This window comes from Camponotus vicinus, unplaced genomic scaffold, assembly GCF_025532165.1.
Source record: "Camponotus vicinus isolate PSW18456_S1 unplaced genomic scaffold, iyCamVici1.0 SCAF_5, whole genome shotgun sequence".
NCBI classification, from domain to species: domain Eukaryota; kingdom Metazoa; phylum Arthropoda; class Insecta; order Hymenoptera; family Formicidae; genus Camponotus; species Camponotus vicinus.
This window is the reverse complement of record NW_028141977.1, coordinates 3,976,282-4,238,116: the sequence shown is the minus strand read 5'-3', so window position 1 is coordinate 4,238,116 and position 261,835 is coordinate 3,976,282. Positions and strand designations below refer to the sequence as shown.

The 261,835-nt window shown below is 34.4% G+C and overlaps 8 protein-coding genes, 1 long non-coding RNA gene and 1 pseudogene across 25 annotated transcripts in view; 6 read left to right on the top strand and 4 right to left on the bottom strand.

The window, feature by feature from the left end:
• The first annotated feature begins 40,152 nt into the window (after positions 1-40,152).
• LOC145971769 (uncharacterized) lies at positions 40,153-47,361 on the top strand. 5 transcript variants are annotated; one of them, XM_083099783.1, is made up of 13 exons: positions 40,153-40,292; positions 40,656-40,737; positions 44,409-44,527; positions 44,624-44,797; positions 44,876-45,045; positions 45,140-45,230; positions 45,305-45,490; positions 45,572-45,745; positions 45,822-45,960; positions 46,036-46,109; positions 46,192-46,296; positions 46,394-46,734; positions 47,018-47,359. In XM_083099783.1, exons 1-13 carry the CDS (start codon positions 40,272-40,274, stop codon positions 47,046-47,048), a joined length of 1,707 nt encoding a protein of 568 aa, XP_082955909.1. In that variant the 5' UTR covers positions 40,153-40,271; the 3' UTR covers positions 47,049-47,359. The 5 variants fall into 5 exon arrangements, 4 of the variants coding, with proteins under 4 accessions (XP_082955909.1, XP_082955912.1, XP_082955910.1 ...); XM_083099786.1 differs by lacking the exon at positions 44,624-44,797 and having other exon boundaries at positions 47,018-47,361; XM_083099784.1 differs by lacking the exons at positions 40,153-40,292; positions 40,656-40,737 and adding an exon at positions 44,083-44,325 and having other exon boundaries at positions 47,018-47,358.
• Positions 47,362-60,204: 12,843 nt separating this feature from the next.
• LOC145971829 (protein I'm not dead yet-like) lies at positions 60,205-100,218 on the bottom strand. Of its 3 annotated transcripts, none has more exons than XM_083099889.1 (9): positions 100,008-100,218; positions 99,641-99,794; positions 99,116-99,496; positions 97,752-97,813; positions 96,772-97,084; positions 76,917-77,059; positions 75,946-76,040; positions 75,277-75,560; positions 60,205-60,714 (listed from the first exon to the last, which is right to left on the bottom strand). In XM_083099889.1, the coding sequence occupies exons 1-9, from the start codon at positions 100,049-100,051 to the stop codon at positions 60,427-60,429; spliced, it is 1,764 nt and encodes a 587-aa protein (XP_082956015.1). In that variant the 5' UTR covers positions 100,052-100,218; the 3' UTR covers positions 60,205-60,426. The 3 variants fall into 3 exon arrangements, with proteins under 3 accessions (XP_082956015.1, XP_082956016.1, XP_082956018.1); XM_083099890.1 differs by having other exon boundaries at positions 75,361-75,560; XM_083099892.1 differs by lacking the exon at positions 99,641-99,794 and having other exon boundaries at positions 100,008-100,214.
• Positions 100,219-102,481: 2,263 nt separating this feature from the next.
• LOC145971586 (protein I'm not dead yet-like) lies at positions 102,482-114,787 on the bottom strand. 2 transcript variants are annotated; one of them, XM_083099435.1, is made up of 9 exons: positions 114,606-114,787; positions 113,878-114,010; positions 111,002-111,382; positions 110,606-110,664; positions 108,250-108,562; positions 106,862-106,983; positions 104,059-104,153; positions 103,588-103,871; positions 102,482-102,846 (listed from the first exon to the last, which is right to left on the bottom strand). In XM_083099435.1, exons 1-9 carry the CDS (start codon positions 114,671-114,673, stop codon positions 102,571-102,573), a joined length of 1,731 nt encoding a protein of 576 aa, XP_082955561.1. In that variant the 5' UTR covers positions 114,674-114,787; the 3' UTR covers positions 102,482-102,570. The 2 variants fall into 2 exon arrangements, with proteins under 2 accessions (XP_082955561.1, XP_082955560.1); XM_083099434.1 differs by having other exon boundaries at positions 106,862-107,004; positions 114,606-114,784.
• A 4,305-nt stretch (positions 114,788-119,092) lies between these two features.
• LOC145971584 (uncharacterized protein CG3556) lies at positions 119,093-184,894 on the top strand. 7 transcript variants are annotated; one of them, XM_083099429.1, is made up of 9 exons: positions 127,304-127,808; positions 127,952-128,253; positions 128,345-128,569; positions 139,432-139,542; positions 144,926-145,166; positions 173,485-173,732; positions 181,676-182,062; positions 183,082-183,486; positions 183,576-184,894. In XM_083099429.1, exons 4-9 carry the CDS (start codon positions 139,473-139,475, stop codon positions 183,635-183,637), a joined length of 1,413 nt encoding a protein of 470 aa, XP_082955555.1. In that variant the 5' UTR covers positions 127,304-127,808; positions 127,952-128,253; positions 128,345-128,569; positions 139,432-139,472; the 3' UTR covers positions 183,638-184,894. The 7 variants fall into 7 exon arrangements, with proteins under 7 accessions (XP_082955556.1, XP_082955553.1, XP_082955559.1 ...); XM_083099431.1 differs by having other exon boundaries at positions 144,923-145,166; positions 183,091-183,486; XM_083099426.1 differs by having other exon boundaries at positions 144,923-145,166.
• Positions 161,369-166,203, top strand: LOC145971992 (uncharacterized). 2 transcript variants are annotated; one of them, XM_083100145.1, is made up of 3 exons: positions 161,369-161,695; positions 162,099-162,993; positions 164,809-166,203. In XM_083100145.1, exons 1-2 carry the CDS (start codon positions 161,521-161,523, stop codon positions 162,986-162,988), a joined length of 1,065 nt encoding a protein of 354 aa, XP_082956271.1. In that variant the 5' UTR covers positions 161,369-161,520; the 3' UTR covers positions 162,989-162,993; positions 164,809-166,203. The 2 variants fall into 2 exon arrangements, with proteins under 2 accessions (XP_082956271.1, XP_082956269.1); XM_083100143.1 differs by having other exon boundaries at positions 162,099-166,203.
• Positions 184,895-187,077: 2,183 nt separating the features above from the next.
• On the bottom strand, positions 187,078-187,796 carry LOC145972013 (uncharacterized; annotated as a pseudogene).
• Positions 187,797-238,414: 50,618 nt separating this feature from the next.
• The window catches only part of LOC145972003 (gustatory receptor for sugar taste 43a-like), a 56,868-nt gene continuing 33,447 nt past the window's right edge, over positions 238,415-261,835 (top strand). Inside the window, exons 1-7 of the mRNA XM_083100171.1 lie at positions 238,415-238,591; positions 238,722-238,815; positions 238,888-239,075; positions 239,283-239,418; positions 240,203-240,347; positions 240,911-241,105; positions 241,219-241,375. The gene's annotated coding sequence lies outside the window, so the exon portion shown is untranslated. The remainder of the gene's footprint in view (positions 238,592-238,721; positions 238,816-238,887; positions 239,076-239,282; positions 239,419-240,202; positions 240,348-240,910; positions 241,106-241,218; positions 241,376-261,835) is intronic.
• On the bottom strand, positions 245,699-251,856 carry LOC145972006 (uncharacterized). Of its 2 annotated transcripts, none has more exons than XM_083100174.1 (6): positions 251,666-251,856; positions 251,435-251,535; positions 249,396-249,740; positions 246,194-246,343; positions 246,031-246,109; positions 245,699-245,958 (listed from the first exon to the last, which is right to left on the bottom strand). In XM_083100174.1, exons 3-6 carry the CDS (start codon positions 249,465-249,467, stop codon positions 245,891-245,893), a joined length of 369 nt encoding a protein of 122 aa, XP_082956300.1. In that variant the 5' UTR covers positions 249,468-249,740; positions 251,435-251,535; positions 251,666-251,856; the 3' UTR covers positions 245,699-245,890. The 2 variants fall into 2 exon arrangements, with proteins under 2 accessions (XP_082956300.1, XP_082956299.1); XM_083100173.1 differs by having other exon boundaries at positions 251,481-251,535.
• LOC145972586 (uncharacterized) lies at positions 259,148-260,047 on the top strand. Of its 2 annotated transcripts, none has more exons than XR_014439223.1 (2): positions 259,148-259,433; positions 259,859-260,047. It is a non-coding gene; the product is annotated as an uncharacterized LOC145972586 (long non-coding RNA). The 2 variants fall into 2 exon arrangements; XR_014439222.1 differs by having other exon boundaries at positions 259,819-260,047.
• The window catches only part of Pa1 (PTIP binding protein Pa1), a 1,923-nt gene continuing 1,298 nt past the window's right edge, over positions 261,211-261,835 (top strand). Inside the window, exon 1 of the mRNA XM_083100286.1 lies at positions 261,211-261,615. Coding sequence (XP_082956412.1) covers positions 261,547-261,615 — 69 coding nt within the window. The 5' untranslated portion in view covers positions 261,211-261,546. The remainder of the gene's footprint in view (positions 261,616-261,835) is intronic.

The window sequence follows — 261,835 nt, the reverse complement described above, 5'->3', positions numbered from 1 at the left end:
AAGAATACATAATAAAAAATAGGGGGTTCCATTTAAAAAATTAAACCTTCATGTGACATTTTTGCTTATTACTTAATAATTATTGCGAATTTTGCAAAATGGTAGAGAACTTTTCTTCTTAGTTTGACCCAATCTATCATCACTTTTCGTTTGGTCCCTCACGAATCGGACACCCTGTATATATATATATATATATATATATATATATATATATATACAGGGTGAGTTTTAATGGTTGTGTCGATCTTTTTATCATGCGGGAGATTACCGATCGCAATTTTAATAAATTGATCGATACATAGATGTCAGTTAATTGGATCGACCGTATCGAAGGCCGAAATATAATGTGTACAATTAAAGCAAGTTAAAAGCTGAAATTATGTAGTATGGATTTATTATTATTGTTAAAGCTTTATTATTATTGTTACGCACTTATTATTATTATTATTATTATTATTATTATTATTATTATTATTATTATTATTATTATTATTATTAAATATATATTATTATATTTATTATTATTATTATTATTATTATTATTATTATTAAAGCTACGTATATATATTTAATATATTAAAGCAGTAAGAATACATATTTAAAAATTCAGTTCAAATTTAACACTTTAACGTTTTATGTAAAACTTTATCTCAAATTCCGCATTTATTTTTATGATAAAAATTTTTATTATTGTTATACGCTAAAGGTATGTAGTATTTCTACCTTCTTGAAATGAAATCACGCAATTGTTCCACAAGAAATACATTCTTATGAAACAATTGCGTAATTTATTTTAAGAAGGAAGAAAATTTTTTGCTGCATATTTTTAGCATATAAAACAATAAAAATTTATCATAAAAATAAATGCGGAATTTGAAATGAAGTTTTACATAAAACGTTAAAGTGTTAAATTTGAATTGAATTTTTAAATATGTATTTCTTCCGCTTTAATATATCGAATATGTATAATAATAAATCCCTAATTTGATCACAGTAAAATAATAATAATAATAATAAATATAATAATATATATATTTAATAATAATAATAATAATAATAATAATAATAATAATAATAATAATAATAATAATAAATCCACACTATATAATTTCAGCTTTTAACTTGCTTTAATTGTACACATTATATTTCGGCCTCCGATACGGTCGATTCAATTAACTGACATCTATGTATCAATCAATTTATTAAAATTGCGATCAGTAATCTCCCGTATGATAAAAAGATTGACACAACCATTAAAACTCACCCTGTATACAGGGTGGTCCACGTAAAGTGTTACAAATTTATATCTCGGAAACGAAGCAATATAGAGAAAAATGTTTCAGACAAAAGTTGTATGGTTTCGAGGGAAACATAAGACGGTGCCATTAGTTTGACCTTGAAGAGTCACCTGAAGGTCACGTGAAGGTCACCTCCAACTTTTTAAACGGGACACCCCATATGCTTTTGCATATTCTTGTAGCTCATCTCGAGAGCTTTCCAAAAAACTATAATTAAGTTAGTTTTCATTAAGTACTTTCCGAGTTATGAGACTTGAAATCATTTCTTAATTTTACATAAACTGTAAAATATCTTGTAAAATATTCATTTTTCGATTATCTTACATTAATACTTTTATGTATAAAATAATGAGAGGAATCAATTGGTGTCAAGAAAAAACATAGCTGTTTTTAAGAAAAAATATGGAATTGATAATTGCAAATTATATATTTTTTCCATATTGATTCCTCTCATTAATTTGTACATAAAAGTATTAAGGTAAGAGATAATCGAAAAAAGAATATTTTACAAGATATTTTACGGTCTATGTAAAATTAAGAAATGATTTCAAGCCTCATAACTCAGAAAGTACTTAATGAAAACTAACTTAATTATAGTGTTTTGGAAAGCTCTCGAAATGAGTTACAAGAATATGTAATAAAAAATAGGGAGTTCCGTTTAAAAAATCCAAACGTAACGCTAGGAGACTTTTGTGCGGAATTAACAGTCGACGGGAGTAGATGTTATAAGCGGGTTCTAACTCAGGTCCTCTCAGGGGAGGTGAGGTGCGTGGGGAACCGCGGTGCGCGGGGGAGTGACGTCACGCGCGGGGAAGGAGGAATTGCGGCGCGCGGTGAGTGACGTCACGCGCGGGGAAGAGGAAACCGCGGCGCGACCGATGGACGAGGGGGTCCGCGAGGAGAAGGGGGATCCGCGGAAAGAGAACGGTGCTAAGGTGTGAGAAGGATAGCGCTACGTGTGGGAAAAGGATAGCGCTAAGTGTGAAGAGGACAGTGCGACAAGGATGGCGTCAACGTGGGACAAGGACGACGCATTGTAAGATGACACATAGGTGAGAGAAGGACGACGCAAAGGTAAGTGAGTGAGTGAGTGATAGCGATGAGCATATGATAGAGAGAGAACGAGAACAACACGTACGAGAGAGAATGATAATATCGCGAGAACAACGCGTGCGAGAGAGAACGAGAATAACGCGTGCGAGAGAGAATGATAATACGACGAGACAACGCGTGCGAGAGAGAACGATAATATCGCAAGAACAACGCGCGAGAGAGAAAGAGATAGCGCGAGACTTACAACTAACTAGCGCGAGAGAGATAGCGCAAGGGATGGGAGCGCAAGGGAAAGGTGTAAATAAATACATTTTTTCAATTATAAATATAAAATATACATTTATTAAAGTGTAAATACATTTTTGTGTCATAGCGCGTGCGAGAGAGATTACTATACTTATTCTATCTAAGCGCGAGAGAAAGAGATAGCGCGAAAGAACAATGACGCGTGCCGAAGATAGTGAGACTTATGATTAACGCGCGAAAGAGAAAGTGCAACGAAGATATCGCGAGACTTACAACTAGCGCGAGAGAGAGATGCCAAAGGATGGGAGCGCAAGGAAAGGCGTATAAATAATTGCAATTTTTTTTTTAAATTAAAATATATAAAATTTATTAAAATGTGTCTGTGTAATACATTTGTGTGTGTGTGTGTGTGTGTGTGTATGTGTGTGTGTATGTGTGTGTTTAATAAAATAATAATAAAATATAAAATTTAATTTAAAAATATATAAAATATATAAAAAATAAAATTTAATAATAATATATAAGGGGGGATGCACCAGGCTAAGGGGGAGGCCGCTCCTGGAAGGCTAAGGGGGCGATGCGCCGGACTGAGGGGGCCGCTCCTGGAACAGAAAAAGGCATACATTTGAATAGTTTTTAATAATTTATTTTAGGACTTTTGATGTATTATAAATTGAAAGTTACTTACAATGTTATCCATGATCCATTTATTTTAATTTGTGCAAATGGGACACATGTTGTATGGTATTATTTGATGCAAAGATTTTTTACATTCTTTGCAAGACATATTAGATAAATGTTCATAATATGTGATTCTATGTTCCCGAACAGAACCAGCTTCTAAGAATAGATGCGATAATCTAAGGAAGCACTCGGTACAATATTTGGACTCATTTTCCACGTAATAGTAGCATATGCAACATATCTTCGTATGTTCCAATGTTATTATTTCAGTCAAGTTTAAATTTCGATGTTTAGTTTGTATTAGTTCATCACTACTATCACTCTCATAATCACTATCTTCCAAGGGTTCTAACTCTATATCAGACCCATCCTCGTCTAATTCGTCCAGATTATCAATTTCCATTATATTGTCATCTTCAATGATAATAATCTCTTCAATGTCCTCATCGATGATAATAACATCATCATCCGTATCGTCATCGATTATAATAACGTCTTCTTCAGCCATTATACGTGTCCAACGAAACACAAGACCAACGAAACACAGAAGAACAACGAAAGAAATAATATTCTAATGTCGCAGACTCTTCTTCATTATATATCTTTTAATATCTTTTGTCTCATTCTAACTAGAGCATCACGTCTCATCTACCTCAGCATTTTTCTACATCTTTGGTGAAGCGTGTTGAGAAAATTATCAACTATTCTTATTCGTATGGAAGGAAAGAATTAAAATCACAGATGAAATAAAAATAATTATTTATTACACGCATCGTAAAGAATATCATTTACAGCACATGTTAGTAATTCGCAATCAATTAATGATTCGCTGTTAAAGACATCACTCTCGCGTATCGTTTTTACAGCATCGCATACAGTAGTAATATTGTTACGTTGTAATACAGTTTCAAATTGTTTAAATTTTTCATTTACGAGATAGGTAATCTCGCATAACCAATTGTGCATATGATCGATACAATTTTCAAAATTAAATAAATGTAATAATGTTTGTAGTTTCATATGCAAAGAATTTTCGCATAATGCGAGTTTTACAATTTTTGATTGATGCAAAATATGCATTTCGATCGTTAGATCTCCAATCCTTAATGGGGGAGCAGTCGATTGTAGAAAACAATCAATGTCTGCTTACTTCTGCATCAACAAATTCCACGTTGAAATAGGCAACACTATTTGATTGCCTCGATTATCGCCGAGAATCAGCTCCACGTACGATACAGCTCCAACGCTTATTCCAATATTTAAATATTTACGTCGGGGTTAGAGCGTATCTTCTTCCAAGTATGCGAATCGCACGATGAAGCTGAATGCTATATAAATATATAAATATATAAATAATTAGACCAATATTTTAAAACATTTTAATAAATAACAAAATTTTTAAAACAATCGAAACTTACGTGTCGCATTTTTGCTTCTTACATGGAGTTTCGCCGTTTCGAATCAGAACGTAAAAATTCATGTTGATTTCTTCAGCAGTGAACCTTTCACACGCGCGATTGATGCAATACTGATCGTATTAGAATTAATATCAATTCAAATAGTATCTCAAATTGCGATGTAGAGGGGATTATTGCTGACGCAACATTTTAATTTCCTCTAAAATTTTGTCGCGCCGATGTACGGCTGCGGTGACATCATCATCCCCAGAACAAAGATTTAGCTGAATATAACAAAAAATCTCCAAGCGCCGATAGGCGGCTGCTCCTGATGCAATCAAATGTACGTGACAAAACGCGAAATTATCAAGGTTAAATTGCACACGCTATTTTGGGGAATTTTTTTAAGATGAAATCATTCTAGAATAATAGACAAAGCCGCCCTTTGTTTTGTTTCTATGTTAAAGAGAACAATAGATTTAACAAAAAATTTAATTTCATGTTGTCTAAACAATGCAGTGACAATCATGCCAAGCCGATTCATTATTGTTGCCGCCGTTTTCCATCTGTTTCCGACAAAGATTTTTCACCTCAACGACAGTATAATTGGACCTTCAACAACGTTCCTTTCAATAATGTACCATTGAATAATACCATTGAAGTTATGATTGACCCAAACACATTTTCAGATTCACATTCGAATTTAGACATTTTGAGGGATAAATGGTTTATTAACCTGTCTAAAGTTAGTATCCCTCCAGAGATCCGATGTTTTTTGCAATTGGGTGAGAATTTCAGCCTCCCTCATATCAACATTCCTTTTTTAACCATGGAATTTATCAAGCAGATTGAGTGCAATCTTCTGAAATTTCCCCCAGAACTGAGAGCTCCCATTAGAGAACACTCAAAGTCCATCATCAAGAATATTTCTTCATATTCATACCCAAGAAATTCACAGAACGGGTGGCTTACACGTGCTTATTTGACCACGAAGAATTTCCTCCTTAAGAATAAGGATCTCATCCTCACACGAGCGGATAAAGGTAATGTTACCGTTGCTCTTAATAAATCTGATTATTTGGATAAGGTTGAGAGTTTGCTCCGAGACGAGAATACTTATGTAATTATTAATAGAGACCCTACCAAAAAATTGATTTCTGAGTTGAGAGTACTGTTGTCTAGGTGGAAGAATCAGGGCTATATTTCTAATGCTGTTTACAGATCTCTTGTTTCTTCTGTAAATAGCCCTCTTTATTCTCTCGCATTGTTTTTACATAGGAACATGATGAAGGGTTTTCCCATTGCACCTAGCCACATCAACAACAGTTTCGATTTGGTAGATAAACTGTCGAATTTCGTAATTGACAATGACACAAAATTGATCTCACTAGATGTTGTTTCCTTGTTCACGAACATTCCGATTGATTTGGCTCTCTCTAGTGTCTCGAGCAGATGGTGTTTCATTCGTGACGTTTGTGGTTTGCCTGAGTGTGAGTTTTTGAACGCGGTTAGATTGGTTTTAAACTCTACTTTTTTTGTCTTTAATAACATTATACAGGGTGACCCATTTTAACTTAGGCAGCCAAATAACTCGAAAAATAAGTAAGATAGAGAAAAATGTTTTAGACAAAAGTTGTATGGTTTCGAGGGGGCCATAAGATGTTATCATTGGTTTGACCTTGAAGAGTCATTTGAAGGTCACGTGAAGGTCACTTCAATTTTTTTAAATGGAATACCCTATATATTTTTGTACATTCTTGTAGCTTATTTCGAGAGCTTTCCAAAACACTATAATTAAGTACCTTTCCGTTAAGTACTTTTTGAGTTATGATGCTTGAAATAATTTCTTAATTTTACATAAACCGTAAAATATCTTGTAAAATATTCATTTTTCGATTATCTTACCTTAATACTTTTATGTACAAAATAATGAGAGGAATCAATTGGTGTAAAGAAAACACATAGTTGTTTTTAAGAAAAAATATGGAATTGTTAATTGCAAATTACATATTTTTTCTTCGAAACAACTATGTGTTTTCTTTACACCAATTGATTCCTCTCATTATTTTGTACATAAAACTATTAAGGTAAGGTAATCGAAAAATGAATATTTTACAAGATATTTTACGGTTTATGTAAAATTAAGAAATTATTTCAAGCCTCATAACTCAAAAAGTACTTAACGAAAATGTACTTAATTATAGTGTTTTGGAAAGCTCTCGAGATGAGCTACAAGAATGTGCAAAAATATATAGGATGTTCCATTTAAAAAAATTGAAGTGACCTTCACGTGACCTTCAAATGACTCTTCAAGGTCAAACCAATGATACCATCTTATGGCCCCCTCGAAACCATACAACTTTTGTCTAAAACATTTTTCTCTATCTTGCTTATTTTTCGAGTTATTTGGCTGCCTAAGTTAAAATGGGTCACCCTGTATATAGACAGACCTTCGGTACCCCTATGGGGTCTCCTTTATCGCCTATTATTGCTGACATAGTACTACAAGACCTGGAAAAGAAGGCCTTGAATACTTTAAGATTCACTCCCCAATTATATTTTAGATATGTTGACGATATTTTAATGACGGTCCCCTTTGATTCCATCGACTTGACTCTCTCAACCTTTAACTCTTTCCATGACAGACTTCAATTTACATTGGAATTAGAAGTTGACCGAAAAATTAATTTTTTGGATGTTACTTTGTTGGTGGAAGACGGTGTTTTAGTTTTTGATTGGTTTCATAAATCAACATTCTCGGGCAGATATCTAAATTTTTATTCTCAGCATCCTGATTGCCAGAAGAGAGGAACGATTATTGTCCTTGTTGATAGAGTTTTCCTTTTGTCACATCCAAAGTTTCACAATAAGAATCTTGAATTTATCATACATATTCTTTTAGACAATTGCTACCCGTTGAATTTTATTTTTGACGTTTTGAATTGGCGACTTAAATTCTTGTTTAATAAACGTGCTCGTGTCATGGATGAGACTATGGAAAGTTCTTCTTTTTTCACGGTTCCTTTTCTACCTAATATTACAGAGGGGTTCAGAAGCATCTTTAAGGACTTAAATGTCAAACTATCTTATTTCAGTCTAAATAAACTTAATAAATTCATTAAAGTACATAAAGACCGGGTTCCTATTAACTGTAAAACCAATGTAGTCTACAAGATTGATTGCTCTGATTGCGATGCGTCTTATGTGGGTCAAACTTCCAGAATGTTGAAGACTAGAATTTCCGAACATAGATCCCAGATTAATAGAAATTATGTTAATCGCTCAGTAATTACTAATCAGAGACTGCAATATAATCATGATTTTCTTTGGGATGATGCTGAGATTTTGGATGAAACGTCACTGTATAATAAAAGGCTGATATCTGAAATGCTGCATATTAAAAGACAGAAAAATGGTTTAAACTTGCAAACGGACACAGAAAATTTGCCGTCTGTTTATCATAGTTTTATAAACAGTCTGCCTAAGTATTGATATGTCATACTTAGGTATATGTCATACTTAGGTATATATAGGGTATATGTTTATTTCTCATTAGCGTTTTCGACAGTAATCGATCATCATACATATCACGTTGCCTCTCCAACGATCATATTCTGGCAGAACAATTTATTGTAAGTTTTCCTTTTTTTTTTTGTATTTCATATTTTATTAGCGGACTAATTCGGATGGTGCCATTTTTAGGAGGCACTTGTCAATGTTTTCAAATCTTGATTCTGCACTCTTCATTTCCGCCAAACAATAATGTTATTCTTTTAATCTGGAGAGCCAACGGTTGGATAAACGCCTATTAATTTTGCGTTCATGCGTTATTGACACCTCGTCTAAATTAGATTATTGATCTTAATTCATTCTTTTTTCTGTTTTTATCTTTGTAACTTCCTATATTGCTTAATTTTTTTGCGCTGAAGAAGGCTCAAAACAAGAGCCAGAAACGTCCGTTATAATTCGATTTCTATTTTTGTATTTTTTTTTGCTTTATTAAATTACTGTATTTTTAACTATATTTGTTTTATATTCTTTCCTACATTTTGATTGCAATATTACTTGTTTATATGCTCTCTATTGCCTTTTATATTGATATTAATTCATTCTAGAATGTTAGATGATATGCACGAGGCAGTATATAAATCATGATAAAGAGGCACACCCCGCCAGTATTTTCGCTAAAGTACATCCGGAACTATCATTGGGAAGTGCATTTCGCAAGTCTGATACAATATGGAGGAACAAAGTTTGCAAGAGCAATCCACTTTGGTGAATTCATTGGAAGACTACATTGTGTGGGAGCAATGATGCGACGAATATATCGAATCGCTGGAAGAGCAAAGTCGAATCAAACGACCGCGATTATCGATCGGAAATCGACAATCGCTGATTGCTCGGATCGCGCGCCTCGAGGGTTTGAAAAATTCTTTACGCGGACGTTTCGTACACGCGGGTGCCGGATGTAGTGCGCATCAAAATGGATTTGTATGGCGTGAGATTGATACGGCGTTCGAGAGTCGCGTATTGACTGGCGCGGTGATAAACTATAATCACATCGAACCTCGCCAATTTCTCGAGGACGCCAAAGACATTGTGTTAGAACATGTGAAGAGCGTTATGAAGAAACATTATAATGTGAAAGTGAACACTATATTCAACGGTGAATTTGTGTCGGGTGATAAACGCGCCAACAAAAGTATCAATACGAGAAACTATGAACTCTTTCGCACATCCGACGCGAGTGGTACGAACGGCGCGTTATCGAACCCACCCTAGCGTCGCTGGAAGAGTTTCAGGAACGCGACAGCGGGTGGGCACTGTCGCGAATATTAAACTTGACTGTAAATATAAATAAGTATAATCCTCTGCGCGCGGGATATCACATTAAATTGCCGCGGGAGATTATGACGAAAAAAGCGGTGATTAACAAAAGACAATGCGTGTTTCGCGTGGGCAGTGGTCGCCGCTCTATACCCCGCCGAAAGGAACACGGAACGGGAATCCTCGTATCCGCATTACGCGACAGTGCTGAATCTCCGGGACATTGAGTTTCCAGTGACTGTGAATCAGATTAAGAAATTTGAACTTGTTAACGTTTCCATCATGTGTACAGCATCGAAAACGAGGGCATTGTTCCGATACGTCTTACGGAGCAAAAGCGGGATAAGCATGTGAATCTGCTATACGTTGAAGACGGCAACAACGTCGGACATTTCGCGTGGATCAAGAACTTATCCCGGCTCGTGAGCTCGCAACTGAGCAAACACAAGAATCAAAAATATATCTACGACCGATACATATAATTTATATAATTCAAATAATTATAAGTTACATAACAAATTGTTCAAATCTTAATTAAAAAAATGTTTTTCTTTTACAGATGCCTGCATTATTTTAGTTCGGACGACAAGTTGCAGTCGCATACGGTCGACTGCGGAAAGATGAACGACTGCGCTATCCGGTTACCGAGCGATAAGGACAAGTGGCTCGAGTTCAACAACTTTAATCGGAAGGAGCGGCTTCCATTCATCGTATACGCCGACTTGGAATGTGTTCTGGCCAAAATGGAGGAAGAACAACAAAATTTGTGTCAGCATCACCAAGTATTTAGTATCGCATATTATGTACATTGTTCGTTCGACGAATCATTATCCGCGTACCATTCGCGTCGTAGTGCCAATTGCGTTTCTTGGTTCGTTGAAGACCCTAAAAATTTAGCATTGCGTGTAAAAAATATTTTAACTACTAATGTCCCTATGGTAGATTTAACACCCGAGGAGTGGGAAAAATTTCATCACGCTACTCAATGTCATATATGTGAAAAACCATTCGCGGAAGACGATACACGCGTACGCGATTATTGCCATCTGACCGGACGGTACAGAGGTCCCGCCCATTCAAATTGTAATCTAAATTATAAAGAATCTTTTTGCATTCCCATAGTTTTTCATAATTTATCTGTTACGATTCACATTTCATTATCAAGGAAATAGCCACAGCGTTCGAAGGGAGAATCGAGTTACTTCCAATAACGAAAGAGAAATATATTTCGTTTACTAAAAATGTCGATCTTAAAGAAGAAAAATAAAAAAATCAAGTAAAATTACGTTTTATCGATTCATACCAATTTCTTACATCGAGTCTCGATAAATTGGCATCATTTTTAAATAAAGATAAACTCAAAATTTTTAAATCGGAATTTCAAAATTTATCCACCAAACATTTCAATTTATTAACACGGAAAGGCGTCTTTCCGTACCAATATATCGATTCCGTTGACAGGTTGCAAGATACGTGTTTACCATCGCGCGAATGATTTTACAGTTCCTTGACCGGTGAAACTATATCCGAGAACGATTACGCGCACGCCGAGAATATCTGGAAGCGATTTTCCATTCGGACGCTAGGCGAATATAGCGATTTGTACCTCAAAATCGATGTCTTGTTATTAGCCGATATTTTTGAAAACTTTCGCGATAAATGTATCGAAAGTTACGGACTCGACCCCGCGTATTACTATACTCTCCCCGGATACACGTGGGACACCATGTTGAAGCATACGAAAATTACGTTCGAGCTGCTTACAGATATCGACGGTTATGTTTATCGAACGTGGTATACGCGGCGGTCTAAGTCAATGTTCCAACAGATACGCTCGTGCTAATAATAAGTACATGGAGTCGTACGATTCATCGAAACCATCGTCATACTTGATGTATTTCGATGTAAATAATTTGTACGGATGGGCAATGTGTCAGCCGTTGCCCTATGCCGATTTTCGATGGGTTGACGACGTGTCCAATTTTGACGTATCATCGATCGCGCTAGATTCGCCTACAGGCTATATCCTCGAAGTCGATCTCGAGTACCCGCAACATCTTCACGATGCGCACACTGACTTACCGTTTTGCCCGACAAACCACCTGGCAAGCGAGAGCTCAAGCTGCTCGCAACGTTATACGATAAGAAGCGTTACGTGATACACTACCGCAACCTGCAGCAGTGTACGCGTCACGGTCTTCGCGTTACAAAAATACACCAAATATTACAGTTTTCATAATCTCCCTGGCTTCGTAATTACATAGAACTCAATACACATTTCAGAACACTAGCTAAAAACGATTTCGAAAAAAATTTATACAAATTGATGAACAATGCGGTATTTGGCAAAACGATGGAAATCGTGCGCAATCGTGTAGATGTAAAATTACTAACACACTGGGACGGGCGGTACGGTGCAGAGGCAATGATTGCAAAACCAAATTTCCACAGCAGAAACGTCTTTTCGGAAAATTTAATAGCTGTGGAATTGCGTAAACTCGAGGTGAAATTCTACAAACCAATTTACGTGGGTATGTGTATACTCGACATATCCAAGACATGTTTGTACGAGTTTCATCACGAGTATATGGTGCCAATGTATCGCAACAAATGTCGGGTAATGTACACTGATACAGACAGTCTCATATATCACATTGAGTGCAAAAACGTATATGAGAATATGAAGCGCGATGTCAGCAGATTTGACACGAGCAATTATACGGTAGACAATGCGTACGGTATACCGCTTGTAAATAAAAAGGTACCGGGTCTAATGAAGGATGAAAACAACGGTGCCATAATGACCGAATTTGTCGGGCTCAGAGCAAAAATGTACGCGTTACGAGTCGATGGTAAGAAAGACACGAAGAAATTTAAAGGCGTCAAGAGCAACGTTGTCGCGAGAACGATAACGTTTGACGATTACACGCGGTGCTTGAACGAAGAGGTTGAAATGACGCGTCAGCAGTCGTGTACACGATCTAAACTACACCAAGTATACACAATCCGCGAGACAAAAATTGCTCTGAGTCCGTACGACGATAAGCGATATATCGTACCCGAAACCACCGATACGCTACCGTGGAAACATTATAGGATTCCTTTGTAAATAAATGTATATTTTGTTTATTATTGTATATATTTTGTGCATAACCATGTATATTTTATATATTTCATATTTTATACATTTTATATTTTATACGTTATATATTATATATTTTAATAAATGTTTACAATTTTATATATTTTATACACATATTTTATATATTTTATATATTTTAATAAATGTTTATAATACATTATTTTTATGTATCCAAGAATTGTGTGATTTATCCATTCCCAACCATTTTACGTATACGTCATCACCCTGTTCCCGCAAAATTTTTTCCACGAGATATACGTCGGGATTAGCGACGCGTTGTAGTTCGTATTCGTAGAATCCTCCAGCGACGGAATTTCCACGCGAATCTTCGAGTATGAATGTCGCGGGATTAGTTTTCTGCACCTCGACAATCTTAAAAACTTCGGTCGTCCAATTAGGTGTAAAACCTTTTTCAAAGATGGTCTTGTATTTACTCATGCGTACCGAATCGCCTACTTTAAATTTTGCCGGAGCCGCAATTTTTACGTTGCTATACACTGTATTTAAAAGTTTTTCGGCGATCCCCGGAGTGACATCGACAGGTCTCATACCGATGGTGCGATGTTTTCGCGTATTGTACTCTGCAACGAGTCGAGATAGCTCGTCGATCCATTTGTAATTTCCATTGAACGTAAACATTTTCCACATATTGTTTTTTAAAGTACGATTGAATCGTTCCACGACCGAGGCTTTCATAACGGAATATGTCGAGTAATGATTATTGTTGTGTTTCTTCATGAGTTTCTGCACACTCGCGTTGTAAAATTCTTTTCTTCTGTCGGTTTGAAAATTTTTCTGACACCTTTTATCGTCTCCAATAATCTTTGCGATCGTTTCGGACATTTCGTTTCCGCTTTTACTCTTGAGCGGTACGGCCCACGCATACTTGCTCAACACATCGATAACTGTGAGTATGTATTTATGACCCTTGTTGAGTCAAGAGTACGAACGCATGTCGACCACGTCCGCCTGCCACAGATCGTCGTATCCGCGTACAATGACGCGTCTTCGTGGAAAATTTCTTCTCGCCGGAGCATGTAATTCCTCGACTAGTTGTCGCTTTTCGGAGGTGTTTTTCTTCTCTCGCACGTTTGATCGAGGCATAATTAATATTGCGATATTAGTATGTCTCGTTTACTGTGTCGAGTCAGATGTTGCATATCTCAGCACATTCTTTATCTCGTCCATCGTTATTCGTAGCGCCTGCACGTTTGTTTCGAGCGCGATAATTTTTTGCTCAATTTCTCCCTGTCGATCTCTCAAAAGTTTATCCACGTATCGTTTGTTGACGGCGTCAGTATCAGCTTCCGGTTGCGCTACGCGTTGAATCTTGCGTGATCTTGCGTCAAAGCCGGTAGTAGTCTGGCAGAGAGCGTTATCGCGAACGTAATTTCTCAATAATCCATTCCATTGATAGTACAAATTATTCGACGTTCCGAGCGATAATCCAAATTTATTAATCGACATTTCGGTACCGAGAACATTGACCGAATGACACGTATCGTCGACGCATAGTTTAATTTATAATAATGCCGGCCTCGCGAAGTTCTTCGATAATTGACAAGATTTCATTGTCGTGAGCATTGTTGCCGGCTCGACGCGAGGCGTCCAGCAATCGCAAACGATCTACCAATTCATTGGGATCGTTCCAATGCACGTAATCGATCATGTTGTCGCTTAGCGTCATGGTGCGCGGTGCGTCTATACCTCTTCCCACCTTTCTATCGAGGAATAATGGCGCAATTATATATTTATACTTGTATCCTTTATTACTTTTAATAGGATTATTAACTTTGTTGTCACGTTTATGCGCATTTGTTGTTTTTAATATATTTTGATATTTATACAAATCGTCTTGAGTATATTTTTTATGATTGGGAAATTTTCTAAAAATCAAATCGTAGATACCTTCGATTCCCATATATTTTATTCCATCGATAATTATGTTATCCTCCTTAGCCACATCGAAACGTTTATCACCGAGCATCATTCCTTCGCTGGTAAATTTAATACCGTAGACATAATCCATACTCTTATTTTTATCAACACTCATAATAGCTCCTATATATTTTTGCGCTAGTGGACCAAAATGATCTCGGAACGTTTTCTGATCTTCGGACGTTTCTAATTCGTATCGGACCGATGTTACAAACGAATCGGGCGTGGTCTCGTAAATTTCTTCGACGGACGGTGATGGTATTGTTTGACACGGTTGTACTTTTATCGGAGTAGAAACAGCTATATTAGAAAATTGTTTCCTTCGCTTTGATCGATTCGGTGTCGAATATATCGGCGAATCGTTTATCGGCATATTTATCCGTGCTCGCTTTATTCCTTGCTTTGACTCTTTTATTTTTTCCTCGTGCTTCTCTCCAAACGTCAAACTCAATGGCTCGATTTTCGACGCATCAGATTCCATAGTATTTTCGACAAGCTGTTTTGAAGGTTCGGTAATTGGCTTAAATTGTCTTTCCAATGCAACGTCTTCCTCCATTTTACCAGTTTCCAAAACGCGATATTTTTTGTGAATTGATTCCGCTCGTTTTTGCAATCTCTCTCGCAATCTTTTCACGATCGCCGTTCATGATGCTCGATCGATGTGTCGATGACGACTGATCGCTTTACGGTATCGCGAAATCATTAAATCCTCTTCTATATCGTTCATTGATCAACGTACTGTCTTTATCAATGACTACGAAGCCATATTTGCGTTGCCAACATTTCTGACACAATGCGCGAAATCGTCGTAAGACATGTCGGTATTTACATGATCGTTGTACACATGTTTCAAGTTTGTGCCATCTTGTTTAAATAAAATCAAAAGATTCGCATTGTCGCGTATAAGATGCTTAGGTATCTTGGCGTACGTTTGACAAAGATAGAAACAGTCGACGCTCGAGTGTCGACCCATTGCAAAGTACTCTTTTATCGTATCTTGCTTGTCGCATGCCACGTCATCAAAGATAAAGATGGAATTCGGAAGCGCCTCGCTCGGTGGAATGACATCGCTGTTATTAGAGAATGTGAAATAGCCAATTTCGTCTATAGGTGCTAGTAAATTTTCCAAGTATATTTCGGTTGTTGAAGCGATTTCGAGTATACGTACACGTTCTCGAAACGTACACCGTACGGACTTTCTATCAAACTAATCAACACGTTTGTCTTACCGCAGTTTGAAGGGCCGCAAACGATACCGCGTATAGTAGTCGGTAGCATGTTTGCATGCTTGCGTACTTTTTTCTCTGATATTAGTCTATCGTCGAAATTTGATACTTTGATTATGCGCGCTTGTCGCACGAACCGCACGTTTTCTCTTTCGAATCAATTTTGCGAATGATCACGAGGGGGAGACTTATTTATAGAGGTGTTTCGACTCGAAACTGCTCAGTATCAAAAATGTTTCTCCTTCTGTCGGATAAAAAAGACATTCTCTGGCTTACCGCCGAACAACTGCAGTATATCCCAAAGATTGTTTTACTGCAAAATTTTGGTAATTACGTAGAACGATTGTGGGACAAGCTTCCAGAATATATAAAGGCTGATTCGGAAGTTCAACATATCGTTCGTGCATGCGACATTACAATCAGCCGTGGCAGCGAACACACATCGACGGTCCGCCACCGTTAATAAAAGATTGCGACGAATGTCGGCGAGAATTGTAAGAGGTAGCGGTCTCTTAAATCGTGCAATAAATGCGCTTCCCATCGAATTACATGTTCCTGGTTATCAGTTTTGCGGTCCGGGAATTCGATTAGAGAACTGATTGGCTAGAGGCGATCGAGGCATCAATCCATTGGACGCCGCCTGTCACGAGCACGACATTGCTTACTTGCGAAGCAACAATCTCACCGAGAGACACGTCGCGGATCGCATACTAGCTGCAAGAGCGCGAGAACGCATTACCGCGAGGGATTCGACTCTTGGCGAAAGAGCAGCCGCTACGACTGTTTGGGCGGCAATGAAGGCAAAGACAAAACTCGACATGGGGATGAAGAAGCCGTCGACGATAAAGAGGAGGAAAAAACGAATACTTCCAGTAGCGAAACGCGGTATTTTACCACTTTTACCGTTGTCGGTTCTTTGGCCGGCGGTGCGGCGGGAATCGCAAAGGCGGTAAACGATAGCAAGGCGGCGCAACGTCAGCTAGAAGAGATGCAGCGTCACAATCGCGCTATGGAAGGTCGCGGACTTTATCTCGCTCCGTACAAACGTGGACAGGGATTCTCAACAAAATCTAAAAGAAAAAAAACGTCGAGAAAACATTAAAAATGCCTGCGGGTGCGACAACTAACGTACAATTGGAACAATTGGCGAAACGTATGCACATACCTTTCTTTAGAGGTGTTTTCATGCGCAATAATTTACCGATAAGCGGTGTACGACGAAATGAGAGCGGTATCGTCAATTTGGATGACGTTGATGGTCCCGGTACTCATTGGGTAGCGTACGCAAAGAGGGGAGATCGTGTCGTATATTTCGACAGTTTTGGAAATCTTCGACCACCCAAGGAATTTGTGCGATATTTCGGACGAGTGAAAATTGAATACAATTACACATCTTATCAAAGTTACAATCAGAGTATCTGTGGACAGTTGTGTTTAAAATTTCTTCAAACAGTCGACGATCAATTTAAAGCCTAACAATCCATCGTCACGACTCAGTATTCGTTCGACATGTTACTGACACTTACGTTGACTGGCAGAAGCAGCATTCTCGCTGTAAGCTATTTTTCCGCTATAGATTTGATCGATGCCGATTACGAGCTCGGATTAACGGATTTTGAAACTTCATACGATCCCGAACGTAAATTTTTCGAATAATAAATTTTACTTTGGCAACGACGACAAAGAAATTACGATTCCCGAAGGATCGTACGAATTGCACGCTATAAATGACTATCTCAAACGCTCAATTTTGCAAGACGAACACCTTTCCAGAGATGTTGAAAACGATTATGATGAGGAATATCCAATAGCGCTCCGCGCCAATCATAGCACGCTAAAGAGCGAAATCAAATGCGCCCACAGAATAAACTTTACCAAACCCGACAATGTAGGATCCTTGCTTGGATTCTCGTCGAATCGTATATTGCAACCTCGCAAGTGGTACGAATCGGACGAATCGGTTAATATTATAAACGTAAATATTATTCGTATAGAATGTAACGTGACTACTGGTGCGTACAGCAATGGCATGTGCGTACACACGATACATGAATTTTCACCGAGCGTACCGCCAGGATATAAGATATCGGAAACGCCGGCACAGATCATTTATCTGCCAATCATCATACGGAGCATTACGGATTTAATGATACGTATTGTGGATCAAAGAAGTCGATTGCTCGATTTTCGAGGAGAGGAAATTACCGTAAGATTACATATACGACGGCGATAAACATAGTATGCTCATGCTAAACGAAACGGAGCACGCGAGAGACAATACTTTTACGAGGGACAATACTATTGCGGTATCAGGTGATAATAATAAGATAGCCGTTAAGAAGAAGCTGAGCGCGTTGAATCGTGAATTTTTAAAATTGGGATTCATCGTACGAAAAGAATGATTGATATTTTGAATATCGGAGGTGAGCCAGTCTTTGACGATCGCATCGTCAAGATTGAGACTCATACGTACAATCTGTACGCCAATACGATGCTTGGATACAGCGACGAGATACGAATACCTATACAACATCAGGATTTGTACACGTTACCATGCGAAAGCTTTCTTTACATCGAGGGAAAGTTGAATGTGCGTAAAGCGAATGACGAAATGAAGGTTGTATTGGGAAACAATTGTGTTGCATTCATGTTTGATGAGCTTCGATACGAACTCGACGGAGTAGAGATTGATCGTAACAGATATGTTGGAATAACTTCAACGCTCAAAAATTATGTCTCTCTGACGCACCAGAAAAGTATAAACTTGAAGAACGCTGCGTGGGATTTGACGTACAACGGTGACAAAAATTATTTCAACTATTGCATACCGCTCAACATGTTGCTGGGATTTTGCGAAAATTATAAACGCGTTGTGATTAACGCTCGTCACGAGTTAATTCTGATACGTTCGTGCAACGATAATAATTGTCTATTCGGACATCCATCGTCGGAAGCTGAGATTTAATTACTCAAGATACAGTGGCGTATGCCTCATGTAATATTGAACGAGATTAATAAATTGTCGATGTTACGAATGTTGGAAAGCGGACGATACTTGAACATGAGTTTCCGATCTTGGGATCTATACGAATTTCCTCTGCTACATAGTACGACTAAGCATTCGTGGACCATGAAAGCCACCTCCCAACTAGAGAAACCACGATCTTTGCACTGCAAACTGGTAAAAGGAATTCAGTGTCATAAGATGTTACATTATTCGATGACTGCAAATTGACCAACGTTAAACTCTATTTAAACTCGGAATTTTATCCCTACGATGATTTAAATTTAGATTTTGAAAAAATAGATTCGCCGTCCTATTCGACATGTACTCTCGTTTTCGAATCTTATTACGGATGCGATAACAGCACCACGCTATTAACCATTTCAAAGTTTCTACATTGCGGTCCTCTCGCGGTCATTGATTGCTCGCGACAAAACGAGTCTGTCAAAACTGCTACCGTGGACGTGATAATAGAGTTTGAATGCAAGGAAAATATACCAGCGAATACTACCGTCTATTGTCTCATCTTGCACGATCGGATTGTCGAATATAATTCATTGACCAATGTAGTCCGCAAAATTACATAAATCAGCAAATATCCCCTCCAATGCGTATGAAGAAAAATATAAAAAATTGAGATGTTTGATGATCGACATTAGTCTGCGATCGGATCTTGTCATCATGGCTGCGCCAACGTTTGTGGATCTACAAGGATTTATTGTCGGGAGAAATTTTGTCGTGAAGGAAGCTGCGAATCTGAGAAAAGGATCCGTACTTTCTCATTACATTTTTACATGTCCCGTACCATGGCACACGCTCACAAAATCTGAGAGATGCCAGGTTTTATGGCTGATTAAAAATCACCATGGATTATCGTGGGATAATTGACATGTTTCATATTGGAAATCGAAACGTTTAATTACGACGGCAGTGATGAGTGCAACGGAGGAGGATGATGCGTCACCTCTCGTATACGTTAAAGGGCACGAAAACAACAATGGCTGGCCGATATATTGGGCGATGATGCGAGAAACGATGTTATTATCGAAACTTTGGATGCAGACTATGAGGATGTAGTTTCTTTAAATAAGTTAGATGTTAAGAATACTGTGCGTTGTGAAAATCATGTAAAAAATTGCGCTTTACAAAATGTATTTAAGATTTATAATTGGTGGTAAAACATCATGATAATGATTCATCGAATCCATATTTATAATAAATTGATGATGCAATATATTTTTATCGTCTTTCTTTCCTTTTCCTTATCTATATACGTGCGCAGTATCGTGTTTCCGTACGTGACACAGCTGCCATTAGATATTGTATTTCGATTCATGGTAATACATTTAAATATTTGTTTGATAATTGAATATAGTTTTGCGTTTGATAGTCGTTGATTTCCGTTCAATAGCCGTTCAACGATCGTTCATTTCCGTTCGATAACCGTTCAATTACCGTTCGATAGCCGTTCAACAGTCGTTCAATAGCTGTTCGTTTCCGTTCGACGGGCGTTCAATACCCGTTTAATGTCGTTCAACGGTCGTTCATTTCCGTTTGATGGGCGTTCGTTTCCGTTCGACAGTCGTTCATTTCCGTTCGATGACCGTTCAATTACCGTTCGATAGCCGTTCATTTCCGTTCGATGGGCGTTCAATATCCGTTCAATTGCCGTTCGACAATCGTTTAATGTCGTTCAACGGTCGTTCACTTTCGTTCGACGGGCGTTCATACCCGTTTAATGTCGTTCAACGATCGTTCATTTCCGTTCGACGGGCGTTCAATTGCCATTCGATAGCCGTTCAACAGTCGTTCGATAGCCGTTCGACGGTCGTTCATTTCCGTTCGATGGGCGTTCAACAGTCGTTCGATAGCCGTTCAACAGTCGTTCGTTTCCGTTCGACGGTCATTCATTTCTGTTCGATGGACGTTCAACAGTCGTTCGATAGCCGTTTGACGGTCGTTCATTTCCGTTCGATGAGCGTTCGATGACCGTTCAATAACAGTTCGATCGGAGTTGACACATATTATAACGTTATATTATATCATGCTAAGTTGCATGGGAACATGCATACTTTTGTTATACGACGCGTTTTTGATAAAGCGATAATGATACGTCTCTATTCTAAAGTTTCGTACCGAGACGATTGTCTCCTCACAAAGTCGCGATATGATATTAATATTATATTATATCATGCTGAGTTGCATGGGACCGCGCATACTTTTGTCTTACGACGTGTTTTTGATATGGTGATAATGCCACATCTCTACTATAACATTTCGTGCCGAGACCTCGTTGCCTCGTCACAGAGTTGCAGACAGTGCGCGAGTCAAGAAGTGCTAAATTAAAAAAAAAATGGATCGCGTAAATATCTATCCCGAGTGGAAAAAAAAATGTTTGACATGTTATGCATCATGTTCCTGAAGCTGACCTTCCTGTGAAATATAAGTATCGTTTTTGCGAATATTTTGTGAAAAATTGTGAAAAATTGTGTATTTTTTTAAAAATAGATTATTTTATAGTTCCAGGACGAAATGGAAATTCCTGGGTTCGTCAACATAGAGCGTCGACAAAGGGTGCGGACGGTGCGCCGGGTTAGCAGAGAACATTTCTCATATATGTGGGGCGACACCCCAGAGAGTCGCCAGGTCGAAGACATTTTCGACCTGCGGCAGCTCTTCGGGGAAGAGCCCTACATTGAAATGATAGAAGAACAATGGGTTCAAGAAGATTGGATCATAGAAGAACAGGAGGAGCAGGAACAGGAGGAGGAAAGTGAAGAGGAGGAGCAGGAGCAGGAGCAGAAGGATGAGGAAGAGGAAAGAGAAGAGGAGGAGAATGAAGAAAGACACGAGGATGAAAGAGAAGAGGAATGGATTGATAGATGTGTTTTTTCTTTTATAAATCTTATTGTAACTAGGTTTCCATTAACGCAGTATCTTTTCTCTTTTCTGTTTCAGGAGCGGTCTCCCCCCTAGCCCGACGCAACCCCCTCCCCCTATATATATTATTACTATTATTCTTATTTTTAAATTAAGTACACATACACACACACAACAAATGTATAACACACATTTTAATAAATTTTATATATTTTAATTGTAAAAAGAAACATATTTAATTATACGCCTTTCCTTGCGCTCCCATCCTTTGGCATCTCTCTCTCGCACTAGTTGTAAGTCTCGCGATATCTTCGTTGCGCTCTCTCTTTCGCGTACTCTTCTGCGTTTAACTGTAAGACTCACTATCTATCTTCGGCACGCGTCATTGTTCTTTCGCGCTATCTCTTTCTCTCGCGCTTAGATAGAATAAGTATAGTAATCTCTCTCGCACGCGCTATGACACAAAAATGTATACAGTTAAATAAATTTTATATTTTATATTTATAATTGTAAAAATGTATTTATTTACACACCTTTCCCTTGCGCTCCCATCCCTTGCGCTATCTTTCTTGCGCTAGTTAGTCTCGCGCTATCTCTTTCTCTCTAGCGCGCGTTGTTCTTGCGATATTATCGTTCTCTCTCGTACGCGTTGTCTCGTGATATTATCATTTTCTCTCGCATGCGTTGTTCTCGCGATATTATCCCGCTTTCTCTCTCGTACGTGTTGTTCTCGTTCTCTCTGCTCATCGCTATCACTCACTCACTTACCTTTGCGTCGTCCTTCTCCCACCTATGCATCATCTTACAATGCGTCGTCCTTGTCCCACGTTGACGCCATCCTTGTCGCACGTTGATGCTATCCTTGTCGCACTGTCCTCTTTACACTTAGCTATCCTTTTCCCACACGTAGCGCTATCCTTCTCACACCTTAGCACCGTTCTCTTTCCGCGGATCCCCCTTCTCCTCGCGGACCCCCTCGTCCATCGGTCGCGCCGCGGTTCCCCCTTCGCCGCGCGTGACGTCACTCACCGCGCGCCACAATTCCTCCTTCCCCGCGCGTGACGTCACTCCCCACGCGCACCGCGGTTCCCCTCGCACCTCACCTCCCTCTGAGAGGACCTGAGTTAGAACCCGCTTATAACATCTACTGACGGGCGTTCTTATCCTATTCTTATTCGAGTTGTGTCTAACGATAAGATAACTTATAAACTTATTGGCATCGATTTTATAAATACGGTTGAATTACGCGTAAAAAACGGGAATGTATCGATTATTCTTCTAGAAGAGATAATAAAAAATAAACAGGAAGACTTGCCTGAAATATTTCAAATAAATTTAGAATGCGAGAAAACCGACGAAGTGGACGCACATTACGGATGACAAATACCGCTTAGTCCTTGAGAATGCTGTGCGTAACTATCACCCTCTTAAAGTTAAAGAAACGAATGTTAAGATGTCTATAGTTTTAAAAGATGAAGAGCCAGTGTATCAAAGAGCTCGACGATTATCGCCGTTAGAGAAGGAAAAAGTAAACGAACATATCAGCGCGTGGATTCGAGACGGCATCGCACAACCTTCTCTTTCTGATTATGCGAGTCCCGTAGTTTTGGTAAAAAAGAAAGACGGAAGTACTAGATTATGTGTCGATTATCGACAACTTAATAAAAAAATTGTACGCGATAGATATTTACTTTCACTTATAGAAGACCAGTTAGATCTTTTACAAAATGCGAGATATTTTAGTACGTTAGATTTGAAAAATGGTTTTTTTCATGTTCCAGTAGATAAGGAGAGTCAAAAATATACAGCTTTTATAGTCCCTGATGGACATTATGAATTTTTAAAAGTGCCCTTTGGTCTCTGCAACTCACCATCAATTTTCCAACGATTTATAAATGCGACTTTTAAAGATGACATACGCGATGAAACAGTGCGGATTTATTTAGATGATTTGATAATCCCTTCCGCAGACAGGGATACAGGAATAAAAAATTTGGAAATAGTGTTAAAAATTGCGAGCGAGACAGGACTAATAAATTGGAAGAAGTGTTGCTTTTTACAAAGCAGAGTAGAATTTATAAAAAAGATTTATGTGTACGTGTAGCTCGGTGGGTATTACTTTTAGAAGAATATAATTATACCATTGAGTATAGGCCTGAAAAAAACATGATACACGTGGATGCATTGAGTCGCAATCCTTTATCAGTCTGTATGATTGTAGACGAGCGTGATAGCGTAACAGTAAAATTTAGACGAGCACAACAAGATGATGACGATGTAAAGAAAATGTTCGATGCGGTAAAAAAGGGAAATAATGATGATTACGTGATAAAAAATGACTTGCTTTTTAAAAAACATAATGGAGACATTTTGTTAGTAGTACCAAAAACAATGCGCACGCAGGTAATTAAACAAACACACGATAGAGGACATTTCTCAGTTGCGAAAACAGAAGCGTTATTATTAAGAGACTATTGGATGCCGAATATTAAAAGCGAAAATTGTAAAAGTAGTGAAAAATTGTGTGGCTTGCATTTTAGCTAAGAAAAAACAAGGTAAACAAGAAGGATATTTGAATGCGATTGAAAAGGGCGAATTACCGTTAGATACGTATTATATTGATCATATGAGACCGTTACCTTCTATGAGAAAAAATTAAAAAAATAAATTATTATTAAATAAATATATCTTTGCTGTAGTAGATGCGTTCACTAAATTTGTATAGTTATATGCCACTAAGACTACAAATGCGACCGAAGTTGTCAATAAGCTCAGAAAGTAGTCAGTTATTTTTGGAAATCTACGACGAATAATCTCCGATCGCGGTGCGGCTTTTACATCTAAAGAATTGATCGATTATTGTACGGCAGAAAATATAATTCACGTATTAACGACAACCGGAGTTCCCCGTGCAAATGGACAAATAGAGCGCGTGAATCGAGTTTTGATATCGTTATTAACTAAGCTTTCAGATTCTAAGCGTGAGGAATGGTTTAAAGAATGACCGCAAAAACAGGCCTAAAATCGCCCGTTTCGTGGACATCGTAGTTTAAGTCGTTTTTGGCGGTAAATAATTGTACATCATGGAACATCAATCCTCTGAAAATTTCAGATTGAGCATACCTTTTATTACTGAGATATGAGGAGTTGAATTGGTCACTATACATCAACGAAGGGTATGCCATTTTATCCGTTCAACACAAAATACCTCAGGTTATTTCTCATATTAAAAAGTGGTTCAGATAAGATTTGTTTATTCTTCTGTTAGAAGACTAATTTATCGTGACCTCAAATTGACGTTTAAGTCAAGTTCAGTGTTGAACGTGTAAAATGGCGTACCCTTCATTCGTGAATAATACCAACTTCAACCCTTCATATCTCAGCAATAAAAGGTATGCTCAATTCGAAATTTTTAGGGGATGAATGTTTGATGATACCATATACAATCATTTACCACCAAAATCGTATCAAAACTCGAGGTCCACGAAACGGGCGATTTTTGCGGTCATTCTTTCTTTTTTGATTCGGTTCAATTATATTTAAATTCCACATTACATAGAAGTATAAATACGACACCATCTCATTTGTTATTTGGAACTCATGTGCGTATGCGAGAAGACCCTCAAATCCGAGAATGGTAATTATGCATAAAAAGGGCCCACCTTCGCACAAATGTGTTATTGACGTATGTTGTGAAGATGTTATCCCTGATTAACATTCTGAAGGTTTTAGCCGGCGGTCGTTCTTCATTCAAAAGATATTAACAAATAAATGTGAGAAATATTGACATAAAGATTCTACTTTATTTGTTCACCGATTTGCTTTATTTTTAAATATGTTATGGGGGAGATCTTTCCGAGTAATTTCGTATATATATAAGGGTCGGACTCAAATAGTTTTGGAGATATAGGCTAAAAAAGGATAAAAATAATAAATACAAAAATAAGGTAAACCTTCGGAAAACCCACCTATATGAAATAATGGGTAAGAATATTCAATTCCTATGTATTTTTACCTCCTGAACACGAATATGAAACTTGAAAATGGCGGTCGAACTCGCGTTGAAGAAAAACGCAAAAAAAGGTAAATTAATGGTAAATAAAAAAAATGTAAACAATTTAAATTTATATAGAATTTAATAGAATTTACATACAATTAAAAAATATCACAAATGTATGTGTACACACACACACACACACACACACGGAGGGTGCAAGGGGGCCTTCGGCCCCCCCTTTTATGCATAAATACTTTAATAACTTTTGGACAAATACTTTAATAACTTATGCATAAATACTTTAATAACTTTTGAATAAAGAACGACCGCCGGCTAAAACCTTCAGAATATTAATTAGAGATATGACCTTGACAACATATGTCAATGACACATTTGTGCGAGGGTGGGCCCTTTTTATGCATAATTACCCCGAGAATTGTTAGAAAAGGAATGGGTCGACGATTTTCAAAACAGCCGTAATGACTTACGTAGACAAGCGGAGGAATGTATTGTGAAAATCCAGTGTGAAAACCGACTTTTGATAAAAAGCGAAAAGCGGCTACGAAATACAAAGAAAATGATTTGGTAGCGATAAAGCGTACACAGCTAGGTCCTGGTTTAAAACTTGCAAATAAATATCTTGGTCCATATAGTATATCGAAAGTGTTACGCAATGATCGATATGTTGTGCACAAAGTGGGTGAGCATGAGAGACCATTAAGAACATCTACATCCGCAGATTATATGAAGCCGTGAATAGACTATGCGAGCGACGATTCGGAGTCTGAAAACGAAAACGAAGACGTTCCGGGACGAACGTCCATGCAGGATGACCGAATGTAGGATTGAGAGAGAGTGTGTGGGAAGAGAGAGAGAGAGAGAGAGAGAGAGAGAGAGAGAGAAAGAGAGAGAGAGTGTATGGGAACGATTTTCGTTTTGCGAGTAGCACGTGTGAGATGACATGACCAGTGTGTCATAAAAGAAGGGATGCAGTGTGCCTTTTGAGATTCGGAAGAAGAATGCATGGACAGTTTGTAGTCAGAACGCGTGAGAGTATGAAGAGCTAAGTGTGACTTTACTATATGTTGTGACGTGACGCCTGGCGGTACGTCACAAGGATCGCGAGATCCAACCGGGAGGAATTTTTGGGCCCTCGTTCTCCCCTGATTTAGGGAGAGAGAGCGGATTTTGGGGGCGGGAGTAGACCCGCCTCCCTTGCGTAAAAATTTATTTTTTTATTATGGCGATAGTAATATTAAGATTAGACGCTACTGTAATAGGGGACGCTAGCGGAATCTCACCCGGTGACTCGACACGGCGCAGAGGACCGGACCAAGAGATACGGGACGAGCGGAGGCGCCGACCGGAAGGAGAACGCCGAGCTAAGTACCTCTCTTTCTACTTTCCTAAAATTGTAACGTCAATTTAAGACTTCGCTGCCGCCCCTGTAAACCTCCCTATACTCAGCAGGTATGAGGAACAATCGGGGAAGGTCGACCGAAAAATGAGATCGAACTCCGGAACCCCGAAAACGGAGTCGTTGCGGCCGAATTAAGCGCTACCGAAGAACCATAATAGTTACGGCGAGCGGCTACCGTAAAAACCCCTCACACCGGGCTTCAACAGGAGGACCAAGAAAAATAATCAGAGAAGAGACAGGGAGCGACAGGCGCGAATACGGCCCTGAAGGCCGCAGGATTAATTGAGACGCGTGACGATCCTGAGGGTAGCGGAAGCGCCACAAGTGGCCTAATTGCACATTAACTTGCCGGCGTGAATCCGACGGGCCTTCCGCTCGTCACTGTTCGGCGGACTGGCGAGGAGCACGACGGCCCAAATCCATCGATTTTCTCGAGCGGATGCCGAGAGCGCCGAGGACCTCACGGAGCCATCGGTGAGACGAGCGTCGACCCCATCAGGCCGTTTATCGTTTAGAGTACCAGATAGAATGAGCTCGAACAATGTCGGTGCCGTATAGCTGCCGTCATTAAATTTATTGTGAAATTCTTTTCCCGCGTTCTCGATATTTGCGTCTTAGAGTATGACGGCCGGCCGAAAGACTTTGTTCGAGCTCTCGTAAGATTAAGTGCCCTCTCTCCCGAGTATGCGCCGACAGTCAAATTAATTGTCTTTCTTGTTGCGTTTATTGTGATTTTGTGAAAATCTTTGCCTGTTAACTTTCGATACGACGAGCTCACACACACATACGGCGATCTCGATATTCGATAGCTGGCAATTGCGTTGCAGCGTCGACTCGCATTCCGTGTATTATATCATAGAGAGTAATTGTTCGCGTTTGATCTAGTGTGTCTTTTATGAATTAATCGAGTCGTATCTAAATTCTTTTCGTTAACGTGTAACATATCGGTAATTGATAATCCAATTCATTGTGTAAAGAATTCACTCATTTTGCGTCCGGCTATTTATTCTAATTTTATAATTCGCTCTCTTTCTTTCACGCCGGGTAAATAACATTAACCGGGCGAGTAGTGCGGTAATCATTATTAAAAATTTGTCTAAATTCCTAGCTGTCGAGGCTCCGACAAGCCTCGCATAGCGCGGAATTCCAAAAACTTTCTCAACGCTTTTTGTCAATGCTGGACATGTGATACCGCGGTGCTTGTACTCGTACACCGGCCCGTTGCTGCCGATGATAAAATAACTAAAATCGATTGTATAATTTTTCTTCTCCAACCGCCCGCGTCGATTTGATATCCAATATTAATGTTCATAATTATCTACGCCAAATATATTTTAACTTTTATTATCTTAATAGCTTGTGTTATTTTCAGCGACCTTGTATTCTCCATCCTTCCTAATTAAATTGGAAATTAAACGGACCGCCCCTCTACCATTCTCGATACGGGGCTAGCCGAGTGTCCGTCGCGATAGCTTTGAAATTCTTTCGCTTTCTTTTAAGTATCGTATATCGTCCAAAGACTTTATTAGAGCGGTGCGTATCCCCGCACCTGGCGCCCATGCAGATTTAGAGTTGAAGTTTTGAAGAGAAATCGCGCCGAAGGTGTGCCGTGGGCCAAAATCACCGGCCACAATTATCAGCCCAGTATCAAAAAAAATAAACGGTCACAATGTATATTCTTCTATTAAATATAACCGTTGACTTACACCCTCAATTTATCTTGTTACTTTATCCCACACACACACACACACACACATATATATATATATGTATATATATGTCTAAGGGATGTTGCAGGGACCCTTTAGATAATATATATATATTGTATATTTCCGGGACCTTTGGCTATTGCCATGTCGGACCTGGATCTTTTTTCAATCTAATGTACACTTCCAGGCTGGGATGGGACTTTTTGAAAATAACTCGTTATCGTTACTCGTTATCGAGTCAAAAAAGTAATTCGTTATCGTTATTAGTTACTTATTTTTAAAAGTAACTAGTTACCGTGACCGTTACTTCAAAAGTAACGATTCATTACTTTTCCCGTTACTTTTGCTAAAAGAAAATAAAACAAGATAATGCTACAACAAAGTAAAGCTATATAAAAAATTTACTTTGGTAATATTTTTTATTAAAATATTAATAAAAGTAATAAATTTTTTATTTTAAATTTACAAAACTATAAAAAATTTAAAGAGATATAGATTTTAACATGTAACTTCACATGTAAATAAGAAAATTTTAATTTCCATTAAATTTATACATACAGCTAATTTTATATTCTTTTTGTACTCTCACTTTTGTTTAAAAATTTTTAGATAATAATTTTAAATTTATAATTATTCTAAAAAGGAAGGAAACTATAAGGATTAACTATAATCATTTGGATTAAATATAGGATTATTTAAATCACAAAATATATATATATATATATATATATATATATATATGTATACGTATGTATATATCGTTTTTAAATATTATATAGTTTGATTTTTTGTACGTAAAAATATATAATATAAAGAGCTGTAAAAGACAAACACTCAACGCTGTGGCTCATATCGAGATATCGAGAAGTAAGCAGCGTCGCCCGTCGCCTTCATTGCCCGCTCGATAGAAAGGAGACAGAAGATAGTATTTTCTCGTCTTTTACTCTCTTACTCTTTTACTTAATATATAATTAATCTGGATTAATATATAATTATAATTATACATTAAACTTTCTTTCTATACGTATATATTTATACACACAAACGATATACAAATGTATACTACACATACGTTTACAGCAATTTTTAAATTATAAAATAATGAGTGGTGATTTTCCATCCCACCCATAGGGTATTACCAGTGGCGCGTTAGGTTTTTATATGTGGACCTTCGCCTGGAGCCCTATTATACCACGTTATATTGTATTGTTTCGTCATTGACAAGTGTGTCTGTTATACAGACAAAACTTTTACACACCTATGATATACCTACCTTTGATACACTTTTTACAAGTATGTTGTCTGTTATACAAACAAGATGTTTTTCACATACTTACGTTTTACAAGTATGTTGTCTGTGATACAGACAAGATGTTTTTCACATACTTACGTTTTACAAATATGTTGTCTGTTATACAGACAAAATGTTTTTCACATACTTACGTTTTACAAATATGTTGTCTGTTATACAGACAAAATGTTTTTCACATACTTACGTTTTACAAATATGTTGTCTGTTATACAGAGACAAGATGTTTTTCACATACTTACGTTTTACAGATATGTTGTCTGTTATACAGACAAGATGTTTTTCACATACTTATGTTTTACAAATATGTTGTCTGTTACACAGACAGAATTTATTATTTATGACATGAAGGACCAGCTATATCAGTAGTATCTGCAGCATGTAATCTTAAAATACTTTTATCTTTCTTAGCAGCGGGAGCATATAATTTGTCCGCTGACATAAGTGACAAATGTTTTTCGTCAATTTTCATTTTCATTAGCTGTCTCTCCTCTCGTTTTTAATGCAGATTTAAATACACAAATTGCATTAACAGTAGCCGACAAAAAATTGTTACGTTTTTTCGTTTTTAAATTATTTAAAAGAGAAAACATCCTCTCCGGATCGGCATTTGAATTTGGAAGCGATCTAATAGTATTTATAACATTTGTTAAATTGGGATATTTAACAAGATTATTGTATTGACTTTGTAAAATTTCTTTCCACATGCTGTCGAAATTTAATTTAGAAAAACTTTGTTTTTCTTCCATTATAAAATCTAATGGTAGGGCAATCCATTCTTTTTTTAAACCATCTTCGTCAAAACCGCCGATAGTTTTAGCTATAAAAGAAATATCATTGAATGATGTTTCTCTATTATTATCAAATAAACTTATGTATGGCCGAAAAATTTGTAATTTTGATAAAAATATGTTATTTATAGGTAATCTTTTACGAATTTCTTCCGCAGCAGTCACATAAAATGTTAAACAATTCTCTCGAACAATTCTAACTATGTTTATGTGACCTTTCATTTAAATATTCTTCACATTCTGATCCCAAAATAATTTCATTTATAGCTTTTTGATTTTCTTTCAGTGAGAATATAATATTTGTAGAAAATGGTTTTAAATATTCTTCTTTTAAAAAATTTCTACAGATTTGGAAAAGAAAATTTACAGATTTTGGATGTAATAAATGAATCCTCGTTTCTAATGCTTGAAAGAATGCATTAAATGCATTAAAGAAATTTAAAACATATTTTAAAAACAGAAAATAAGCTTTCATCTCTATGTTGCCCATCATAGACAGTAGATATTCTCCAGAATTTGTTTTTTCGCTCACAACCATTTCAGTAAGAAAGTATTTAATTGTATCCCAAGATTCAAGAAGCCTTTCGATACATAAATAACGCGAAAGCTAGCGTGTATCACATAATTTCAATATTTTGCGATTTGTTTCTTGGAAACATTCACAAAATTCAAGAAAAATAGCCGAACGTTTTGGACTGCTATTGAGATAAGTAGCAATTTTTTTTAGAAATTCCTCGCAATATGCAGGTATTTTAGAACAAGCAGCATGCGCTGCTAATGCGGAGGAATGGCATGAAAATGTTAATAAATGTGGACATGTTTCTTCCAATTTTTTTTTAAACGATAAATGTTTTCCTGTCATAACAGATGCATTATCGCATGATAAGGCTACAATATTTAAAAAAGGTATCTGTAATTTCCACATTTCACATTTAAATGCCTGAAACAACTTTTCTGCGCTTGAATCTTTAGCATCAATGTCGACTAATTTAACTAATTGTGTGCGAATATCTAATGTCTCTGGATCAACGTAACGAACAAGAAATGTCATCCATTTATTATTTGTTATATCAGATGTTTCATCAATAAAAATTGTAAATTTTGTATGTTGAAGCTTATTGACGACACGATCTGTTTCAACATAAAACATTTGTAATAATGTTTTTACATTTCGTCCTGCCCATGCTCAAGTTTTGTAATACATTAGGATCTTTTCCTATGTTTTGAAAGAAGCTAAGGATTTCTTTTGCAGTTTGATGCGAAATATTTTTATCAGCGATTAATGCCGCATACCGAATTTCTGCTGATTTTTTTTGCTCATCAAACGACAAAACTGAATCATTTATTATATTTATATTTTCCTTCGTATTCTTTTTTTCTGTTTCATGTTTTTTAGATATTTCTATATGTGCTTTGGATTCTGCGTGACGATAAATTTGCGATAAACCACCAACCATAGATTTATCACAAAATGAACAAAAAAATGAATTTTCATCGCGTGACACTTTGCGTAACCATGGCTTAAATAATTCGACATCTAACCATTGTTCTTTAAATTTCTTCTTTAAATTTATGTTAATTGTTGCGGATATTTTTTTATTTGAATTTTTATTATCAATATTTAATAAAGACGGAGTATTTTCTTTAATATTATTTTTATGACACGCAGAATCCGCATGTCTTAAAACATGTGTGTTGCATGAAATATTTTTATTGCATATAATGCAATGATATAAGCTCTCATCAAAAGATACTGTGCGTATCCAATGTTTAATTCGATCGTCATTGAGCCAAGCGTTTGAAAAGCTTCGCTTAAGTTTTTTTCTTGACAAATCACACATTTTTATGAAACAAAAAATAGACAGAAATAAAGAATCAAGGAAGAGTGGATCAAAAAAGGTAAAGACGAAAAAAGATAAAGATATATATAGATATTTTAAATAATCAGAACTCACAATCGGGATTGTGACAGTTTCTTGAACATCAAGATTTTACAAATCACGTATAAAAAAATACGTTTACTTGAGTGTACAAGGCGACAAGATTATCTGATGAAAACGCCCCGAAACAAATGAACGGCATAAAACAAATGAAACAGCATGAAACAAATAAATGCAGTGTCAGTTCACGTTCACGGTGACAGGTCGAAGCAGATCGAAGAGCAACATGTCTCGTAAATAATCTTTATTAATAATTTTATAGAAGATATAAACGCCGAGATGGATGCGCTGGTGCTGCAAGAAAGACCAAATATGCAGCAGCTGATGCAACAATTGTTGCATCAAAATCAATTGTTGCATCAACAGCTACAAACATATATGGAGGAGGAGGAGGAGCAGCAGCAGCAGCAGCAGCAGCAGCAAGAACACTCACAGGAACAGCCACAGCAGGAGCAAAATAGTATATTATTTTTTATATTAAATTTTATGTTATCAAATTATATATATGTATTATTATAATTTATTTATTATTTATGTTTTATTTTTTAGAAAACAAACAAAAAAAAAGAGGAGGCGGACGGTCCCGTGCCCGCTGGTACCAAAAAAATAGGGGCGGATGGGGCGTCCGAGGCAGAGGGGGCGGCCGAGGCCGAGGCGAAGGCGGCCGAGGTCGAGGCGGACGAGATCGAGGCAGAGACAGTGATGCCAGAATGCCCACGCGAGCACCACGCAACCGAAGTGGAGGGGATAACACGCGCAAGCGCAAACCGCGTACCGTGAGAGCCGGCGCCTCGGCTAGCTTCGGATAATAGAGAAGGACAGAGATATCGTTTTCTGTCTCCTTCTCACTTCCCGCAGCCGGCGACGAGGCAACGGACAATGCTGATTGCTTTTCGTTGCTTCTGGCCTCTCGCTACTTAATACGCGTAACTGCGTTAAATGTTTTTTACAGCCTTTTTATATTAATTCTTATGTATCATATTGTATACTATGTATGCATTATGTATTATATATTAATAATATATTAATAATTTTGAGATACGTATATTTAAATTATTAAATAATGAAATGTGATATATAATTATAAATTATAAAATTATTACAACTTATAATTATGTATCATTTAATAATTTTAATATACGTATCTTAAAATCATTAACATATAATATATAATGCATACATAATATACAATATAATACATAATAATGAATGTGCCGAACGATTGCGTCGTGCGCGTTGCGATATATCGAAGTCGTTCTGCAGACGTAACAATATATTTCCAACAATAACAGCAAACTGACCACTTATATGTGCATCGTGATATTAATATTTATTATATATTTGCATCGTGACAATAATATGAAAATAATATAAATGAATGGTGATTTTCCTCACCACCCATGGTATCACCAAAGGCGTGTTAGGTTTTTTATTTTAGAGTGTGGACCTTCGGCTGGAGCCCTATTGTACCACACTTTAAATAATATTATATTCTACTAATCTATCTACATAATTATCTATACTACATACATTTATGCAGAAGTTCTGTCTTTTAAAAAGAGATTTTTTATATATTTATATTTTGTGAGTCTGGTGTCCATTTGCGACAAGATATTTTTTAATATTGTGCAAGTTTGGTGTCCATTTGCGATAAGATATTTTTTAATATTTTGCAAGTTTGGTGTCCATTTGCGACAAGATATTTTTTAATATTTTGCAAGTTTGGTGTCCATTAGCGACAAGATATTTTTTAATATTTTGCAAGTTTGGTGTCCATTAGCGACAAGATATTTTTTAATATTGTGCAAGTTTGGTGTCCATTTGCGACAAGATATTTTTTAATATTTTGCAAGTTTAGTGTCCATTTGCGACAAGATATTTTTTAATATTTTGCAAGTTTGGTGTCCATTTGCGATAAGATATTTTTTAATATTTTGCAAGTTTGGTGTCCATTTGCGACAAGATATTTTTTAATATTGTGCAAGTTTGGTGTCCATTAGCGACAAGATATTTTTTAATATTGTGCAAGTTTGGTGTCCATTTGCGACAAGATATTTTTTAATATTGTGCAAGTTTGGTGTCCATTTGCGACAAGATATTTTTTAATATTTTGCAAGTTTGGTGTCCATTTGCGACAAGATATTTTTTACAAATTAATATTTTACAAGTCTGGTGTGAATTAATGACTAGATATTTTTTACATATTTATAAAGTATTTGTTTTCTTTTATTATTATTGCGTTGTAAACGGTTAACTGACATCGTCATCTGCTCCATATAATGTTAAACTACTTTTTTCTTTTTTAGGGTTAGCTACATATAATTTGTCAGATAACATTCGAGACAAATGATGTTTGGTTATTGTCATGCTTATAGCTGTTTCGGCTCTAGTTTTCAGTGCTGATTTTATAACGCAAGTAGCATTAACAGTGGTCGAAGAAAGTTTGTTGCGTTTTTTTGATTTTAAATCAGTTAAAATTGAAAACGTTCTCTCCGGATCTGCATTTGAATTAGGAAGTGATCGAACAGCACTCAGAACATTTCTCAAAGTAGGATATTTATAAGTATTATTTGACAACTGGTACTGTAAGATTCCTTTACACATATCATCAAATTTTAATTTTGATAGATCTTCTTTTTCCTTTAGAGTTTAGTCTGTTGATAATGCAAGCCACTCTTTTCTTAAGGATTCTTCATCGAAACCACCAAGTTTTTTAGCAATAAAAGAAACATGCTGAAACGATGTTTCTCTATTACTATCGAATAAAGATATAGATGGTCTAAAAACTTGTAATTTTGTCAAAAAATTATGTGTAATAGGCAATCTTTTACGTATTTCCTGTGCAGCAGTTACATAAAATTGTAAACAGTTTTGTCGAATGGTTATAACTGCTTCTATATGATCTTCTATCACTAAATTATTAAGATATACTTCACATTGTGAGCCAACAAAAATTTCATTTATATTTTTCTGAATTTGTTTCTGTGAAAAATCCATATTTGTAGTTATATTTTGTAGGTATTCTTTTTTAACAAAGTTTTGGCAGATTTGAGAGAGAAAATTAACTGATTTAAATTGCAATAAATGAATTCTTGTTTCTGTTGATTGGAAAAATGCACTGAATGCATTAAAAAAATGTAAAATATATTTAAGAAAAAGAAAATAAGCTTTCATTTCTACATTATCCATCATAGACAAAAGATATTCTCCAGATTTTTTTTATCGCTCACAACCATTTCTTGTAGAAAATGTTTAATCGTATTCCATGATTCAAGAAGTCTTTCAACACATATGTGATGAGATAGCCAGCGCGTATCACTTAATTTTAAAATTTTGCGATTACTTTCTTGAAAGCAATCGCAAAATTCTTTAAAAATTGAAGACCGTTTTGGACTGCTATTAATGTAATTAGCTATTTTCTTTAAGAATTCATCACAAAATGACGGTATTTTCGCACATGCAGCGTGCGCAGCTCACGCTGTTGAATGGCACGGGCACGGAAATGTTAATACATGTTGGCACATCTCTTCTAATTTGGTTTTAAACGATTAATGTTTCCCTATCATTACAGATGCATTGTCGCATGACAGGGCAACAATATTTAAAAAGGGAATCTGTAATTTCCACATTTCAGATTTAAATGCATGGAATAACTTTTCAGCACTACAATCTTTCGCATCAATATTAATTAATTTGACTAATTGTGAGCGAATATCTAATGTCTCGGGATCAATGTATCGAACGAAAAATGTCATCCATTTTTCGTTGCAAATATCTGATGTTTCATCAATAAAAACGGAGAATTTTGTGTTTTGAAGCTTATTAGCGACATTTTCACTTTCAACAGGATACAAGACATTGGAAATTATATTTCTACATTTAGTTCGACCCATGCTCATTTTTTTTAACACATTAGGATTTTGCCCTACGTGTTGAAAAAAGCTTAAAATTTCTTGTGCAGTTTGATGAGGTATATTTTTTTCTGCAATTAAAGCGGCATGTATTTCCGCTGCTTTTTTACGTTCATCAAACGGCAAAAGCGGGTCGTCTATCATGTCTATATCTATGTTCTTTGTTTCTGTTTTATTTTTTTCAGACATGTTTATATGTGATTTGGATTCTGCGTGACGATAAATGTGTGATAAATCACCAACCATAGATTTATCACAAAAAGTGCAAAAAAATGAACTTTCATTATGTGGCACTTCACGTAACCACGGTTTAAATAATTCGATTTCCATCCATTGTGGTTGAAATGTAGATTTTTGGTATATATTTTTATGTAAATTTTTATTATTATCATTTAAAGATAAAATATTTTCCTGAATATTTTTTTTGTGAGACGCAGAATCCGCATGCCTCAAAACACGTGTGTTACAAGAAATATTTTTATTGCATATGGTGCAATGATACAAACTATCATTAGAAGATACTTTACGTATCCAAGATTTAATTACATCATTAGTAAGCCAAGCTTCCTAGAAACTTCGTTTAGGTTTTTTTCTTAATTCATCAGACATTTTTATTAACAAAATAGGCAGAAACAAAGAATTCAAGAAGGATGAATAAAAGAAAATGAAGAAGATAAAAATATGTAAGAATTGAAAAACAATTGGGACTTACAATCAAGATTATTTCAGCTTCTCTTTCTCTCTCTCCTCTCTCTCTCTTTCTCTCTCTCTTTCTCACTTTCTTTCTTGAACACTAAGCACAAGGCACGTGAAATATATTACTAGCACAAGGTATATATTATAATACTAGCAAGCACAAAGCAATAAGATTATTTCACAGATGCGCCGTGCAATAAGTAAAGAAGTGAAATAGCATATAACAAATGAGCATGAAACAAATGAACAAATACCGACAGTGCTTCATTTCGCTGTGATATGTTGCAAGAACTAGACGCAATCAGCATGTCTCGTAAGTAATAAATCAAATTATTATTATCTTATTCATTACAAAAGTATTGAGAACTTTTAATTTTAACATATATGTATTTCTTATTTTTACAGAAGAAGTCGAAATGAGCCAAGAAGCACAATGCGAGAAAAATGATGCTGCAAATAATATGCAGCAAATATTGCAACATGTGCTGGAGGAGCAGAAAATGCAACACCAGCAGTTGCAATATTTGCTGCAGCAGCATCAGCAGCAGCATCAACAGGAGCAGCAACAGTCGCAGCCGCAGCCGCAACCGCAGCCGCAGCCGCAGTCAGAATCGCAGCCGCCGTCGACGTCGACATCGACACCGACGCCAACAAATAGTATGTATTATATATTATTTATTTTAAGAGAGTCATTTGTTTTGCATGATATTATGATGAACATTATTATTTATTTGTGTTAATGTTTATTTTTCAGACATACGAAGAAGAGGACCAGGCGGCTGGTCGCGTGCCCGATGGTACGCCCGGCGCCAAATGGGCCGAGGCCGCATAGAAGGCGACCAGAGGCGCGGAGGCTTTCGAGGCCGTATGAGGGACCGCGGTGGCCCCGTAATAAAAAAATATTATTATTTTAATTAATAATAATAAAATAATAATAAATAATAATAAATAATAATAAAATATGTCATTATATTATAAAAATAAAAAAACAGTCTTTAAATAATGTGTAAACTAATTATTTATATTTACATTTCCCTCCTTCATCTTTTTTCTCTATTTCAGATACAATATAATATTATTTAAAGTGTGGTACAATAGGGCTCCAGGTGAAGGTCCACACTCTAAAATGAAAAACCTAACGCGCCTTTGGTGATACCTCATGGGTGGTGAGGAAAATCACCATTCATTTATATTATTTTCATATTATTGTCACGATGCAAATAAATAATAAATATTAATATCACGATGCACATATAAGTGGTCAGTTTGTTGTCGTTATTGTTGGAAATATATTGTTACGTCTGCAGAACGACTTCGATATATCGCAACGCGCACGACGCAATCGTTCGGCACATTCATTATTATGTATTATATTGTATATTATACAGGGCGATCCTGAAAAACGATCCGTCTATAAAATGACATATTCCTGACACCATTCTAAGACAATTTTTCCTTTACCAAAATTTGATTTGAAGCGTAGTTTTTGAATTATGAGCAAAAATAGTTAGTAAATCACGCGTCGGGTACAGAAGGCAGGCAGGAGCGGCGCGGCGTGCTGCGAGCGCGGGCGCAGCTGACCGCCCGACGGGTGATTATCACCGCATGAGTCGCTAACTATTTTATCTTATAACATAAAATTATGCTTTAAATAAAATTTTGGTAAAGAAGAAAATGTCTTAGAATTACGTCAGAAATACGTGTTCCTTAAAATAACGTTATTTTAATAATGAAAAGTTGTTCCGGATCGCCGGCCGTCCGACGTTGCAATCAGCTGATTGCTACACGCGATGTGTGTATGGCGGAGTGTGTGCGTAAGAGAGAGAGAGAGAGAGAGAGAGAGAGAGAGAGAGAGAGAGAGAAAGAGAGAGAGAGGGAGGGTAGGAGGGACAGACATTCATACGCACGCACTTTTTTTCTCGCTCTCTTTCTCTCTTTTACGCAACACTCATACACTCTCTCATTCAGTCTCTCACTCACACTCTCTCGGTCACTCACTCACTCACTCACCTGCTTACTCACTTGCTCACTCACCTTGTAGCAGCGTAGCGAATCTTCATGCTATGTATTGTTGTATCTGCTGCACGGTTATGATTGCTAGAGATGCGCGACACATCGAAATTTTTTCGATTATTAGTCTCACACTCGATTGACACAATACAGATTACGCGATAACGAGTTTACTGTTTATTCACTCACTATTGATTTATCGATACCAAAAATTACTTTCAAAGAAACGCGAATGCAAACAGCACATGACTCGACGCGAAGCGACGGACCGCGGAGACTGCGCGACCACAAGAGTTATGTTGCCAGAAACGCGACACGCGACATCTAACAAACGACTTGCGCGTGGCGCGTGATTGACGCGAGATAAGACGAACGATCGGCTAAAACCTTCGCATTGCGAATGCGGTAGAAAACATGAAACGTACTCTCTAAATTTCTTAGAGTGAAAATGCACTCGAAAAATTGAGTGACAGGTCGAGTCACTCTAGTTAGAGTGATTTTTCACTCATAGGAGTGAATTCTTCTCACTTTTTGTTGTAGAGTGAAAAATTCACTCTGTAAAGTAGAGAAAATATGTATACTCTATTTTGTAGAGTGAATATTTTCACTCTATGTAGTATAGAGTGAAAATTTTTATTCGTCAAGAGTGAGTGACGCGCATGTGAACCGCGCATGGCGCGCATGAGTCCGCCATGCGCGCCATTAGCAATACTGTCGTATTGTCTCGCGACGTTACCACGTGTGCTATTACGTTCCTTAGATTACAATTTCTTAGATTACAATTTTCACAGAAATGCCAACGTATCTTCCTGAGGTAAGTGTCTATAAGAATTTATGTAGTTAATTTATCGATATGTATAAATTATATAAGTTCAACGTATAGCATGTCATAAAGAATGATTAGTTTATAGGTTAGTTATAGGTTAATTAGATTGTATTTCTTACTAAACTAAGTTATGTACAAGAAAATGATATATAAATCGAGATCTCACAGCATGTGCTTCGCCGTACATGTAGTTTTGTTACATTCGGCTTGTATATCGATAAACAAATAGCTATAATGAAAAATAATCTAATGACTTGTAGCTTGCTAAATCGACAAATACATACCACGCGCTGTGAGATCTCGATTATAATCGTTTATTAAAATAATAATAAATAAATTATCCTTTGTTAGGAGACTCTAAACAGTACGGAACAATTGAAACACTTTCTCATACAGAATGGAATTTCGGAAGACGCCGTCAACATCTTAAAAGGTAAGATTTGATTCAATTTGTAAAAAAAGACAACATTTACACACATACCATTAATTCTTAAAGCATTAAAAAGTACATTAAAAAAATAAAAGTTTTCTGTATACTAAAAATATATTTTGGAAATTAAATTATATAAGGAAAAAATTTATTCTTCGAGCAATATTTACAGAGTCCAGTCTTATAATATATAATATTGTGTAAATTATTTTAGCTTTTAATGTCATTTTATTATCATAGTAATTTAAAATAGTTCCACTTGAAAAACACACGGATTTTAATATGATGTAACTATAAATATATATTATAATATTTAATGACAATTTCATCGGTTCAATATTAAATTTAATAAATAAATAAATATTTTTGGAAATTATAATAAATATATATTGCTCACATCCACACAAAGAGATTAGAATATGATTCGTCAGAATAATTTATAATTAATATATTTATTATACACACAATTACATACTAACGTTATACTAACGTTATATAGTTCTGACGAATTATATTCTAATCTCTTTGTGTAGATGTGAGCTATATATATTTATTAAATTAAATATTGAAACACAGCTACAGCTACAATTTTTCAGTTTGATTTGTATTTTCTCATGTACTATTTTTATATGTATTACAGATACCCGAGAATAGATTAAAGTTAAAAAGTGATTAGTTTTTGTGTACATTTACATATCTTTATTTCTGTTTGTTTTACTTTTAAATTTAATAAAAAATTTAATTTCAATTTAATAAAAAATTTTACAAGATAACTTTAAATATTATAAAAAATGACTTTATTTAAATGTTTCAAATGTAAAATGTTATTACCTACAGTTAGACAATATTCTTTGCATTTCCGTCGTCATCATGCTATAATGGTTAGCAGATCTTATTCATCAGGGTTTTATTGCAAACAAGATACTTGTGATAAACATTTTTTAAGATTCGATTCTTTAATTCGCCATATTAAAAAATGGCATGTCTCTGATGAGATATGCGATTCAGATATCCATTCAATGAATTCTGATAATTATAATATTTCCGAAAAAATCGAAATACATTCAAAAGAAGAAATACATGAATTTTGTGAAAATAAAGACAATATTAATTTTCAAGACAGTATTAATTTTCAAGAGTCAAAAGAATTTGATATTTCTAAGAGTGCACAAAAATTTATAGCAAACTTGAGAATGTTATCCAATTTCACTGGTACGGCTATAACTGCTATAACTAATGCAACACAGTGTTTAGTTTCAGATGTTACAGATTTTATTCGCGAGGAAATGCATAATTTTTGTAAAAAACAGAATATAAACATAGAGTCTCCTGATGTTCAGGAATTATTAAATAAATTAAATTTTGATAATTTATTTGAAAAAATGGATACCTTACAAGCTCAAATAAAAGCAGTCAAGAATATTTATCATTATATAGATTCAGTCGAAATACCTCTTGGATTCAGACTGCAGCAATATTTTGATAGAAAAGAACAAATGTGGAGACAAAAAAAAATTTATGAAACTTTTCAGTATGTCCCAATTATAGAAACATTGAAATTAATAATGTCTCACTCGTCAATGCGGAATTATGTTTGTGTTGAACAAAACAGTTCAGATAATTTACTTGTAACTTTTAGAGATGGAATAAGTTATAAACAACATCCATTTTTTCAACGTTATCCAGATGCATTAAGGATTCAACTATATTATGATGATGTAGTTGTTAATAATCCATTGGGCTCTAAAGTTCATCCTCACAAAATTGGAGCTTTTTATTTTGTAATTCAAAATTTGCCTCAATATATTAACTCTTCTTTAGGAGGAATTCATATTCTTAGTTTGTGTCATACTGCTGACATACAAAAATATGGCATGAAAGCTATATTTAAACCATTTTTGCTGGATCTAAGTAAACTTGAAAGTGACAATGGTGTAAATGTTATATATAATGGGACACATTTTATATTAAGAGCAAGTATTGCTGCAGTTTGTGCTGATGGATTGGCCGCTCATCAGTTATTGGGATTTTTAAGTCCATCTGCTAAATATTTTTGTAGACTCTGCATGATCAATAGAGATGATTTCAAGAATAATAGAAATTTAAAAGTTGTTTCTTTACGTACAAAACAACTACATAACAAACAATTAAAAGAAATAAATACTCAACGAACATTAAAAGAAATTGAACATTCTAAAACAAAGTCTGGTATTTTAGAAGATAGTGCATTACATTCTTCTCGCTTTTTTCATTGTACAAATAATTTAGTCTTTGATCCTATGCACGATATTTTAGAAGGTATCGCACCAATGGAATTAAAATTGGTTTTACATCATTATAATACCTGTGGCGATTATAATTTTAACATAGATTTGTTTAACAACAGAATAAATTTATTTCAATATGGTTTACCAGAAAATAAAAATAAACCTTCCGCAAATTTTTCTTCGGCTTCTATTAGATATCAAAGAGATTACAAACTTTCACAAACTGCTGTACAAACATGGTGTTTATTAAAAGTTTTTCCTTTTTTGGTTTCAGACTTAATACCTGAAAATGATAAATATCTATCGTTAATTTTAATATTGAATAGAATAAACGAAATAGTATTCGCTCCAAAATTAAGACACTCTATTTTACCATATTTATCAGAATTAATCGAAGAACACAATTGTTTATTCCGAGAATTATTTCCAGCTATAAGTCCAATTAATAAGCATCATCATTTAACTCACTACCCTCAGTGTATATCTTTTTCTGGTCCTTTACGTTGGTTAAATTGTTTACGATTTGAAGCGAAACATAATGTTTTAAAAAAATATGGATCTATTGTATGTAATTTTAAAAATATTACAAAAACCTTAAGTAATTATTGTCAGTTATCTCAGTGCGCAGTTTGGGGTACTAATGAAGAACCAAGAATCAAATTAAAATATGTTAACGGATCAAAAGTTTATGTTGAAAATACTTATTGCTGGCAGCAATTATATCACATGAAATATCAGAGTAAAGACAAAATTATTAAAGTTGATAAAGCAGAGGTTTACAGTATAGAATATCGAAAAGGTTTGTTTGTTGCTCTTGACAGTGGAGTACAAAAAAATAGTGAAATTACATTTGGTTGTATTCAAGAATTAATAATACTAAAAGACAATGAACTGTGGTTATGGTGTGAAGAATGGCAGTATCTTGGTTATAATGAATCATTAAATGCTTATCTTGTGCATCCTAAGTTAGATTCATTTAGATTTATAAACACTGATGAGTTATGTGATCTAAAACCATTTGCATTATGGACTGATTTTAAGACTAATTTATCTTACATTGTTCTTCATCATATATTATTATAAAAATACTTTATAACTATATCTTGTATATAATCATTGTATATAATCACAAATTTTTTATTTTTTATTCATATATTTATGTATATTAAAATTTTAATTCATCCATCTAAATATCTTGTACATATATACATTTGCTTTTTATTTAATCTACACACTGTAAAAGCTTAATATAAAATTATATTATAAATGATATGGGAGATATCAAAATACAAAGATATGGACATCATAAAGACATCAGAATATAGTTAGTACATGTCCGTTGTATTTATTATTACAAAATTTCTAACTTTTTAAATACATTTCTTTAAGTTAAATTCTATATTTTAGATGAAGGAGTTGACGGTTACGCCTTCATGGAATTAACTGAAATTGACTTGAAAGAACTTAAAATTAAGATTGGCCCAAGGAAAAGAATATTAAATTTAATTAATGCTTGCCATAATGTGGTAAGAGCAAAGATTATTCTTATATACCTTACACACACACACACACACACACACACACATTTAGTACAAGTTATTAATCATACATATGAATGAAAGTCTTCACAGGAAATTTTACTTGATGAAGTAAATTTAGTGCAATTAAATACGCAGAACCAAATATTTAACAATGAAAACGTACAAAATAAAGAAAATATTTTATCTACAACAGAAAATTCGTCTAGTCCAAAATGCCAAAAAGCATTAGTTCCTTTTGAAAATAAAAGCAAGGAGGTAAAAAATTGATATTAAAAATATAAACATTTAATATTTTTATTTAATATTTCTATGACATATAATTGTTGTTTATAGATACATCGAGATTTTGATATTAGATCCTGGATTAAAGAAAACGAAAAAGAATCTAAAAGAAATCCATCACTTATCAATATTTTAGATTCAGGTATTATTCACCCTACTAATAGACAAGAACTTATAAGAATTTGTTGTGCGGGTTTAATACAACTTAACAATAACAATTTGTAAGTAATAATATTTTGTTATTGATTTATAGTATAAACAATATTTACGTAATATTATATATAGATATGATTATATTTATTTTTCTTGTTAAAGATATCCATCACACGAATTAAAAATCGAATTAGCGAGGCAAATTATTACACAGTTTCCGAAACTTCGATCAACTCTTTCTGAAAACGGCTACGTAAGAAGACTTTTTATATATTTTAAAATTGAAATATACATAAACCTATTTTTTCTATTTTATGTTGGTTTTAGGAACATTTTTATGATAATAAAACAAATCAGGGTTTTATAGAGTATCGTTTAAAAACCATGAGAAAACATTTAAGTCCATCTAAAAAAAGAAAAGCTATTTCTAAAGAATTAAAAATAAAAAAATCAAGAATATTAAAAGATATAAAACAAGAAAAATATTTGGAAGAAGATATATTTACATTAAAGGTAAATATTATTTGATAATATAATTATATACAATTAGGATAATGAAATAGTGTGTTAGATCAATAATTATCACTATCATAGGTTGCTGAGCTTGCTTTAAAAATGCCGAATGAAACAAATAAAGATGATATATTTCGACTGAGCGATGAAACGAGATGTAATCGCCAAAAACAAATAAAAGAATCTGATCAAGAACTAACATTGAGTGACATTTTAAAAATGTACCCACGTTTTAAGGATTATAAAGGCGAATTGGTTGGAAACAGTTTTATTTATCTTTTTTAAGTCTTTAATATATAAATGTTGTCCTTATTATTAATGTTTTTTATAGATTCACAGAGAATTTCTAGCTGAATTTCCAGATAATGATAAGTTTTTGGCACAATTTACTACTTTCTACGTGCCGAGAATTTTACAATATTGTTCCCTGAACGCACCATATTTACTACTACATGTTAATGATATTGAAGGTAATAAAATAAATCAGATAATCTACAAGATTTCTCTGAGTATATATCTTAATAATCATTACTTTATTTTTACAGATAATATGAAAGCTTTAATTTTATTACCGCATTTATTGCCGTCTCCTAATTATACCAAAAGTAAAAAGAAAAATGTAAATAATATATAAATATGTATAATTATTTATTCTAATAAAAAATATATTTTAATATAAAGTTTTTATACATATATTTTAGGACACAGAGATAACATCAATGAAGAAGAAAAGACACTCAGTGGAATATTCAACTTTATGCTCAAGATTAACAATCCCACATAAAAGTTTACTCATATTTAAAAATGTATGTATCTCTCTTCTAATTAAAAGCATCATTTTACTCAGCATTTTTATTCAATAAACATGGATAAATATTAATTAATTAATATTTATACTTTTAGGCACAAGATGATTTATTTTTAAATGAATGCTCGCAAAATAATAAAAATAAAAATGTGCAACCTTATTTAATATGTAGTAAGACTAGTGAGGAAAGAAAAGGAATATATTATATTAAGGCAGATGATCATTTAATCGAAATTGGAAGCAATGGCTTGCAAGCTTTTGATATTTTATTGAAACTGCATTATTGTTTTGATGTACATTTTTCTGCAGATTTGATTAATTTTTATAATTTTATCACTGGTTGCATACTACAGTTAATACAACCCAAAGCATGTTGTGTAGCATTTGATGTTACTCTCAAAAATTTATCTACAAACAAAAGCATTCATTTACATGAGTAAGTATATACATATAATATATATAGAGAGATAAATATATTAGAGATTTTCGGTTATTTTAATTTACTTAATACTAACAAAAAATGTATATGCGTTCAATTAAAGTATGTGCTATTGTTATCCATTAATTTGTGCCACTTCAGCTTTTTTCTCTTTAGCGTTTGTAAAATTATTCACTTTAATTTTAAAATAAATTTATAAGAAATGTGATAAATTTTTGCAAGCCTCTATATACGAGTTAAATATTTTATTTGAGAAATAATAAATTAATTATTTTTTCAGATCATCCGATTATGATGATGAAGAAATTTAAAATATACTTAAATTTTTAACTCCCATGTGATTAAATTTCATATAATTTTTATTTTCATGTAAGAAATTTAAAATATACTTAAATTTAACTCCCATGTGATTAGATTTCATATAATTTTTATTTTTATGTAAGAAATCTATATTTTGTGATTCAGATTTATTTTATATAATTTTTATTTTCATATAAGAAATCTATATTTTGTGATTCAGATTTATATTTAATATATATTTAATAACTAAAATATATTTAGTATAATAACTATAATAGAATATTTCGATACTATGATAATATACTAACAATACTCATAATTTTATATGTTAATATATATAATCTTATACATAATTGATAATATAAATATTTGTTCTCTTATAACTTGTGTTATTTTTAACCTATTTCTTATGGTATACTTGCCTTTTAACATAAAAATATTATTTTAGTTCCAGCTTCTGATTTCTTGTCGCAGTTATTTTGATTATCAATGTTAGAAGCAAGAAAATAGATACTTCAAATTACGAAATATATTGAAAGATAATGTTCATAAAATGATGCTTGCGATCAGAGAGATTGGTATAGTATATTTCGAAAACTTTTGCTTTAATAATGAATAGCCATAAAATTAATATGACATCTAGTTTATTTTTTTAAATGTCATTTTGTCATGTTAAATTTACAATTTTATTTATTTTTTATAGCAAAAAAGTTTTCGTAAGATTGTAAACATGTTTCTTTTTGCGTGTAACGTTAAATACATTTATATGACTGTGACAAGAAAAAAGGAGACTTAATCGGCTTTTACACAGATAGCATGCTACGTGCGATGTGCAGCTTCTATTAGTTCAAATAAAAAGCAATGATTGCTTCTCATTTCAACTAATCGAAGCTTTACGTCATATACGTAACATGTTATCTTATTATTAGAAAACGGAAAGAAGAATGAAAGATGGCTAGAATCTCACTTCCTAAGAGTGAATCTGTTCACTCGTAATTGAGTGAAAAATAACTTGACGAAAGTGATGATTCCACTCTCGATCGAGTGAATTATTCACTTCGAACCGAGTGACACATTCACTTTAGGTTCAGAGTTAAACAGTTCACTTTTGTGAAAAGTGAATGTTCACTAATTACGAGTGGCAGTATTTTCACTATCACTTGGAGTGAATATTCACTCGTTTGGAGTTAGATTTCACTCTAAGAAATTTAGAGAGTATAATGACATACTTAAAAAATTAATTATTTATTATAAATAATAACTATTTTTAATTATAATAAATAATTATTATTTTAAAAAGCATGTGTTGTACGTTATTACGTTTTCGAAATTATTGCATTCACGATGCGAAGATTTAAGTCAATCGCAAGAATAATGTAATTTTAATTACAATAATGTAATTTTAATTACATTATTCTTGCGATTGACTTAAATCTTCGCATCGTGAATGCAATAATTTCGAAAACGTAATAACGTACAACACATGCTTTTTAAAATAATAATTATTTATTATAATTAAAAATAGTTATTATTTATAATAAATAATTAATTTTTTAAGTATGTCATTATACGTTTCATGTTTTCTACCGCATTCGCAATGCGAAGGTTTTAGCCGATCGTTCGTCTTATCTCGCGTCAATCACGCGCCACGCGCAAGTCGTTTGTTAGATGTCGCGTGTCGTGTTTCTGGCAACATAACTCTTGTGGTCGCGCAGTCTCCGCGGTCCGTCGCTTCGCGTCGAGTCATGTGCTGTTTGCATTCGCGTTTCTTTGAAAGTAATTTTTGGTATCGATAAATCAATAGTGAGTGAATAAACAGTAAACTCGTTTTCGTGTAATCTGTATTGTGTCAATCGAGTGTGAGACTAATAATCGAAAAAATTTCGATGTGTCGCGCATCTCTAGCAATCATAACCGTGCAGCAGATAACAACAATACATAGCATGAAGATTCGCTACGCTGCTACAAGGTGAGTGAGCAAGTGGGTAAGCAGGTGAGTGAGTGAGTTAGTGACCGAGAGAGTGTGAGTGAGAGACTGAATGAGAGAGTGTATGAGTGTTGCGTAAAAGAGAGAAAGAGAGCGAGAAAAAAAGTGCGTGCGTGTGTATGAATGTCTGTCCCTCCTACCCTCCCTCTCTCTCTCTCTCTTTCTCTCTCTCTCTCTCTCTCTCTCTCTCTCTCTTACGCACACACTCCGCCATACACACATCGCGTGTAGCAATCAGCTGATTGCAACGTCGGACGGCCGGCGATCCGGAACAACTTTTCATTATTAAAATAACGTTATTTTAAGGAACACGTATTTCTGACGTAATTCTAAGACATTTTCTTCTTTACCAAAATTTTATTTAAAGCATAATTTTATGTTATAAGATAAAATAGTTAGCGACTCATGCGGTGATAATCACCCGTCGGGCGGTCAGCTGCGCCCGCGCTCGCGGCACGCCGCGCCGCTCCTGCCTGCCTTCTGTACCCGACGCGTGATTTACTAACTATTTTTGCTCATAATTCAAAAACTACGCTTCAAATCAAATTTTGGTAAAGGAAAAATTGTCTTAGAATGGTGTCAGGAATACGTCATTTTATAGACGGATCGTTTTTCAGGATCGCCCTGTATATGCATTATATATTATATGTTAATGATTTTAAGATACGTATATTAAAATTATTAAATGATACATAATTATAAGTTGTAATAATTTTATAATTTATAATTATATATCTCATTTCATTATTTAATAATTTAAATACGTATCTCAAAATTATTAATATATTATTAATATATAATACATAATGCATACATAGTATACAATATGATACATAAGAATTAATATAAAAAGGCTGTAAAAAACATTTAACGCAGTTACGCGTATTAAGTAGCGAGAGGCCAGAAGCAACGAAAAGCGATCAGCATTGTCCGTTGCCTCGTCGCCGGCTGCGGGAAGTGAGAAGGAGACAGAAAACGATATCTCTGTCCTTCTCTATTATCCGAAGCTAGCCGAGGCGCCGGCTCTCATGGTATGCGGTTTGCGCTTGCGCGTGTTATCCCCTCCACTTCGGTTGCGTGGTGCTCGCGTGGGCATTCTGGCATCACTGGGCAGAGACGGCCGAGGGAACACAGTAATAAAAAATTATTACTATTATTAAATATTACTATTATTATAATTATTAATTATTACTATTATTACTATATCAATTATTCCTATTATTATAATTATTCTTTCAAATATTTTAAAAAATAAATAATACAAAAAATAATAATAATTTAAGAAATATTTATTTATCCCATTTTCTTCCTTTATCCTTTTTTCTTCCTATCTAATACAATATAACGTGGTATAATAGGGCTCCAGGCGAAGGTCCACATATAAAAACCTAACGCGCCACTGGTGACACCCCATGGGTGGTGTGGAAAATCACCACTCATTATTTTATAATTTAAAAATTGCCGTAAACGTATGTGTAGTATACATTTGTATATCGTTTGTGTGTATAAATATATACGTATAGAAAGAAAGTTTAATGTATAATTATAATTATATATTAATTCAGATTAATTATATATTAAGTAAAAGAGTAAGAGAGTAAAAGACGAGAAAATACTATCTTCTGTCTCCTTTCTATCGAGCAGGCAATGAAGGCGACGGGCGACGCTGCTTATTTCTCGATATCTCGATATGAGCCACAGCGTTGAGTTTGTCTCTTACAGCTCTTTATATTATATATTTTTACGTACAAAAAATCAAACTATATAAGATTTAAAAACGACATATACATACGTATACATACATACATATATATATATATATATATATATATATATATATATATATATATATATATATATATATATAAACGAATTGTGAACGCGTTATTGAGCACGTTTGTCGAAAAAGGTTTTACTTTTATCAGAAATTTCACGTTAAAATTTGTATTGTGTACAATAAAATATAATTATGTAAAGTGATAAATAATTGATTTAAAAATTTATTATTTTTTAAATAATTTTTCGTTTTTAAATTGAATAAATAATATTATTTTATATTTTATTTGATAAAAACAAATTAAAAAATAAATTGAATTAGAAATAAATAATTATTCTTTTTATTAAAAATGAATTATTACAATACAAATTTTAGCATGAAATTTATCATAAAAGCAAAACCATTTTCGACAAACGTGCTCAACATGTATTCTCACAATTCGTTTATATATATACATATATATATATATATATATATATATATATATATATATATATTGTGTGTGTGTGTGTGTGTGTGTGTGTGTGTTCGTTTATAAATATTACATGGTTTGATTTTTTATATGAAAAAATATATAATATAAAAAGCTGTAAGAGACAAACGCTATGGGTCATATCGAGATATCGAGAAATAAGCAGCGTCGCCCGTCGCCGTCGCCTTCGTTGTCAGCTTGGTAGGAAGGAGACAGAAAACTGTATTCTGTCTTCTTCTACTACCCGAAGCTAGCCGAAGCGCCGAGCTCACATGTCTGTTACCTCCTCCACTACGGGTTGCATGTTGTGCAATCCGTCCCGGATCTGGCAGCTCTGTCCGCGAGTGCCGATTGCGTTAGACGCGCTCCGATATCTTGAAATCGACGTCGCGGACGTAATAATATATATATCTCGAAGTCGACGTCGCGGATGTAACAATATATATATATATATATATATATATATATATATATAGACTTCCGTTTCCGGTAGTGTAGCAGGTGCCACGTGTAGCGAGAGAGAGTCGATATAGACGGTGAAAGTGTGGGTTAGAGAGTGGTTAGAGGAAGGATAGGGTTGGGAGGAGGAAGTGGAGGTGAAGGAGGTCTGGAGAAGATAAAGCGCGAGGGGAGGGGAAGGGAATATAGGAAAGAAAGGGATAAGAAGGTGCTGCGTAGAGTTGGTGGATCATGGAATAGGGTAGTGTAGAGGGTCGAGCGTGGTAGCGGAATAGTAGCGAGCGGCATAGACTAGCGGTAGTATAGAGGGGAGAGCGTAGGTCGGAGCAGTAACGGGAGGCAGGGAATAGGCAGTGGGAATAGAGAGGCAACTATAGAAGTGGGAATGGAGGATGATAGGAAGGAGAATGAGAATAAAAGGAAACCGGGACGGTTAGATAAGATAGAGGGAGGAGGGGAGAGAGAGAGGAGCGCAAGTGTGAGCAGCGTGAAGAGCTTGGATGAATATGTTAAGAGGAAAAGGGAGGAGGGAGAGGCTGGGAGAAGGAAAGAAGAGGATATTTTTAAGAGGAATAGAATGACGGAAAGACCGCCGGTAAGAGAGGAGGGGGTAAAGGATATGTTTAGGGAATTGATGGAAGAGATGCGGGGGATGAGGAAGGAGATGAAAGAGCAGAAGGAGGGGATAAGAGAAGAGATAAAAAAGATGAAGGAGGAGATGCAGGAAAGGGAGGAGTGCTGGAGGAGGGAAAGAGAGGAGTTAAGAAAAGAGATAGAGGAGATTAAGAGGAAAATGGAAGGAGTAAGGATACAAGGGGAAAGAAGGTGGGAAGAAGAGGAAGAGGGGAAAAGGGGAAGGGTAACAAAGAAAGGAGGGGGAGAGCTAGAGGCAAAGATTAAGGGTTTGGAAAGGTGGAGAGAATTAGAGGAAAGGGAGAGAAGGAGGAGGAATGTGGTAGTAAAAGGAGTAGAGGTGAGGGGGGAGGGAATAGAAGGGGCAATAAGGAAGATATGGGAAGAATTGGGAGTAAGTGCAAGGATTGAGGAGATTAAGGAGATAGGAAGGGATAATGGGAAGGAGAGAAAGATGGTGGTAATCAAGATGGAGAACAGGAAGGGAAAGATGGAGGTAATGAAGAAGAAGGTCGCATTGAGAGGAGGAGTGGTGAGAGTGGAGGATGACTGGACAAGGGAGGAGAGAGCGATGCAATGGAAGCTAGAGGAGATGGCGAAGAGGGAGAGGAGGGACAACAGAAGGGCATGGGTAAGGTATGGAAGGATATGGATGGAGGGAAGATGGTGGAGATGGGAAAAGGGAAAGGAGAGGGTGATAGATGGGAGAGGAGAAGAAAGGGGATGGAGAGGAGGAGATAGTAGAGAGGAGAAGGAAAGAGAGTAGAGGAAGAGAAAGAAGAGGAGGGAAGTAGGAGGAAAGGGTGGGGAGGAGGAGGGGAGGAGGAAAAGGAGAGGAAGGATGAGTTCAGGAAGGAGGGAGAGGGAAGGGAGAAAGGAGAGGCTTAGAATTGGTTTTTGGAATGTGGCGGGAGTGAGGGGGAAAGATGAGGAGTTCTGGGAGAGAATTAAGGAGTGGGATGTGATAGGTTTGGTGGAAACATGGGTGGAAAAGGAGGAATGGAAAAGCTGGAAAGAGAGGATACCAGGGGAGTTCGAGTGAACGATACAAGGGCCGAGTAAGGAGGGTAGGAGGGGAAGAGCAAAAGGTGGTATCTGGATGGGGATCAGAAAAGGATTGAAAGGGGGGAATGGAGGAGGAAGGGTTAATGATAAAAGAGATAAAATGGGGAGGGGAAAAGTGGAAAGTGGGGACGGTGTACGTAAGGGAGAGGTTGGGGAGGGTTCTGGGGAGGTTAAAAGAGGAAGCAGAGGAGAGGAAAGGGGAAAAAAGGTAGATAATAGGGGGAAACTTCAATGCGAGGACGGGAGAGGGAGGCATTGGAGGACGGAGAGGAAAGAAAAGGAAGGGTATCAAAGGATAAGGGGGTAAATAGGCAAGGGATGGAGTTGGTGAAATGGGTGGAAAGAGAGGGATGGGGTATAATGAATGTGGCGAAAGAGGGGGGTATGGAGGGGGAGATGACTTTTACGGGAGAGAGGGGAGAGACGGTAATTGATTACGTGATGGGGGATAGAGGAGCGTGGGAAGCGGTAGAAAGATTAGAAGTGGGGGATGAGATAGATTCGGATCATCAATCGGTGACGGTATGGGGAAAAGGGGGTAGAGGGGAAAAAAGGATGAGGAGAGGATGGAAAGAGTGGATTGGTCGGAGGGGGCAAGGGAGGAATTTAGGAAGAGAACGGAGGAGATTGAGTTGGGAAAGGGGGGAGTAAATGAAGAGTTGGAAAGGTTGATAGAGAGAATTAAGGGAGCGGTTAAAGTAAAGAAGTGGAGGAGGAAGGGGGGAAGAAGAGGTTAGTGGATGGGGAGTGTAGAAGGAAAGAGAGGGAGGTGGAGAGGGCATTGAAAGAATGGAGGAGAGAAAATAGGGGTAGAAAGGATTACAGGAGAGAGAGAAGGGAATATAGGGAGATATGAGAGAGGAAAAGGAGGGAAGAGAACGAGGAATGGTTGAAAGTGGCAAGAGAGGCGAGAACACAGAAGCAAGTGTGGATGGTGATCAATAGGGAGAGAAGAAGGAAGGTGGAGGTGAATAAGGAGATTAGGATGGAGGAGTGGGATAGATACTTTAGAGGGTTGTTGGGTGGTTCAGAGAGAGAAGGGAGAAGGGGTGGAGGGGGGTTAGGAGAGAGGGAAGGGGAGGAGGAAATGGAGTTTGAGGAAGTGGAGAGGGCAATCGGGAAATTGAAAAAAGGAAAGGCGGCAGGGGAGGATGGGATACAGAATGAAGCGTGGTTATGGGGAGAGCAGGGAGTGAGAAAGGCGATAGGGGAGATCTGTAGGAGGGTGTGGGGAGGGGGAGGGTTCCCGGAGAGATGGAAGGAAGGCATAATAGTGCCAATTGCGAAAAAGAGGGGGGCGAAAAGGGTGGAGGAACATAGAGGGATGACGTTGATGCCGACAGCGTACAAAATATACGCGATGGTATTGGCGGAAAGGTTGAGAAGGGAGATGGAAGAGAAGGGAATGTTACCGGAGGGGCAGGCGGGGTTCAGGAAGGGAAGGGGGGTGATTGACAATATTTATACCCTGAATTATGTGGTGAAGAGGGAGTTAGCAAGGGGGAAGAGGATAGTGGCAACGTTTGTGGATTTGAGAGCGGCATTTGACTCAGTGGACAGGGGGGTTTTGGGAAGGAGTTTAGAGGAGAGGGGGGTGAGTGCAAGATTAAGGAGGAGGATTATGGAAATTTATGAGAAGACGAGGAGCGTGGTGAGGATAGGGGGAAGAATGGGGAAGAGGTTCTGGACGGAGAAGGGGGTTAGGCAAGGATGTCCGCTGAGTCCACTGCTGTTCAACTTGTTGGTAGCGGATATGGAGGAGGGATTGGGGAAGGATGAGGTGAAGGGGGTGAGACGTGGGGGTAAAAAACTGAAAGTGTTGGGTTACGCGGATGACTTGGTGGTATTAACAGAGGAGGAGGAGGGTATGAGATGGATAATGAAAAGGTTGGAGACTTATTTAGATAGGAAGGGATTGGTGCTGAATACGGAGAAGACGAAGGTGATCAGGTTCGGGGGGGGAGAGGAAGGAGGAAGAAGGTAAAGTGGTGGTGGAAGGGAAAAGAGATAGAGGAAGTGAAGGAGGTGGGCTACTTGGGTTACAGATTTAGAAAAGGTGGGGGGCAGGAAGCACATGTAGAGAAGAGAGTGAAAAAGGCGATGGGGGTGATGGGGTAGGTGTGGGGGATAGGGAAGAGGAGGTTTGGAGGTGATTGGGAGAGAAGAATGAAGATTTTTGAATGGTTAGTAGGGAGAGTGTAGTGGCGTTCGGGGCGGAGATATGGGGATGGAGGGAATGGGATAAAATTGAAAGAGTACAGGAAAGATATATGAGATGGATTTTAGGGTTGGATGGGAGAACGCCGGGGTATATGATAAGGGAGGAAGGGAAAAGGGAAAAGATGAGGACAAGGCTAGGAAGGCGGGCGATGGGATATGAGGAAAGGCTAGAGAAGGAAGGAGGGGGAGAATGAGCGAGAAAATATTGGGAGGAGGTAAAGAGAAAAGGAGAGGAGGGGGTTCAAAATGGGAGAGGGAGAGGAGAGATTTTTATAGGGAGAGGGGGGTGTCAACGGAATGGGTGAGGAGGAGGAGGGAAGAAGGAAGGGAAATGAGAGAGGAAATAGAGGGGAGGGATATTGAGGTGCAGCGACAGGAGAGATTTGAGAGGGTACAGAAGTCAAAATGGAATAGGTGGTATAAAGAGGTGAGAGTTTTGGGAATTCCGAAGTATTTGTAGGAAAAGAGGAAGGAGGAAAGAATGATAAGGGTGGCGAGGTTCAGATTGGGAAATGAGATGAGGCAAGGGAGATATTGGGAGGGGGAGGAAAAAAGGAGGTGTAGGTTATGTGGCTTGGCGGAGGAAACGTGGGAGCATGTGGTGGAGATATGTATGAGGGAAGGAGAGGAGGGGGGCAGGGATAAAATATTGGAGATTTTGGAAAAGGACGGAAGGGGGGAAGGGTGGATAAAGAAATTACAGAGGAGGGGAGGGAAAGGGAGGGGTGGGGGGAGGGAAAAGAGACAGGGGACGAACAGACGATGGACGAGTGTGAGAGGGAGAGAGAGAGGGAATGAGAGAGAGAGAGAGAGGGTAAGGGAGAGTTGGTTGACGGAAAGTAGGGTGATAGGTAGTGTGAGATGTGCGGAGGCGGAGTGCAGCGGTAGAGTGTGGCGGTGGCGGCGGCGGTAGCGTGCGGAGGTAGCGTGCGGCGATAGCGTGCGGCGGTAGAGTGCGGCGAGATGTTGTGTGGAAGGAAGGAAATGATTGTGAGAGGAGCGGTGGTCCTCTTGTACCCCGCATAGGGCAAGAATAAATGAATATATACAGGGTGAGCCATTTTAATTAACGCACGCAATTATTTCGGAAACAAAGCATTTTAGAGAAAAATGTTTCAGACAAAAGTTTTATGGTTTCGAGGGGGCCATAAGATGGTATCATTGGTTTGACCTTGAAGAGTTATTTGAAGGTCACCTTCAATTTCTTAAATGGAACCTACTATTTGTCATTGTATATTCTTGTAGCTTATTTCGAGAGCTTTCCAAAACACTATAATTAAGTACCTTTTCGTTAAGTACTTTTTGAGTTATGAGGCTTGAAATAATTTCTTAATTTTACATAAACCGTAAAATATCTTGTAAAATATTCATTTTTCGATTATCTTACCTTAATACTTTTACGTACAAAATAATGAGAGGAATCAACTGGTGTAAAGAAAACACATAGTTGTTTTGAAGAAAAAATATATAATTTGCAATTAACAATTCCATATTTTTTCTTAAAAACAACTATGTGTTTTCTTTACACCAATTGATTCCTCTCATTATTTTGTACATAAAAGTATTAAGATAAGATAATCGAAAAATGAATATTTTACAAGATATTTTACGGTTTATGTAAAATTAAGAAATTATTTCAAGCCTCATAACTCAAAAAGTACTTAACGAAAAGGTACTTAATTATAGTGTTTTGGAAAGCTCTCGAGATAAGCTACAAGAATATGCAATGACAAATAGTAGGTTCCATTTAAGAAATTGAAGGTGACCTTCATGTGACCTTCAAATAACTCTTCAAGGTCAAACCAATGATACCATCTTATGGCCCCCTCGAAACCATAAAACTTTTGTCTGAAACATTTTTCTCTAAAATGCTTTGTTTCCGAAATAATTGCGTGCGTTAATTAAAATGGCTCACCCTGTATATATATATATATATATATATATATATATATATATATATATATATGTACACTCAAAATCAATATATATATATATATATATTTTGCTTTTTGTTTCTTCAATATATATACTAAAAAAAAATAGAGAACACTTTTTGAACTCTAAAAATTGGGCTATTTTCAAACCGCTGAAACTCGTTGAAAAATCATCGCAGACAAAAAATTAAAAAAGCATTTTAAAGCTTGAAGTTTCAACTTTAACGCGCATTTGGTTAAAAAAAATTTTTTTATCTTCCTTATTCTGCGCTTTAAAAAAGAACACACTATTTAGTTCTTTAAAGTTATGTATTTTTAACACGCTCAATCTTGATAAAAGAAGCTTTTTCGAGAAATTCAACTCAAATTCCATAACCTACAACATATTGCCTACAAAACGCTTTTTTAAAAATTTTCCTACGATTTTTTTTGACCGAGTTATACGATTTTGAAAATAAATCAGTACTTTTTAGATATGATGTCGATACTCGGCAAAAAATCATCGTAGACAAAAAATAAAAAAAACATTTTGAAGCTTGAAATTTCAACTTTAACGCGCTATCGTTAGTTTTTCCAAATTTTTTATCTTCCTTGTTCTGTGCTTTAAAAAAGAAGTGTTTTAGAAGTGTTTTATTCCTTAAAATTACGTATTTTTGACACTCAGTAGTTCACTAAAAAAATTTTTCTCGAAAAAATCACCTCAAATTACATAAACTATAATATTTTGCCTGCAAAACACTTTTTTTTAAATTTTCCTACGATTTTTTTTGACCGAGCTACATGACTTTAAAGCCAACCTTCTTTTTATGTGAAATGACATATACCGCCGGCGTTATCCAATGTGCACCACGTAGAGATTGCCGGTCGGATTTTGCACATCGTGTGTGTGTGTGTGTGTGTGTGCGCGCGCGCACGTGCGTGCGTGCGTACGTGCGAGTGCGTGGGTGCGCGCGCGTGTGTGCGTGCACGCGTGAGTGTGTATGCATTTAGTAAGGTGTATTACCTCCTTTCTGGTTAATTACGGCTTGTAAACGCTCTCGCATGTTTATACATCTTTGAATTAATTCTTGCGGAATTTCGTGCCAAATTTGCCTGAGCATTTCTCCTAAATCAATGATGGGATTTACTTGCAACTTTCGGCCAGGTTTCTTAGCTTACGCCTACTGTTCCCCTTTTATCGCTCGCGCCTTAGTGACCGCGCCACCGGACGCTCGTAACTAAGGAGTGCTCAGGAACGTGCGCGTCACAAATGTAATGTGACAATTTATCTAAGTTCTCTTTATTGTTTATTAATAATAAAAATAATTATTCTATTATTAATTACGTATATGTTCTGTAACAATTTAAAATATTTGTGTTTTGAAACGTAATTACAATAAAGAGAACTTAGATAGATTGCCACATTACATTTATGACGCGCACGTTCCTGAGCGCTCCTTAGTTACGAGTGGCGCGAGCGGTAAGAGGGGAACAGTAGGCGTAAGCTGAGAAATCTGGCCGAAAGTTGCAAGTAAATCCCAGCACTGTTCTAAATGATCAAAGTTATGCTGTTGTTCTTCGCGACGCCTTAATCGTCGTCCCATTTCATCCCAAATGTGCTCAATCGGATTTAAATCCGGACTATTAGGGGGATGATTAAGCAACGTGATATTGTGTCGCTCAAAAAAATGCCGAGTTACGTTCGTCGTATGAGGACGAGCGTTGTCTTGCATAAACAAAAGTTCGGTGTAATCGACGTATAGGTAAAACGTGAGGTCGAAGAACATTATTAATATAACGAGTACACGTCATTGCAGGAGGTGGTAGCATCACTAAATCAGTTCTTCCTCTCGTTGAAATGGCACCTCATATCATCACGGAACCGCCGTTATAAGCTCGCACTGGCGTAACGCAACGCCGATCAAAACGTTCATTTCGTCGACGCCAAGTACGTACACGAGCATCATTGCCGTACAGACAAAAACGCGACTCGTCGGAAAAGTACACATTTCTCCATTGTTTCACGCTCCAATTAATGTGTTCGAGCGCAAGTTGCAGACGAGCCTAATGATGTACGGGTGTCAGTCTTGGCACTTGTGCACAAGAATGCGAACGAAGACCGGCTTCTCTCAAACGATTACGAATCGTTTGTTCACTTATGTGCAAATGATGAGTGTTATTGTAAACTTCTCTTGCAGTAATTGTCCGTATTTGAGAAACATAACGAACAATTTCTCGATTTTGTCGGGCCGTGGTTATTCGACGACGACCACTGCCTTGATGTCTCGTATAATGTCCGGTCTCTTGGTATCGTGACCAAGCTCTGCTCACTACGGACACGGATACATTAACACATTGCGCTACATAATACATGCGAAAGCCTTCTTCAAGAAGTGCGATTATCCGTGCAACTTCCATTACCGCCAAATGTCTGCGCAACATTTTGAAAATTTTATCGCTTATTACACTGCGAGAATCGTCTATGAATGTTTGTAGTACGCGTAGTAGGCGTAATATTTATGTACATTAACAAAAAAGTGTTTAGTTGTTAAACATTTATTTTATTATATTGAGATTTATTTTGAAAAGATAATTAATATGCTAGCATATATCAATTATTGTAACATTGTTATCATTTATATTTATATTTTTTATCTGAGTTAAGTGCAATATATATGATAAAAATTATATAGCGTACTTATACTGTAATGCATAAGAGAGAAGCTACATAAAATATAATATAGGCTACTTAAGTATTAATTTTTTATATTAAGTTATACAGTAAATTTTGTTGAAACAAATCAAATGGCAAAAATTGAAGTACGTTTCGCAACTTTTACAGTTTGTACATCTATCCGATTGATTAACAGGTTGCATTCATATAATTTCCTGTTTCAGCATGTCTGGCCCAATTAGGAAAATCCTGAATTCCATAAACGAAAACGCCCCACGTTGGGAACAAGATAACTTCTACTATCAAACTGTAGATTGCAGGCGCGCAGCCTCCAGCGATTAACCAATTAGTTGGGATATGTCCGGCGATGGTTATGATCGCATTCGGTGGTGTTCCAACCGGCAGACGGAATGAGAATGAGCACATCAATGTAGCTGGTATCATCAAATACATGGGATGGATCTCCATCGCTACGCACTAGTAGACAGAAGGAAATATCCAATAAACAAAATGCGTACAATATGCCAGTAAATTGGCAAGAGGTATTCAGAAATTGCTGGCAAATTGGCATCATCTGTGTATGTAATAAGCTTATGATCTGCTGGCAGAGCCTGCTTACTTGACAGCAGTTTCTGTTACAGTTTCTGTTACAGTTCTGTTAAGTCTGACATGATCGAAATTAATATCTTATTAAAGGGATTCCTCAATCTATATGGTTTACCGACAAAACACTGTAATTTTTGGGAAGGTGCCATTTTTTATTTCCTGCATAGAATTAAAAATCTTTTTCTTGAAGTATAGATGCAAACGGACACGGTGAAGCCGATTATATACTGAGAAAGAAAAAAAGTATAAAATTATATATCTATTTATCGACTTCTTAGATCAACATGGCGTCTAAAGTTATCACCTTATAAAGACATTAGCCTTGTATAAATGTTTTATAGCTTTTTTGCATAAAACAATAGCACGCCCAATAGCGGACTGCACAATAAAAACTTGTGGAACTGTGAAAATTGAGTTTAATAGTCTAATTAATAAATGGCACCTGCCCAAAAATTTCGGTCCGTATGTACCTGAAACATCGATAAAGTAGAATGGAAAAAGCAGTGCATCTTCTTTATAAATGACGTGATAGAGAGAGATACAGGATGAGGATTTAGAGGGCGCTGTATCGTGTAAAAGTTCGCCGTTCAATGGGAGATTCTCTTAATGACTCTGTTTTAGATCTGTAGCTTTGTTGTTGATAAAAAGTAGTAAATACTTGGCAAAGAGTTCGAATAAACTTAACTAATTAATTATGATGTTTACGGAATGGTCGGGTTTAATCGTTTTGGATAGTTTATTAGACGTCATCAAGCAATCATATCCATTCTTCTGAAGAACGTAACCATACATTCTTCAGAAGAATGGCTGTAATTGATGACGTTTAGTAAACTATCCCGGAACGATTAAACCCGACTATTTGAAAACACCATTAGTTTCGTTTTATGATTTGAGATGCTTTTGTTAAACTTTTTCTGAGATATATTTTTTTACGGATTAAAAAAACATGTGCGTGAAAAAAATATAAATATTAATGTAATAAAATATATATTATCGAAATGACGAAGAAATTAAATAGTGTGTTGTAAAGAGAAAAAAATTAAATATACAATAAAAATAGAAGAAAAAAAAAGAAAAAAGATAGATAAAAAAAATCAAAAGTTTTATATTGATTTTCAGATATTACAAATTTGAATTTTATAAAAAGAGATCATCTATTTTTTGTTTATACTATACAAAGAACAAAAATATGATAATAATGTTTAATATTGAAGCAAAAAATTTAATAAAATTAAATAATTATATTTTCTTGAGAGAATATATATAAAATAAAATAAATATGATTATTTTATATATTGGTACGTCCGCAATATGACTTCAATATATCGCAACGTGCGCGACGCAACCGTTTGGCGCATACAGACATTCACGCTCTCGCAAATAATAACACATTTTAAAACAACAGGAAGGTATTTAATAATTCACAATAACGAATAACAGAACTCGAAATATTCACAAAATAAACCACGTATTGAAACATATCCGTACAGCTGATAATTATTATCGAACTCTTTACTGTAGTTACATATTTAACAACAACTCTTGACAATGTCATGACAAGATGTTTCAGATGTTCAGATGTTCTTCGTTCAAGCAAAGCCGAACATCAGGCTCTACACGAACATCGGGAATGAACAATATAAATAATGTGTTTTATTATATATATATATATATATATATATATATATATATACAGGGTGAGCCATTTTAAGTTACCCACCCAATAACTTTTTTATTTTTGAATGTACAACTAAATGTTTCAAATAAAAGTTGCTTGACTTCGAGGGGGACAGAAGATAGTGGCAAAAATTTGACCTTGGATAGTCATTTGAAGGTCACATAAAGGTCACCTTCAATTTCTTAAATCGAACCTACTATTTTTCATTGCATATTCTTGTAGCTAATCTCGAGAGATTTTCAAAACACTATAATTAAGCACCATTTCGTTAAGTACTTTTTGAGTTATGAGGCTTGAAATAATTTCTTAATTTTACATAAACCGTAAAATATCTTGTAAAATATTTATTTTTCGATTATCTTACCTTAATACTTTTACGTACAAAATAATGAGAGGAATCAATTGGTGTAAAGAAAACACATAATTGTTTCGAAAGAAAAAATGTAATTTGCAATTAACAATTACATTTTTTTTTCGAAACAATTATGTGTTTTCTTTACACCAATTGATTCCTCTCATTGTTTTGTACGTAAAAGTATTAAGGTAAGATAATCAAAAAATGAATATTTTACAAGATATTTTACGGTTTATGTAAAATTAAGAAATTATTTCAAGCCTCATAACTCAAAAAGTACTTAACAAAAAGGTACTTAATTATAGTGTTTTGGAAAGCTCTCGAGATAAGCTACAAGAATATGCAATGAAAAATAGGTTCCATTTAAGAAATTGAAGGTGACCTTTATGTGACCTTCAAATGATTATCCAAGGTCAAATTTTTGCCACCATCTTCTGTCCCCCTCGAAGTCAAGCAACTTTTATTTGAAACATTTTGTTGTACATTCAAAAATAAAAAGTTATTGGGGTGGGTAACTTAAAATGGCTCACCCTGTATATATATATATACATACATATATATATGTATATATATATATATATATATATACATATATGCTCAATATGAGAATAATGTTAGCAGATTGGTAGCAGATTGGCAGCAGATTCGATCAGAATCCTATACTAGAACCATAGCCATCTGTGTCTGCATTAAGCTTGTGTTCTGGCGACAGAGTCTGTAAAACATAATCTGACAACAGATTGTCGACAAAAACCGAGCAGAATCTGATGGCAAATTAACAGCAGAAACAGAACAAGATTTACGCTTACTTATATTAATGTTATATAAATGCAATAAAATTGATTATTATAGGTGCTAAATAAGAGTATCGATGAATTATCGGTTAATTACAATTTTCATTTAATATGACATATAATGTAATATATGTTATATTGTAGTTATATCTCACATAGCGAAGGACTAGTTCAATTAAATTAATGATGAAGTAAATGGTAAAATTGGTAATTAAATTTAACTTATAAAACTTGAGATATAATTCATTTAAAATTAAATTTTTGCTTTATGCTTTAAATAGGCAATAAATAAATGAATAATTTTCTATTTATTATATTGATTCTAATAAGTTCAATATTCTGATTCTGAGTATAACATTCCCATACTTGTATCAGATGTCAGAAATTAAAGTGATAGTTATTACATTTTTTATCTTTTATTAATAATCGTGACTTTATATATATGTATTTCTGACAGAAATTAGATTGCGAGAAAGTACATTACATAATGGTAAGCGAAGAAACTATCGAATCATGCAAACTCTGTTTGCTTCTGCCATCAATCTGCTATATCAGAGATTGTATGTACAAATCCTGCTCAGTTTCTACCGTTAATTTGACATCAAATTGAAGCGCGCAGATCCTGCTCAATTTCTGGCCCATTTGAACGATGATATGTACAACGCGAAGACGAAGATATTACGCTCTTCACACCAGTGCCAAATCTGCCTCGAGATTTCCGAAAGATGAGGATACTGGATAGATCCGAACTTGTTAATGTAAGCTATCGCGGTTGTATTGTCAATACGAAGGAGGATATCACAATCATGAAGATCGGCTGCGAAACAACGAAGGGCGTTAAAGGCAGCCCTAAGTTCTAGTGAATTAATATGAAGGGACCTATCTTCCCCCGACTACCAGCCGTGTGTGCGCGACTCGCCGCAAGCCGCTCCCCAACCGTTCAAAGAAGCATCGGAAAAAATTTCTCGAACAAATCTGGCCGAACGGATTCGATTAAACTGGTCGGGGTTCGATAGAACGTTAATCCACCAAGTAAAATCTGATTGAAGATGCGAGGGGATTTCCATGAATGCTGAAAAGTCTTCGTTGCACCTAATCAGCGCTAGAAATTTCTCGCGTTCAAATTTCTTAGTATAAAGGAGACCATATTGTACGACTGGGCAAACTGAGATTAGTGATCCTATCATGCTCGCGAAATCTCTTATAGAACATCTGGACTTTTGGGCCATGTCAGATATTAAACTTAACAATTTTTCCCGACGATGAAGAGGAATTGAAATAGATTGTTTGTTAGAGTCAAAGACAAAACCTAAATATTTGTAAATATTTGATGGTTGTAAATGAGATTTCGAATAGTTTATCCTGAAGCCCAAGGAAAGAAGTAGATTAAGAGAGGCATTCACATTAGCTTGACATTCCTCAGGGGATGAGCCGAGGAAAAGAAAATCATCCAAATAAATGACTGATGAAAGCCTCTTTGACGAAGATAAGAGATGACGGGACGCATGATTTTCGTAAAGATATATGGAGCTGTCGACAAACCAAAAGATAACGCGGTGTATTCATAGGTTGTACTGCGCCATTGAAAACGGAGATATTTTCTATGCTGCTCTTCTATGGGAACCAGCAAATAGGCGTCTTCCAGATCTAAAGTGGCCATCTGGGATCCCGGTAACATAAGGCGAATAACCGTACGCCAATCCTCCAATTTAAAATGCGGAGGGCTAAGATAAGTATTTATTTCACGTAGGTTTAAAATAAAGCGTTTACCACCTGATGGCTTATCGATTAGGAAAAAAGAAGATAAAAATTGATCTGCACGGGGATCGACCGGTTCTATAGCTCCTTTGCGCAAAAGGCGTTCTATCTCCGACTGACAAAATTCCTCAGTAGATCTTGAAAATTCCATCTCTCTAAGAGAAGCTCTTGGCGGAGATGAGGATGTAAAAGGGAGACGATAACCTTGTATAGCCTCTAAAACTGATCGGTCGGCGGTAATATCAGCTCACTGTGCCAATAAATTACGGAGGCGACCCGCCGTACTTACGTCACTTAACGATGATGTCGTGATCGGGATCGAGAGCGATGGTGACGGCTCCTGGGATGAAAGGCTCCTGTTTGGCGAGCCGTCGATAGACGAGCAGGAGCCCTCCGGTTTCCCGAAGAGTGCGTTTTAGGGACTGACGCTCGAGAACGGCCTTGAGGGACTTGCTAACGTATGGGTTGAAGGGTCTTTTTCCCCACTAGAGATGCTGCCTTGGATATATCGCGTCCGGTCTTCTCACATGCCTGCGCTGCCTTGAGAGTCTCCGCAAAGTTTTGACCAAATAAAAAATCATCAATGGTTGCTGCTTCCGCGGCATTTTTGCCAATAATATTAAAGGAGGGCTTGGTGAAGGCCCTTCTAGTTGAGGAGAGACGAAAATGATGGTCAGTGAGTAAATGCATGCCCTCTGAGAGAAAAGACAGGGCGGAACGTGCATCATCGTTGAGCTCATGTAAGACTTCTGGTTTTAATAAAACTGATATGCCTGAGCCGAAAGCATTGAGGCATGCTCCCACCTGAGCCTGTGACCGAGCCTGGTACTCGTCACGCTTAATAACTGATGGGGCAAGGGCGGGAACTAACTCCTTGTTAAGTTTAGGTGGGGCCAGAGACGCCAGGTCCGCTTTTACCTCATATTTGGAAAGCAAGCCGGAACGTATGTCCTCACTCAAACCAGCACGAGCCTCAGACTGGATCGAGTTTAACATGACAGAATTCCAGACGGATGAAATAGGAAGAGATTGGTTTCCCTCGAACAATTCTCTGATTATGGCATGTGAATCTGGGAGAACTTCGGGATCCTGAGGATTCGGGACATCATTGGCGAGTGGATCGGCAAAGGAAACGGTAGCCTGGTTCGGCGGACGATTGACGTCATCATTAGTAGGATTTAGTGCTACTGAAAAGAAAAAACCAAAGCAGAATAGAACAGTCGATTATGTCCACTCTTTGCCACGAACAGATAGGTGGGTCGACAAGTGGACATACCTGGTACAACGCTCCGGTCAGCTTGTGTGACCGTCTGTTTTTCTGCTATTGGCTCTACGGCCGGTATCATGGACGGCGCCATATCATCATCGTCGGACGAAACGGTCCTCGAAAGCGACCAAATTTTTGAGGGGCGCCTCTGGAGGTTACGAGCGATAAGGCTACGTACTTGCTCGAGAATCCGAGAGCAGCTGTCTGTAGAGTAAGTGTCGCGAACTGAAAATGCATCCTTCGACGACTTCTGTCCGAAGAACGGCCATTACGTGATGTCTGCCTGCGTTGCGAACGCTCACGAGATTTTCGCTCACGAGAATGAGATCGCGCGCGGTGTCTACGATGACCTTTTTCTTCTCCAGAATGACGCGAGGATCTTCGCTTACTGCTCTTAAACTTCGGCATCTTTTCCCATAAGGATCTTGTGAATAAAATTGAATAAAAGCCGGAATGAGGCAAAAAACGTGTTGTTCAGGATGGCAAACAGAACACAATGACGATCGGGAGCGCACGCAGCGCTCGGGCGCACAAGGAACTTGAGTGCGCCTTCTTTTCTTTTTAAATGAGGCTTTAAATTATGTTGTCGGGAGGTGTGCAGGAGCACGACTATCTCACCTCCGCCAAGAGCTTCTCTTAGAGAGATGGAATTTTCAAGATCTACTGAGGAATTTTGTCAGTCGGAGATAGAATGCCTTTTGCGCAAAGGAGCTATAGAACCGGTCGATCCCCGTGCAGATCAATTTCTATCTTCTTTTTTCCTAATTGACAAGCCATCAGGTGGTAAACGCTTTATTTTAAACCTACGTGAGTTAAATACTTATCTTAGCCCTCCGCATTTTAAATTGGAGGATTGGCGTACGGTTATTCGCCTTATGTTACCGGGATCCCAGCTGGCCACTTTAGATCTGGAAGATGCCTATTTGCTGGTTCCCATAGAAGAGCAGCATAGAAAATATCTCCGTTTTCAATGGCGCAGTACAACCTATGAATACACCGCGTTACCTTTTGGTTTGTCGATAGCTCCATATATCTTTACGAAAATCATGCGTCCCGTCATCTCTTATCTTCGTCAAAGAGGCTTTCAATCAGTCATTTATTTGGATGATTTTCTTTTCCTCGGCTCATCCCCTGAAGAATGTCAAGCTAATGTGAATGCCTCTCTTAATCTACTTCTTTCCTTGGGCTTCAGGATAAACTATTCGAAATCTCATTTACAACCATCAAATATTTGCAAATATTTAGGTTTTGTCTTTGACTCTAACAAACAATCTATTTCAATTCCTCTTCATCGTCGGGAAAAATTGTTAAGTTTAATATCTGACATGGCCCAAAAGTCCAGATGTTCTATAAGAGATTTCGCGAGCATGATAGGATCACTAATCTCAGTTTGCCCAGCCGTACAATATGGTCTCCTTTATACTAAGAAATTTGAACGCGAGAAATTTCTAGCGCTGATTAGGTGCAACGAAGACTTTTCAGCATTCATGGAAATCCCCTCGCATCTTCAATCAGATTTTACTTGGTGGATTAATGTTCTATCGAACCCCGACCAGTCTAATCGAATCCGTTCGGCCAGATTTGTTCGAGAAATTTTTTCCGATGCTTCTTTGAACGGTTGGGGAGCGGCTTGCGGCGAGTCGCGCACACACGGCTGGTGGTCGGGGGAAGATAGGTCCCTTCATATTAATTCACTAGAACTTAGGGCTGCCTTTAACGCCCTTCGTTATTTCGCAGCCGATCTTCATGATTGTGATATCCTCCTTCGTATTGACAATACAACCGCGATAGCTTACATTAACAAGTTCGGATCTATCCAGTATCCTGATCTTTCGGAAATCTCGAGGCAGATTTGGCACTGGTGTAAAGAGCGTAATATCTTCGTCTTCGCGTCGTATATATCATCGTTAGATAACTATATTGCCGATGCCGAATCTCGCATCGCAGACCCCGATACCGAATGGTCCCTCTCACACAGAGCTTTCCAGCGAGTGGTTAGAGTCTTCGGTCCATTTGATATAGATCTTTTCGCGTCTTTACTCAACGCCAAGTGCAGTGCATACGTTTCATGGTTCCCAGGTCCGGGCTCGATCACAGTGGACGCATTTACTTTCTCATGGAGGAAATTGAATTTCTATGCTTTTCCGCCCTTTATCCTGCTACCTCGCGTATTAAGAAAAATAGCAGACGAGGAAGCAACGGGAACTCTAGTAGTTCCTTGGTGGCCCTCTCAGGCCTGGTTCCCCTTGTTCCAACGTCTGCTAATTTCGCCTCCGATAATATTTTCGCCTAGTCAATCCTTGCTCTCTTCGCCTTTCAGGAACCATCATCCAGCGTGGAGATCCCTTTCCCTGGCAGTCGGGAGAGTATCAGCGAAGCTTTTAAAAGCCGCCTAATACCACCTTCAGCCATCTCTACAATGCTGGCTTCCTTATCCGAATCGACCATTAAGCAGTATGCGCGTCCTCTCCGCCTTTGGTGGAATTTTTGTCAGCGCCGCCGTTTACCCCTTTTTTCTCCGTCGATTTCTCAAACACTGGATTTTCTAGCACAGGAACTAAAATCTATCTCATCGTATTCATCCCTGAATACGATGAGATCGGCAATATCATTAATCTCCGTAAACGAAATTGGACAACATCCGGCTGTCAGACGCTTCTGCAGGGGCGTTGCAGCACTCAAACCACCACAACCGAGATATGATTGGGTCTGGGATCCGGCACCCGTAAAGTTAGCTCTCATTTACCCGTACGACTTGTACTCCCTAAATGACATCGCCAAAAAATTGATTCTCCTTCTCGCTCTTGCCACGGGTCAACGTGCTCAGACGCTCGCGTCTCTGAGAATATCGCAAATAGTCATAGATGAGAAGTTAATTATGCGAGTGCCTGATCGTATTAAAACATTCGCTCCGGGTCGTACCCAGCCTTCCTTCTGTTTTTCACGGTTTAAAGATCACGAGGATCTTTGTATTGTTCGTTTAACAGAATACTATACTGATAAGACGAAAGATATGCGGCCTTCGGGATGCGATTCCCTCTTCATTTCTTGTAATAAACCTTACAAAGCAGTTACAGTCCAGACTGTGAGCCGATGGATTCGACAGAGGTTAGAGCAATGCGGTATAGATACTACTATCTTTACAGCTCATAGTACCCGGCACGCGTCAACCTCTTGTGCCGCGAAGAAGGGCGTTCGATCTAATTAAGCGCGCGGCAGGTTGGACCGGTGAATCTCGCGTCTTTACAAACTTCTATAACAGGCCTATTATTAATCCAGAGGATTTTAGTAATGCGATTCTGTTACCATAATTTTCATAATGTATGTTATTTTCTTTTCACAATATATTGTTCTCTGTAGCAAATTGTGACTATGAACAGCTACATAGTTTTCCATCCGGACGAGACATTCGGGTATAATTGTTAGATTGAACGAACTTACCTGTGAAGTTCGATCCTAATTATGCCCTTTGTCTCGTCCGGATGGACGAGATCGATCGATCTTCTCTCCAGAGAAAGATAGGGATGTATGTGGGAGGAGGTCGGACATGTCTTTACGCCCATTTGATCAACGAGCGACAGAATCCATCCGTGGCAACGGCATTGACGCATATCCTGTGGAGAGAGCATTCACACATTTTTCAGTCTAACGAATAATTGCTAGAAAACAATATTCGCAGACTAGAAAAATATGTGAGGCGCAAGTGGCTGGATCGAGAATCGAACCCGAGTCTTTCGCTTTCCGGGCAACTGCTCTAGACCACTGAGCTATCCAGACCTCACACCTAATGCTGCTTTTTAACACAGTGATATGCGACTCCAGAGCGATGTTGGTATCTCACTCGATGGATGCAATGCCGATTGCCACGGAGAATCCCTGAAAGGTCGCTCGCTGACCAAATAAGTGCCGGTGGAGGTATTCGCGTGCATGCTGTCTTCCGACTGGCCTTCCGTATGAAACGGCACCGACAAGCACAACGCCGTAGAGTGACCACATTCCCCAAGATCCCTCTAGTATATACTAAAATCCCCACTGTACCAAATAGCAGTGGCGGATGGACCCTAAGATAGGGCCGGGGCAGGCCTCCAGAGAAAGATAGGGATGTATGTGGGAGGAGGTCGGACGTGTCTTTACGCCCATTTGATCAACGAGCGACCTTTTGGTCAATATGCTATTATAATTCTCTTAATCCGTTATGTCAATCCTCGGTTTCTGCTAGTGTCCTGTTATCAAATTATGTCAGCAGATTTTGTAACATTTCTGCTAACATTCTGTTATCATTATCTAATATAACAGATTTTGCGTACAATCTTCAGTCTTTCTGCTGACAATAATTTATTGCAGGCACTTGGCAAAATCTGTTAGAACAGATTTGGCTGATATACAGGGTGTCTGATAACTTTTTGTAGTCCCGAAGTGTGAAGGTAGATTGGTTCAAATTGAGAAAGAAGGTGCTATACTGTTTTGCGATATTCGCAATAATTAACGAAAAATTAATTAAAGAAGAGGGCTGCAAGGGATCATGAAACGCAATATAAAAGCAGAGCCTTTCTAATTCTACAGCCAACCTCTCTTACTCGCTAGTGCACCCTGTTTCCACAAATGAGGCTGACGACCGAATGCACAGCGGAATAACTGCGCCAATCATTTGCCTGTAGAAGGAAATGTCTGCAGCACAAAGAGCTGCAAGTTTGGACACAGCTGAGACGTAACCAGGACGAAATCAAAGGCAGCAGCCCTGCCCATCAAACTAAGGAGCAAGGCCTCTGTTATCTGAATTTAAATGATTACTATTTCAACAAGAGAGAGAAACTGGATTGCCTTTATTATGACGACATCTGGCTCATGTATAAGGACTTGATTTGCTCAGTGGAACGTTCGCACGTTATATCAATCAGAGAAATTGGCACAACTTACATCGGAATACAAAAGATTACATATTGACATATGCGGCATTAGCGAAATGCGCTGGAATACCTGCGAAGAAACGAGTAATGCTCTGGTGAGCTGGTGGTGTTTTCTGGCATGCCAAATGCGAATGACCACATATGAACGGAGTGGGAATATATTTTAGCAGGAGAGTTAAGAATGCTTTATTAAATTGGAAAGCTGTATCAGACAGAATTATAACTGCTCGGCTGAATTCTAGGTGGCGTAAAATAACAATCATTCAGTGCTACACTCCTACAGAGGATAGTAAACTAGAGATCAAAGAGCAATTCTACAGCATGCTTGACAAAACATTAAGTCAAGTTAATCGTAACGATCTTGTTATACTAATGGAAGATTTTAATGCAAGAATAGGTGCCGATAACACTGGAGCACAGAATGAGCTGTCATGGCGTGGGAGAAAGGAATGAAAACGGTGAATTACTTATCGAGACGTATACGAACGACGAGTTGAAAATAGGTGGTTCTTTGTTTATCCATAAAGAAAAGCATAAAGTAACGTGAACAGCACCTAATCCATCACTGCATACTCAACAATATCAGCTGGATCACTTTTGTGTAAGCAAGAAATGGAGTCACACATTGCTTGATGTCCGAAATAAAAGAAGCGCTGAAATCAACAGTGATCACTACATGTTACTTGCTGAATTGAAATTAAGGACAGCTCCTAGAAGAATCAACCAGCAGTCGTCATGAAAACAATACCAACTAAACAAATTGCAAGAAGAAGACACAAAGAACAGATATGTGCAGACAATTGGCAGAAAGTATGCTGAAAAGGAGACAAAGCCCTCAGATTCAGTCAACGAAGTGTGGAATAGCATAAAGAACGCAATTAATGAGTCAGCGACGCAAGTGCTTGGATATCGCAACAATCGGAGCAAAGAATGATTGCCATCTTTTGGCAATTTATAGAGGAAAGAAGAAACATCAAGGATCGCTTACTACGCTTACAACACAAGACAAACATCTGAATTGAGAAACAATTATAACGACATCAATAAACAAATTAAAAGGCAAGCCAGAAGAGATAAAAGAACATATTTCGAAAATCTGGCAGGTGAAGCTGAAGTAGCTGCAGCGAAAGGTGATATCAAAAATGTATACAGCATTGTAAGAAAATTAACGAATGATAAGCCTAATAGAAATCCACCTATTAAAGATAACGCTGGTAATCTGATAACCATAGACGAAGAGCAGCTAAAGATCTGGCGCGAACATTTGGAAAAAACCTTTAATGTTGATACTCAGGATAATCGGGATTTCCCCTCAAGAAAAGACAAAGCCGGCTAAATAGAAATATATGCACAGATCCACCAGGAAGGGAAAAAATTGCGAATGCTTTAAAAATTCTGAAAAATAGCAGAGCAGCTAGCATAGATAACATTCCTGGCGAATGTCTGGAGGCGAATATAAGTAGTACGGCTGACATGCTGTATCCGCTTTTCAGGGAAATCTGAGCATCAGAACAACTCCCGGCTGAATGAAAAGATGCACTTATTGTCAAAATACCGAAGAAAGATAATCTCACGAATTGCAATAATTGGAGGGGAATTGCTTTGCTATCTAATGTAAGTAAGGTTTTTAATAGGATCACTCTAAATAGAATAGTCGACCTACTAAATAGGCTGCTAAGGAAACAACAAACAGGCTTTCGCTCAAATTGGTCGTGCATAGACAACGGTCGTGGTAGACAATATTAACACCATGTGAATAATTATAGAACAATACATTGAGTATTGCTCGACTTTGTTCATTGCCTTTCAATCAATTATGAAAAGGCTTTCGATTCGGTTAAGAGGGATTGTATTTGGAGGGCCCCAGAGAACGATGTGGAGTGCCGCAGAAAATAATAAATCTAATAAAAGAAGACTACAGTGGTGCAACTTGCAGAGTGCTGCACAAGGGCAAACTCAGCGACACTTTTGAGACAACTTGTAAGGGAGTAAAACAAGAATGTATACTGTCACCATTGCTCTTCATCGTCATCGTTAGATTGGGTACTAGAAATCTTTGATATCCAGATGAAAGAAATTACTTGGAAGAATGAACCGGAGCCTTGAGGATATGGAATATGCGGATGACATTGTTTTGATGCACATACATCGACACATGCAATCAAAGCTGAATCATCTCTGCTCGGAATTGATGAAGGCTAGCCTGAGGATTAACATCAATAAAACTGAAACGATGAGAGTAAACAGCACTAATTCAACCCCATTTAATCCATTCGCAACGCATTGAGGATGTCAACCAATTTAAATACTTAGGCAGCGTTATATCAACTGACGGAGGAGCGTTAAAAGACATTAATGTCAGACTTCAAAAAACTAAGTTAGCTTTTGCCAAACTAAAAAACATCTGGAGAGCAAGTAATATCATGCTGAATACCAAAATAAGAATTTTTAATTCTTGCGTTAAATCCGTATTATTATATGGATCAGAAACATGGTTTGTCAGCAATGAAATTGAGAGAAAAGTGCAAGCATTTGTTAACCGATGCCTTCGTAACATATTGAAGATATGGTAGGCAAGAGTCATAACCAACGAAGACCTTTGGAAGACAATCAACCAAAAAAGTATTAACAATGAAATCAAGAAGCGCAAATGTGGTTGGTTAAGACACATATTGAGGAAGGAATTTGATGAAATATCTCACGCTGCATTGGAATGGAACCCACAGGATACTAGACGAGGAAAATCACCTATCCTGGAGAAGATCTGTATATGACGAAACTGGCAAATCGTTTAATGAACTAAGATTAATAGCGAGGAAGAGGCAGACGTGGAAATCTTTTGCTGAAACCTTATGCTCCTGATGGAGTCTGGATAATAATAATAATAATTAAAGAAAATTGGTCAATCTGCATGAATAGAAGCGCGCGGCGACGAGAGTCGCCCCACTGTAGTCTTATACTAGGCGCGCGACGAAGCGGTGAGTGGGGAAGGAGTCGTGAATCCAGGCTTCACTCACCACTCCTCCCCCACTCCGCCGCCGCTTCGCCGCGCGCTTCTATTCATGCAGATTGGCCGATCTCCTTTAATTAATTTTTCATTAATTATTGCGAATATCGCAAAACAGTATAGCACCTTACTTCTCAATTTGAGCCAATCTACTTTCACACTTCGGGACCACGAAAAGTTATCAGCCACCCTATATATATATATATATATACAGGATGTAACAGAAAAAAACATGTAAAACACATCATTTGATACAATACAATAATCCAAATCAAAAAGTCCTGAGATATTTTTTATCCAAACTTTCTTTCTGTTTTTATATGGTATTAAAGTTAATGAGAAACAGGAAAAGTAAATAGTCGGAGGATAACGAGATCCGAATGATCCGATTAGGCTATAGAAGCGCTATAGAATAGCTATAGAAAAGCGCTGATTAATTAACTTTAACACCATATAAAAAGAAAGAAAGAAAGAACAGAAAGAAAAGAAAGCGTAGATCAAAAAGTGGCTTAAAATTTTTCTATTTATATTGTTATAGTTAATAGTATTCTGTTTTTTCATCTTGTTCAATTACATCTTGTACACGCACACTCTTGTGCATGCACACTCGCACGCACGCACGCATGCATGTACAAATACACAAGCATATAAATATGAAAAAATGTACCATTCGAGCTATCACTGGTAGAGTGATATTCGCGATACCCACGTTCGAGGTGAATTCCGTTATGGTACCTTCAAAGAAGCATACCAAGGCAAGTATTACGATGGGTGGTAAGTAGCGAAGCGGTAGCAGAGCTTCGCCAACTCGTTTCGCCATGCAGGACGCGGCACTTCCACGCGAGATTGCGAAACCACCGCCCAATAAAAACATTAGACTCCACGGCATCTTGGTCTCGATTACTTTCCACGTCATTAAACCTTCCGACGATCTTTTTGGCCTTTTAGCGGCTGCGATATGCATATAATCATAGATATAAAGTGTAAATAAAGCCTCATCGCCCTAAGACATTTTATGTAAATATAGTTCTTTTTAAACGGATACAGGAAGTTTTTTTAGCAAAAAATATAGACAATGTCACATTGGCTATCAAAAACATTTGCATTTTCGAAAATTCTTTATATTCAATAGCTATTGTATGACATTGTGTCTATTAGTGTGTTTTCTTAGAAAACTGCCAAAATTAATAGTTTTAGCGTATTATTTTTTTTCCAATGTTACATTAAAGCTTGTAACTTAAAATATTTTACAAAAAGAAATCATAATTCTCTGTTCAAAATTATTACTATATCAAAGATTATATTAGATATTAATAATGAGATTTTTTCTTCTTACGATCTTGACTATAACTGTAAATGAAGCTGGGGTCTTTCGGAATGAAGAACATCAGGATAGAAACGAATATCACCGGCACTGAATCTTTGAGGTCTCTGCGCATTTATATTATTTATATTTATATTATTTATATTTTTTATGATATTGTGTATGTACACGCACCGGCAGGAATGGTGTCTCGGTACGTTTGTGTGACGCTCACAGACGTCATACTCGCACAAGCGAAACGCGCATGTACGTGGGCCGGGCAGCGAAGGAGAAAGTGGGGGTAAAGTAGTGGGGGGCGTTCCGATGTTGCGTCCTTCGCGCACAGCACAAGAGCGAGAGAGAAAGCATTACAAGACGTGATATCGAGTTAGAGGTGTCCAATAGCCGTCTCTCTCATTCGACGTTCGAATGAGAAAGTGCGAGTGAAACAGCTACCGCGCGGGACACCGCGCTGTTTTTATACGTGTCTCGTGCGCTCAAGTATCGATATGCATACTTTTTTTTCTTTCTTTAAGAAATGCGACTTAACTACGTGCACTGAGGGTCGACATTCATTCTATTAAATTAAATAATAATTAAATTATATAAAAAGATAAAATTTAATGAAGAATAAATTCTCACGTACAGTACCGGTCAAAAATATATCACCTTTTTTTTATATAACTTAATTCAAAGTGTATACATTTAATAATTAATTTTTCTTAAGTTGCTGTGTTCATTATTTAATAAAAGTCTATTCTTAAGTAATCTATACCTACTATTAAAATATGTGACTAAACAGAAATATATACACTTTAAATTAAGTTCACTTTGAGTTGTTATTCTCAAAAAACATAAAGATGATATATTTTTGGCCGGTACTGTATGTGCGCGCTTCGCGTGTGTGCGTATGACGTCGACTGTCCACACATATATACCGGGACACCATTCCTGCCGGTACGTGTACATGCCATTATTGTCTCACAAAAAATCAGAATACTAACATATCAGTGACTAGTTCGGACCATCCGATGACGAAGCCGGGTTTGCGGAATATCCAAAGAAATACGCATGTGAAGAACAATGTGGCCACTCCATACTCGTGAAAAGTTATGGGTCCCAAATTTTTATATCTTTCTTGTATAACCTGGGAGTGTATTATCACTTGTCAAAACAAGTTCTCAACTAATGAATTTAAAATTACATTTCACAATTTCGGCATTTTATTCTGTAACTGTAACGGTAATGTAGTTACACTTTTTTTTAGTAAGGATAACAAATTTATGTTATTTTTATCATTACTTTTCATATTTTGAAAATATTTATGATGTATTTTTGTATATTTAATTTTCAATCATCGACCGATATTCATACAATAAATTCGGATGATACAAAGGAAAATATTAAGAAAAGGGCTGATTTTTAGCTCTCAAAAATGTAAGCAAAAGGAATAGTGTTTTTTCGTTTTATTTTTTGTAGATTTGATCTTCTGAATACGATAAAACTACATATTAAAAAATTCGTGGGGTTTAAGAAAACATCTTAAAAATTGAACAACAACATGGTGTATATATAAGCCTACACGGAACAAAAACCTCTAATGGATGTCCAGTAGACGTCCATCATGGAAATTCGAAACCTCTATTAGACGTCCATGCATTCTCCTATAGACGTCTATTAGAGATTCACAGTTCCGCATTTCTTATTTCCATTCGACATCCATTAGACGTATTCATAGATGCCACTTGGACGTCATATAGACATTAACTAGAGGTTATAAAAATTCATTTCTGAACGTCATATGGATATCATATAGACATTAATTAGAGCCCCAAGTAGCACATATTCGTTTCAAAAATGTTTCACAAATGTCTCACATATTTCTTTGAAACGTTTCATAACCGACTCTTAAAAACGTTTCTGATTAGTTAAAATGTCCACTTGAAAAACGTTAAGAGATACGTTTCTTTTGTGATAAAAAAAGCGTTTAAAAACCGTTTAAAATACGCTTAAAATATGTTTTCTTCTTTTATTCGTTAAACGTTTGCTTTCTCATGAAATTAATAAAATAACGCATTCATACACACTCTTTAATAATATTTCACTAAAAGTATTAGTAATATTGACTGTTTTAATCAATAATATTAGATTATAATTTATTTATTTCGTATAAAATTAAAAATTTTATTTATATTTACGTTCGTATATTGAACATGCATCTTAAATAGATAATGAACGGATCATTTTCGTTTATTGGCCGGACATTTACTTGTCCGACTTATAAAATCGTTTTAATATCTGAAGTTTCTCTATTGGAACTTTATCAGAAATTAGATCGAAGTAATACTTTTAATTTTATCTGTCACCCTTTGCAAGCTTTATATAATTCTCATGACTAAATCTCAAGTACGAGAAAAAGAGCGCACTATAGCGGTAAACGAACGAACTAGCGATTACTGATTTTGCAGTGAAATTTTACTTCCACTGATTATAATTAGTGAGATATAAGATAAAGTAACAAAAAATAAGCGTTTCTTCTTGAAATCAATGAAACACTGTTTCTTAATGATTTTATTCATATATTTTCTTAATTACACACACACACACACACACACACACACACACACACACACACATACATATATGTATATATATTTATACAGAGTGTCCCAGACCACCCGTACACCCCTTTTAAAATGAAAATAAATGGCTTTTATCAAAAATCGCGAACAATTTTTAAATAAATCGGGTACGCTCTATCAAATAGTGATATTTTCAACTTTTGATTCCGACCGGAAATACGCCATCCGGATCGGAAGTTGAATTTTTCTAGGGGAACATGGTATTTTTTATTACAGATTCGAATTGTGAAAAAATAAGAACGTGAAAAAATAAGAAACTTTTGTATCAAACGTTTTTTTCTAAAAGTGCCTCTGTCAATCTTCATTCAGTTCATTATTTCATCATAGTTACTTTCAAGGTCAATTTTAAGATTGACAAAGGCACTTTCAGAAAAAACAAAATTTGATACAAAAGTTTCTTATTTTTTTACGTACAATTCGAATTAATAAAAGCCATTTATTTTCATTTTAAAAGGGTGGTCTGGGACATATATACATATACAGGGCGTCCCTGAGCATGACCTCACGCACTTGTGAGGAGGTAGAGCGCAGTAAATTAAATAAAGAAATCCTATTCCATGTAACGATTTTTGTAATAATAATAGAAATATTAATTATTGAAATCGAACGAATGAGAGAAGCGCTCGACCGCTCGAGCTATAGCACGGCTCACCATATCAGACATTGCCTGTCGGCGCGCGGCGAAACGTGAAGATGGCGATGGCGGTAACCACGGGTAGCGGCGCGCTGTCCCTCCCCTCGCCGTGCGCCGGCAGGCAATGTCTGACACGGTGGGCCGTGCTATAGCTTGAGCGGTCGAGCGCTTCTCTCATTTGTCCGATTTCAATAATTAATATTTCTATTATTATTACAAAAATCGTTACATGGAATAGGATTTCTTTATTTAATTTACTGCGCTCTACCTCCTCACAAGTGCGTGAGATCATGCTCAGGGACACCCTGTATATCCCAGGTAGCATTATGACATCTAAAGACGTCTTAATGACATATTATGACGTCATTCTTAAGATGTCATTTTGCTATCCAGGATATATACAAGGTGTACAAAAAGTATGGAACCCCTTGAATAACTTGGAGAAATTTCATTTTAGAAAAAAATATTAAATACAAAAGTTGTAGGGCTCTAAAATATCTATTTATTAGTCTTATCAGCATGACCACAGGTGGTGTTGCCAATGTTACATGAAGGTCACCTTGAATTTTTTAAATGGAAACCCTTATTTCTTATTACATATTCTTGTAGTTTATCTCGAAAGATTTCCAAAATACTATATTTAGATTATTTTTCATATAAATACTTTTCAAGTTATAAGACTCGAAGTAATTTCTTCATTTTACATAAATTACAAAGTATCTCGTAAAATATTCATTTTTCGATTACCTTACCTCAATATTTTTATGCTTAAAATAATAGGAATAAAAGGAATCAATTGCTATAAGAAAAACGCACAGTTGTTTTTAAGAAAAAATATGTAACTGTCAATTGCAAATTCTAATAAATAAATGTATATATATACAGGGTGATTCTGAACAGACGTTTGTCTTTAAAAAGATAAATTGTCGAGTATATTCTAAGACGATTTTCCCTTTACCAAAATCGTCTACGAGGCTTAGTTTTTAAATTATTAAATAAAATAGTTCGCGAATTACGGAACGAGTACAAGAGGTAGACAGGGACGGCGCAACTCACCGTCCGATACAGGCGATCATGTGGGGCGCGCGACGCGATCAGCTGATTGCTGCACACGATGAGTGTAACAATCAGTGTGTATGTGTGTGTGTGTGTGTGTGTGTGTGTGTGGGGTGTATTTATGCACGCGTATCCACACATGCACCGTACTCTCTCTCATTCTCCCTCTTTCTCTCTCACTCTCTCACTCACTCACTCACTCACTTATTCTTACCTTAATAATGAGATTCTTCATACTGCTGATAAATAGCAGTGCCCAGTGTGTTGCACGATAATAATCGTCGTCGACGAGACGTCGTTTCTTCAACACTCAGTCTGACACAAATAAGCGAAGTTTTTTCTTTCATCACTTTCGACACTTTTACAAATTTACTCGCGCACTTAATCACTCACGATTGATAAAAGGAGAAATTTACCAACGGTTACGGTACGAATTTAATAAATGATTAACGCATTTAATTATTAATTACACACTCGATTAAAGAAACGCGTTAACAGAACGCGATACTCGATGCAAAGCGCGCGACGCGACGACCGACGACAAGCAGGTCAGGTTAGTACTAGCGCCTCTAGCGCTGCCAAACATAAACGTGTAGCATTACGCGCTAGTACTAACCTGACCTGCTTGTCGTCGGTCGTCGCGTCGCGCGCTTTGCATCGAGTATCGCGTTCTGTTAACGCGTTTCTTTAATCGAGTGTGTAATTAATAATTAAATGCGTTAACCGTTTATTAAATTCGTACCGTAACCGTGGGTAAATTCCTCCTTTTATCAATCGTGAGTGATTAAGTGCGCGAGTAAATTTGTAAAAGTGTCGAAAGTGATGAAAGAAAAAACTTCGCTTATTTGTGTCAGACTGCGTGTTGAAGAAACGACGTCTCGTCGACGACGATTATTATCGTGCAACACACTGGGCACTGCTATTTATCAGCAGTATGAAGAATTTCATTATTAAGGTAAGAATAAGTGAGTGAGTGAGTGAGTGAGAGAGTGAGAGAAAGAGGGAGAAAGAGAGAGAGAGAAAGAGAGAGAGTACGGTGCATGTGTGGATACGCGTGCATAAATACACCCCACACACACACACACACACACACACACACACACACTGATTGTTACACTCATCGTGTGCAGCAATCAGCTGATCGCGTCGCGCGCCCCACATGATCGCCTGTATCGGACGGTGAGTTGCGCCGTCCCTGTCTACCTCTTGTACTCGTTCCGTAATTCGCGAACTATTTTATTTAATAATTTAAAAACTAAGCCTCGTAGACAATTTTGGTAAAGGGAAAATCATCTTAGAATAGACTCGACAATTTATCTTTTTAAAGACAAACGTCTGTTCAGAATCACCCTGTATATATATACATATACAAGGTGTCCCATTTTATTTTTGTCAGTCAAATATCTCGATATTACTTAGAGTTAGAAAAAAATGTTTCAAACAAAAGTTGTATGGCTTAAAGGAGGCCATAAGATGGTGTCACTGGTTTGACCTTGAAAAGTCGTTTGAAGGTTACGTGAAGGTCACCTTCAATTTCTTAAATGAAACCCCCTATTTTTTATTACTTATTCTTGTAGCATATCTCGAGATCTTTCCAAAACACTATAATAAAGTATTTCTTCATTGAGTACTTTTCGAGTTATGAGGCTTCAAATAATATCTTAATTTTACATAAACCATAAAATATCTAGTAAAATATTCATTTTTTGATTATCTTACCTTAATACTTTTATGTACAAAATAATGAGAGGAATCAATTGGTGTAAAGAAAAGACATAGTTGTTTTTAAGAAAAAATATGTAATTGTTTATTAGAGAGAGAGAGAGAGAGAGAGAGAGAGAGAGAGAGAGAGAGAGAGAGAGAGAGAGAGAGAGAGAGACAGAGAGAGAGAGAGTATGAGAACGATTTTCGTTTGATGAGCATGTCAGATGACAAGTGTAGCATAAATAAAGACGGAATGCAGTGTGCCTTTAGAATGTAGGAGTTGTTAGAAGAAGGATGTATGAGCAGTGTGCGGAGCGCATGCCGAGAGCATGAAGAACTGAGTTAACATTCTTTTACTGTATATTCTTTTATCAAATATAACCGTTGATTAACACCTAAAATTTATCTCGTACTTTATCCCATATATTATTTGAGGACTTGTCCAGGAAGCCAATTTGAGATAAAGCCAATGTATCGCGGTAAGGCGAAATCGAGAGAAGTGACGAGAAACGTGGTCGTGAGAGAGAATCCACCGTGAAAATCAGTGACATAAGAGACGTCAGTGAATTAACGTGTGAATTAACTATTCGTGAGAGATTCGTGAAGGACAACATTAGTGCTAGAACCGCGAGCGATTTAACATTAGGAGAGCTAAAAGAAGAATTGAGAAAGCTAGGACTATCAACCTCTGGAAATAAAAGCGAGTTGATAATCCATTTAAACAGAGCAGATCCTTCTGGTATCTGGACCGAGAAGCTGCCAGAAGAACAAGAGGCTGGAAGTGCAGAAGATACTAATATGACGACAAATGAAGGAAATATCTCTCGGATACAAGCACAATTGGGAGTATTCCCATAATAAACGTATGCTCGAGGAGGAATTAAATACATAGAGACGAGAGCTTGAATCGTTAAGAGCTCGTGCATCAGGAACGTGCATTGAAGAAGCGTCCGGTCAAACACAATCGAAAATCAACATAAACGCCATAGCCGAATTGCTTGCTACTTTCGACGGTACGATGGGCAATTTTGAAACATGGGAAAAGCAACTGCGACTATTGAGACGGACATACCGATTAAACGATGAGCATGTAAAATTATTAATTGATATGCGACTGAAGGGAAAAGCGTTGAAGTGGCTACATTCGAAGCCCGAGTTTCTCGAAATATCAGTGGAGGCGTTACTCTGTGAGCTCAAGAACATGTTTGAGGGCCCAGCAGGATGAGACTACGCAAGGATTTTGAAGAGCGCGAATGAAAGAAAGGCGAAACATTTAGCGATTACGTGCATTCGAAAATCATACTCGTATAAGAAAATACGCTATTTACACCGGTACTTTTAAGTTTAGCGCTATAGCGTTCTAATACAGTTAGGCGAATGTATCGTCTCTTGTAGATAGCGTGAATTGTTGAGAAGAAGAGAACAGAAAAAAAGAGATAAGAGATTAAAATATTTTGGAGTGTAACCAACTCTTTCGGATTATTAAGGAATAACCTTTCTTATAGTATTTCAGAAGTGGGATTCGAGAGTAACTGCGTGTTATTATAATTACTGTACTGATATTAGATTGTAATGTTAAAAAAATACGTATTGTGAGACTGGCTGAGCGTAAACGTGAGAAAGGCTGGGAACCATTATTATTTGCTTGGATAGTGACTGTAATTGTTTTGGAAAAACTTCCGGAAATATTGTTTGAAAATGTCTGATCCGAACAAATTCAAGGTTGCTCAACTGAAAGAGCAGTTGCAGAAGATGCAGTTACCGACGACGGGAAGTAAAGCGGAATTGATCGCACGATTGCAAGATGCTGACTCTGAAGGACATTGGATGCGAGAGTTACAAACTGTTGAAGTTGATGCAATTAAGGAAGGTATGTCGTCAATGCAGGTTAGAAATGTACAGGATAATGACAATAGAATACCAGAAGATGCCATAAGAGAAATTGAATTGTTGTGAAGAGGATGTCGGCTTATGGAGAGAGAGTTAAGGTTAGTTGAAAGAAAAAATGAAATATTGCGTAATAGCACGGGTGCCAATAGAGCTACGGAGGTACAGGCGAAAGTTAACGTTAAGACGGTGAATTACTAAACGATTTCGACGGTTTGAAGGCTTATTCAAAAATTGGGAGAAGCAATTAAAGTTGTTAATACTTACGTATAAGTTGGATGTAAGTAATGCTCAACTTTTGCTGGGGGTATGAGACGTAAAGGAAGAGCTTTGGACTGGTTTCACTCTCACCCTGGATACATTGAATTAAATGTTGAAGAAATATTAACTGAAATAAGGAAATTATGATCATCGACAAAGCAGATTGAAGTTACGAAGACAATTTGAGGAAAGAAAGTGGAAGGCTGAGGAACATTTCAGTACATGTTATCATGAAAAGATGATTTTGGCTAATCACGTTCCAGTGGAAGAAGATGAGTTGATGGAATATCTTATTGACGGAATACCGAACATGCAATTAAGGAATCAAGCGAGCTGCAGCAGTTTAATACGAAAGCTGAATTGTTAGCTGCGTTTGAAGATGTTACTTTGAAGGATCGTTCAGAGCACGAGTCCAAAGCATGGAATAAGAAGCAAAAGGAAGGACGAGTTCAGAAGAAGAAGGAGGTGTTACTCAGGAAAGAAGCACTGACGGATTCAAATACAATTCAGGCGAAGATTAGATGTTATAATTGTAGTAAATATGGACATTTGTCTAAAGATTGTAAGCTATCAAAAAGGAAAAAGAGTACTTGTTTTAAATGTGGAGAGAAGGGGCATAGAATTCATGAATGCAAGGTTGAGGTAGAATCGAATCAGAATACGGATATACATGCTATACAAGCTGTTAATGATTTTGAAAAGGTGGTTACTGTAAGTATTAATGAATCACATATGAACTTTGAAGTAAAGATTAATGCTTTGATTGATGCAGGAAGTCCAATCAGTTTAGTCAAGAAGAATTTGATTCCTAGTTGTTTTGTGGATCAATCTGATGAGTCACGTAAAGGACCCCGCACAAAACATGGGGAAATTCGGTCCCGGCCAAATTTGATAAAACTGTACTATTTTGTACTTTGAGTCATGCTGATCAAAAGTTGTCAACCGGGCGCAACCCGATCCAATGAGCCGTTTTAGAGCTACAGTGGCTCAAACAGTGGCGCTGACAACTTTTGATCAGCATGACTCAAAGTACAAAATGGCACAGTTTTATCAAATTTGGCCGGGACCGAATTTCCCCATGTTTTGTGCGGGGTCCTTTTACGGAATAAATGGAAGTAAATTAAATATTATAGGGAGTAACCCCTCTTATACTCGGAAATCATATTCCGATTGACGAACACGAGATTGCCGAATACATTATCGACGGCATACTCAATCGCATGTTAAGAGATCAAGCGCACGTTAGCCGTCTTAAAGCTAAAACAGTATTGCTAGAAGCATTTGAGCGGGTCACACTGAAAGATAAAAAATATCATACGACGAAATTCAGGAAAAAGGCGCGGGCAGACAAGGGCAATAGAAAGAGTGAGCAGAAAACATCGAAAAGCGGGTAAAAGAATTGCTTCAACTGCAGCTTAGTTAATCATTTTAGCAAGAACTATCCGATGAAAGAAAGTGGTCCTAAGTGTTTCAAGTGTGGTGGGGTCATATTGTGGGGAAATGTAAAAAAGAAGCAGAGGTAAAAAATGCTTATGTTGCGACGAAGATAATTCAAACAAAATGTCGTAAAGAGGTTGCGATTAACAATTGTAAAATTAGCACTTTAATTGATACAGGAAGTGATTTATGTCTCATGCGCGCGGATCAATACATTGAGTTAGGATTGCCTCGATTAAAGAATAAAGAAACGCGATTTCGTGGCGTGGGATCGAACGTAACGCTAGGAGACTTTTGTGCGGAATTAACAGTCGACGGACGTTCTTATCCTATTCTCATTCGAATTGTGTCTAACGATAAAATAACTTATAAATTTCTTATTGGCATCGATTTTATAAATACGGTGAATTACACATAAAAAACGGGAATGTATCGATTATTCCTCTAGAAGAGATAATAAAAAATAAACAGGAAGACGCCTGAAATATTTCAAATAAATTTAGAATGCGAGAAAACCGATGAAGTGGACATAACGCACATTACGGATGACAAACACCGTTTAGTCCTTGAGAGTGCTGTGCGTAAGTACCATCCTCTTAAAGTTAAAGCAACGAATCTTAAGATGTCTATAGTTTTAAAAGATAAAAAGCCAGTGTATCAAAGAGCTCGACGATTATCGCCATTAGAGAAGGAAAAAGTAAACGAACATATCAGCGCGTAGATTCAAGACGGTATTGTACAACCTTCTCTCTTTGATTATGCGAGTCCCACAGTTTTGGTAAAAAAGATGGACAAAAGTACTAGATTGTGTGGCGATTATCGACAACTTAATAAAAAAATTGTACGCTATAGATATCCACTCCTACTCATAGAAGACCAATTAAATCTTTTGCCAAACGCGAAATACTTTAGTACGTTAGATTTGAAAAACATTTTTTTTCATATTTCAGTAGATAAGGAGAGTCAAAAATATACAGCTTTTATAGTTCCTGATGGACATTATGAATTTCTAAAAGTACCCTTTGGTCTTTGCATCTCATCAATTTTTCAACGATTTATAAATGCAACTTTTAAAGATGACATACACGATAAAATAGTACTAATTTATTTAAATAATTTGATAATCTCTTCCGTAGACAGAGATACAGGAATCAAAAATTTGGAAATTGTGTTAAAAATCCCGAGCGAGGCAGAACTAATAATAAATTGGAAGAAGTGTTGCTTTTTACAGAGCAGAGTAGAATTTCTTGGTCATGTGGTGGAAAATGGTCGAGTACACATAAAATCGAAGCAGTACATAAATTCCCAGAGTCAACTAATGTAAAGCGAATGCAGAGTTTCCTCGGTCTGAGCGGTTACTTTAGAAAATTTATACCGAAGTATTCAACCATAGCGTGTCCCTTCACTTATTTGCTGAAATCAAATGCGAAATTTCAATTTGGAGAAGAGAAGAAATAGGCGTTTAATTGTTTGAAAGAAATTTTATGCGATAGGCTCGTGTTGCGTCTATATAAATTTGGTGCCGAAACAAAATTTCATACCAATGCGTCGATTAATAGATACGGTGCGATTCTATTACAAAAAGGTAATGAAGATAATAAGTTTCATCCTATTTATTATTCAAGTGGCAAAATATGTAGAACGACGTTATATAAGTTATGAGTTAAAAGTACATTCTATTGTTAAAGCATTAATAAAGTTTCGTGTTTATTTGCTAGGAATAGCGTTTAAAATAATAACAGATTGTCGCATTTACATTAACTATGTATAAAAAAGATTTATGAGTACGTGTAGTCGGTGGGCTTTTGGAAGAATATAATTATACCATTGAGCATAGGCCTGGAAATACATGGTACACATGGATGCATTGAGTCACAATCCTTTTTCAGTCTGTATGATTGTAGACGAACGTGATAGCGCAATTGTAAAATTTAGACGAGCACAACAAGATGATGATGTAAAGAAAATATTCGCGGTAAAAAGGGGAAATAATGAAGATTATGTGATAAAAAATGACTCGCTTTTTAAAAAACATAATGGAGATATTTTGTCAGTAGTACCAAAAGCAATGCGCAAGTCGTTAAACAAGCACATGATAGAGGACATTTCTCAGTTGAGAAAACAGAAACGTTATTATTAAGAGATTATTGAATATAAAAGCGAAAATTGTAAAAATAGTGTGGCACAAAAAATTGTGTGGCTTGCATTTTAGCTGAGAAAAAGTAAGGTAAACAAGAAGGATATTTGAATGCGATTGAAAAGGGTAAATTACCGTTAGATACGTATTATATTGATCATATGGGACCGTTACCTTCTACGAGAAAAAATTATAAATATATTTTTGCTATAGTAAATGCGTTCACTTTTGTATGGTTATACGCCACTAAAACTACAAATGCGACCGAAGTTATCAGTAAGCTCAGAAAGCAATCAGTTATTTTTGGAAATTCACGACGAATAATCTCCGATCGCGATGCGGCTTTTACACCTAAAGAATTTATCGATTATTGTGCGGCAGAAAATATAATTCATGCATTAACTACAACCGGAATCCCCCGTGCGAATGGACAAACAGAGCGTATGAATCGAGTTTTGATACCGTTACTAACTAAGCTTTCAGATCCTAAGCGTGAGGAATGGTTTAAATTTCTTTTTTTTTTTTTTTTTTTGATTCGGTTCATTTATATTTAAATTCTACATTACATAGAAGTATCAATACATCATCTCATTTATTATGGGGAACTCATGTGCGTATGCGAGACGACCCTCAAATCCGAGAATTGTTAGAAAAAGAATGGGTCGACGATTTTCAAAACAGCCGTAATGACTTACGTAGACAAGCGAAAGAATGTATTGCGAAAATCCAGTGTGAAAACCCAGCGACTTTTGATAAAAAGTAGCTACGAAATACAAAAAAAATGATTTAGTAGCGATAAAGCGCACACAGCTAGGCCTGGTTTAAAACTAGCAAATAAGTATCTTGGTCCATACAGTATATCGAAAATGTTACGCAATGATCGATATCGATGTTGTGCACAAGATGGAGGAGCATGAAGGACTATTAAAAACATCTACATCCGCAGGCTACATGAAACCATGGATAGATTATACGAGCGATGACTCGGAGTCTGAAAACGAGAACGAAGACGTTCGGGGACGAACGTCCATGCAAAATGGCCGAATGTAGGATTGAGAGAGGGGAAGAGAGGAGAGGGGGAGGGGGAGAGAGAGAGAGGGAACGATTTTCGTTTGGTGAGTGGCGGTTTGGTGTTCTCCGAATTTAAAATCTATTATTCTTCAAATTATTGTTCCCAAGAAGTGCATCAGTCAAATATTAGAAGTAGCCCACAATTCTGTAACAGGCGGACATTTTGAGATAAATAAGATATTGGATAACATTCGAAAACGTTTTTATTGGGCTACGTGTAAACATGATGTCGAGAACTAATGCCGTTTTTGTAGAATTTGTGTAGCAAAGAAAAGTCCCCTTCGGAAAAAGGAAAGTCTCCAATGCAAGTTTATATTGTAGGAGTTCCATTTGAGAGAGTCCAAATGGATATACTCGATCCTCTCCCTATTACTTCAAGTAGAAATCGATATTTATTAGTTGCAATCAATTGTTTTACGAAATAGGCTGAAGCTCTTCCATTAAAGAATATTAGAGCCAATACGATAGCGAAGGCTTTTGTGAGTCAAATAGTTTTTCGTCATGGAGTTCCCTTAGAAGCGCACACAGATCAGGGTAAAAATTTTGAATCGAGGATTTTTCAAGAAATGATACGCCTGTTAGGAATTAGAAAAACCAGGACTGCTTTGTATCTTCAGTTGGATGGGCAAGTTGAACGTCACCATCAAATAATTCTAAATTAGTTGACTAAATTTGTTAGAAAGCAGAAAATCAGAACGATTGGGATAATTCCTATGTATTTATTGGGTTATCGATCTTCAAAACATAAAGCCACGGGTGTTTCCTCTGCAGAATTATATTTTGCTCGCGATTTAAAATTATCATTAGATTTGTTGCGAGGGACTCCGCCAGAGGAAAGAAAAGAGAACTCAATTGATATTCGGAAATTAAAAAAAAATTGCAAAATGTTCATGAGTATGTTAGACAACGTGTAAACTTATAATCATTAAGATCTAAGACGCGTTAGAATTGTAGAGTTAGACAAAATCACTTCGAAAGGATCAAAATATTTAGTTTTTCAATCCTTGGAGAATAAAAGGAAGAAATCCTAAATTACAAAGTAATCTTTCCTACAACATAATATTAAAGAATTAACATTAAGAAACTTAGTGATGTAGTTTTCGTCATTCGTAAGTCGAATAAACATAAAAATAAAATAGTTCATACTAATAGGTTAGTTCCATTTCATCAAAAACAGGAATTGACTTAAGAGAATTTCGGAGCTTGGCTTTTGTAAATAATTGTAATTAAACCCAATATCTAAACAAATAATGTTGTTTTTTCTTTTTTCGTTTCAAATAGAAAAAAAGGAAAGAAGTTTTGTCAAGAGATGAGAATGACAATCACAAGAAGGAAGAGGGAATATTTGATTGAAGTTCCTTACTCACGGTTTTTGACCAGTGATTTTCCCGTGGGTCTTTAGGCAAATGCCGAGACAGGGGTTTGAAGCGTTTTCTTAGGAGAACGGAGGATCCACGGGAAATTTCCCCCTCCCCTTGCCTGAAGATCGCACATCGATATACCGAAATGTTTCCGAAATCAATGTAGTTGATTGAATCTGTAAGAATCTGTATGTCGTCAAGTAACCTGCAGCAGCAGCTCAGGGTAGGATAAGAGGATACATAAAAAACTCTGCATTCGACGAGATTCAATAAAAAAAAAGAAAAAATTCTTGGAATCCAATGAAGTCAATTGAGCCCAAGAGAACATATTGAGTAACTCTATACTTGATAGAATTAACATTGAAAGAATTTTGAAAAATTCCTGCTTTTAATGGTCGGGACGACAATTCATTAAGGAAGGGGGCAAGTGTTACGTCCTTGATGTTCGTGATCATTGCTTAAATGAAGAACATCTGGTTGTCAAGATCTGGTTGTTAAAAAAGAAAATAGTACGAGAGATGAGTCGAAAAATAGCTGTCAAGCAATATGTACATCGTACATTTATAAAATAAAATAATGGGAATGTTAATCTAATTAAAAAGAGATTTTAATCTTTCTTTTATTTCATTTTTGTTAAACATTTCTTAAGTATAGTTTAATAAGACTTTTATTTAAAGAAAAGACATATGTAAAAGATATATGTTTGCCAAGATGAAGGTAGACTTTTATATTTAAAAATATATTTAATATATTAAAATATAATTATTTACTCTTTTGTCTATTAATTATTATTAAATATTATTTTAAATAAAAATTAATTAATTTATATTTAAAATACACAGTGTGACAATTTTCCACCCAGACTTTAAATCTCCTGCCTAAACGCGTGGCGCTATTTGTCGGAACTATATATCGTTAGAAAGGTGGGAATGTCTTCTACGTCAAGCGAAGTTTGAACGCTGTGCCATGTAAGATGGCTGAGTTATGACATTTCACGTGACAGCCCAAAAAAAATTGTGTCGGAAAATTATAATGGAATAACGTGTTATCCATTCAAAAGAAATGATTAGCTTCGCTGCAAACAACCCCAACTTCACAAAATCTATAATAACTGGAGACGAGACATGGTGCTTTCAATATGATCCCGAAACAAAGCACCAAAGTACCTGGAAGTCACCCGGAGAACCGAAAGTCCAAAAAACACGTCAAACACCATCAAAAATCAAAGTAATGCTGATCGCTTTCTACGATAGCAAGGGTCTGGTGCATTACGAGCTTCTTCCAAGTGACCAAACAGTAACGGGAACATTCTACCTTGAAGTTCTACGGCGTTTGGTTGCAAGAATTCGACGTGTTCGGCCAGAATACAAAGATCCGGAAAGTTCGTGCTTGTTGCACGACAACGCACTATCTCACAATGCCATCATTGTACGCCAATTTCTAGCGAAAAATCAGATCTGCGTGCTTGACCAACCGTCGTATTCGCCGGATTTGGCACCGTGTGACTTTTTTCTGTTCCCGAAACTGAAATTAGTACTTAAGGGTTGTTTTTTCAAGGATGTAGATACCATCAAAGCTGCGGCGACGCGACAACTACGCGACGACTAAAGGCAGTACCGGTCAAGGACATGTACCACTCATTTGAATCGCTATTGAGTCGCTGTGAAAAGTGTATAGATGCGAAAGGGGAATACTTTGAATAACAAATAAAGAGTTTTAAAAATTATTGAATTGTTTGGATTTTATGAGGAAAGTCTGGGCGGAAAATTGTTATACTGTGTATATTATACAGGGTGTCAGTGAAATTTTCGCCCTCACGAAGTAAGGAGGTAGATGGGCTCAAATTAAGAAGGAAGGACTTGTACTGTTTTGTGATATTCGCAATAATTAACGAAAAATTAAATAAAGAATATCGGCCAATCTGCGTGAGTAGAAGCGCGCGGCGACGAGAGTCGTCCCACTGTAATCTTATACTAGACGCGCGGCGAAGCGGTGGGCGGATCGCACTCCGAGACATGATGGTGGCGTGCGATATATCGCAATACCGCGCCGAAAAATGACCCGTTCTTTTAGTGGCGAGAAAATGATGCGCTATCATTTCCACACCACCTTGCGGTAAATAGCATGGTACGCTTTTTTATAGTGGTTTCCCCCATAGGCATATTCAATTCTCAATTTAATGCGAAAATTGTTCAAAATGCCGTTAATTACCGTACGCTGAATGTATCGTAAATGTAAAAAATTGATGATGACAGTACCTTCACAAAAATTGATCCGTGGTTGAAAATCCCTCGATAAAATGTGTTGCACACGATGGTAATGATACGGGCGTAATCCGTTACACGTAAAGCGTGATGTACCGCGTATCGCGAAAAATCAAATTTATGTGCCATACGACGCACGCTAGTTCCAGGATTTTCATAAAATGCTTCAAGAATCCTTTCTTCATCTCGTACACGAAGACGCCCTGCTGGACCGGTTATCCCGATATTATGCACGATACCCAGTTTCACATAATTATTGCACAACACGTAAAACTGTACGTCCACTTGGTTTTCGTGCACGCCCGGAAAATCATTCCACGTAAATTACGGCCGCGCGATAAATATTTTCTCCCGTTAGCCCGTATGCCACAATCATATCCGTATATTCCTGCAGAGTACACTTCATTTTCACTGTTAATTTACTACGCAAACACAAGATTTTTACTAAAACCGTCTGAGCTCTCGCAGGCTGTTGCCAGAATGCATACGCCAGCAGCACGCAACTACAACTGAGCGGACATGTGAGTGTAAGCGTATGTGTAAGTTCGGCGCCTGCGCATTATGATGTAGCTGCGTGTTGCTGGCGTATGCACTCTGGCAACAGCCTGTGAGAGCTCAGACGGTTTTAGTAAAAATCTTGTGTTCGCGTAGTAAATTAATAGTGAAAATGAAGTGTACTCTGCAGGAATATACGGATATGATTGTGGCATAGGGGCTAGCGGGAGAAAATACTTATCGCGCGGCCGAAATTTACGTGGAATGATTTTCCGCGCGTACACGAAAGCCAAGTGAACGTACAGTTTTACGAGTTGTGCAATAATTATGTGAAATTGGGTATCATGCATAATATCGGGATAACCGGTCCAGCAGTGCGTCTTCGTGTACGAGATGAAGAAAGGATTCTTGAAGCATTTTATGAAAATCCTGGAACTAGCGTGCATCATGTGGCACATGAATTTGGTTTTTCGCGATACGCGGTACATCACGCTTTACGTGTAATGGATTACGTTCGTATCATTACCAACGTGTGTAACACATTTTATCGAGGGATTTTCAACCACGGATCAATTTTTGTGAAGGTACTGTCATCATCAATTTTTTACATTTATGATACATTCAGCGTACAGTAACGGCATTTTGAATAATTTTCACAAATATTTAAATTGAGAGTGGAATAGGCCTATGGGGGAAACCACTATAAAAAAAGCGCACCATGCAATCTACCGCAAGGTGGTGTGGAAATGATAGCGCATCATTTTCTCGCCACTAAAAGGACGGGTCATTTTTCGGCGCGGTATTGCGATATGTCGCACGCCACCATCATGTCTCGGAGAACGATCCGCCCATCGCTTCGCCGCGCGCCTAGTATAAGATTACAGTGGGACGACTCTCGTCGCCGCGCGCTTCTACTCACGCAGATTGGCCGATATTCTTTATTTAATTTTTCGTTAATTATTGCGAATATCACAAAACAGTACAAGTCCTTCCTTCTTAATTTGAGCCAATCTACCTCCTTACTTCGTATGGACCAAAATTTTCCTGACACCCTGTATAATATGATATAATAAGGCCTCAGAGTCTGCTTTAAAAAACTTAACGCGCCGTTGGCTAATACCCCATGGTGAGGAAAATCGCCATTTGTATTATTTATTTATTATTATTTATTATTTTATAACTTTTAATGAAATAGACACAAATGTACATGTAATCAATGTACGTTTGCATGTCGTTATTGTATTGTAAATATAAACATGTGTGGAAAAAAGATTAAATTAAATATATATTACTGTTATATACATATTTTTAATATTTTAAAGCCAAAAAAGAAGAGAGAAAGAGAGAGAAAGCATTTAATTGCGCTACGTACGTATCGAGATATCGAGAAGCGAATAGCGTCGTTTGTCGACTTCGTTGCCGGTTCGGTAGGAAGGAGACAGAAAAATATATCTGTTCTCTTCTATTAGCCGAGAAGTACCGAAATTCACGCTCGCGTTTCTCGCTACGTTATGCGCACGTATTACCCCTTCCATTACACTTTAGCATGTTGCGCGACCCGAATCTGGCATCACTGATCATAACAGATGTTTCACGAGTTAAAATAATTGAATACGTTTACAACTTCTTGTTTTACTTCGTGATTATCGACATTGGAACTGTGTACTTTATACACAGATATCTATACTATAACTAGATCGCTAACTCCCATTGATTTTGTACATAAAATGTGTCCCCGAAAACCATGTAATATGGCGATCGCGCAATATTGATGGAAAACTAATATGGTGGACACTTGTAGCCAGCTAATATTTAAGTTTTCACCTTAAAACTTGTACTTTTTACATTATAAACTTTTAATTTTGTAATAAAATAAATATAAATATATATATAAATGTTATATACGTATATTTTTAATCTTTATATATTTTTAATCTTCTATATATATTTTTAATCTTGATTTTAATTATATCATATACCTTTTAAATATATTTTGATATATTTTATCTTTAAAGGCTGTGATAAATTTTAATTAAAAACGAAGAACATTCTATATTATTTAAAAATAACTTATATTCAACTGTAAGTTTATACACAAATTACATACTTATGTACATTGTACATAACATCAACCAATCACAAACGTGACTGCTGTCCACCAACGTTACGCATGCGTGAGAATTTAGTACATAAATTTCGTGGACATGTATTTGACGCAAGTTAGCGGTCTAGTATATAGTACAGATGTCTGTGACTTTATATGTATAAATATTTTTTGCGTATAAATAAATACTGTGAAATTTCCCTACATCTTGGCAATTGTTTTTAAGCATATCATACAAAAAAATTCTAACTTTGATAATACGATACTGTAACTAGTGTCAAATTTTTAACTTTATAAATAAAAAAATTGAGAATCACTAATAATCGCACATTAAAAAGTGTGAATTATTATTATAAAATTATTATAAAAAAGTACTCTATCACTTTCCTCAAAATTTCTTTGTAAAATATTAATTGATTAAGAAGTTATAGCAATTTTTTGAACGTAACGCAATTGAGTGAAAATGTGTCGCGAATTCCTCTGGTATGCGTGTTAGATTCGACTCTAAGCGCCCCGACGCCAATATGTTAATAATAATCATTGAACTTGTCAATTGGAGATTTTAGAACTCGCATAGCTATGTTACAACTCGAGAGAAAAGCAAGCAAAAGGTAATATGTTTGTCCTCTTCTATTGGTCGACGTTGCTCTAGCGCACAGTACGTGCTTGATGCGTCATGCTACCGCACGCTACCGGGTTCAGAATCTGACATCATTGTGCTACAAATAACTCTTCATGTAAGAAGTATCATATGCCATTATCGTCCTTTGAAAAGCGTCTTCTTTATCATTTCGTCGTGCGCCTAACATCATATTATAGTGAGACGTCTCTTTGCGCGCTTCTACTCGCGCAAATTGGCCGACATTTTTTAATTAATTTGTTATTAATTATTGCAAAGATTGCAAAACAGTAGAGGAATTCTCTATTCGGATTAACCCGTTTTATCTATACACAAGAGATTCGGCAATTATCGGACATTCTGTACAATCAAATAAAAATATATTTTTATAAATAAAATATGTCTACATATTTTTTTGTATAATCTCTGTTCGTGCACAAGAAAATTTATAAAAAGAGTAATTCTTTTGTTTTTTAGAAAAAGTAAAATTTGAAAAAGTGAGAAAAAGATTGTTTATATATAATTATATATAAATTACATAACTTTTTTCCCGGGAAAAGATTACAATTGGAGAAATAATCTGAAAAAATTTTTTAATGCAAAATCGACGTAATTTTGAAATATAGATTTGTTTGCGCCGCATGTTCCATTGTGTGCCAGAGAGCACTTAGATCACAGGTATATGACGGTTAGAGCAGATGAGTTTATATGCTCTAACGCTTAGTGACACGAACAGATTAGAGCACTTTTCCTTTTTTTGTTTTCAATCGCACATTAGTATTATTATTATATTAAGTTAAGCGACAGCACATTTTGGGCATTATTTGCACAGCTGAATTCTCTGGAATCATAGATCATATTATTAAGAAACTAGCGCTTGTGGGATGTGCCATTACAATATTTTGATCAAATTTAATCGTTTCTCTTGCAAACTTGCTTAATACATTATGTACTACAATACAAAAATCAACAACATTGATATAGTACAATATTTATGCAATTTTAAACTACCAGCTTAATTGATTAAAATAATTTTAAATTAAGGCTAATAATAAATAATTAAATAAATTGATTACTGGATATGTCGTGCGTGAAATTACTATGTTTGTATATGTATTAATTCAAACAAAATATAAACATAAGTTTGAGCATACGACGTGAATAAACTTTATTATATGTGATTTTACTTGATTAGTAACGACTTCTCCCTCATGTCCAATCGTAGCCATTTCAGCGTCTTTACTGTGAGGCCTCAGATATCCCAGAAAAGCGATTCGCACGTATATCCAAGTGAGGAAGGAATTGACGACCATCTGGGGAAAGGACGCGATCATCCAATCAGTGAAACTGATTCCCTCGGCTTCGGGAAATGTGATCTCGTAGATTCCTTTGAAAGTCAGATTTGTGCCAGTCCCCACCAATGTTCCTGTTCCACCGAACGTCGAGCAATAAGCCGCAGCTAACAAGTACGCCTTTGTTATTTTCGTTGGTCTTATCTCGCTATGAAAGAGGATCATTATATAATATCGGATAAAAATATAGCTAAGAGAACATAATTTAAAAATTTGTTACCTCCCAATAAAGATTATAATATAGAAGCAACAAAATAGAATGTTACAAATAATATATACAAGGTGTCTGATAACCTTTTGCAATCCCGAAGTGTGAAGGTAGATCGGCTCAAATTAAGAAGGAAGATCCTCTACTGTTTTGCGATATTCGCAATAATTAACGTCGCTCTCCAAAATATGATGGCGGCGCGCGGTGTTTCAGCGTTACGTTTAGTGAATAAGCTCCGCCCACCGCTTCATCGCGCGCCTAGTATCAAGTTACAGTGGGACGGCCTCTCGCTGCGCGCTTATACTTATACGGATTGGCTGATCTTCTTTAATTAATTTTTCGTTAATTATTGCGAATATCTTCTTTAATTAATTTTTCATTAATTATTGCGAATATCTTCCTTAATTAATTTTTCGTTAATTATTGCGAATATCGCAAAACAGTAGATGACCTTCCTTCTTAATTTGAGCCAATTTCAATTTTTTGTCTATGTCTAATTTTGTTTATGTCCAATTTTAATAATTTGTATTTAGTTTTAATAATTTATTATTTCGTAATTTATATTATTATTTATATCGATTAAGTTTATCACACACACTTCACTTACGGCGGAATGTCCGGTTTTTCAGGATCTATTATTTTCGATCTGAACACTCTACCCACTCCAGCCTATAAAAAGAAACACAATTAAACGTGATAAAAATACAGAATAAAAGTTTTATATACAGGGTGACCCATTTTAACTTAGGCAGCCAAATAACTCGAAAAATAAGCAAGATAGAGAAAAATGTTTTAGACAAAAGTTGTATGGTTTCGAGGGGGCCATAAGATGGTATCATTGGTTTGACCTTGAAGAGTCATTTGAAGGTCACGTGAAGGTCACTTCAATTTTTTTAAATGGAATACCCTATATATTTTTGTACATTCTTGTAGCTTATTTCGAGAGCTTTCCAAAACACTATAATTAAGTACCTTTCCGTTAAGTACTTTTTGAGTTATGATGCTTGAAATAATTTCTTAATTTTACATAAACCGTAAAATATCTTGTAAAATATTCATTTTTCGATTATCTTACCTTAATACTTTTATGTACAAAATAATGAGAGGAATCAATTGGTGTAAAGAAAACACATAGTTGTTTTTAAGAAAAAATATGGAATTGTTAATTGCAAATTACATATTTTTTCTTCGAAACAACTATGTGTTTTCTTTACACCAATTGATTCCTCTCATTATTTTGTACATAAAACTATTAAGGTAAGGTAATCGAAAAATGAATATTTTACAAGATATTTTACGGTTTATGTAAAATTAAGAAATTATTTCAAGCCTCATAACTCAAAAAGTACTTAACGAAAATGTACTTAATTATAGTGTTTTGGAAAGCTCTCGAGATGAGCTACAAGAATGTACAAAAATATATAGGATGTTCCATTTAAAAAAATTGAAGTGACCTTCACGTGACCTTCAAATGACTCTTCAAGGTCAAACCAATGATACCATCTTATGGCCCCCTCGAAACCATACAACTTTTGCCTAAAACATTTTTCTCTATCTTGCTTATTTTTCGAGTTATTTGGCTGCCTAAGTTAAAATGGGTCACCCTGTATATTACGCACAATATTTATATATAATATTTGAATGGAAATATTATTGTTTCTATAATATAATAGAAATTTTCTAAATTCTAATAATATTATATGTTATATGTCAAAATAAAATATAAATATATAATATCAAGATTAATTGAGAGAGGGAGAATGAAAAATATTATATATTATTATGTATTATATAATGCATAAACACATAATTAATGATAAAATAAAAAATATATTTTGTTATCATTAAGTTTTATTATTAATTATTCTTATTATTAATTTTTATCATTTATTATGTTATTATATTATTATTATCATTAATCATTTTTATCATTAGTTATATATGAATATGTATCATATTAAATATTAACACCTGTTCTAATTCGCGTAGGACGGCGAATATGATAGGCACCATCATAGCGGTGGCCGCAGTATTTGACACCCACATGGATATAAAAGTTGTAACAACGCAGAGACCGCCGAGCAGTTTCGCGTGGCTGCAGCCAACCATCTTCATAACCCCGAGGGCAATTCTGAGATGCAGATTACTATGTTCGATGGCGATGGCGAGGATCAAACCGCCGATGAATACCATTATAGTATCGTTCATGTAACAAGCGCACGTATCCGCTGTACTGAGTATACCTAATGCCGGAAACATCACTAGCGGAATTAGCGATGTTATTGCCATAGGGAAGCAATCAGTCACCCAGTAGCCGCCCATCAGCAACACCACATATGCACACCTGACTTCCTGCGAAAATCACGTAGCCATTATGATTTAATTTTATGCCTATATCTGAAATTTAAATTCAAAAAAAGAAACCAAATTTATAAAATTCAGTTATTTTTTATTAATTTTGAAAAAAATTAAAAAAATTAATAAGAAATAGAGTACCGAACAGTCATAAATTAAAAGGAAAGGTAAAAGAAAGAGCGCCCAGAAGAGTGCGAAAACTATCTTCCAATAGATCTTAAGAAAACGTCCCGTATCTCTCAAGTAGCTTAGTAATTTTCTCAGATAGTCGAAAAGTTCTTCTCTTCTTTCGATCCTAATCAGAAAATTTATTTTGTATTTCTTTATTACATAGATTTATAGTAATAAATTTAATTTTCACTAAGTTTGAATCTCTTGAAGCTCCTCAACACACACACACACATAAAACTGCTCGCACAAGTTTAATCATTTTACAATCTTCTGGTGATATAAATGTTACTTAATGAAACTATTCTGAGGAATTCAATTAAATTTATCGCACATTAACCTTTCCATTGGCTCTTCGTCTTCATTATCCCTCTTTTCGGCCATATTATTTAAGAATTAGATGCGTTTTCTACAAATCTAATATCTTGTCAAATAATCAATATTAATCTGAATATTGATTACAATTCGAAGATGTATCGATTTTGAAATTTCATTCGAGTCTTCGTTAATTTGTTTCTAATCGATAATTAATATCACAGCAAATTTCAAATCATCAACACATGTGTATATGTTAATAATAATGATTTATTCAATTAATAATTAGCGTTTCATATATCATACAACATTATTTGTCGTATAAACTTCAGCGTAGGACTCGAAAATCTAACAAAATAATAACAATCTATAATCTATTATATATATGTATATATACAGGGTGTCTGATAACTTTTCGTAAACCCGAAGTGTGAAGGTAGATTGGCTCAAATTAAAAAGGGAAGTCCTCTACTGTTTTGCGATTTTCGCAATAATTATTGAGAAATTAATTAAAGAAGATCGGCCAATCTACGTAAGTAGATGCGCGCGGCGACGAGAGTCGTCCAACTATAACTTTATACTAGGCGCTCGGCGAAGCAGTGAGTAGAGAGGGAGTGGAAAGTTTTTCCTCCATTTACTACTTCTTCACTGATGTGCGTGCGTGCGTATGTGTGATAAAGATCTTCTGTTAAAGAAATTTAAAGATATTGGATATCTTACACTAGAGAGATCTTACACTCGAAATATTTATGTTACTGTGAAATGTTTAATATCTCTATTCAAAACAAAGAAGGCTATTTACTTCTGCATTTAATAAATAAATTTAAGATTTTTAACTTTTTTCTTCTCAGCATTTCTGTTTTTTAAAAGCCAATTCAATTTGAGATTAAAAATTGTAAAAATTTTTAGTATATCTGAAATTTTACATATCTAAATTCATAGACGTATAATATAGACGTATAATATAGATTTCTCATTTGGCTAGAAAGTTGTACAAATTTTAGAAGGAGGCAACATGCTTTCATGGCGTTAGTTTCTCTGTCTATTAATAACAAAAGTGAGACAAAAGTTTAATATGGCCACTGCGTTTGACATATGTCTTGATCGACTTTTTTTCGCCACCACGCATCGTAAACAAGAAAGAAACTACCATGTAACATAAGCTCTCTCTTTCTAAAATTTCATGCTACCGAAACAAAGAAGAGAATAGAAATGCGTGATTTATATATTATACGTCTATGTCTAAATTTAATCATTTTTTCTCTGAAGAAAAGAATCGAATGACAAAATTATTTCAAAAATTGTGAAAAATAATTTTTTTTTGCAATTATTTAATGATATCATTAACATAATTATCATAATACTTTCTTATAATATCATAGTACATAATTATCATAATACTTTCTCAATAATATTATTAAAATATAAATTCTTTTTATATATTATAAAAGTAATATATTTGTGGTATTAACTCCTTATGGAGCTAATTAATTATCGATAATTAATTAGCTTTATTAATTGGATTAATTAATTAGTAATTTAGTTGATTGACGGTGTGACTTTCATTTTATTTGTGAATAATTAATCCTATTCTGGTAAATATAAAATGGTAGATAAGTATATTCTTTATACTTAATTATTGTTATATATAATTATTGTTATATACAGGGTGGACCATTTTAACCTTTAATGGAGAATAACTCGAAAACCAAGCCCGGGAGAGAAAAATGTTTCAGACAAAAGTTGTTTGGTTTCGTGGGGGCCATAAGATGGTATCATTGGTTTGACCTTGAAGAGTTATTTGAAGGTCACATGAAGGTCACCTTCAATTTCTTAAATGGAACCTACTATTTGTCATTGCATATTCTTATAGCTTATCTCGAGAGCTTTCCAAAACACTATAATTAAGTACCTTTTCGTTAAGTACTTTTTGAGTTATGAGGCTTGAAATAATTTCTTAATTTTACATAAACCGTAAAATATCTTGTAAAATATTCATTTTTCGATTATCTTACCTTAATACTTTTACGTACAAAATAATGAGAGGAATCAACTGGTGTAAAGAAAACACATAGTTGTTTTGAAGAAAAAATATGGAATTGTTAATTGCAAATTACATATTTTTTCTTCAAAACAACTATGTGTTTTCTTTACACCAGTTGATTCCTCTCATTATTTTGTACGTAAAAGTATGAAGGTAAGATAATCGAAAAATGAATATTTTACAAGGTATTTTACGGTTTATGTAAAATTAAGAAATTATTTCAAGCCTCATAACTCAAAAAGTACTTAACGAAAAGGTACTTAATTATAGTGTTTTGGAAAGCTCTCGAGATAAGCTACAAGAATATGCAATGACAAATAGTAGGTTCCGTTTAAGAAATTGAAGGTGACCTTCATGTGACCTTCAAATAATTCTTCAAGGTCAAACCAATGATACCATCTTATGGCCCCCTCGAAACCAAACAACTTTTGTCTGAAACATTTTTCTCTCCCGGGCTTGGTTTTCGAGTTATTCTCCATTAAACGTTAAAATGGTCCACCCTGTATAATAAGCGAGGATTATTAGCTAAACGAACGGCAAAAGTTTATGGCTTTCGGCCGATATTATGCTGTTCTGCCCAATCCGGAAATTCCCCGATGCCGTAGATGAATGCTCCCCAAGTGGGGAACAGGATAATTTGCACTATCAGACTGTACATTGCGGGGAAGCATCCGGCCGCTATTAGCATTCGAGTTTGCAGGTGGCCTGCGACGGTTATGATTGCATTCGGTGGTGTGGCGACCGGCATTCTGAACGCATGCGAACACATCAGAGTCACCGGCATCATCAGATATAATGGATGTATCCTTATTGCCACGCACTTCGAATGTAAATATAAAATATTATTTGTACAAAAAATTATTCGCGTTAACAAATATTATAAAAATCAAAACGTAAAGCATTCTTTTGTTTTATATTACGATTTTTATTTATTTCTTTCTCTATTATATATTCCTATCTATTATATATTCCTATCTATTATATATTCCTTATCTATTATATATTCCTTATGCACAAATTGGACTTATTGCGTTAAAATATAAGCTAATGACTATTTTTCAATATAATCTTTGAGAAGATTGATGTACTTATTCAACTTTGATATGAGTTTGAAAATTTTCTCTCGATAAAACTTCGACTCTCTCGAGAAAAGTCCAGGCCTCTTCCTTATAAATTTTCCTCATGATAATGCTAGACCTTACTCTACACATCAAATTCAGAAACTTTTATAACCATTAGATTAGAATATTATGGAATACCCTCTCTACAACTTGAATTTATCTTCTTTCGATTTCCACTTATTTGGAATAATTATTGGCTGAAGAATCTTGGAAGAGGACGACAAGAATGAATTAAATATTAAGTTGAATTTTTAAAAAATTTTTCAAAAAATCTTCAAATTCATGTGAAAGTGGGATAAATACATCAATGTTCTTCAAAACTATATTGAGAAGTAATCATTAACTTTTACTTAAATACTAATATACTATTGTAAATAAAAATCGTAATAAAACAAGGAATTTACTTTTTGATCTATCTTAGTATTTGTGTGGACTCTCACCATGTGAGCGACGACGGGCAGAAGTATATTGGCTGTACCAACATTCGAAGTAAACTCTGTCATGGTGCCGACAAAAAAAAGAACTACAGCCAGCATCAGCGCGGGAGGTAATTCCTTCAGAGGTACCAGAGCCAGTCCTACCTTCATGGCAAGTCCGGAGACGCTGCTACCTTTTGAAACAGCAAAGCCGCTGCCTAACAGGAACACTAATCTCCATGGCATTTTTCTATGGATGACTTGCCATGTAATTAGACCTTCGGACGATCTTGTCGGCTGTCTGAAAGCTACGCAGTCATACGAGATTTCGTGATCACTGACGTGAAACACGCCCGAAGCTAAGCGGAAAGACGAGTCGAGTAACAAGCCACTTTTCGCTTACCTTTTACAAGAAAGGATCTTAATAAGTAGCTTGCTACTCAAGTCGTAAGTCCATACTGGCTTTCGATAATCATGGCTTATAGAAACCCTTACGGTCCTTGCTCCAAAAACGCACGAAGGTAGGGTCCTTCGGGATGAAGAACATTAGCAGGCACACGAAGATCGCGGGCATCGAGTCTGCCAAATGCCTATTGATAAATTCTTGTGTAATTATAATATGATTATCTAGATAGCACAAAACATCCTCAGAATCATACTGAATATATTCAGAATGATTCAGAATGATATTTAAGATATTTATATTATTACAAATCTATTTTATGAAAATTAATGTAATTACTTTCTATTATGGAAGATATTTAATATAATTTAGAAAGATATACAGGCTAGGCCATTTTAATCTACGCACAATATCTCAAAATCCATAAGTTTAAGACAAAAATGTTTCAGACAAAAGTTGTATGGTTTCGAGGGGGACATAAGATGGTGTCATTAGTTTGACCTTGAAGAGTCACCTGAAGGTCACGTGAAGGTCACCTTCAACTTTTTAAATGGGACACCCTATATGCTTTTGAATATTCTTATAGCTCATCTCGGGAGCTTTCCAAAACACTATAATTAAGTTATTTTTCATTAAGTACTTTCCGAGTTATGAGGCTTGAAATCATTTCTTAATTTTACATAAACCGTAAAATATCTTGTAAAACATTCATTTTTCGATTATCGTACCTTGATATTTTTATGTACAAAATAATAAGAGGAATCAATTGGTGTAAAGAAAACACATAGTTGTTTCGAAGAAAAAAATATGTATTTTGCAATTAACAATTACATATTTTTTCTTAAAAATAACTATGTGTTTTCTTTACACCAATTGATTCCTCTCATTATTTTGTACATAAAAGTATTAAGGTAAGATAATCGAAAAATGAATATTTTACAATTTGAAATGAATATTTTACGGTTTATGTAAAATTAAGAAATGATTTCAAGCCTCATAACTCGGAAAGTACTTAATGAAAAATAACTTAATTATAGTGTTTTGGAAAGCTTTCGAGATGACCTACAAGAATATGCAAAAGCATATAGGGTGTCCCATTTAAAAAATTCTAGGTGATCTTGCTCTAACATTGGCGACGCCACCCAAGGTTAAACTCATAGCACCAGTAAATAGGTCTTTTGGAATCCTACAACTTTTATCTAAAACATTTTTTTCTGAAATGCTTAGTTTTCCAGATATTTCATCCTGTATATACAGGGTGTTCAAAAAGTCCCGGACCGGTTGAATATTTCATAAACTATGCACTTTAGAAAGAAATGTTTCAGACAAAAGTTGTATGGCTTGAAGGGGGCCATAAGATGGCGTCATTGGTTTGACCTTGAAAAGTCGTTTGAAGGTCACGTGAAGGTCACCTTCAATTTCTTAAATGGAATCCCCTATTTCTTGTTACTTATTCTTGTAGCTTATCTCGAGAGCTTTCCAAAACACTATAATAAAGTATTTCTTCATTGAGTACTTTTCGAGTTATGAGGCTTGAAATAATTTTTTAATTTTACATAAACCATAAAATATCTAGTAAAATATTCATTTTTCGATTATCTTACCTTAATACTTTTATGTACAAAATAATGAGAGGAATTAATTGGTGTAAAGAAAATACATAGTTATTTTTAAGAAAAAATATGTAATTTGCAATTAACAATTACATATTTTTTCTTAAAAATAACTATGTATTTTCTTTACACCAATTAATTCCTCTCATTATTTTGTACATAAAAGTATTAAGGTAAGATAATCGAAAAATGAATATTTTACTAGATATTTTATGGTTTATGTAAAATTAAGAAATTATTTCAAGCCTCATAACTCGAAAAGTACTCAATGAAGACATACTTTATTATAATGTTTTGGAAAGCTCTCGAGATAAGCTACAAGAATAAGTAACAAAAAATAGGGGATTCCATTTAAGAAATTGAAGGTGACCTTCACATGACCTTTAAACGACTTTGCAAGGTCAAACCAATGACGCCATCTTATGGCCCCCTTCAAGCCATACAACTTTTGTCTGAAACATTTCTTTCTAAAGTGCATAGTTTATGAAATATTCAACCGGTCCGGGACTTTTTGAACACCCTGTATATTTAAAATAGGATCGAATCGTCTTAATCTTGATATATGTTATCAAGGTTATCCTAAGTAGCTCCTAAAAAATTTTACTTGCGTTGCTCGTTGTTTATTAAAAAGTTATAAATAAAAATTATTTCACAAATTTTACAAAACTTTCAGATGCATGATACGACCAATGAAAGCAAGACACATCATATGTGGGTCTTGCCTTTATTAACTGGGTCATTATTTACACATAAATATTTATACACACACACATACAGACAGACACAACAGAAGTGTAAATCGTGTAACTGTGTAACCTCCATGGTACATTTTAGGTAATGTTAATGCTGACGATATTGTAATTTTTCAAACTTATAACTCAAAAAGTACTTAAGAGAAAAATATTTTATAGTATTTTGAAAAGCTTTCGAGATGAGCTAAGAATAATGAAATCTAATAAAAAATGTGGATTCCCGTGTTCGTTGTGATCTTTGTGACCTTGACAACACTATTCAAGATATAAGATTTATATTAGTATTATTATGTAATTCGTTACTTAAAACTTTACAATTTTTGTAAAGAACATTTTTTTTTCGAAAATGCGTTTTTTCGTAATATTAAGGAGCTCTGAAATTTTTCCTACACTCTGTATATATAATTTAAAAATGTTTTATTGTTTTATTTTAAATATTTTGTTTTTTGCAATGATGAATCATAGATAAAAAAATTCATCTTTTTTATGGACAATCTTTGTTTCATAACAATAAGAAAATTGCAATTTACACATCCGTTAGAACTTCTGACCATCCACGAACAAATCCAGGAGCTCTAAAGACCCACAAAAATATACATCCCATGAAGAGTGTTGCGACAGAGATCTCGTGAAACGTCATGGGTCCTAAATTCTTAAGATTTTGATTTATTACCTACAACGATGATTATTTAATATATTTTTTATCAATTTATAAATAATATAAATAAACTTTTAAACAAGAATGAACCTATCTAAAATTAATTACATGTTTTATCTCTTTAATTATGTAAAAATATTAAATTTTTAATCTTAAACTTGACTAAACTTTACTGTTAATTGTAAATTTCCTTTTAATGTCTATAACTTATTTTGGGTGTAGTTCCGAAAACCGGTCACCTCCGATTTTGATGAAACTTTGTGAAAAGCTTCCTTTCAACTTAAAATAGAAGCCTGTAAAAGGAATTTTGGTGACTCCTATAAGAAAGTCGTTTTTTAACAGAAGATTCACAAATTATATGCAACATGCGACTATACGAATTCCTAAGCAATGTTGATTTGACTTCTAAGAAGATCAAGGTTATTTTAACTTTCTATGCAAAGCGTACGATTCCACATGGTTTGCAACTTTCCATGCGAAGCGAGGTTCACCCCACACCATCGCTGAGTCAGCGCAAAACGAGGTCTATTATTGTATGGTTCCACATGGGTTTGCAACTTTCCATGCGCAACCACCCTGCTGATAGGGAAGGTGGACTTCGCTTTACAACTTACAGCATATGGGAGCTTTCCAGCAAGCGACACAAGTCGACACAAACATCATTCTATCTTCGTTATTCATTGGAGTTAAAAAAAGACAGAATGATGTTTGTGTCGACTTGTGTCGCTTGCTGGAAAGCTCCCTATATCCATTATGATTGAACTCTTCGCAATACGGCCCCTACCGGCGGGATGGTTGCGGGAGGGGAACCGAAGGCCGCCCCTTGCATCCCCCGCGCGCGCGTGTGCGTGTGTGTATGTGTGTGTGTGTGTGTGTGTACACATACATTTGTAAAATTAATAAAACTTATAAGGTATATTTGACATATGTCTCTTCTGTTTTATATATTTACTTTATTATATTTTTTATCATTTTGTGTTAAAAACGACTTTCTTTTAGGAGTCGCCAAAATTCCTTTTACAGGCTTCTATTTTAAGCTGAAAGGAAGGTTTTCACAAAGTTTCATCGAAATCGGAGGTGACCGTTTTTCGGAACTTTATCCCTTATTTTATTCATGTAATCCATATTATTCAATCTTGTTATTCAAATACATAAATTTAAAGAGAGAAGTTCTTGATTAATTGTTAATACTTATAATTATTTCGCTACTTATTCTATTAATCGAATAAAAAGATTAAAAAAAGACTTTTTTTGTCATACTTGATTTGCGATCGCTTCGCCTTCCGCGCCGATTCTCGCCATTTCGGCGTCCTTGCTGCGCGGCCTCAGATACCCCAGAAAAGCAATTCGTAAATACAGCCACAGTAGAAATGAGTTCGCGGCCATCTGTGGGATCGAGGCAGCCATCCAGGTACCAAAGGTAATGGGGTCAGCATCAGGAAAGTTGTATTCGTAGATACCCTTAAAAGCAAGATTTGTCGGAGTACCGACGAGTGCCCCGGTACCTCCAAAAGACGAAGCGTATGCTGCCGCGAACAAATAAGCTTTCGTCACTTTCGTCGGCTTTATATCTCTGAGAAAATAAATCCTTCTATCAAAGTATCAAAAAGTTACTAAGAATTTAATTTAATATCATAAATTAAATTATTATAAATATATAAATATATACACACATATATGTACTATAAAGAGTTAAATATATGGATATTTACATAAAATGTTACAAGATATCTCTTTAAAACTTGATGTACAACAAAAATGTTTCAGACAAAATTTATAAGAATTTGAAGAGGAAAATAATTGATTATTTTGAATTTTAATTAAGGTCATTTTTCAAGATCATGTAAAAGTCAATCTAATTTAAATTACTCTAATTTTCTTATACAAGGTGGCTGAAAACTTTTCGCACATCTGAAGTGTGAAGATAGATTGGCTCAAATTAAGAAGGAAGGTCCTTTACTGTTTTACGATATTTGCAATAATTAACGAAAAATTAATTAAAGAAGATCGGACAAGACCGCCTTCACCGCCACGCACTTCTAGCCATGCGCATTGGCCGATCTTTTTTAATTAATTTTTCGTTAATTATTGCAAATATCGCAAAACAGTAGAAGATCTTCCTTCTTAATTTGAACTAATCTACCTTCACACTTCGAATGTGCGGAAAGTTTTCAGCCACCCTGTATAAATTGATACTTTTCAGTATTTGATGTAAAAAGTTATAACAATATAGGATATACAAAAATTCAATAGTTTACAACATATTTTGTACAGAATGTCTCATAAAGATTGTATCAGGACTCGTGAGCGGATAGAACGCCGTAAATTGAACAGAAAAGTCCTTTATCACTTTGTAATTTTTGCAATCATTATTAAAATATTAATCAAAAAGAACTGGCTAATAAACGCGCATTTTGCGCGGTTAGACCATGGAATATATGCTCTAGATGTATCAGCAGCGTAACATGCCAATTAAAAGTTTTGCCGTGCGTATCTCAACTTTCATCTTTTTGTCGTCGTGCGTTACTCTTGCACGCCTAGAACATACATTTTATGGTCTAATCACGCAAAACGCACAAGCTCATTTACAAATCCATTTTAATTAGTATTTCAATAATTATTAGAAAATATATTAAATACAGGGTGTCTGAAAACTTTTCGCAGTCCCGAAGTGTGAAGGTAGATTGGTTCAAATAAAGAAGGAAAGTCCTTTACTGTTTTGCGATATTCGCAATATTAACGAAAAATTAATTAAAGAAGATCGGCCAATGCGCGTGATTAGAAGCGCGCGGCGACGAAGGCGGTCTCATTGTAACATAATGGCGGCGCGCGGTGAAGCGGTGATTGGGGAGGGGAGGAGCGATGAGTGTGTAGGCGCGCGGCGAAGGCTCATCCCCTTTCCAATCACCACTTCGCCGCGCGCCGCCATTATGTTACAATGAGACCACCTTCGCCGCCGCGCACTTCTAGCTACACGCATTCGCCAATCTTCTTTAATTAATTTTTCGTTAATTATTGCAAATATCGCAAAACAGTAGAAGACCTTCCTTCTTAACTTGAGCCAATCTACCTTCACACTTCGGGACTGCGAAAAGTTTTCAGACACCCTGTATAGTAAATATATTAGAAAATTGCAAAATGGTAAAGAAATTTTCTGTTTAGTTTATTGCGCTCTAATCACATGAGCGTCGATACAATCTTTATGAGATATCCTGTATATACTTTAATTTAACACATAATTTTAAACTAAAATATCTCCTAAACTGTTTAATTTTTGACAATTCTATTTTTATAACCTTTTATAACCTTTTACAACTATTACAAGAAATATTACAAGGAATTGATTTATATAAAAAAATTGAAATTGTTACATTTTAAAATATTAGGTTGATTTTCATATGATCTTTAATAAAGTTTTTAATTACAGTTCAAGATTATTAATTTTTTCTCTCTCAAAATCTTGTAAATTTTGTTTAAAATATTTTTTTGTACGATGTTAAGTTTCGGAGAAAACGTCTTGTAGTACTTTATGCAAAACATATTATACATATATGATGTTAGTTATAAATTATTTCTTATATAAAAATGTATAAAATTTGTAATATTTAATACTCACGGTTCAGATTCCGGATCTTGTGGATCCTCCTTTATATCAAACACTTTTCCGAGCCCTTGCTGTGTATATGCAATATCATTTCAAAAATAAAATAAAAATGTATAATTCAATTAATTTAATTAAATATAATTAATTATATTATAGATTATTAAATCTAATTAAATAATTTAATTAGCCGCGATATAACTGTAATTGATATTTTAAATGGAATACAAAGTATACTTATATAAATGAGAAACGAGAAAAAAATGTAATTTGTAGAATTATAAAGGGAAAGATGTAAAAATCGAAGATATATAAGAACTAAAAAATTTGAACTTTGAAATGTCTTTTCCATTTGATGGCAATAGCATGAAACGCGGCAATTTATTATAATGTTTTTCCAATTCGACCGACCCTCTCCAATTCGCACAGAACAGCAAAGACGATAGGCACCATCATGGCGGTAGCTGCCGCGTTCGCGATCCACATAGATACGAAAGTGGTTACGGTGCAAAGACCGCCAAGCAATTTCGCGTGGCTGCAACCGAGCGTCTTCATCACAATTAGAGCGATTCGCAGATGCAGATTACAGTGTTCGGTGGCAATGGCGAGTATAAGGCCGCCAATGAAAACCATAATAGTGTCGTTCATATAACAGGTGCATGTTTCTTGGGTGCTGAGAATGCCGAACAAGGGAAACAGCACCACCGGGACTAACGATGTGATTCCTATCGGCAGACACTCCGTCACCCAGTAGCCGGCTACTAGTAATACGATGTAAGCGCATTTGACTTCCTGCGTTTGCCAGATAATATGAAATGAAAGATATAAATGATATAAAAGAAAAATATAATATTTTTTGTTATTTGTATATCACGTATTCTAGAATAATAATACCTTTAATCGAATATATTTCAGGTCAATACAAAATAAAATTATTATTTTAATGTCAAAATGAATCATTAAATATAATTGTTTTATACTTATACTGCAAAAGATTCAATTAGAATAATGTATCATATATATAATAATAATAATAATAATATTAAAATAAAAAATTGTATATACAGGGAGTTCCAGGTATCTCGGAACAAAGTAAAACCAGTAAGCAGATCTCGTTAAACTGAACTAAAAAGTCTTTAATTATTTTGCAAAAACCACGTAAAATATCGAGATATTAATTAAAAAAGATTGATCAATGCATGTGACTAGAAGCGCGGCGGCGGCAAAGGCGATCTCACTGTAACATAATGGCGGCGTACGGCGAAGCGGCGAGTGGGAAGGGAGCGGTGGACGAACTCTACGAAACATGATGGCGCGCGCTTCTAGCCACGCACATTGGCCGATCTTTTTTAATTAATATCTCGAAATTTTACGTGGTTTCTTGCAAAATGGTATAGGATTTTTTAATTCACTTTAACGAGATCTACTTATGGATTTACTTTGTTCTGAGATACCGGGAACTCTCTGTATATACATATATGTATATATACAGGGTGGCCCATGTAAAGTGTTACAAATTTATATCTCGAAAACGAAGCAATTTAGAGAAAAATGTTTCAGACAAAAGTTGTATGGTTTTAAGGGGGACATAAGACGGTGTCATTAGTTTGACCTTGAAGAGTCACCTGAAGGTCACGTAAAGGTCACCTCCAACTTTTTAAATGGGACACCCTATATGCTTTTGCATATTCTTATAGCTCATCTCGAGAGCTTTCCAAAACACTATAATCAAGTTAGTTTTCATTAAGTACTTTCCGAGTTATGAGGCTTGAAATCATTTCTTAATTTTACATAAACCGTAAAATATCTTGTAAAATATTCATTTTTCGATTATCTTACCTTAATATTTTTATGTACAAAATAATGAGAGGAATCAATTGGTGTAAAGAAAACACATAATTGTTTCGAAAAAAAAATGTAATTGTTAATTGCAAATTACATATTTTTTTTAGAAACTATTATGTGTTTTCTTTACACCAATTGATTCCTCACATTGTTCTGTGCATAAAAGTATTAAGGTCAGATAATCGAAAAATGAATATTTTACTAGATATTTTATGGTTTATGTAAAATTAAGAAATTATTTCAAGCCTCATAACTCGAAAAGTACTTAATGAAAGAATACTTAATTATAGTGTTTTGGAAAGCTCTCCAGATAAGCTATAAAAATATGCAAAAATATATAGGGTGTTCCATTCAAAAAATTCAAGATGACCTTCACGTGACCTTCAGGTGACTCTTCAAGGTCAAACTAATGACACCGTCTTATGTCCCCCTTGAAACCATACAACTTTTGTCTGAAACATTTTTCTCTAAATTGCTTCGTTTCCGAGATATAAATTTGTAACACTTTATGTGGGCCACCCTGTATACACACACACACACACACACACACACACAAGATGTTTGATAAAGATTGAACGAATGTTCGTGAGTAGTAGAGCGTAGTAAACTGAACAGAAAAGTCCTGTATTATTTTGCAATTTTCGCAATAAATATTGAAATATTAATGAAAAAAGATTGGCTAGTAAGCGCGCGTTTCGCATGGCTAGATCATAAGATGTACGCTTAAAGGCACAATGCTAGGTAATAGGTAATAGGCAATAGGGAATAAAAACTATTCATCAATAACGCGGAATAGAAAATATCCCCCAATAGGAGTAGAGAATAGATATTATTTTCTATTCCTATTGCTTGTTGCTTAGCATTGTGCAAAGGCCTTTAGACGTGCCAGCGGCGAGTGTTGTCCAGTAAGCGAAAAAACGAGAATTGGAGTACGTACGAAACTTTTCGTTGCTGACATTCGCCGCTAGCAGACCTAGAACATACATTCCATGGTTTAGCCGCACGAAATGCGTATTCGTTCGTCAATCCTTTTTAAATAATATTTCAATAATTATTGCAAAAATTGCAGAATGTAAAGGACTTTTTTGTTCAATTTACTGCACTTTACCTATTCACGAGCATTATTACAATCTTTATGAGACAAAAAATCTGTATATAACATATAATACACTACAATATTATATACATACAATATAATAACAATTTTATTATTATATTATATATATATATATATATATATATATATATATATATTGATATATTGATATGTAATATAATAATAAAATAATAATACATAATGTCTAACTGTAAAACTGTTCCAAGAAAAAAAATGCAATGTTTAATCAAAATTACATTCAAAGACATTTTTTTATAAATGTTCAAGATGTAGATTTTTAAGTAAATCTTGATTTATAAAGTATAAAAAGTAAAAAGATATTCACCGAATAATCATATATTATGATGAAAGGTAACCAAAACAGGGCCCAACAGACAGCGAAAATGACTCGCCAGTATAACTTAAGGAAGAGACTGGTTCGTTTCGTATAGGTTAATTGCAGTAAAGCAGCTTCGAGTCTACAGAAAAGTTTTATTTCTCAAAGAGTTACTCTCTTCTGTAAATTTGAAACTATATAAATTCTGGAATATTTATATAAATTATTATGTATAAATTTTATTATGTATAAATTTTTATGTATAAATTATTTTTCATTGTAATGTGCACAAGATTACTCCGCTAACAATTAAGTTACGTTATGTTATCTTATAACTTTAAAAAATTCTTTTTCATCTAAATTTAATTTTCTTCCCGATTATTGATTTTCTCTTTATTATAAAAATAATGATTATATTAAACATAAAATAATATATATGCAAGTCGGTTTTTACTCCTCACTTTAAAGTAGAAATCGAGATATGAATTAAAACAAAGAAAAAAGGTTCGTATTTGTATAGAATATCTCTCTTTTCTCCTCTTTTATTGTACATTCAGTTATCGTTTTGTAAAAACGATAATTACGTTATTATTTAAGAGTATCTCGAAGAGAATCTCTTGTGTGAAAAAAAGGAAATAAAGGGTTAGGTTAAATCGACAACTATTTTCATGGGATTTTGCAATAAGTTTCATCAGAAATTTCATGCGCGAAAATGATACGAAAAACGTAATCTGTACCGCGTCTCTGATTCGATTTCAGCGTCATTTTTGGCTTTGGGTGTCCCGTTTACATCTTTCTCAGCCATAAGTCAATGTTGTTCTGTTGTAAAAATTTCACTGTAGATTTAGGTTAATGCATCTCGCACGTCACAGAAGAGAATCGGTCTGTTGATCTTTATGTTAATTTCATTCCGTGTATATATATTTTATTACATGATCATGTATTATTAATATTATATATTGATTTAATTATAATTCGATATTTAGATAGTTATTTAACTCTTTGCACAAAATCATAAATGGTCCGGCAATATAAAGTATGAAGGTTTGACAAACTTTTTTTTAATATTATTTTTTTACCGCTAGATATATTTAGGTAGTTATTATTAAATAATTATTTTTATTTGTGAAATATAAAATATTTTAACGAATCTTGAAGTATTATTTGAATATTAATATTATGAATAATTAAATATCCCTCAAAATTTTCAATTGATGCTAAAAAATGATTCTAAAGAATAAAAACATTGTACATAGAATAATATTCGGTTTTTTTCGATATATTTAAGCACTGGCTGCGTTCAGCAGGAGAAGCTGCTTTGCAACTGTTGTAAAATTCGTGAATCTGATTGGTGAATATGCTCTTAGAATCAGCCAAAATTAAAAGCCTGCACCAATCAGGCTCACGAATTTTACAACAATTGCAAAGCAGTTTTTTCTGCTGAACGCAGCCACTATATGAGATATAAAAAAATGTTTTATACAAAAGTTTTATAATAAAATCTATTTAATTACATCAAGATAATTTAAAAAATAATATTTGTTGAAAAAAGCTGTCAAAGTTTTTATTATCTTTTTTAAATTTTATTTCCGTTAAATAAAGATATTTCTATGATAAAACTTTTGTATAAAACATTTTGTGCAATCTCAAATAATTTTCGAGATATATGGAGAAAAGCTAATTCTATTTATAATGGATGATTGTACTTCTTAGAATCATTTTTTTAGCATCAATTAAAACTTCCTAAATTTATTCATTTATCTGCTCCCATCTGTTTTATATAAATATAAAGTTTCATTAAAATCAAAATTTCCGAGTTACTTATATTTAATATATGTTACTTATATTTTAGAGTATTTTAGAGTTAGAGATTTATATTTAATATATGTATATAAATTTTTCTTTATATTTTTAAATTTTTGTGTCTATTAAAAATTAAGCTTGTTAAAAAATTTAACTGTTTGCATACAAAATCAACATTACCTGTCAACGTAATATTTGACAAATTTTATCTTTTGATAATTTGTTAGATTATCTGTTAGATATACTTAAATTAATATTAAATAATCATTTTACATTTGCAATATATATATATACATATATATATATAGGGTGACCCATTTTAACTTAGGCAGCCAAATAACTCGAAAAATAAGCAAGATAGAGAAAAATGTTTTAGACAAAAGTTGTATGGTTTCGAGGGGGCCATAAGATGGTATCATTGGTTTGACCTTGAAGAGTCATTTGAAGGTCACGTGAAGGTCACTTCAATTTTTTTAAATGGAATACCCTATATATTTTTGTACATTCTTGTAGCTTATTTCGAGAGCTTTCCAAAACACTATAATTAAGTACCTTTCCGTTAAGTACTTTTTGAGTTATGATGCTTGAAATAATTTCTTAATTTTACATAAACCGTAAAATATCTTGTAAAATATTCATTTTTCGATTATCTTACCTTAATACTTTTGTGCACAGAACAATGTGAGGAATCAATTAGTGTAAATAAAAAACATAGTTGTTTTTGAGAAAAAATATGTAATTGTTAATTGCAAATTACATATTTTTTTTAGAAACTATTATGTGTTTTCTTTACACCAATTGATTCCTCACATTGTTCTGTGCATAAAAGTATTAAGATCAGATAATCGAAAAATGAATATTTTACTAGATATTTTATGGTTTATGTAAAATTAAGAAATTATTTCAAGCCTCATAACTCGAAAAGTACTTAATGAAAAAATACTTAATTATAGTGTTTTGGAAAGCTCTCCAGATAAGCTACAAAAATATGCAAAAATATATAGGGTGTTCCATTCAAAAAATTCAAGGTGACCTTCATGTGACCTTCAAATGACTCTTCAAGGTCAAATCAATGACATTATCTTATGTCTCCCTTCGAATCAAACAACTTTTGTTTGAAACATTTTTTTCTTAAATGCTTTCTTAAAGAGATAATCTAGTAGAACTTTTAAAATGGGACATCCTGTATATATACAGGGTGTTCCCGGGTTAAATGGCCAAACTTAAAATATAAATTTGGGACCTCAAAACAAGCAAAAATTTCCTATGGAAGTTTACTCGCAAACGCTTCGTTCAAGAGATATCGACTTGTTAAGTTATAGAACCATAAGAATGAATAATATCGAAATAATCTAGGTTTATCTTTTTTATTGCTTTTTTTATTGCTTTACAGTAACCAAAATTTATAATTATTAAATATTTTGTTCAAAATGATAGCTTCCAGCTTGGAGACAAGTATTGCACCTATCGATCACAGAACGAGTGGATGACTGACATTGTACATCTGTAATTTCTTTGCACGCTTGTACTATCCTCCGTAAAAACAGAAGCCTATGAATGACCTTCAATCTTCAAAACAAATACAAAACAGAAATATTTCGGTATTATTCATTCCTATGGTTCTGTAACTTAACAAGTCGATATCTCTTGAACGAAGCGTTTGCGAGTAAACTTCCAGAGGAAATTTTTGCTTGTTTTGAGGTCCCAAATTTATATTTTAAGTTTGGCCATTTAACCCGGGAACACCCTGTATATATATACATAATCAGAAAATATTTTGATAAATATTGAGGTATTTGAAAAAAACGGGTGCACAGATTTAATATCGTTGTTAAATATGCAATTTATCATCGATAATGCGTTTCGTTGCATGTAGATACAATTTTAATTTTCATAATTCAGCGCTGTATATTGTAAAATGAATGTTACATCGTTCGTTTGTATTTATCCTATACAGCGCTGTGCAGTCGATTTAATTTTTAAATAGAGACCACAAAATAATAACGAAAAATATAACAGTGGTAGCGATAATAAATATTTTAATAAAATATTTTGGCAATATTCATTAAAGACTTGGTAAAAACCAAAAATTTTACGTATAATTATTATCATAAATAATTTTTATAATCTTATAAAAATAAATTTGCTAATAGTATAGAAAAAGAGAATCAATAGATTTTTCTTTAAAAATGCACAAATAAAAAGACTAATGTTATTTTTTAGACGGGTCCTCAACTTTGTTCAACGTAAATCAAAAGATCGCTCTATATAAACTAAATTATTTTTTCTAGATAGGCAATTGATCAGCAAACCAGTTTAAAGCATGATTCTTCAAAGGAGTCAATTCTTTCCTAATTCTTTCTACGGAATTCTTCCTAGTTACAATCCTGATAAAATGATGAAGAGGAATGTTAATTCATTGGAATTGCCCTGCTGAAAGCAAATAGATAAAGAAAGAAGTAAACAGGAAAATATAAATCATATGAATGAAAAAATAGCACTTCCAACGGATGTGAGCGGAGAAAATTCGCAGAAATAGAGAGACAACCAAAGAACCTGAGGAACAAGTTTTAAACAAGAGAGAAAAAGGGAGTGGTTTAGAAAAACAGATGGAATCGCAAATGGCTCGAAGGAATTTATGTCTGCTGTAAAGGATGCGTGCAAGTTTGCTAAGAGCTGACTAATTAGGAATGTTGGAAAAGAACAATGGGAGCAAGGATAGCGTTTAAATATTCGCACGCGCGAATTTTTATAGTTTATTATAGCAGATTATATATTAATGTATAAACATGTTACTGTACGTATATATAGACATACACTAATACGTATTTTATAATATAGTTTATTATATACACACACACACACAATATATATATATATATATATATATATATATATATATATATATACAATATATATAATATAAAAATATAATATAAATATATAATAAATGTGTGTGTGTATATATGTATATAAATCAAACTTTTGAGAATGCTTGTGTATGTTGCAATCAACATCGCAAAAGAATATTTCCAAACGAATATTTTAGTACATAAATATTATTTTTTCCAGAGTATGAAGTTTTCGTTTATTTTATATTTTATTATATTATAATTTTGTGATATTTTTTTACTTTTAGGATTTTGTATACATATTTTCATGTGTGTGTGTGTGTGTGTGTGTTAATTTAATATAGTGAGTTTTGTACCATATTATTCTTACGCGCGGATGTATATAAATGGATCATTGAAATATCTTTGTTTGTTCGAAAGTTGGACTGAGATGCGACTAGATGCTGTTTTTCTGTTGTTGAGTGAAATAGTGAGGGCGGTTCTCCAATCTCTCTCTTTCTTTCTCTCACGAGCGTCGCGGCGCGGCTGTTTCTGGGTTTGGTCTGCATTGCGCATTCACGAGACAGGCGCATCGTAGCGGTGGTCGCCCGTCGTCGTCGTTGTCGTCGTCGTCGTCGTCGTCGTCGTGGTCGCCATCGAATCAGTTTCGACGGTGGCCTTGATAAGGAGTTCAGCGCTATCGGGACGGTAAAGAAAGGAGAATACAAAATAATACGAGGAATTCATCTACGAGACGATACGAAGAGAGAGAAGACGACGTTTGTCTTGTTGAAAACGTGGTAAGCGACTCTTTCAAACAATCTTCAGAATCGAAATTAAAGACTCGGGTTTGGCATAAAAGGGACGTATTCGAGAGCCTCCAAGAAAATTCTTCGCTCGACTTAATCGGTCTTTATGTATTTGACTCAATTGTCGGGCTTTGCCTTTGAGGCAATCAAATTAGATGAATTATCGTGAATGATAATAATTAGGGATATAGGATTGCTGTTACGTTTGAAAAAAATTATATTTCGGACAATGAGGTGTGTGTGTGTGTGTGTGTGTGTGTGTGTAAAAACTTTCTATCATAAACTTTTATATAAACGATATGATAAAAATATGTTCCTAATATTAAGGAGAAATTGGACGACAAAAGTTAATAAATCTGATACATATGTAAATACATATTAATTTGACATATTGCACTTTTAGCGTTATAAAATATAATCCCTAGAAACTTACCTTTTTAAAAAAAGGTAAAAAAAAGGGCGCCAAGTTCATGCATTAATTGTATCCAACTGTTATATTGTCTACAAAAATAATGATATCAAAAAATTGCGCCAAGAATAAAAATTTGTACAAGATAAATAAAAGTACAAGGAAGAAAACTTGTACAAGTTAAATAGAAATATTTTAATTGAAAACATTGTTATACAAAATAGTTGTTTTAATTTTCAAAAATAATAATGTTAAAAAATTAAAAATTTATTTAAAAATTAAAAACTAAGAATTAACATAAAGCAAAAAAGTAAAAAAAATTGTAATTAAGAAAATTTGGCGCTGCCAATAAAATTTGCACATATTCCAATTAAATATATATTTAAAAAATTGGAACATATTCCAATTATTAGTCTAACATTTGAATTTAATGACCTAATTTCTTTAATTAATTTATATTGATTTATGTTTGGAAATTTAGACTTTTAAGCTGAACAATATATTAATAAAATTGGCAGCGCCAAGTTTTTTTAATTACAATTGTGTGTAAATTAGTTTGATATAGTTTGATATAATATTTGCGCGCGCGCCCACACACACACACACACACACACACACGTGTATGTATGTGTGTATGTTTGTATGTATGTATATACTCTATCACGATTTTAATTTTACGACGAAAAAATCAAAAAATAAAATAAAAATTTATATAATAAAAAATTTGTACAATAAAATAAAAATGAAAAAAATTTTAATTCTACAAATCTTTACTTTTTTTTAACTCTTACACACAATTTAATAAAGTTATTAATTTTCTATTTCAAAAGCCTAAAAATGCTTCGTAAAATATCGAATTCATGACTCTCGAAATTAGGTTTATAACTTTTAATGTAGATCATCCAGTTTCTTAAAGTTCTGAGAAAAATTTTGGAAACTATTTTTTAATTATATTGTGTTATATTCAATATATTATGTTAAGAATAAATGAAAATATTTATAACATATTTGGTCATACATATATTTAGTGAAATTTGTCAAAATTATGGGAATTTGAATATTTTAAAATTATATTGTGTAAGCATTCAAATATTAAATAATGTGAGAAAAAGAGAGAAATTATAACAATAATATCAATGAAAACTTCAAGTAACTCTATTTGATAAGTAAGATATATATATACACACACACACACACACACACACACACACACACACACACACACACACACATATATATATATATACATATACATATATATAAATATTCATATAAAACCCAAAGTATATGCATATATAAATTCCTTATATAAAAAAAAGAAATGTACTTTTTTGTCATATAAAATAACGTTACATATAAAATTTGGAAAGTAAAATGAAATTATCACACCTTAGAAAGAGGCATCAAGTGCAACTTGAAAAATTGCTATTCTTCGTTCAAAGTTTATTTTTTCAAGAAAAGTTCCGCGACTTTTCGAAACTAGTTTACTTTATATATGTATTGTATCATAATCATATATTATTTATAAATCTCTAAATAGCGGGACCGCGAATCAATCCAGAATTGTGACTAAACAAATTTATATTTTCTTGGAATAATTATATAAAATTGCATAATACATACGTATAATATATATTGTGATTTTGTAGAAATATACAAAACCGATCGAAAAAGGTTGTAAATGCTTTGATTTTATTCCAGATACAAAAAACATATAGGACTGCTTAGTTACAATATTCCGAGTAAATTACATGAGCCCGAGAGTAAATATTGTCATAATATCAAATGTGATGATTAATAATAATAATACTGTTTTGATTAATACTCGTATTATACATATATTTCGAGCTAACAAAATTTTAGTTTAAAAAGATTTTCTTACAAGAAAATTTTGTGAACATGGAAATTTTGATTTTAAAGAAATTTGTATATATGCAAGGAAAGTAAATAGAATGAATTTAGAAATTTTTATTTGATACTAAAATGATTTTAAAGAGTAAAAAAAATTATTCTTTATACGTATAGTAACTTTCGATTTTTCTTGATATATCTCAAAATTTGAGATATCAAAAAATATTTTATCAAAAGCTTCATAAAGACACTTTTATTTAATTAGGTCAATATAATTATGAAAAAATATTTGTTAAAAAAAATTGTTTCAAAATTTTCATTTCTTTTTAAATTTTATTTTCGCCATTAAATAGAAGTGTTTCTATGATAAAATTTTTGAAAAAAGATTTTTTGAAATCAAGTAATTTTCGAGATAAAAAGCCGATTTTATATATAAGGAATGATTGTACCTCTTAGAATCACTTTTTGAAAATGATTTTAGCACTAATTGAAAATTTCGGGATTTCCTTATTAGAACATCTTATTTTAATATATGCATATATAATAATTTCTTTTTATATTTTCCAATTTTTTTGCTGAAATTTAATTCTCCAATTTTTTGTATTGAAAATTAAGCTTGCCTTTTGAGGCATCCTTCATACAAAAATTAATCGTTAAATTATTTATTATAATCACATAATTTTTCCATAATTATTATTTATCTAAGAAAAAGCTTGCCAAAAAATATCAATGATAATTTTTGTAATTTTTTATTATGACGTGGTAATAACAAGAATTTGAAGTTTCTACCCTCTTTTAGCTTTTGGAAATTCTCTCGTCCCAGACATATCAAGCTTTTTTTGTACAGATATATATCATACATCGCATATATTACGTCGGCGTGCACTTTATTGAACTTAACCACTTGAAAAATCACTCGGTCAATAACTTATTTAGTATTGTCAACTTTGAACATCTGCTGTCATTATTTGTTGTCTATATGTACCTCATTGAATTCTGCTGATACTGAAAATATAGATTTTTTTAGATTTCAATTATAATTAAAATGCTTTCGACTAACGGAACGGATAATATATCTGCATTACACACATGAAAGTTGAATGTAATAAATAATAATCTTGATGTTATTATGATAATCTTTAAAAACTTACCTTTTTAAAAAGAAGGTAAAAAATTATGCCAACTAAGGATAAGAACTTGTACAAATTTAAATAAAAATATTTTAATTAAAAACACTGTTATACAAAATATGTAGGTTTTTAATTTCCAAAAACAATAATATTAAAAAGTCAAATATTTATTTAAAAATTGAAAATTGAACAATAATATATAAAATAAAAAAAATAAAAAAAAATAAAAAAATTTTAAAACGATGCTGCTAAGAATAATATGCTAATAAATAAATTCTTCTTATACTTCTTATACCTTTAAGCTGAACAATATGAATAATATGCTAATAAAATTGCAGCGCCAAGTTTTTTTAAATTAAAATTTTCTTGTTCCAATTAATTTTCAATTTTTAAATAAATTTTTAATTTTTTAATACTATTATTTTTAGATATTATTAAAAAACAATTATTTTTTATAACAATATTTTCAATTAAAATATTTTTATTTAAACTTGTATAAGTTTTTATCTTTAATTGGCATAATTTTTATATCGCTATTTTTGTAGGTAATACAACAGTTACACAATTGGTACTTACACCTTTTTTTTTAAATATAAGTTTTTAGGGATTATATCACTTCTTTTTTAGTGTAATTTGCTTAGAGATGTTATATTAAAAACAAATTTAAAAAAATAATATGCAATTTATAAATTACATCAAGTTTAAATTATTAGATTTAAAGATATGTTTAACATAAATGTATTTTACAGATAGCTGTACAATTTAATATTATTTTAATGATGCATATAGAGTTGAAAATTCTTAAGCTAATATATTTCAAAAAATTTGCTTATAAAGAAATTATATACTTTTCTCCTGTATAGTATTTTTGGATAGTAATATCAGATTAACATATATTACACACTTTTTATTAAACATATTTAACATATATTACTTTTTATAAATATTATTCATAATAAATATTATTTCTAATAAATAAATCATCTGTGTGTATGCTCTTATGTATGCAAGATAATAAGATAATTCATATAATACATGTTACAACTTTATGAAATAACTTAATCTATTGAGAAACAACATGAACTGTATATACATTTATAGAATATATTATTTGTGTTTAATTTTAATAAACATATACAATAGGATACAAAATTATTTGATTTTATTAAAATATTGCAGAAAGTTTATGCTTATATAAAAATTTTTTTCGAATAACATTTCTGTATACTTTGATCAAAGAATATATATATATATACATATATATATATATTCATATTTTTTGTATATTACATTTAAATATTTATTTGTTATAAATAAATCATTCATGTGTATGTTTTTACATATGTAAGATTACTGATAGATGTTCTTATATACAGGGTGATTCTAAACAAACATTTTTCTTTAAAATATCGAATTCTTGAGTGAATTCTAAAACGATTTTTCCTTTTGCAAAATTTTGTCCGAAGCTTAGTTTTTAAACTATAAGAGAAAATAGTTAACTAATTACGGAACGAGTACGAGAGGTAGGCAGGGACGGCGCGAATCACCGTCTGATATAGGCGATTACGTGGGGCGCTCGCTGCGATCAGCTGATTGCTATACGCGATGAGTGTAGCAATCAGTATGTGTGTGTGTGAGAGAGAGAGAGAGAAAGAGAGAATAGGTATACACACATGCACGTTAATTCTCTCTCTCTCTCTCTCTCTCTCTCTCTCTCTCTCTCTCATTCTGACTCACTCACTTATTATTTATTCTTATCTTGTAGAGAATCTTCATACTGCTGATAAATAATTGTTACGCGTTAACATTATACCACGCGCGTTTCTTTCTTTAAGTCGTTTTCGTAATTAATTTATATCGAGTGTGTGATTAGTAATTGAGTGCGTTAATCGTTTATAAATTCGTTAGTAAATTTTATCGATCGTGAGTGATTAAGTGCGTGAATAAATTCGTAAGTAACAATAAAAGAAAAGAAAAAACTTTTCTTTCGTCTAACACGGTGTGTTAGAGTGTATGTGTATGAATTAGGGAAACGTCTCATTGTTATCAAGGTGTAATTATTTATCAGCAGTATGAAGAATCTCTACAAGAATAAATAATAAGTGAGTGAGTGAGAATGAGGGAGAGAGAGAGAGAGAGAGAGAGAGAGAAAGAATTAACGTGCATGTGTATATACGCTTGTACATTCTCTCACACACACACACACACACACACACACACACACACACAGATACACTCATCTCGTATGGCAATCAGCTGATCGCGGCGAGCGCCTCACGTAATCGCCTATATCGGACGATGAATCGCGCCGTCCCTGTCTATCTCTCGTACTCGTTCCGTAATTAGTTAACTATTTTCTTTTATAGTTTAAAAACTAAGCTCCGGACAAAATTTTGCAAAAAGAAAAATCGTCTTAGAATTCACTCAAGAATTCGATATTTTAAAGACAAATGTTTGATTAGAATCACCCTGTATATGCAAGATAACTTGTGTAATATACACAGTTTTATGAAATAACTTAAAGCGAAACAACAAGAAAGGTATATAAGATATTTATGGAATATATTGTTTATTAAGAGTTTGTTTAGTTCACACTTCTTTATCTTATTTATAATCCTCATTTCTAAAGAATTAAATCTATTCCGTATTCTATTCTAAACAAATTCTATTCTATTTCGTATTATTCCATTCTAAACAAATCCTGCATATATCGCTTCTACTCCTTCTAAACAAGTCATATATTCTATAAATATATCCTACATACAATTCCTAGTATTTCTAATGATCTAAGTTATTTCATAAAAAAAAACTGCATAATATTTTTACATAATTTATCTTGTACATGTAACAGTATATACGAGTTAGATATGCACAAGAATAAAAAGAGCATACACACTGATAATGTTATAATAAATAAACACACACAAACACACTATTTGAATATGATATATAAAAATAATATAAAGTGATTACACGATTAAACTCCATAAAAATGCTATTTAGAACAAAAGTATATAGTCATATTTCTTAAGCAAGAATTTCTTATAATATCTAAAATTAGATTAATAATTTTGAATATGTGTATATATTTAAAAGACTATTTGTGTATATTAAAAAAAAACTATTTGTGTATATTTAAAGAAACTAAACAAGAAAATATCCTACATATAGTACTTGTTGTTTTTGAATGGATCAATTATTTCGTAAAATTGTATATAGGGTAGGGCAAAAGTTCCGGAACGGCTAAATATCTCAGAAAATATTAATTTTCTGAAAAAAAGGATTAGACAGAAAAAATGGCTGGAAAAAAATCTATTAGCTGATGGTATTTATTTGACCTTGGGATGACCTTGAAAAGCGCGGTCAAGGTCACCATAAAAATCTTAAATGGCAACCCCTATTTTTTATTACATATTCTTGTAGCTGAGGTCGGGAGCTTTCCAAAACACTATAATTAAGTTAGTTTTCATTAAGTACTTTTCGAGTTATGAGGCTTGAAATCATTTCTTAATTTTACATAAACCATAAAATATCTTGTAAAATATTCATTTTTCGATTATCTTACCTTGATACTTTTATGTAGAAAATAATAAGAGGAATCAATTGATGTAAAGAAAACACATAGTTATTTTTAAGGAAAAATATGTAATTTGCAATTAATAATGATTAATCATGTATGTTTTCTCTTTCTATGTGTTATATATATGTACAGGGTGTTTTCGCAACGTACACATCATTAAGTCGGGTTGCCTATCTGTCCACCGTCAAAGACATGCTTTATTGGGCTCGCAAAATAAGATTAAAATGCAAATTCGAAGGGGAATAAGGAAAGGGAAATCGGTTTTTATCACTCTGTAGTGAACAGTTGTGAAATTTAACAATATAAATAAAATATTTATTTAATAATATAGATAAAATAACATAAATAATTTAATAAAAAGATTTGAACAAATATAATAAAAAATACACACACACTTATAATGAATAATATTTTTTATTTTTAAATATAATAAATTATAAAAATTCGATATAATCACTATTTTTTCCTAAACAAGGAGCAATTCTGTGCATGAAAATGTCTCTCATTCGTTTTATCATGAGAGGAGTGATTTCTGCACACGCGTTACGAAATCTATTTTTAAGAATTTCCAACTTCATTTTCCTGCAAAATTTGATACACTTTATTTTTTAAGAAGCTCATAATAAAAAATACTTATTATATCTATGCATCCATCACTTCCAAAAATTACTTCGTAGAATATTTCTCCGAAGAATATTTTTCAAAAATATATCGTCCGGCATCATTGAAATTCATTTACATAAATTGAGTAAGTTAATATAAAGTTGATGACATAATTAATAAGTTGGTAAATAATAACAATGTTTGGTATGTTGCAATAAAATAATAAAAATAAATTTTTTTAAGTAAACTTATATGTTCAATAAGCTATTCAAAAAAATTTAAACGTCGTGGCATATCACCAAATGTGTGCTTTTATTGTATGCTATTTAAATATGGATGCCAACCCAAGGAATGTTTAATAATTTTTTGAATGGTAACATGGGTCATGTTCAAATCAACAAACAAAAGATGATCAAGAAACTATAAAAACAGAAATGCATCTGGATACTCAAACAATTTTGTTGACGTGAAAATCATAAGTAAGAGATTACAATGGAAGGAAATCATTATTCATATAAAGAATTAACGGACTGATCCTTATTTATGGCGAGTATCGAAAAAATCAAAGCCAAGCGACTGCACTTTACGCTCAAAGATTTCCGGACAGACGACATGTGGATCATAGTCTTTCATCGCTTGTGTGAAAGATTAAAAAGAAATGGACAATTTTACAAATCCACCAGGCCGATTCATGTTTCACAAAAAAGACAAGAAATAATTGATGCTGTTCAAGAGGCTGTTATGGCAAATCCTTATATAAGCACAAGAGCAGTTGCCGCAGATTTGAACATGAATCATGTTACCCTTCATAAAATTATTAAATATTCCCTGGGTTGGCATCCATTTAAACGGCATATAACACACAAGCTCATACCTGGTGATATACTACGACGAATAAATTTTTGTGAATGGATTATTGAACACGTAAGTATATTTATATTAGTATAGTTATATGTAAAAATTTATTTTCTATTTTTTGTTGCAACATATCAGACGTTGTTGTTATTTACCAACTTATCAATTGATATCAGTCAATTTTACTAATACTCTATACTCGATTTATGCAGATGAATTTCAATGATGTCGGAAACGATATATTTTTGAAAAACATTCTCTGGAGTGACGAGGCAATTTTTAAAAGCGACGGATACATAAACAGACAATAAACATCATTATACACAGCATAATTCACATTGTATGAAGAAAAGAAACATTCAAGGCAGATGGACTATAAAAGTGTGGCTAGGAATAGTAGGGGATTACATTATCGGTCCCGAATTTATTCAAGACAATGTTAATGCAGATTATTATGCAAATTTTTTACCCATCGGCTTGATGAACACCTTGAAGATGTGCCACTAGCTAACAGGTTAGAAATAATATTCCAATAAGATGGACATCCCGCTCATACTTCTATTTTGACAAGAATTATCTTAAATCAAAAATTTCCCGGGAGATAGGACTTCATGGTTCTCAGGAATGGCCACTACGCTCTCCGAATCTCACACCTATGGACTTTTTCATGTAGAGCTTCTTAAAAAATAAAGTGTATCAAACTCTGCCGGAAAATGCAGAAATTTTTAAAAACAGAATTCGTAACGCGTGTGCAGAGATCACTCCTCTCATGATAAGACGAGTGAGAGAAAATTTCATGCGCAGAATTGCTCTATGTTTAGAAGAAAATGGTGGTTATATTGAACAATTATTATAATTTATTATATTATATTTATATAAAGATCAAAAATATTTTTCATTATTATAATTTTATTATTATTTTTCATTTTTTATTATAATTTTTTTGTTTAAATTTGTTTGTTAAATTTTGTTTACGTTATTAATATATGTTAATATATATTATTAAATATTATAATTAAATACAGTGTATTAACCTAAATTAATAATATGTTATAACTTATATTAAATAATAAATAAACTATGTAGAGAACATTCTCTATACAGGGTGTCCCATTTTAATGTCCCACCCCAAATAACTTTCTTATTTTTAATTTTAGAAAAAGATGTTTCAGACAGAAGTTGTATGGTTTCAAGGGGGACATAAAGTGGTGTCATTAGTTTGACCTTGAATAGTTGCTTCAAGGTCACGTAAAGGTCACCTTCAATTTTTTAAATGAAACCTCTTACTTTCTATTGCATATTTTTGTAGCTTATCTCGAGAGCTTTCCAAAACACTATAATTAAGTACCTTTTCGTTAAGAACTTTTTGAGTTATGAGGCTTGAAATAATTTCTTAATTTTACACAAACCGTAAAATATCTTGTAAAATATTCATTTTTCGATTATCTTACCTTAATACTTTTATGTACAAAATAATGAGAGGAATCAATTGGTGTAAAGAAAACACATAGTTGTTTTTAAGAAAAAATATGTAATTTGCAATTAACAATTCCATATTTTTTCTTAAAAACAACTATGTGTTTTCTTTACACCAATTGATTCCTCTCATTATTTTGTACATAAAAGTATTAAGGTAAGATAATCGAAAAATGAATATTTTACAAGATATTTTACGGTTTATGTAAAATTAAAAAATTATTTCAAGCCTCATAACTCAAAAAGTACTTAACGAAAAGGTACTTAATTATAGTGTTTTAGAAAACTCTTGAGATAAGCTACAAGAATATGCAATAGAAAGTAAGGGGTTTCATTTAAAAAATTGAAGGTGACTTTTACGTGACCTTGAAGCAACTATTCAAGGTCAAACTAATGACACCACCTTATGTCCCCCTTGAAACCATACAACTTTTGTCTGAAACATCTTTTTCTAAAATTAAAAATAAGAAAGTTATTTGGGGTGGGACATTAAAATGGGACACCCTGTATATTATATTTTCTATATATTATTATAATCTCTATTATTAAGTGTATTTTATCTATATCAGAGCTGTCCACGTTTTGCACTTTTCGGCCGATTTCCGTGAGTCAACGCCTATCGCCCCCCCCCCCCCCCCCCCTTACGTCTCGAGACCTTAACAACGAGCCATCTAACAACCGTAACCAAGACGCACGACATTTTACTACAGGAGCGACGCATCTATAACGCGATGCCGTTCCCTACGCCCCGTCTGCCAAAGGTCAATATTTTAAATATGCGAGTTCTTTAAAATTTAGATATCTCTTTAGATAATTAATTAAATAATAATTATTTAATTCAAAATGTATAACAAAGTTTCAATTCCCGATTATTAATTACATTTACGATGTGATAATCGTAAAATATGTATTATTAAATTATACATATGTATATTTTATTATATTATATTAATAAAATGAGGCGATAGGCGTTGACTCACGGAAATCGGCCGAAAAGTACAAAACGTGGACAGCTCTGATCTATATTATTAAATTTCTATATATTATTATAATCTATATTATTAAATATATTTTATCTATATTATTAAATTTCACAACTATTCACTACAGAGTGATAAAAGCCAATTTCCCTTTCCTTATTACCCTTCGAACTTGCATTCTGATTGGATTGTAGTAGCATGTGAGGGTTGGAATTCACACACGAGTTTTGCTTGTATGACACTTTATTATGAATCTTTGGTACGTGAGGTCTCGGCCTCATTAATATAGATAATATGAGTTGCCGCGTGGAGAGATTCGGTCTCCACTGATCTGTTTTTGATTTCAAAAGAAACGAAAAAACGGAAAGCTCGGTCTCCTATGTCGCAATGTAAAAATTTTGTATATGCGGACGTTAAGACGGACGACAACGGACTCGCCCGCACTTGAGTCGGTCCTCTCGAAAAGGTCCCCGAAGGGCGGAGGACGCGCGTGCGAGGTTTTCTCACCTTGGTCCCTACATGCTTGTGAACCGTCGAGTTTACGGGCTCGCAGGCCCGTCGCTCAACGCTCGTCGCGAGTAGATAAGATGTTTCAAAAATGCTATCGAGCATCAATGTTTACAGTGAGCCCACTATGGTTTCGTATTGCACGCAACACTGATCTTATTTTGCGAGCCCAATAAAGCATACCCCTGATGGTGGGCAAATAGGCAATTCGACTTAATGATGTGTATGTTGCGGAAACATCCTGTACACGATGATGACAATGATAAAGTTGTTTCTTAAATGAAAATTACCACATTATGATATCTCCGTTTATAAAACATGCAGAACAAAAATAAAGATACATTTTTTATAGAATTCAAACTTGATCTATCGATAAATCTAATAAGAATTCGATCCGTTCAGCCGTTATCGAGGTTCGATAATCTAAGATACTCTCAATTATTCGATTCGCGTATAAATATATAAGATGCCTCGCTACTGCGCCTAAAATTGGTGCGATGTATTTATATAATATATGTTGTTTCACAATGTTTACATTCACATGTAAAGATAAATATGACAAATTACATTAAGAGGCACTATTTATAAATCAACATGTATTAAATATATGTATTAAATATATGTTGATAGGTCTCAATTGTATCTAACATTATTTCAATAATAAGTATTAAAAAAGTATCATATAAAAAATTATATTTGAATTACATTTAATGTTGAAAGTAATCACACAACCGCGACCTCATCTTTATCGTATAACCATTATTTCGAATTATAGTTCGCCGCAAGTTATCGAAATACAGCTTTTTTTACAATTGTGTCGAGTTTATTTCATACAACTTTAACTGTTTTCTTTTTTTTCGAAAACAATTTCGCAATTATTTCCGACAATGACATTGTTCCTGCCGTTGACAATTTTTTCCCGTTCGCCGTCATTCAAGTTTATTAAATACGAAACGAGCTTTTGTGTTGTTAAAGTGTAGTATACGCGATGCAATCTCTTATCGTGATTAAAAAAAAAACAATTTTTCTTGATCAGTGAAAAAACGCAGTTTTACCAACCAGTCAGATTATACATATAATCATAATGTAATCATGATCGTGATGATGCTCGCGATGAAGGCTATTTTATAGTTCCAAAGTCCACGAGCAGCGGCGACTGTAAGCCATTTAGTCGTGGTTCTAAGCGAGTTCCAAGACTCTCAGGGGAACAATGGTGTATAACGCCATATATATCATATATATTGTTATGTGTATACGTTAGAAGAATACACGGTAGGGAATCGAGTCGGATAATCTTTCCTCTCTTCCCTACCTTTCTAGGGTAGGTAACCGAATCGTTACACCGCGATATTGCATTACCGCTGTCACTGTTATTGTTTCTCATTGATGTTCCTCCTCGGTATAATATCATTACATATATGCAGTTGTGTTGCACAATGAAGATGTGTGCTTAGTCCAGTCAGATCAAGGTTTTATTGCTCTTCTAATATTTTCTTCTATTTTAACTCGGTAACACATAGATTTAATTTCTTCGAATATGTATTATTGATGGAATAACTATATAAATCATAACAGCTCACATTTTTTACTTTGAAAAATTAAAGGACAATATAAAATTTTCAATTCATAGTGTTTTTTATGTTAAAGAAAGTTACATTAAAATTTAGAGTGCCATGCTAGAAGAAATTGCTTTTTTTATTTTTACTTCTTTTCTATTCATTTGTTTATTTTATATTTAAATTGCATTTCTTTTTTTATTTTTATTTATTTAAAAAAAATTAATCTATTTATATTTTTATTTACCTTATATTTACTTATATATATTTATATTTAACGTGATTTTACGTGATTATACGATTCTTTCATCTAAATATCTCATATGACTTTTCCATGAAATAGCTGTACTACTTATGTCAAACATTCACTTCTACTGTAATATTTAATTTCTTGCATATGAAAAAAATTAATATCTAATTGTATACATAATAATAATAATGAAGTACAATAATAACATAATAATAGTAAAATTAAGTATAATATACATTATAATACTAGAACAAATGTAACTTTTATTGGAATGGCCGAATTGATGAGAATTGTTATCGCGCCATTGATCTGATTATTACAATTATTTATTAATTCTGAATGTTATCGCGTTATATATTCAAATTATGTACATAATACTTATTTTCCAAAAATTTGTTATTTTCTGTTGTTTTCTGTTGTTTTTCAAAAAAGTGTATTTCAAAATGATATGACTGTATTTTGGGAACAATCAATTTTCTTCGAGCAAATTTTTTTTATGTAATTATAGATGACTATATCGAGAAATATTGACCGAGAAACAACATAAAAATACACTGAAATTTCATAAGAGTAAATCGCGAAAGAATATATTGCATTCTTTCCACGCGATAAGCTACTCTCGAGTAACAAAAAGGGATAACAGTCTAGCCACCCAGCAAGTTGCGCAGAGTTGCGGATGCAATATTCTCTTGTGGTAGCGTAAAAAAACATGTTCACACAAATTTCACAAGTAACTGTCGTGTGAAACGATACTTTCTATAGTCTTGAATGTAACGGAAGATAGTTTCGTTAGAATATACCAGAATCCGGTACAATCTACTTTTACGAGGTTTCAGTATGTTATTAGATAGAAATCGATCAATAATCTGAAAATAATGTGGTATAATCGAAATAATTCTGAAAGATTGATATGTGATTTTATTTTAACTGACCTGTATATAGACCGTTCGCGATTCGGAGTAAAACCGACAATATAACAAGATATAGAATGTTCCAAAATTAATTATTGGATATCGTTTTCAGTTCAGATTCTCAAGAGAATCTTTCTCTTTCTCAGACCAACTTTTGAAGTTAAACTTTCCTCAGCGAAAATGTTGAGGAAGATTATTATTTTATTGTAATTTTTATTTATCGTACATATGTGAATGGAAAAGGAAAAATAGAAGTACCAAAGCAAAAAAGAACAAACAGTAAGGAGAGAGAGAGGAAAGGGGAGGAAGGGAGAGGAGGAGAAGAGAGAGAGAGAGAGAGAGAGAGAGAGAGAGAGAGAGAGAGCGCATCACCCAGGTATATATTACATAGATTTCTCTGTGTATAGTACACATACACACACACACACACACACACACACACACACAAAACATACAAAACACACACGCGTGTGCGCGTGTGCGTGAGAGTGGTAGGCACCGTGATATCGATCGCACGCAGTATCGCGCTACAAGACCATGTTCGAACGTCTGGCGTCTCTCGTGTATTCCACTTGCTCAGATATAGCACATATAACCGTTGAGATAGACACATAATTTATATCATGAATAGAGGTATATACCATGTACACCATCCACACACACACACACACACACACACACATATATATATACATTCACCATGTTTCATACTATATATGCACGCCATGCTGATCTCTTTGTTAAAACGTTTCATAAAGCGAGTCTGAGTAGATTCGCCGATAATTAATGACTAAGCGATGACGCTCATTCGATATCATCGATCGTCATATAGGCGGATTCGTAAATGTGCAAATCCATAAGAATTCCCAAAAAGTAAACACTGATGAATCAGACGCGCGGCTTTTGTACACCGTGGCTCTACATCGAAAATGATAAATGTATAAAGGAAAAGATTTGATATATTTGATATTTATGTTTAATTTATATATTTGATATTTATGTTTAATTTATATTTATATATTTTTTTAAATATTTTATATTATAGTTTGTAACAGAGAGAAAGAGAAAGAGAGAGAATTTGATTTTTAACTACAGAGTAAATTAATTAAAGGAAATAAATATCCTTATGTTAAATATGTTTCGTTAATGATGTATTATTATAATTATTGTATACAATTATTATTACTACAGTTACATTAGTTACAAATTGATCAGAGCAATCATTGAGTTTAAATTTAATGATAATATTTGAAAATAATAATATTTATTGAATGATAATATTTATGTGTCTATTACATAAGACCAAATATGTAACATCATTTTTTTACCTCGTAAAGATTGCTATCAAAAGATAATTAATATGTCTAATTATTCTTATATAAATTTCTATTATATCGCCAAGAGAAGTGTTAGAATTTTTATATATTCCACAGCATTCTACATTTTTACATTATTCTATTGTATTAGAACATACTAGTTGCAAATCAGCTAATGATTCTCAAAATACGAGACAGATATAATTCTACATGTTGACAGACGATGTCGATTTCGCGCAAATGTCGGGCTGATATCGATTAACGACTTGATTTAGCGTTGATCGCGATTAGTGGGCACGAATAGTTGAATAACCATCGTACTCAGGAATGCATATTTATCAATATTTGTGACTTGAATCGGAAATTCGGGCACAAAGCTCGAATTCACTTTCGACTTCATTTTCTTTTTTTCTTCTTTATCCTTTATGTTTGTCTGTAAGCCAAAAAGTTTAACGAAACACGAATGTTTAAATATTCATAGTATATTCTACTAATGAAGAAAAACATCGAGAACTTTTCACTAAAAGATTTACTCGCGGGAATACATACGAAAACAAATGTCGACTTGTTGACAGCGACTTTTCATTGCTTCGTAAAAGAAGGATGAGCTATTATAGAAACTATGATGAACTATTATAGAAATATTAAACAAATTGTAAATATGCAAATTATATTTGATTGATGAATATTGTTGAATTGTTTTGTCGATGAATAATTACATTTATAAATAACGTTAAGTCTTATGTGCATTGAGAGAAATAAATGATTGTAGTTATCATAATATAATTCATTATAGTATCGCTATATCGTATATAGCATAGTAGTAACATTGTAATTATATAGCATTAGCCCAATTAATTAATAACAAACATTAAAATAATTAAATAAATAATAAAATTATTACATTTAAATAAATTTAAATTTATTTAATTCATAAAAAAATTAATTCATAGAATATCATTTTTTTGAGAGAGAGAATTTCTATTTTGTGTCTTGAATAAAATACCTATTTGAGACACAAACGTAATTTACCCGATATTACTGAATAATTAGTTTATTAACATCATGAATCTTCCTTGAGAATATGTATCAATAAAGTAAATTTTCATAAGGATCGACATCACATTTTTGTTTTTAGTAGCCTCGCTTTACAAATCTTATTCTGTAGCATAACATTTGAACATGAGATAAATACGCTGCATAATAATATACAAAGGAAATATAATCTGATAGTAGTAATGAATTTGCAATTTTATATTCTTATTTTTTCAACTTCTCTTTCAAGAAAATAGTGAATTATTATTTACAAATATAGTTATAAAATATGTTATTGCTATATAGTTCTATATGCATTAGTATGAATAATTAATTTTATTATTATTCTCTTTTTAATTTCAACGATATACGTAGTAGAAAATTTAGAGTTAAAAATATAATCATTGAATTATTAATATGTTTGTGAAAATGTTTATTTCTTCAATTATCTTTTTTTACTTGTTTTTTAATTATTAATATCAATAAATAAAGCGAATATTTAGTTATTACTACCAATAAGTAAAGTGAATGTTAACACCATAATTAGATTTGTTATAATTGTGATTGTTATAATTGTGATTTGTTATAATTGTGATTTGTTATAATTGTGATATATTTTTAAAGAAATAATTATTTTATTTACTATCTGTTAAAATTGATATTTTATTATAAATCGATATTTAAAATTATTATAATTTATAGTAGAATTTTTTAAAAAAATAATATATAATAAAATTATAATATACAGAGTGTCTGATAACTTTTTGCAGTCCCGAAATGTGAAGATAGATTGGCTCAAATTAAAAAGGAAAGTCCTCTACTGCTTTGCGATATTTGCAATAATTAAAAACCGGACTCACCACTCCTTCTCCATTCATTGCTTCGCTCCCAGTATAAAATTACAATGGGACGACTCTCGTCGCCGCGCGCTTCTACTCACGCAGATTAGCCGATCTTCTTAATTTTTCGTTAATTATTGCAAATATCGCAAAACAATAGAGGACCTTTCTTCTTAATTTGAGTCAATCTATCTTCACACTTCGGGACTACAAAAAGTTATCAGACACCCTGTATAGAATATTTATATAGTTGGTAGAGAACTATAAAGTTACTATTTCCAACATTATATAGTAATAAAAACTATAATAATTAACATTATATAGTAGTAATAATTATGAAAGCTGTAATAACTATAAAAAGAGAAATCTCAATTATAATTATTTTACTATGTAATTACGCAGGCCTGCGAGGTTCAATTACAAAAAGCAGTGTAGGTGAATCTGATAGATTTTGTGACGCTGAAAACGAATCTGACCGTAGAATTTCTCCAGTACGTCAGGAATTTGTAGTTGAATGGCCAAAAATTGCTATTTTGGCCAATTTCATGAATTTATTGTTGGAGAAATCAAATTTTTTGAAATATTTCTGCCAATGGCATTGTATAGTACTCACTTTCACCTTTCAAATCCACTTTTGATTACCGCCGCACGATTTTTTTTCGTAGAGATATATAAGTTATAAGTTATAAGTTATAAGAGTTATAAGAGTTATAAGAAAATTTACGTTAAAGAAAATTTACATAGACATCAATATGGTAGATCCATCATCTTGAAATTTGTGAAGATATATATCAGATTCGGTTGCCCAAAAAAGTATTGTAAAGAAATATCTAAAACAGTTGTTACACATTTTGATAAATTTTTCTAAATATTATGCCTTTTTATTGTGATTCCATCCGCCATATTGGATGCGCCATTTTTAATTTCAAAAGGTGACAGAAGGTATTTAAAAATGTATGTTTTTACCCTAATTTTGATTCGTAGTGAGATAGAGAGATGGCACGGTTGATTTAGAATGGCTTATTGGATCCCTGTGCATGACCGGTCTTATAATTTGTATATCTGAACGAAAAAAATCATGCGGCGGTAATCGAAAATGGATTTGAAAGATGAAAGTGAGTACTCTATACGATGCCATTGACAGAAATATTTCAAAAAATTTGGTTTCCCCACAATAAATTCATGAAATTGGCCAAAATAGCGATTGTTGGGCCATTCAACTACAAATTACTCAAAAACCTGACATGCATGAGGAAGTTCTGCGGCCAAATTTGTTTTCAGCGTCACAAAATCTATTAGATTCACCTACTCTGCTTTATGTAACTGACAAAAGCTAAAATTTCGCAGGCCTGTGTTATCAGAGTCCGGATCTCGGTGCCGTTTTTCCCAAGTGCATGCTAGCGGCCGAGTGCCGCGAAAAGCAGTACCATCTATGCCGGTCTAGTGATGGTAGCAAAGAGGGCACCGTCGCGTAGAAAAAAAAATATAATAATTTATTATATTATTTTATATTTTATATATTATATGTATTATTTTATTATATTATTTTATATATTATGTATAATATTAAATAAACATATATTCTATATTAATATATATATATCTATTTTTTTTTTCCACGCGACGGTGCCCTCTTTGCTACCATCACTAGATCGGCATAGACGGTACTGCTTTTCGTGGCGCTCGACCGCTAGCATGCACTTGGAGTGGGGAAAACGGCACTGACAAAGGGACATCGCGACATGATATCAATCGATTTTAACGAAACTCGTTGTAGCGATAGATCTTTATGTCAAATAATATTGGGTAAAGGGATAAATTGCGCTTCTTAAGTATTTGCGAGAAAATCAAAATTAAAGATTTTCGAGCGCCTTATGTGCAAATGGAATAGAGCGTTTTATCGAAGAGCGCGTGGCGCAGCGGTAGCGTGTCAGACTCGTAGCATCAAACGTTGCTGGTTCGATTCCTGATAAGATTTTTTCAAAATACAATTTTTTTTGCATCAGAATGCAATTATTACACAAAATAAATTATATATTACATGAATTAATACATAAATGAAATTTTAGTTTTGAATAAAATTGTATCATATAAAAATGTTTTACATTTATTTTTGTTGTATGGTAATCTCCTATCCGCAGTTATAAACACAGTCAGTATTTATACTTACTTATTTCTACTTATATTTATTTATTTGTACACAAACGGATTTCTTAAGAAGAAGACGCAAACGGGAAAATGCATTGTTGTAGAATAAAATAAACAAAATAGACAAAACTAAAATTTCATTTATGTATTAATTCATGTAATATATAATTTATTTTGTGTAATAATTGCATTCTGATGCAAAAAAAATTGTATTTTGAAAAAATCTTATCAGGAATCGAACCAGCAACGTTTGATGCTACGAGTCTGACACGCTACCGCTGCGCCACGCGCTCTTCGATAAAACGCTCTATTCCATTTGCACATAAGGCGCTCGAAAATCTTTAATTTTGATTTTCTCGCAAATACTTAAGAAGCGCAATTTATCCCTTTACCCAATATTATTTGACATAAAGATCTATCGCTACAACGAGTTTCGTTAAAATCGATTGGTATCATGTCGCGATGTTCCCTTGTGAGATCCGGACTCTGGCAAAATTATATAGTTACAAATATCATACATTTTTCTTTCAATGTACAAATATGGAGAAATATTATAGAAATATTTCTGAAGAGAATCATATGAAAAAATAGATAGAAAAAATTAATAGAATTTCTCTGTAATTTCTTATATTCTATAATTCTTCACAATTTCGATTTCGTTATTTAACTTCCAGGAACAATAGTATAAGCGGAATTTGAGACTCTTCCGAGGAGAATGTGGGGAAGAGCAAATATGATCGTGATTCTTTTTCTAGGATGGCTATATATTTTTGCTCGCGCAGAAGGTATGTTTATTTTCGTACAAGATTAGCACATATAATAATTTACTGAAAGGATAAGAGGAAATTCTTTTTTATTAAACATATATTCGAGTAAAAAAAATCAAAGAAAATAAATAAAATATTTTATATTAAACTTCCTAGTAAATATTGTTATATTAATATTATATAAAAGCAATGAAATGTGGAATGTTACATAATATAAATATTACCGGTAAATTATTATTAATGTTACGTTAATGTTAAGTTAATTGTAATGTCCTATTAATAAATGTAACATGTTATATTGTTGTTACATCATAATTATATTCCATAGAAAATTGATTCATTTAAAGTATTGGTCATATAAAGTTGATAATTAAATAAATAAAATAAATTATGTACTTAACCTATACAGCACAAAATCTTGCAGCAACATTTCTGCAATATTACAACATTGCTCATTGCAGTGTAATGTCGTAAAAATATTGCAAAGATATTATTTTATAATATTTTATAACTTTGGCAATGTTGCAGCAACATTTTAAAATAACGAAAACATATAATAGTGTATGACATGTGTTTCTTCACTTGCCGCTACGCAGTGACATCAAACTTAACTAACTCGTATTCAAATTTTTATCTGAAATGAATATAAAGTCTACAAAGAATTATTGTAGTAAAGTATATTTCTTGTCTTGTATCAGTTTAATTTTTGATAAACTTCTTGATTTGTTTAATATTCTGAATTCTAATGAGGGATCCAAAACAAACAAATAATTTATTTAATAATCTAGATTTCACGTTGGAATTCAGAATATTAAACAGATTTTTCTCAATTGGATGGCTAAATGGGAACTAGTCTATTTATTGCATGTATTAAATATTTTGATGTGGAGTATATATAAGATATTGTATTATATATATACATTATCGAGGTAAGTAATAAGAATAAGAAACATCTAATAAAAAATACTAACTAAAATACTAACTAGAACGTTTTTTAAAGGTGGTATTTCTTATCTTTCTTAACCTTTCTTTTTATATTTTCATTATTATAATCTTACATCGTAATATTTCTAAGGGCTGACATTTCAACGTTGCTGCAAACTTGTAGTAATGTTGCGGAAACATTTCGCAACTTCTGCAATATTACAATGTTTTAATGTTAGATCTATGTAACGTCTTTGCAATCTTTCGGTGCTATATGGAAATTTATAAAATTCAAAATTTAATTTATATAAAAATTTTGATTTTTGTTACAAATAGGCAGTAAATGGATTAATCCAGAAAAGATAGAGATGTATGTGGGAGGAGGTCTATACGCCCATTTAATCAACGAGCGACAGAATCCATCCGTGGCAACGGCATCGACGCATATCTTGTGGAGAGAGCATTCACACACTTTTCAGCCCAACGAATAATTGTTAGAAAACAATATTCGCGAACTAAAAAAATATGTGAGGCGCAAGTGGCTGGATCGGGAATCGAACCCGAGTCTTTCGTTTTCCGGGCAACTGCTCTAGACTGAGCTATTCAGACCTCACACCTAATGCTGCTTTTTAATACAGTGATATGCGACTCCAGAGCGATGTTGATATCTCACTCGATGGATGCAATGCCGATTGCCACGGAGGATCCTTGAAAGGTCGCTCGCTGATCAAATATTTTCTATATTTACTTGCTCAGTTTCTAATATTCTAATTTTAATGTTTTAAATCTCCTCCTCTTCTTATTGGGATTATAGAAATTAAGTTGATAAAAAAAAAGATATACTTTGGATTTTATATTAATGTTCTTTTTTTGTAGATTTTATATTCATTTCATGGTGAAAAATTAAATATGAGTTAGTTAAATCTGTCTTTCCCGCGTCGCACAGTGGTAAATTTGACCTAAAAAACTGGCCAAAATTATTTCTGTACTTTTTTGCTTTCAAATGGTTGTGATTCATTAATTTATGAAGTAATATAGGAATTAAAGTAGTTTTTGGAGACAAAAGGCATATTTCTAGAGATAATACCTGAATAATAATAAAATATTTATATAAATTTTGAAATAAAGATGCGTAATTCTCCTAATGATATTTTTCGAGTGTAAAAACTGGTAATTTTATTTTTAATTAAAGGATAGGCTATTTTCTTAAATAATAGAATTTTTGTGAGTATATAATCTTTTATTTACATATAAATTTTCATGTAAATTTAATTAGAATTGGAAGTTTTTAGGATTCTTCATCATAATTTTCTTCCGCTTCACTTACAAATGACTCTTCTTCAGTTTCACTTTCTCCTTCTATATTTGAAGTTTCAAAAGGCAGCAAAAGTCCTAAAGTCTCTTTTAAAAAAGGCTTTGTGGTTTTTCTTGGGATAGGTCTTATGCCAGTCAAAAGAGGATCTGATGTTAAAAGAAGCCTGTTCAAGACATCAATATTGCATGACTCTCTGGAAAATTTTCTAGAGTTGGATAAACGATAAGATCGGAAGTGCTTGTTCCGTGCTTCAGCCGCTTCTTCGGAAAGTTGGCCAATAGGTAACAAGCAGTTTTCTATTACAGTTGCCCCATGAATTAGAATCTTGTGCATTGTTGGAGTCATTGGATGCTATGGATATTGTTCTACATATAGTTTTGCTGTGTCCATGGCATAAGTAGCAAACTTCTCGGTGTCAATTTTGTGTCCAGATGCCATTGTTTCTAATATAACTTTCAAACGGTAAATGAGCTGAACGTTTAGACCGGTAATTTTAGCGGCAAGCTCAGGGTCTGCAAAAAATCTTCTACTAGTGTTCCCATCATTTGTATTACCAAAACCAGCCTTTGGAATGTCTACAATTAGGCCTAATATATTCTTGAAATCTTCTTGAATAATGGCTTTTCTTCTTTTCACAGCATTTTTATCCTCTTCATTTCTGAGTTGCCATTTCTTAACTTCCAATTTGTAAGACAAGTGTAACAGGCTTTCGAAAAACTTTATACGAGCATGTAATATTGAGAGACCAAACTGGAATGTGCTTGGATCAGCTTCTTTTTCTCTGGTCAAATTGTTAAAGTCTTTTGATGTGGCTCCACAAATGTAGCATTTCATTGTGGATGTTGTATTTGTTGCGGCATTGCACACTTTGGTGTTTATCATTGTCAACGCCATACTATGCTTCATGATTTTAATTTTATCTCCCTCAATCCTGGTTTCCTTTAGATTGCTTATTTTGGATTTTATGTAACTTATCTCTTCTCTTGTTATGTCAGTACTTTCTTTAACAAATCTTATGCGAATGGGTCTACAATAGCGAGGAGAAGAGGGTGTCGGATTCTGCCATATAATTTTCTTGTTGCCAGTGCCACAAACTAATTGCAAGGGTACCAAAGAGCTTTGAAAAATATTGCTATCAGATATGCATATTGCTATCGTCCTGATTTTCAAATCTTTGTTTGAACTGTTTCTGATGTGATCCATCACACCCCCATTTACAAATAATTTCCATTGTATTACATTCATTCTGGCTTAAGGATCCAATTACTTCTTCCAAATATTGCAGCAACCGAGCAACAGTGTGATCTAACAGATCTTGCAGATTAATTTCAGCGCAAGTCGTTGTCACGCGATAGGATTTTTGTAAAGGGTAGGCTTGCTTTTTAGCTTTTAGTAGTATCGGATAGCAAGGAAAAAGTTTTTTATCACTGTTGCTTCTGATTGTTTCGTATTGTTTTCTGGATAAATCTGCTTCGACAAACATAGAAAGGGCTTGAAGAGGAGACAATTGCTTTCTTGTTTCTTTTAAACTTTCTACAAACGCTCTTCTATATCTTGTTGCTCTTTTCGGAGATGCAACGAAATCTTTTACAATTTTTGAAACATCCGCTTTGCCAGAGGCTCTGAGCTTCATCTGTGTGGCAAATATAAGTTCTTCGGTTTCAGCTGATTTCCGCAGTTGTTCCGTCTTCCTTCTTTTGCTCACTGGAGTCTTCAAAAGACTTAGTTGGCCGACCAGCTCCAGGTTTAAGATTAGCTGTGCCTTTGGGTATCTGAATAGTTTCTTCTAACCATTTACCATATGTTTTTCTAAATCTCTCATCCTTTCTTTGAGCAGCTGACCATTTCACTTTAAATTGCATTTTAAATTGCGAAAATCTTTGTTTGAAATTTCTCGCTTCATCTTCAGTATAGCTCTCTTGTCTCAACAACATATTTTCCACATATTCAAGTTTTTGGTTTATATCTAGGCCTTGTTGTTGCATCATGTCGTACAGTTGTCTCCGTACCATTACTTTGACTCCCGACGACCCTAGTCAATTGAAAGTTAAAAGAATAAAAAAATTCTTAAGTTGCAAAAAATTTACGTTAACAGTACCAGATAGCAAAATGATGCAAACTTGGCGCAAAATTTTCAATTTGCCGTAAATTTGCTCAAAATATTTAGGCAAAACGAAGCAAGACAAATGTTTGCTAGAAAATTGTTATTAAAATTGAAGGAAACTTTGCCGCAAAGATTTACCGGAACGTGATTTTAGCACTCTTGATTATCTAAGTAGTCGTGGAAAAAACGATAAATAAAAATCGAAGGCGCAAAAAGGCGCAAATGATTCTTTTTTTGCTATGAAATAGAAACTCTACTCTTCAAGATGACGTAAAAAAATAGCTTGGAAGCTTTTGGAAGGATAACTTAACCTTTTTGACATTTTGCAAAAAAGTACACAAATTATTACATATTTTCGAAGACGAGTAACTACTTATAGATTAGTCTTATTAATGTCAGAAATGCATAAAAATGAAGTACATACCTTGTTTTGAAGATTCCATAATTGAACACTTCACAAAAAATTTTCTACAACTGCAAACAGCGCTAACGAACAACACTAATAAATAGTTTGCACTAACAAAAGCTGAAAGTGATGCGACGATCGTCAACTTTCGGATGTTGATATCGTCGAACAGTTGCAGTTATAAAAATTATAACTGTATGTCATTTTAACTTTATGATTCAACTATTCTTAGAGACAAAAATTTTTCGAATTAATCCATTTTGGAAAAATCGATTTTTGGCCAGTTTTTTAGATCAAAACCACTGTGCGTCGTGGCAAAAAGGCACACGTATAATATTATATTATTGCAATAATAATCTGTTGCATTACTCTTGTACTATTGCAAAATAATACATATGTTATAAGATTTACAGCTACATTTTGCTACAGTTTTATATATCGTAGATAGATTTTATATTATAGGTAATTGCATTATATTATTTATTATACTACATAAAAACAAGCAGTATTAACTGGGTTTAATATAAAATATCAGAATAGCGCGAAGGGGTCAAAATCGGCTTCTTTCTCGCATTAAATATTATCATATTGAAATGTAAAATATAATCCCTCGCGAATAATGGAAGAATGTTTTCGTTGATCGCCTTAGCAGGCAATGCCGAGATGACATTTGCCGACGTTGAAGCGGAAACTATTCTCGAGCGAGCGGCCACGTGGTTATGGAGTCAACGGGACAAGGATGCTGGTTGGGGTAACGACACGCATCGAGTGCTCCTGGTCCTTCGTTTAGCGAATCTCTCTCGCGATGATAACGTCACGCCATCGGCGCCACCGCTAGAACTGCAACTCACCGCCAAGCAGATGGAATTGGAAATCGTGCTTCTACTCTGGAGGTAGATTTGCGAGAATCTCGCAGCGAAACACACATAGTCAAGGTTTTCTATAAAAAATGTTTGTCTTTTTATTTTCTTCTTTCTTGAGAAGAAGAATCTCGCATTTTATAATCTTAATATCTCTTAAGTTATAATATTATTATACTTTACTTTATTATATTTTTCGTTCTCTATCTGGAAATAAATACATATTAACACTGTCGACTGTTTGGCATATACAGGGTGTCTCATTTTAAAAAACGCACCTCGATAATTCTTCAACGAAGCATTTTCAGCAAAAATGTTTCAGACAAAAGTTGTATGGTTTCAAAGACGACATAATGTCATTAATTTGACCTTGGATAGTCATTTGAAGGTCACATAAAGGTCACCTTCAATTTCTTAAATGGAACCTACTATTTTTCATTGCATATTCTTGTAGCTTATCTCGAGGGCTTTCCAAAACACTATAATTAAGTACCTTTTCGTTAAGTACTTTTTGAGTTATGAGGCTTGAAATAATTTCTTAATTTTACATAAACCGTAAAATAACTTGTAAAATATTCATTTTTCGATTATCTTACCTTAATACTTTTATGTACAAAATAATGAGAGGAATCAATTGGTGTAAAGAAAACACATAATTGTTTCGAAAAAAAAATGTAATTGTTAATTGCAAATTACATTTTTTTTTCGAAACAATTATGTGTTTTCTTTACACCAATTTATTCCTCTCATTATTTTGTACATAAAAATATTAAGGTAAGATAATCGAAAAATGAATACTTTACAAGGTATTTCGAAAAAAATGAATATTTTACAAGGTATTTCGAAAAAAAAAATGTAATTGTTAATTGCAAATTACATTTTTTTTTTCGAAACAATTATGTGTTTTCTTTACACCAATTGATTCCTCTCATTATTTAGTACATAAAAGTATTAAGGTAAGATAATCGAAAAATGAATATTTTACAAGGTATTTTACGGTTTATGTAAAATTAAGAAATTATTTCAAGCCTCATAACTCAAAAAGTACTTAACGAAAAGGTACTTAATTATAGTGTTTTGGAAAGCTCTCGAGATAAGCTACAAGAATATGCAATGAAAAATAGTAGGTTCCATTTAAGAAATTGAAGGTGACCTTTATGTGACCTTCAAATTACTATCCAAGGTCAAATTTTTGCCACCATCTGTCCCCCTCAAAGTCAAGCAACTTTTATTTGAAACATTTTGTTGTATATTCAAAAAAATACAGTTATTGGGGTGGGTAACTTAAAATGGCTCACCCTATATATATATATATATATATATATATATATATATATATATATATATATAGTCCATCATGATACTAACATACAAAAATGTTTATATCTCAGAAACGGTTGAACTTTCGACCTAATGATTACTTAGGTATTTTTACTCAACATGGTGTGTCCTATCTACTATATAAATATTGATTTTTTTTTAACACCTTGTACATATTTATATATACAGGGTGTATCAGACCCGTGCCAGCCAAATATCTCGAAAACCAAGAACGACAGACAAAAATATTTCAGACAAAAGTTGTAGGGTTTCAAGTAACGTATTATATAATAATATTATATAGTAATATTGGTACGACCTTGAATAGTGTTGTCAAGGTCACGTAAAGGTCATCTTAAATTTCTTAAATGGAACCCCCTATTTTTCATTACATATTCTTGTAGCTTATCTCGAGGGCTTTTCAAAACACTATAATAAAGTATTTTTTCATTGAGTACTTTTCGAGTTATGAGGCTTGAAATAATTTCTTAATTTTACATAAACCGTAAAATACCTTGTAAAATATTCATTTTTCGATTATCTTACCTTAATACTTTTATGTACAAAATAATGAGAGGAATCAATTGGTGTAAAGAAAACACAAAATTGTTTCGAAAAAAAAAATGTAATTGTTAATTGCAAATTACATTTTTTTTTCGAAACAATTTTGTGTTTTCTTTACACCAATTGATTCCTCTCATTATTTTGTACATAAAAGTATTAAGATAAGATAATCGAAAAATGAATATTTTACAAGATATTTTACGGTTTATGTAAAATTAAGAAATGATTTCAAGCCTCATAACTCGAAAAGTACTCAATGAAAAAATACTTTATTATAGTGTTTTGAAAAGCCCTCGAGATAAGCTACAAGAATATGTAATGAAAAATAGGGGGTTCCGTTTAAGAAATTTAAGATGACCTTCACGTGACCTTGACAACACTATTCAAGGTCGTACCAATATTACTATATAATACGTTACTTGAAATCCTACAACTTTTGTCTGAAATATTTTTGTCTGTCGTTCTTGGTTTTCGAGATATTTGGCTGGCACGGGTGGTCTGATACACCCTGTATATATATATATATATATATATATATATATATATATATACATATGTACAAGGTGTTAAAAAAAAATCATTCAATATTTATATGGTAGATAGGACACACCATGTTGAGTAAGAATACCTAAGTAATCATCAGGTCGAAAGTTCAACCGTTTCTGAGATATAAACATTTTTGTATGTTAGTATCATGATGGACTTACTGGCTTCTACGTGTCGCATGCGATGTTTACCTTAGTGCTTATAAACCGCGTTCTGTGTGTGTGTGAATGTCCTCATTCAATTTCCATACATACTTTATAGCAGAAGATTTCACCGCCAATCAGTCAGTTGTCATCAATCGATGATTGCGGATATTATTTGATGATTACATAGTTACAAAGTATCGTGCTGAAAATGTCAGCGTATTACTCTAATGAAGAAATGGCAGATATGCATTTTATGTATGGTCGTGCTAATGGAAGTGTGCTTCAGCTGCACGACGTCTTTACATGGAAAAATCATACACTGTTTCAAAATCTTCATCAACGTCTTTGTGAATCAAGTTCATTTATAACTCATCATCGAAATTCTGGCAGGTATCTGCCAGCAGATCTGTATTGACGCCCGATACGAAGAATCGCATTGTAAGGATAATAGAAGAAAATCCCGGCGTAAGAAGAATATTCGATGCCGTAGGAATCGGTACTACTCTTGTCTGGAGGATGCTTCAGGAGCAGTTACTCTATCCTTATCATATCCAACGAGTGCAAGCACTTACTCTACCGGACAAGCAAGAATAGAATTTTCAAAGTGGCTACTCGTAAAATGTGCTTCGAATCCGAATTTCATATCTTGCATTTTATTTACTGAAGCTGCACTTACGCGAAATGGAATTATAAATTTCCACAATGATCATGTATGGACAGTAGAAAATCCTCACGCATTTATTCAAACAAACCATCAACACCGATTTTTGTTAAATGTTTGGATGGGCATTATGAGAGATCACCTCATTGGCCCTGTAATACTCCCAAATCGGTTGTCAGGCGCTGCTTATCTCAATTTCTTGGTGAAAATATTACCTCAATTCTTAGAGCATATGCCTTTGGTTGAAAGATTATCAATGTGGTACATCAGGCCTGCCCTCCCACGAAGCACGAAAGGAGGAGAACATGCCCCCTCTTCTCGCGGCTGCCTCTTCCCGTCTTTCTTTTCAGGCTCTTCGATCCACCTATCCCCTCTATAAGGCTGTCACTCTTGCGTGCTCTTCCTTATTTCACATATTCGTCAACACTCTACACTCATTGTCAGCATGTACAGTACGTGCACGCGTCTCGCGCCAGTGGAAGGGGAAGCGGGGAAACACGAACTATAATTCGTGGGCCAGGCCTGTGGTACATGGATGATGGGGCTCCAACTCATTTTGTGCGTAATGTGAGAGAGCACTTAAACACCGTGTTCGGTCAAAGATGGATTGGACGTGGTGGACCAGTTGCATGGCCCTCTCGATCCCCTGATTCCCCCTGAATCCCTTTAACTATTTTTATGGGGATATTTGAAAAGCATAGTGTATTCTTCGCCGATAAATGACTTAAAAAAATTACGTGACCAAATCTAGCATGCTTGTCAAATAATTCGACAAAGACCTGGAATTTTCGAGAGAGTTCACGACTCTGTAAGAAGAAGATGCCAAGCGTGTATGAAAATGGAAGGAGGACATGTGGAACACCTTCTGTAAATATCCAGATAAAAATTTAGACAGTTTATCTTCTTCTCACGTCGCATGCGACACGTAGAAGCCAGTAAGTCCATCATGATGTTAACATACAAAAATGTTTATATCTCAAAAACGGTTGTGCTTTCGATCTATATTTACTTAGGTTTTTTTACTCAGTATGATGTGTTCTATCTACCATATAAATATTGAGTGATTTTTTTAACACCCTATACAGGGTGTCCTATTTTAATCGATCACCCCGAATAACATTTTTAATTTTGATTGTAGAAAAAAATGTTTCAGACAAAAGTTATATGGCTTGAAGGGGGCCATCAGATAGTGGCAATGATTTGACCTTGGAGAGTCATTTGAAGGTCACGTAAAGGTCACCGTCAATTTCATAAATGGAACTTTCTATTTTTTATTGCATATTCTTGTAACTTATCTCGAGGGCTTTCCAAAACACTATAATAAAATATTTTTCCTGCAAGTACTTTTTGAGTTATAAGGCTTGAAATCATTTCTTAATTTTACATAAACCGTAAAATATCTTGTAAAATATTCATTTTTCGATTATCTTACCTCAATACTTTTATGTACAAAATAATGAAAGGAATCAATTGGTGTAAAGAAAACACATAGTTATTTTTAAGAAAAAATGTGTAATTGTTAATTGCAAATTACAAATTTTTTCTTCGAAACAATTATGTGTTTTCTTTACCAATTGATTTCTCTCATTATTTTGTACATAAAAGTATTAAGGTAAGATAATCGAAAAATGAATATTTTACAAAATATTTTACGGTTTATGTAAAATTAAGAAATGATTTCAAGCCTTATAACTCAAAAAGTACTTAAGGGAAAAATATTTTATTGTAGTGTTTTGGAAAGCCCTCGAAATAAGCTACAAGAATATGCAATAAAAAATAGAGTTCCATTTAAGAAATTGACGGTGACCTTCACGTAACCTTCAAATGACTCTCCAAGGTCAAATCATTGCCACCATCTGATGGCCCCCTTCAATCCATATAACTTTTGTCTAAAACGTTTTTTCTACAATCAAAATTGAAGAAGTTATTCGGGGTGATCGATTAAAATGGGACACCCTGTATATGTATATGGGGCGTTTTCCAATACGTAATAGCAGCGCGCGACCTGTGTGAAGTTAGCCCCGCACTTTTTAAATTTCGTATTTTTATTGATTGTGTTGTATTGTGCTACGTTTGTGCTAATGTGTGCCCCAAACTGCACCTCAATAATTTGAATCATATTCGAGAAAATTTAAAAAATAAAATTTTTATTAGCCCCGCACTTTGTCCCAATCGAGTTCAATTTTTTTAATAAATTCGCATAAGTTTGTGCCGTATTATGCCGTTAAACAAACTTTATTATTTTATTCAAAATCTAATGTTCTGATGACATTTTGTCATTAGGAAAAGTTGTTGCACTCGTCTAGCACAACTTGGCACAAGAGAAGAAAAATAAATAATATTAAATTTTTTTTACCTCCACCTTTTTTTAATAAATATTTAATTATAGTTTATAATTACCTATATTTTTTATCAGTTTATCCTTTCTAATTATGAAGACAACACAACCTATAGAAATTCAATTAATGCTATACAAAATGATTTATATATTATCATTATTTTTAATTTTACGAATTTTTTCAGCTAAATGGAATAAAATAACAAAGTTTGTTTAATACGGCATAATACAGCACAAATTTATGCCAATTTATTAAAAAAAATGAACTTAATTGGGACAAAGTGCGGGGCTAATAAAAATTTTATTTTTTTAATTTTCTCGAATATGGTTCAAGTTATTGAGCTGCGGTTTGCGGCACAAATCAGCACAAGCGTAACACAATGCAGCACAATTAATGAAAATAGAAAATTCAAAAAATGCGGGTCTAAATTCACACTGTTAGCGCGCGACGCTTCAGCGTGAACCGTTTGGTGAGCACCCCGCTCATCGTTTTCTCACGCGTTACGGTGGAACGCCAATAATAATAGAAATATATATATATATATATATATATATATATTAATAATAAAAATATATATATATATTAGGTGTATAACTAAGTTCCCGCCGTTTTTTTACTTGAAAAATGCATTTATTTCAATAAGAAAATGATTTAATATATTAATCAAAATATAATCCTTTGTTTTCTATGACTTTTTTGAATCCATCTTTTTTGCAAAAGTTGGATTCCGCGATGATAGAACGACTTGTTTTTTTAAGCAATCCATTGATCGATGCATTTTTGGACTTCTCCGTAATTGAAGAAGTGTGTATCGGCGAGCACGTGTTGCATTGATAGGAAAAGGTGATAATCCGATGGGGCCAAGTCTGGAGAATAGGCGAGTGCGAGAAAACTTCGCATTCGAGCTCCAATAGTGTTTCTTTTACAATTCTTGCAACATGAAGTCGCGCGTTGTCATGCAAAAGAATCACTTTACATCGGTTACTGGTCTTTTTCGCATCAATTAATCATTCAATCAGTATAATTGTTGTTGGTAGCGGTCAGCTGTGACTGTTTCAGAAATCAATCGAGCTTCAGCTGCAGTTTTATTTAAATCAAAGCAGTGAGGAAGTATATGTCGAAAAAACAACTTATCACGTTTCATTTTAAATCGATTAAAAAAATATCTCTTTCACAAGAAATGAATCTTTGCGCACTCAATTTTATTGACAAATGCCTAACTTCACTACATTTGCAGCTGGAGCCATTTAATTATGAGCGGCGGGAACTTAGTTATACACCTAATATATATATATATATATATATATATATTAAAATCAGACGAATATGTGATAGAAGTGCTCGGCTGCTCGAGTTATAACGGTCCAGCGTGTCAGGCATTGCCTGCTGCAGCGCACCGAAGCTCACGTGTTGCGGCGAGACATGAAAACATTCACACAGAAAAAATTATTTGATAGATATCTAATAAATATCTAAATGTCTATATTTAAATGGTGTCCATGTCTTCTATGAATAACTAGTAGATACCCATATAGCACACAAAGATTGCATACACATTGCAGCAATCTTTCACCGTAATGTTGCAACGTTGCAAATTCACTGCAAAATGTTGCTGCACCATTGCTGTGGAATTGCAGCAACGTTAAAATGTCTGCTTTTAGGAATATTGCAATGTAAGATTGTAATAATGTTACGGTGTAACGTGTTTGTAATTAAAACGCGTTTTGCTACAAATGCAGACCGTTTTAAATTTAATAAATAAACTTTGAAAATATAAAAAAAATGTTTAAGAAAGATAGAAAAAAACATTTACCTTTAAAAAAATTTCACGCCTTTAAAAAATCATCTATTAGTGTTTTTTATTAAATGTTTCTTATTAAATATTTATTTCAATAATATACATACAATTATTTTACATACCCTCGACACCAGAATATTTTAATACATGCAATAAATGAACTATTTCCCACTTATCCATTCAATTGAGGAAAATCTGTTTAATATTCTGAATCCCAACGAGGGATCCAGATTATTAAACAAATCATTTAAACAAATGATTTGTTTAATAATCTAGATCCCTTATTAGGATTCAGAATATTAAATAAATCAAGTCAGTTTATCAGAAATTAAACTGACACAAAACAAGAAATATAATTACTACATTAGTTCTTTGTAGACCTTATATCCACTTTAGATGAAAATTCGAATACGAGTTAGGTAAGTTTGGTGTCGCCACGTAGTAGCAAGTAAAGAAACATGTTATACATTTTGCTATGTTAAAATGTTGCTGCAACATTGCCAAAGTAATATTACAAAATAATGTCTCTGCAATATTTCTGCAGTATTACATTGCAATGTGTAATGTTGTAACATTGCAGCAATGTTGCAAGCTTCTGTGCTGTATGGGTTGCGACGTTAATTATTTTATTTTTTACAATCCTCCTCGGGTGTTAGAGAGGAGGATGCGAGGGGAGCGAAAATGTCGTCAAAAACACAAGTTCGAAAGGAGATACTTGCGCTCGGAGGAACAGGGATGGAGGGTGTTCTCGCGCGAGCCGCGGCGAAGCGAAGACCGTCTCAAGATCACGAAATTGGGCGCCAGATACGGTCTTTCACGTATCAGTTCGCTAAACGCCAACATAACGCAAAAAATGCTTGCCTGATTCGCCACGGGCCGACTAGCTCGCCTAACGTAGAGGGGCAGGGTCTATGGAAAAGTTAATTGTTTTATACGAGGCTTTGGAAATTCAGAAATTCGACAAACACGACAGAATCCACATTTACGAAAGGCCAACACTCAAATAAATTACGCCGGCTTAATATAGAAAAATATAACACATTTATTAAGAAAAAAAATAAAAGAAATAACAAATTAAAGAGAGAAATAATAATGACATAAATTAGAAAAATCAACGAGATATAACAAATAATTAATCATTCGACAGCGGTGATGATAATCGAAATTCACCAAACGTGAATCAGACGGATCGAATATTCACGTGAAATCGAGAATATAAGAAAGCGCCAAGATTCCTTGTATTTCTTCTAGCCCGTTTTTATGGCCAGACTCTGCGAGGCCGAATGGCGCATCGAAAACGTAACGATAATTCGACAATCAAATCGTCGACTTATGGTACAGGCCTTTTCCCTTTACTCTTTTACTCGCTATTCTAATCGACAGCAATAGGTTTGACAGGATGCTTAATAACACAGTTCCACAAAAAAAAATGAAAAAAATACCTCCGGGGTCTGAGTAGGTGTACTATATGTTTTTGGGGTCGCTGAATCCGAATCCGATGTCCATTTAACTCCATGTCATCAGGATTTTTCATAACCTCAAAAAAACTGCTCAATAACGGCATATCTCAATAACTCCTGCTCTATAACCCCATGAACACTTAAAACCATGAAAAATAAAACCCCAAACACCTCAATCCTTTAACATCTTCCCCCCACAACCCCACAACTTCATAACCTCATAACCCCATAACCCCATAGCCCAGAAAATTAGTGAAAACGACACTTGTGAGCGTCTCAGCCCTGACGCTCGGTGTCTGCAGGCCAAACGTGGTACTTGAGACTTGAAACTACATTTTTATCGATTCTACAACACCTCAACCCCATAACCCCATAATCTCACAACCAAAAGAATTAGTGAAAACGACACTTGTGAGCATCTCAGCCATGAAACTCGGTGTCTACGAGCCAGAAGTTATACTTGAGACTTGACACCACATTCTCATCGACTCCACAACACCTCAACCCCATGACCTCATGACCCCAAAACCCCATAACCCAAAAAATTGGTGATAACGACACTTGTGAGCATTACAGCCCTGACGCTCGGTGTCTGAGGGCCAGATGTGGTAATTTAGACTTCGAATGCGAATTCAAATCTTATATTCGTGGTGCCTACATTTTGCCGAACTCAGGAACAACGACGAGGACGTAGAAGGCTTTTGTTCCCTTCGGGGTGCTTCATTAGAGTGTGTCCCCTTGCCTCACACTTTTTGGGGTGCTTTATTACAGTGTGTCCCCTTGCCTCACACTTTGGAGATATTTCATTAGGAGTAATACCCTTCTTGCCTGGACTACGAAGCAGTACTATTTTTAAATGGACCCCAAATTGTGATCTTTTTACACCAAACCGACATTCTCACTGCGTTTGTTGGTTCCCGGTTTATGTGATGTATGAAAGAAATGGTTGCAAATTTAAAGTTAACTTGAGCTGTATTCTCCTTAGATTTCGCAGTTATGGGGTTGTGGAATTATAGGATTAAGGAGTTGTGGGGTCGATGAGAATGTGAATCTCAAGTACTACATCTGGCCCGCAGACACCGAACGTCAAGGCTAAGATGCTCACAAGTGTCGTTATCACTAATTCTCTGGGTTATCGGGCTATGGGGTTATGGGGTTATGAGGTTATGAAGTTGTGGGGTTGTGGGGGGAAGATGTTAAACGATTGAGGTGTTTGGGGTTTTATTTTTCATGGTTTTAAGTGTTCATGGGGTTATAGAGCAGGAGTTATTGAGATATGCCGTTATTGAGCAGTTTTTTTGAGGTTATGAAAAATCCTGATGACATGGAGTTAAATGGACATCGGATTCGGATTCAGCGACCCCAAAAACATATAGTACACCTACTCAGACCCCGGAGGTATTTTTTTCATTTTTTTTTGTGGAACTGTGTAATTGAGCGAGAAATGTAAATTAATTGCGAAGACGGGAAATCTCGCTTGCGACGAGTACGGTCGATGCGATTGATAATCGACAGCCGTCGGACGCCGCTGACGCCGCTCTTACTTTCTTTTCGGCGTAACGCTCTTTACTTACGCGAATCTTTCGAATTTAGGCAATCTCTAATTTGTTGTAATTTATTACGCACCGCGGCACACACACACACGACAGATGTCACGAAATAAGCTCACAACGTTGTTAAGTGCAACAAAGACGGAACGATATCGCAAAGTCACGACACGCAACGGTCACACACACACGCTAATTAACACACGAAAATCGCACGAAGATCGATTGCGGGGATGTCTTACGCTGCTTCGACAGCACGTATAGCGAACGCATTCCCCGCGATTTACAGCGCACGTGGTCGATATACGAGAGACGGTCGCTACGCGTTTCGCGACACCTCGAATCCCGGAGAGAGACGAACGGTTCCTTATCAATTACGGTCGACGTTACGATCGTCCTCGACTCTTCGGTCGCTTGTCTCCCGTCGCCCGAAATGCACGAAAATCGAAAGCTCAGGACAAAGCCCGAGTGACAACGAAACATGAAAATGGCGACGGCGATAGAACGGCCGGGTAGAGACGGGATCGCGTACGTGGCTCACAATTTAGAGATGGACAACCTCACCGATACTCGCTCCTTCCTCGAAGGGGATGATCCTCGGTTCCGTTCTCTCGATGTGATCTCAGCGACAAATTCACAAAACGATAACGATCAAACAAAGAGCTACCACACGCTACGAGCGCCCGCACCAGTGTCTCCCTAGATCTCGCGATCGATAACGGCGTCAATCCTGCGCGCAGGGATGCGCGGATCCGCGGCCAATAGCGCCGCGACACGTGAGATATTACTGCGCCCCGCGACAACGCCGTATCGGGGACCGTAACGGCCCCGATAATTCAAATCTTTTAATTTTGGCGACCCTTCTATCGGCGGTCCTCTTTAGCAGATCGTTCGCCCTCCATCCTCGAAGGGTAGCGCCGACCGGACCCCGTAATTCCGGGCCTAAACAGCTGTTCTTAGAGATGGATGTTCGTCCGTCTTTTGCCGGGGTGAACGCCACCCGGAATCCTGTGCTGTTTCGACTTGGAAATTCTTGAGCGCTATCCCCGCACTCGAATCGATGATTAGCATGAAAGCGCCGTGTCAATTGTTGTGATAGATTCCTCTTCACATATGTCCTCTTCCCGATATTCTCCGGCGGGTTGCTCCATGTACAAAAAATATAAAAAAAAATAATTATACGCAATTATAAATAAACGCAAAATACAACAATAGCTCGTCTCTCCGGAGATCTCGATACGGCTCTCGTAAGCTTTGTCTGGCGCGGCCGCTCGGCTCGCGCCCCGTCAAGATTTTCGGGGCGGATGGACGCGTGTCGAGACGGCAACGTCACAGGGTATTTAATAGATGTACAAAATATCTGTATCTCTCGGATAATCTATATCTTCCAAATAACTGGCAGAGATATTTACTAGATGTGTATATATCACCCACATATACATATTCACCAAAGACATTCACTAGATACATGTTATCCATGCCCATACAACACAAATTGTTGTAGGTAAGTAGTGTAAATTGTGTTGCTCCCAAAAAGGTTTCAAATCATTTCAATATTTCATATTTCATGTGAAACTTTTCTCAAAGAATTCTACAATATGTCATATGAAATGTTAGAATAGAAACGTTTTTGAAATGTTCCACATGAAATGATCCCACAATTTTTTAAAACTTTCAGTTGAGTTATCTCCGCATCGTTTTATCTAGACATCCACACACACAAACATACATGCATACGCAAGCACGCACTCTCCCCCGGCACACACATGCACAAACATACACACGGGATTAGATCAAAAGCATAACACACGCATACATTTGTACACACACGCACTCATACAAAATTTAAATCTGATCATCTATCTCTACGTGGAGCATCTTGAGTCGAGTTACACTTTAATTTCCTTTTCGAAAAGATTTTCCACGATAATTTATTTCTCAATTGCAGGTTTTACAATGTTTATTTTGTAACATTTTCTTCAAAACGGTATAACTTCATCAAAGAAGGTCGTAGAAAATTGATTAAAATATGGATTTACTAGGAAATAAATGAAAAACTTACACACTTGAAAACTCACACATTTTTGTACCAGAGAACCGATTCTCCTAAGCAATGCAATAATTTTAAAAAAATTGGTTTTCCATTTCTCAAAGTCTATCTTCAGCGTCCGTCATTTAATAAAACATTTCTTGTAAACTCAAATTTGGGTTTTTTAGTTTTTAAAATGAATGTTCAAACTTTAATTTGAGCTTTGTTTCATCTCAATACGATGATTTTTTACTGATTTATCGCTATTAAAGGTGTTAAAAAATTGTGTTAATATTTAGTAGCCCGTTTTTTTGGCGTGTGAGTGTATATCCACTCAGTAGCTAAAAGATATTCAATAATGGATATTCATATACATCCACAAGAACTTTGCGTCTTGTCACTAAGCGGCGAAAACGGGAGCGCCTAACCCGAGAGTGGGATCCAATTAAGGCTGCGCACGATACAGGACCCGTGAATCACAGCATCGGTCAAAGAGCGTACTACTTTGAAGACTATTGTAACGGAGCACCTTTCCCGACGCCACGGATTGGCTCGTTGATGTCAGGGTTCGGGAGAAGAAGAGGCTCAGGCTTGCAAAACTACACGGTGACAAAACAGATCCCTTATTTCTGTGTCTTATAAACTGTATTTACTTAACCCTAAATTACAAAGCTTTTCTCTAAACGGATACGTACATTCATGCGTAAACACGTCTGCCGAAGCTACACACACGATGGTCGCATTCAATAAAGCACGGAACTTAGGCTAGTGTATAGACGCGGACACAAATTATCAACACGGTAGTCTCGGATGACCAGGCGGATCTTAAGCTTAACCTGAAAGACAGGCGACGATGATCGCGTGTGATAGGATACAAGCGCGGACTAAACTATTTACACGGTGGTTGCGGACAATCAAACTAGATCAATGGGACCGGGAGCCGACTGCGGTCGGCTGAGAACGGGAGCACCCGTCCCCTGGGTGGTGCACACGGAAGCACCCGTAGTACACCGGAATACTGGCCGTCGGATGCGTCTGACCGAACACGGGAGCACCCGTGTCCTGGACCAAAGAGTGAGGAGGTTGTCGAGAGGTGTGTGAATTACAACGATACGTGGGAAGGGCTGTTCGACCCGAGAACACGGAAACGAATCGGCTTGACTCGACTGCTCGATCGGGTATCGCTAGAACGACTGGTATATGAGAGCCGTGAAAACGGCTGTTTCGATCAAGAGCCGTGAGAACGGTTATTCGTGAAGGCGGCTACTATGCGTCTGTTCCGATCAGGAGCCGTGAAAACGGCTGTTTGTGAAGGCGACTGTTACGATCAGGAGCCGTGAAAACGGTTGTTGAGTCGTCATCGAAGACTCGGTGTTAGGAATGAGACAGACGGACCCGGACGCCGACTGCGGTCAGCCGAGGACGGGAGCGTACCCTGGACCGGAAGGCTGGTAGTGCACATGGGAGCGCCCGTAGTACACCAGGATACTGGCCGTCGGATACGTCCGATCGCGCACGGTAGCACCCGTGCTCTGGACCAGGGAGCGAGAACTAGGAGTCGATAGCTTCGAATTCTCAGAGTGTACCCTGAGACTTCGAGCGTCCCGAGAGTCGGGACCAGGGATGCCAGTTTTGGCCCGCTGCACGATACGCATACAAGGAAAGAGCCGTGTACGTATAGCGCTCGGCGCTCGGCAAGCTTCGGGCAATAGAAGAGTGAAAACATACTGTCTACTGTCTCCTTCCCTCTCGAGCTATAGCTAACGCCTCGAGAATCGTTTATTAATGGCTCGATCCATTTATCAGATCTCGCGTCTCGCGTAAAAGCACATAAAATTTACACATAAATAATTAAATAAATATTTTAATCTTGTAAAAATAATAATCAAATAAATCATCTAATCCTGTAAAAAATTAAATAAATTAATTAAATAAATCTTTTAATTATAATTTATTCTGTATATAAAAGATGTAAACTAATTTGAAAAATAAAGGATAGAAAGAAAGAGAATGTAAACGATAAAAATCCACTTTTGGCCAACATGTACGTTTTTCCCTCAAAAAAATCATACATGTTAATAATATCCTCTAACGAATAATATTTTAATATAACATGTATAATTTATCAATTCGTAAATAAACAAAGTACATGTTGTTGCTCAACGGAAACCGCGAGAAGGTGGTAGTTTCTTCCGTCAAGAGGAAATGTAAAAAATGTTTTCTTAGAAAATCTAAGAAAAGATTTTTGTACATTTCCAAAGAATACAGAAGATAGAACAGAGGATAGTTATAGAAAGGATAGTTATAGAAAAGATAGACATATAAAATAAATATAAAAAGATATAAAATTTAAAGGAATATAAAGAATAAAACATAGAAAAAGCACAAAACCAGAAAAAAGCGCAAATGTTTCACTTAATATAATATCCAAAAAATAATGTGCATATATATATATTTTATATATATATATATATTTTTTTTCTCGGTAAAAATATTTCCGAAAATATACAGTTGAACTTTTGAGTATAGAGATTAACTTCATATATCACGGATTACATAATAAAAATGTGTAATCACATGATAGAAACAATATATCTTGTCTTTTTCACACATATTTTTATATAATAGGCATTTAAAACAATAAGAAAATGCTTTCCGATTTTATCGAGAAACATCTTTCGAATCTAAAAGAGATGTCTTATTTAAAATAACAATTTCAAAAATACAGCTTTATAACAACAATTATATTGATACATATTTATAAATTTGACTATATTTTTTATTTGTCCATATTTCTTTGTTTATATTTTTTATTTCTATAATAAAACAATTTTAAAGTTAACTCTTTTGTTAATTTACTTTTTTTGTTTTTTCTTATTATTTTTATTTTTTATTCTATTTTTTTTAATAGAATGAGTACCGCCAATCTAATATGCACCAGACAAAAGTCGATCGGATTTTGCAAGTCGTGTATATATACAGGGTGTATCCTAAAAAGTGGGAAGTATTGCAATGGTGGATTCAGGACAAAAATAAGAGAAAAAGTTCATATAAACATATGTCCGATATGATCTTGTTTTCAAATTATAGCTTCTTTTATTTTTCAACAGAATTGATAGTTAAGGTAACAGGAAGTGCTCAAAATGACTACCTCTAACTTGAATACAGGCTTGAAGACGTCTCATCATAGATTGTCTGACTTTTTCAAAAATTCCGGGTATTGAATTTCCCGGCAACCATCTTCAACACGTTGACGAAGTATCGCGACGTTGTCAATGGATGTTTTGTATATATGTTTATATGAACTTTTTCTCTTATTTTTGTGTCCTGAATCCACCATTGCAATACTTCCCACTTTTTAGGATACACCTTTATGTCATTTTAATCATCAATTAATCACATTTCTCGAACTCATCATTTTATTGTCATATTCACGTATTTATTTTATTTTTCATTAATTATCTATTATTATATTTAAATTATTATTTTTAAAAAATTAATTATTGATTCAATTTTGGAAATAAACATTCTAATTTCATCTTTTATTAATAAGATTAAAATAAAAAATCTTTGTGGTTGTATGAAATTAATGATTTTATCTCAATTAGCATACCCTTATTATTTTGACGTCGAAAATTAGTCATTTACATATTTCTTCGCTTGTCGCTACGTGGCGACACTAAACTTAACTAACTCGTATTCAGTTTTTTATCATGAAATGTGTATAAAAGACTGATTATATTTACCGTCTCGTTCTCGATGATAGAGAAATAATAATGTAGTACTGCTCCGCAGTGCTCAACTTCACAACATATTCAGAGTGTAATTTATTTAAATTTGGGCGTCGTTCCGCCCGTCCAGTCTAGGTGTCACTAGGCACCGTCTCGCCCTCTATATCCTCATATTGTTTTGTTGTGCGACGATTTCACGACGTATTATAGAGTGTTACAGTAAATAGTCAACGAAAACAGGCAATTATGTCAAATACAAGGAAGAGAAAACGCTCAAGATCTCATTCTCGAGATAAATATAAAAGAGAGCGAAGAACGGAAAGACAATTACAAGAAATGCAAGACCAGATCTCTAACCTAACCAATACGGTTAGACAGTTGGCGGAATCACAGTCTAAGAATGGAAAAGAAAATCCAGAGGGTATGTAAAATTGAAACAAACTCTTCTGTTCCACACGAACGTTGAGTTATCAAAAAACCATGCGGTTTTTTTTTTTGTAAAAGTGAAACAAACTCTTCTGTTCCATACGAACGTTGAGTTATCAAAGAACCACACGTTTTTTGATACTGAGCATTTGGTAAATAAGTTCAATAAGAACAAGAATTTACAAAAAACACACATTAAAGTGTTACTCAGTTTGGTATTTTATTTCACTTACTCCCTCATAAGATGGCAAAAATCCACACGATTTAGTCAGCAAGTAAAAAAAAAAAAAAAGCACAAATAGTACATAGTAGGGTGCAAAATATGCACAAATAGTGCATAGTACAATACAGATGCTACTCCTTATCATTCTCCCATTAAAAGATGTTCGTTTTTTCAGATATGACAATAGAGACAAATACTAAAAAAGTTATTGTGCCTCCTAAAGATACATCTGTTCCCCTCGAAATAGTTGAGCCTGCAGTCGAAGTAGTCGAGGCTGCAGTTGACGCAGATCAAAAGGACATCAACAGAAATGAGATCCAAAAATTTCTGGGAATAGATCCTAGCGAATCTAAACAATTAAAGATAAATTTTAATGAGGAATTAAAAATCACATGGACAAGATGGATGAGAGATGGTCTTCCAGTGGAAAAGAAAAATCGTATTTTAGAAACGTACTCACGCAAAGAAGATTTTTATACAGAGGCTCCGAAGATAAATACAGATATTATACCAATTCTAACAGATATTGCCAAGAAAAGAGATCAACATTTTGCGGACACTCAAAATTGTGTCGGAACGGCAATATCAGCGTTGGGAGCGGCAATATCAATGATGTTGGATGAACCAGAAGATGATATAGATCAGGAAAAATTCTCCGATCACTTATGCCATGTAGGCCAACTCTTGGCAGAGATTTTCCACCAACACTCACTCGCGAGAAAATCCTTCATCACTTCCCTGTTAAATAAGTCACTCAAGCCAACACTGGATACAACAATCTCGGACGAGTGGTTGTATTCAGAAAAATTCAGGGATGTGGTTAAAGAAGCAAAAATTATTGAAAAAGCAGTAGTTGGCCTTAAACAATCGGAAAAAACTCATAAGACTCAATCAATCCCTCGTAACCAGGGAAACTGGAAATACCCACCTGCGAATTGGAAGCAGGTGGGAAATTACTACAGACGACCAATGTTCAAATTCAGACCGAGAAACCAGGGAACCAAACGGGAGTCTCAACGGAAACCGGCAGCGAAAACGACGAGCCGCTCATCGTCGAAGAAGTGATTAAAGTAAAAACTATAGCTGGTCATCTCCAATATTTTAGTAACGCGTGGAAAGAAATTACGGATGATAAATTTATTTTAAAGTGTATTAGAGGATACTCAATCAAGTTTAAGAATAATCCGACACAAGAGATAACTCCGAATGAACAGAAATGGTCAGCAAAACAGAGCGTAGAAATTAAAGTTGCACTGGCCCAACTAATAACAAAAAAGGTTATAGAAGTATGTGTAGAATCAGACGATCAATTCGTATCCCCTTTTTTCCTCGTTCCAAAACCAAATGGCGCTAATAGATTTATTATTAACTTAAAAGAACTGAATAAATTTATAGAGCCAATACATTTTAAGATGGAAGATATTCGTGTGGCTAGAGACTTAATTAGAAAGAATGATTTTATGTGCACTGTAGACTTGAAAGATGCGTATTATTTAATTCCGGTAAAAGAAAATAATAGAAAATTTCTGAGATTTCGTTTCGAAAAGAAATTGTACCAATTTAATTGCTTACCGTTTGGCTTATGTATAAGTCCATATATTTTCACAAAAATTATGAAACCTGTGATTAATTACCTGAGACGCGCAGGTATTTTATGTATTATTTACCTTGATGATTTTTTATTTATAGCGAATTCAATAGAGAAGTGTAGAAATAACGTTAAAAAAGCAGTGAAGCTGTTAGAACGACTAGGATTTATCATAAACTATAAAAAGAGTTCCTTAGTACCTAGTCAAAAAAGTAAATATCTAGGATTCATAATAAACTCAGTAGACTTTTGTCTAGAATTAGATAACAATAAAAAACAAAAAATTTTATCTCTGATAGAAAAATTCCAAGAAAATAAATGGTACAAAATTCGTGAAGTGGCACAATTGTTGGGCACATTAAATGCAGCCTGTCCGGCAATAGCGTATAGTGTTATGTATTGTAAAAGAATGGAAAGAGAAAAATTTCTAGCCTTGAAATTTAATGATAACAATTTTGAAAGAAAAATGCAAATAAAAAGTTCAATGGTTGAAGATCTCCAGTGGTGGAAAAGAAATATCCTAACGGGTTCTAACCCCATTAGAACCCAAAATTATTCGTTAGAAATTTTCTCAGACGCATCTCGGACTGGTTGGGGTTGTTATTGCAACAACATAAGCTCGCATGGTACATGGAACGAGGAAGAAAGAAAACATCATATCAATTTTTTGGAGCTATTGGCAGCATTTTTTGCACTAAAGTGTTTTGCTTCAGAAATTTCGAACAGAGAAATTTTGTTACGATTGGATAACACCACAGCGATCTGTTATATAAATAGAGCGGGCGGTATTCAGTTTCCACATCTAAGTAAGCTGGCGAGAAAAATCTGGCAATGGTGCGAGAACAAAAAATTGTGGGTTAAGGCCTCCTATATCGCATCCAAAGAAAACGTTGAAGCAGATGCAGCCTCTAGAGTCACAAATCTAGATACGGAATGGGAATTATTGGATAGATATTTCAAAAAAAAAAATTGTTAAAAACTTTGGAAGGCCTTCAGTCGACCTTTTCGCTTCCAGAATAAATAAAAAGTGTAAAAACTTTTACGCCAGATTCCCGGATCCAGATGCATCAGCAATAGATGCATTTACAGTTTGCTGGAAGAAAATAAATTTCTACGCGTTTCCCCCGTTTGTACTCATTTCACGTACTTTAAGGAAAATTATTCTCGATCAAGCAGAAGGGGTGGTTGTAGTACCATTGTGGCCAACACAACCGTGGTATCCTCTATACAAGTCCCTTCTTATTTCAAAATTGCTAGTATTTAAACCGAATAAACATCTTCTAATATCACCTTACAGGGACAAGACGCACCCCAGAGCTTCCCACCTTTCCCTGGTGGCAGGGAGATTATCATATCAGCGTTATTAAGAAATGGCGTAAAAGAAGACTCTATAAATACCATGATTGCCTCAATCACTAACTCTACGTTGAAACAATACCAAAGTGCCTTAAAGATGTGGTGGGAGTTTGCCCATGTCAGAAAACTAGATATTTATAATGCCCCAACTCCGGATATATTAAGTTTTTTATCAAAAAGATTCAACGATGGGGCAAGTTATAGTGTAATAAATACAAGTAGATCGGCAATCTCACTTATCTCGTTAAGAGACATTTCTCAAGATGGTCTCATAACTCGTTTTTTGAAAGGAGTCTTTAAACAAAAGCCGACTAAACCAAGATACGCCAGCACTTGGGATACAGCCCCAGTATTAAACTACATTGAAAAATTTCCTCCAATGTCTAAATTAAAGATTAAAGATGCAGTTGAAAAACTAACAACCTTATTAGCATTATCAACGGCACACAGGCTTCAGACTCTAGCGTTAATCAATATTGAAAATATTTCAAAATCCTCTTCGGGAATTACAATAAAAATACCGGACCAAATTAAAACTTCAAGACCAGGGTCTTTTCAACCGGATTTATATCTACCTTTCTTTACGACAAAGCCTAGTTTATGCGTTGCATCTTGCGTGCTGGAGTATGTGGAAATCACAAAACACTTAAGAGATAGAAGTAACAAAAGGTTATTGATTTCGACAATTAAACCACATGGCCCAGCTAGTCCACAAACTATAGGACATTGGATAAAATCTTTGTTATCCAAAGCAGGTATTGATACGGAACAATTCTCAGCGTATAGCACCAGACATGCAGCGGTCTCGGCGGCATTTAATAAAGGAGTAGATATCGCAACTATTAGGCGAACAGCGGGCTGGTCAGCACATTTATGTCTCAGACATTTATGAGATTTTACAATAGACCGATTCAATCATCCAATGATAGCTTTGCGCGCTCTGTATTATTATAAAAAAAAAAAAAAGGATCAGTAATAAAGATTGAGTTATTGAAGACGCTAAAAATCTACATTATTATTTCTCTATCATCGAGAACGAGACGGTAAATATAATGGAATGATCGAACGAGCCCGCCGAAGGCGGGTGAAGTTCGATCGAGATTATATTTACCGTCTCGTTCGAAGATGATCCAAGTCCCCCCCTCATGAACCCAGGTTATTAATACCCAGGATCATCATCAAAAAATATAACTCAAACTTTACTATAATGTATACAAAAAACAATATGAGGATATAGAGGGCGAGACGGTGCCTAGTGACACCTAGACTGGACGGGCGGAACGACGCCCAAATTTAAATAAATTACACTCTGAATATGTTGTGAAGTTGAGCACTGCGGAGCAGTACTACATTATTATTTCTCTATCATCTTCGAACGAGACGGTAAATATAATCTCGATCGAACTTCACCCGCCTTCGGCGGGCTCGTTCGATCATTCCATTCTAACGTAAAATCCAAATCATATTTTTTTTTAGTCAGTTTAATTTCTAAAAAACTGACTTAATTTAAAATAATTTTTTTAATCCAGTAAAGATAGGGATGTATGTGGGAGGAGGTGTCTATATGCTCATTCGGTCAACGCGGTAGATCTTGACATCCGTGGCAACGGCATCGACACATATTCTATAATGAGAGCATTCACACATTTTTCAGCCCAACAACAAATTGCTAAAAAACAATATTCGTGGACTAGCAAAATATGTGAAGTGCAAGTGGCTGGATCGAAAATCGAATTCGAGTCTTTCGCTTTTCGGACAACTGCTCTAAATCCCTGAGCTATTCAGATCTTACATCCAACGCTGTTATTTAATACAGTGATATGCGACTCCAGATTTGAAATCTTACTCGATGAATGCAATGCCTATTGCCCTGAAAGATCGTTCGCTGACCAAATAATCCTTGTTGGGATTCAGAATATTAAACAGAATATTTGAAATTTAACGCAAAATTAAATGCATAAATGGGAAATAGTCCATTTATTTAATATTAAAATATTTCTATTGTATGTAATAAAATATTCCGAGTATATGTAAGGTAGTTGTATATAGATTATCGAGATAAACACTTTAATAAGAAATATTTAATAAAAACACTAATAGGCGCATATTAAACGTTTCATAATCGGTTAATAGATCTTTAAATGTCTTATAGAGATTGTTGGATATATATTACATTTGTATTTTATTATAAGTAAAATAGTGCGTATGCTGCCATCTATAGTGATGCATGAGAAAGAGAGAGTACACGGCACAACGCAATAAAGAAAATCAGTTAGTCGTAATCCACAAGCGTAACCCGAATGTATGTTATAATAAATAATATCCAGTTAATACAAATTGTGTGGTCCATTTATTCAATATAGAAGCTTATTCAATATGGTAGCAGAGCGTGGTTGAAAAGAAGAAAAATAAAGAAGAAAATTTTTTTTTGATGAACTGACGTAATAAAAAAAAATGTATGTAAAAGTGGATGATATGGTTATGGCAATATTCGATGGAAGTGATTATTCTAATTGGAAGAAGAGAATTTTGAAGTTTTTGAAATTTAAAAAATGCAAAGAAGTTGCAACAAGAGAAAAGGTTAGTGGTGATGGAGAACCTGACTGGAATACTGCAAATATCAAAGCAGTGAATTATATATATAGCTCGATTTCAAATAAACAACTTGAATATGTTGGTGATATAGATTTGGCGTATGGAATTATGAAAAAATTTGATCAGATGTATTTGAAAGAATCGACGGCTTTACAAATTGTGTGTAGAAATAACCTGGAAAACATAAAGTTGAAAAATTTTTCTGAAGTGACGACATTTTTCGACGAATTTGAAAAAGCAGTTAATGAACTTAAAGCGGCAGGAGCTAAGATTACAGAGCAAGAAAAGTTAAGATACATGTTAAAAGCATTACCACACTCGTACAGTTACATCGGAGATTTGATGGACGTATTAAAGAAAGAAGAGAGAAATGTGGACTATTTGAAAAGCAAAATAAAATTAAAATCGCTGGAAGAGAAAAATCCAAATGAAAAGACAAACGAAGAAAATAATATTAAGTTAAATGCATTCACGACAGATACAAGGAAATGCCATAGGTGCGGCAAGCCCGGCTATCTACAAAAAGATTGTTATCAGCAGAATTTTACGGATCAGCGAGGACGCGGCGGGTATAATCGAGGTCGGTCCCGTGGTCGAAGTTTTTATCAACGAGGCAACTACCGAAGAAAATACAGAGGCGCTGGGAATACATCATCGAGTCATCATGGGCATCAAAGTGAGCAGGCCAACAGCGAAAACACGTTTATTACGGAGATAAATGCGTCTGAAGTAGGCAACATTTTTAGGCTAAATAAAAATCAAGTAAGCTGGATATTAGATAGTGGTTGTACGGACCATATAGTAAATGATGATAGATTATTTAGTGAATATATTGTTTTAAAAGAACCGACAGATGTTAGGTTAGGAGATGGTAGAATATTAAAAGCGACTAAGATTGGTAAAATAATTACAGATTTTGAACTTTTTAAAAATAGATTAAAAATAACTTTGTTTGATGTTTTCTATGTTAAAGATATGAAGCAAAATTTAATTAGCTACTCTACCCTGGCAAAAATGAGACGTTTGTTTGGCGTTTACATGAACGTTTGTGGAAGTTCGTCGAGAGTTTAAAAACGATTAGTAAAGAGTTTGTAGAACAAAAATTGCAACACTGCAGCGTTTAAAAGACGTTTGTACGTTATAGCGTAATCGTAAACGTTTGAAAAGTCTGAATAAACTCTGTACACGAAGATGTATCAACGTTTACTGAACGTACTCTGAAAAATGTTACCTCAGCATTGCAAAACTTTCATGTAACATTATATAAAGAGTTTGTAGAACAAAAATTGCAACACTGCAGCGTTTGATAAGCATTCAAAACCCAACAGCGTTATGTAAGTGCTCTTACAAAGTTTGAAAAGCATATAAACTCTCAGAAAACCCTCACTCAACGGTTGTTAACGCTTTATAAAGTTTCTTATTTTCGCCAGGGTAGAGTCACAAAGAAAAATAAAATAGTCTCATATGATAATGTTTCAAAAATTTATAATCAAAATAAGGAATTAATAGCGATTGCTCAAAAGAGAGATAATTTATATTATATGAAAAGTTACATAAAAAATTATAATCAAAACAGCGAAGTAAATTCTAGTGTTGTTAAAAATGATGATAATGAAAAAATGTCTTTGAAAGAAAAGTGGCACCGTACACTAGGTCATGTTAATTTTAATTATTTGAATATTTTATGCAAAAATGAATTATTACAGGGTTTGCCAAAAGAAGTAGAAACAGAATATATGAAATGCGCAATATGTATAGAAAGTAAGATGCATAATTTATCTTTTGAAAATAATAGGAAACATGCTAAGGAAATTCTAGAAATAGTTCATACTGATTTGAACGGTCCGCATCCGACAGAAGGTTATAGAGGGGAAAATATTTCTTAACATTTATAGATGATTTTAGTAAACTGGCCAAAATATATACAATAAAGTCAAAGTCTGATGTTTATGATTGTTTTGTAGAATATGTTAATTTGGTAGAAAATGTAACAAGAAGGAAAATTAAAAATTTAAGATGTGATAATGGCAAAGAGTATTTAAATTCAAGTATTTATAAATTTATTAGAGAGAAAGGTATACATATGATTCCATGTCCACCTTATGTGCATAAGTTAAATGGAGTAGCTGAGAGATACAATGGAACTGTTATGGATATGTCTAGGTGTTTATTAAAAGAGGCAAAGGTTAGCAGGATGTATTGGCCAGAGATAGTACAAACAGCAGCTTATTTGAAAAATAGAACCTTAGCTTGCACTGTTGAAACAAAGACACCGTATGAAATATTTTTTAATGAAAGGCCCAGTGTAAAATATTTGAAATTGTATGGAAGTAGAGTTTATGTTAGAGTACCAGAACAATTGAGAAAATCAAAGTGGGATAATAAAGCAAGTTTAGGAGTATTGTTGGGATATACAGAAGTAGGATATAGAGTGTTGGTAAATAATAGAGTAATTAATGCTAGGCATGTTGATGTGATTGAAGAAAATATTAAGCTTATAGGTTTTAATGAGTGAAAACAATGAAAGTACAAAAGATAAATCTAGTGAAGGAAGTGAGAACGAATCCTATCATAATAGTGAGTCAATAAAAGAAAATGTATCTGAGCAAGTTATAACTAATAAAGTAAGAGACAAAGATTGTAATCAAATAAATCCAAGACGTTCAAGTAGAGAAAAGAAACCAAACAGTCGTTATGTAAATGATGATTTTGTTTCTCAATATGTCTATGTAAATTATTGTAATGCGATGGTACCTAGTTCATTTGAGAAAGCGATAAAAAGCAGTGAAAGCAAAAATTGGCAAAAAGCTATGGATAATGAGATGGAAAGTTTGAACAAAAATAAAACCTGGAAATTTGTAGAAAAACCTAAAGATAAGAAAATTATTGATGTAAAATGGATATATAACAAGGAAAATGAGAATGTTTATAAAGCTAGACTAGTAGTTAGAGGGTTTCAACAAGAGGAATATGTAAACAATGTTTATTCGCCAGTAGTTAAAATGCAAACACTTAAAACATTATTAGCTTTCTGTTGTCAAAATGATTTTATAATAGAACAAATGGATGTAGAAACGGCTTTTTTAAATGGAAAAATAATGTCTGAAGTTTATGTTAATCAGCCTAAAGGTTATGAAGATGGTACAGGTAAAGTTTTTAAATTATTTAAAGCGTTGTATGGTTTAAGAGAAAGTCCTAGAATGTGGTATGAATGTTTTAAAAAATTTATGGAAGATTTAAATTTTAAAAGAAGTAACTATGATTATTGTTTATATGTAAAATCTAAAAATAACGAATACATTTATATTTTACTGTTTGTTGATGATATGCTAATTTGTAGTAAAAGTCAGGAAAGAATTCATGAAATTAAAGAAAGGCTATCAAAAAGATTTAAAATGAAAGATATGGGTAAAGTAAGTGTTAATGAATACACCTTTTATTAACCCAGCAATTTATAAATCACAGTATTTATTTATAACTGTTGAATACAAGACTTTATTAACGTAAAATAAGCTAGCATGAGCGATCAGACAAAGACAAAAAAGAACACTAGACTAGAGCGCGCACAGACAGACAGTTCACGCAACATAAAAAAACGATACATATATAATCCTAGTAACCAGTATTACAAACAAAACAAAATAAATTTACTTTTCAATAGTAAGAAATTATATAGGAATTGATATTGACTATGATGTAAAGAAAAATGTGATGAAGCTAAGCCAAACTAAATATATTGAATCGTTAGCAGAAAAATATAATTTAGAAAATGCAAAGTTATATAATACACCAATGGAAATAAATTTAAAGTTAGAACCTGCAGAAGCAGTGAATATGAATATTCAATATAGAAAAGTGGTAGGTGAACTTTTATATATTAGCACAGGTACCAGACCAGATGTTGCATTTAGTGTAAACTATTTAAGTAGATTTCAAAATTGTTATGATGATACTCATTTTAAATATGCACTTAGAATTCTAAAGTATTTATATTTGACCAAAGATTTAAAAATGACTTATAATAAAAATGAAAAGTGTGACATAATTGATTGTTTTGTCGATGCAGATTGGGCAGGTGATACTGTCGATAGAAAGTCTACGTCAGGATATGTTATAAGATTGTTCGGAAATGTAATTTATTAGAAATCGCACAAACAGAGTTCAGTTGTTAAATCGTCAACATTTGCTGAGTATGTTGCTTTATCTGAAGCTGTAACTGATGTAAATTTTATATGTGAAACGTTGAAAGAAGCGTTTAATGTAAATGCGAGTAAACCTGTAAAAATATATGAAGATAACTCAGGAGCGTTAATTATTGCAAAGTGCGGAAATTTTTCTAAAAATTCGAAACATATTAAAGTACAGTATCACTATGTTAATGAAAACTACGCAAAAGGTCTGATTGATATAATTAAAATAGAGTCTGAAAATAATATTGCTGATATTTTTACGAAGTCGTTGTGTAAAGCCAAGTTTGTAAAGTTCAGAGAAATGTTAAAATTAAAAGTCTGAATCTAAAAGGGAATTAGAATGGTAATAAAATAAAAGGTAAGGAAGCGTGTTGAATATATATTACATTTGTATTTTATTTTAAGTAAAATAGTGCATATGCTGCCATCTATAGTGATGCATGAGAAAGAGAGAGTACACGGCACAACGCAACAAAGAAAATCAGTTAGTCGTAATCCACAAGCGTAACCCGAATGTATGTTATAATAAATAATATCCAGTTAATACAAATTGTGTGGTCCATTTATTCAATATAGAAACTTATTCAACAGAGATCTAATTTGAAAGATATAAAATATCTAATTGACTAAATTTTATAAGTCTATTTTTATAAGTTTCCAAGATATTCAAATATCAGAAACAAAAATATTATACATATAAATAAGCAATATTTTTGAATGAAATTATTCTGCAATATGCAATATGTCTGCAATCTTTCCATGCAGTATAGAAAATAACGTTTTTATAGTGACGTCAATTATCTGTGACATTAATCTTTTTAATCACTTTTCGGTCACAAATACGTCATCTAACACATCATTTTTGGTTAGAAAATGATCAAAATATCATGTCAAAATGACGAAAATGTGCTAACTGGGATATGTGGATAACATGTATATGTCTAGTGGATATCTTTGGTAGCTACTTGATGGATATGAATATGTGATGAATATGTGAATATGATATATACACATCTAATATCCCTGCTTATTCGGAAGATATAGATATTTTGTACATCTATTAGATATCTACTAGTTATCCATAGAAGACATGGACATCATATAGAAATTTAGATATTTATTAGATATCTAATAGATAATTTTTTTTGTGTGGGTTGACAACGCTCGTAGTAGTAAGACTAAGAGGAACAAAAAAAGTCCTTAATCATAAAATTAAAATTAAATTAAAGTAATAATAATCGAGATATTGAGTATTAAATTCGGATAAATGAGAGCGCGCTAAAACGCTACGAGTAAAGCACCCCGCTCGAGCTAAAGTCGGCCACGTGTATCAATTGAATGATGTCAAAATAAGTGATGTAACTTAAGTAAGAGTAAACGGGGTGAGATGGAAAATAGTAGAAAGAAAAAAAGGATAAGATGTACATTCTTGAGTTTTTGTTCAAATTTCTACAAATCTGCTACTTTGAATGCGATTTTCACTATTTTCGTGTCAGATCAGCTTGAAATTTATGATTAATAATGATTTAGTATATCAAGAAATATAAGAAAACATGCATAAGAAAGATTCCATCGCCACAGTCAAAATCAAATTATTTTATCTATCATCCTTAGGGACAACTTTACAATTTCGTAGCAAAAATTCCACAATGTGGTAGCAATAATGAATAGAATAAATTTGAATATTTTTTAATAAGTGGTTTGTATGCTTTAATCCTTTCGTTTTAGATTTGCTCTATTATTGATTATCTTTTAAATTAAAAATGTACTGGATATACAAAATTTTTTACATAAAATGCTTTACATAAAATGTTTTTTTATTGTATTCATAGACATCGAGAAGTCGGGTTTTCTCCAGTTAGACTGGCACACTATACTTTGGCCATGAACGCGATGTGCATGGATCCGCGGCAGTTCTACGGCCACGATTTGATCGGCACGTTGCAGCATCATGAACCGCCAACAGATTACGAGTTCACATTGACTGCTCTTGCGGCATGTAGCGCACAAGCACACGTTCGTAAACGGCAGATGCGTCGTCTCCTGGACATTGCAAGTACTCCACAAAATTATAATATTGGTGGGTTGCCCCAAGATCATTATATTATCAAAATAGACAGATGAGTCGCATAAACAAGTAACAATGGATTTTAAGAAAAAAAACAGCTTTAATTCTAGTAACATTAAAAGTTTGAAGATAATTTTTTGTTGGATGTCTTATATGTATTTTAATTTTAATTTTTTGAAAATGGCTAATTTTTTTGAAAAATCAAACTTACGAAATTTACAAAAAATAATTATATAATGAAAAACTATTATTTTGATTAAAGTATGATACTTTTTGAAGCAATCAGTTCCAGAGAGACAATCACTCCACATATACACTCACCTTGAATTTATGATTGATCTTTTGTTTTCTTTATTAATTGACTACAAATGACATATCTTCTTTATCAAGAGATACGATAATGTCTCGCATCAAGTTACGTGCAGCAACAGCAAAGCATTTCGGGATACGAATATCTATATACAAGTCGGACAATTGAGAGTATTTCAAATTATCTGATTTGAATAACGATTGAACCGAATTCTTGATAAGCTTAATCGATAACTTGAATTATTTAAGGCATGTATCTTTATTTTCATTTTACATGTTCTATAAACAGAGATATTATTTGTTGTCCTATACATATACAAGTAATACTATGTACATACAGGGTTTCATTTTAAGTAATGCAACTGAATATCTTAAAGTAAAAAAGATTGGAAAAAATGTTTGAAGACAAAATGTTTGTCTGACAAAAGTTGTTTGACTCGAAGGGGTACATAAGATGATGCCATTGGTTTGACCTTGAATAATTGTTTAAAGGTCACATGAAGGTCACCTTTAATTTTTTAAACAGAACTCCCTATTTTATTGCTTATTCTTATAGCTTATCTCGAGATCTTTCCAAAACACTATAATTAAGTTATTTTTCATTAAATACTTTTCGAATTATAAGACTCGAAGTAATTTCTTAATTTTACACTACTATAAAATATCTCGTAAAATATTTATTTTTCGATGATCTTAGCTCAATACTTTTATGCACAAAATAATGAGAATAATCAATTGGTGTAAAGAAAACACAGTTGTTTCTAAGGAAAAATATGTAATTTGCAATTAAAATATACAGGGTGCTTCATTTTAATCCGACCAGTCGAATATCTCGAAAACCAAGCCCGGGAGAGAAAAATATTTCAGACAAAAGTTGTTTGGTTTCGAGGGGGCCATAAGATGGTATCATTGGTTTGACCTTGAAGAGTCATTTGAAGGTCACTTCAATTTTTTTAAATGGAACACCCTATATATTTTTGCACACTCTTGTAGCTTATCTCGAGAGCTTTCCAAAACACTATCATTAAGTACCTTTTCGTTAAGTACTTTTTGAGTTATGAGGGTTGAAATAATTTCTTAATTTTACATAAACCGTAAAATATCTTGTAAAATATTCACTTTTCGATTATCTTACCTTAATACTTTTATGTACAAAATAATGAGAGGAATCAATTGGTGTAAAGAAAACACATAGTTGTTTTTAAGAAAAAATATGGAATTGTTAATTGCAAATTACATATTTTTTCTTCAAAACAACTATGTGTTTTCTTTACACCAATTGATTCCTCTCATTATTTTGTACGTAAAAGTATTAAGGTAAGATAATCGAAAAATGAATATTTTACTAGATATTTTACGGTTTATGTAGAATTAAGAAATTATTTCAAGCCTCATAACTCAAAAAGTACTTAACGAAAAGGTACTTAATTATAGTGTTTTGGAAAGCTCTCGATGTCAGCTACAAGAATGTGCAAAAATATATAGGGTATTCCATTTAAGAAATTTAAGGTGACCTTTATGTGACCTTCAAATGATTGTTCAAGGTCAAATCATTGTCACCATCGAAACAAAACAACTTTTGTCTGAAATATTTTTCTCTCCCGGGCTTGGTTTTCGAGATATTCGACTGGTCGGATTAAAATGAAACACCCTGTATATACACGATATGCAAAATCTGACTGGCAACCTCCATGGTGCACATTGGATAACGCTAATGTCGGCGGTATACATCATTTCACATAAAAAAATATTGTTTCGAAGTCATGTAGCTCGATCAAAAAAAATAGGAAAATTAGGAAAATTTTAAAAAAAGCGTTCTGTGGGCAAAATGTTGTAGTTTATGGAATTTGTGTTGAATTTTTCAAGAGAAATTTTTTTATCAAACTGCGGAGTGTCAAAAATACGTAATTTTAAGAAACAAAACAATCTTCTTTTTTAAAGCACAGAACAAGGAAGATAAAAAAATCTTTAAAAAATCACCTGCGCGTTAAAGTTGAAACTTCAAGCTTCAAAATGCTTCTTTAATTTTTTGTCTACCATGATTTTTCGATGAGTGTCAGCGGTTTGAAAACAGCCCAATTTTTAGGGTACAAAAAGTGTTCCTTATTTTTTTTTAGTAGTGTATATACAGGGTGTCCCAGACCACCCGTACACCCCTTTTAAAATGAAAATAAATGGCTTTTATAAAAAATCGCGAACAATTTTTAAGTAAATTGGGTACGCTCTATCAAATAATGATATTTTCAACTTTTGATTCCGACCGGAAATACGCCATCCGGATCGGATTTTGAATTTTTTTAGGGGAACGTAGTACTTTTTATTACAGATTCGAATTGTACGTGAAAAAATAAGAAAGAAACTTTGTATCAAACGTTTTTTTCTGAAAGTGCCTCTGTCAATCTTAAAATTGACCTTGAAAGTAACTGTGATGAAATAATGAACTTCAAATGTTCCTGTGGCGCAAGTAATAACAAGGATGTGTGTGCTTGAATGTACGGTACCTTATGAATGTTCGCACACACGTTTCTGAGTGAGTGAGGTGTAAGTTCAAACAAAATATTCGAAATGAGCACCGTTCGCTGCGATGCAAGCATCTATTCTATTTTGAAAAGAATTAGTTGCTCGAAGAACCACATCATCGCCTAAGATTGAACATACTCCTCACTCACTCAGAAACGTGTGTGCGAACGTTCATAAGGTACCGTATATTCAAGCACACACACATCCTTGTCATTAGTTGCGCCACAGGAACATTTGAAGTTCATTATTTCATTACAGTTACTTTCAAGGTCAATTTTAAGATTGACAGAGGCACTTTTAGAAAAAACGTTTGATACCAAAGTTTCTTATTTTTTTACGTACAATTCGAATCTGTAATAAAAAATACCATGTTCCCCTAATAAAATTCAACTTCTGATCCGGATGGTGTATTTCCGGTCGGAATCAAAAGTTGAAAATACCATTTGATAGAACGTACCCGATACAATACAAACACACACACACACACACACGCACGCACGCACGCACGCACGCACGCAGGGTGTCCTGTGTCCTGTGTGTGTGTGTGTGTGTGTGTGTGTGCAATACATACAGGGTGTTCCATTTTAACTTTGCCATCGAAATATCTCGTAAAGTCTAAAAGATATGAAAAAACATTTTTTATTTCGATGGTAAAGTTAAAATGGAACATCCTGTATATACAGGGTGGCCCATTTTAATCCATCCAGTCGAATATCTCGAAAACCAAACCCGGGAGAGAAAAATGTTTCAGACAAAAGTTATTTGGTTTCGAGGGGGCCATAAGATGGTACCATTGGTTTGACCTTGATGAGTCATTTGAAGGTCAGGTGAAGGTCACTTCAATTTTTTTAAATGGAACCCTATATATTTTTACACATTCTTGTAGCTTATCTCGAGAACTTTCCAAAACACTATAATTAAGTACCTTTCCGTTAAGTACTTTTTGAGTTATGAGGCTTGAAATAATTTCTTAATTTTACATAAACCGTAAAATATCTTGTAAAATATTCATTTTTCGATTATTTTACCTTAATACTTTTATGTACAAAATAATGAGAGGAATCAATTGGTGTAAAGAAACCACATAGTTGTTTTTAAGAAAAAATATGGAATTGTTAATTGCATATTACATATTTTTTCTTCGAAACAACTATGTGTTTTCTTTACACCAATTGATTCCTCTCATTATTTTGTACGTAAAAGTGTTAAGGTAAGATAATCGAAAAATGAATATTTTACAAGATATTTTACGGTTTATATAAAATTAAGAAATTATTTCAAGCCTCATAACTCAAAAAGTACTTAACGAAAAGGTACTTAATTATAGTGTTTTGGAAAGCTCTCGAGATAAGCTACAAGAATTTACAAAAATATATAGGGTGTTCCATTTAAAAAAATTGAATTGACCTTCACGTGACCTTCAAATGACTCTTCAAGGTCGAACCAATAATACCGTCTTATGGCCCCCTCGAAACCAAACAACTTTTGTCTGAAACATTTTTCTCTCCCGGGCTTGGTTTTCGAGATATTCGACTGGATGGATTAAAATGGGCCACCCTGTATATATATATACGCACACACACATGCAAAAAATATAATAATATCGCACTACAAACACATACATATATGTACACCATTGATATACAGGGTGTCCCGAAACTAACGCTTGATATTTTAAAGGCAGATTCTCTGGCCAATTCAAAAACGATATTTCCTCAGCGAAAATGTCGCGGCACTAATAGTTTTCGAGTTATAAACGATTGAAAATAAAGGGTTTTTCGCAAACTAAGGCTTATGGGAATAAGATATTAATAAAGTCACATTCTTTAGTTAATTTTAGGTAGAGTATACTTTAATAGAATTTTAATTTAAGGCTTAGTTAGAAAGATACATGATGACAAAAATTGGGAATATGCAAAAAATAATGATCTCCCTCGACATTTTCGCTGAGGAAAAATCATTTTTAAATTGGCCAGAGAATCTGCCTTTAAAATATCAAGCGTTAGTTTCGGCACACCCTGTATAATAAAGTAACATGCTTTGTACACGCACCGGCAGGAATGGTGTCCCGGTACGCTAGTGTTGACGCTCACAGACGTCATACGCACACACGCGAAGTGCGCACGTAGCCAAGAATTTATTCTTCATTAAATTTTATTTTTTTATATAATTTAATTATTATTTAATTTAATAGAATTAATGCCGACCTTTAGTGCACGCGATTAAGCCGCATTTCTTAAAGGAAGAAAAGAAAAGTGTGCATATCGATACTAGAGCGCATGAGACACGTATAGAAACAGCGCGGCGTCCCGCGCGGTATATAGCTGTTTCGTTCGCACTCTCTCGTTCGAGCGTCGAGCGAGAGAGACGGCTATCGGACCTCTAACTCGGTATCACGTCTTGTAGTGCTTTCTCTCTCGCTCTTGTGCCGTGCGCGAAGGACGCAACATCGGAATGCCCCCCACTACTCTATCTCCACTTTCTCTCTCGCTGCCCGGATCGCGTACATGCGCGCTTCGCTTGTGTGAGTGTGACGTCAGTTCAACACAAGCATACCGAAAGACCATTTCTGCCGGTGCGTGTATATAACAGTTACATTGTTATGAGTGAAAAATTATAAAATTACTGTTGCTTTGTGTTTACTGAGTTTTTTATACTTGGCGCTTCTTTTTTATTCGGCTTTTTTATAGCTTATTTCAGGTCTTTAAATGTTTTTTTACTAGGCTTAGATCAAATAAAAGACGGGAAATGCTTCAATGTTTCTTCGGATGTACTTGTTCTTTTTCCAATTGATTTCACATATTGATTAATAATTTCTCTGATCAATTAAATTGTGAAATCATCAAATTAACTTCATTTTCAGAAAATTTTAAATTTTAGGAGGAAAATAAGTGAAAAACATGACAAAAATGCGATACTTATTAAAACGTATATATGTACGTTTCAAAGAGTTCTCAAAAGGACTGTTCTCAAAGAATTAATGGTAAATATTTATTTTAGATTACACAGCACGAAAAATTTTTATTTTGACATATATTGGAAAGGATACATTCCTAAGTAATACACCTTTTGAATTTTTCGGCGGTCTCTCTTCGTTCCTGAGATATGCGATTTTGAATTTCATACCTACTTGTATCATCTTTTCATTATATTCTTTTTATATGTTTATATTTCTTTAACATTATGGCAGAATTAATCCCCTGCACGATCTATAAGATAAATATAAATTAATAAAGTATAAAAATATTGCACTTTTTATTTTACCTAACTTTTAATAAGTGTTTGTATATAACTTCTTTCGTTTTGCAAAATACATGCATGGACACCGTGGGTTCCGCGTACGAGGCTCCACTTCCGGAAGATATAATCTAACCCGTTCTAGCGAAGCCAGATATTTCTCACTTCAGACGCGGATTAGGTTAGGTTATATCTTCCGGAAGTGGAATTCCCTCATAAGTCCATGCATGTACTTTGCAAGACGAAGTAAAATTACAACAAACATATATTCCATTAAATATATTTCTTCTTAAACGTACATGGTGTCGTAAAATTATGTTCTATTCATGAAACTTTTTTCGTTAATAACTATTTAATAAATAACAAGCTGCTATAACCTTTTGAGTTATTCAGAAAGATGACTTTGGTAAACCCTAAATGTAAACAAAATAATATGAACATATTTAGGATATAATGAAAAGATAATACAAGTAAGTATGAAATTTCAAAATTGCATATCTGAGGAACGAAGAGAGATCGCCGCAAAATTCAAGCGCTGTATTATTTAGGAATGAACTTTTTACAATATATGTCAAAATAAAAATTTTTCGAGCTGTGTAACCTAAAGTAAACATTTACTGAATTAATATTTTGTAAGCTAAATGAAATAATCATTATGAAGAGAATGTTCTAATTGTGCACATGTTCAGACCTATACAGCACACAAAGATTGCATACACATTGCAACAATCTTTCACCGCAATATTGCAACATAGCAAATTCACTGCAAAATGTTGCTGCACCATTGCTGTGGGATTGCAGCAACGTTAAAATGTCCGCTTTTAGGAATATTGCAATGTAAAATTGTAATAAAAAATAAAAATTACGGTGCATTGTATTTGTAATATTAAAACGCGTTTTACTACAAATGCAGACCGTTTTAAATTTAATAAATAAACTTTGAAAATATTTAAAAAAATGTTCAAGAAAGATAGAAAAAACATTTCCCTTTAAAAAAATTTCACGCCTTTAAAAAAATATCTATTAGTGTTTTTTATTAATAAATTTATTAATAATTAATTTTTCATCTATAAATATTTCTTATTAAATATTTATCTCAATAATATACATACAATTATTTTACATACCCTCGACACCAGAATATTGTAATATGTGCAATAAATGAACTATTTCTCATTTATCCATTCAGTGAAGAAAAATCTGTTTAATATTCTGAATCCCAACGAAGGATCCAGATTATTAAATAAATTATTTGTTTAATAATTTAGATCCCTTATTAGAATTCAGAATATTAAATAAATCAAGTCAATTTATCAGAAATTAAACTGACTCAAAAAATACAATTACTACATTAGTCCTTTGTAGACCTTATATCCACTTTAGACGAAAATTCGACTACGAGTTAGTTAAGTTTGGTGTCGCCACGTAGCGGCAAGTAAAGAAACGCATGTTATACATTTTCGTTATGTTAAAATGTTGCTGCAATATTGCCAAAGTAATATTACAAAATAATATCTCTGCAATATTTCTGCAGCATTACACTGCAATGTGCAATGTTGTAACATTGCAGCAACGTTGATGCAAACTTCTGTGCTGTATGGGCAGCAGGATTGACCAATCAAAAATCCTTATTTTCAACTGACCAATAAGCATTGTGTCTGATTGAGATTCATCCTATATTAATATATATACAAATAGATATCTTTGGAATTTAAAAGTATGTAATCTAGATATATTATAATTAGGAATCAGTTTTTTAACAGAAATTTGTGAAAATATATTTTAAAAATCTTAATACTCTATATTTGAATTTTATTATTACATCGTGTCACTCGCAATTCTTGCCGCATTTGATTTTTAATAGAATAAAAAATATGAATTTATCGTAGACACAATCGCGATGTTGATCCTGGTGTTGCGATGCATTAGTCAGGATCATCGACATCGTAACATCCATCATATTATTCGCAAGCCATCGACAGTGCTGGTGCAGCAACAAAGACACGATGGCAGTTTTGGCGATTTGCACACAACTGCGTTGGTAATGCAAGCACTTGAGGAAGTGGAAAATGAGCCGGCTGACAATTGGAACAGATCCGCAGCACTAGCTTGGCTGATCAGTCAACAACGACCAGATGGTTCATTTCATGGTGACGTCCGTGCCACCGCCGAGGCAATATTGAGTGTTACCCCACGAGGATTGGCCAACATCCGAACCCTCGACTGCGGACAGAGTCTGTCGGACAATTCGTCACCTCGTCTGACCAAGAGCAACAGTAAATCTTTGATTATAATAAAATTTTTAGATAGATTTAAATTACTAGAGTGGATCAAAAAATATGGTTCTTTATTTTATGACTTTTATTTTTATAAATAAATTGAAATTATTATGTTAAAACATAAGCTATTAACTACATTTTAATTTAACTTATTAATTACATTTCTTTGAGAAGATTGATATACTTGTTTTATTTTGAGTTTGAAGAGCCCTTCTTGGTAAAAATCCTTTTGATATTTAAACAGTAGTTTTGAACATTTCTATACTACATTATTTGGAAATTGTCTTCCTTTGATATGTTTCTTCAGAGGTCCAAACAAGTGAAAATCACAAGAAATTAAATCTGGGCTATAGGAAAGATGCTCCATAATGTTCCAATCAAATGATCATGAAAGTTCCTGAATTTGATGTGTGAGTCAGAGTGAGATTTGACATTACCGTGAAAAAAAATTTATAAGAAAGAGGCCTGAACTTCTCTAAAGAGAAATTTTCAAATTGCTTTCTTGATGATTTAATGATACAGAATATTGTTCAAGAACAGTTAAGCATTAAGAACTAGATTTTTACCAAGAGGAAACTTCAAACTCGTGTCAAAATGAGACAAGTGCATCAATCTTCTTGAGGATTATATTGAAAAGTAGTCTTATTAGCTTATATTTTAACATAAGGTTCCATTTGTATATAAGTAAAAAATAAAAATTGTAGTAAAACAAGGAATTTTATTTTTTGATCGATCCTAGTATAACAGTGAACAGCATTTCAATCTTATATCTTGTTAAGGATAGTTTTGCATAGAAATCATCCCTATAATTTTGTTAAAACTTCTTAAATCGAAATTTGTATAGTTTGACCAAATTTTAATAAATTTTTAATTATTACTTGAAAAATTATTATTTACAAAAAATCATGTACGAAATTCAGATGAAAAAATATAACATGTCAGTGATAATTCGCTTATAAATAAGAAATCTGCCGTAGAATCAATAAAATTAAATAACAATCTCTTGAACTTGTGAGTTGAAATAGATATCGGGACGTCCGACAATCACAGCGAGACTACTTTGCCATCAGAAGCGTTGGGAAATAACGTAAGCAACGCGGACACCACAGTCGCGTATACTTCGACGCCGGTGTTGGTGAACGTATCGTACACTCTATGGGTTGGCAGTAACGTGAATGAGACATACAACTTAACGGTGACTGCACCCAAAAACGAAACCTTCTATGACGTGATGCTACTGGCGGCGGAGATGTCACCTCATTTCGAGTTTCTTGCGTCTGATTGGCCTAACGGTCATTACGTTCACACGATAGCTGGCTACAAGGAAGAGCCAATGTCCTATCACTATTGGCTGCTTTATAGACTGCCTTCGCCGCCAGAGCCTTCCTCGCCGCCTGGAAATCAGCTGGTTGCGCCTGGAGGTACAGACAATTCTTTGTCAATTCCGTGACAATTGTCTTGTGCGTTCATAGCTTTTATTAAAAACTTTAAAACTTCTTCGTGCTTACAGGTGTCGATAATTTGCAGATCAGCGAAGGAGAGCATTATCTTTTCTGGTACAAGAAGCTATGAAACGCGCGATAAGAATAAACAGAGCAAAATAACAAAAAGAGAAGAGATGATAATGCACAAATGGAAGGAGGAATCTTGTAAGGGACTTTATAAGAGGAAAGCGAAATTATATATACAAATAAGAGAGAAAAAAACGGAGAGAGAGAGAGAGAGAGAGAATAGGAAAAAAGCGCGATCTCGAAGCTCTAGAGCGAGATCCAGTATTCACTGCCATCATTAATTGTCGACACGTAAAAAAAATAAAAAAATAAGCGCGATGCAATTAATGCGAGAGAGAAGAGGGTTAGACAAAAAAGATGAAAAAAGAACTCTCACCCAAAAGAATTTACACTCATACACACACACACACACACACACACACACACACACACACACACAGTTGGCAGTGATTTTTGAAACTCCGTTCTAGTGGCTGATACTTGAAAGATCTAAGAGAAGAAGATCCAAGAAATGAAATATGAATCTCGATCAATATACGCCAGGTTTAATATCAACGTATACATACAAGGTGAGTCACTTAAAATCACCCTAATAACTCCTACAATTTTAATGATAGGAAAAAATGTTTGAAGTAAAAATTGTTTGTTATCGAGGAGACGTCATGTTATGGAGAACATTTTTTCCCAGGTGGAGGCAGAGGTGATACTACAAGAATATGTAATAAGAAATAAGGATTTCTATTTAAAATTTTTAAGTTAACCTTCAAATCTTCTACGCGCCTTTATCTGGGAAAAAATGTTCCCAATAACGTCCCTCTCGATAACAAACAATTTTTACTTGAAACATTTTTTCTATCACTAAAATTGTAGGAGTTATTCGGGTGGCCGATCTTAAGTGACTCACCCTGTATATAGCATAGACAACTCCACCTTTTAATATGTTGAACGCTTATGGGGCGAAGTGACTGAATAACACAAATGTGTATCTAGAATCTGGATCTAGGATATCCTCAGCACTTTTGCGTATATATGTTATCAGTATGTAAAAGCGACTTTATTAATTTGCAATCAGCTGTATTTTTTTTACACAGTTGCATGGGCGGCCAATAAAATCCGTTACAAATATTGCCACTGTGTTGTGCAACATACAGTCCTAAATTTAGAGCTCATAGAGTCAAGTCGAGATCCGCGCGGTATTCAACGTGTTTATTAAAATTACAATAATCTACGTGAAACGTTTTCTATGACACCGCAATGTGCACAAACATACTTATACTTATCGTAATTAATTCATACTCAATAAAACCGAATAGCAGTACTCGTATTAGCGAATCCACCCCGATAGTCCCGATCCAACTGTAATTGTGATTTAATAAATACATTCGCGATTAACGAGAATAAGTGATGAATAAATAAGTACATAACCAGTAGATATATATATATATATATATATATATATATATATATATATATATATGAGAGCGCATAGTATATATATATATATATATATATATATATATATATATATATATATATATATATATATACTATGCGCTCTCATATATATATATATATATATATATATATATATATATATATATATATATATATATATATGAGAGCGCATAGTATATATATATATATACATATATTGGTTAGATAATATTTTCTGTCATTATTGTAAGTTTTATCGAAATCGGTGAAGAAGAGCGCATAGTATATATATATACAGGGTGACCCATTTTAACTTAGGCAGCCAAATAACTCGAAAAATAAGCAAGATAGAGAAAAATGTTTTAGACAAAAGTTGTATGGTTTCGAGGGGGCCATAAGATGGTATCATTGGTTTGACCTTGAAGAGTCATTTGAAGGTCACGTGAAGGTCACTTCAATTTTTTTAAATGGAATACCCTATATATTTTTTGTACATTCTTGTAGCTTATTTCGAGAGCTTTCCAAAACACTATAATTAAGTACCTTTCCGTTAAGTACTTTTTGAGTTATGATGCTTGAAATAATTTCTTAATTTTACATAAACCGTAAAATATCTTGTAAAATATTCATTTTTCGATTATCTTACCTTAATACTTTTATGTACAAAATAATGAGAGGAATCAATTGGTGTAAAGAAAACACATAGTTGTTTTTAAGAAAAAATATGGAATTGTTAATTGCAAATTACATATTTTTTCTTCGAAACAACTATGTGTTTTCTTTACACCAATTGATTCCTCTCATTATTTTGTACATAAAACTATTAAGGTAAGGTAATCGAAAAATGAATATTTTACAAGATATTTTACGGTTTATGTAAAATTAAGAAATTATTTCAAGCCTCATAACTCAAAAAGTACTTAACGAAAATGTACTTAATTATAGTGTTTTGGAAAGCTCTCGAGATGAGCTACAAGAATGTACAAAAATATATAGGATGTTCCATTTAAAAAAATTGAAGTGACCTTCACGTGACCTTCAAATGACTCTTCAAGGTCAAACCAATGATACCATCTTATGGCCCCCTCGAAACCATACAACTTTTGTCTAAAACATTTTTCTCTATCTTGCTTATTTTTCGAGTTATTTGGCTGCCTAAGTTAAAATGGGTCACCCTGTATATATATATATATGTGTGTGTGTGTGTGTGTGTGTGTGTGTGTGTGTGTGTGTGTGTGTGTGTGTGTGTGTGTGTGTGTGTGTGTGTGTGTGTGTGTGTGTGTGTGTGTGTGTGTGTGTGTGTGTGTGTGTGTGTGTGTGTGTGTGTGTGTGTGTGTGTGTGTGTGTGTGTGTGTGTGTGTGTGTGTGTGTGTGTGTGTGTGTGTGTGTGTGTGTGTGTAGTATATATATAGTATATATACATATATACATACATATGTATGTATGTATGTATGTATGTATATATATATATATATATATATATATATATATATATATATATATATATACAGAGTAGACCATTTTAAACAATACACGCGAATATCTCGAAAAGGAGAAGTTTTTTCAAAAAATGTTTAAAATAAAAGTTTTATGGCTTTGAGGGGGAAAAATAATGACATTATTAGTTTAATTGTAGATAGCGCCACTTTAGAGATTTTATCATGGCGGCAATTTTTTTAAATGGAAGTCGATTTTTTTTAAATAAATATTGTAGCTAGCAATGAGACGAATTCAATGGTTTTTTATTTTTTGAAATTGGATAATTTTTCACTGAGATACAGCGTTTCAAAGTTTAAGTGAAAAACTTCCACGCCCATACAGTGTGCGTATTTTGTAATTCCAAACCGCCCTCCATTTGTGTGTGTGTGTGTGTGTGTGTGTGTGTGTGTGTGTTGTTCCTAGCCATTATCTGAACTGATTCTAGGTCAGCTCCAGACCGATTGACACGCAGTTTCCCGCACTTAGCATTACCCAGGATGAACGACGTGGACGTGGCGAGACTTTCATCCCTTTGGGGTGCTTGATTTACGTGAGTCCCCTTGCCTCTCACAATTCATTTTAAACATATTACAAAAGATGTTCAAAAACGTTACCATTTTCCTGAATACATAACGCGATTCTTCGCTCAAAATGGTTAACAGTTTCTAGTAATACGGCTCGTGGTATGTTTGTACAAGCATTTTTTATTCTCTGAATCATATCATCTCAAGTTGTGGGTTGCCGCTCGTACACGACGTTTATTAAGTAATCTCATAAATAAAAGTCGGGTGATGTCAAATCAGGAGATCGCGCTGGCCATGCTACTGGTCCACCTCGTCCGATCCACATGCCATTGTAGCGTCTATTTAGATAATTTCTTACATTTCTCGCATAATGTGGTGGAGCCCCATCTAATTGAATCCACATTCTGAGTCTTGTGTACAAATCAACATCTTCAAGTAATCCTGGTAGTTCATTTCTTAAAAAGGTTAAAAAATTCTGACTGTTTACATTACCATCAAAAATGTGTGGACCAATCAGGTAGCCGTTAATAATACCGCACCACACGTTAATACTCCAGCGATGTTGATTGTCGATTTGTCTGTACCAACGAGGGTTAACATTTGCCCAATAATGACAATTGTGTCTGTTTAGTTGTCCACTATTTTCAAATGTTGCTTCATCACTAAACATTACATAATGAAAAAAGGCTGGATTATTCCTAATCATTTGTTGGGCCCATTGACAAAATTGTAAGCGCATTCTCATATTATTTGGAGTAATAGCTTGCATTAACGTTATATGATGTGGATGATATCTGTGGTTTCTTAATATTCTTAGAATGGTAGTTCTAGGTATATTTGTTTGTTTTTCTATTTGGTAGCTACTAATATGAGGATTGAGATAAACTGCAGCTAAAACGACCAATACACGTACATCATTCTCATCATATTCATGTCTTCGTCTCCTACGTATCAAGTTACCTTGTTGAGCTCTTAAATAAATGTTTCGAATAACAGCAGCATTCGGATGACGCCGGTTTGGATATCGAACCTGATAAAGAGCAGCAGATTGACGATAATTAATACGACATTCGCCAAGAATAAGCAACATGTCAACCCTTTCTTGTGAAGAATAATCATTCATAATTTTTATGTCAACGTAAATTTTAACGAATATCAGTAAGTGTTGAGATCAACCCATTCGAGTACTAAACTTTACTTTTTAATCTTAAACTTAATCTTATCGGTAAACAAAGTAATAAACAAGTGTTATTTTTTCATTGTATAAGTGTCAAGGTATGAGGTTATTTGAAAAATGTCATGTACAGGAAGCTACAATGTAGAAGCAAAACTGCTTGTACAAACAGATTAAGAGGTAAAGTTGATCTCATCGGCGGTTAACACTTACTGATATTCGTTAAAATTTACGTTGACATAAAAATTATGGGTGATTATTCTTCACAAGAATGGGTTGACATGCTGCTTATTCTTGGCGAATGTCGTATTAATTATCGTCAATCTACTGCTCTTTATCAGGTTCGATATCTAAACCGGCGTCATCCGAATGCTGCTGTTATTCGAAACATTTATTTAAGAGCTCAACAAGGTAACTTGATACGTAGGAGACGAAGACATGAATATGATGAGAATGATGTACGTGTATTGGTCGTTTTAGCTGCAGTTTACCTCAATCCTCATATTAGTAGCTACCAAATAGAAAAACAAACAAATATACCTAGAACTATCATTCTAAGAATTTTAAGAAACCACAGATATCATCCATATCATATAACGTTAATGCAACACACATACACACACACAAATGGAGGGCGGTTTGGAATTACAAAATACGCACACTGTATAGGCGTGGAAGTTTTTCACTTAAACTTTGAAACGCTGTATCTCAGTGAAAAATGATCCAATTTCAAAAAATAAAAAATCATTGAATCATTCGTCTCATTGCCAGCTATAATTTTTATTTAAAAAAAAATCAACTTCCATTTAAAAAAATTGCCGCCATGATAAAATCTCTAAAGTGGCACCATCTACAATTAAACTAATAATGTCATTATTTTTTCCCCTCAAAGCCATAAAACTTTTATTTCAAACATTTTTTGAAAAAACTCCTTTTCGAGATATTCGCGTGTATTGATTAAAATGGTCTACCCTGTATATATACTATGCGCTCTTCTTCACCGATTTCGATAAAACTTGCAATAATGACAGAAAATATTATCTAACCAATATATGTAAAGCCGTCTTTCTGAATAGATCTTAAAAATTGATTTATAAGTAATTAAAATAGTTGAATCTTTCTCCTAATATAACATTTTTTAGCACTAATATTAAATTGTCATGGTTCAGCGACTGGAACATTAAAATGATGTTTTGTAGGACGGTTTACGTACGGCTAGTGCTAAAAATTTTTGCACATATTTTCGTATTTACAATTAATGAAAAATTAAATAAACAAAAAATAAACTGTTAAATTGCGTAAAAAAAGTGTCGATGTAATAATATTTTATTTATTTGTGCACACTGTTTAAAAATCTTATGTTTCAAATGCTTTTAGAACAATCAGTTAAAAAATTGTATATATAACTACTCTTTTAAAATTCTTTTTTTTCATTTTTGATGTTTTATTTTAATTAATTAATTAATATATTGATTTTTTTAATATAATGGTTTTAATTTTAATATATAAATATATTAATTTTAATATATTGGCTAAATATAATTATTAGTTTTAATTAATATATATTGGCATTTAATTATTTAATTTATATATTGATTTATTTAGATGTTTTATTACTTATCAGTCTATTTTTTGTTTATTCATTTTTTGTTTAGTCATTTAGTTTTTTATTAATTGTAAATAGAAAAACAAAAATAAATTTTCAGCACTAGCCGGATGCGAACCGCGGCGTCTTACGAAACATTATTTCAACACTCTAGTTGCTGAATCACGACAATTTAACATTAACGACAGCTAAAATATTATATTACGAGAAGAATCTCTACTTTTAACTGCTTATAACTGCTTAGTTTGCAAAGCTCATTTAGAAAAATGGCTTTGCATATACAATATTGGTTAGATAATACCTTCTGTCATTATTGTAAGTTTTATCGAAATTGGAAAGCAGCGCGTAGTCCCCTTGTAAGTAATTAAATAAGTGAATAAAAATATGAGCAAAACCTCTGACTTATGTTGCAATGATTGCGACAAAAAATAAGGAAAACGCATCGTGAGTCCTGTTCCCTTTCATTTATACTTATACACAATATGTATTATTTATCAAGCAGCTCGAAGTGTAATGTATAATTCCATTCTTTTTTGGAATTAATAAAGGAATGAGTAAAATATACATTCGCAAACCTAAATGATATATTAATTTGTTTTCTTTATTATATGTGTATGTCCGATATTAATCAATTTTTCGAACGTTTGTATTGTTTGTACAAATAATTTGCATCATTTTTCGAGTTGTGCGCGTTAATAGAAAATATTTACAGATCTAACGGATTTTCTTTGGCATCATATTGCCTTTTTATTTGATAACAACCCAGGTAGTAAGCATATGTCATTTTTACGTCGAAAATTGGTCATTGCTTGGACCAGCAATGATATTACATAAATAAATAACGCCTAATTTAAAATGTCGTTTTTGTAATATCGTTATAACTTTTTATAACGTTTTAATGACGTACAAAAAGTCACAATATCATGATTAAGTCACTTTTATAGATAAATTTTTTATAATATAATTAAAAATATAAAAACGTCATTAGTTGTTACAAAACACTAACATAAATAACTTATATGTATAAGGAAATGTGTTGGTTAATTTTCTTTATGTATATACTTACAAATCATTCAATTTTCTTATGTTTATGCACTATGCAAATTTGTCTGAATATACTCTTAATCAGAGACGTTATAATATAGTGACGATGCAATCATTGCGAGTGTTAAGTTGAACGCACCTTAAATCAATCATGTTGGTTGTTCTCTATTGGTAAATTCGATTGGATCATATCAAAGTGTATTTTCATATGTCTCGTATATGCTTCGTATTGCGCAGTATGTAAATTACTGCATGATCATCTTTTTATATTTAAATATGCGTACTAAAAAGTTTATGGTTGTGAATTCAAACTGACTAATTTTCAAACTCTAAAGTAAATTTTGATAAAGATTTTATTACTATAATTTAACCAATAAGCGACATCGAAAAACTAACTTAATCGAACACATTCTGCGAGATATTCATGACATTATTCATTTTGTAATTATAAATGATAATGTAATTATATTTACATTATCGTTGCTTAGTTCTTTTATTATATGTATATTTATTATACCCAACGATGATATAGAAATAACGACAATAAAAGGTCGTTAAAGTCGATAAAGTAGACTTGATAAAATGTTTTGATGATCCTAGGATTTTTTGTGTTATTTGCTAAGTCCTCAGAATGCAAAACTAATTTTCAACATTGTTACAACTTATTATTAAATTATTAATTATTTGATAATTTTATTTTCTAGTCATAACATTTGTTGGAATTAAATTTGCTAATAATAATGAAGATGCTATATTATGGGTATAGTTCATAAATCCTGGCTGTTAAAATTTAAAGATCAAGTTTGGTAGTCTTTTTACAAAACAGCTAACAAGATAAATAATGCTTTGATACAAACCGAAGGACTGGATAAGGAAATATGGGAATTGTGCAATAAGCTGAATAGTTTTTGAATATGTTTTTTCATTGGAAATATTGTAAAAAGTTTAAAAATTTGAAATTTTTATTTTACACATACAAGGTAAGTCTGATAAAAAATTCATCACATTTTTTTCTAAAATGATTAGAGATAGGAGAAGATGCTCATTATTAAAATCGTAAGACAAATACGGGCACATATAAAAATCTTAGGGAACCTTGAATGTCTTCAGTTTTACCAACTTCCTTTCTTTAAATAAGAAGGAGTATTTTGGAGTCATTTCATCGATAGTACTTAATGAGTTTAATAACTTTTGTATTGGAATCAGTAGTGCGTTTACCTATGGGCTTTTGGGGCTGGAGCCCTAGGGCGCCAAAGCGCCAGGGGCGCCATAGCTTTAAAAAATGAAAAATTAAAAATGTACGTTTCGATCCTTCTTTCGGATCATCCTCAGCAAATTGTGAATCGGATCAAGTAATGATGTATATTTTTGTATGTAGTTTTTGTAATTTGCTTTGAGGATGATCTGAAGAAAGCATCGAAACGTACATTTCTTAGAATAAAGAAATTTAAAGAAAAACGAACAAGTTTTTTTGCGCCTTATTTTCGCGCCTGGCTCTTATTCGCCCTTTTTCCTGAATCTTTAGTTCGACTCGCGGCTTTTGTTTAACGTTTTACTAGCGAAAGAGATTCGAGCGGAAAAACAATGAACGAGCGGAACATTCAATTGTTTCTGTGTCGCAGACTGCCACGATAAACCGCAGCTAGCGCAGCTTTTAGGCAAACGTGTTGCGTCTTGATCACAATTACTTTAGATTTTTTATATTCTTCTGTTGCGTTTAACTAATACGAAATGTTTAACAAAAAGTTGAGTGGTAGTGCAAGAAGAAAATTAAATGCTGAAAAGTCTAAAAAGGAACAAGAAGTGCTTGATAAAGTTCCAAAATTGAAGAATTTTTTTGTGCCGACACAAAAACATGTGTCTGAAACCGAAAATTCAAATAATAATGTTGAAAAGTGAGTTACTCTTTAATTTTTATCGTGCAATACTCGTATTTTTAAATTCTTGAGTAATCAGACACTCGCATTTAGTGGATGTATTGTCTGGCCGTTCTTTTGGATTTATAGAGCGTCCGTATTTATTTTATATTTCTGTTTTATGATACCCAATTAATCTATCTATAGATCAATAGATCGACTTGTTATTTTATGAAATTCACACTATTATACATTGAATCATATGATCTTATATCTTATTTTTGAAATATATTTTTTGGTAACTCTCGAAAACTGAAATATTTCTTTCATTTTTAATAGCGTGAGCGTGGAGGAATTGACAGAACAAAACGAGATTGAAAACGAATCTAAAGTTTTGAATATTGATATCACGACATATGATACATTAAAGATAACTGAAGAAATTAAAATCAATGATAATGAAATTGACATTGAAGATCCGGAAACGTGGAAGGAAGGCCACGCATTCATTACTTATATATTAAAAAATCAGCCAAATCAAGACATAGATGCATTAGATTTTTCAACCTCGCTTATCGTTGGAGCTACTCAAAATAGATATGCAAGAAAAAGTTTGTTTTTTCGAAAATTAAAAAATATGGAAGTTCGAAAACGAGATTGGATGATATATTCTCGAACAAGCGGGAAAATATTTTGTATATGTTGCAAGCTTTTTGGTGATAAAGAAAATAGCTTCTGCGAAGGATTTAAAGATTGGAAACATGAAGAAAGAATTGCTCAACACGAGATATCTTCCTCTCATCAAAAATCGGCTGGATTGTTCTTGACAAGATCTAAAATTGAAGGGCGTATAGATACAGCTCTCGAAATACAATTGGTCAAAGAAAAAAATTATTGGTGCATGGTGCTAGAAAGAATTTTATCTGTGATAAGATTTTTAGCTTCACGTGGATTGGCTTTTCGTGGTAGTAATGAGCAATTTTTTAATTCTCGCAATGGAAATTTCCTTGGAACTTTGGAGCTGTTGGCGGAATACGACGATTTTTTAAAGGTTCATATTGCACAGCATGGAAACAAAAAGAAAGGACACGTTTCATATCTATCGAATACAATCTGCGATGAATTTATCGAGATATTAGGAGAACACGTTAGAAAATCTATTGTCCACGAATTAAAAAATGCAAAATATTTTTCTATAATTGTCGACTCAACACCAGATATCGAAAATGTTGACCAATTAACTATTGTTATTCGATATGTTTCTGCCAATAGTTGTCCTGTAGAGCGTTTTTTATTATTTTTACCAAATGTTGGACACAAAGGAGAGCAAATGGGTATCGCAGTTTTGAAAACTTTGGAAGATTTAAATATTGATTTTCAAAACTGCAGAGGTCAATCATACGACAACGCTGCAAATATGTCTGGGTGTTATAATGGATTGCAGGCATGGCTTGCAAAGAAAAACAAATTGGCTTTTTATTTCCCTTGCGCGGCGCATTCTTTAAATCTAGTTGGAAACTGCGGAGCTGATTGTTGTCCAGAAGCCACCAGGTTTTTTTTATTTGTGCAAAATATATATGTATTTTTTTCTGGATCACCAGCTAGATGGGAGATTATGAGAAAACACTTATTGACATCGGACTCTAATCTAGTACCAAAAAGACTAAGTGAGACTCGTTGGTCAGCCAGAGCGGACGCTATAAAAGCTTTGTCTTTAGGATATAGTTGTTTTCGAAATGCTTTAGAAGAGCTTAAAATTGACTGCAGTCAAAAGCAAACAACTAGAATAGAAGCACAATTTTTTATTAACTCATTGAATAACCTTGAAATTGCGATTATCTGTGAAATTTGGAATGATATTTTACAAAAATTTAACGCTACAAATAAAAGTTTGCAAAATATTAATATTGATTTGGAAACTGTGGTAAAATTGTATAATTCTTTAAAGGATTATCTCTTAAATCTTAGAACAATGGAATACTTTCTGGATTTTGAAAAAAGAGGCAGAGAAAAATCTGGCTGTGAGGAATACGATTCTAAACGTAATCGTAAAAGAAAGCGCCACTTTGATGAAGGTGCAGAAGCTGAGACTGTTTTCGATGCCAGAGATGCAATGAAAATCAAAGTTTATTTTCTAATTTTGGACAACCTTATCAATGCCCTAGAAAAAAGAGTGGCAAGCTATAAATATTATTCGGAAACATTTGGATTTCTAAGTAAGCTACAACTTCATTCTGAATTTGGAAATGATCAACTAAGAGTTTGCGCGAAAAATTTAGTAAAAATGTATAATTGCGATCTAGAGGACGAGTTTATTGAAGAAATCATTTAATTTAGATACTTTATCCAGAATGAAGAATTTCCTTCCGATATTCCACTTCCAGTATCCTATTTAAAATTAATACAGGAAAATAAAATTCAAGCCACTTTTCCAAATATCGAAGTGACAATAAGAATATATCTTTGCCTAGCCTTAACAAACAGTAGCGGTGAACGATCATTTTCGGCGTTGAAGAGAGTAAAAAATGCTTTCAGGTCAACATTAGGTCAAGAAAAGCTAAACAACCTTTCTATTTTAAATATTGAATCGGAGTTTTCAGCTAAAATAAACTTCGATAATATAATACAAATATTTGCAGAGAAAAAAAGTCGAAAAGTACATTTATAACAAATGTTCCATTTTTTAATTATTTATCTGTTCTTAAATGTTTTAAAAGTTTAATAAATATTAAAAATTATTTAATGACATGCTGTTTATTCATTTGGAGAAGGAGGGAGCTAGATCGGGGCGCTCGAAGATCACAAGCCCCTGGGCGCAATTTTTATAAACGCGGCCCTGGGGAAGAGCGATGTGTGTGAAGAAAAGGTGCACTTGTTTGTGTGTTGAATGTAGTTAATTTAATACTAATAATACAACGTATAAATGTGCCGTATGCGAAAGGATGTCATACGCTTGTGTGTGTGTGTGTGTGTGTATGTATTTCGCGATTCGATTGTATGCACGAATTGTCCATTATAATCGCCGATTATGTCTTAGGCTTTAAATTATCCGCTGGGATTTACGATTAATGACCGCGCGTATGCGATGCACGTGCGTCGACCGGCGCGTGTTTACAGTTTTTACGCGGTCTCAGGCGGCCGGGATTTAAATCGCTTCGGACTTATCGGCTTTAAATAGCGTCGTCGCTCGGCTCGGTGGTCGCTTTTTATCGCGAGATGCACAATTGCAATGTACCTCGATTGCGCAAATAATTGTTGCGGAGGCGCTCGGTCGGCGGTGTGGCCGGCAAGTCCGGCATTCGAGATTCGCGGCGCGAGGACGGGTTTCGCGAAGGATGTGTGTCCGGGGTCGAGATCTCTCGACTCGGGGCGGTTCGCTCTCCACCTCCGGGATCGGCCCGTGCACGGTTGGCGGTTTTACTGTTGCACTTTTGTCGGCAAAACCGAGATCTCTCGGCCGAGACGGAGTTCACTCCACCTTCTGTTTGCTTTCTAGTGCTTGGTAGGATGCTGTTAGGGTCGGATTCTCTTCGCTGTACTAGCTCGGAGCGGTGATCGGACAGATCTGATTTTAGGTTCGATGAGGCCGTCTTTTTATACCGCGCTAATTATCCCGCGTCGGCGTAATACGGAATTACCTCTACCGAGCGGGGGTTTCGGAGTCGGTCGGTTCGGGTCCGCTCGGAAGGGTTCGGGGACGCCGAACGCGGGCTGGCGCGCGCCGGATGTTCGGGCTTTGTCGACGGCCTTCGGCGGCGGTCGGATTTTTAAAGTTGGGCCGTTATACGGCCCAGGCTTTCCGCATGAAGCTTTAAAAAATGTGGGCGCACCGCGCCCCTGCCCTTGCCCGACGGGTGATCGTCGGGCGGCAGCTTCCGGCGGATGGTCGGCCGGGAATCGTAACGATGCCGGGAGTGCATCGTTACAAATTTAGTTAAAATTAAAATTTAAAGTTAAAATTTTAATATTAGTATTAACATATTTAGAAAGTAATTCAGAGGTTTTAACCCACAGAAAAGTATACAGGGTATCAGTGAAATTTTCGCCCTCACGAAGTAAGAAGGTAGATTGGCTCAAATTAAGAAGGAAGGACTTCTACTGTTTTGTGATATTCGCAATAATTAACGAAAAATTAAATAAAGAATATCGGCCAATCTGCGTGAGTAGAAGCGCGCGTCGACGAGAGTCGTCCCACTGTAATCTTATACTAGGCGCGCGGCGAAGCGATGGGCGGATCGCTATCCGAGACATGGTGATGGCGTGCGATACATCGCAATACCGCGCCGAAAAATGACCCGTCCTTTTAGTGGCGAGAAAATGATGCGCTATCATTTTCACACCACCTTGCGGTAGATAGCATGGTGCGCTTTTTTTATAGTGATTTCCCCATAGGCCTATTCCACTCTCAATTTAATGTGAAAATTGTTCAAAATGCCGTTACCGTACGCTGAATGTATCGTAAATGTAAACAATTGATGATGACAGTACCTTCACAAAAATTGATCCGTGGTTGAAAATCCCTCGATAAAATGTGTTGCACACGTTGGTAATGATACGGGCGTAATCCATTACACGTAAAGCGTGATGTACCGCGTATCGCGAAAAACCAAATTCGTGTGCCACACGACGCACGCTAGTTCCAGGATTTTCATAAAATGCTTCAAGAATTAATAAATTAACAGTGAATATGAAGTATACTCTGCAGGAATATACGGATATGATTGTGGCATACGGGCTAGCGGGAGAAAATACTTATCGTGCGGCCGCAATTTACGTGGAATGATTTTCCAGGCGTGCACGAAAATCAAGTGGACGTACAATTTTACGTGTTGTGCAATAATTATGTGAAACTGGGTGTCATGCATAATATCGGGATAACCGGTCGAGCAGTGCGTCTTCGTGTACGAGATGAAGAAAGGATTCTTGAAGCATTTTATAAAAATCCTGGAACTAGCGTGCGTCGTGTGGCACACGAATTTAGTTTTTCGCGATACGCGGTACATCACGCTTTACGTGTAATGGATTACGCCCGTATCATTACTAACATGTGCAACACATTTTATCGAGGGATTTTCAACCACGGATCAATTTTTGTGAAGGTACTGTCATCATCAATTTTTTACATTTACGATACATTCAGCGTACAGTAACGGCATTTTGAACAATTTTCACATTAAATTGAGAGTGGAATAGGCCTATGGGGGAAACCACTATAAAAAAAGCGCACCATGCTATCTACCGCAAAGTGGTGTGAAAATGATAGCGCATCATTTTCTCGCCACTAAAAGGACGGGTCATTTTTCGGCGCGGTATTGCGATATATCGCACGCCACCATCATGTCTCGGAGAGCGATCCGCCCACCGCTTCGCCGCGCGCCTAGTATAAGATTACAGTGGGACGACTCTCGTCGCCGCGCGCTTCTACTCACGCAGATTGGCCGATATTCTTTATTTAATTTTTCGTTAATTATTGCGAATATCACAAAACAATAGAAGTCCTTCCTTTTTAATTTGAGCCAATCTACCTCCTTACTTCGTGAGGGCGAAAATTTCACTGAGACCCTGTATAATAATGGATCCTAACTTAATATTAATAATTATTTGGAAACGATGGCAAAAGTGGGAGAAGATTTTGATCGTTATTCATATTTTATTAAAACTTTTTGATGCCTCTTCAACCTACACTATCCTATGTCTTGAACAACACTGTACGATACGCTTACTAATACACATATATCAGCGTTTCTTCCGACCAAAATTGGATTCGGCGTAACGATAATAGCGTAAAATAACTAGGCGGAAGCTGATACTTAAATGAAACGATGTGATTGGTCGGCGCGAGATACGCTTACGCCGCATATGACGGTACCCTAAAGGTGGAAGCACATAAAATTGCAGGAGCGCATAACCATAAGCATAAGAAAATTGATTGGTTCATTTTCTTATGCATATATTTGTGGACCAATCAATTTCCTTATGCTTATTGTTATGCTCCTATGCAATTTTATGTGCTTTCACCTTTAGGGTGCAGTCCCATGGAGCGTATCACGCGTATCGCGGATTGCGCGTATTGAAAATCTGACCAATCGAAACGAAACTTTCGCGTATCAAAAACAGCGGAACGTCTGCGATTGGTCAGATTTTCAATACGCGCGATACGCTCCCTTAGGGTGACGTCCCATGGCACGTATTGCGATACGCGCGTATCGGGCGTATCGAACTCCGACTAATGACAGATCCGCCGTTTTTGATACGCTGATGATCCGCTGAATTCATTATTTGAGCGGATCGCTGTGCGATCCGCTCATACATATGTATGGTATATATTGTTCCAGCTTTTTTATACATATGTTCATGTATAAAATATACATATGTAAAGTATACAGAGTAAAAATGACATGTGGAATTGCTTTACTTGTAATTACTTCACTTTTTAGATGCATACATGCTTGTGTGCGTATGTTCAGTACGTCGGAGTTTGGTTTCTATTGTCTCATGAAGCGGGTTACGCAGAAGCAGAATCAGTGAATCACCAATCACGAGACTGTTTCAACGTAATCTTTATCAGAATAATCCCGTGGATTGGCGATCTGCTGAATCCGCTACCGCGTAATCCGCTTCATGGGACAATAGAAAATCAAACTTCCGCGTATCAAAAACGGCGGATCGTCTGTCATTGGTCGGAGCTCGATATGCCCGATACGCGCGTATCGCAATACGCGCCATGGGATGTCACCCTTAGTAAGCGTGTCGTTCAGTATTGTTCAAGACATAGGATAGTGTGTGGATAGTGTAGATTGAAGAGGCATTGTCAAAAAGTTTTAATAAAATATGAATAACGATCTTCTTCCACTTTTGCCATCGTTTCCAAATAATTATTAATATTAAGTTAGGATCCATTATTATACTTTTTTGTGGATTAAAACCTCTGAATTACTAATAATACCTCTGCATTACTAATTCTAAATATGTAAATACTAATATTCAAATTTTAACTTTAAATTTTAATTTTAACTAAATTATTATAACATAATTAGGATTAATACTAGATTAATAATAGATTTAATTAATATTTTTTTGAATAGTGAGCCTACTGGTATCACCGATCGTCCTTAATGTGGCCTCAAGAACACATGTACTGTTTTAAAGTTAAAAAGATTGAAGTAAATATATATTTCAATCTTTTTAACTTTATAAATATTACATACATTCCGCTTCACACATATTTGTATGCAGAGCATCGGTTCCCCATGATGCGTACTTTTCGAGACGCGTAGGTTACGAAGACCAATCGCAAATCTTCTTAGCATTTCCATTAGTGTACAACGGAAAATCTAATCTACAATTGGTTGTATTTGTTACGCATTCCGCACAATACGTCCCATGTGAAAGCCGACTTTCAAAATGACGTAACTTCAATTAAAAATTACTAGAATACGCAAGTTACGCTTACGCAAGTTACGCCGCATGTGACGGCACCTTAATTATTCTCCAGTGCGCGAGTGCGCGAGTGTGGGCGTGTGCCGATAGTTGTGCCGCGCGCGTTTCGATATATATCGCCCCGCGGGCGCAACAGTATTATAAAGTGGATGAGAATTGCGGGAAATAATTTTACACACAAATTTTTCAGTAAGAAATCTCCATCTGGAATCAAGAGGTAATTCTCCATTGAGAACTAGAACAACATTAGTAGGGGGTGTACACATAAGACCAAGGACAGCTGTAAGTGCAGCAAATTGTAGGCAGCTCATTTTCAAGTACATTGTATTGTCAAGTGGGTAGAAAACCCGACAGCCCCAGTTCAGTACAGGTCCGATGTAACCGTCAAGAGAACCCTCCCAGTGAAAACAATCTAATCAAAATGATGTCAAAATGTTATCAAATTGACAAAGAATATGATATCAAAAAGAGTGATCAAAATGACGGCAAAAGGATGGCAATTCGACTGCAAAACGTCCCATACTTTGATGATGATCCTGACTGTCATTTTGATGTCTGTTTGATGTCAAAGTAAACAATTAGGGCGCATTTAGACCTTAGCAGAAAAGCAGAAACTAATCAAAACTTACGCTGGTAGTAACAGTTTCTACTTTTTGTTTTTCTCATATACTGCTTACTATTAACGCGAGTTCTGATTGGCTTTCTGCTTTTCTGCCAAGATCTGAATGCGCCCTTACTCTCTACAGGAATAAATGCAATATTAAAAAATTAAATTACATTTATAATAGGAGCAGAGACAAAATGAAGACAGAAATATATTATATAATGTTTTTTATTCAATATAAACTTCAAACGATTTTGTTCTTAATAAAGTCATGCGACATTTCATATCCTTTTAAACTTAAATGCATAACATGTTAGGAGATTCAGATTATTTGTTTAAAATACATCTAAATATTTATCGTGTTCATTATACCATGTTTTATTTTTCATTAGGATATATGTTTCTAATTTTATTATTACATATTTTTATAAATGCTTAAAACTGATACATGATGATATTTATGGACACTTTAAAAAAAAAGAAATATAATCTAAATCTCCTAACATGTTATAGCAATTATAATTACTCAATGTATAGCACATACTTTTTGGATATTTCTAAAACTCATAATATGAGCCTTGGGAAACCCGGTTAATCTAATCTAACCTACTAATCTTAATCATTACAATAAGCTATTAAATAAAGTACGGTGTATAAAATGCAAAGATATATATTATACAATTAATAATACTTACTTATCTTCTATCCATGTTAATTCTATATAATTATGTAAGATTGTTCTATTTAATCGGTAATCACTCGTATTCTTGTTGCACTATATCCTATGTCTTGTCGGCAGATGAACTAAAGACCATTGTCAGCAAATTGTCACTCATAAGCAGTAAGATGTAAGCAGGAAGAGAATCGACCAATCATGGTCAAGCAATATTCTAGTTTCAATGGCTGCTTTACTACAATTGACTATAATTGGTCGTTTCTCTTACTGCTTACTAATTTTTATATGGGCGATCGCGCGCACTATTTAAATCTATAAAATCAGTTGAACGTGCAATATCGTATAATAATACCAAAATAAATGCGATTGGGAGCTTAAATTTTCAAAATATATAGAAATACATACCACTATAAAACAACGCCAAAAATCTCTTTCAAAATAAAATAACCGATTATAAATTCAGTCAAATTATCTTATCATATTATACTCATTTTGATGTCAATATGACCTTGAGTTTTTCTTATTAATATTATACATATATATAATTAATCAATAAAAAATCTATTTCCACTTTTTCTAAAGTATTTCATAAATACAATCTCAATATACATATATGGTGTCAATTTTTCGTCAAATTAAACTATTTTCTTGACACAATGACGATAAACAACGATTTTGACGTCATATTAACATCATTTTGACTATACTGTTGTCACTAGGTTATTGTAATGATTGAGATTAGTTAGATTAGATTAGATTAACCAGGTTCCCAAGGCTCATATTATGAGTTTTAGAAATATCCAAAAAGTATGTGCTATACATTGATTATAATTGCTATAACATGTTAGGAGATTTAGATTATATTTCTTTTCTTTTAAAGTGTTCATACCCAGGTAGCAAGCACACGTCATTTTGACGTTTCAAATTTGTCATTCACTGTCTATTCTTGACGTCACGAATTGACGTTTTTATGACGTAAAAGTGACGGTCTAATGTGACAGATTCTTGACGTCATGACATGTACCGCATTTTGACGTCATAAAATGTACCATATTTTGACGTCTTTTTTTTAGCATAATAATATATTTAATAGTGTTGTCGAATAAAGCACTCTCTAAAAGTGAATCAGTGTATTATCACTGAAAAACAGTAAATAGTTACTGATTACAGCAGTTATAAGTACAGCACTGTAAATCAGATATTTTATTGAAAGAATCAGTTAATAATTTTGACTATTTCAATCAGTAATATCTCAGTAATATTTCTCAATATCAGTAATATTTTTTTCGTTATTGCCAGTAATATTAAACTACAATTCATTTCTCTATCTATTTCATAAATATAATATAAATATAATAAATATAAAAATAAATAAATATATATAAATATAAATAAATATATATAAAATTAAAAATTTTATTTATATTTACTAAATATTTATTATATTAAAAATTTTATTTTATTTATATTACATGTATATTGAACTTGTTATTTTAAATAGATAACCCATACAGCACAACAAGATTGCAGAAACATTGTTTTAAGACCGACAATAACGGCGAGTTTACTTAGGGAAAAATAATATACATAAATTCACGCGACAAATATTAGGCACAAAAAATTCAGTCCAATCATATTATATTGACGTATTTTCTATTTGATGATTATAATATAATAGTCATGACTGACTTATAAATATTATTTTGAGTTATATAATATGTATTTTATTTTATATATATCTTAAAGTCAATAAATAGATAATAAAAATTCATATAAATATATATATATATATATATATATATATATTTCATTATATTATAAGTTGATATATATATATATATATATATATATATATATATATTTCATTATATTATAAGTTGAATATTCTGAATTCCAACGAGGAATCTAGATTATTAAACAAATTATTTGTTTAATAATCTAGATCCCTCATTAGGATTCAGAATATTAAATATACCAAGTCAGTTTATCAGAAATTTAACTGACACAAGACAAGAAATATAATTACCACATTAGTCCTTTGTAGGCCTTATATCCACTTTAGGTGAAAATTCGAATACGAATTAGTTAAGTTTGGTGTCGCCACATAGCGGCAAGTAAAGAAACACATGTTATACATTTTCGCTATGTTAAAATGTTGCTGCAACATTGTCAAAGTAATATTACAAAATAATGTCTCTGCAATATTTCTGCAGCATTACACTGCTATGTGCAATGTTGTAACATTGCAGCTATGTTGATGCAAGCTTCTGTGTTGTATGGGAACGAACGAATAATTTTCATTAAGTCGCCAGACATTTATTTGTCCGACTTATATGATCGATTTAATATCTGAAGCCTCTCTATTGAGATTGTATCAGAAACTAAATCGAAGTAATATTTCTAATTTTATCTGTCACTCTTTGCAAACTTTATATAATTCTTATGACTAAAACTAAATACGAGAGAGATAGCGATCATAGCGGTAAACGAACGAACTAGCGATTACTGGTTTTACAGTGAAATTTTCTGGTTTTACAGTGAATTTTACTTTAACTGACCATAATCAGTGAGATATAAGATAAAATAACAAAAAAATAAGCGTTTCCACTGAAGATCAGTAAAATACTCACTGATTCTCAGTGAAATTTTACCCACACGGAACATGACATCCATTGGAGATCCATATAACCTCCATACCTCCATGTGACCTCTATCTCCACGGTGGATGTTCAATGGATCTCTAATAGAAATCCATATTATCTCCACGGTAGATGTCTTTTATAAATTCATCATGGATGTCCATTAGACGTCGGTTATGGATGTATGATAGATGTGTACACATTTCTCTTAACATAAATAATTTTTATTAATTATTTTTCCTAGTATTGGTAAATATTATTTTTTGTTACTTTATCTTATATCTCACTAATAATTATAGTCAGTGGAAGTAAAATTTCACTGTAAAATCAGTAATCGCGCTAGTTCGTTCGTTTACCGCTATGGTACGCTATTTTTCTCGTACTTGAATTTTAGTCATGAGAATTATATAAAGCTTGCAAAAGACGACAGATAAAATTTAAAGTATTACTTCGATCTAATTTCTGATACAGTTTCAATAGAGGAACTTCAGATATTAAATCGATTTTATAAGTCGGACAAGTAAATGTCCGGCCAATAAACGAAAATGATCCGTTCATTATCTATTTGTTACTCCATATAACGTACATATGACATCCATGAAAGCTCGACAAAATATCTATAATTACTCCATATAACGTATATCTGACATCCATAAGAGCTCCACAAAATATCTATAATTACTCCATATAACGTACATATGACATCCATGAACGCTTCATTCAATATCTATAATTACTCCATATAACGTACATATGACATCTATGAATACGTCTAATGGATGTCGAATGGAGGTATGAAATGCGGAACTGTGGATGTCTAGTAGATGTTTACGGGACGTTTCATGGACATCTAATGGAGGTTTCGAATCTCCATGGTAGACGTCTAGTGGACATCCATTAGAGGTTTTTGTTCCGTGTGGGTTATTTTACTGTTTAAATTAGTGATATTTTCACTGATTCACTTTTAGAGAGTAATATCATATAAAATTTTAACAAATAATGTCTTTCATTATCTGCGTTTTATAAAAATATGTTTTGCCAATCAATTGTATTATTTATTAAAAAAATGTATATATTTTTTGGCACTTTAATTACACTCGATTGATATAGCTAATATTTTATCTATGCAATATAAATCGTGCACAGATAAACGCATGCGTCGAAAGAACAATTGTTAAAGTCTGATCGCGAAAGTCATTATATAAAAAATTTTTTAAAATTATTTTTATGGGATCGATGTACTAACTAATGACATTAATAATAAAATAACGTCACTTCATGACTGAAAAATGACGTCAAAATAATGTTATATCAAGACGTCAATATAAAGTCATGTAACAAATCAGTCATTTTGACGACATATGACCAAAAATGACCAGTTTGGAACGTCAAAATGACGTGTGCTTGCTATCTGGGTAAGTTTAATAGGATATGAAATGTCACATGACTTTATTAAGAACAAAATCGTTTGAAGTTTATATTGAATAAAAAACATTATATAACATATTTTTGTCTTCATTTTGTCTCTGCTCCTATTATAAATGTAATTTAATTTTTTAATATTGCATTTATTCCTGTAGAGCAGTGCTGGGATTTACTTGCAACTTTCGGTCAGATTTCTTAGCTTACGCCTACCATTCCCCTCTTACCGCTCGCGCCTTAGCGACCGCGCCGCCGGACGGTCGTAACTAAGGAGCGCTCAGGAACGTGCGCGTCACAAATGTAATGTGGCAATCTATCTAAGTTCTCTTTATTGTTTATTAATAATAAAAATAATTATTCTATTATTAATTACGTATATGTTCTGTAACAATTTAAAATATTTGTGTTTTGAAACGTAATTACAATAAAGAGAACTTAGATAGATAGATTGTCACATTACATTTGTGCGCACGTTCCTGAGCACTCCTTAGTTATGAGCGGCGCGAGCGGTAAGAGGGGGAACAGTAGGCGTAAGCTAAGAAATCTGGCCGAAAGTTGAAAGTAAATCCCAGCACTGCTGTAGAGAGTAAGGGCGCATTCAGATTGTTAAGAATTAAGCCGAAGCAAAAAGTTACGTTACCCGCAATTATATTTTGGCGCGTCAGTGACGTATAGAAGGCAAGCACCGCCGGCAAATCGCGAGCTCTATACTTGCCGTCACCTCGCGCCTATCGCATCACACCGATACGCTACTGGCGCCCAATCATGGGCAGCCACCGCGAATTGCCTAAAAGAGCCCGCGACAACAATTTTGTCCTCTGAGAATGATCAAAACGGCAAATCATGACAATAAAAAATATAATCGGAAATACGTTATTTTCATGAAGAATCCAGATCGTTCTCGAAGGACAAAGCCTATATAAACGCAGTCTCAAAAATCGAGCACTCACTTTCAAAAGTACCACGGCTAGAAAACACGTACTCCCATTACTCGCGATTTTTCGAATATTCAGTTCCGTTGCTCGCGGATTTTTATATCAGGTGCTCGCTGATTTATGTTGCGGTATCGCGATACGCAAATCGCATGAACAAAAGACGTTATTATTTAAATCTTTTTTTGTAAATTGTTATTATTCCATTAAAGAGTGACGTTCTATAAAATTAAGCGCGACTCAGCTGACTATTCTTTGTCATCTTTTCGATTCCTCTCGAATCACTCGCTCCCGCGTTGTCTAAGCTCTCTCACAACGAGCTATCTCGCGCACAGATCTTGGCAGAAAAGCAGAAAGCCAATCAGAACTCGCGTTAATAGTAAGCAGTATATGAGAAAAACAAAAAGTGGAAACTGTTACTACCAGCGTAAGTTTTGATTAGTTTCTGCTTTTCTGCTAAGGTCTAAATGCGCCCTAATTGTTTACTTTGACATCAAACAGACATCAAAATGACAGTCAGGATCATCATCAAAGTATGGGACGTTTTGCAGTCGAATTGCCATCCTTTTGCCGTCATTTTGATCACTCCTTTTGATATCATATTCTTTGTCAATTTGATAAAATTTTGATAACATTTATTAAATAATCATTTTGATTAGATTGTTTTCACTGGGTTGTGAGGGAAACCATATTTTTCCAAAAGTATAATAAGAGCCTCCGATCTTACGTTATCAAACGCTTCAATCAAGTCCAAAAAGACCACGCCCGTGTATCTGTTAAGTTTATTATTTATTTTTATGCCTGTAACTAAAGTGGCTATATTATCCATACAGGATAATCCTTGTCTAAAACCATATTGTGTAGAATAAAAAATTTTATTGTTTTTTGACCACCATTCAGTTCTTCTGTGTATAAGTTTCTCAAATATTTTTTGAAGGTTATTTGCCAGCGATATTAGTCTTAACGAGGTTGTTAGGTTTCGGAATAAATACAGTGAAATATTCGGACCAGTTTTTTAGATATTTGCATTTACTATAAAAAAAATTAAAAATTTTTAGAATGAGTTTATGCAACTCGTATGGAAATTTATCAATTATCCTATTAGAAATTAAGTCAGGTCCAGGAGCTGATTTTTTTTCATGACTTTATAGCTTCATAGTATTCCATACGCGAAAAAGGAGGGAAAAATATATCCGAATTGGAGAGTTAACTCTATTGAATGGGATATTATGTATATAAATTAAAGATTGTGGATCTAGAGAAGTTACTGGAGCTGTCGGAGCAATTTTCTCAAAGGCTTCCGCAAACGCTGTGTCAGAAACATTTGAGGGTGGAATTCTTTTCTGTTTTTTGTTTGCGAAGGCTCTGACATATTGTTCGTTTTTACGAGTTAATCTGTTAGGGATAAACTATTAGAAGGAGTAAGCGATGAAAAAAGTACGTGTAGCTTTGTCTAGAAAACGTTTAATAATGCAGTACCGCTCGAGTAACGTACATGAGTGAGGATGCCTTTCCCTTACTACTCGTGCCACGCGCATGCGTCAGACTCGTGAGTCGGACGTTTCGTAAGGTTGCTAGAAGCGCGAAAACTTAAATTCTAACACTCGCGCCGTTTGAGTGCGTTGCAGCGTTGACTATGCCTAATAATGCACATAAGTTACTAAATTGATTCTTTGGCAGTGCTTTGGTAAAAATATTTGCGAGTTGCTGATCCGTAGGAACATATTTCACAGCGATCTCGTTATTCTCTACTAATTCTCGAATATAGTGGAACTTCACATCTATGTGCTTAGTGCGTTTTGTGAAATTCCGCGTTCTTTATTAGACGAATTGAGCTTTGATTGTCGATTGACAATGGGGTCGCACTGTTGGATAAAAACCCTAGATCGTTTGATAATTTTCGAAGCCACATGGCTTCTTTAGCGGCCACTGCTGCCGCCATGTATTCAGCTTCCGTCGTGCTTAACGTTACTATTTTCTGTCGCTGACTTGACCACGATACGATGCCGTTGGCTAGGCAGAATGCATAGCCGGTCGTCGACCTTCGAGTATCAATGTCACTCGCAAAATCGGAATCGCAAAAACCTGTTAATTCGAGCATGCTCGCGCCGCTTGTATACATTATACCAACATTGACTGTCCCGACAAGGTATCGAAAAATGCGTTTTACAGCTTGCTAGTGACTCTCGTTGTGTTTATTTACAAACTTACTCACGGTATTCACTGAATAGGCAATATCTGGCCGCGACACTACCGCGAGAAACATAAGTGATCCGATTGCCTCTCGATATAGCACAGCCGTTGACGACTCGTTATCCGTTTCGCTCGAACTTTGTTTTGAGTGGGGATCGGCCGGTACACTTATTGCTTTTGCATCGTTCATATTGAATTTTTCGATTACACGTCGAGCATACGCCCCTTGATACAAGAAAAGTATTTTATTTTTCCGATTTCTCTCGATTGGTACCCCGATAAAAATACGACTGTCACTGAGAGTGATTTCAAACGCGCTTCTTAACGTTTTGATTATTGACTCTATTATTCGATGCGATTTCGCTGCGATTAACCCATCATCAACGAAAAGAGCTAAATATACGTCGGTATCTTCGACTACCCCGAAAAATACATTTTTCGGCATCAGACTCTTGAAAATCGAACTGCTTGAGAAATTTACAGGACCTCTCGTTCCAGCACCGAGGTGCTCGTTTAAGTCCATACAACGATTTCTTCAACTTGCACACGTAGTTTCGTTTGTCTTCGTCCTTGCTCATAAGGCCTTGAGGAATCTCCATATAGATGTCTTCTTTGAGTTCGCCATAGAGGAACGCAGTTCTCACATCAAACTGCACGAGCTCCAAGTCCTTTTCTGCCACCATGGCAAGAAAAACTCGTAGTGAGTCGTATCTTACGACTGGAGAGAACGTCTCCTTGTAGTCCAAGCCTCTCGTCTGTAAGAACCCTCGAGCACAGAGTCGAGCTTTGTACCGATATATCTTACCTGTCGTGTCACGCAGTATTTTAAACACCCATATGGGTTTTATGTCGTGTCTTCTTGGCATAATCGTCCACGTCTCGTTTCTTTCATGAGCCTCGAGTTCCTCGTCGACAGCTTTGCCCCAGTTTTCGGCTTCTGGACTGTTCATCGCTTCCTGGAATGAGCTCGGAGGATTTATTTCGGCTATATCTACTTCATACCTGATCGGCAACCTGAGCGTCCTCCTGTCTCGAAGTTGTCTCCGACTCGGTGTAGCTTGACTCTCATCCTCGTGCTGCGTCGTTTGTATTCCACTCTCTTGATTTCGTGGCTCTTTATGAGCGTTAGTTTCATCGATTTGTGCTTCTTGCTCGGCTTCGAACTCCTCCTTTTCGTCGACCGGGAACGTATATTGGTCGTACTCCTCTTCGCTCTTCATCGTCAATTTTTCGAACGGTTTCTCTCTGAAGATCACGTCTCTAGATACTGAAACTCGTTTCGTGTTCGGATCGTACAGTCAGTAGTTGATTGAATCGCCTTGGCATCCGACCATGATCAATTTCTTCGCTTTTGGATCGAATTTCTTGCGGAACTGCTTATCTATATGCATATATGCTTCGGAACCAAAAATTATGAAATGAGACATACTTGGAATTTTACTCATCCATAGCTCATATAGTGTTTTGTTGTTGCTGGTGCTCGATACAGTTCGATTTAATACATATACTGCGTTATTTACAGCTTCGGTCCACAACGAGAGCTGTAGATTCTTCGCTTGAATCATTGTGCGAGCGCTTTCGACAATCGTTCTATTGTCTCGCTCTAACCTTCCATTTTGTTGTGGTGTGTATGGTGCCGTGGTCTCGAGAACAATCCCTCGAGCGGTGAGATATCGCTTCATTTCGAGGTTGCAGTACTCGCGCCCATTGTCTGTGCGCAGTATCCTCATTGCATGACCAAATTTGTTGGCTACGAGCGTCTCGAACTCCTTGAACCGAGAAATAACATCAGATTTGTGTTTGACAAAGTAAACGTACCGAAATCCTGATGTGTCGTCCTTGAACGTCACAAAATATTTTGAACCTCTTGTTGAATCGACCGACATCGGCCCGCATACATCAGAATGAATAATTTCGCCGGGTTGCGCGTTTCTCTTCACTTCGGTTTTTTTAAACGCCAGTCGGTGTGACTTGCCTAGAGGACACGATTCACAAAAAAAGTCATTGACGTCAGATAATTTGACACCTCGAATGACGCCTTTCTTTACCATGTCTTTGAGCACTTGAGTATTTGCATGACCCATTCGTTCATGCCATACGCGCAAGCTGATCGTTGCTACATTTGCCTCATCGCTGACACGAGCGCGATTAACTCGAAAAAACATACGATAAATTTCGTTCTCTTGTTTTATGCCACTCGCGACGATTTCGCACGACCATTATCTTTTGTCCTTTAAACACGAGCTCGAAACCTTTCGACGTGCACACCCCGACCGAGAATAAATTTTTCTTTACTTTCGGAACGTGTAAGACATTTTCGATGCGTGTCTCACATCACTTGCCGTTCACTAATTTATCGATCATGATCGTACCAGTGCCGACAACTTCGCACACACCGTTATCACCAAGTGATACTGACTGTCCGTTACACGGTCGATATTCGCTGAACCAATCTCGTCGATAAGTTATATGTCGCGATGCACCGTTGTCGGTAATACAAACCTCGCTAACATCTGCCGCCCGGAGTTTCTCAGCTTCCTCGTTCGATGGCGCTACAGTCTTATTTCCATACAGACCGGAGGTTGACTAGAATAAAATACGAGAGAGAGTTAGATTATTGCATCCCTTCTGTTGGTATAAATACTAAGTGCCAAGTCGCGGTTTGAGCGGACTGATATTTTGAGCGCTTCCCGGAAGGCCCTTGTTAATATATATAGCGGATCGGCGTGTGAGACAATTGTAAGGATTCAGTCTAACCTCCAAAGCACGTGCTCGTCACCTGACGGGCACGTGCCATCGCCGGGTTTTGAGGAAATTAGGAAGGACTTTATGCAATTTATCTCGGAGAAAGCCGGGATTAATGAAACCATGGAAGGACATAATCAAGGTAAAGAGCAAGATGTGATGGAAGTGGAGATGATCAATGCAAATAAGCGAGGCCATTCAACGACGGACGAGGATGATGCAAAGATAACAAAGAAGATGGTGAGCAGTGTCCTTCGAGAAACAGGAAAGATGCAGACATCTATAAGTAAGAAGAGCAATGCGTCAATTAAAGCTAACGTGAGAAGTGACGCAGGCAAACAGTTAAGCAGTAAAGGACCAGAGAAAGCAGACGGTTACTTAAAGAATGTGAGAAATGATAAGGGCGTGGAAGATTTGGAAAAGAAATTCAGATACGATATCTTTTCAAGAGCGCCTTTCGTTGTTCACTTTCGCGTTAAATCTTGTAATGAGGCAGATAAGAAGACTCTCTCTCTTATATCTGTGTCGAAGAAGCTGGATAAAATGAATATTAAGTTCAGTCGTATCGTCAAATATTCAAGAGATACATGGAGAGCGACATTCACGTCGAAAATGTTAGCCAATAACGTCTTTACTAACAAACTATTGCAAGAATCAAATATTGTAGCGTTCATTCCCAGATTCAAGATAAGCAGAAAAGTCGTTATCAAGGAGATCCCAATCGATGTGTCATTGACGGAACTAAAGGAGGTCATCGAGGAAGAAAACCCTGGTGTTAGCATCATCAATATGTTCAGATTGAAGCAACGCAATAGGGCTACGAGAGTAATGGAAGACTCAGAGGTGGTATGCATGGAGATAAAAGGGGAAATGCTCCCGGAAAAAATCTCTATTTGGAGAGCAATCGTCCCAGTGAAGCCGTATGTTCAATCTGTAAGGCTATGTTTTAAATGTGGCCGCATAGGCCATATAAGCAAGTTCTGCGAGAGGCCAGAGGCTTGTCTGATGTGTGGAGGGGATCATCGTTCATCGAGGGAAGAACCTTGCTCGAGGGGAAAAAAATGTATTAATTGTGAAGGTCCTCATAGTACTATGGATAGAAGGTGTCCGGCCCTCAAGAAACAAATGGATATCGCAAAGGTTATGGCATATGACAATCTGCCATTTATAGAGGCGAGGTTACTGGTAGAAAAGAACACGGGGGGAAAAGAAACATCACCGATAAAAACTCTATCTGAGTTCCCGTTGCTGCCGACGAGAGGAGACGGTCTGGAGGAACCTAAAAGGTCGGCGCAAGGAATCCCAGATGGAAATGGTTTGTTCAAGCTAGCGACGATGAAGAGTGGCAAAAGAGACAACAGAGACGAAATGGTAAAGATTATAGAAGCTTTATTGACGGACCCCGAGGCGGATGTTTTACTAGATAGGGTCAAAAAGGTGATAGACTTACATGTTATGATTAAAAGTCAAAAGGGTAAGAAATGAAATATATGTACAGTAATAATAAGGAATCGTTAAGAATTTTACAATGGAACGCTAAGTCAATCTTACCTAGAGTAACAGAATTATCAATGAACTTTGAAGGTTTTAACATTATTTTAATTTCAGAAACTTGGTTAACAGCAAAGAAACAGTTTATTATCAGAGGATTCGACACGGTGAGGAAGGATCGAATAGATCGTATGGGAGGAGGAGTTGCAATTTTGATAAGCAATGGCGTCAAATATAAACGTATTATGGATATCTATGAGTGCGATAGTAAGATAGAAGCATGCGCGGTTCAAATATACACAAATGGTGAGTCGCTTACATTCGTTTCGTGTTACCGTCCTCCAAATGATGATAATATTCTAGCTAGTGAGTGGAAAAGATTCTTTTCTCAGTTTGATGATAAAGTCTTTTTTGGAGGTGATTTCAATGGACACAATGCTATTTGGGGTTCTACATATACTAATTCGGTGGGAAACGATATAAGTGAGGCCTTGGATGATTTGGATCTGACGATTTTGAATGATGGGACGTCCACCTTTCACTGTGCGGCTTATCACACCAATTCAGTTATAGATCTGTCTATTGTTCATGACTCAATTGCTCTCAGCTTTCATTGGAGCGTTGGCAAGGATCCGTGGGGTAGCGATCATTTCCCAATTATAATTGAATCGAATATTAAGATAGCTTCGCCAGATAATATTAAAAGAAGCCCCAGATTACATAGGGGAAATACTGACTGGAATAAATTTCAGAATGATCTAGAAAAAAAATTAAAGCTATTGCCTGACTACGCGACAGTGGAGGTGGAGGTCCTATATTCAACGGTTGTCGCTATGATTGAAGATGCGCTGATTGGCTCCTCACCCCAGGCAAAATTCCGCGATAGGGATCAAAGTACTCAGTCAGGTATATGTGGTCCACCATGTCCTTGGTGGACGGAAGAGTGCAATAAATTGGTTAGATTACGCAAAGCGGCTTTGCTCAAATTTCAATTTACGGGATTAAGGAAGGATTTCATTGAATATAAAAAGCGGGTGGCCATCACCAGACGTGAATTACGAGGAATCAAAAGGGAGAAGTTTCAAGTATTCTGTGAGAGCCTTAGAAAGGAATCGGACCCATCTCTAGTATGGAAAACAGTCAAAAAGTTTCAGTCTAGGTTCAACCGAGTTGAATCTAGCCATGAATATACTCCTGAAAAACTGGACAGAGTGAGTGTACATATCGATGAACTCAGAACAAGTTGGGCGATTGAGCAAGTACCGTCATTTGAGGGAGGGGCACAGGATGATTTCTTGGATCACCCTTATTCAGAAGAGGAAATGAGCGTGGTGATAAATAATTTGAAAGTCAAATCTAGTCCCGGCTTAGATAACATTGATTACAAGATCATCAAAAATATACCCCCAATGTGTAGGTGCGTTCTACTACATATTTTTAATAATATTCTAGCAAAAGGTGCATTCCCGGCGGAATGGCGAAGATACGTAATAAGATTCATTCCTAAGACAGATGGAATTAAATTCCGCCCAATCTCTTTGGCGTCATGCATGTGTAAGGTAATGGAACGTATGGTTAATAATAGATTAAACTGGTGGCTAGAGTTCAAAGATAAGTTGCCGAATTCACAATTCGGTTTCAGAAGAAACAGGTCATGTATGGATAATTTGGCGACGTTGTATACGGAGATACTGGGTAGCTTTCAAAATGACTCGAACACTGTCGCAGTGTTCCTCGACATTCGATCAGCGTACGACAATGTGCTACCGAATATTCTCATACGGAAACTGGTTGAGATGGGCGTTCCTCCTAGGACTTGTCATTTTATTTATAATCTGGTCTCGGCTCGACAGGTATGGTGTCGATTTGGAGAATTAGAGGAGGTCTTTTGGATGTTTAAGGGTCTTCCTCAGGGCAGCGTATTAAGCCCATTGTTGTACAATATATATGTTGCTGATATGGAGTCTGTTATAGGTCGAAATTGCAGGATAATTAGTTATGCGGATGATGTATGTATCTTCTCCTCAATAGAGTCTATAGACTCGAATCTGCAGGATACTGAGGATTCCACGAAAAGAACAGTGAGATTTCTCGAAGAGCGGGGGTTGACTTTATCGGCTGAAAAGACGAAGATGTGTGTCTTCAGTCGTAATAATAGAGCACTAAAGGTTCTGATTAGACAAGGGAACTCTACTATATATCGAAAAAGACTTTGCTCTATTAACATACAAGACTCGGAAATTTTTAATTCCAATAAGGTAAAGTTTCTAGGCATGACTTTCCAGTCGGATTTGGGCTGGAATACACATATAAACCAGATTGGAATTCGATGTGCATGTCCGGTTCGTATAATTAAATGCGTGGGACGGACGTGGTGGGGAGCGGACCCCCGTATTCTCATGATGATATACCGGGCGCTTATTAGATCTAGATTGGAATATGGTGGATTTTTGATGCAAAACATTTCCGATAAGATGGGGACACGGCTGGATAAGATCCAGCTGCGAGGATTGCGGGCGACCATGGGTTATAGACAATCAACTCCCATCAATGTAGTGTTGGGGGAGGCAAAGGAACCTCCGTTGGTGATAAGATACAAATTTCTGTGTAAAAAATATCTCACACGTATTGCGACAAGTGATAGACACGTGCTTCTACGATCTTTAGAGGCTTTGAAAGATAGTGCGGAAAGTCCGACGGTTATGGACCGAGTCAGCGGATTTACACTTGTGTCTTCATTTGGGGAGGTGGAAGATAAAATTCATCTGTTACCAAATAGTGGACCCCCGATAAGTTTTTCAGTAGAATATGGGGTACTATTGTTTCTACCGGAGGTAGATATCATTGAAGGAAACAAAATCAACCGGAAGGGAGGAAAAGCGAATGTTGAATTCCAGGAAATTTTCAATAAGGAGCTTCAATTAGATATGTGTGTATACACGGATGGATCACGGATAGAGAACAGTCCGTTCGCAGGTCTGGCATTTGTCTCGCATGATGGGTCTGTATCCTGTGGATTTAGAACTGTGGGATTTGTGTCATCATTTTGTGTGGAAGCCATGGCGATTCTGGCAGCTATTGACTTTGGAAGAAACCAAGGATGGGAAAAATTAGTGATTTTTTCGGATTCACAATCGGTGTTAAGTGCCGTAGGAGCTCCTTATGATTACCGTAAAAGCTCTTATCTGATTCTAAGGATTAAGGAGGCAATATATCGACTGAAAGAGGAGCGGAGGATGGATGTGAAACTGATATGGATACCCAGCCATGTAGGGATCCAGGGTAATGAATCGGCGGATAGATTAGCGAGAGAAGCGATACGTACGGGCAGAGATATTCAATATGGCATTCCAACTTCGGAGGTGAGTAATGTTTGGAAGCTGAATATGTATGAGGATATGTTTAAATGGGTTAAAGAGGAGGCGACAAGACGAGGGGCGTGGTATTGTAATAACTTCTTAAATGAATCAAGGTACACTTGGTTTAATAAATTTAACATTAGTAGAAGGACGGTAACCACGATAAATAGACTTCGCTCTGGGCATACGTCGCTGAGAGCGAGCCTGTTTCGTTTTCAAATAGTGGATTCTCCCATGTGTGTGAGATGTGATGTAGAAGAAACTCCCAATCATGTTTTCTGGGGGTGTATAGGATACGAGGAACAACGCAAGGTGTTCCAGAAAGCCTTGATTGACAAGAGGGGCCTCCTTCCTCACCCTGTCGAGTATCTTTTGGCGACTTTAAGAGAAGATATAGTATACGTTATGGAAAAATTTTTATGTTCTATTAATAAGGATATATAAAATGATGCTAAGACCTGTGTTTATACCAATCTAGGTTATCGTTAGTTTGCGCTCATGTGTATTTGCTTTATAATTTCAATTTTATTTAGCCTAGGGATAAAAGAATGTGCTAAAGGATTAAATATGACGGATGTAATAAATGTAGCTATGTTATATTTTAGATATCTATTTTACTTTCTAGCGATCAAATCGTTTTACTGTATTAGTTAGTGTTCGGTTTTTTTTTTTTTTTTTTTTTTTTTTTGTAAAATGTAATAGTTAGTGTCTTCTGTACAAGTGCAAGTCTCATTTGGAGTCGTAGTCTTAACGTCGATTTAATCCGGTTTGATTCAATCTAAGTTTAGTTTTGTTTGAATTTAAGTGTAGTGTAGTTCAGTTTAGTTTAGTTTAATTTAATTTTAATGTTAATTTAACTTAATTTAATTTAATTTAATTTAATCTAAGGCTTATTATAACAAAGTTAAAGATTTCTTAGTTTTAGCTCATCTGTTCTAACCAAAGACTTCGACGATATGGGCTGTGAACATTTAATAGACATAGATAGGCATACTCGTGCAAAATGTGAATAAGACCTTAGGGAGTACCGTATATACTCCTGCGTTGTAAAGTAAACTTAAGAGAAAACTGTATTACTTGTTTTGTGAACATATTAGCCTAATAGGCATGTACCTGATGGCTAAACTCCTTTTCTTTTTTGCCAATAAATAATAATGACAGACCGGAGGTTTTTAACTCATTATTCCCATTGCTTTCAAATCAAAACCATTATTTTACGGATGGATCCAAAATTGAAAATTTACCGTTTTCGGGATTTGCTGTTTATGACAGAAATAACAACCTGAGCCTCAAAAAAAGAACTTCGGACAGAGCGTCTATATTCACTTGTGAGGCCATGGCCATTCTCACTGCCCTTCGAAGATGTGAGTCTGACATAGTTAACCTGATTTTCATTTTCTCCGATTCAAAAAGTGTGTTAGAAGCTATTTCTTCTAACAAGAATTTTAAAAAAAGAAACCATTTAATTTGGGAAATTATTCAATCTATTTATAAACTTTATTCTATTAACAAGGAAATTAAGCTTTTCTGGATATCTGCACACGTGGGGATTGAGTGTAACGAATTAGTTGATAACACGGTCGTGTATACAGGTCTTGCAACTCAGGCTCTTTTTAGGTACAGTGGGTGACTCACAATTTGAAGGAGTTTTTAGTGTTTGATTTTGCCACCATATGTCGCAGCGATCGGGTGGGAATCTCAATGAGGCAACGTGCTCATCAACAAAACTTACTGTTGCCAGTACAGTTTGTTAAAAAAAAGAAACAGTCAAAATTAAAAACCTATTAAAATAATATATTTTACGATATTGCGTTATTATTTTTTTCCTATATCTTTTTCTATAACACTTAAGAGTATCTATCACACCCTGGTGCTTCGCACGAGCACAAGAGATATCGTTGCATATTACAAACGCACTTTTCTCTGAAATTATCAATGTTTTGTAAAAAAAGATAATATTTAGCCACTTTTTGCCATAATTATGCAGTATTTACGGAAATACACTCCCATTTGAATATAAAATATGCTTAATGTTTGATGATTTATTAGTCATTGGTGTATTTTTAATTCCATTGCATTTTTATCATTAGTCTACTTAATTTTACAGTTCTTATAACTTCATTAATACAGTTATATAATAAACTGAGATTAGATTACAGTGCGCTGTAACAGAGAAAAATCATTTTCTATCTCTCTCGCACCCGTGGGTGGACACCCGATTACGGCGACTCTTACGGTTAAGCGATGAACTGAAAACGGCTTCAAGATGTGAGTCACCCCCCACCACTAGAGTTGCAAGACCTGTATACACGACCGTGGTTGATAAGTTGGCGAAGGAAGCGGCTATCTCTGGTGTTGACGTACAGTTACCCCTACCTATTAGTGACGCAAAAACTTTATGGAAAAAAGATCAATATAACAAATTATGGACATGGGCCCAACTGGAAGGCGCTCATAAAGGAATTTATTATTTCCAAAACTTTTTTAAACCAAAAAGAAAGCAATGGTTTAACGGTCTAAAACTAAACCGGAAAGCTACTGTCTCCATTAATAGAATGAGATCTAGACATACATCCTTAGCGAAGAGCCTATGGCGCCACAACATAATTGACTCGCCCAGCTGTCCTTGCGGAACTGCTGAACAATCCACTGAACATGTATTTTTAGAATGTCCAATGATCATTAGGGAAAGAGAAATACTTTCCCAAAACACTATTATTTTAAATTCTATGAATGTATCTAATTTAATACTCTTACTACAAGCCGACAATAGTCAATTTTTATCAGCTCTAGAAAAATTTATCTGCTCTATTCCGTTTCGTATATGATAAATTCTGGCTCTGCTCTGCCCCTTTTATCCATATTTTTTGGATATGTCTAACTGTGTCTATTATATATTCCTGATCATTTTTCGGGCCTTTGCTCCAATTTCCACTACTCAATACAGCGATATGATGCAAGATTTCTAGATGGATATGCATGTCTGTGGGTGTGTATGTTTATTTATGTAGATTAGTGCATATATATATATATGTGTGTGTGTAAATGTGTAATTAAGTTAGGCTGTGTATATAGATATAAATATATATATACATATTTATAAGCTGCGTTTTGTATAAGTTTCATATAGCATATAGCGTATCTGTTTTACTTGAGTAAAAACACTCTAATTTTAATATTTTTAATTCTGTAAATCCCATTTCATTTCATTTTATTTACACTTAATATTGACTTGCGTATATTTGTCTTCCATAGTTTTAAGCCCATTATAATTATTAATCTAACTACTTAAATTTATCTTGACTATTTTAGTTTCTTTCACGTATAGTATATATGTATTTTGATACAAGTCTCTATGTAATTAGATAGACTAAGATTTAGCTTATTAAATAAGTTTATATTATAATTATGGTTCTGAGTGATAATTTTTATACCTAACTTTGATGTAATTGATTATTAAGTAATTTCCTAGGTTATCGACTACACTACATATGACATGATGTACCGGCTGGATGGCGCTGCCATAGCCTTCTTTTTTTCTCTAATAAAAAAAAAGACTGGAGGTTGCTACGAATGCGCAGTCTCGCATATTCTCGTCGCCTTTTCCTCCGTTTTTCGGACGTTTTTTCTTGCGGCACTCTCGCGCATAATGACCTTTTCTCTTACAAACAAAACACTTCACTTCGGCTTTGTCTCTTCCTCGAAATTTTTCACTAGGTTTTTTTACACTCGAGGTCACTTGTTTTTTATTTGCGCCAACACTCATCGCAGCTAGAGCGCTCGTAGCGTCTTCATCTCTCTTTTGTCGATTTTCTTCCTTAATGAGTCGCTCTTGTAAATTCCAAAGCGTATGGTTTTCTTCAAAGACGCTGTCCCACGCTGTTTGCTGTGCGTTGTATCGTGACGGCAGGCTACCTAAAATTTTCACCATTATGGCCACTTCCGATATATTTTCGCCAACATCTCTTAGCTGTGTCGCCATATTTTGCACGTGTGCCACGTGTTGGACGACTGAGTTGTTCAGGCCCATCCTGTACTCATGAAACTTTTGCATGAGTAGGAGTTTGTTCGACGCTGACTTCCGTTCATGTATGCTGCTTAATTTATCTCACATTTCTTTAGCTGTGGTGCAGGTGAGCAAGCACTGTAACTGCGCGCTTTCCATTGCCGACGAGATAACATACATAGCTTTTGCGTTCTCTTTGGCCCACTTTTTCGCATCGGCTGACGCTGTGTCCACCGACATAACTCTTGCGCCCGATACTATATCGTGTATCCCGTGCGCCATGAAAAGCATGTTTATCTGAAACTTTCACGCCTGAAAATTCGATCCGTCGAATTTCGTGACGTTACGCGTAGACAGTTCTTCAGCCATTTTTCTTTTCGATACTTTCACTTACTCGCGTACCCGGTACCGATAACTTCGAACGACTAACAATGTCGTCGGTTTGTCTCAAAGAAAGAAACGGAACTTTTCTCGCGCACTTTCTTTTCACACCCTACTCCCCTCCTAGACAGATTTTTTACGCAAGTAGGATGACTGGGCCCATAACCTGTTCGTTTTTACGAGTTAATCTGTTAGGGATAAACTATTAGAAGGAGTAAGCGATGAAAAGGGTTGAATAAAACACGTGTAGCTTCGTTTAGAAAACGTTTAATAATGCAGTACCGCTCGAGTAACGTACATGAGTGGGGATGCCTTTCCCTTACTACTCGTGCCACGCGCATGCGTCAGACTCGTGAGTCGGACATTTCGTAAGGTTGCTAGACGCGCAAAAACTTAAATTCTAACACATATCACCATACCCTGTACAAAGGGGTATCAATGTTGAGGGAGTTACAAAATTCTCTAAATGCGGACCTTTTCTTTTTGTTAAAGAATTTTTTTGTTGAGTGGACAGTCTTTTGGTATTTGTTTAGATTTTCTAGCGAAGGTGAGTTTTTATACTTTTTAAAAGCTTAATTTTTTTAAAATTATGTTTTTACATTCTTCGTCCCACCAAGGAGTGGGAGGATTATTTCTAATTTTGACAGAGGGATATTTTTTTGCTCCAGCTGTCTCCAAAGCATTATATATTAATGTGAGAAGATTATTATATAAATCATTTATATCTTTAAGATTAAATGTGAAGCTGTTAACATATTCTATACATTTGGTGTTAAAAACCCACACAGCACATGATGTCATTCGAATATTCTATACTCATACTGTAAATATACGTTACAGATGTAATATACTGACAAGGGAAGGGCGCGACCTTCAGAACACCGATTTGAAAAAAATTTTAACTGTGTATAGTACTCGACTAAAGAAGTATTTGAGGAAAGCGAGAGGACGCAACGCTTAGCTGTTTTTGAAAAAAACCAACTTAAAAATATGCCGTATCTTGTATACCGGTGAATTTAGACCGATCATTGAGTAAGCAGTGTAGCCCGGGCGTTGAAGCCCGAAACTACTACGCTGCTGGTCACAGGTTCGATCCCGGCCTGTGGTAGTTTCTTTTTTCATATTTTTTTAACGCGAAACCTGCAATATTTTTATAAAATAAAGTTAATTTAGTAAATAATTTTTTTTTGTTTTTATTTTGCATTACGAAAGGCAATTTAATTTATTTACGACAAGTCGTTAATTTATATTCAATTTCATAAAACCTTACAATTTTATATATTCTGTTCGATATAAACCAAAAAATAAATTAAATAATTACGCCACTTATTAAATAATTATAATTTAATACGAAAAATATTTTTCGCAATTTTACATTAAATTATAATTATATTTAAATAGTGGCGTAATTATTTAATTTATTTTTTTTGTTAATATCGAATAGAATATATAAAATTGCAAAGTTTTATGAAATTGATTATAAATTAACGACGTATCGCAAATAAATTAAATTGCCTTTCGTAATGCAAAATAAAAACAAAAAAATAAAATTATTTATTAAATTAACTTTATTTTATAAAAATATTGCAGGTTTCGCGTTAAGAAAAAATGAAAAAAGAAACTACCACAAGCCGGGATCGAACCTGTGATCAGCAGGGTAGTAGTCTCGGGCTTTAGCGCCCGAGCTACGCCGCTTACTCGATAATCGGTCTAATTCACCGGTATACAAAATACGGCATATTTTTAAGTTCGTTCTTTTCAAAAACGACTGAGCGTTGCGTTCTCTCGCATTCCTCAAATATTTCTTTAGTTGAGTACTATACACAGTTAAAATTTTTTTCAAATCGGTGTTCCGAAGGTCGCGCCCTCCCCTTGTTAGTTTAGCTAATTTTAAATTCCATTGAGCTTCAGCAAATTTTATATATTCTTTAATCGTATCACACACAGTAACATCGTATTTATTCTTCAATAAAAATAACTGTAAAATGCGTAAAATTATCTAGCATAGTTAATATATACCTTTTGTTGTCTTAAGTTGGAATTTCCACTGGACCGCATACATCAGAATATACTAATTCTAAAACTCGTTTCGTTTTTATTTCGCTTCCTTTAAATAGTGTTCTCGTCTGTTTGACTTTCATACAAGTTTCACATACTTCTATATTCTTCAAATCTTCTGAAGTAAAATCCAGATCTTTTGACATTCTTTTTAAAGTTGTCATTCCATCGATGCTTAAGCGTCTTAGTTTCTTATGTCACTTTTCCACTAGATCTAAATTCTGTACAGCGTACGATGTTTCTGTCACTTCTGGACTAAGCTTTACTTCGTACAGTCCGTTTTTTTTCTTCTTTCCACACAATACCTCTTCCTTGTTCTTCCTAATTTTATCTTTCGTAAAAATCACTTTTCCTCCATTCTCTGTTATGGCTAGCCGATATCAAATTCGTATTCAAATCAGGTATATACCCAGATAGCCAAATCTGTTAGAACAGATTTTCGTCAAATACCCATTACAAATTTTAAAGGCAGAAAGATTACAGTTTGTATAAAGGAATTGACATATTCGATCATGTTGCCAGCATGTCAGCAGAAATACAATAAAATTTGTTCACATAACTGGACAAAAGATTGTTAATAGAAACCGAGCAGAACTTGTTGATGTAATTAACGGCAGATTGATGGCAGAAATTGAACAAGATCTGTGCAGTGCAATTTGACAACAGATTGTCGGCAAAAACCGGGCAGAATCTGCGCAATGAAATTTGATGTCAAATTGTCGGCAGAAATTGAGTAAAGATATAACTGACGGCTTGCAGATATAATTGACGGCAGATTGATGGCAGAAATTTAACAGGATTTGTGCGGCGCAATTTGATAGCAAATTGATAACAAAAATCGAGCAGGATCTGCGCACACAATCTCTGATAGCAGATTGACAGCTGAAACGGAACAGGGTTTGCATGATTCGATAGTTCCTTCACTTACCTTCGCTATGTGAGCTATACTTCTCGTAATCTAATTTCTGTCAGAAATATTGTATATAAAGTCGCAATTATTAGTAAAAGATAAAAAATATAATAATTATCATTTTAACTTCTATCACTTTAATTTCTGATATCTGATACAAGCAGATGAGATTCAGAATATTAAACTGATTGGAATCAATATGATAAATGGGAAATTATTCATATACTGCCTATTTGAGGCATAAAGCAAGAATTTAATTCTAAATAAATTAAATCTCAAGTTTTATAAGTTACATTTACTTTTATCATTTACTTTATTATTAATTTAATTAAACTAAATTAATCCTTCACTATATGAGATATAACTACGATATAACATATATTACATTAACATATATTACGATATAACATATGACATATATGTCATATTAGAAGAAAATTGTAATTAACTTGCCGATAATATTCTTATTTAGCACCTATAATCAATTTTGTTGCATTTATATAACATTAATAAAAGTAAGCGCAAATCTTGTTCAGTTTCTGCTGTCAATTTGCCATCAGGTTGTATGCGCAGATTCTGCTTGGTTTCTGCTGGCATTCTGACGTTAATTCAATACAGAAAAAACGCAAACGTTTCGATCCTCTCTGGATCCTTTTCAATGCTAATCGTAGAAAACACAGTTCAAAAATATACAAAAAAAACATTGTAATTTTGCACTTTACGGACGACCTCATCGATTTCAATGATCTTGACATATGTTGTCAAGCTCACTCTCCTGAGTAAGTATCAAAAGGTTTTAAGTGTCGCTCACTATTTATTAAAAAGTTATTAATGAAAAAAGTTTTACGAATTATGTGCAATTTTTAAACATTATGTACGTTTTAAGAGTCAAGGTGAAATGTACATGCGTGGATACAGTGTGTTCCGCCCTACGGGTGGGCTCCACTTCCGAAAGATATAACCTAACCTATTCTGATTTAAACCAAATTTTAATTTTAAATCAGAAATAGGTTTGGGTTAGGTTATATCTTTCGAAAGTGGAGCCCCCCCGTAGGGGGGGCGGAACCTACTGTCTCCAAGCATGTACTTTGCAAGATAAAACGAAGTTCACATGGGTTTGCAACTTTTCATGCGGAGCAAGGTTAATCTCAAATCAAATTTTAGTTTTAAATCAGAAATAGGTTTGGGTTAAGTTATATCTTCCGAAGGGGGGGCTGAACCCATTGTCTCTAAGCATGTACTTTGCAACACAAAACAAAGTTTACTCTACATTTAATGATGACCTTCGCTATATATTAAACATATATATATATTATATTCGCTATATATTAAACACATTCCATCAAATATTATTAAACCTTATTAAACACCTTATTAAACATGCTGTGGCAAAATCATATTATATTCATTAAACTTTTTTCGTTAATAACTTTTTAATAAATAGGGAGCGATAGTTAAAACCTTTTGATACTTACTTAGGAGAGTGAGCTTGACAACATATGTCAAGATCATTGAAATCGGTGAGGTCGTCCGTAAAGTGCATAATTATCAAAAACATAATTCAGCATAATGTCAAATATAGAATCGTCGAATTCGCTATCGCATGAAGTTAAAAATTGATATTAGAGTCAAATAAATGTACAAAATAAATAACGCTTCGCAAATGCAAATTATATCACGCAATGGTAATGCTTGAGGGACCGCATGCTGCTTACCTGTGCTCCTAAACACAGATCGGAGCCGTACAGAAAAAAGTTGAAGAAAAGAGATCGTTGTAGTCTGTTGGAAAAAGCCAAGCAAAGAAAGTTCGAATAGGCAGCGTTGTCATCAAAAATGCAAATGAATGTACTTTTTATTTATTAAAAATGTTAATGTGTCCCAAAGTAAGAAAAGCCGAGATCTGAAAAATAAAAAAGGACAGAGCAACACACATTCCCACCAGTGTTCCGATTAGGGATTCCGTGCGCGCGCATGTGCGGTTCTGCGCATGAGCAATCGTGACGTCACAGTTGACTACAGTAACGTAATAAGCAATATAAGCATATGTGTGATAACGTGTACAGTTTTGGCGGGACGCTATCGCCATGACAGGAGCAGGACAAGAAAGATCAATAGGAGGATCGATAAGAAGATAAATAGGATCATATAAGGTAAGTATTTATTATTATAAATGTAAGATGGACGATTTTATACGAAAAGGAGCTAAAAAATCGAGAGTTAGACATTTCCAATCATCATGGTTAGATGAAAATATTTTTAAAGGATGGTTAGCTCGCCATCCTACGGAAGATTTAGCTTTATGTCTTGCATGCAATAAAACCATCACATGTTTTAAAGCAAATTTAATTCGTCATTCACAATCGGTCTCACATTTAGAACAATTAAATATAAATAAAGAAAATTTAAATGTCAATGTTTTAGACAGTAATAATAGAGTCGTTTTGTCACATACGGAAAAAGTGAAACGCGCAGAGATAAAATTAGCAGCATATTTTGCTGAACATAATATTTCTTTTTATTCCGCGGATCATTTAATTCCACTGTTGAAAGATATCTGTGCAGAGCCTGAAGTTGTGTCAGATCTTTCACTAGCTCGAGATAAATGTACAAACATTGTTACCAAAGTAATTGCAAAACGCGAAGTGCAAGAACTTATTAAATATATTCAAAATTCAAAATTTTCCATTTTAATAGACGAAAGTACCGATATTTCCGAAATTAAAGTTATGTGTGTTCTTGTACAATATGTTTCACCTTTAACAAAAAGAGTAACAACGCAATTATTAGATCTATTAGCATTAGATGCAACAGATTGTTCCGCGAACAAAATTTTTGAAATTTTTAAAAGTATGCTTGATAAAAATAAAATTCCTTTACAAAATATTGTTGGAATGGCAAGTGATAATGCCTCTGTAATGATTGGATGCAACAATTCTTTTATGTCGCGTTTAAAATTAGAAATTCCGAGTCTTGTTGTATTAAATTGTATTTGCCATTCATCCGCGCTTATAGCAAGTAGAGCTTGTGAAAAACTTCCCGAATCTTGTGAAAATTTGCTTCGAGGAATTGCTAATTATATCTCAGGTAGTGCAAAGAGATGCGCAATTTTAGGTGAATTTCAGGATTATTTCAACGTGGAAAGAAATAAAATTTTAAAATTGTCGAATACTCGGTGGTTAGTATTACATAAATGTATTGTTAGATTATTAAATAATTGGGATGTTTTAAAAAATTATTTTATTTTGGCTGTGGTAGAAGATAAATTAAAATCTGCGGAAATAATTTTAAGTCAATTGAACGACCATTTTATTAAAGCGTATTTATTATTTTTAAAATATTCGTTAAATTTTTTAAATAACTTTAATGCTCTTTTTCAATCGCGTAAAGTGTTGATCCATACTTTGTTCGAAAACAGCCATCGATTAATTCGCGAAATAGCGTCAAATGTTGTTATCCCAAAAGTTTTAGAAAATATTGTTGATTTTAATGTAGAAGATGAAAATAATTTTCGAAATATTAATGATATTAATGTTGGACCCGAATGTGAAAGTTTTTTACAAACATTACCTTCAGAATGCGCGCAAGAAATTAAATTAACTTGTTTACAGTTTTATATAACTGCCATTCGCGAAATGTTAAAACGTTTGCCATACAATGATATTGTTTTTCAACAATTAATGTTTTTACAGCCGAAAATTGCGCTTTACGATGAAAGTAGAATCCAATTTAAAAACTTAACTTTAATAGCAACGCGTATAGGGCACATTGATGTGACACAATTAGCTTTCGAGTGGACAATTTTACCATCCGTTTTTAATAATGAAGAAAAAAAAGAATTAGAGTCTTTTGAAATAGATTTAATGTGGAAAAAAATATTAGAATTTAAAAATTTTAACGACGAGAAAATGTTTCCAAATTTAGAGTCATTAGTCGAAACAGTCCTTTCTTTTCCACCCTCAAATGCAGAAGCCGAACGAATTTTTTCTATTGTTAATGATGTTAAAAATAAAAAAAGAAATCGATTATCAAACAAGACTGTTTCCGCGATATGTACAATAAGATCAAGTTTTCAAGCTAAAGGCATTAATTGTACTAATTTTGATGTAGATTCCGAACATTTAAAACTACACAATCCGCAAAATTTATATGCAAAACCAGGCAATTCATGTGATGGTTCTTAATATACCTTTATTTTTATATTATGTTTTTTATATAATTTTTTTCATATAATTAATTTTATACATCTAACCATAATGACTCTCATGCTGTTATGTTTTCAGATTTTATTTTATTTTGTTGTATTAGACTTACGTTAGATATTAGATTCAGATTTTATTTTATTTTTTATTATTAACAATATGATAACATGTTTATTTTAACTGTAATATTTTAACTGTGATATTATTTGTGTTTTAGTACCTGCTATTTGTGCAATTTTTTTTTATTAGACTTACGTTAGATATTAGATTCAGGTTTTATTTTATTTTTTATTATTAGCAATATGATGAAATGTTTATTTTAACTGTGATATATTTGTGTTTCAGTACCTAATATTTGTGCAATTTTTAGTTTTAATTTCAGATTTTAATTTTATATTTATATTTTATTATTGTCAGTATTATTTATTAATTAAGAAATTTTTTGTTGTTATATGAATACTGGTAAGGTTTTTGGCAGTTTTCCTTACCCTTGCAACAAATGTTGGTATTCTTTGAGATGTCTGCCAAATAAAATATTTTTGTTTTATTTTGTAAATAGTGTTTTATTTAAAGAATATATAACCTTTTCCTCTTTCCTTTTATCCTTTATAATAATTAATATGTATAAAATAATTAAATTATATATATATATATATATATATATATATATATATATAACGTCTTTATACACACATACATATTTTTATCTATAATTTTTTCAAACGTTTTTATATAGCTGGGTAACGGTGCCCTTTTTTATTAGTATAAGGTACTTCACTGACAGCGTATTGCCGCACATGCGCGTAGAGGGAATCCCTAATCGGAACACTGATTCCCACAAACAAAAACCAAGCAAACAATGCAAGCAAAAAAAATATCATTAATGCAATTGATATAAATTAATAAAGCGCAGTATACATCAAATAAGAAATGCAATGAATTGTGTAGAAAAGGCGTCACGAGTACGAGAAGGCACATATCGCGGAAATTCAATCGCCGAATTGCGAGTGATGTATCGCCGGTGAAATGGCGCAACAGACTGAGCCGCGAGAAAAGAAGCGTTGGCATACCAAGGAAGGGGGAGGGAAAGGAGGGAACCGAAATACAGGAACGGAACGAGAGAAACACTTAGCCCTATTATTATTCCATAGGAAAAGATTTGATGATGGGGAGATAGGATTTATCTAAATTAATAGTGTCATTCTGAATATTCAAACCATTTTTTTACCCTGTAATGTAAATCATTTCCGAAATGATTCTTCGTAAATAAGAAGGTTCTTCATCTAAAATTTTTACCTCGTCCCATTTAAATTCATGTCTCTAACCTGTGTTGAGAGACCACGTGTTGAGAGAGATTCGGAGGGCTTATTAATGTTAGTTTTGTGTTCTTTTAATCTAGTAGTGAGTTGTCTATTAGTCTGCCCTACATACGAGGCTGTGCAATTTTTGCAACAAATTTTATAAACTACATTGGAATGATTCGCTTTCGGCAAAGGATCTTTATATGTTTTAATAAATCGATTCAATTTATTTTTAACAACGAACGCCAAAGATTTGTTCAAATTGACGGCGATATTTTTAAATTGTTTAGAGACACTATTAATATAACGGATAACAAAAAAGGAACGAGAGGAAGAAGGGAGAGAGGCAGGAGGAGAGGAACTGACGATATTACTATGGATGAGAGATTTAATTCTATGTGAAATAGTAGTGAAAATAAAATCCACAGGATAACCATTTTTAACTAATGTGTCAAATATGAAATTAAAATTCTTTTCATGGTAACGGGGATGGGATAACTTAAACACTTTATCCGTGAGTCCAATAATGACACCTTTTTTGTGTGATAATGGATGTTAAGAAAAGAAATTTAAAAACTGTCCCGAGAAAGTGGATTTCCTATACTAGTCAAATTCAATGTAATTGTTGTTGATAATAATTGACACATTTAAAAGGTTCAACATCTAAAAGGCAATTGTTGTCAGAAATCTTAATGGTGAATTGTAATCTCTCATAGAATGAATTAAAAGTGTGAAGTATGAGCTCCGAAAAGGAAGAAGGAGCGGTTAAAGCAATATCATCTACATATCTATAAGAAAAAGGAAGATGGAAAGGAAGGCATGCTATCGCTTTCTCTTCTAAGTCTTATAAAACAATATCTGCGCATATAGGGGAAAGAGGAGACCCCATAGGCGTGCCAAAAATTTGTTTGTACACCGTCCCATTAAATTTGAAAAAAGTTAAATTTAGAACTAATCTCAAGCCAATCAAAAATTCGAAATACAGAATTTTAATTTTGTCTTGTAACAAATGCCACTGTTTGACAATTCCTCCAATTATTAGATCTATTGGAACATTTGTGAATAAAGAAACTACATCAAGCGAAATTAATTTAAAATGATCTTCAACATATAGATTATTAAGCTTGTTAACTAGTTCAAAGCTATTCCCTATGTGACTCTTAAAATGTGATAAATTTTCGTGTAAACAATTATGGAGGAAAGTTGCAAACTAATGGAGTATTAATGGATGAGACTATGATTCTTAATGGGCAGTCAATTTTATGTATTTTCGGCAGACCGTACGCTCGCAGTAACACTCAAACTGCATCGCGCAGATCTTGCTCAGTTTCTGCCGACAGTTTGTTGACAGATTATGTTTTACAGGCTCTGTCGCCAAAACAAAAGTTTAATGCGGACACAGATGGCTACGGTTCTGGTGTGGGATTCTGATCGAATTTGCTGCCAATCTCCTGCCAACCTGCTAACACTTTGCTTACTGGATACGTAACATTCTTCAGGATACAATTTTCCGATTCTAATATTCCAGTACTTTCAGATACCATCGGCTCGTTGGCTTTGGCTACACCAACATTTGATTGTATTTGTTTTAGATTCTTCAAATATTTCATATTGTTGATCATATGTGACGTCATACCAGAATCTATTATGCAGGAAATATCCTGTTGTTTGTGCATGAGAAATGATACCTTATCAGTCTGCTTATTAGATTTATCAGTTTGTCGATCCTTTTTTTTAGTGTCATTACGAAAATAGCAATCTTTTTCAAGATGATTTAACTTCTTACATATTTTACAAAATATCTGCTTTTCTTTTAAATCCGTTTGCCTTTGAAATGTTGTCCTTTTACAAGATCTTGCTAGATGTCCAATAGAGTTACATTTGAAACATCTCTTCTTAATATCTAATATTAGTTTTAAACGCCACAGCGCACAGTGGTAAATTTGATCTAAAAAACTGGCCAAAAATCGATTTTTCCAAAATGGATTAATTCGAAAAATTTTTGTCTCTAAGAATAGTTGAATCATAAAGTTAAAATGACATACAATTATAATTTTTATAACTGCAACTGTTCGACGATATCAACATCCGAAAGTTGACGATCGTCGCATCACTTTCAGCTTTTGTTAGTGCAAACTATTTATTAGTGTTGTTCGTTAGCGCTGTTTGCAATTGTAGAAAATTTTTTGTGAAGTGTTCAATTATGGAATCTTCAAAACAAGGTATGTACTTCATTTTTATGCATTTCTGACATTAATAAGACTAATCTATAAGTAGTTACTCGTCTTTGAAAATATGTAATAATTTGTGTACTTTTTTGCAAAATGTCAAAAAGGTTAAGTTATCCTTCCAAAAGCTTCCAAGCTATTTTTTTTACGTCATCTTGAAGAGTAGAATTTCTATTTCATAGCAAAAAAAGAATCATTTGCGCCTTTTTGCGCCTTCGATTTTTATTTATCGTTTTTTCCACGACTACTTAGATAATCAAGAGTGCTAAAATCACGTTCCGGTAAACCTTTGCGGCAAAGTTTCCTTCAATTTTAATAACAATTTTTTAGCAAACATTTGTCTTGCTTCGTTTTGCCTAAATATTTTGAGCAAATTTATGGCAAATTGAAAATTTTGCGCCAAGTTTGCATCATTTTGCTATCTGGTACTGTTAACGTAAACTTTTTGCAACTTAAGAATTTTTTTATTCTTTTAACTTTCAATTGACTAGGGTCGTCGGGAGTCAAAGTAATGGTACGGAGACAACTGTACGACATGATGCAACAACAAGGCCTAGATATAAACCAAAAACTTGAATATGTGGAAAATATGTTGTTGAGACAAGAGAGCTATACTGAAGATGAAGCGAGAAATTTCAAACAAAGATTTTCGCAATTTAAAGCGCAATTTAAAGTTAAATGATCAGCTGCTCAAAGAAAGGATGAGAGATTTAGAAAAACATATGGTAAATGGCTAGAAGAAACTATTCAGATACCCAAAGGCACAGCTAATCTTAAACCTGGAGCTGGTCGGCCAACTAAGTCTTTTGAAGACTCCAGTGAGCGAAGCAAAAGAAGGAAGACGGAACAACTGCGGAAATCAGCTGAAACCGAAGAACTTATATTCGCCACACAGATGAAGCTCAGAGCCTCTGGCAAAGCGGATGCTTCAAAAATTGTAAAAGATTTCGTTGCATCTCCGAAAAGAGCAACAAGATATAGAAGAGCGTTTGTAGAAAGTTTAAAAGAAACAAGAAAGCAATTGTCTCCTCTTCAAGCCCTTTCTATGTTTGTCGAAACAGATTTATCCAGAAAACAATACGAAACAATCAGAAGCAACAGTGATAAAAAACTTTTTCCTTGCTATCCGATACTACTAAAAGCTAAAAAGGAAGCCTACCCTTTACAAAAATCCTATCGAGTGACAACGACTTGCGCTGAAATTAATCTGCAAGATCTGTTAGATCACACTGTTGCTCGGTTGCTGCAATATTTGGAAGAAGTAATTGAAACCTTAAGCCAAAATGAATGTAATACAATGGAAATTATTTGTAAATGGGGGTGTGACGGATCACATCAGGCACAGTTCAAACAAAGATTTGAAAATCAGGACGACTCTGATAGCAATATTTTTCAAAGCTCTTTGGTACCCTTGCAATTAGTTTGTGGCACTGACAACAAGAAAATTATATGGCAGAATCCGACACCCTCTTCTCCTCGCTATTGTAGACCCATTCGCATAAAATTTGTTAAAGAAAGTACTGACATAACAAGAAAAGAGATAAGTTACATAAAATCCAAAATAAGCAATCTAAAGAAAACCAGGATTGAGGGAGATAAAATTAAAATCATAAAGCATAGTATGGCGTTGACAATGATAGACACCAAAGTGTGCAATGCCGCAACAAATACAACATCCACAATGAAATGCTACATTTGTGGAGCCACATCAAAAGACTTTAACAATTTGACCAGAGAAAAAGAAGCTGATCCAAGCACATTCCAGTTTGGTCTCTCAATATTACATGCTCGTATAAAGTTTTTCGAAAGCCTGTTACACTTGTCTTACAAATTGGAAGTTAAGAAATGGCAACTCAGAAATGAAGAGGATAAAAATGCTGTGAAAAGAAGAAAAGCCACTATTCAAGAAGATTTCAAGAATATATTAGGCCTAATTGTAGACATTCCAAAGGCTGGCTTTGGTAATACAAATGATGGGAACACTAGTAGAAGATTTTTTGCAGACCCTGAGCTTGCCGCTAAAATTACCGGTCTAAACGTTCAGCTCATTTACCGTTTGAAAGTTATATTAGAAACAATGGCATCTGGACACAAAATTGACACCGAGAAGTTTGCTACTTATGCCATGGACACAGCAAAACTATATGTAGAACAATATCCATGGCATCCAATGACTCCAACAATGCACAAGATTCTAATTCATGGGGCAACTGTAATAGAAAACTGCTTGTTACCTATTAGCCAACTTTCCGAAGAAGCGGCTGAAGCACGGAACAAGCACTTCCGATCTTATCGTTTATCCAACTCTAGAAAATTTTCCAGAGAGTCATGCAATATTGATGTCTTGAACAGGCTTCTTTTAACATCAGATCCTCTTTTGACTGGCATAAGACCTATCCCAAGAAAAACCACAAAGTCTTTTTTAAAAGAGACTTTAGGACTTTTGCTGCCTTTTGAAACTTCAAATATAGAAGGAGAAAGTGAAACTAAAGAAGAGTCATTTGTAAGTGAAGCGGAAGAAAATTATGATGAAGAATCCTAAAAACTTCCAATTCTAATTAAATTTACATGAAAATTTATATGTAAATAAAAGATTATATACTCACAAAAATTCTATTATTTAAGAAAATAGCCTATCCTTTAATTAAATATAAAATTACCAGTTTTTACACTCGAAAAATGTCATTAGGAGAATTACGCATCTTTATTTCAAAATTTATATAAATATTTTATTATTATTCAGGTATTATCTCTAGAAATATGCCTTTTGTCTCCAAAAACTACTTTAATTCCTATATTACTTCATAAATTAATGAATTACAACCATTTGAAAGCAGAAAAGTACAGAAATAATTTTGGCCAGTTTTTTAGATCAAATTTACCACTGTGCAGCGTTTTCTTTTTCTTCTTGTTCAGAATTTCTAGTCTTTTCCGAAAGTATTCTTGCGGTTAAATTCTCCAACGTCTGATCTCTCATAGCCGTCGATTCCCATACCGTTACAAACGATTTGTAAGAGTCCATTAGTGTAATTAAAATTTTAGATATTAGCATAGAATCTGCAATTTCTGTATTTAGTGCTTTAAGACAGCTCGCTATATTCACTAATTTACTGATGTGCGTGGCTACATCGCAACTTTTATCTATGATATAACTAAAGAATTCCTGCATTAATGTGGATTTTCTTTGCTCACTATCTCTCTTATATATGGAGCACAATTTCATCCACATGCTTTAAGACGTTTCGCAATTTAATATATGAGTTAATGGTTTCTTACCGAGTGATAGCACGATTACTTTCTGTGCATTTACGTCCTTTTTATGCCAATTTGTATCTCGTTCAACTGTCAGTGCTTTAGTTGTTACATCGTATAAATCATTTGCTTTAAATACAATAGTGATTTCAAATTTCCGCAATTGAAAATTTTCTACTTAACTCAGCTTTTCTACCTGGCTTATTTCCTCCATCGATACCTTGACCATTTTACACCTTTATCGTCTTCCTGTTGTACTTTTTAACGACTTTTTGCTTACGATTTCCATATCAGTTTTACTTTTAATTGACCATTTCCTTTTTCTCTTGGCCCATAACCTGTTGGACTTTACTTGCAGCTTGCATTAAAGGAATGGTCAATCATAATGAAATCACAAGATTTATTCAAGTAATAAATAATATACAGGTTTCCGGACATTTGCGACAAACTTAAAGGGGTGATAGATCTCGATAAATGGAACAATTTTTGTTAAGCAACCCGTGTCCGGCGATGCCTCCTTAAGGCGCCAGGCTGCGATGAACATTTACGCAGTTTACGAAAGTTTAATGTATACAATCCCTGTTAATACCCTATTAATAAGAAATGAGCTCATTGACAGGATTATGAATGCATGCGATACAATTTGCAATAATCCTGGAATTTTTCAGAGGGTGCGTCAGTCAATGCAATGTAGATGCAATGTTTGTATTGAGGTTGTAGGTCGCCATTTTGAACATTTATTGTAATAAAATAAACAAAATATAATTTAAAAAACGTATGATTTTTAAAATTTTAATCTAACCATATAGAAATCAAACAGCATTCATCGCAGCCTGGCGCTTTAAGGAGGCATCGCCGGACACGGGTTGCTTAACAAAAATTTTTCCATTTATCGAGATCTATCATCCCTTTAAGTTTGTCGCAAATGTCCGCAAACACCCTATATAACACGAATAAAGTATACCAACTCTAAGGCCGGTATTCATAGTCCGTTCTTATAATTAAGATTGTCTTAAGTCTGGTTTTAGGTCGTCTTAAGATTCTGTTCAGCCAATGAAATAGCCGTATAACATTTTCAAACCGTACTTAAGATGATTTTAAATATAAGAACGGACTATGGCCGGAATTCATAGTCCGATCTTATATTTAAGATTGTCTTAAGTCTGGTCTTAGGTCGTCTTAAGATTCTGTTCAGCCAATGAAATAGCCGTATAACATTTTCAAACCTTACTTAAGATGATCTTAAATATAAGAACGGACTATGAATATCGGCCTATGAATACCGACCTAAGTTCCCAGGTAGCAAAATGATATCAAAATGACATTAAAAGGACAACTAAAAAAGGATCTGGATAACTTTTTAGTTGGTTTTAAATGATGTCTTTTTGTAGCACAAATAGTGTCACTAATGTCCGCTTAGATGACAACTTATTTGTATCCGAACGCCAACTATAAGAAAACTTATAACAGTTACCAAATTGCCAGCATATCCCATATAGGAATAGCCAGACTTGACAACAGGGCCAATGCTTGGCCCGATATATGGTAACCGATGATTCGATGAGTCGATACTTGGCATTCTATGTTGGCCCATGCTTGGGGAATAATTGGGTGCCATTTACATAAGAAAACGCTACACTTTGCTACAACGCCAATGCTTGGCCCGATATACGGTGACCAATGATTGGCCAATACTTGGCTTACTGTATTCGCCCATGCCTAGCATTTTCAAATTTGCCAGGAAATTCTAGAAACTTGGCGGGTATAAAATAGCCGACGAAAGAAATTCTCTGCGCAGTCTGTAACCGCTTTAAATTCGTTGTCGCACAGCATATCTCTTTTTTCGCAGCAATTTTGCAGCAATCGCTCGAGTCCAAGTAAACGTTTTTTTATTGCTTTGTTGCAGCAATAAATTATTATAAATATATACTTATAAAATAGTTTATTGGATATTCTTCGAATTATTATTAAAAATACATTAACATATAATAATTATATATAAGTACCCAGGTAAGGTTTGCTAACTCTTGCCCAACGTTAAACGTCGGGCCGACATTGGCGATATCACGGCAAACCGACTGTCATTATTCGATCGCGGCGCGACGTCGGCTCAAGCAAGGTTAGCCGACTTTTGCCCGATACCGACTTTCGGATCGACGTTGGCGATATCATGGCAACCGACTGTCACTATCCGATCGCGGCGCGACATCGGCCCAAGCGAGGTTAGCCGACTCTTGCCCGATGCCAACTCTCGGATCGACGTTGGCGATACCATGGCAATTGACTGTCACTACCCGATCGCGGCGTGACGTCGGCCCAAGCGAGGTTAGCCGACTCTTGCCCGATGCCAACTCACGGGTCAACGTTGGCAATATCGCGACAACTGGTGTCCGACATTGACCTAACATTAAAAAAAAAATTATATTCGTATATTTATTTCGAAATTTTATTACTTTCTTAAAACTGAATTTGTTTCTTAATGATAAATTTGGTTCTTAAAATAATTTATGGAAAATTATATATTTTCGCTAATTATGACATATGTAGATAATATATAACACTTAAATTAAATGAAGAAGTAGTCTACCACGTAAGGCAGTTGGCTCACGATCCAGAGGTCCCGAGTTCGAGTCTCACCAAGGTAAGCGTGTTTTTCAAATACGAGAAAACATTTAATCCATTACAAAAAACGCTAATTTTCAGATGGAATCATCATATAGGCTGCATCTTAAAAAACAAACGTAGTTAAAAAAAGTAATAAAATTTCTAAATAAATATACGAATATAATTTTTTTATGTCGGGTGAATGTCGGAAATCAATGTCGGCCCGATACTGGCAAGTAACATTGGGCGGATCTTATCATTTGGATATTATGCCGACGTCGGCACGACATTATAGCCAGTGCTGGGCCGACAGTCGGAAGTTGGCAGCCGATGTTGGCCCAACACTGGCCCATTTCTAAAACCGTACCTGGGTATTCTTAATAAAAAGGGAAAAAATTTCTAGTAAAATATATTTTGATAAATGTATATTTGTAAAAATGTATTAACGCGATAAAGCAATAAAAAGAAACAAATAATTTGGCTAAGTCGAGCATCGTAAGAACGCTATTATTAGCCAAGTATTGGCATAATAGATTAGCCATTAATGGCTAAATATTGGCAAGATATATTGACTATTAATGGCCCATCGTTACCATGTTCGGCCGTACATTGTTACCTATTGCTGGATCGAAGTTATCATTCCAGAGAAGTCCCATTGCTGGGCCAGTCATAGGCGCCATTATCGCGCCAATATTGGTGACTTGGCAACCAGTTTTGGGCCAGAATAGGACTGTTAGTAAAACCCTATATGGGATGGTCAACTTTTATCAGCTGTCAATAAGTCAACGTAAAGTTATCGAATCGTTAGACTCGAAAGATATCTTTTTAAAGACATACATAAAACAGACAAATATAATGCCGTCATCCAATAGATGTCTTATAGTCATTTAAGAAATGTTAATAAAAAGGCATCTAAACGGCACCAATCAGTAATATCTAAAAATATTATTTAGAGGATATATGGGATAGGTGCAAGCGGATAATAAAAGTTTATTATCTGAAATACGGATGTATATTATATATATATAGTTACCCAGTAAGCAAAATGTTAGCAGGTTGGCAGCAGATTGGCAGCAAATTCGATCAGAATCCCACACCAGGGATTGTATATCTCAAAACCTAATGAAAATGACAAAAGTGAGCATTGGTACTTGATTGGGTAAATTTCACTATAGTGAAAATACGAAATATTTCGCGCGAGTTTATTCAACAAGAAATTTTGTGTCGAATTGTATTAAAAATGATTAAAAGTGTGTCGAAATCGATCAAAATACGTTTTATTTGAAGGCTTCAAGCATTATTCCCAGCAATGGGTCACATTCTCATGCTTTTCATGGAGGAAAATGAAAACGAAAATAATAAAATTCAAATAAAAAATTTAAATTTGATATGAAGAAGATTGAGGGATACGCAAAACCTGTTTGACGTTTCCAATAATACATTTATAAAATTATACAGGTAAATATATAAATATAATGTTTGTTATAAATTATATTTTCACATTCATATTTATATAATCTTATATTATAATTGCGCGTATATACAATTAAAAAATATATATATATATAATGCAATGTTTGTACGGCAGGTTACCCAAAATAGCGGTTTAACAGCTAATAGACGAACTAATAAATGTTATGCCAATTCCAAAAAGAATAACTGCAATTCTTCCACATTTACAGGTAAGTATATATACAGGATTTCTATTTTTTATTTAAAAAAAATTTTTTTTACTTTTTTAAAAATAATTTCAGTTATTTGCAACGCTTCATTTTCTTGCATCCGGTTCGTATCAACGAAAAGTAGGACAAGATTTTTTGTCCTGTATGAGCCAAACATCAATTTCTGTTTCAATTCATGCTACAGTAGATGCATTGAATACAATAATGAGACAATGGATTTAATTTCCAATATCGGATAGAAAAAAACAAGTAAAAAAAGAGTAAGTATACTAGCATATAAAAAAAATAGATACCATTATATTCATTTCTCTTTAAACAATGTAACATTATTCTTAAACATGAGATTATCTTAACGTAACAAAGAAATTGAAATATTATGTTTTTCATCAGATTTACTATATATTATATATATACAACTATAAAAAATATATATATATTACTATAATCTATTTTAAATTTAACAATAGATTTTTTGAAAAAACTGGATTTCCTGGCGTAATTGGCGCTATTGATGGGACTCACATAGCTATTTTTCCACCAGAAAGTGAAAGAGAACATTTATTTATTAATAGAAAATTATACCATTCATTAAATGTGATGATTGTAATTATAAAACAAATATTATAAATAACTATAAGAAATTAGGCTCTGTGTATTAAAACATAAACTTAAATTTAAAGGCCATAAGAGCTAAACGCGGATGATAGTGCGTAAGTTCAACGAGAAAATAAGTTTTTCGTTGAAACTTATTTGTGTGCACAGGGCACAAATTTTCTTGGTACGATACCAAGCAAATTTAAATAATTCTCAATTCGAGAATTTATTTAATTATTATCCCTCTTTTCCCCCTGTAATGTTGTAGGCGAGAAAAATATCGGGCCGAAAGTCGCTGAATCGGGAATCGAACCCGAGTCTTTTGCTTGCCGGGCGACTGCTCTTACCACTGAGCTATTCAGACCCCTCAACTCGATACTTCTCGGTCGCCTACAATTATATATTAAATTGAAGAATAACGCCATCTTCCGCCGGCGTGAATTTTAAATAACTATAAGAAATTAGGCTCTGTGTATGAAAACATAAACTTAAATTTAAAGGCCATAAGAGCTAAACGCGGATGATAGTGCGTAAGTTCAACGAGAAAATAAGTTTTTCGTTGAAACTTATTTGTGTGCACAGGGCACAAATTTGCTTGGTATCGTACCAAGAAAATTTGTGCCCTGTGCACACAAATAAGTTTCAACGAAAAACTTATTTTCTCGTTGAACTTACGCACTATCATCCGCGTTTAGCTCTTATGGCCTTTAAATTTAAGTTTATGTTCAAATATTATAATTTATAATAAGTGTGTGTACATATACATATATTATATTAATAATATATTTGTCAGATTTCTTCATATAATGGTGAAGTACTGGCAGTAAACGCACTGCATGGAGGAAAGACACACGAATCTAGAGCTTTTCGCTCTTCGAATCTTTTTCAATATTTACAAAGGCAACAGGAAGCAGGTGAAAGAGGTTCCTGGCTTATAGGTAGATATTATTTATTATTTGATATTATTCCTGCATTTCCTATTATATAGATCAGTGCTGGGATTTACTTGCAACTTTCAGCCAGATTTCTTAGCTTACGCCTACTGTGCCCCTCTTACCACTCGCGCCTTAGCGATTGCGCCACCGGACGCTCGTAACTAAGGAGCGCTCAGGAACGTACGCGTCACAAATGTTATGTAGCAATCTATCTAAGTTCCCTTTATTATTTATTAATAATAAAAATAAGTATTCTATTATTAATTACGTATATGTTCTGTAACAATTTAAAATATTTGTGTTTTGAAACGTAATTACAATAAAGAGAACTTAGATAGATAGATTGCCATATTATATTTGTGACGCACACGTTCCTGAGCGCTTCTTAGTTACGAGCGGCGCGAGCGGTAAGAGGGGAACAGTAGGCGTAAGCTAAGAAATCCGGCCGAAAGTTGCAAGTAAATTCCAGTACTGATATAGATTATGATTAATAAAGTAATTCTTATTTTTAAATTAATTTAATCCTGATATATAATATATAGTATATGTCTTAACATGCTTTGTAGGAGATTCAGCTTATCCACTTCTGCCATTTCTATTAAAACCAATTATGAATGCACCCGAAGGATCACCGGAAGCTAAATATACAAAACATTTTGTTCAAGCACGGTCTGCAGTAAAAAGATGCATTGGAGTTTTGAAAGGACGCTGGCGATGCTTGAGAAAAGAAAGAGCATTACATTATCGGCCAGAATTTGCAGGTATTTCAAATAATATTATATAATTTTTATTGTGGGAAAAGAAAGAATTAAAACAAAAATAGTATAACAATATATGTATATTAAAATGTTAATGTAACGTTTATTCTTTTCAGCTTGTATAATAAATGCATGTTGTATTTTACACAACATTGCTGTAAAATGGAACATTCCACCAGAAGAAATAGTTTTGGAAGAACTAGATGAGTTACTAATACCAGATAATAATATAAACAATAATGCAGAAGCAATAAGAAGAAATATTGTACAGTGGTATTTTACATAATCATTTTATTATATGTATTTTTATTCATACATATTATTAAATTTTATATTAATATCAACTCATTAATTATACTGCTTTATATAAATGCAAACATTAACAAACAAAAACAAAACATTCCATTCTTTATATGATTAATACATAAACGTATTGAATACTTAAATATATTCTATTCTTAAAAAGTCTTTAGAGAAACAATATATTATTATTCTTTTAGAAATATGAAGGTACATTATATTACATTGTTTAAATTATTAAATAAACGGAAAGTAACTTGATACTCTATTTGACTTATCCAAATTATAAAATAAAATATAATCACAGCAATAGATCACATATTTTAAACAATGCAACATTTTTTATACTATCTCCTTAAAATAAAACTGATAAGACATACTGTTGAAATAAAACATAGTAACATGCTGTTGGCGACATTTATAAGTCTTTCTTTGTCACGCGCCCGCGCTCCCGCTCATATTCTTTTGTTCGTTCGTTCGAATAGGATATCAGATACACGTTGTATAAAGATATAATATAATATATTCTTTTGTATTATCCTAATTTGTGTGCAAGTTACTTGTGTACTGTATCCTTTGCTTTAAAACTAATTCCAACACATACTATTTAGTTGTACCTTCAATATTTTTTAAAAATTCTAATCAACTTAAAAAAAAAGTTTTAAACAAAATAGACTGTAAATAAAAATAATAATATGCGCTATGTTTATGTTTATCATAACATAAATAATATACATTAAATTTCTTTGATGTCGGCTCTCGAATATAAAATATGTGATATTAATATTCGGGTAATAAGAGCCTATCGCGGATGTAATTGCGTAATGATCAAAACTTAACTTGGAATAATCTCTTGGTTTGAGATTTAATTCCAACAAATTCCCCTCTAACCCCCCTAGATGGAAGTAGGCGAGAAAAATATCGGTCCGAAAGTCGCTGAATCGGGAATCGAACCCGAGTCTTTCGCTTGCCGGGCGACTGCTCTTACCACTGAGCTATTCAGACCCTTTCGATCCGATACTTCTCTCATTGCCTAAAAACACTAAGTGTAAAGATGCTTCTTTTTCACCCTACAGCGTAAATAAACATTAAATTTCTTTGATGTCGGCTCTCGAATATAAAATATGTGATATTAATATTCGGGTAATAAGAGCCTATCGCGGATGTAATTGCGTAATGATCAAAACTTAACTTGGAATAATCTCTTGGTTTGAGATTTAATTCCAACAAATTCCCCTCTAACCCCCCTAGATGGAAGTAGGCGAGAAAAATATCGGTCCGAAAGTCGCTGAATCGGGAATCGAACCCGAGTCTTTCGCTTGCCGGGCGACTGCTCTTACCACTGAGCTATTCAGACCCTTTCGATCCGATACTTCTCTCATTGCCTAAAAACACTAAGTGTAAAGATGCTTCTTTTTCACCCTACAGCGTAAATAAACATTAAATTTCTTTGATGTCGGCTCTCGAATATAAAATATGTGATATTAATATTCGGGTAATAAGAGCCTATCGCGGATGTAATTGCGTAATGATCAAAACTTAACTTGGAATAATCTCTTGGTTTGAGATTTAATTCCAACAAATTCCCCTCTAACCCCCCTAGATGGAAGTAGGCGAGAAAAATATCGGTCCGAAAGTCGCTGAATCGGGAATCGAACCCGAGTCTTTCGCTTGCCGGGCGACTGCTCTTACCACTGAGCTATTCAGACCCTTTCGATCCGATACTTCTCTCATTGCCTAAAAACACTAAGTGTAAAGATGCTTCTTTTTCACCCTACAGCGTAAATAAACATTAAATTTCTTTGATGTCGGCTCTCGAATATAAAATATGTGATATTAATATTCGGGTAATAAGAGCCTATCGCGGATGTAATTGCGTAATGATCAAAACTTAACTTGGAATAATCTCTTGGTTTGAGATTTAATTCCAACAAATTCCCCTCTAACCCCCCTAGATGGAAGTAGGCGAGAAAAATATCGGTCCGAAAGTCGCTGAATCGGGAATCGAACCCGAGTCTTTCGCTTGCCGGGCGACTGCTCTTACCACTGAGCTATTCAGACCCTTTCGATCCGATACTTCTCTCATTGCCTAAAAACACTAAGTGTAAAGATGCTTCTTTTTCACCCTACAGCGTAAATAAACATTAAATTTCTTTGATGTCGGCTCTCGAATATAAAATATGTGATATTAATATTCGGGTAATAAGAGCCTATCGCGGATGTAATTGCGTAATGATCAAAACTTAACTTGGAATAATCTCTTGGTTTGAGATTTAATTCCAACAAATTCCCCTCTAACCCCCCTAGATGGAAGTAGGCGAGAAAAATATCGGTCCGAAAGTCGCTGAATCGGGAATCGAACCCGAGTCTTTCGCTTGCCGGGCGACTGCTCTTACCACTGAGCTATTCAGACCCTTTCGATCCGATACTTCTCTCATTGCCTAAAAACACTAAGTGTAAAGATGCTTCTTTTTCACCCTACAGCGTAAATAAACATTAAATTTCTTTGATGTCGGCTCTCGAATATAAAATATGTGATATTAATATTCGGGTAATAAGAGCCTATCGCGGATGTAATTGCGTAATGATCAAAACTTAACTTGGAATAATCTCTTGGTTTGAGATTTAATTCCAACAAATTCCCCTCTAACCCCCCTAGATGGAAGTAGGCGAGAAAAATATCGGTCCGAAAGTCGCTGAATCGGGAATCGAACCCGAGTCTTTCGCTTGCCGGGCGACTGCTCTTACCACTGAGCTATTCAGACCCTTTCGATCCGATACTTCTCTCATTGCCTAAAAACACTAAGTGTAAAGATGCTTCTTTTTCACCCTACAGCGTAAATAAACATTAAATTTCTTTGATGTCGGCTCTCGAATATAAAATATGTGATATTAATATTCGGGTAATAAGAGCCTATCGCGGATGTAATTGCGTAATGATCAAAACTTAACTTGGAATAATCTCTTGGTTTGAGATTTAATTCCAACAAATTCCCCTCTAACCCCCCTAGATGGAAGTAGGCGAGAAAAATATCGGTCCGAAAGTCGCTGAATCGGGAATCGAACCCGAGTCTTTCGCTTGCCGGGCGACTGCTCTTACCACTGAGCTATTCAGACCCTTTCGATCCGATACTTCTCTCATTGCCTAAAAACACTAAGTGTAAAGATGCTTCTTTTTCACCCTACAGCGTAAATAAACATTAAATTTCTTTGATGTCGGCTCTCGAATATAAAATATGTGATATTAATATTCGGGTAATAAGAGCCTATCGCGGATGTAATTGCGTAATGATCAAAACTTAACTTGGAATAATCTCTTGGTTTGAGATTTAATTCCAACGAATGAAAGGGTCTGAATAGCTCAGTGGTAAGAGCAGTCGCCCGGCAAGCGAAAGACTCGGGTTCGATTCCCGATTCAGCGACTTTCGGACCGATATTTTTCTCGCCTACTTCCATCTAGGGGGGTTAGAGGGGAATTTGTTGGAATTAAATCTCAAACCAAGAGATTATTCCAAGTTAAGTTTTGATCATTACGCAATTACATCCGCGATAGGCTCTTATTACCCGAATATTAATATCACATATTTTATATTCGAGAGCCGACATCAAAGAAATTTAATGTTTATTTACGCTGTAGGGTGAAAAAGAAGCATCTTTACACTTAGTGTTTTTAGGCAATGAGAGAAGTATCGGATCGAAAGGGTCTGAATAGCTCAGTGGTAAGAGCAGTCGCCCGGCAAGCGAAAGACTCGGGTTCGATTCCCGATTCAGCGACTTTCGGACCGATATTTTTCTCGCCTACTTCCATCTAGGGGGGTTAGAGGGGAATTTGTTGGAATTAAATCTCAAACCAAGAGATTATTCCAAGTTAAGTTTTGATCATTACGCAATTACATCCGCGATAGGCTCTTATTACCCGAATATTAATATCACATATTTTATATTCGAGAGCCGACATCAAAGAAATTTAATGTTTATTTACGCTGTAGGGTGAAAAAGAAGCATCTTTACACTTAGTGTTTTTAGGCAATGAGAGAAGTATCGGATCGAAAGGGTCTGAATAGCTCAGTGGTAAGAGCAGTCGCCCGGCAAGCGAAAGACTCGGGTTCGATTCCCGATTCAGCGACTTTCGGACCGATATTTTTCTCGCCTACTTCCATCTAGGGGGGTTAGAGGGGAATTTGTTGGAATTAAATCTCAAACCAAGAGATTATTCCAAGTTAAGTTTTGATCATTACGCAATTACATCCGCGATAGGCTCTTATTACCCGAATATTAATATCACATATTATAAATAATATACTTTGGTAAACTTTGGTAAAGTTTTAAAATTCTTGTAGATATTGTCCAACGAAGTGTTCTCTCAAAACTGATAGTTCAGTATTTATATTTTGTAATTGCTGCAGAATTTCCTTCTTAACAGTTAATTTTTCTTTTATGAACTCTAATTTCTTTTCTTTTAATTCCAACATTTTTTGTTTTATATTCTCAGAGTTGAAAGATTTTTTTCTCTAGTAAATCAATGGCAGTTGCCATGAGTCGTGGTTTTTTAATATCTAAATCATATATAAAAACATTAATTACAAATGTTAAATTTTATAATGTGTATTTTATAATATTTTACGTACGTTCAGAATCTTTTTCAGGCATGTATTTCCTTACATTATCTTTAGAAGAAGTTGCGGTCTTATTTTCCATCAGAACTTCCTATCAATTAAAATCGTTATCAAATAATATTACTTAATATACATTATATTATACATGCAAACTAAAATAATATTTTATACATACAGAAATATTTTCTTTATTTTGGATTTTGCATAAATCTTGCATGCTTGTAAATGATGAAGAACATTTCCTTTTTCTTATATTTGTTTGAAAATCTTGAGTCGGTTGCATTTTTTGTTTCATAAAAGATTGTTGTATGGAATTGATTAAATCCTAATAAGTAAAAAAATATATATATTTCAATATATATATATATATATATATATATATATATATACCATATATTAATATTTATATTTATATATATACAGGGTGAGTCAAAAGTATGTTTTAAAAATTTGTGAGCGTGTTCCTGGATAAAAAGGAAGAACAAATGTTCATATGAACATATTGTCGCAAATGCTTTGTTGTCGAGATAATGGACATAAATCAGCAGTATTAAATAATGCTTTATTTGAACGTTTACAATTTTGTTATTGTTGTTTGTTTTTTTGTTTCTTTTTGTTTTTTTTTGTTTTTTTTTGGTTGGTAGTGTGGTTTGGTTTGGTTTAGGTCATGCGGACGTCGTGCTCAAGCATGTGTTGAAAATGATGGAGGACATGTAGAACATCTCTTATAAACAACAATAACAAAATTGTAAACGTTCAAATAAAGCATCATTTGATACTGCTGACTTATGTCCATTATCTCGACAACAAAGCATTTGCGACCATATGTTCATATGAACATTTGTTCTTCCTTTTTATCCAGGAACACGCTCACAAATTTTTAAAACATACTTTTGACTCACCCTGTATATATATATATATATATATACAGGGTGATTCTGAATAACTTTATGTTTTTGCAAAAACATAATCTTGACCGAATTCTAAGACGATTTTTCTGTTGGCAAAATTTCGTGCAAAGCATAGTTTTTGAATTATTAAAGGAAGTAGTTAACGTATGACGGGTCGAATACAAGAGGCAGGCAAGGGTGGCGTGATTCACCGTCAGACGCGGGCGCTCACGCGGGGCGCCTTCGGCGATCAGCTGGTCGCTATACTATGCACGGACATACATGCGAATACATACATTCTCTCTCACTCTCTCTCTCTCTCTCTCTCATTCGCTCACTTACCCGTGGTTTTTTTTTTTTTTTTTTTTACGAGGGGAAAATGCATTTTATGCATACCCACCGGTCGATCCAGTGAGTTATGTGGGACTCGAGTACCAAGTCGAATTACCAACTCGGTACTCCCTACCCACTAAAAACCCCTCTCTTTTCACGAATTTCCTTTGACACACTGTCCCTCTGACTTCCCGAGATCTGTTTTCACATAACGTCAAAAAATAGTTATTATTACCTTGTTCGATGACTTTTGATGTATTGCTGTAATTGCTTGAAGGAGAAATGAATTTTCCGGTAGATCGTACGTTCTCAAATTTAACGTAGATATCACGTTGCAAAAGACAAGAAATCTACACTAAATTATTAACTGAAAGTTTTTCTTCTTTCATGAACTGTATTCTTTTATAAACTTTAACGTAATCACATTTATTTACTCACTCGATGAGACGAGAAATTTACTAATGACTCTATCACTAATCACTATTAATCACTGTCGAATAATAACTGTTGGCGATTAAAAATCACTCGATGAAAGAAACACGCGCGGACACGTTACTACACGACGCGACGACGCGACAATGCGACGATAATTACTCGGCGACTGCAAGCAGTTTTTTGTCATGGTAGGTTGCGGTAGGTTAAGGTACTACTGGCGTTATCGAACGCGATCATGTGTTCGATTGAAGAATGCGGTAAACATAATAAACATTTAACATATTAATATTATTATTATCATGAATGTGTGTGATATCCATACATCGTATGATATCTATTTAAAAATTAATCAGATTAAATAAGTGTTTTTAAAATATTTATTACTTTTACTATTATCATATAAAATATTAATATTAAATATTTATTTAAATAATCTTAAATAAATATTTAATATTAATATTTTATATGATAATAGTAAAAGTAATAAATATTTTAAAAACACTTATTTAATCTAATTAATTTTTAAATAGATATACGATGTATGGATATCACACACATTCATGATAATAATAATATTAATATGTTAAATGTTTATTATGTTTACCGCATTCTTCAATCGAACACATGATTGCGTTCGATTGCGCCAGTAGTACCTTAACCTACCGCAACCTACCATGACAAAAAACTGCTTGCAGTCGCCGAGTAATTATCGTCGCATTGTCGCGTCGTCGCGTCGTGTAGTAACGTGTCCGCGCGTGTTTCTTTCATCGAGTGATTTTTAATCGCCAACAGTTATTATTCGACAGTGATTAATAGTGATTAGTGAGAGTCATTAGTAAATTTCTCGTCTCATCGAGTGAGTAAATAAATGTGATTACGTTAAAGTTTATACAAGAATACAGTTCATGAAAGGAGAAAAACTTTCAGTTAATAATTTAGTGTGGATTTCTTGTCTTTTGCAACGTGATATCTACGTTAAATTTGAGAACGTACGATCTATCGGAAAATTCATTTCTCCTTCAAGCAATTACAGCAATACATCAAAAGTCATCGAACAAGGTAATAATAACTACTTTTTGACGTTATGTGAAAACAGATCTCGGGAAGTCAGAGGGACAGTGTGTCAAAGGAAATTCGTGAAAAGAGAGGGGTTTTTAGTGGGTAGGGAGTACCGAGTTGGTAATTCGACTTGGTACTCGAGTCCCACATAACTCACTGGATCGACCGGTGGGTATGCATAAAATGCATTTTCCTCTCTCTCGTAAAAAAAAAAAAAAAAAAACAGGTGAGTGAGCGAATGAGCGAGAGAGGGGGGGGAGAGAGAGAGAGAAAGAGAGAGACAGACAGACAGACAGACAGAGAGAGAATGTATGTGTTCGCATGTGTGTATGTATGTGTATAGCGACCAGCTGATCGCAGCAGGCGCCCCGCGTAAGCACCCGCGTCTGACGGTGAATCGCGTCACCCTTGCCTGCTTCTTGTATTCGACCCGTCATACGTTAACTACTTCCTTTAATAATTCAAAAACTAAGCTTCGGACGAAATTTTGCCAAAAGAAAAATCGTCTTAGAATTCGGTCAAGATTATGTTTTTGCAAAAGCATAAAGTTATTTAGAATCACCCTGTATATATATATATATATATATATATATATATATATATATATATATATATATTTAAAGTAATTATAGTAATTTTTATGATTTTTTAGATTCATACCGAAACATTTTCACTATCTTCAAATGAACATTCCTTTTGTAGAACAGGAGATTCCATTCGATATGAATCCATCTTCCAAGTATCATTTAAAAATATTTCTCTTGTGTTTTCTTCAACATTATATAATGGAGAAGTTTAATTATAATTAGAATGTAGCATTACATCTTCAATTCCGCCCTCAGATATTCCTGATAAGCCACTGGCATCTGGTGTCAAAAATTCTACTAAAGCTTTTTCTATGCTAGTTAATTGTAGATGTTTCGGTGAACCACCACCCGTGCCTGTCATATGACTTTTTTGCTTTGCAACTTTCTTTAAAGTATTACATTTCTAATCTCTCCATGTCTAAAGAAACAAAGTGTAATACATCCATAACAAGTGAGAAGAAATAAGTAATATTTGATATAATAAAATAATAAGCAAACAACCCCAATAGCCAAGTCTGCTAAAGCAGATCTTGTCAGGTAATCTGTTACAAATTTTTGTCGACAGAAAGCTTACAGAATTGATGCAGGTTCTGATATATCATGTGATGTCGGCAGAATGTCAACAGAAATATAACAAAATCTGTTCACATAACTGGACAACAGATTATCAACAGAAACCGAGCAGAACTTGTTGATATAATTGACGGCACATTGATGGCAGAAACTGAACAGGATCTGTGCGGCGAAATTTTGACAGCAGATTGGTAACAAAAATCGAGCAGGATCTGCGCAATGAAATTTGATATCAAATTGTCAGCAGAACCCGAGTAGAGCCTGCTGATGTAACTGACGGGAGATTGATGGCAGAAATGGAACAGGATCTATGCGGTGAAATTTGATGTCAGATTGCCTGTAGAAACCGAGCAGGATTTGCGCACACAATATCTGATAGCAGATTGACGGCAGAAGCAGAACAGGGTTTGCATGATTCGATAGTTCCTTCGTTTACCGCTATGTGACATACTTTCTCGCAATCAAATCTCTGGCAAAAATATATATAAAGTCGCGATTATTAATAAAAGATCAAAAATATAGTAACTATTTCTATCACTTTAATTTCTGACATCTGATACAAGCAGATGAGATTCAAAATATTAAACTGATTAGAATCAATAGGATAAATGGTAAATTATTCATTTACTGCCTATTTGAAGCATAAAACAAGAATTAATTCTAAATAAATTATATATATCTCATTTTATAAATTAAATTACTTTTACTTTATTATTAATTTAATTAAATTGAACTAGTCCTTCGTTATGTGAGAATAATTACAATATAACATATATTATTATACATTATGTCATATCAGAAAAAATTGTAATTAACCGATAACTCACCGATAATACTCTTATTTAGCACCTGTAATAATCAATTTTATTGCATTTATACAACATTAATATAAGTAAGCCCAAATCTTGTTCGGTTTCTGCTGTCAATTTGCCATCAGATTGCGTGCGCAGATCCTGCTCGATTTCTGCCGACAATCTGTTGTCAGATTATGTTTACAGATTCTGCTCGGTTTTTGCCGCCAATCGAGCGTCAAGTCATGTTTACAGATCCTGCTGGATTTCTGCTACCAATCTGCTGTCAGATTCTGTGAGCAGGCTCTGTCAGCAGAATATAAGCTGAATGAGGACGCAGTTGATGTCAGTCTGCTGATATACTTTGATTAAATCTGTTACCAGTCTGCCGACATACTGCTAACATTTTGCTTACGGGGAATTTTGCTTGTTAGGCCCTGCGCACAATGAAGAAAATATTAGGAATAAATATTAAATATTTGGAATAGGAATTAAAAATAATAAAATCTCGAAATGAGAGATTGATATGTATAACTACAAATTCGGGTATAAAGGGCTCTTATACTCTTATACTCTAATTAAGAGTCCTTTATACTCGAATTTGTATACCACTCTTTTTGATTTTATTATTTTATAATAATTTCTATTGCTAATATTTAATATGTATTACCCTATTTTTTCTATTGTGCACAGAGCCTTATGTTAATATTATGTTTGTATTATTAAGGACTCTGTTAAAAAATATTACATAAATAATATAAAGATTATCTTGGCCCATTCCTTAGCAGACTTACATGATCCGTATCCTGCGGTATTTATTATGAAAGATAATTTCTCCCAAAGTTCATCCTATAAACATTTAAATAATATAGATAAATATATATAAAATTAAAAACCTTATAAAAAATAATATTCATAGAACAACATTTTTACGAATATGTAATTAACATAAAATAATTAATATTTATAATATTCTTACAACTTTTCGTTTATTTTCGCTATTATAGCGTAAACGTCCCCTGCCAAAATCGGGATGATTTTGCATAAAAGAAATGATTATTTCTTTTTGTTTTTCAGTAACGTTCATTTTTTGTCACTTTATAAATAATATTTCTTGTGTATACTTTTCACACGATAAGCAAGAAGCAAGTCGGTTAGGATCCCAGGTATAAAAGTGAAAAGGTTATGTTTCATTCTTTATTCGCATGCGCAATATTTCACTATTTCACATTTTGCTCCCGTGAACATAGGGATATCGCATTTTCACTTTGACCATAGCCAATCGCGCGTATTCTTTTATGTGAGATGAAACTACGAGAGGTGAGAAAAATCGACAAAGATACACAATCGACCCCCAGAACCGTAGCCATCTGTGTCCGCATTAAGCTTTTGTTTTGGCGACAAAGTCTGTAAAACATAACCTGTCAACAAATTGTCGGCAGAAACCGAGCAGGATCTGCGCGATGCAATTTAATGTTAGATTGCCAGTAGAAACCGAGCAGAATCTGCGCATGCAACCTGATGGCAAATTGACAGCAGAAACTGAACAAGATTTGCGCTTACTTTTATTAATGTTATATAAATGCAACAAAATTGATTATTACAGGTGCTAAATAAGAATATTATCGGCAAGTTAATTACAATTTTCTTCTAAAATGACATATATGTCATATGTTATATCGTAATATATGTTAATGTAATATATGTTATATCGTAGTTATATCTCATATAGCGAAGGACTAATTCAATTTAATTAAATTAATAATAAAGTAAATGATAAAAGTAAATGTAACTTGTAAAACTTGAGATGTAATTTATTTAGAATTAAATTCTTGCTTTATGCCTCAAATAGGCAATACATGAATAATTTTCCGTTTATCATATTGATTCCAATCAATTTAATATTCTGAATTTCATCTGCTTGTATCAGATATCAGAAATTAAAGTGATAGGAATTAAAATGATAATTACTATATTTTTGGTCTTTCACTCAAATTCGCGACTTTATATATATTTCCGACAGAAATTAGATTACGAGAAAGTACAGCTCACATAGCGATAAACGAAGGAACTATCGAATCATGCAAACTCTGTTCCGTTTCTACCGTCAATCTGCTATCAGAGATTATGTGCGCATATTCTGCTCGATTTTTGTCAATTTGCTATCAAATAGTGCCGCATAGATTCTGTTAAATTTTTGCCATGAATCTGACATCAGTTATATCTGCAGGCCTTACTCGATTTCTGTCGATAATTTGACATCAAATTTCATTGCGCAGATCCTGCTCGGTTTCTGCCAACAATCTGTTGTCAAATTTCATCGTACAGATCCTGTTAAATTTCTGCCATCAATCTGCCGTCAGTTATATTAGCAGGCTCTACTCGATTTCTGTCAACAATTTGATATCAAATTTCATTGCGCAGATCCTGCTCGGTTTCTGCCGACAATCTGTTGTCAAATTACGCCACACAGATCATGTTAAATTTCTGCCATCAATCTGCCGTCAGTTATATTAGCAGGTTCTACTCGATTTCTGCCGACAATTTGATATCATATTTCATTGCGCAGATCCTGTTCGGTTTCTGCCGACAATCTGTTGTCAAATTGCGCCGCACAGATCCTGTTAAACCCCGCGGAATCCTTATGAAAAATGACTTTCGGTCAAATGTTTCGAAACTTTGCAAAAAGATAGTTTTCAACATGTAGATTAAAAGTGTCCATGGGCATAAAGCTCTAAAAATTCGAGATTTTCAGCTACAGCCATCCAAAGTGGTAGATTTTTGAAGGAGTTTGAACCAATAAGGTTGATTTTTGGGCCAGAGCTTCGCACTTTTTTGATTGCATATTTGTATAGTTGCGGTCGAGAGCTTTCCAAAACACCCTATGAAAAGCTTTTTACGTTGGGGAAAGTGAAAGTTATAAGTCCTCAAAGTTTAAGAAACATAGGCATGTAGGAAGCATGAGAATTATCAAGACTATCTGATTTATGATTTTTTGTGCTAAGTAGACTGTCTTAATTGTGTGTGTGTGTGTGTGTGTGTGTGTGTGACAGATTGAAAATATATACATGTATTTGTTATTTTATCCTTCTCTTTTTAAATAAAGGCTTGGAACTGTCAATGGCAGAGTTACTTTTTTGTTTCTTTTTTTGCTTTTTTGTTTCTACAAAACTTTTGTATTTACTACTTTTTTGTAAAACTTCACCCAACTAAGATGAGCTACCGTTACCGAACTTCGGAATATGCTGCAGGAATTCAAAGCAGCGATTCCTTTCTGCCATCCCGGTAAAAAATTTTTCATGTATATTCATGCAGAATTGAATATACCCATACAGCACACAAAGATTGCATACACATTGCAGCAATCTTTTACCGCAATATTGCAACGTTGCAAATTCACTGCAAAATGTTGCTGCACCATTGTTGTGGAATTGCAGCAACGTTAAAATGTCCGCTTTTAGGAATATTGCAATGTAAGATTGTAGCAATGTTACGGTGCAACGTATTTGTAATATTAAAACGTGTTTTGCTACAAATGCAGACACAGTTTTAAATTTAATAAATAAACTTTGAAAATATAAAAAAATGTTTAAGAAAGATAGGAAAAAATGCCTTTAAAAAAACATATATTAGTGTTTTTTATTAGATTTTTCTTAAATATTTATCTCAATAATATACATACAATTATTTTACATACATTCGACACCAGAATATTTTAATACGTGCAAATGAACTATTTTCTATTTACCCATTCAATTGAGAAAAATCTGTTTAATATTCTGAAACCCAATGAGGGATCCAGATTATTAAACAAATTATTTGTTTAATAATCTAGATCCCTCATTAGGATTCAGAATATTAAATAAACTAAGTCAGTTTATCAGAAATTAAACTGACACGAGACAAGAAATATAATTACTACATTAGTCCTTTGTAGACCTTATATCCACTTTAGATGAATTCGAATACGAGTTAGTTAAATTTGGTGTCGCCGCATAGCGGCAAGTAAAGAAACACATGTTATACATTTTCGCTATGTTAAAACGTTGCTGCAACATTGCCAAAGTAATATTACAAAATAATGTCTCTGCATTATTTTTGCAACATTACACTGCAGTGAGCAATGTTGTAACATTGCAGCAATGTTGATGCAAGTTTCTGTGCTGTATGGATAATTGTACAAAACTATATATAATTGTGCAAAAATATGTATAATTATAAATGATAGAGTACAGGACATTATATATATTTATATATAAGTGCAATAACTGTTACATATAATTATATATAAGTGCGCATTTTGCATACTTATATATAATGTTTACAATATTTTATGTATAATTATATATGGATTTCTGTTAGTTTAATATATAATTATATATATCTTGCGTCATATATAAATATATATAAGTAACAAATATAGTTCAGATACAATCATGCATAATTGTATACGATTCTATATAAACGAGAAATTTTGATCGAAATGTATATCAGAGAGAAGCCTGAGAGCGGCCATCCCGCTTTAACGGGCATATTGTCCTGATGCGCCGTCTGAGAAAGTGGACGTGATCTATGTCCGTTACGCTCGGTAACGGTATATGGTTCGTATCCGTGCTATGGTTCATGTCCGAACTAGATAAGGCGGACTGACAATGAGTCAGACAAGAATCGATAATGAATCGCCCTGGCTTTGTCTCACCAACTGTGCGGCGATAGGCACGAGGCGAGCTAACAGCGATTTATATCGCAAAGCTCATGTCTTTCACCCCTGTCGGTTTTTTTAATTATTGGAAAATATATATATTTCAAATAATTAATTAGAAAATATACATGTGAATAGGAATAATATCTTACTTTGATGCATTTGTCCGTAATGTTAAAATCTATCGTATTTATATATTTGTGCATTATAATTTAAAATAAAATTTAGTATGTCGGGAATTAAAAGTATTTTGAATTATATTATAATTTAATATAAGTAATGTATGATTCTCGACAAAAACAGTTACGTCACATCCTCGTCGAATCCACGTATTTTACGTGGCTTACGTGGATACAGATTTATCCACGAATTATCTACGTGGATACAACTTTCTTTTTTCATTATTACATCGAGGTACTTTATTCTCGAAATATCATGTAGATTTCATGTGGATATTTCTATTGAAATTATGATTGACCATTCAACGACTCGGTAATATTATAATGTTAAAAGATATTTTATTAAAATTTTTCAATTGTAATTTTGTATCTGAAATATTTCAGAAATATACCTGCATCATGTTTTTTATAATATTTATAATATTTATATTATAATATTATAATATTTATATTTATATTTATATTTTATATAATATTGTATTTGCAATATTTCTTAAATCTTTCAGAAAGATAAAAAAGTTTGCTAAAAAAAAGATTATATCTGTATGTTTCTAAATATTTAATAGTATATATGTATATAGAATATGCTTCTTCGCTTTGCCGCTATGCGGCGCTGCATCAAATTAGCTAACTCGTATTCAACTTTTCGTCATAAAGTGTATATAAAGAACTGATACTAACACGGTCCGAAGTTTATTTTTTCTTTTAAGAACCGTCTACGATGGAAGTAATATTGGTGGAGTAAGGCGTAAGCGAATGGTTCTTTTCCATTTCGCATTACTCCTAGTTTTACGCCTTACTCCACCGTCCACTCCACCGATGTTATTTTCATTGTAGACCGTCCTTTAGTCAGTTTAATTTAATAAACTGATTTAATTTAAAATAATTTGTTTAATAATCTGGATCGCTTGTTGGGATTCAGAATATGGAACAGATTATTTGAAATTAAACGGATAAATGGGAGATAGTCTATTTATATATATATTGCGTATATTAAAAATAAAATATAAATAAAAATAAAATTATTCTTATGGCCGAGTGTATTTATATACTTTTATAAATGTCCAAGATATTCACTTATCAAAAATGAAAAAAGTAATATGTCTCGAAAGTTCATGAAATTTTCACATAGATACCACGTAGATTCTAGTACGTTTTTGAGCGGATTATCCACTCGAATATCCACATGGATTCAACGATATTAATCTACGTGGTAATAACGTGGATTTCACGTACTGTTTTTGTCGGGAATTAACCATATTTATTTGCAATATGTAATTTAAATATTTAGATATTTCGATAATTTCGATATTTCAATTTATTATAATCTATATATCTGTATTTATTATAATCTATATATCTATATGTTTCTATTAATGAATTAATAAATGTACATACATACATACATATATTGTAATGTCAGACACATATGTGTCTTTATTAATAAACACACATATGTACATATTAATAACAGATATAATAAACAGATTGAAATAATCTATATAAAATTAAATTTGCAAAAATAAATAAATACCGTTAATCATATATCATTCATATTTAATTATAATATAATGCAAAATACTTTTAATTCTCAAAATGCTATAATTCTCAAAATGCATAAATATCTAAATACTATATATTTGAACGTTGCACACAAATCAAAGTAAGATATCATTCGTATCGACATAAAATAAAATAAAATATTAATAAAATAAAATATTAATATATAAAAAATAAAATATATAAAATATCAATAGTAAAAGAATTCATTAAACTGATTTAAACTGATTTATAAAACTGAATTTAATATATTTAACAATAATGCGAAAACTTATGACTGTAAATTTATCACGAATGGAATATATTAATTAGAAATATAAATTATGATAATAGCAATTTTTTATCCGCCAAACATTTGGAGATAGTTAATAAAATTACGTTCTGTTTAACATTTTTTTATTTTTACAAATTAGAGTACACTTATTTCTCCACTAATCTGGATGCGAATTGATGAAATATTATTATTTGATTCCTCTCATTATTTTGCATATAAAAGTATTAAGGTAAGATAATCGAAAAATGAATATTTTACTAGATATTTTATGGTTTATGTAAAATTAAGGAATTATTTCCAGCCTCATAACTCGAAAAGTACTCAATGAAGAAATACTTTATTATAGTGTTTTGGAAAGTTCTCGAGATAAGCTATAAGAATACATAATAAAAAATAGAGGGTTCCATTTAAAAAATTAAATCTTCATGTGACATTTTTGCTTATTACTTAATAATTATTGCGAATTTTGCAAAATGGTAGAGGACTTTTCTTCTTAGTTTGACCCAATCTATCATCACTTTTCGTTTGGTCCCTCACGAATCGGACACCCTGTATACACGGCTCTCTTTTTCAAAGTTATATTCTTTTTAGCGATCTGTAAAATCTGTGTGTTTTGCAACACGTGTTGCCGTTTCGTTTATCTGACATCTGATCCGGCATCCGATTACCCGTCAATATTTTCGCGTATACTCGTATATGTATACTTCTATCGTGTCGGTTCTGTGTTTGTTTTTTTCACGTGTTGTATTTCTTCTTTTTAAGTTTTTTTCATTTTTTTTACTTCATTTCTAAATTTTTTTTTCGCATCGCATTTTAATAAACAATGTCGAGTCAGTGCCCTGTAAATAGTTATTATGATAGGTGTGTGTACAAAGAGTGCAAGAATGGAAAATCGCATGGAAAACGACTATTCAAATTTCCAAAGCAGGAAGATGTAAGATGCAATATGTGGATACGCAATACAGGTAGGTCTCTGTGCAATAATTATGTCATTATTTTATATATTGACATGCTAGCAATGGAAAATCCGAGTATGTGTTACGTATACAGGGTGTCTCATGTAAAGTGTCCCACTGAAAGTATATCTCGTACAAGTACAAACTGGACTAAAAAGTCTTATATGATTTTGCAAGCAATTACAGCAACGAAAAGATAAGAATCGGGCGGCGTACAGCCAAACTTTATTATCGTGCTTTATTATTCGCCGCTGGCACGCCTAGCGCGTACATCCCACGATTTAGCCACACGAATGAAACGTGCTCATCAGCTCTTCTTTAATTAATCTCTTTCTTTAATAAATCTTGAAATTTTACGATGTTGTTTGCAAAATAGTATAGGACTTTTTAGTTTAATTTAACGAGATCTACTTGTACTTTCGGTAGGACACCTCAGATATGCTGTAGAAATATGTGAAGTATATAATATAAGTTTATAAATTTTATATATAAATTTAATATTTAATAATTATATATAATTATATTTACAGATTTATACTTCCTCTCTTTCTTTTGTTTAATTTTTTATTAATTTATTTGAATATTAATGATAAATTTTATTAAATTAATTAATAAGAATCCATTAATATATAAATATTTAAATTAATTTAAATTATTAATTTAATATATAATAATTTACTATAAATAAATTTATTAATGTATATTTAATAATTATATTTGTAATAGTAATGTAAAAAATGTAAATTTTCATTTTTTAATTTATTTTTTATCCATTTATGTATTTTTTTTAAGTAAGCAAATTTAAATCTCAAAAAAACTCGGTGGCGACGACGGCGACGGTCCCGACGGCTATGGTGGCGACGACGGTGACGGCCCCGACGGCCACGGTGGCCACGGTAGCGACGACGGCGACGGCCTCGACGGCCACGATGGCCTCGGTGGGGCCGACGGTCTCGACGGCCATGGTGGCGGCGACGGCACCGACGGTCCCGACGGCCACGGCAGCTTCGGTGGCGACGACGACGACGACTCCGACGGCCCCGACGGTGTTGACAACCGAGCCAATTATATTAACTGTAAGTAAAAAATTAATAAATTTTATATTATAACCAATATTCATATTATAATTAACATTTTGATGGCCGCATATATCGCATGTTATCCGTGTGCGACTGACAGTGTTAATAAAAGGAATCGCGGAATGTTTTGCTTTATCTTGCCTGATTTTTTGTCTCACTTTCATATATACATATTTAAGAAAGCATAATTGTTTTTATCTGTCATGTATATGTCATATTTAACGTCTTGCACGCGGATATTTCAGAATTCGCCTTAGAGTTAATATAATATTTATCATATTAATATTATATTACGGTAATATAATATTGATTATACACATATATTTATTTTTTTAAATATAATATTTATTACATAATATATTTATTTTTTTGTTGCAAACAGAACAGTTGCAAACTGTAATTAGCAATATTTTTGTCCAAAGAGGAAGATGGAGGGATAGAAGGGGATGGAGAGATAGAGGAAGAGGAAGAGATAGAGGTAGAGGTAGAGATAGAGGTAGAGGTAGAGGTAGAGGTAGAGGTAGAGGCCGGGGTAGAGGTGCAGGCGAAGGCAAAAGTGATGACATAAAGATATTTTATTATGAGAAATAAAAAACATGTACACAATAAAATACGTCTCCTAAATACAATTTTTGAGTAAAATATATAAAATTTTAAATATATATGTGAAACTTTTTTTTCCGATATTTCCTATCCTTTTTCCGATATTTCTTATCCTTTTCGAAATATCAATAAGTTAAAAACGAGACGGGGAAGACAAATCGCTATTAGCTCGCCGCGTGGTTTGCTCATGCGTTGGTGAGACAAAGCCAGAGCGATTGATTGTCCGTCTTTGTCTGACTCTGTCCATCTTATCTAGTTCGGATATGAACCATAGTATGGACACGAACCATGTATTGTTACCGAGCGTAACGTACATAGTTCACGTCCACTTTCTCAGACGGCGCGTCAAGCGTCGAGAAATTTGCTTCTGGAGGCCAGTGGCCGCTCTCAGGTTTCTCCATAGACATAGTAAGTATAGACCGAGCATCCATTGTATAAGCGTTAAGTATACGAAAAGAAAGACAAAAGATGTAAGATGAGTTTCTTTCTCTTTTCAATGCCGGAGGAGTGGGGAGCACTTCTCCTCATCTCAATAGGGGAAACGACGAACCGGCGCGAGGAGATGAAGAGAAGTGCTCCCCACTTCTCCGACATTGAAAAGAGAAAGAAACTCATCTTACATCTTTTGTCTTTCTTTTCGTATACTTAACGCTTATACAATGGATGCTCGGTCTATACTTACTATGTCTATGGGTTTCTCTCTGCAATAAAGCCTACGGCACACGGTACAATTTTTCGTACTGGATTTGATAAGATTTAGTAAAATATTAGAAATGCTGCATTCTGATTGGTGCATTTTTAGTATTTTACTAAATCTTATCAAATCCAGTACGAAAAATCGTACCGTGTGCCGTCGGCTTAACCTATCAAAGAGAAACACGAACTAGTTACGCATAGTGTAGCGCGACTCGTAACGATTCGTCTCCTTTGAGTTTCGTCAAAAAACCGCTCGGTTAGCGAATCAGAGCGAATGACGAATCAACGAATTTTCCCTCCACATTATTCGCGAACGTTATACGAATCACGAATCACGCATCACGATTCGCGAAAACGAGCATAGTCTGGCGCTAGCTTCACGATTCACGAAAACGCGCATAGTCTGGCGCTAGCTTAACGCGTTTTGCCGCGTCCCGTGTGCAGGAGCCCTAAAACGGTCTTGAAATAAGAATGGACTTCGAATATTGGGCGTAGTCTATATATTTTATATGCTATGTCGGCTGTCAATTATGTAGAGTGGAACTACGGTGAGAATTGTATTTTCGACAATATATACGTTGATAACCAATGTAATTTGACCCTTATTCATTACTGGGTTATCGTGGACCAAAAATCTGAAGAAGAAGAAGAAAAGTATTTTCGATATGTAGAAAAGATTTAAAGAGAGAGAGAAAGGGAGAGAGATCTTTGCAAAGAAGAAACAAATTTGTGAATAACCAATTGTATTGTAAATGAAACATAGTGAAAATGTCTTTTTGAGTGGTCATTTAACACGAATTATTTAATAAAAATGGAATGCAATGAAGAAGACTGGTCTGTTGAATGTTCTGATGATGAAAAATATGAAATGGATGCGAAGGTAGGAATTGAATTTATAATTGATATATATGAATTTTGAAATTATCGCTAGTTGTGTTATTATCTTAATAACTTATAATTAATAAAATTCTCAATGTAATTCTTAAATATAAAAAGACTTGTGTTTTATTACAATTTTCATTTAGCGCTTATGGACAAATTTTATTGTGTTAAAATATAATTTAATAACTGTGAATATAGTCTTTGAAAAAATTGATACA

Coding starts and splice junctions, on each gene's coding strand:
- LOC145971992 (XM_083100145.1), top strand. CDS start 161,521: ATGTCAAATACAAGGAAGAGAAAACGCTCAAGATCTCATTCTCGAGAT. Junction 161,696..162,098: donor TGGAAAAGAAAATCCAGAGG/GTATGTAAAATT, acceptor TCGTTTTTTCAG/ATATGACAATAGAGACAAAT.
- LOC145971586 (XM_083099434.1), bottom strand. CDS start 114,673: ATGGCTGAGAAAGATGTAAACGGGACACCCAAAGCCAAAAATGACGCT. Junction 107,005..108,249: donor GCGAAGCGATCGCAAATCAA/GTATGACAAAAA, acceptor TCATCGTTGTAG/GTAATAAATCAAAATCTTAA. Junction 104,154..106,861: donor TCAGAAGTTCTAACGGATGT/GTAAATTGCAAT, acceptor ATTTATCAATAG/GCATTTGGCAGACTCGATGC.
- LOC145971829 (XM_083099889.1), bottom strand. CDS start 100,051: ATGGCCGAAAAGAGGGATAATGAAGACGAAGAGCCAATGGAAAG. Junction 99,497..99,640: donor TTTTAATTTATGACTGTTCG/GTACTCTATTTC, acceptor TGATTTTCGCAG/GAAGTCAGGTGTGCATATGT. Junction 60,715..75,276: donor TACCAGTGATAGCTCGAATG/GTACATTTTTTC, acceptor TCTGTCTACTAG/TGCGTAGCGATGGAGATCCA.
- LOC145971769 (XM_083099783.1), top strand. CDS start 40,272: ATGCCAACGTATCTTCCTGAG. Junction 44,528..44,623: donor TTAATGCTTGCCATAATGTG/GTAAGAGCAAAG, acceptor TATGAATGAAAG/TCTTCACAGGAAATTTTACT. Junction 45,746..45,821: donor AGGATTATAAAGGCGAATTG/GTTGGAAACAGT, acceptor TGTTTTTTATAG/ATTCACAGAGAATTTCTAGC.
- LOC145972006 (XM_083100174.1), bottom strand. CDS start 249,467: ATGGATTCATATCGAATGGAATCTCCTGTTCTACAAAAGGAATGTTCA. Junction 246,344..249,395: donor AAGATAGTGAAAATGTTTCG/GTATGAATCTAA, acceptor TTTACTTATTAG/GATTTAATCAATTCCATACA. Junction 246,110..246,193: donor AAAATAAAGAAAATATTTCT/GTATGTATAAAA, acceptor TTTAATTGATAG/GAAGTTCTGATGGAAAATAA.
- LOC145971584 (XM_083099427.1), top strand. CDS start 139,473: ATGTGGGGAAGAGCAAATATGATCGTGATTCTTTTTCTAGGATGGCTA. Junction 173,733..181,675: donor TCCACAAAATTATAATATTG/GTGGGTTGCCCC, acceptor AATTTATCGTAG/ACACAATCGCGATGTTGATC. Junction 183,487..183,575: donor TCAGCTGGTTGCGCCTGGAG/GTACAGACAATT, acceptor TCGTGCTTACAG/GTGTCGATAATTTGCAGATC.